Source organism: Ictidomys tridecemlineatus, chromosome 2 (assembly GCF_052094955.1).
Source record: "Ictidomys tridecemlineatus isolate mIctTri1 chromosome 2, mIctTri1.hap1, whole genome shotgun sequence".
NCBI lineage: Eukaryota > Metazoa > Chordata > Mammalia > Rodentia > Sciuridae > Ictidomys > Ictidomys tridecemlineatus.
Genome location: NC_135478.1, coordinates 42,940,241 through 43,191,711, shown reverse-complemented (window position 1 = coordinate 43,191,711; position 251,471 = coordinate 42,940,241). Strand labels below are relative to the sequence as shown.

The window sequence follows — 251,471 nt, the reverse complement described above, 5'->3', positions numbered from 1 at the left end:
TAATTCACGTTACTTAAATCCGCAAGCAGAAATATACTCTATCCCAGTTTCGTAGGTGACGCTGGGCTTCCATGAGGAGAGAAAGTAACTAGCCCAAAGCCCTGAAGCCCTGACTCTACTCTTCGGACTCTACTCTTGCCGGCTACCCACTCTTTGGCCCTTGGGATAGGAGAAATTCAACCCTTGCTGCTGACCCATTACTCTCCAATACTATGTTTCCAATTCAGAAAATGCAGCTTTTCACAATTTTTAGGCAAGTCCCTACCTACAACCAGTCTTGATATGCTCGAGTTCAGGACCCCCAAAAGACCACCAGAGTCCAAGATCATGTAAGCAGCAAAGAGGCGTTTATTGTGAGCTAGCTCTGTCCTCTGTTCACACAGCAACTGGTGACACTGAGAGGCCCCCAAGCCCAGGGTTTGCAGCAGTTTTATACACTCTTTGGGGAAGGCAGGGACTTTACATACATCATAGCATCTCTTAGCAAATTATCACACACCACGGGAAAAATCAAACAACAACTCTTAACATTGATTAGCACATTCACTGGCAGGAACAAGTTAGGGGTGATTGGTTAGTACAAGGATTCCTTTGAACTGATTGGTTTAAGCCACGAGGGAGTACTGCTGAATTACATGGTTTCCCAACATGTTATCAACCACCATAAATTACTGGGAGGGTCATCTGGTATCCCAGGTATTTTCCCTGTCTCATGCTGATTCCTGGTTGCTAGGGGGTTGCTAGGGGTCCTCACCTAGCCTAACTGAGTCTGGAACCTCTGGTACCACAGATCTCTCCTGTTATTTGCAGATAAACAACTCAGCAGGGTGGCTATGTGTCTAGGAGTGCTCTGTGGTGTTTTTCCAAGGACAAGGGCCACACCCCCTTCCTTAGACAGAATTTGCTCTGAAGTAGAGGCTGGTTTCTCAAAAATGGAGTCACATCAGTTTCTCAGTCTCTGATCCCCATAGCCTTTCAAAACACTACAGTGGGAAAGATGTTTCTGTGTGCGATTTCTGAGGCTATCTCAGTTATTAGATTGCTTCCTCAGTATCAATAAACGTAAAAATAGCTAATCTAAAAAGTTTTTAAAAAGCTTAAAAAGTTAAGGTCACTTAAAAGTTAAAGAAACCCCAACAAAGTCTCCAATTATATCAAAAAGTGGAATTCAATTTTTTTTGAGATTTTGTAATACTGTTAAACAAAAACGTCAGTGATAGAGGGCAAAGAGCCAATATGAGTGGGGGACAAGTCAGGTCAGTGAAACAAACGAGAAGCACTGGAAGTGAAAGGATTTCTAAACCTAGAGATTTTCAAAGTGTAGTTCAGGCCCTTTCAAAAGGCCTTCCCCTCTTTATTCCAACTCTTCTCCCAACCCTAAGCAGAGGAAAATTAAATGGTTGCCACCCTATATAAGGGGCCCATCTAAGAGGGAGATTTTTTTGAAGTCTCTAGAGTTCATCTAAAGAGTAAATGCAAACTTTGCATTCTACTCCACAGTAGAATGTCATTTTTGACATATAAATGATACTTATTAAAGTTACACAAATGTAAAACTATCAAAAGTCAAATGAGTTTTGACAGTTATGTACACTAAAATATTTTAAAATAAAAATATTTTAAACTGCTTATCGCTCAAGCAAAATTGACATTCCAGAAAGATGCAAAACATTTTTCTGTACTTTGAATAGTCTTTGGCACAGGGTATCCTGCCTCTGAGATACATGAACCCCATTCCCCTCTATCATGTACGATTGTTTATATTAGCTTTGCATGACAATTTCAACTCTCTGGCATCAGAATCACTTAGAAACCTTTTTTTGAAAACATGGTTGCTTGGTCCTACCCCAGGACTTGTTGTTAGACCACGATGCAAGAAAAGACCACTGACTCCAATTAAAATCAAATTAAAGCAAGCTTATTATTTCTACCAGCCAGGCTACCTTTCCCATCAAAATCGTGGGAGCCAAGGACAGCGGCCAAGCTTCCTTGCAGCCCAGTTTTATAGCCCAAAAAGTTACACAAAGCGGGGTTACAGATAACAAAACTCTGAAGAGCATAACGCAAGTTTACATTTTTGCTGGCCCTGACATCAGAATTTATGGAGGTCTTAGAGACTCAGAGAGGGTCGTTATCCAGCCAGGGAAGGTCAGAATTTATGAGTCACTAAGGTTTAGGAAAGGGTTGTTATCTGGTCAGGGAAAACCGGGCATGGGTGAGTTCAGGGCACGGGCAGGCATTCCAATCAGCTTTACAACATTAACTAATGGCCAGGCCATACAGACATCCTAATATTTTTACAGAAAACAGAAATGAATTCTTCATAACTGGTGACAAGCTGGCTTCTGATCTAAAGAGAGAATTAGGCTAGATATATCATTGTGAATCAGCTTCTTGGGACAAGTTAGGCACTTGTTTGTGTGTATTTGTTTTTTAATTTTTAAGGTGTAGATGGACACAGTAACTTTATTTTATTAATTTAGTTTTTATGTGTTGCTGAGGATTGAACTCAGTGCCTCACACGAGCTAGGCAAGTGCTCTACCACTGAGCTACAACGGCAGCTCTGTGCGTGTGTGTGTGTGTGTGTGTGTGTGTGTGTTGAAGCAGCTACCTGATTTTGAATTGGTGAGAACGATTACCTCTATACTAATGCTGAAGGCAGGAGTTTATAATTAAATGTCTGATTACCTATTACCAAGTAATACTGTAGCAGGGAATGAGGGTCAGGACACAAAGATCTGGAAGCAATAGTTTATTAGTGTTGCCGTGGCCCAGAGGGATAATTTCCAAAGTCTGAGTCCTGAGTACCACAAAGCTTTTACTTTTATACATAAGCAAGTTTGAGTACCTCAAGGCAAGGGAGTTGATGCAGTTCTATTGGAGGGTGCATCTATATTCCTTACATGGATGCAAGCTTGTCAACATCCTAGGGACTCTTAGCTCAACAACTTAAAGACCTTTACTGCACTAAGCCTAAAGGGGGATTGTTCTGTCCCCATTGCTTTGTTTCCTGCTTCTGCTACTGCAGTTGTCTTTTACAGGTATCTGTTAGACACTGCAGGCCTCTATGGTTAAATGTCAATAAGCAGAGCTGTTGTGTGTCAGTGTGCAAAACCACAGCCTGTCAGCTCTTAAGCTGCTAAAGTTCCTATTTTTCTCTACCGCAGTACTGTTGATTAATTTGGACTTATAGGTTCAAGACCAAACTTGTTTCACATTGGCAGCACAAGCTGTATAGATGATTGTCAATTCATGGGATCTTGTGTCTGCTTTCCTGTCAAAAGAATCACTAACAGAAATAATCTATGAAGTGCAATGGAAACTGAACTCTGAGTTGAAACAATTCCCTAGGATTCAAATTAAGTGGTTTTGCAAAAGGAGAATTTCTTACCTGGCTATATACTGCCAGTTAGCAAAGAGAAAAGTCATTGAGATAGTTCTTGCTTTTACTTTTACCCCTTTCACTTCAGTTCAGGGTGCAGCCATCCACTGTTCACTGGCCTACGATGATTCAGCAGGAGTGGTGAATCCTACCCCCCAGAATTAACAGGACCAAGGAGCAACTCCTTTTCAATACAATTGTAGTTAAAAGATCCTAGGATCTGGAATTTATCCAAGGCCCTTTGAATGGACTTCATAAGCATTGACCATGTTCTTTATTACTTTTCTTGGCAATAGGCAAGGGTTTTTTATTTGTTTTTGTTGACTTATTTATTTTTTAAAGAAGGAATAAGCCTAACCTTTTTTTCTCCTAAAGAAAAGGCTGTTATTGATAACATCCTCTCCAAAAAAGCAGAGCCAGTCATCCAAACCTGCATGTTAATTATTTGGGGTTATAGATTTCAGGTTATGGAAGGGAGCTATTTGACAACTCTCTTTCATCTGGGTGGAGACAAGATCTAGGCCCCAGGTAATTTAGTAAGAATAGTAAATACAGTGTCTAGAGAAAATATACTATCAGAAGACTGCAGCTTCTATAAGCAGTAACTGCTTAGACCCACAAATTATGATAGTACATCTTAATTTCAGTAAACTAACAAGGACACTAAGAATCCTTGTGATTATTTTAAAGCATAACACTAGATGAACTTATGGGAAATGTCCTCACTAACAATCTTTTATCAAGATGTGAACTGTGCCTGGCTTGGTAGTGCATGCCTGTAATCCCAGTGACTCAGGAGCCTGGGTCAGGAGGATTATAAGTTTGAGGCCAGTGTCCACAACTTAGTGAGACCCTCTCTCAAAATAAAAAAATAAAAATGAAGTATGCAAATACTGCCAATGTGCTGGGGATGTGGCTCAGTGCTTAAGTGCCTCTAGGTTCAAGCCCCAGTACCAAAAATTTTAAAAAAAATTATTTTAAAGGAAAGTGTATGGTTATCAAATGAAGAAATGAATCAGGGTTATTTGTGATGACATTATAAAATGGCTGAAAATATGAAAAAATTGAAACGGAATGTTTTAAAAACAAAAGTCAGCAACAAGAAAGAAACTCTAGGGCTGGGGTTATGGCTCAGTGGTAGAGCATTTGCCTAGCAGTGCTGGGTTTGATCCTCAGCACCACATAAAAATGAATAAAACAAAGGTATTGTGTCCAACTACAACTAAAAAATAAATAAATTTTAAAAAAATAAAGAAAATATGTGAGGCATACTGTATTTAAAAATAACACTTAGGGCTGGGGTCATAGCTCAGTGGTAGAGTGCTTGCCTAGCATGTGTAAGGCACTGGGTTTGATCATCAACATCACATAAAAATAAATAAAATAAAGGTATTGTGTCCAACTACACCTAAAAAATAAATATTAAAAAAAGTAACACTTAAAACTATACATCAGGAAATGTGGTGTAGGAAACATGTCAAAAGAGACAAAGCAGGACATAAAATAATGCAATAAAATGGTTCTTTGAATAAAACAGGTTTAATTGATTTTGTTTTCTTCTCATTAATAGACTGCAAAGTAAGAAAGCTCAGGGATAGTCTTGAAGCAAAACGGGTGAAAAGCAACTTTATAATGGAGCCGTCAGTGACAGTAGATAATAACTGGGTCATAAAAACTCCCAATGCCTGTTACAGGGTGACAGGCACTGAGAGTTTTTCCCAGTGCCCTCTAACCTAGAGAAATGTTGGATTTTTGCCCCTGGCTTACACTGACAAGCCCTTAACCTTTGCTCTGCATTTTTTTTTTTTTTTGAGAGAGAGAGAGAGAGAGAGAGAGAGAAAGAGAGAATTTTTTAATATTTATTTTTTAGTTTTCGGTGGACACAACATCTTTATTTTATTTTTATATGGTGCTGAGGATCAAACCCAGAGCCCTGCGCATGACAGGCAAGCGCTCTACCGATTGAGCCACATCCCCAGCCCTGCTCTGAATTTTTTAAAAATATTTTTTAGTTGTAGAATATCTTTAAAACAAAAGCCAGCAACAAGAAAGAAACTCTGGGGCTGGGGTTATGGCTCAGCGGTAGAGCACCTTTATTTTATTTATTTCTTTTTATTTGGTGCTGAGAATCAAACCCAGGGCCCCACATGCGCTAGGTTAGTGCTCTACCACTGAGCTACCCCTGCTCTGCATTTTAATACCAGTGAGACCTAGGACTGGAATAGGGAGCATTATGGGAATAAGATGGGAGGAATGTTGTTTCCCTGTTTTAGTTTTGCTTCATCCATTAAGTATTTTTGTTTTTTAAGCAAAAATTTTCCCCCTTTAGGTGGCAGGGAGGGAACCCAGGGCTTTGCACATGCTAGGCAAGTGTTCTACCACTGAGCTGCACCCTCAGCTGTACATTTGGCATAATTTGACATCAGCAGTAAACGTCACTGACAAGGACATTTATTTTGTGTGAAGTGTGCCAGGAAATGGCAGCAATTGTATGTTGTGTTGTGAGGACATAAGAGATTCATATCAAATGGCATAGAAATCATGATACAGACAGGTGTGGTGATGCATACCTGTAATCCTAGTGATTCAGGAAGCTGAGGCAGGAGGATCCCAAGTTCAAAGCCAGCCTCAGCAATTTAGTGAGCCCCAAGCAACTAAGTGAGACTGTTTCAAAATTTAAAAATAAAAATAAAAACAGGCTGGAGATATGGCTCAGTGGTGAAGCACCCCTGGGTTCAATCCCTAGTACCAATAATAATAATAATAATAATAATAATAATAATACAATAATAATAAAAAATTGGATATAGTATTTTCTCTTTTTGTGATGGAACTCCATACTTGGGAATGGTCCTTAGGGTAGGGGGACAGCTGCCACATATGAAATGTGGTACCAGCATCACTAGTATTGAAATATTTTCTGTTCATCTGTTTCTTCTGTTTAGCCATTAGCATGCATTATAGCCCCTTTCTTCAGTTTTTAAAATTGTACCTTTTTACTGGGCATGGTAGTGCACACCTGTAATCCCAGCTACTGGGGATGTTGAGGCAGGAGGATCATAAGTTCAAGGCCATCCTGGGCAATTTAGCCAGACCCTGTCTCAAAGTAAAATAAAAAGGGGCTGGGGGTGTACAGTGGTAGAGCACTTGCCTAGCATGTGTGAGGCCCTGGGTTCAGTCCTGAAAAAATATTGTACCTTATTGCGTTGTTTTGCTTTTCATCTATTCTCTGTGTCAGCAAAACAAGATTCAACCCTAGGGAAGACTCTGAGTGATTCCTAGGGTGTGGAGGTGAAAGGGTACAATGCCAGGAGAAAAACATCTTCATGGTTAAGAACTTATGCCCAGAAACTTGTCTTTTCATTGTAAAGTTTGAGTTTCTTTTTGGAGCTTAGCTGTGATTTGTTGTTTCATACATTTAACATTTATGACATCTTTTAGACAAATGAAAGGAACAGAGATTAATACATCTATACACAGCACCTAGCTTAAGAAATACAGCATTACAAATACAATAAGTCTCTGGTGTGTTCTTCCCCTATTGCATCGCCTTCTCTATCCCATAGAGTTAATAGCTATCCCTCTCTCTCTCTCTCTCTCTCTCTCTTTTTTTTTTTTTTTGTTTTTTGGTTGGGGGTGCTGGGGATTAAACCCAGGAGCTGCATCCCCAGCCCTTTTTTTAATTATTTTTTTGAGACAGGATCTCACCAAGTTGCTTGGGGCCTCAAAAAGTTGCTGAGCTGGCCTCAAACTTGCAATCCTCTGGTCTCAGCCTCTTGAGCCACTGGGATTACAGGTATGTGCCACTGGGCCCAGCAGATTAACCACTGTCTTGAATTTGATGTTTATAATTCCCACATTATCCATATTTAAGGTGATGGACATTATCTTAATCCATCTTCTGTTGTTGTAATTGAATAACTGAGACTGGATAATTTATAAGGAAAGAGATTTATTTTGCCTCATGGTTCTTGAAGCTAGGAATTGTAAGAGTATGGTGCTAGCATCTGCTTGGCTTCTGATGAGGGCCTCATGACAGAAATAGCAGATGTGTGAGGAAAAAAGGAAAGGGGGCAGAACCTGTAAGATTGTGAACCCACTCATGAGAGAAAAGGATGAATCCATTCATGGGGGCTCTGCTCCTATGAGCAGACACTTCCTGCTGAGCCCCACCTCCCAGCACTGCTGCAGTGAGGAATTAAGATTCCAACACATGCATTTGGGGAACATGCTCAAGCTGTAACAGATATTTAGATCCTCTTTAACTTTTTAGTATATAACCAGTGTGCTCTGAACATCCTTGCATGTTTCCCTATTGTGTGTATGAGAATTTCTATGTATAGATATCTAGATGGAAGCTCATTATCAATTTTACTAGAAAATGCCCAATTGGACTCCAAATTTATACTTTCTATAATGGGGTCCACTGTAGGCTGAGTATAAACCTTGCTGCTTATATAAACCTTGCTCAGGTCACTTATTCAAAACTGGCATTTTTCCCCCCTTCTTCCTCACTCCTTCTCCCTATCAATAGGGGAAATTGTCAGGACAAACATTTTCCTGTCCCAGGGTAATCTATCATGTCTTTCAATGCTCCCAAGAATAAAGAAACCAAATATGGGAACTGGAGCAAGGGCTCTCTCAAGGACACCAGCTGGACTTTAATTAATTATGTCTACTGATAATATTTGGATCCCTGCCCCTATGTTCCTCTTTTAAAAGCCCTGTTTTCCTCTTGGCAATTAGAATCACAGGCTTTGAGACCTGAGTCTTCTGTACTTCTCTTTCATTTTTCTCAAAACCTTGTCCTAGTTTTTGAATCAGCACTTGGAACAAGGACCAAGCTTATAGTATCACTCCTGCAGACTGTGTATGAGAACTCTCCTTTTTGTGGGTCCTCAGTTGGAAACTTTATTTTGCCACTCTGATGGATGTGAAATGGTTTCTTTCCCATTTCTAGTATGCAGTCCTCTTTTTGTATTTTTTTATTTTTAATTTTTTTTAGTTGACATAGCACCTATATTTTATTTATCTGTTTTTATGTGGTGCTGAGGTTTGAACCCAGTGCCTCATCCGTGAGGCAAGCACTCTACCACTGAGCCACAGTCCAGTCTTGCAGTCTTCTTCATCTGTGAATTTTCTCTATTTTTTGCCCATTTATTTATTAAATTATTTGTTTTTCTCATTGATTTATGGATATTATTTATATATTCGGAATACTAATTCTTTTAAATTTTTGTTTTCAGTTATTTTTGAGATGTGTTTTTTGTAGCTACATGTGACAATTTCTTTTCTGTTTTAAATTCTTTGTATTTTAAGAAAACCCTCTCACCTGAGGTTATGAAGTCTTTTTTCTGTATCAAAAAGTTTTAAATTTTATTTTTCATATTCATTTATTTATTAAAAATTTGTTTTAGTTGTAGAGGGACACAATACCTTTATTTAATTAATAAAGGTATCGAACCCAGGGCCTCACACATGCAAGGTGAGCACTCTATCAATGAGCCATTATTTTTCATACTTAATTCTATAGTCTACCTGAAATTTTTTTTTTATATTATGGGAGGTAAGATTCCAGTATAATATCTCTATCAGTTAGGTTTGCTGGGTAACTGACTATCCAAAACTTAGGGGCTTAAAACAACTACCATTTATATAACTTACATTCCTATGAGGCTGGGCTCAGCTGGCTCACTTCTGGGTCTGTGGGAAGTTGCCTGTAAATCGCTCTGCTACTAGGGGTTGATTAACTGGGAGGTTGTCCTCCTGGGCATCTGTCATATCTGCCATGCATCCCTCATAATCCAGCTACCTGGATTTCTTCATATGATGTCAGCAGAATGCAAAAAGGAACAAGCCCCATTGTGCAAGAGTCTGTATGTCATGTGTGGTAGCATCCCATTAGCCATGGAAGGTTTCATGACTGATCTCAGACTCAGAGTTAAGGCATTAAAATTATATGAGAAGGAGCTGGGGTCATAGCTCAGTGGTAGAGCACTTGCCTAGCACATGTGAGGTACTGGATTCGATCCTCAGCACCACATAAAAATAAATAAAATAAAATAAAGGTATTGTGTCCATCTATAACCATATATATATATATATATATATATATATATATATATATATATATATATATATATGGATAAGGAATCATGGAGACTGAGAGGGGATGAATTTTTGGCCATTTTTGTAATACTCAGTTTATCAGTTGTCCAAACACCTTTTATAATATAGTTCATTCATTTTTTTTTAAGTATAGTTCATTCTTATTCCAATGAAACATAATGTTATCTAGTTTCTGTAAAAAAAATAAAGAATACATATGTATATATCTATTGATGTACTTTCCATATTTAAAACCATCCTCACCTATCTTGTTTATTTTGAAAATGTCTTGATGTTGGAAATAGGTAGTTCCTCTGCTTTATTCTTTTGAAAACATCTTGTCTCTTGTATTAGTTTTAAAGAAATAGAAGGGATGGAAATCTATAGATTAAAAGACAAAAGAAATATTAATTTTTAATAGGCAAAACTATAAAACAATAATGTCTAGGAATACATATTGGGTGACAAAGATGTCCTTTGTTTTTGGTACCAGGGATTGAACTCAGGAGCACTTGACCACTGAACCACTTCCCCAGCCCTATTTTGTATTTTATTTAGAGACAGAGTCTCACTGAGTTGCGCCTCATTCATAATCCTACTGCCTCAGCCTTCTGAATCACTGGAATTATAGCATGTGCCACTCTGCCCATGACAAAGATATTTTTTTAAAATAAGGAAGCAATGACCATAAGAGTCAGGGTTATTCTTACTTGATCACTTCTGGGTAAGGTTGTCACGTTTAACTGAACAAAATCAGAAAACTAGTATACCCAAATTCCCAGTTAAATTTGAATTTCAGATTAATAGTGATAATTTTTTAGTATGTTCTAACATACTTGTTTGTATGAAATTCAAACTTAATTAGGCCTCCTGTATTACATTTGGCAAAGCATAATTTTGTTCAAGATGGGGGTTTACCTGCCTCAACCCTCCCTGTAGCTAGAGGTGGTCTTGGGTCTCTGCATGGATCAAATCAATTTAAATGAAGGTCACCAGGCAGGGCTTTGTGGAAGGCTGATGGAGCTAAAAGATACCCTTCCACCTCTGCATGGCAGGGTAACTGGAGTTATATAGTCATCTTGCTACCACGAGGTGACCCTGAAGATGAAGACACGTGCTAAGGACAATGAGGCGGAAAGAGAGGAGGACTCAGGTCTCACCTGAAGTCCTCCAGCTCCCACCTGTTAGGTGTTGTTATCAGAATTTTATCATTTCTTCTCTTACTATATTCTGGGACACATTAAGTAGCATCAGCATTATTTGTTCCTTTGAGGTTAGAAGAATTCCTGTAGAACCTATCTGTTTAGAAGGTGAAGAATGAGAAGGAATATTAGTTTGTTAAGTATTTCTTCTGTGATTCTTGGCTTTTGGTTTTCTCTTTTATCTGAAGTTTTGGTAGAATAATTTTTCTAGGAAATTATGATTTTATTTTATGATATCCTGTTTTTTAAGATTTTAAAAATTTTGTAGATGTAGATGGACAGCATGCATTTGTTTCATTTATTTTTATGCAGTACTAAGGATAGAACCCAGTGCTTCATGTGCTAGGCAAGCCCTCTGCCACTAAACCATAACCAAGCCCCCTTTTTTATTTTATTTGGGAATTGGACCCAAGGTATTCCACTGCTGAGTAGATCTTTTTATTTTGTAATTTAATTTTCAATATTTATTTATTTAAATAATTTTTTAGTTGTAGATGGACACAATATCTTTATTTTTATTTGTTTATTTTTATATGGTGCTGAGGTGTGAACCTAGGGCCTCATGTGTGTGAGCCAAGTGCTCTACCATTGAGCTACAACCTTAGCCCTAATTTTTTATTTTTTAAATTTTGAGTCAGGGTCTCATAAATTTGCTAAGGTTGATCTCAAACTTACAATCTGCTTGCCTCAGTCCCCGAGGAGCTGGGATTACAGATATGCACCATCACACTCAGCTGAATGAAGGAAGCTTGTCATAAAAGGATGGATATTATATGTTTCCACATTAGCACCAACCCCCCATCCATTTAGAAATGGAAAACAGAATGGCAATGAGCAAGAACTGTTGGGGAGGGGAAAATGAGGAGTTGTTGGTTCACCGGGTATGAAGCCTTTCCCAATTGCAGATGAGAGTTCTGGAGATGGGCCACACACTGTGAGGAGGCTGGGCTGCCTATGACAGACAAGTGGTTGAGTTGGGATGCAGATCTTTGGCTTGGAGGAACATTAGTCAGACCCGGCTTTTAACCAGGTCTACTTGGATAATCTCTTTTGATTAACAAAATTAACTGATTTGAGACTTTTAATTACACATGTGAAATCCCTTCACCTTTACCATACTCATTGGCTAAAAGCAAAGTAGTTTTTACCTATACTCAAGGAAAGGTTGATAGGAGGAGTCCTCACAGGTGTGGCCAGTACACATTGTTTCCTCCTTCTTGTACCGATTATCCCAGTATACATACCCTGGAGGTCAGTTACCTGTCCTCTCCTATCATTCTCTCTATAATTCTATATTCACATTCATGTTGCTCACTTTTCTAATTCCTGAACCCCTTTCATTTTATTTACAGGTATAATATGATTCATGTGCGCCGCTTCCATATTTGCCTTATTATTATTTTTTTTTGTTATCTGAGCTCTGCCAGATGACACTTCATTTCTCCTTCCCCATCTTCTCCCCTCCATCCCCTGCTCTTTTTCTCCCTCTTGCCATTTGTTACAGTTTGGATGTGAAATATCCCCCAAAAGCTCCCATGTGAGACAATGCAAGAAGGTTCAGAGAAGAAATGATTGGGTTACATGAATCTTAACCCAATCAGTGAAATAATTACCTGATGGGATTAATTGAGTGGTAACTTAAGGCAGGTAGGGTATGGCTGGAGGAGGTGGGCATGGGGGGCGTGGCTTTGGGGTATATATTTGTATCTGGCTAGTGGAGATCTCTCTCTCTCTCTCTGCTTCCTGATCATCATGTGGGCCGCTTCCCACATTCTTCTGCTATCTTCAGCCTCACCTGGAACCCCAAGGTAAAGTGCTGGACTTCTCTGAACTGAGACCTCTGAAACCGTGAGCCCTCAAATAAACTTTTCCTCTTCTACAGTTATTCTGGTTTGTCTTTTTTTTTTTTTTAAAGTTTTTTTAATATTTATTTTTTAGTTTTCAGCGGACACAACATCTTTGTATGTGGTGCTGAGGATCGAACCCCGGCCGCACACATGCCAGGCTAGTGCGCTACCGCTTGAGCCACATCCCCAGCCCCTCTGGTTGGTCTTTTAGTAACAACAGTGAGAAAGCTGACTGAAACAGAAATTGGTACCAGAGTGGTTCTAGAGTAACAGAACTGAAAGGATGAATTTCCTTAGTTGGTTTTGTGGTTTCTGGAGTTGGCTGTCTACATTGGTTAGGCCTGAAGTTGCTAAAGTCTCTCCTACTGGTACTAGGGAGACCCCTGATAATCCATGGTATGAACTGTTTAAAGAGATTCATAAAGTAAATGCATTTGATGCTTCCAATTTGTCCACTTGTAAAAAGCAAGGAGTTTAGCAACTCTATAAATGATACATTTGAACAGTTCTGGAAAACTAAAGAAATATGATGATGTTGGTTGGTTGCTTCTGGCCTTTACTGGACAAAGTAACAAAGGAGAATGATGAGCTTAGAAATTCAGTTTCTCAACTGCAGATGTGCATAACTGATTTGAAAGCTGCTAAGTGCTCTAAAGATGAATCTTCTTTCTTATAGTTCTAGGGCTGAGGGAGCTGAAAACCAAACATAAACCCTCATCCTGAAATTGGCTGAATTAAGATGAAAGTTTAACTCTCAGCCTGGAAAGGTGTCTAAGGTTAAAGTGAGGGCACTTCTTGGAGAACAGGATACTGTATATTGGGATGGCCACGAGTATGGGAGGTGCCTGAAGGGGCTGGGGACATTGGAACTCTCATATTCTTTTTTTTTTAATTATTTTTTTTTAGTTGTAGGTGGACACAATACCTTTATTTATTTATATGTGGTGCTGAGGATTGAACCCAGTGCCTGACCTGTGTGAGGCGTGTGCTATATAGCTGAACCACAACCATAGCCCCAGAACTACCATATTCTGATGAGTTTATTCTGCCAGAAGTTGTCAAGTCCTCACCCTTAACCATGACTTGAGGTATCCCTACTCTCACCCTCTGTGGCTTTGGCTTCTTCACCTCCCTTGGAGGGAATAAATCCTGTGTTGCCTATGGAAACAGTAACAACCTTCTGTGATTCAGTTGCTCAGCTGAAAATGTTGATACTCCTCAGGATCCAGCCTCACCACTCACTTTTGCCTCCAGGCTATAACTAGATCCAAATCTAAGCAGGCCCCTAGAGGTGAAGTACAGAGGGTGGCCCACAAGGAACTTCTTCAGTTTTCTAATTCATAAAAGCAGAGGTCTAGGGGCTGGGGTTGTGGCTCAGCAGTAGAGTGCTCACCTAGCAGGTGTGAGGCCCTGGGTTCAATCCTCTGCACCATATAAAAAATAAATAAGTAAATAAAGATATTGTGTCAACCACAACTAAAATAAATATATATAAAGCAGAGGTCTGTGGAACATGTGTGGGAATGGAATTTAAGGGTGTGGGATAATGGTGGAAGGAACATAAAATTAAGTCAGGCTGAATTTATTGATATTGGCCTATTAAGCAGAGATTCTAGATTTAATGTAATAGCTCACAGTGTTAAAAAAAATTACCAATAGTTTGTTTGATTGGCTGAAGTATGGATCCAAAGATGGCCTACTATGAATGAGCTGGAATGCCTGACATCCCTTGGTTTATTGTTGATGGAGTTCAGAGGCTCAGAGAGATTGGAATGCTGGAATGAATCTGTCATGTAAGACTTTCTCCTCTATACTGGGAACATCCAGACGATGTGCCCTTTACCAAAACTATAAGAAACACATTTGTGAGTGGAGCACCAGCATCCTTGAAGAGCCTTTGTTGTTGCTCTTCTTTGCATGCCAGAAGTTGCTGTGGGAGCTGCAGTCAATTAATTGGGAAACTCAAATACAATGGGAATAATTGGATCTCAGGGAGGAAGGGGCCAAGTGGCACCCTCAATCACGAAAGACAGGGTGGCCATAGTTACCACAGTGGACAGCAAAGGGGAAGAAATCAACAAAATGTTCTGGTGTTTCTAGAAGTAAATAGATGGGAAATCCACCAAATTCTTAATTGACTTATAAGCAGAAAAATTCCAAATGTACAAAAGTCTGCCCTGGATCATAACAGCAGAGAATCATGGCCCCTCAACCACTTCCCAGATTTGAGTCAACTTACAGATCCCAAACCCCTTGAATGAAGAGGAGGCCAGGTCCCCTTGAGGAAGGACCCTGGTACAGTACCAAAAATCTTTGCTGTTAATCTTTCTCCCATCCTACAAATAAGAAAGAAGCACAATACCTGGTGGAACTATTTGGATTTTGGAGGCAGCACATTCCTCACATGAGTGTGTTACTTCGGCCCATCTACCGAATTACTGGAAAGGCTTCTTGTTTTGAGTGGGGTCCAGAACAGGAGAAGGCTCAGCAACAGTTCCAGGCTGCTATGCAGGCAGCTCTGCCACTTGGGCCATATGATCTGGCAGACCCAATGTTACTTGAGTTGTCAGTGGCAGATAGGGATGCTGTCTGGAGCCTTTGGAAGGCTCCCTTAGGTGAATCACAGAGGAGGCCTTAGGGATTTTGGGAACAAGGCCCTGCCATCATCTTCAGACATCTACTCTCCCTTTGAGAAACGGCTCTTGGCCTGCTACTGGGTCATAGTGGAAACTGAACACTTGACCATGGGCCACCATGTTACTACATGACCTGAGGTGCCCATCATGAACAAGGTGTTATTGGATGCACCATGTTATAAAGTTGAACGTAGACAGCAGCACTCTATCATCAAGTGGAAGTGGTACACACATGATTGGGTATGGCCAGACCCAAAGGCTCAAGTAGGTTGCATGAAGAAGTGGCTCAATTGCCCACAGTTCCTATTCCTGCTGCAGTGCCTTATGTCCCTCAGCATAAACCTGTGGCTTCATGGGGTATACTGCGGCACTACTTCCCCTCTCTGGAACAACCCTGAAGGATGGTGGTGAAGGGAAATCTTCACAATGGGCAGAACTTTGGGTAGCGAATCTGGTTGTGCATTTTAGCTGGAAGGAAAATTGGCCAGATGTGCAACTATATACTGATTCATGGCCCCTAGACAATGGTTTGGCTGGCTAGTCAGGAACCTAGAAAGAATATAATTGGAAAATTGGTGACAAGGACACTTTGGGAAGAGGTATGTGGATTGACCTTTCTGAACACGCAAAGGATGTGAAGATATCTGTGTCTCATGTAAATGCTCCCCAAAAGGTTTCTCAGCAGAGGAGGACTTTAATATAATCAGGTATATAGGATGACCTGATCTGTAGATAGCAGTCAACCTCTTTCCCTAGCCACCCCTGTCATTGCCAAGTGGGCTCATGAACAAAGTGGTCATGGTGGCAGAGATGGTGGTTACATCCGGGCTCAGCAGCATGGACTTCCACTCACCAAGACTGATCTGGCTATAGCCACTGCTGAGTGCCCAATTTGCCAGCAGCAGAGAGGGACCCTATTCCCCTGATACGATATCATTCCCCTGGAAGATTTATTGCCTCCAGCTTTACTTATTTTTGGTAGGGCTTAAAAGTATACATCTTAAGGACTGTGCTTAGGTTATACTCTCCTGCTGAGTATTTAAGACCAAGTTGGTCAAAACTGATCTTGTTCCTATCTACTCTTAAGAGTCAGTTGAGATTCCACAGACATAACTCTTAGGGACATATGTGAAGCTTCTTGGCTCTTTCAGCTTTCTTTTACCAGTGGTGCCATCTTCCAGGATGGGTCTTGGTCTTGCTGACCATACATAGCTTCTCTTGGAAGCATCAGGGAGGACATTTCCCTCTCCAATGATTCTCTTTGCAGAATGTGCACTGGTTGGCTTCCTGTTCTCTAGGGTCCTCTCAATCTCCCTGATTGGCAGATTGGGTGACTCACCAGAGTTTCAGGGCCCAGAGAGGGGTCCTGTCATTCTCTGGATCCTGGCCAACCTTTGAGGGTAAGGGACAAAATGTTGGCTGCTTTTTCCTTGGTCCTTTTACATCCTTGTCTTTGGTCTCCAAAGTTTTTGGTTTTAAACATCCACAGGCCAGTTTCACCAGCCTTAATTTGGAGTAACAGTTATAACTTCAATATCTATAATTTACAGAATCCCCTTTGATTTAATTGGGGATAAGTATTAGTACTGGAAGTCAACATTATATACTATCTGTCCTTTAGGTGATGGCTTATTATTTCAAATTAACTCAAGTTGTTTTATTAGAAGCAGTACCCTCTTTATGCAGGAGATTTATATGGGAGGTGAACAAGGCCATTCTGTATCAAGATACTTTCTCTTAGCTCTTTGAATATATCATCTTGCTTCTGTTTGTTGTTCAAATCACCTTTTATTTTTAAAAGGTAAACTCTTTTCCCTTGAGTTGCTTCAGGGTTTTTTTTTCCTTCAGGTGACCCCTGTCCTGCTCTGAATCTCCCTCAGGAGTGCTACCTTGGCATTTCTATTTCTCCTACATTGAAGACTCCAAAGATTTGACCAATAAATTGCCAAAGTTCTTCAACAGATAGTGGGAGGGCTGGACTAGAAGCCAGGAGACCAGTCTCATTCTCACCATGAACATAGAATTTTCTCATCTGCTTTCATGGCTTTGCATGTCAGGAAGATAAACAGAAATAATGGATGTTGCTCGGCATGGCACATCTGTAATCCCAGCAGCAGCTCTGGAGGCTGAGCAGGAGGATGGTGAGCTCAAAACCAGCCTGGGCAACTTAGTGAGACCCTAAGCAACTCAAATATATCCTATCTCTAAATTAAATACAAAAAAGGGCTGGGGATGTGGCTCAGTGGTTGAGTGCCCCTGAGTTTGGAAGGAAGGATGGATGTTAATAGTTTACATGGCATGTAAATTGCAATGTAACTTTGATACAAACTTTTGTTCCTATAGATTGCTTAACTTGGCCATATTTCCCTAAGCAGTGCTATATAGGTGATCAGTATCACTTTTTAAATCCAGTCACATTCTATGGACTGTTACAACTATAAGAAAAGAAGTTGCAATAAATTTAGAAGTTGTGAATAAAAGGTGTAATCATTGTGGAATATGGTGAATAATAAAAGCTTTCATGAAACCAAATCTTGGAAAAGCACATGGTTTCTGGTTTTCTTATTGTAAAAGATAGATGAAGTGTTAGGTTTTTTTCCTCCTTTCCTTCTTTTGATTTCTATTTATTGCTTAAGAATCTCTGTGCTCTGTACTTTGGGTATAACAAAAAGAACAACAAAAAAATTTTGCTCTGCTATTGTGATTCTTAAAATACCCACTTGGAATTGCAATACTCAGTTGATCCACAGGGTGGCAGTAGCAAACCTGTGAAATCTTGGCTGACACAGCTGGGGTTCTGTCTGTATAATGTGAAAAAGACCATGACTTTTATCCAAATATCATGGGCAAAAAAAACCTTTGGTGAAATACCTTGGAATTTTAAGAAAATGTTTGCAATTTTTGGGATTGAACCTAGGGCCTTGCACATCTAGGCAAGTGCTTTATCACTGAGCTGCATCCCCAGCCCAGGAAAAATTTTATTTTCCTTAAATTATGAAGATAATTTCCCACTTGAGAAGAGGGATATTTAAGTTACTATTTCAAGATCCTTTGATTGTTTATTTAGTTTAAGATAAATTATTCTAGTTAATGCAGTAGAAATTAGCCTTAAAAGCATAGTACAAAGTTACTTCTGTGCATCATTCTCCTTTTTGAAGATAAAAGCTGTATTTTTTTTTAAGTGAAAGCACAACTTATTAGTTCAACCCAGTGGCTTGGTAATTTACTTATGGTTCCTGTGTTCTCAGCCTTGGCTTTTGACATCATCATCATCAGTTACCAGTCACCCAAGTCTTCACATTTGACCTTTCCAACTTTGATGTCAAAAGTCTTGCTGGTGGAGGGGTCTGAATAAAGCTGTCCAAGCTGGCCTGATACAGACAAACTCATGACCAGCATATTCAGATGGGAAAATCAGAAAACAAGAGGCAGTTATAAAGCTTTCTGGGAAATAAAAGGTCTCTTCTATACATTCAGATTAAGTAAATTAGGTGGTAATGGACATTATTTCCTATATAAAAGAACTTAGATGAGGAAATCACAAAATTTATAATAGTTTTTTTTGTGTGTGGGGAGGGGTACCAGGGATTGAACTTAGGGGCACTCAACCCCTGAGCCACATCCCCAGCCCTATCTTATTTAGAGACAAGGTCTCACTGAGTTGCTTAGTGCCTCACTGTTGCTGAGGCTGGCTTTGAACTCAGATCCTTCTGGCTCAGCTTCCCAAGCCTCTGGGAGCTACTGCACCCAATAAGATAGTTTTTAAAGTAAACTGTAGTGTTTTTTGGTTTTTTTTTTTTTTTTTTTTTGGCATCGTGCCAGCTACACATAGACTGTGCAGGTTCCTGATGTCTTAGCAGGTCCATCAGGGTTTTTCCAGGATTTGACCTTTCCTGTGCTACCTTTCCTTGTTTCCCTTTCCAACCATGGAACCTTTATTCTACCTGGCAAGTAAAGTGTGACAAGATCTTTTATTACAAAGATTAATAGGTCTATATATAATGTTTTAAATGTATATACCTGCCTCTGAAATTGTCTTATTAAGAATGACTTAATAATTCTTTTATTGCACAAGGCACCATTGTAACAGTGTGGCTTGGAAGGAAACACAGCTAATTGTCAAGATGAATCATTTAGCAAGGTAGGGAAAAATGTCCCTTACATATAAAAATATCTAGTGATTGACATGTTACCAAATATCTATGAAATAGATTTTTATGTAATTTCAATTTTGATTTCTCTTTTCCTTGATCAAAAGAACCTCCCTGATCAGGATTTGTGTTGGAGAAAAACTTTTCCTTATGAACCAAGTAGCAGAGCTGTATGCTTTGCAAACATCAGTTGCTCACCTAAAGATGCCATTCCAGCATCTTCTCCAACCCTGTCAATCACTTCCATCCACTGGATACTTCCTGTTGGCATGTTGCAAGGACCTTGGCTTTTACTCTGTAGGAAAAGTGGGAGTCATTAGAAGATTATGAGGTACTGTGATTGACCTAGGCTTTCTCTGGCTCTCACTGGCTTTTCTAATGAGACAATCTAGAGGAGGACAAGGGCTATGCAGGGAGGGGTTAGGAAGCCAGTGGGCTGTCCTATTATTTCTCTGTGTTCCATTTGGCATTCACTGTTCACCTAGTTTCCTTGACCCCATCTTCACTGCTGTCCTTGCAGCCTCAGGCCCTCTGCCAGAACCTCCTGTTCCAGAAACCTGAATGCCTTCCATTCAGACCTTTCTCAAACATCACCATATCATTAAGGCCTTTCCCACTCAGTGTTTAAAATTTTCCCCTTCCATTCTCTCACCCTCCCTACTCCTTCTCTGCCTTTATTTCTGCTTTGTGCTTGTCACCATCTGACATACATATGTTTATCTCATCATGCTTGGTCTCACCCTGGGTAGACTGAGCTCTGTGAGGGAACCTGTTCACTGCTGTATCCCCTCATGCCTACACCTGGGCCTGGCTCAGAGCCAGGTATTGCAGATGTCTGAAACAAGTACCCTCCTGGCCCTGCCACTTCCTGGCAGTGGGTTTCAGGACACCTTTAGCCCAGGATTTCATCTCGGAGAGCAGAGCGTGCTCACACAGGACAAGCACATCGTCACCTCAATTATGTATCCATACAGGTCCCCCTGCAGTTCAGTCTCCTGTCAAATGCCTTTCAATAAAGGAGACTTTGTATTGCCTTGTCAGGCCAGGTACACCTCTGGTCACCATTTGCTTTAGGATCCAGGTCCTAACCATCACTAAAGATCAGTCAATTTGCTTGATTTCCAAAACCTCTCTGACTCCAGAGATCCTTGTTCCCTGGGAGTCAGATACCCCAGTCCACCTGTGCATACTATTGTGAGCAACCTGTGTCAAGTGTGGGGGTCTTCTTGGCCCCCTCCAATCCTGCCACTTTAAAATTGAGCAGCCCCCACTTTTGTTGCCTGCTGAGCCCTTCAAAGTCTTTGCCCCAGCTCTTTTTCCCCCCCCCTTGGGACATATATATGATGCCAAATAAAGGGCAAGTCAGCATTTGCAGCTCTAGTTAAAATGTCTCCTGGTTCACCGCTCTTTGGGAAGAGCAAACTGTTGTACCTATTTTTATTATAATTATTCATTCTCTCCTACCTTATTAAGCTTGCCATCTTTCAAGCCTGAATACCTGGTTAAAATCTGCATAACCTCTTATTATCAACCTACCTTTGTTCCCGCACAGAGTGCCACTTACTGCTCTCCTACCAGGCTCCCTTTGTAAATAATATAAATTTCATTTTCTCAAAATAGAAAAAAATGTGATATCTTACTGGTTTGGTAGTTTCCTTATGTTCCTGGATTACAGATTTTTAAATTTCTTTTGTACTGGGGATTGAATCCAGGGGCACTTTACCACAAAGCTGCATCCCCAGTCCTTTTTAAAAATTTATTTTTCATTTTGAGACAGGGTCTTGTTATGTTGCTGAGTCTCACAAACTTGCTGGCCTTGAATTTATGATCTTTCTGTCTCAGTCTCCCAAGATGCTCAGATTGCAAGCATGTACCACTGTGCCCAGCTGCTGGATTATAAATTTCTCAAATGTTTTGTGTCCCTAAATGAGTGGTTCAGAACTGTCAGTTGAGAAAGGGGGAATGTCACTCTGAGCCCCAGGAACTCTTGACCTGCCTCCACCCCAGCCTCAGTTTCCATGTCTCCTGGTGGGGCCATTGCCTTCCACTTTAAAAATACTGTCAATATAACTTTGAAGATGAAAGTTCTCTCCAGAGCCACTCCCCAGTCATCATTATGAAAGTAGAGATGGAATAGAAAATAGATTTTTGAGGCATTTTAAATTATTCCTTCCTTGTCTTTAGAGACAAAATTCAGATAAGAGAGCTTATCAATTATACTTTTGTTTCTACTAAAAAACACTGCTCAAAGGCTCGTTGTTCTTATCCAAAAACATTGTTGACAGTGTCCCAGATGAATGGCATCAAATGCTGGCATTTGGTGTTTGGATGGTACATTTATTCCCTGGGGAAAGAAGTAACAGTTTGAGATGGGGCAGGGGTGGGAGGGTGAATGCTTCTCATCCTGAGAAGTATTAGATTTTGCAAGAATTCTGATGAGGATCCGTAGTCATATTCTATTGCTGAAAATAATTTGTTTCTGGAACTTTGGACAAAAAAATTAAAAAAAAATTTATGACCTAGGAAGTTTGTTCTCAAATGGAAACACTAGAGTTAGGAGTTGAGATTTGGACAGGGCGTTATATTTTTTTTTAAAAGGGCAGCAGTATGATTCCTTGATTTGTCTTTGTTACCTTGATGTTTAATTTGGATTCTGGAACAGTTGGTCAGCCCCAGCTCATCTCCACAGGGCAGGTGGTCTGGCCATGGCACACCACCTGGTCAACCTGTGTGCGGAGGGAGGAGCTAGAGCTGGGAGGCCAGGCTGATTTTCAGGATAGAATTAAAAATGCTTAGTACCATACACTATTAGAAGTAAACATTCCTATTCTTGGAGGAGTGGGGAAACACAGAGAAGTGTCATTCACTTCTAGTCTCTTATGGTAGGAACTACAATATGGAATTTACCTCTTAGAACATTCTAGTCTATTTTCTAGAAAATTCTATTTGATCATTGCATTTTTAAAAAGGATTTTATTTCCAAGTGAGTATGTATGATAGCATTTCTTAAGTCAAGGAGGAAAACAAAGCTGTGCTTTGATTAGGAGACTGCTTTTTGCCTTTTGCCTATCCATAACAGAGAGTACAAGTGGCATTTAAGTAGAAGTCTGCTGTTTCTTGGCCTCAAATAAAGAATGTTGTGCTGATTAAAGGGAGCATTTTCCATTGTATTCATTACTAACCAGAGGGAGAATTTTAATCTTTCTGGTTTTTACAGCTAGGAAAGCAGAGCTGTATTATTAGGATCATCATGACAATCATAGCTGGTATAGATATTTGATAGTGTGTGTGTGTGTGTGTGTGTGTGTGTGTGTGTGTGTGTGTACAGAGGGCAGGAGGTGGAGTATGAAATACATCAGAGTTATATCCAATAAACAGAATAATTACTATTGCTTAAAATTTAACTGCACAGCTAGGAAAGTAGTGACACATTACAGCCTTGTTGAACACTGGGTAAGAAAATCATGCAAACATCAAGTCTGTTTTGGAAATGTTCTAAAATGAGATTGTGAACACAGAGCCATTTTAAACGTAGCTTGGTACGTGTTTGGAAAGAAACACGCTCCTCAGGAACATGAAACAAACTCTTTGAGCTACAGTATCATGTGAGTGAGTTTAATTGCTGGGACTAATAAATCACAGCTGCAAACCTTAGATTCTTGGCAGGATTCCTTACTCAGCTGTTTTTCCCTTGCCCCTTTACATTCCAGATTTATGGCTTGTATCTTGTCTGGAGCCAGCAGGAAACTTGCTCTTTCCTTCTTCGTCTGTTATGTCAATGCCCTGGGAGTCCAGGGGCTTAATATTACATGGCAGCCCTTTATGAGCACCACTCATTCCTGAGTCCCAACCCTCTAGCTCTCACCACCCACCAGCAGGCCTTGGAGCTCATGAACCAGAACCTCAACATCTATGAAAAGCAAGTGATGACTACAGCCCAGAAGGCAAGAAACACTCCTGTTATTACCTGGGCTCCTGTCACAGAACAGAACAAAGTGTGCTTTGACCTTGGAGCAGTGGCTGGGTGACCCTACACTTTCTATAACCTCTGTGGAAATCATTTCACCATGTAAGCCTGAGTTGATGTAGGTAGCTAGAGTCTTGCTATTTGGAGAATAGTCCGTGGTCCAGTGGCATCAGCAGCACTCAGTTAGAAATGCAGAATTTCAAGCCCCACCAAATCAGAATCTGCATTTTAGCAAGATCCTCAGGCGATGCTTTTGTCCCTCAAGTTTGAGAAGCCCTGGGCTCAGTCACAGATTCTCCATATGGCTGTGCACAGGAATGCCTGGGCCAGTAAACAAATGTGGGTGCCTGGGCTCCTGAGAATCTGCTATATAATTGGTCTGGATGGGGTATGATCTGGGCATTTTACTTATTTTAAAGAAATTTTCAATACTGGAGGATTGAACCTGGGGTGCTTTACCACTGAGCTGTATCCTCAGTCCAACCCCCTACTCCTGCCAATTTAAAAAAATTTTTTGAGACAGGATCTCACTAAGTTGTACAGGCCTTCAACTTATGATCTTTTCACCTCATGAGGAGCTGGCATGTACCACCATGGCACTGGGAAATATTTTTTTAAGGCTCCCTGGGGATTCTCTTATGCAGAAAAATTTGAAAACTGCTGACTATAATAAACTCCCACACTATGAGGCTTTCACAGCTCACCTGAAATAGTCAAATGTCCAAAGAACTGCCACTTGATGCCTGCAGATTATCTGGGGCTCACTTCATCTCTTATGCCAGACTGAACAGTCAGAGACCTTTGCCCAGACAGAGCTCACTCCAAGACAAAGGGCCAGTCAGTGCCAGCCTTTTTAAAGGCTTCCTGCTTGCCCTCATTCCCCTCCTGCCAGGAAGCCTGAGGATGGAGTAGAGGTGCCCCGTAGGGCAGAGGGGAATGTCAGTGTCAGAAGTGAGCAATTCCCTTCTGGGAAACCCATAACCAGAGGAGATTGGGCTTTAACCCTGGACCAAGCCCTGCTGCTTCAGAAGTCCCTGCTCTGCCTCCAGGGGAAGTAAACTCCTGTGCTATAACACACACAGGATATGTATGTGTATGTACACATAGCTGATATTGGAAGGGAGCTTCTGATGGGTGACACACTGCTTTTTGTCTCAACTGACTCGTTTCTCCTTGAACACCTTCAGGGGCCAAGAACACACTGTTCGTAGGTCCACTCGTCCAGTGGTGGGAACTTCTGGATAGGCCTTCCTTTCAGTGAGTAGCACTGTAATGGCTACCACAGTTCTGTCCTGGAGCTAAGAGAAGAGCCCAAGTCCCTTACCACAGTGCCATCTTTTGAGACTGGCAGCAACGGCCCCCAGAATCTTACCCCCAGGCTGTTATTCCCAGTTCCTTGGGGGCTTCCAACTCCAGCCCTGTGCTCACAGCTGTGTGCTGCTCTCCAGTTGCTGGCTGACAGCACAGGCTGCAGGACACTCTCACCTTCCTCATTCCAGACCTTGTCCCTGCAAACTTGGCAGTGACTTCTCTCTGTGGATTCACAGAGCTCTTGCTGTCAACTAAAACTCCTGTGCCCTTCTCTCACACAGACACATGTGCTGCCATTACTTCCTGTACTTAGGAAGCTGATTGAGCACAAGAGCAAGCCTTCACACTAATGTCATTAAATGTCATCATTCCAGCCTGAGGGTGATTTAGGGATCTTTACTTGACCTCCCACATATCAGTTTCCTGCACGTCATTCACACATTTGGTACATACCTCATTTATGTCTCTGCTGAAGTCAGTGTAAAAAAAAAAAAATCCCAGCCATGCCCACAGACGACCTGCTGCCCCCAATCCGGTCAAGGGCAGCATTCCTTGGGTGGAGGTGTTTGCTCCACTGCACTGAGTCTAGTACCTCAGTTTCACCCTCTCTTGCTTCTCCATCCTGTTCCCAAGACCGTCCTGGGACATTGAGCAGATGCCACACTGAATCCCAGAGATTGTGAGTAGGATTCCCCAGCTTTCCAGTTTTAATGGAAACTGGTGCCATGGTTTTGAGGAGACTGCACAGGCTGCAAGACACCATTGCATTATTAGTGGTCCAGGGGCAGGGATGGAGCTATTAGAGGATCCGTTTGGTGCTCACTGGTCGCTCAGCTGCCCTACATGGCTGCGTGTGTTAAAGCAGCTGCTTAGACAAACTGATGGGGAGCATGTGTCAGAGTTGTCCATCAGATTTGCTTTAAAGGCACAGGTTCCTAAACAAGCCAACTGAAGTGTTGCTCTCTTCGCGGAGGCAGTCGGGGAAATAGAAGTTTACAGATTATTAGCTGGTCAGGCACTTGGGTTGGTGAACTTCCTTCATTCCTTAGAGGGAATCTAAGGGATCTCAGCAAAGTCTATCATCAGAAAATGGCTGGTGATGTTCATCAGGAGTGCTAACAGCTTGTCACATCAGACCCAAAGTTCTGCCCAGCTCAGGCTTAGTTCCTAGCCTCATTCCTGGCTGCTGTGTACTCAGGGATTGCAATTTAATTTTTGTATTAATCTAATATGTATATATAAATCCATAAGGAACCATCCAGGGCTCTCAAAATTTTAATTTAAGGAAAATATCTGTTTACACATAAATTTTAAAAAGTTAAAGTACTTTTTTTTTTTTTTTTGTACAGGGGATTGAACCCAGGGGTGCTCTACCACTGAGCTAAGTTCCTCGTCCTTATTTTTATTTTGAGAAAGGATCTTACTAAGTTGCAGAGGCTGTCCTCAAATATGATCTTCCTGCCTCAGCCTCCTGAGTTGCTGGGATTACAGATGTGTGCCACCATGCCCAGCGAAAGCATGCCTGCAAATACAAATGAACAAAGTATTTATTTAACTCATTAACTAATGAAGTAACCAATAACATGGTAAAGCTAGTTCAAAGGAGAATATGAGGAATGAAAATGTATCTATCAGCAGCCCATGGAATAGTGAAATGAATCTGCTAATAGATACAAAACTAAAATCATATAGGACAACACAATTGTAATCTTTGGGATGATCTTTTTAAAAAATATTGTTTTTTTAGTTGTTGATAGACTTTTATTATACTTATGTATATGGGGTGCTGAGAATCAAACCCAATGCCTCACACTCAGCCAGGCAAGTGCTGTACCACTGAGCCACAGCCTTAGCTGCTGGGATCATCTTTTTTAAAAACTTTTTTTTTCAGTTGTAGATGAACACAATACCTTTGTTTTATTTATCTTTTTATGTAGTGCCAAGGATAGAACCCAGGGCCTCACACATACTAGGTAAGCACTCTACCATTGAGCCACAACCCCAGTCCCTGGGATCATTTTTTAACTATTAGTGGTATATTCTCTAGATAAATAAGCCTTAAGTGATCCTGTTGATCAATACTCCAGTATAATTTGGAAAAGCACTCATTCTTCATCTTGCTTTACTTCTAAAATTGCAGTAATTTTTTTTTATACAATCAACTGGTAGGGTTTGGCCAGTCTCACTGTGCTGCAGGTCGTATACTTTAGTGTAACCTTTCTGGAAAGCTATTTGACAATGTGTGTTGGTAAGAACTTAAAATTGGGACTGGGGATATAGCTTAGTAGCAGAGGGCTTGCCTTGCATGTGAAAGGCCTTGGGTTTGATCTACAGCACCAAAAAGGAAAAAAATATAATTTTTCATACTCTTTAACCCAGGAATTTAACTTATAAAACTTCATTCTAAAGAAACATTGAAGGATTTGGGCTGAGGTTGTGGCTCAATGGTAGAGTGCTCACCTCGCATGTGAGAGACCCTGGGTTCGATCCTTAGCACCACATAAAAATAAATAAGCAAAATAAAGGTATTGTGTTCAACTACAACTAAAAAAATAAACGTTAAAAAATGCAAAAACTTAAAAAAAGAAACATTCAAGGATTCTAAGACTTGTGTATAAACCTCATTAAGTAAATGTTTTGAGTATGCTGTATGCAGATGGTCACCAGAGTTTTCTTTTTATCATAAAAAGTTGGAAACAATTCAAATATCCAATAACAAAGGAGGAAGTATGGTGTCCTCTTAATGTGGACATTACAAATGGATATGGAGATATGTGTGTGTACACATATACATATGTACACACACACACATGCTTTTTGTTTAGATAGGGTCTCACTAAGTTGCCCAGGCTGTTCCTGAACTTGTCAGCCTCCTGCCTCAGCCTCCTGAGTCACTGGGATTATAAGTGTGCACCACTGCCCCTGGCTAGGGTTGCAAGTTCTTCATTTTTCTGTTTTCTTAATTCTCTACAGTTAAATTTTGAAGCTTTTATAACCAGGAAACAAAACAGTTTCCAGTGTACTTCAGAAATAAGTGTCTCAAACTTGCTTGCTATGTTAGATTTTCACACCTTCTAGAACCACTGACCTTGTCCATCTTCTGCACAGGGACTGTGTTCTAGGCTTGATGTTTTTATTTTTATTTTTTACTTATTTTTTAGTTATAGTTAGACACAATACCTTTATTTTACTTATTTATTTTTATGTGGTGCTGAGGATTGAACCCAGGGCCTTGAACGTGCTAGGTGAGTGCTCTACTGCTGAGCCCCAGCCCCAGTCCTAGGCTTGATGTTTTAATCCATGTGAATGGAGAGCAACAGCAGAATGAGGCCCTGGTGCTGAGAGCTGAGGGTTGACCCATTTGTATTTTGTTAGGTTGCTGCAGACATCACAGGGAACTCAGGGTGCCCCCAGGTGTGGGAGAAGGCCTGTAAGGTGCCAGAGTCCTAATGTGAGCCTACTAATTCCCAGTTGGGAACTGAGATTTCAAGTGAGTCCTCATTTCCATGTTGAAATCAACACACTTGACTCTTACCCATTGGTCCCAACCTTGGCTGCACATTAGAATCACCTGGGGATCCTTTAAACAAACGCTGTTGCCAGGACCCCATCCATAGTTAATTGAGTCAGACTTTTTAGGGGCAGGCCCCAGGATCACTGGTTTTTCAGAAGTTCCCTAATTGCTTGTAATCCCAGTGACTAGAGAGGCTGAGACAGGAGGATCACTAGTTCAAAGCCAGCCTCAGCAACTTAGCAAGGCCCCATAGTAACTTAGTGAGACCCTGTCTCAAAAAATAACAAGGGCTGGGATGTGGCTCAGTGGTTAAACACTCCTGGGTTTATTCCCTAATACCAAAAACAAAACGAAACAAACCCAGTTCCCTGACTGATTTAGGACAGAATGAAGTTGAGAACTACTGGAGTAAAGAGGTACCTCATCTGTTAATGGGTCCAACGTTTGAGGCCCTTTGTAATCAGCTCCCCCTCCTATTTCACCACTGAGAACTCTAGACCCCTTCTAATGGCCTGCCGAGTAAAATTCTGCTCCTTCAGCAGCTTACTCACCCTCCTTCCCTGACACACTCAGGCACAAGTGATGCATGTTCCTGGAGGACTTTGTCTTTGTGCCTTTAGGGTTGGACTAAGCAAACCAGCATCCCCAACACTAGGATCCCTGATGAAAGTCCAGCCACCAGCTCTGCATCTCTGGCTCTGGTACAGTTAACGCCTCGGTGGTTGCCCAGGGTGTGAGCTAATGAATGAAGTGGTGCTCCTCGATGTCTGATACCAGACTACACTATGCTGTTCTGACTTGCAAGGCGTGCAGATCATAGTGTTTCCAGAAGATGACATCCACGGCTTCAACTTCACAAGAACATCCATTTACCTATTTTTGGACTTCATGCCATCTCCCCCAGCTATTCAAGTGGAACCTGTGCCTGGAGCCCCACTGTTTCAATGACACAGAGATACATGAGGACCTTAGTCTTCCTCTTCAGCAGGCTGAGGGCATGGAGAGATGAATTAAGCTAGCACCCGAAAGCCAAGCATGCTAACTGAGATCTAAAGGAGACCCAAGGACCTGAAAAATCAAACCCAAATTCCATGAGCTATATTCAGCTAAAAGACTGTCTGGTGGTATTAGGCATTTTCCATCAATGGATCTTTCCATTTATTATCTACACAAGAAATACATGAACATAAACTTATTAAACAAGCCAAATAGAAGTAAAAAGGTAAAAGTTTTTGTAAGCATATAGAAGTTTTTCTGTAAGATAAAATTCCTAGAAATGACATTTCTTGAAGGCTGTGCAAATTTTAAATTAAAGAGTACCAAATTGGGCTAGGGCTGTGGATCAGTGGCAGAGCACTTTCCTAGCACGTGTGAGGCACTGGGTTCAATACTCAGCCACATAAAAATTTTTAAAAAAAGGTATTATATATATAAAAAAAGTACCAAACTTCTCCCTAAAGAGGTTTTTCACTTTCCATCCCCAATAATAGTAAGGCCCGTTTTCCCATCCTTTGGTCAGTGCAAATAGTATGACCTTTAGAATTTTTGCCAATCTAATGAAGGTGAAAAATAATATGTCATTGTTATTTTAATTTCCATTTCCCTATAACTCAAGTGGTTCAGCTTCTTTTCAGCTCTTTCTTGGTCGTTTGTTTTGTTCTTCCTGAATCACCTGTTCATCTCCTTTGCATGTTTTCAATGGTGATTTTTTTCTATTGACTTATGAGAGCTGTTATATATTATGGACCCAATGAAGAATTTTTTATTAAAAATATGAGATAAAAGGCAGAATATTTAAAATCCACATTTATGCTCTTTTCCGCCCACCCTTCCAAGGTCCTCCAGTGCCTGAGTTGCATGGCCATCAGGGGAGAGATGTTCTTAGTGGCCAACCTTGGGACAAAACAGCCATGTCATAGCAATGACCCAGGGTGCCCAAATGATGGGAGATACTAGTTTAACACAAATGTCATTTTCAGCAATAATGGAACCCTTGTTGACTGCTACCGAAAATACAACCTCTACTTCGAGGCAGCTTTTGATATCCCTCTTGAAGTGGATCACATCACTTTTGATACCCCCTTTGCTGGCAGGTTTGCATCTGCACCTGCTTTGACATACTGTTTTTCAACCCTGCCATCAGACTGCTGAGAGACCCCGAGGTGAAGCACGTGGTGTACTCGAGCGCCTGGATGAACCAGCTCCCGCTCTTGGCGGCCATCGAGATTCAGAAAGCCTTTGCCATTTGGCCTTTGGTGTCAATGTCCTGGCAGCCAACATCCACCACCCATCTCTGAGAATGACAGGGAGTGAGTGGTATATACACCCCTCTGAAGTCCTTTTGGTACCATGACATGGAAAGCCCCAAAGGTCACCTTATCATTGCCCAGGTAGCCAAAAATCCACTGGGTCTTGCTGGTATGGAGAACGCAACAGGTAAAACAGACCCTTCCCACAGTAGGTTTTTAAAAATCGTGTCAGGTGAGACAAACTGTGAAAAGGATGCTCAGAAAGTCCACTACAAAACCGCCAGGTGGAACATGGACGATCCTCCCACCTTTCACTCTCAGATGATGTATGACAACTTTACCCTGGTCCCCGTCTGGGGAAAGGAAGGCTATCTCCAAGTCTGCTCCAACAGCCTCTGCTGCCATTTGCTATATGACAGGCCCACCCTGTCCCAAGAGATGTATGCCCTGGGGGGTCTTTGATGGTTTCCACACTGTGAATGGAACTTACTACATCCAAGTGTGCACCCTGGTCAAGTGTGGGGGTCTTGGCGTCCACATCTGTGGGCAGGAGATCACAGAGGCCATTGGGATATTGGAGTTTCACCTGTGGGGCAACTTCAGCATTTCCTATATCTCTCCTCTGTTTCTGACCTCAGGGATGACCCCAGAATCCCTTGACCAGCTTGGCTGGGAGAATGACCACTCTTTCCTGAAGAAGTGAGGACTGTCCTCTGGTCTGGTGACAGTGGTTCTCTATGGGCAGTTGTATGAGAAGAATTAGGACAAGTGTGTGATTTGTGAGTGGGCCCTGGCTGTCACATGGCAGCCCCGCCCCTCCACAGGCCAGAGCATGTACACAGGACCACCTCCCCCTGGGGGTTGCCGCCCACTTCTGGGGCACCAGATCCCACCTGGGAACTGTGGGAAGAGGTGGGAGAGGCAGGTTCCCTTCTTCCTCCTACATGTCAGTGCTTGAGATGTTTTCTGGTACTTTCTAATTTTTTTTTTTTAGTTGTAGATGGACACAATACCTTTATTTTATTTGTTTTTCTATTTTTATGCGGTGCCAGACACTGAACCTAGTGCCTCACACATGCTAGGCAAGTGCTCTACCACTGAGCCACAACCCCAGCCCCTGGTATTTTCTATTAACATTTCTTTTCAAGCCACGTCTTCCTCTAGCACATCTCTCAGTACACAATTGGTTTTAAGGACAAAACAAAAAATAAACATCAGTTGATATTTTATTTGATCAAGTGACACACAGATGTGTAAATATTTCACAAGCTTTGAATGGTTTCTAAAGTAAGAAACAAACTCTCAAGAGCAAGAGAGTGCTGCTGTGGGGACCTTTTTTGTTCTGGTCAGCTGAACTCTATCCAGGTGAAATGGCAATGCGAGAGCCATCAGCAACGTCAGAAACACAGAACTGGAAACCGCTTTTAAAAATAGAAAAGTTTTCATCTGCTTTTCTGTCAGTAAATGAATGTGTAGGCAGAACTTGGAATAACTGGAGAGAAAGTGCAGCACTCTGGGGTGGGGAATGGAAAATGTTGAAGAGAGGCTCAGTGAGGGGGAGGAATGAGTAACAATTTTTCTGTACAACACACAGCGCATCTCATCCAGGGATTCCAGGGGCCTTCATAAATTGCATGTTAGCTTTGGGAAAGCTGTTCAACTGTGCAGGACACAGTGACGCTGGTATAATTCCATTTTTTTTGCAGTCCCACAGAGGGTGTCTCCTTTGCAGGGAGGCAAAGCACCCCATAAATTTAAGTGTCAGGAACTACCCTGGAAGTAAGCCCACTTTGGTCAAGCATTTAGTCATTCAGCAGGTGGTTCTGGAGTGCCCATGAAGCTGCAGAGGGACTTCACAGGATATTAGTTCTAGATGCAAAATTATATTCAGTATGGTGAAAACATTTTTAGGCCATTGATTTCTATATGATTTGTAAGCAGTGTTTCAAAGGCATTTTTTTATTGGTTGTTCACAACATTACAAAGCTCTTGACATATCATATTTCATACATTAGATTGAAGTGGGTTATGAACTCCCAATTTTACCCCAAATGCAGATTGCAGAATCACGTCGGTTACACATCCACAATTTTACATAATGCCCAATTAGTAATTGTTGTATTCTGCTACCTTTCCTATCCCCTACTATCCCCCCTCCCCTCCCCTCCCATCTTCTCTCTCTACCCCAGCTACTGTAATTCATTACTCTCCTTGTTTATTTTCCCATTTCCCTCACAACCTCTTATATGTAATTTTGTATAGCAATGAGGGTCTCCCTTCATTTCCATGCAGTTTCCCTTTTCTCTCCCTTTCCCTCCCATCTCATGACTCTGTTTAATGTTAGTCTTTTCTTCCTGCTCTTCCTCGCTCTGTTCATAGTTGCTCTCATTATATCAAAGAAGACATTTGGTAATTGTTTTTTAGGGATTGACTAGCTTCACTAAGCATAATCTGCTCTAGTGCCATCCATTTCCCTGCAAATTCTATCAAAGGCATTTTTAAAGGATTTTTATTCTGTGCCTCATAACTGTTGCAGATGAAATTTTAAGTGCAGAATGGATGATTAGTCTTATTTGCCTCATAAATGTTGTAGCTATTTAGTTTTATCTCTCTTTTTGTTTGTTTGTTTATTAAAACAGTACATGGGAGCTGAGGATGTGGCTCAGTAGTAGAGCATTTGCCTTGCACTGGGTTCGATTTTCAGCACCACATAAAAACAAAGGTGTCCTTCTACAACTAAAATTAAAAAAAAAAAAGTATATGCTAGATCTGGGTGTGGTGGCACACAGTTGTAATCCCAGCAGCTTGGGAGGTTGAGGCAGAAGGATAACAAGTTCAAAGCCAGCCTCAGCAACTTAGTAAGACCCTGTCTCAAAATAAAAAAAAAAAAAGGGCTGTGGATTGGCTCAATTTTTGAGAGCCCCTGGGTTCAATCCTGGTGCAACAACAAAAGAAAAACATAGACTTACATAAAATATGAATTTCTCTCCCCATTCTCTGGCTGTGTAGTCTTCCAAACCCTCATCTGGTTTTTGGATAATTAACAGCATGGATACTATCAGTCTGACAGGGTTTAAATGCATGGCCTCTCTGTTCAGTCTTCACTGGGTAGGCCTTGACAACTTACTTAAACCTTCTTGTGTCCTCTTTGCTCATGTGCAGAATGCATATGGACTATGCCAACTGGGAAAGAAGCAAAGCCGTCCCCAGCCCCTGCTAACTCACTGCTCCCTTGAAAATGCTGGGAATGAGTCACGTTTTCAGGAAATAAGCAGCATGACTCAGAATTCCTAAGGAAGCCTTGGGATCCCTGTGCCCTGGGAAGTTCCCCTGGAGCAGGAGGAGGAACAGGACCTCTCCCACAGATGACTATCCCCCTTGCCCTCCCAGTGCAGACTCTGCCAGAAAAAGTGAGCTGGCAGGCCGGATGTGGTAGTCCAAGTCTATTCTTCTTCCCTGCCCCAGACCCTAGGGAGACACAAATATTTAAAAAATGCATATCAATGCTTTATGTCAAGATGATTCTGTTCAGCCTGAGAAAAGCCACTCCTAAATACAGATTTGGTGGAACTACTTTACTCAATAAGAAACTTGCAAGCATTTGCTGGATCCATATTTCACCCAAAGTTCACACACCTTCTCTGAGCTTTTTTTCCCCCTTTCTCCTCTCAGGCTCTCTATTTTGAGATGGCCTCACTAAATTGTTGGGGTTCTCACTAAGTTGCTGAGGATGCTCTTGAAATTAAGATCCTCCTGCCTCAGCATCACAAGTCACTGGGATTGCAAGGTGACTGGGTGGTCTCTAAAGTTGTTTTCTCCTGATGATTGATAATGAACTGCTCATGAAACTGAAATCAGGGGGAAATCAAATAATGGTGGTACACAGTGATTTTTATAAGTGAAAGAAGTGGCTGCCAGATGGCAGAACAAAGTGCAGGACAGTGGAAAATGAATAAAGTAATTTTCATGGAAAAAATATACTGAAATAATGACTAATGGTTGTGACATGCTTTTGTGAACTGTGAGCCTAAAATTCAGGAAGCAAATGGTAATCTTGACCATAACACAGAGGCAGGAAATGAAGTGTATTTTTGGTTGAATCAGACTTGGGGAAGGAGCTTAGTCCGTGTGGTTTCTGATTAGGTGCAGCTGTGCCTGGCTCTCAATTTTTCTCACAAAGAGCCACAATGAGCTGCATTATGTTGCACTTAAAATACCTACTCCCTATCAAGTAAAAACTAAGTCCTCTCACAGTCCCAGCACTGGCCAGCCTCTCTAGAAGGCCAGACTGTACATAGCCCCAGCTGAGGGGAAATGCACCTGGTCATTCCTTACCTACCCTCTGGCCACGGTACCCTGGACTAGAAGCAGGCACCTGATTTCAGACCAGCTAACAAGAGGGCTGGCTGGGAGCTTGTGAAGTGAGGGGCAGTGATGAGCTGTAACCCTGATGCCCAGTGAAACTCAGAACTGCTCACATTATCACAGAAGGAACACACGGTTTGTCAACAAAGTTGCTTTACAAATGGCAAGATAGATATGAAGTTAGAATAGTCTAAATTGTCGTATTGTGCAAAAAGGCCTAGAAGTGGCATGGAGGTGCTTGAGGACTGCTGTGGAGGCTGCTATTCCTGCAGAGGAGGGCCCACCCTCCCTGCTTCAGCCTTGTGTCCTTGTTAAGCCTTCTGTTGTCCATTCCCACATAACAAATCACCCCAAGACAAGATGTGGTTTCTAATTTTCACGTGAGTCTCAAGTCTGTCACCCTAGGGTTCTAATGTTATCTGAAGATAACCACTGTGCTAAAAGCAAAGATATCACCTTTCTTGCTTATACCCTAGATGATGTGGATGACCAGAATTTTACATTTTCTCCGAGTATGAAATTCATACAATGGAGCTGGAAGAACTTAAAAGATTTTAAAGTGATTCCTGAAAAATTAAAAAGTGCTAAGGTATGTACAGTGTGATTTTAAGATATAACGGTAGGGGTGTTAATTCTTTGAAAATTGTTGATCCAATTACTGATATCTTTGCAAATTTCAAAAACTCATGAATATATAACTGGAGACTATCATGCTAAGTGAAATAAGCCAATCCCAAAGGCTGATTGTTCGATATGTGGATGCTGACTCACATTAGGTGGTGAGGAGGGAGGAGTGGAGGTTCGTCAGATTGGACAGAGGGAAGAGAGAGGAAGAGAAAGGGGACGGGAATGGGAAAGACAGTAGAATGAGCATAACTTTACTATGTTCATATGTGAATATACCACTGGTATAACTCCACATTGTGTACAACCACAAGAATAGGAAGTTATACTCCATGTATGTATGATATGTCAAAATACATTCTACTGTCATGTATATAACTAAAAAGAACAAATTAAAAAATTATTTTAAACAACAAAAAACAACTCAGGTATACAGGTATGAAAGTTAAGCATTAGCTCTGTGTTAAATACTGTGCTACAAATGTGGAGTGTATATTCACACAAGAAAAGACCTTTATAGAGAGCTTGTTACACAGTGTTCATATAAACACAGGGTTTAAATATACACACATATACCCAAAAAGAAATTGGTGAAAGACACTGTGGTAGATTGTATTTTCCCCAAATGTATTTCTAGTATTTCCAGTCCCATTTACTCTTCTAGAACTTTGCCAGAGTCCTGATTAAGAGGAAGTCTACACTGTTTTCCTGACCCTGGGCAGGGCTTTGCAACTGCCTCATAGACCAGAATACAGCAGAAGTGATGATGTATGACTTCCAAAGCTAGGTCACAAACCATTCAAGTCTGTCCTCTAGGGCTTTTACATGTAGAACATGAACACTGCTCTGAGGAAATGCAGGCTATGTGTGGGAGCTCCCATGGTAAGAAACTATGGCCCCCAACCCTCAGCCCCAGTCAGCTCCTCACTGACAACAGAGCCAACTCGTCAGGCTTCTGCATGAATCCTTGTGAACTTGAGTCCCACAGCCTCAGATGAACTGCCCCGCCTAAGGTGAGGGTCAGGGGACAAGCCTTACCCACTTTATATTGCCCGACTTGCAGATATGTCACTAAATAAAATAGTGATTATTGTTTTAAACCATTAAATTTTGTAATGGTTATATATCAGTCAATAGTCAGAACTGGTATCAATCAACTATACAGTTTTGGCATGTTTGAAGAACTAAAAAAATTAAAAACATCAAAGGCTAGCAAGACTCCAACTGCAGGGGAGGGAGGTGGCAGTGTCACCCAGGTCCTGCAGGCTGAGGAGGAGTTTGGGTCTATCTGGGTAGCTACTGGAGGTGCTTATCAGGAGAATGACATGGTCATTTAAAATGACTCCTCTGGATGCTGTTGGGTTTTCATAAACCCCATCTCCAAGTCTTACCCGGTGACCAGTCAAGACCATTCAATGCACCAAGAGGGAGTGCAATGAATGGCAACTTAAGGGAAAAATAGCACTTGTTAAAATTTATAATAAAAAGCAATTCAAGATTAAAAAAAAAAAGACAGTAGTTCTTTGGAATTAGCCAATTTAAGCTTAATGTTTTTTAATGTAGTCCTGTGTCAGTTTTTAAAAAGATGAATAGACACATCAAAACCAAAAGAAGAAACCCTTACATTCATAGATAACAGAAAGGCATTTGTTTTCAGTAAAAATATACATCTTCAAAGAACAGTTGCAATCCGAATCTTTCAGCAACCATCAAAAGAACAAAGAGGGTTGTGTCCTCTGAATTGAATATGCTTTTCATCTAAACTGCTGTGCATGGGGAGAGGGTGAACCATGCTGGGAGTTTGACGTATGTAAGGAAAATTATTGGATTGATGAACTGTGAAGACAAAGATATGCTTAAAAGGAGAGCCAATATTTTGGCATTATAAATGAATCTTGAAAGGTGAAGAATTTCATTCCTTTGCAATTAACATACCACAGTATGACTCCTATGTCATACCAGCCCCTGAAAAATTTCATTTCAGACCTACTGTTCACATAAATACAGGATTTAAACATACACACATGTACCCCAAAATGAATTGGTGAAAGACAATGTGGATATTGTATTTTCCCAAAATGTCTGAAACAGTATTTCTAGTCCCAGTTACTCTTCTAGAACTTTGCCAGAATGCTTATCGAGAGGTAGGAATGGGTAGTTTATGTTGAACATATAAAACAGACATGGGCCACAAAATTGATTTTTCCTGCCAAGTAACTGTCAATTAACTTTTTGTCACTGTGAGAAAATATCTGAGGTAAACAACTTACAAGGAGGAAATTTTTATTTTAGCTCACGGTTTCAGAGGTTTTTCAGCTCCATGGTCGGCTGGTTCCATTGTTTATGTGTCTGTGTGAGGCAGAACTTCATGGCAGGAAGCACATGGTGGAAATATAACTACTCACCTCATGGTGTTACGAAGCAGGAAGGGGTGGTGAGGGAGGGAGAAAGACAAAGAAACAGGGACAGAGAGAGGACAAGGTCTTGATATCCCCTTTCAAAGGCATGCACCCAGTGACCTAAATTCTTTCCACTAGGATCCACCTCCCAACAGTGGCACAGGCTGGGGACATAGCTTTTGAAGGATATTCCAGATCCAAACTGTAACATTCTACCCCTGGCCCCCAGAGACTTATGTCCATCTTACAATGCAAAATGCATTCAGTCCGTCTCCAAGAGTCCCCAACGTCTTAACAAACAGATTCAGCCTTGCTCAAAAGTCCAAATCTAGTCTCCTCCCAGATACTATGAGCCCCTGTGAAAACAAAACAAAATAAATTATATACTTCCAACATACAATGGGTGCACAGGATAAACAGTCCTATTTACAAAGGAAGAAAAAGGAAAATAACAAAGAGAAACCTGACCAAAGCAAGAATGAAACCCAGCAGAGCAAACTTAAATTACTGTAGTTCCATGTTTAGCATCTGGGGCACACAGTGGAGGGATGTGGGCCTTTAAGAACTTTGGTAGCTCTGCCCCTATGAACTTGCTGGGTGCAGCCCACAAGGCCACTTGCTTGGGCTGGCTTTGCTTGCTGCCTGTGGCTTCCTTTAGCAGGTGTTCTACATTCCTGGCATCTCTGATATTCTGGAGTCTCCATTGCAGCTTTGTCTTCACTCTCACAGCTTCTTATCATCCTCTCAGGCGCTGCTTGTAGGGACTGCCCCAGTCATACTGCCTGGCTTTATAAACTTTCCTTTGAAATCTTGGTTTTAGACTCCACTACCCCAGAACTCTTGCATACTCCATGTCTGTAAAATCAGCATAGATGGATGATGCCAAGGTCTGCTGCAGGTATGAGCACCAGCCAGGCCTACTGGGACCATGGCTGTAGCAGCCTCTGAGTGGGCGGCTGAACACCAGAAACAAATTCCAGGGAAGCAGTTCCTGAGGCCTTGTGCAATCAGGGTTCCTCCATGGCTGTCTTCTCAAATGAAAGTCTTGGAGCCTAAGGTGGATGTGGTCTTTATTCCTGAAATACACCCAAGGCATCCTTCCTATTATCCCCAGTGCAGAATACTCTGTGTGTGTGTGTGTGTACTGGGGATTGAACTCAGGGGCACTCAACCACTGAGCCACATCCCCAGCCCTATTTGTATTTTATGTAGAGACAGGGTCTCACTGAGCTGCTTAGCACCTTGCTGTTGCTGAGGCTTACTCTGAACTTGCAAACCTCCTGCCTCAGCCTACTGAGCTACAGGCGTGCACCACGATGTCCAGCTTTTCTTTTTAAAAGCACTAATCTCTGCAGCAAATGCACTCTTCTTGGCCACAGTGGACTCCCTTTTTTTGGCCGAACTGTGAGTTTTTAAAATCTTTATACTCTGTTTTTTGCTCCTAATTCTCACTATAAATTTAGCTAAAAGCAAGCTAGAAATAACTCATACCACAGCCCAAATGCTCTGTAGCCTTGAAATTTCCTCTTCCAGGTTAATTAGTCCATGACCTTTCAACTCAGGTTCTCATAAAGTCTCAGGGTCTGGACAAAATGTAAACAAGTTCTATGTCAGCATATTACATGAATGGCCTCTAGCCCAATTCCCAATAGAGCCTTCATTTCCATCTGAAATTTTATCAGTACAGTCTTTACTGTTCACATTCCTCTCAGCATCCTGTCTCCTGATCTCCAACCAGAATCCCCCACTGAGCTCTGCTTACAGAGTTCTAAGCTTTCTGTAGTCGTAGTCTGCTTCTCTGAACGTCTACAAATCAATTCCAAAGGTTTCTGAATCACACTGTCAGATATAATTAAAGCAGTAGCTCCACTCCTGGTATCCTGGTATCCATTTCCTCTGTTAGTCATCTTTCCATTATTGTGCCAAATACCTGAGGTAAGTGACTTAAAAGGAGGAAAGATTTATTTTGGCTTATGCTTTCAGAGGCTCAGTCCATGGTCAGGTGGCTCTGATGTTTTTGGCTCTGTGGTGAAGCACAGGTGGGGAGCAAGTGGCTGAGCAAAGCTGCTCAATTCAAGGTCAGGAAGCAAAGAAAAGAAGGAGCAGAGGTCCTAATGTACCCATTCAAAGGCACATCTCCAATGATCTAACTTCCCTTCAGTAGGCTCCACCTCCTAACATTGATCTATCAATAATGTTCCAGGATGGTGACGGAGTCTGACACATGAGACTCTGGGGGACACTACAAATCTAAACTAGAACATTATAAAAAAGTAAATATAGTAAAAGTCTAAAAATTTTAAGAGTTCTGGCTTGGGAGTAGAGACAGGACTTGCTTCCCCTTGAATTTCTCTGTGACCTTGGGCACATACATGCCTTTACCTACCTAGGCCTAAGGTCCTGAAAGACGAGACTAAACTAGATGATTCCAGCTCAGAGGCCCTCTGATGTTTTCATTCTTTCCCCTTTGCATTTTTTTTTTTTTTTTTTTTTGTGAGGGTGGGTACCAGGGATTGAACTCAGGGGCACTGGCCACTGAGCCACATCCCCAGCCCATTATGTATTTTATTTAGAGGCAGGGTCTCACTAGTTATTTAGGGCCTCACTAAATTGCTGAGGCAATCCCTCTGTCTCAGTCTCCAAAGCCGCTGGGATTATAGGCGTGTGCCATTGCCCAGCTTTCTGTATTTTCTGATAGTAAATAAAGGAGGTAAATAGTATCACATATGACAGAGAGGCTCTTATTATAGAATATTTTATGAAACAAAAACAAAGTTTCAACTTATTATATGAGTCATTTCTCTTCCAGTCTGGAGGCTACCCACTCTTTTCCAATTCATTCATCTGTTTAATATGTTTAGATTTTCATAATCAGTGTTGTGATTATCTATTAAGTGAAGTTATTCCTTTGAAACAATGACTCCAAAACCATTTTATTTTGCTCTTGAACTTGGGAAGGGATCAGCTGTACTGCTCATCTATTTCCAGCTGGACTGGCAGGGCTGGAGAACATGCCCAGCATAGTTTTTCCAAGTGATGGGACAGTGGGGCGCTCCTCTGGGTCTCTCCATGTGCTCTTCCAGCACGCTGACCTCAGTGTGGTCAGACTTCTAACAGCTCATCTCAGGGTTCCCTGAAACAGTGTTACAAAAGACAGAAGAGGAAACTACCAATGCATTAAGTAAGGTTTGGGTCAGAAACAGGCACAGTGCCACTTCTGTTTTATTCTATTGGTTAAAATTGCCACAAAAGATTCCTAGATTCAAGAGGAAGAAACACAGATCCAATTGTCAGTGGAAAGAATGTAAAAGAGTTTGTGGCTATCTTAAATCTTCCTGAAAGTTGGCTGCTATACTGATAACACATTTTATTTACTGAGAGGTTACTATTCTTGGGCAGAGTATCTCACTTAACCTTTTTAATAACTATATAGTCATTTTTTATTATCCCCATTTTACAGATGAGGAAACTGAGACAAAGAGAGGCTATATTACTGGCCCAAGACTACCCAGCTACATGTAAGCTAGGGTTTGAACTTGGGCAGACTGTACATGAGAAATCAATGAATTAACTAGGCTATTTATTTTCATAAATTCTTACAACAGTTTAGGGAAAAAAGTATTTTGTAAAACAAAAACAAAGTTTTAATATATTATATGAGTCATTATTATAGAATCATCAAAGCATATTACGAGCATTATGCAAGGAGGTAGCCTTTCCATATTTTCTCAGGTGGGGATGGTCCCAGCTGCCATTTTGCCATGGTTAAGTCATGCGTCACGCCTAGAGGTTAGTAAAAGACTGCTCAAGTGCATTTGCCACCAGAATCTGTTGGCTTCTCTGGGTATAAATCTTGCAAATGATATAAAAGTCTCCAAGTAGCTGTAAAAAAAAAAAAAAAAAGAGTACCAGGGCCTAGGATATAATTGGATTGGTATGATAAAGAAAACAACTGAAGGGAATATTTTAGAGAGAATACAAGTTACACTGGCACATTCATGGTTGCTATCTCCTGTAGAGAGGTGACAGATGGCGCAACTAACAAATCCCTGGTCTGCATGGAACACTTGTGCTGGCTCCTTGGATGGCTATTACCTGGTTAATGAAAGGAGTGTCTCCTTTCAGCACCTGTTACCTGAGCAATGCCATGCTGCCCCCCAGAGATAAGCAGCATGGCATTGCTCAGGTAACAGGTATTTGGGTGCCAAAGTGATCAGCACCAAGATGCTCTTGTCAGGCGCTCAAGTACAGCCTCCGTATACACAGCCCACTTTTTACCTTGCCCACCTGCTAGCAAGCATCACTTTTTAACCCGATATTCAGATCACATTTTTTATTTCCTTTTTGCAGTACTCTGAACTGAACCCAGGGGCATAGTACCATTGAGCTACATCCCCAGACTTTTTTATTTTGAAACAGGATTTCACCAAGTTGTCCAGGCTGGCCTAGAACTTGTGATCCTCCTACCTCAGCCTCCCAAGTCACTGGGATTACAGGTGAGACACTGTGCCCAGCTCAGATGGCATTTTATGGAAGTCAAGCCACTTTAATCCCCAGTCTCCTAACTGTCCACAGTGCTCTACACATGTAGAAACTGAGCTCAGTCCTTCCACCTTACAAGTTACCTCGTACCTTTAGCTTTCCCTGACCCAGTTGGGAATACCAACTGCTCTGCAGCCTGCACTCAAGGCATCCTCTAGGATGGCTTATTGAGTCCTTGCTGTGTCTCACTTTTTCCTGAACACTTTTGGCTGTCAACTTATCTAGTCCTCCCTAGGACCATGGAGTACCCCCATCCACATCTGATGGCTTGATAAAGAGCTTAGAGAGGTTAGGGAATTTTCCATTAGTCTTGCCTGCTTCTATAATCCATGAATTTGGTCACACAGCTTTGCTGCCCTCAGCCCCAGCACAAAACATGTACTGTCTCCAAGTCTAGTTCCCCATCAGGCAGTTGAACCCCAACAGGGCTGGGCCTAGTGCCAGGCAAGATTCCCAACACCTAAGGTTGAGGACATCTCCAGGGCTGCATGGTCTAAGAATTCTAATGCAGATTAAGTCGATGTGTCTTACACAACTCCTACTCTAGGAAGCATAACTGATCCAGGTTTCCACTGCTGTAGTTTGAAATCCATCACTGTGCTTACAATGGGACCATGCCACATAGGCTGCTTTTCATCAATGACTGAACAGCAGGGATGTGAAGACAGATTCATTCCTGGGAAAGAAGGCACTCAAGGTCAGTAGCCCCCTTGGCTCAAGAAGTCCCAGGTGCTGTGTTAAACCTTTGGGCTGGGTGTGGTGGCATATGCCTGTAACCCCAGCAGCTCGGGAGGCTGAGGCAGGAGAATCTCAAGTTCAAAGCCAGCTTTGGCAACTTAGCGAGGCCCTAAGCAACCCAGTAAGATCCTGTCTCTAAATAAATATTTAAAAAAAGGACTGGGACCAATATCCCTGATGAACACAGATGCAAAAATTCTCAATAAAATTCTGGCAAATTACATACAAAAACATATTAAAAAGATAGTGCACCATGATCAAGTGTGACTCATCCCAGGGATGTGGGGTTGGTTCAGCATACAGAAATTAATAAATGTAATTCATCATATCAACAGACTTAAAAACAAGAATCATATGATCATCTCAATAGATGCAGAAAAATGCAGAAAAAGCATTTGACAAAACACAGCACACCTTCAACAAAAAAACCAAAACCTGGGAATCAATCTAACAAAAGAGGTGAAGACCTCTACAATGAAACTACAGAACATTAAAGAAAGAAATTGAGGAAAATCTCAGAAGTTGGAAAGATATCCCATGACCCTGGATAGGCAGAATTAATATGTCAAATGGCCATACTACCAAAAGTGTTATACAGATTTAATGTCACTTCTATTAAAATCCCAATGACATTCTTCATAGAAATAGAAAAAGCAATCATGAAATTTATTTGGAAAAATAAGAGACCCAGAATAGATAAAGCAATCCTTAGCAAGAAAAGTGAAGCGGGAAGCATCCCAATACCAGAACTTAAACTATACTACAGAGCTATAGTAACAAAATGGCATGATATTGGCACCAAAATAGACTTGTAGACCAATGGTACAGAATAGAGGACACAGAGACTAACCTACATAAATACGGTTATCTCATACTAAGCAAGGGTGCCAAAAACATTCATTGGAAAAAAGTCTACTCAACAAATGGTGCTGGCAAAACTGGAAATCCATATGAAGCAAAATGAAATCAAACCTCTATCTCTCACCCTGCACAAAAATCAATTCAAAGTGAATCAAAGACTTAGGCACCAGAACAGAAACACTGTGCCTAATAGAAGAAAAAATAGGCCCAAATCTTCAATACATCAGCCTAGGATCTGACTTCCTTAAAAAGACCCCTAAAGTGCAATAAGTAAAATCAAGAATCAATAAATGGGATGGATTCAAGTTAAAAAGCTTCTTCTGAGCAAAGGAAACAAAAACCTGAGGAGAGAGCCTACATACTAGGAGAAAATCTTTACCACTTGTACCTCCAATAAAGCATTAATCTCTAGGATATATAGGCAAGTGCTGTACCACTGAGCACTCCATCACGTGTGAGACCCTGGGTTCAATCCTCAGCACCACATAAAAATTAATAAAAAATAAAGGTATTGTGTCCAACTACAACTAAAAAAAATATATTTTTTAAAAGAACTCAAAAAACTTAACACCACAAAAACAAATAACCCAATCAATAAATGGGCTAAGGAACAGACACTTCACAGAAGAAATACAATTGATCAACAAATATATGAAAAAGTGTTCAACATCTCTAGCAATTAGAGAAATGCAAATCAAACCTACTCTAAGATTTCATCTCACTCCTGTCAGAATAGCAATCATCAAGAATACAGGCAACAATAAATGTTGGTGAGGATGTGAGGAAAAAGGTACACTCATACATTGCTGGTGGGACTGCAAATTGGTGCAACTACTATGGAAAGCAGTATGGAGATTCCTCAGAAAATTGGGAATAGAACCACCATTTGACCCAGCTCTCCCACTCCTTGGTTTATACCTAAAGGACTTAAAATCAGCATACTATAGTGACTCAGCCACATCAATATTTATAGCAGCTCAATTCACAATAGCTAGACTATGAGACCAACTAGGTGTCCCTCAGTAGATGAATGGATAAAGAAAATGTGGTACATATACTCAAAGGAATATTACTTAGCTTTAAAGAAGAGTAAAATTATGGCATTTGCCAGTAAATAGTTGGAATTGGAGAAAATCATGCTAAGCGAAATAAGCCAATCACACAAAACCAAAGGCTGATTGTTTTCTCTAATATGTGAATGTTAATTCACAATAAGGCGGGGGGGGGGGGAGGGGGCTCTAAGGAAGAATAGTGTTATCTTAGATTAGGTAGAGGGAAGTGATGAAAGGGAAGGGGAGGGGATGTGAGGATAGGAAAGATAGTAGAATGAAACAGACATTATTACTGTACGTATATATGTGACTACATGAATCATGGGAAGGATAAAGTACAATAATGAACCAACATGATTCTACAACATGTACACTCAGAAAAATAAGGTATTATATCCCATCTATGTATATCAAAGTGCATAAATGCATTTTACTGTCATATATAACTAATTAAAACAAATAAAATTAATTTTAAAAAAGTAAGTAATGAAGGAAGAAAGAAAAAAAAAGGGCTGGGATGTGGCTCAGGGGTTAAGCACCCTGGGTTTAATCCCCAGAAACAACAACAACAAAAAGATCAACCATAGGTCCCTATCACTTTGAGGTTAGACTTGCATTGTGGTTTAACAGCTTCTCAGGCATCACTGCTTCCACAATCCCTATCTCCTTTCACACAGGCATTTCCTCTGTTCAAATTCTTGCAGTTTTAATCCTATCTTGACATTTTTTTGGAGGACCCAGATTAATGCTATAGGTATGTCAATCTTTGTGTGGTTGTCATAATGACAGAGACTAGTTCTACTCCCTTGGAGGCCATGCAGATGAGGGAATAGAATTTCACAGCAGCAAAGTCCTTTCTGAGCTGCCCTTCAAGAATGCTTTCCATGTGCCAGGTCCTTTTTATGTAGTCTTTCTTTCATTCTCCATGACCCTGGGATGCATATACAATCGATCTCATTGAACAAATGGGGCATTTGAGGTTGGGGGGGGCAGTTAAATTACTTGCCTGAAGGTCATTAAGTGGCAGTCAGAAAGTGGCAGAGGTTCAGATTCTAGGCTGTTCATTATCATACTTTATTCTTCCCATAATTCAATGGATTATGTAAGAATAATTATAGCTACCTAGCAGCTCAAGAGGCTGAGACAAAGGACCACAAGTTCAAAGTCAGTCTCGGCAACAGTGAGGTGCCAAAAAACTAAGTGAGACCCTGTCTCTAAATAAAATGCAAAATAGGGCTGGGGATGTGGCTCAGGGTTTGAGTGCCCCTGAGTTCAATCCCTAGTACCAAAAAAAAAAAAAAAAAAAAAAAAAAAAGAAAATTGCTAACAGTTGCTGTGTGCATATTACATGCTGGATACCTCCAATATGTCTTTTCATTGAATTCTTAATCACAACCCGAGAGAGTATTGTAGAATACTATGGTGGAGGAGTATTGTTTCACAGCCAAGAAAACTGGTAGACAGAAATCAAAAGGTTTGTCCAGGTTCACTCAGCTGGGAGGTGAAGAAGTCAGAATTCCTGCTGGGCAGTCTGGCTTCCACTCATCATAACACTGTCAAAGCCATTTGAAAAGGTGATTGCTGTAGCTGCTGTTTATGTAATTCTGCTTTCGTATGCTGCTACTCAGGAAAGGAAGGACTTTCAACCTGGGAAACTAACCTTTCCCTGATTTCCTAGCCAGATTTGGTTCTAGTCTTGCTTTTGAACACAGGATCTTCTGATTTCCCACAATTTAAACCCATATAACAGCCTATGTATCCAGTATCTCAAAATGGAACAGCAGGAAGTTATTAAGCACCATGCTTATTTACTATTTTGTGTTTATACAAATGTATATTGTGATACTGACATGACCATAGGTATGTTCTGTGTTGACACAAAAAATTATAATAGAGCAAGTAAAAATAATGTTATACCACATCCTCACAGACATTTATTATTGCCTGTATTCCTGATGATTGCCATTCTGACAGGAGTGAGATGAAATCTTAGTTTTGATTTGCATTTCTCTAATTGCTAGAGAAGTTGAACACTTTTTCATATATTTGTTGATCAATTGTATTTCTTCTTCTGTGAAGTGTCTGTTCAGTTCCTTAGCCCATTTATTGATTGGGTTATTTGTTTTTGTGGTGTTAAGTTTTTTGAGCTCTTTATATATCCTAGAGATTAATGCTTTATCAGAGATGCATGTGGTAAAGATTTTCTCCCAATTTGTAGGCTCTCTCCTCATGTTATCGACTGTTTCCTTTGCTCAGAAGAAGCTTTTTAATTTGAATCCCATTTATTGATTCTTGCTTTTATTTCTTGTGCTTTAGGAGTCTTGTTAAGGAAGTCAGATTCTAGACCAATGTGTTGAAGATTTGGGCCTATTTTTTCTTCTATTAGGCGCACTCATACATTGCTGGTGGGACTGCAAATTGGTGCAACTACTATGGAAAGCAGTATGGAGATTTCTCAGAAAATTGGGAATGGAACCACCATTTGACCCAGCTATCCCACTCCTTGGTTTACACCCAAAGGACTTAAAATCAGCATACCATAGTGACACCAGCCACATCAATGTTTATAGCTGCTCAATTCACAATAGCCGGACTATGGAACCAACCTAGGTGTTCCTCAATAGATGAATGGATAATATCTTCTTATTTCCTCAATCTATAGTGATTCCCTTTTTATCCACAGGGGATATATTCCAATGTCCCCAATGGGTCTGAAACAGTAGATAATACTGAACCTCATTTTTTTCCCCCCTATATTTACATATCTATAATTAAGTTATAAATCAGATGCAGTAAGAAATTTACAACTAATGAAATAGAACAATTACAACCTACTGAAATAAAAGTTATATGAATGTACTCTCTCAAAATATTGTTAATCTTAGCATATGATTCCCCCCTTTTCTAGTTCTGTTAAAAACTGACTCTTTTGCTCAGAGGAAGCCCACAATCTCTTTGGCATATCTGAATTGCTACCATCGATGCTCTTTGTGCTTTGAGGCCATTATTTAGTAAAATAAAGGTTACTTGAATACAGGTTTACAGGAACTGATTTGATCACCATGATGGCTTTCAGGTAACAAAAGGTAGGCAGTGCACACTGCATGGAAAGGGTTGGTAAGAGATTTCACCACTACTTAAGAAATAGTACAGTTTGAAACTTACGAATTATTTCTGAGATTTTCCATTTAATACATTTGTCCCTAAGTAGAACTGCAAATAAGGAGGACTGCTGTATATCTTCTTTGGTAAAGTGTCTGTTATAGTGTTTAGTTCCATTTTCTAAAATGGGTTGAGTTATTGAGTTTTAAGCATTCTTCATATATTTTGGATAACAGTTTTCTACTATTCCTTTTTTTTTGCAAATATTTTTTCCCAATTCATGACTTATCTTTCATTCTCTTACATTATCTTTTGTAGAGCATAATTTTAAAATCTTAATGCAGTCCAGCTTATCAATTCTTTATGGATTGTGTCTTGTCATAACCAAACCTAATGTCATATAGGATTTTTTTGTTATCTTCTGATTTGTAGTTTTGCATTTGCATCTGTGACATATTTTGAATCATGTTTCATGAAGTTTTTCTAGTCATTTTGTTTTGCAGGTAAGTGTTCAGTTGTTCCAGCACCATTTGTTGACATGTCTACCTTTGTTCTACTATATTAAAGAGCTTTACTTCTTTGCTCCAGATTAGTTGGCTATACTGTGGGTCTATTTATGGGTTCTTTGTTCCATTTGTCTTTTTTCCTTTCTTTTTGCTAATACCATACTCTGGATTTCTATAGCTTTACAGTATGTTGTGAAGCCAGGTAGTGTTAGTTCTCCAACTTTGTTTTCCTTTATGATACTGGCTATTTTGATCTTTTGCCTCTATGCAAACTTTAGAATCACTTTATTAACAAAATAACTTGCTGGAATTTTTTGTTGGGTTGCACTGAATCTATAAGCAAGTTCAAAGAACTGACATCTTCACAATACTGAATATCTGTGAACATGGACTACTGCTCCACTTGTTTAGTTCTTTGCTTTCTTTCATTGGTTTTGTAATTTACCTCATGTGGTTCTTACACAGGTTAGATTTGTACTTTTCCTTCCCATTTATAGTAGATACAAATGTAAATGATACTGTTTTTAATTTCAAATTCTACTGTTCATTGCTGGTATATGAAATCGAATGACTTGTGGATTAACCTTGCATCCTATAACCCTACTATAAACTCCTGTTGATTCTAGAAGTTTGTCAAGCCTTTCAGATTTTCTACATAGATCAACATGTCGGCTGTAAACAAAGACAGTTTGATTTTTCCCTTCCTAATTTGCATACTTTCTCTTTTCTTTAGTGTCTTTCTTGCATCGTGTACAACTTCCAGGATAGTACTGAAAGGCAGTGGGAGATGGGATGGGACATTCTTGCTTTGTTCTTGGTCTTAGGAAGTTTTGAGGTTCTCACTATTAATATTAGCAGTAGGAATTTTTTCGGGTGGGGGTACTGCAAATTGAACAGGTACATTGTTAGTCCTTTTGAGACAGCATCTTGCTAAATTTGCTGAGGCTAGGCTTAAACTTGTGATCCTCCTGCCTCAGCCTCCTGAATTGTTGGAATTATAGGCATATGCCACCTCATCTCAGCTAGTACAGTGGTAGGATTTTTGAGTTGAAGAAATTCCCCTATTCTCAGTTAACAGATTTTTAAAAAAATTATAAAAATGGGTGCTAGATTTTGTCAAATACTTTTCTTGCATTTATTGATACAGTCATGTGATTTTTTTTCGTCTATTAATGGGATGGATTACATCTTTGATATTTAAATATTGAACTAAACTTGCACACTTGAGATAAAATCCATTTGGTTGTGGTGTTTTAGAAAGTATTATTGACAATTTCTCTAATAGATTTGTTTAATTTTTTTTAATGGATTATACCTTTTGAGGAATTGGTTCATTTAATAATTTAGATTATCAAATTTGTGGGATTAAAAATTGTCACAGAAATCCTTTATTAATGTCCCTGGGCTCTGAGTGGAAGCCCTTTAATTTCTGGTTTAAGTTATATCTTCTTTGTTTTCTTAGGCTGGCTAGAGGATTATTGCTTTCGTCAATCTTTTTTCAAAGTATCTGTGTTATGATTAAATATTGGTTATCCCACAAAAGCTCATTTGTAAGACAATGCAATAAAATTCAGAGAGTAAATGATTAGATAACGAGAGCCATAACCTAATCAATGTACTAATCCCCTGATAGGGAATAACTGGGTGGTAACTGCAATAGATAGGGTGTGGCTGAGGAGGTGGATCAGTGAGGGTGTGCCTTTGGGGTTTACATTTTGTACTCCTGAAGGGAGCTCTTTATACTTCCTGTCAGGTCCGGAGCTGCTTTCCTCCTTCACACCCTTCTGCTATGATGCTCTGCCTCACCTAGGGCCCAGAGCAATAGAGCCAACCATTTATAAACTGTTATCTTTTAAACTATGAGCCCCAGTAAACCTCTCCTCTTCTATTTGTTTTTGTCAGGTCTTTTGGTCATAATGGTGAAAAACCTGACTAAAACAACCAGTTTTGGGTTTCAGTAACTTTCTATAATGAAATTGTTTTTAATTTCACTTATTTCTACTTTTTTTAAAAAAATCTTCTATTTACTTTGGACTTACTTTGTGCTTTTTCTAGGTTCCTAAGTAGATGCTTAGAAAACTTTTTTTTTTTTTTGAGAGAGAGAGGGAGGGAGGGAGGGGGAGAATTTTTTAATATTTATTTTTCAGTTTTTGGTGGACACAGAATCTTTATTTTATTTTTATGTGGTGCTGAGGATCAAACCCAGCGCCCTGCGCATGCCAGGCGAGCGTGCTACCGCTTGAGCCACATCCCCAGCCCAGGAAATTGATTTTAATCCTCCTTATTTTCTAATATATGCATCCAATGCCATGAACTTCTATTTAAGCACTGCTTTTTCAACATCCCACAAATTATGATGAGTTTTTCTGTGATGCTGGGAAGTGAATTCGGAGCCTGTGCATGCTGAATAAGCACTCTACCACTGATATATACCCCCAGCACTCAATTCAATTATTTTAAAATTTCAGGATTTCTTCCTTGTCACTTGTTGTATTTAGAAATGCTATTTAATCTTCAATATTTTGAGCTCTTATTCTCATTTAATTCCATCATGGTCTGAGAGCAGATAGTATATGCTTTCTACCCTTTTAAAATTTGTTAAGGTGTGTTTTATGGCTCAGAATGTGTTTTATGGGAGAATGTTACATGTGAGCTTCAGAACAACATATATTTTGCTACTGTGTTTATAGATGTCCATTAAGTACAGTTGGTGATGAGTTACTGATTTTTATCTCCATTACTGATAAGAGGGATATGGAAATTATAAAAGTATATTCATATATTTCTCCTTGCAGTTGTATTAGGTTTTGAATCACTTTTTTTTTTTAAAGACAAAGTCTTTAAAAAGTCTGAGGTTCAAGTGATATTCCTGCCTCAGCCTGAGTAGCTGGGATTATAGGCCCATGCTACTGGGCCCAGCACATCACACATTTTAATGCTCTGTTGTTAGATGCATTGGCCAATGAATGAGAATGAGAATTTGAATGAGGCACATGAATGAAAGAGAATGGGAATGAGGTACATTTGGGAATCAGACTGTGAAAGAGGTCTAACTTTGTTTTGTTCTCATTAGTGGCTGCTATACTATACCAGGAATATGGGTTGTTGGTTTTCAAAGCTACTACAGAGCTGGAGAGTAAGAGATGTAATTAGTGCAAATTAAAATGCCACAACCATTTTTATAGATATTTAACAGTTTTTTTAAAAAATATTATTTTAGTTGTCAATGGACACTCTATTTAAATATTTCTTCATAGGAAGTGCTGAGGATTGAACCCAGTTCCTCACACATGATAGGCAAGTACTCTATCACTAAGCTATAAACCCAGTCTCTCAAGTTTTTCTTAAATGAATGCTCTTAAGGTTGCTGACAGCCATTAAGGTGCAAGACTTCTGTGAAAGTAGATTCTGAATATCTATATACTTTAGTTGTAGATGGACATAATACCTTTATTTATCTTTATGTGGTGCTGAGGGTGGAACTCAGGGCCCCACACACGTGAGACAAGCACTCTACCATTGAGTCATAACCCTGGCCCAATTCTGAAAATTTTTACCAGTTTATCACTACTTTTGTGGCAAGGCAAAATTTGAGGTCCTTACTCTGTCATTTTCACTGATATCACTGGAAAAACTTCTGACTATTTATAGTGTTTTAGGGTCCTGTTCCTCTTAATCACTAAACTGCAGGCAGCTGAGGTCCTTTTTCCTCCATGTCCTTAACACATACACTGGCTACTCAGGTGCAAGGAGGGACAAAGCTCTCCTCCAGAAGCATCCTCTCCTTGACTTCCTACATTCACATTCTCTTGAATTTCAGCACAAGTAACTTTTCTTTCACATATGCCAAGTCCTGCTGTCTCAGTGACAGAAACTGGTGCTTAAACCACTAAACCAGTCCTCGTTTCTAGTTAAAGGACAAATGATTATTGGGTTAACTTATTATATGCACTTGGGTTAACCTCACTCATAATCCTCAGGTTTGCTTTGGTGAATAAGCTCAGCATCTCATCTGTCCTTTCCTGCTTTTATTAGTCTGTTACTTCAAACACTCTACTTAGCAAAAAATCATTTCATCTTCCATCAGAAATGTGTTTGTGTAATCCTATAATGCATAAACACAAGCCATCGTTTTATCCTCAAGGACCTCTCCCAAACACTAGAACCCAAACAGTTCTCAGTTACTGTCATCTTTCTCTGCCTAACAATCACCTGGAATCATCTTGTCTGTATTCCTGACTGAAATATAAGTGTCCCAAGGGTAGGGACTTTATCTGGCTCATCGTTAGGTTCCCAGGGTATCTCCAGTATATTTAAACAGTGCCTGCCACAGAGCATGTGCTTAAGAAATGTTTATTGAAGGAATAAACAGGCTTCAAAAATGAAAATTTAATTTAAAGAAAGTTTAGAGAAGGGCAAAGAGAGCCAGGTATGGTGGTGCATGCCTATAATTGTAGCAACTTGGGAGGCTGAGGCAAGAAGAAAGTAAGTTCTCAAGGCCAGTCTGGGGAACTTAGCAGGACCCTCAGTGAGGTAGTGAGACTCACTAATAAAAAAATAAAAAGAACTGGGGATGTAGCTCAGTGGTAGAGCACACTTGGGTTTAAATCTCAGTAAGGGGAAAAAGGGTAAAGAGAGAAAGAATTACTATTTTCTCAAATTAACTTTCTCTGTATTTCAGTTCTCATTAAGATAGTAGACAAAATCAAGAGGGGATAACCACAAGGAAATGACAAATAGCACAAAAGAAGAATGAAGCAGAGGGATGGAAGAAATGATCTAGACAGAACATATAATTTTATATTATCAGCATTTTTTGTTTTGTTTGGTCTTAACAAGTAGTCACTGGCCAAACCTTACCATCTTCCTTTAGAGCAGGATCTGCTTTGGAGGGATGGCCACAGTTAAGACACCAGAGAGGGGACTGATGTTACTTTCTTCTGGAGACTGAAGTGGACAAGAGGTCGGTCCTCTACCTTAGGAAAAGAGCAGATTCAACAACTAACTGATCAGTCAGTCCTGCACTGCCAAGAATGATCTTTCCAACTCAAAATACATTTTTGCTATCATGCTTTATATCTGGACCACCCACACTAGAAGAATAGCACAAAAAGGGTAGGAACAGGCACAAAGAAAGACTACCGAGCATGCCCATGAAAAAACTGAAAACAGCAACAAACTGGTTGGCTCAGTTCAGGGGTATGTAAATTGTGGAAACTGAACCCAAACTATCCTCCCCCAAATGGTAAAGAATACTGCCCCACCCCATGGAAACTGGCTTGGCTACATGACTTGCTACGGCCAGCAGTCATCAGCAGAGGTGATGCACACAGAGGTACAAACCATGTTGGTGTGTGGTCAAGCTTGCCTTCCTGATTCCTACCATGATCGTGAGAGCTTCTGTATAACTTTTGTACTTCAGCCCAGGTCCAAGGATGTGCACAGATGGAGCAGACTGAAGTCTACCTTCTAACGGGTGGCAAAGCCCCATGGAAGCCCCAGCTTGAAGCAGAGTCACTCAGATAAGCCTATGTCAGCCAACCTGCAAAGGCATGAGTGAGAATGATTATTTTAGGCAATTGAGATGCAGGTGGTTAGACAGCAACTGAAACATAAGTAGGTTCTTTGAGGATGAGCTAAGACTCCTGCTCTACTACTGTATGCCTAGAGCCTTGAACAATTCCTGGTACACAGCAGGTATTCAATAAACATCGGTTGTGGTCAGATTTGTGTTTCTTCTAAAGATAGTAACACCTCAGAGAATAAAACAGAAAGAACTTATATAATTTAGTAGTCGATTATGTGTCCCAACTTCAAAATGACCAATTTCAACCAGAAAGCCTGTGAGAAGTCGTCAGTAGCTTAAAAACAGACTATAGAAACAACTACTTGGATTTGTCTAGTTTCACAAATTATCAGCCAGGTGATCTTGGGTACAAGTTAATTATTTCTCTTTTCTTCATCTGTTAAATGGTGTTATTAATAGTACCTACCTCTTAAGACACTTGTGTGGATTAAGAGACAACGTTTTTCAAACATTTACAACCTTGCCTGGTACATCATAAATGCTGTATAGGCATTTTCATATTAATACTTGAACAGAGATGATTTTAAGTAATTAGAGTACTTTTCACATGCCCCTCCAATCACCTATTTTTATCTATGGGTTCTTACTTCTATTATCTAATCTCTATACATATTTAAAACCAGCTCTTTTGTAAGTTTCATGATTTTCCCTATGTTAAGGAATGCTAGGTACTGGTATGTACTCCCATCACAAACTGAAACTCCACCAACCATTTTAAGAATTTCTGGTTTTGGTTTCTTCACCTAGGATATTGTTTGACCTTCTCAACCTGCTAAAATCTTGTTTGATGTCCAGCCTTTGTGGCCTCTTCCTTGATGCCTATTCTGTTATTCCCTCTCAAAGTGATATTTTTTATCTTTTTATTTTCTAATCTTCCTTAGCAATTCATCTCTACCTCAATCATACTTTTATTACTTTGATCTTTCCTTGATAAAATTGTAAGCTTCTAAAGGACACCATCACAATTTTTAGTCTTTCTGTCCATTCTCACCCCTCAAGTACACAGCAGGTAAGCAACAAATTTCTTTTTAATTAATATATTTGAAAATTTCAGTTAGGTTCATCTAACGTTTTAAACAGCTTTAATGAGAAGCCATTAAATCTTAAAGAAAAATATAACTTGTCACAGCCAGATATGGTGATGCATGCCTGTAACCCCAGCAACTTGGGAGGCTAAGGCAGGAAGGATTACAAGTTCAAAGCCAGATTAAGCAATTTAGTGAGGTCCTGTCTCAAAATAAAAAGGGCAGTGGTTAAGTACTTCTGGGTTCAATCCCTGGTACAAAGAACAACAAAAACAAACTTGTCCTAAATGAGCATTAATTACACAGTAAGACAAGGGAAATGTTGCTCATATGTAAAGAAAAAAGACACTTTTTTTAATTGCATTAAAAATTTTATTTAAAATATCCAATATAAGCCAAATTAAACCCCAAATTTACAGCTACATTTTTAGGTCTTCTGAACTAAATGGCACTGTTTTGAGTTGAATGTCCTTTTAAAGGAGGTCTTTGCTTTTACCATCATTTCCCCGAGTTGTTTCTGAGTAGAAGCTGGTATAATACACATCAGAGATTTCAGATGTCACCTTTCATGCAGAGGTTAAAAAAAGCAAACAGGCTTTTCCATTCTGTATGAGATAAGAAACACAACAGAACAGGCCTGAATGCTTTTGACAATGAGGTGTAACTATAAAGAAATTTACTGTGGTTCTGTGTCTGCTCATTCAAGTAGCTCATGTTCTTATTCCAAATACTGATGCAGTTCAAATATTATTTCGAACAGTACACTGCAATCCCCCTCATCAAGAGTGTATCAGAGAAAATGGTTGCACAAGTTGGGGGACAGACTGTCACATGTGTGATTAAAAAGCAACAGAAAAGTTGTCCTAGTGGGCAGGCAATCCAAGAATTTCTCAAATTTTTCAGTAATGGCATCATTTACATAGAGTGATGCAGGATCTAGTTCTAGTATGTGTGAATATAAATGAAAAAGACTCGTTACTTTATAGCTACACCTTGGATTTCATTAGATGTGGTAAATCTAAGAGTGTGTCTGATGAGTCCTTCTGGAAATCATTTCAGCAAAGGAGTCAACCTGTGAAAGAGAAGACATGGCAGAGGGAGGGAGACTCATCCTTCCAACATTCTCTCAGAGGACAGACCTGAGCCCAAGGACAGAAGTTACCAGGAGGGAGGCGTCAACTCCATCTAAGGAAGACCTTTCTAACAGTTAGAGCTGCTCAACAACTGAATGGACTGCTTGGTGAGGTAGAGTCACTGGAAGTATTCAAGGTGGAAAGATCACCCTTGTAGAAGGGACTCCTGCATTTGTTAAGAGGTTAGACTGGATGAACCTCAGGTCTCTTTCAATTCTGAGATTCTAGAAAACTCCCTCAGGGAATTCAGAAGAGAATTCCTAAAAGGAAAGAGAAAGCACACATATGTATACTTTTAGAATCCTCTTGAGTTTTCTTATTTTTCAAAAGGTACAATAGAAAATGTAGTCTACTGTCTTTAAAATGCATATTTACCTTCCTACCACTAAAAATTAGGAAGGTTAATTATGATTTCTTTATATTATAAAGAAAAATGGATGATTATAATCTTTGTAAATATTTTAGAAAAAAGGCTTAAAATCTAGTAATCAATGCCCTAGAAACTTTATAGATTTTTTTTAAGATAATATGCACAGATACAAATACATTATTCATTAAATACAACTCACATCTGTGTTTTATTATACTCTAAAATATACAGGAATCTTGATGTACTGAAAGAGTGCAAGTAAATACAGTATTCAAGCAGTCACTATTTCTATGTACATGCTCATTAATTTTTCAAAAAACCCACAAAATTATCAAATAGATCAAAATACTGTTCTGTGTTTTCACACTTTATATTCAGAAAACCAGCTGATAATTTACAATGTCATAAAGTTTCCAGTTTCACAATACAAAAGGATAAAATAAAATTGGGTATCATTTTGCTGCAATTTATGGACTTTACCCAGACCTCTAAGACCCCCTACATAGGTGAAATCATTTTTACTGGGAAAGTGACAGTTACAGTAAAATCAGAACCACATAAAGTATTAGTCCAAATATCAGCCTTTTCTCTTTTTTTTGTTACTTGAAAGGTAGCCTTCAATTTGGCAGGCAAGTGCTTCTCCCTCCAAAGAGTAACAAGTTACCAACATGCTACTCCATATCTGAACCTTGCCTAATACAGAAATGCCTTCCAAGAGACTTGATGATGTTTAATTTATGAATAACAAGGGAATATTTCCTTTTGATTCTGTACTTTTTCAAAACTCAAAGATCAAATAAATGACAACAAAAATCCTCTAACCCATTATGGAGGTACAAAAGTAAGTGACGAATCAGTGTCATTCAAAGTAGTGAAGTTGACTTTCATTCCCCAGGACCACTTAATTGCAATAGGGTGAAATAATCTACCTTTTGATTCCATGAAGTTTTTATTCTAGGAAATTCCTTACCTTTTTAAAAAACAAAAATAGTTCCATTGTGAACCCAAACCACTAAAATCTGTCCAACAGCCCCAACCCCAATCCATCTCATGTCTATTTCACAAGTATTTTCACCCGTACTGCACCCAGTCAGCTGGTTTTCAATTCTAATATTATAAAAATTGGAATTTTAAAATTTTTATGCAAAAGAAAAAAATGCAAAAATACATCTGCTTTCTTTCATGGTTTAATACAGTATTGGAAGGCTTTCAAGATGTTTTCTTTAAAAAAAAATCAACATTTAAAACCAAATTTTGACTTCATTTTCAGAAATATTGAAGTTTGGTTTAGGTAACGTCTCATTTCACCTACTCCAGTTTCCACAAAATGGCATTCTATTAAAAAATCTTTAAGTTATTTGGTCCTTTGGCAATTTGCTGTGCACATAATGCCTACTGTACCAAACTTTTATTGCCTTTAAATTTAGTTGTACTTTTATTGATAATTTTAAATCTAGTGTCCTTATCTCTTCTTTTACAATAGTGTTGCTTGTGTAAGCAGGTTAGGGTGCACAGTGTCCCAAATTATTTCTGGCACTGCAAAGCCAAATTAAAAATTCCACAAAGCAATCTGACATCAATGTGTTTTCCTCTGGTCAAGTCTATTTCAATAATCTAGAAGTTCCTTTTGCAAAACTTGCCTTTAAAATTCTTCTTCCTAATGTCATCGCATTTCTTACATTTGCTCACTGTGCGCTCTTTCCTCTTAGGTTGAATATGAATAACAAAGTGCTTTTTTCCTGAAAAAGCAGTTTGCAGCTTTAGTGTCAGAACTCCTTCCTTAGATCTTTTGCTTAGCCTCTCAGTAGGTCTCAGAATCAGAGTCATTGAGCTCATCGACGTCGGTGTATAAGTACTCCTGTTCCCCACCAATATTGTTGAAACTGCAGTAGGAGCTAGGTTCATTCCTCATGATAGGCAAGGCTTCAAAGCTCACTGTTTTTGAGGTGTTGGTATAACGGTTAATAGCATTGAACGTCAGGGATGATAAAGGGCTACTAGATGAGACAGGCATCATGGTGGCCAAAATGAGAGCCAGGCAATCAGCCACATCCTTATTGGGAGCACAGGCCAAAGCTGGAGTATAGCCTAGAATTAAAGATAAAATAAAAAAATTAACATTGTGAAACCTACTTCATTAAATATATGAACATGTCTAATGGTTTCCAACTTGGGATAATTTAAATTATTTGGTTTATAATAAATTGTCACCAGAATGATTTGCAACTTTCCAATAAATAGAAAGAAAAGCACCATAAAAATCTAGGGTGGGAGGAGACCTTACAGACTAACAGAAGAAGCAGCTGAGCCAGAGATACAGATTTCCTAAAGATCTCACAATATATCCATATACAACTAAATTCATAGAAAATATTGGGTTAGAATAAGGAAAACAAATAACACAAATAAACAACAACAAAACAAACAACCCCCCAAGATCAAGAAATCTTTCATTAGATGGTGAACAAAGGCATACTATTAATTCAGAGTTATATAAGTAAATCTTTATGTGCTGAGAAATCTAAATGTGTATAGATCCATGAACAAGGCACTAGGCAGATACTAGAAAAATATATATTAAAAGAATGACACTTGGTTGTCAATTTAACTTTTCTCTTGGGAGTTTTCATCCATTGAAGAAAACAGTAGGTAAACTTTAAAAAACTTCTAATCCAAGACAAATGAATTTTTTATAACTTTATTTATTTTTTTTAAAGCAGAAGACAACTGACATTAGACACAGGCCCTGTAAGTATTAATATAGCAAAGGCAGGAGGAAAGATCTAGTACCTTTGTTGGTATAAAACCCAGCCTTGAGGATGGAATAAGAGAGAAGATGTTAATAATACACTGTGTGAAGGCCAGATATGGTGGCGGATGCCTGTAATCCCAGCAGCTTGGGAGGTAGAAGCAGGAGGATTTCGAGTTCAAAGCCAGCCTCAGCAATTTAGCGAGGTGCTAAGCAACTCACTGAGACCCTGTCTCTAATAAAAAACAAAACAGGGCTAGGGATGTTGTGGCTCAGTGGTTGAGTGCCCCTGAGTTCAATCCCTGGTACCCTCCCCACCACAAAAAAAGACTATACTATGTGATGGCCAGTTTCAATTATTCCATGTGGAAGTTTTAGTTCACATTTACTGTTTTAACTTATGTGAAGTCAATAGGCATTTAAGCTGCAAATATTTAAAAACTTTAACCTATTATGATTTGTTGCACATCTAAACATTCCCTATTACTACATTTACATTTTAGTATTCATACGCATATGTGCATATTTATTTCAAAAGCCACATTTGTTCTTTAAATAGCAGATTGATTTATCACAAAATAAACTTTTGTATAACTGTAATACAGGTCAAGAAAGAGAACATACGAACAGATGAGAAGTCCCATATACTTACTCCCTAACATTACCCCTTTTTTCTCCCACCATAGTGACCACAATCCTAGCCTTCTATGTTAACCATTTTCTTGTTACTTCTGGTCATAAATACTAGTTTTGACATTTTCCTTTTTAATGTGTTCTAATTAGTTATACATGACAGCAAAATGCATTTGACACATCATACATAAATGAAGTATAATTTCTCATTTGTCTGATTGTACATGATGTAAAGTTACAGATCAAGTAATCTTATATGCACAAAAGGTAATAATGTCCAATTGCATTCTACTATCATTAGTTTTGAGCTTTAAAAAAATCTAATATAAACTGGATAATACATATTATTTCATTCATGCTATGTTAGCCATGATAAAGAAAACACAATAATATTTTTCCCTTTATGAAATCCCCATTTTTGTCAGGCTGGGGCTGCTAACCTAGCACCCCAGTGAGGCACTGGGTTCAATCCTCAGCACCACATAAAAATAAACAAAATAAAGAGGTATTGTATAAAAAACATTTTTAAAAAAATTCCCATTTTTGTCAAAGGAACAACTTAATTACTCTGCCAAGACTGGCAGGGATAGCTGAAGGATGTACATGTTTTTAATTAATTAAACCATATTTGCTCAAATGACTAGGAGAAGGATAGTGTTTCTTTGCCCACACTTCTTTCAAGGGCTCTTCTGAAGAGCTGAAGATGCTGGCTGCTGATGCTCTTGCTGGCAAGCAGACTCATGAGTGTTTTCTAAACAGAATTTGACTAAAAACACACTCCTCTCTTGGTGTAGTCAGCTAAACAGAAATATAAAAGCAGCACACTCTTTGAGGACATTCTGTACAAATGTAACATGTTCTTTCTCCTCCAGAAAAACCACCAAAATGTCACTATCTCCTTCTGAGAGTGAATAACAGGCACAGGATGTACTAGACCCTTCATCTCATCTCTATTTAGACTTCAGAGCCCAATTAATCATCAACTCCAGTGGTTACTTGAACAATTTATAATCACATCACTAGAAATAATTATAAAATGAAACTAGTATTTACCATAACTTGTCAACTCAGGACCACACTTACTATAAAATACTATGAAGTGTGTTACCTTCATGTTTTATTATTATTTTAATTTCATAAAAAGATAAAATCAGATATACAAAATCTTAAAAACGGTTAACAGATCTACATATCAGCAGGCATCCATGATTGACTCAGTGTCTTATTATGTGGCCAAATGTCTTATATATGTTAGCATTAGGCTCCTCATTTTATATTATTTTGGCGGGGGGTGGTACCAGGGATTGAACTTGGGGGCACTTGACCAGTGAACCATTTCCCCAGCTCTATTTTGTATTTTACTTAGAGACAGGTTCTCACTGAGTTGCTTAGCACCTTGCTTTTTTTTGCTGAGGCTTGCTTTAAATTTGAGATCCTCTTGCCTCAGCCTCCATAGGTGCTGGGATTACAGGCATGCACATGTGCCATGGCTTAGGCTTCTCATTTTAATCTATATAGTTAGTAGTTGTATCTCCAAAAACTTAATTCCGATAATGCAAGATTCTTTTAAAGCTAGGTGTGTTTGAAGATGACATCCCTGCCTCTATGGATTTCAAGAAGTACATATGCTATTGCCTCAAACTCTATGTCCAACCTAGATCTTTCTTCTGGACTCCAGATCCAAATATCTAATTTCCTTCTTAGGGTTTCCACTGATTTTTTTCTTCATTTTCCCCAAATGAACTAAAATCTGTCATCCTATATTCTTTACTCAATTAATGATATGTCTATCCACACAAGCACCACAAGTCGGATGGCCTGTGATTTTTTCATCCTCCAAACCTCTTCTCTCCTTGATCAAGACCCATTGAGCCTATCTTAAGATCTTTTTTTTTTTTTTTTTTTGGTGGTGGTGGGTGTACTGGGAATTGATCTAAGGAGCACTCAACCACTGAGCCACATCCCCAGCCCTATTTTCTATTTTATTTAAAGATAGGGTCTCACTGAGTTGCTTAGCTTTTGCTGAAGTCTGGCTTTGAACTTGTGATCCTCCTGTCTCAGCCTCTTGAGCTCCTGGGATTACAGGCCTGTGCTATCACACCTGACCTATCATAAGATCATTATAAACTATTTACATCTTTTCATCCCTGATGCCTCTACCTTAATTCTGACTACCATCTACATCTGAACTTTTAACTAATTTCCCCATTCTAGTCTTGCTCCCCCTTCAGACTAACTACTATTTTTCTAAAGAACAGATAGATTCCTTATTATTTGATCCAATATTTATATTCACCTCGCGTTAAATCTCTTACTCTCTCAGCTGAAAAACTGCCCTCCCCACTTTACATTTATGCTTTACATTCTGGCTTAGAAATCACTTTTTTTGGGAAGCCTTTTCTCTGATCTTATAAGAAAGGGTTTGAAGAACCTCTGATATATTCTCACTGAACTTTAGGTTAAGTCCAATTAGAGAACTTCAAGTGCACTGTAACAACCTGTTTATACTTTTGTCATTATACGAGTAGAATATGTCTCATTCCACACTGCATCCTTAGAACTTTAGCAGTGCTTGGCATAACCATTCATGCAACAAAATATTCACTGAGCTCCCACTATGTCCAGACATTCTTCTAAGCAGTTAGTATACATTAGTGAATACAAATGACAAAGATTCCTTGATCTTGTGCAGCTTATATTCATTCTACTCAATAAAATAAATCATACACAATACATGAGAAAGTAAGCTCTAGGGAAATTAAGAGGATAGAATAAAGGTTAACAAGGACCAAGAATGTTGTGATAGGAGCATGCAGCAAGTTGTAGTACAAACAGGTAGTTACAAGAGGTTTAATTAAGAAGATGAAATTTGAGCTAAGATTTGAAACAAGTGAAAAATTAAGTCAAAGAATGCCTAGAGGACAGAGTGTTCCAGACAGAGGAAAGAGCCAGAATAAAGATTGTAATGCACACAGAACACTGCAATGGAATCGATGTAACGGAATGATGAGAGAGAAGGAAGAACAGGAAAGTAATGTAGTAAAGGACCACGTAGGTCACTATAAAAACTATAAGTAATTATATGGTATGTCTCTGTGTCTTCTGTTCCAATGGTCTTCATGTCTGTTTTTATGCCAATACAATGCTGTTTTTGTTACTATAGCTCTGTAGTATAATTTAAGGTCTGGGTATAGTAATGCCTCCTACATCACTTTTCTTGCTAAGTATTGTTTTGGCTATTCTGGGCCTCTTATTTTTCCAAATGAATTTCATAATTGTTTTTTCTATATCCACGAAGAATGCCATTGAAATTTTAATAGAAATGAAATCTGTACATTGCTTTTGGTAGTATGGCCATTTTGAAATATTAATTCTGCCTATCCAAGCACATGGGAGATCTTTCTATTTTCTAAGGTCTTCTTTAATTTCTTTAGTGTTCTGTATCTTCATTGTAGAGGTCTTTCCCCTCTTTTGCTAGACTGATTCCCAAGTATTTTATTATTATTTTTTGGGGGGCTATTGTAAATGGGATAGTTTTCCTGATTTCTCTTTCAGTTGATTCATCATTGGTATACAGGAATGCAATTGGTTTATGGGTGTTAATGAATTCAGCAAAGTAGTAGGATATAAGATTATCTCATAGTAGACAAAGGCACCATAAACATATATTGGAGAAAAGATAGCTTCTACAACAAATGCTACTGGGAAAACTGGAAATCCCTATGTAGTCGATTGAAACTGAACCTCCTATATCTTATCCTGCACAAAACTCAAAGTGGATCAAGGACCTAGGCTTTAGACCAGAGACCCTGCACCTACTAGAAAGTAGGCCCAATGCTCCTTCATATTGACTTAGAAACTGACTTCTTCAATAAGACAGACTCCTAAAGCACAAGAAGTAAAATCCAGAATCAATAAATGGGATGGTATTAAATAAAAAAGCTTCTTTACTGCAAAGGAAACAATCAAGAATGCCAACAGAGGGCCTATAGAATGGGAGAAAATCTTTACCCCCTGCACCTCTGATAGAGCATTAATCTCTAAGACATACAAGGAACTCAAAAAACTTAACACCAAAAAAATCAAATAACCCAATGAATGGGCAATGGGATTGAAAAGACATTTCACAGAAGAAATACGAATGGTCAAAAAATGCATGAAAAAATGTTCAACATCTCTAGCAATTAAAGGATTGCAAATCAAAACTACTTTAAGATTTCACCTCATTCCAGTCAGAATGGCAATCATCAAGAATAAAAGTAACAATAAATGTTGGCAAGGATGTGGGAAGAAAGGTACTCTCATATATTGCCAGTTGGACTGCAAATTGGTGCAACTGCTATGGAAAGCAGTATGGAGATTCCTCGGAAAACTTGGAATGGAATGTCCAGTTTTCCTACTCCTTGGTCTAAACCAAAGGACTTAAAAATCAGCATACTACAGTGACATACTCACATTCATGTTTACAGCAGCTCAACTCACAATAGCCAAGCTATGGAAACAACCTATGTGTCCTTCAACAGATGATTGAATAAAGAAAATGTGGTATATATACCCAATAGAATATTAATCAGCCATAAAGAAAGATGAAATTATGGTATTTGCTGGTAAATGGATGGAACTGGAGAATATCATGCTAAGTGAAATAAGCCAGTACCAAAAAACCAAAGGCTGAACATACTCTTTGATATGTAGATGCTGACCCACAATAAAGGAGGGTAGGGAGGGGAAGAATATAAGTTCACTGGATTAGAAAAAGGGGAATAAAGGGGGATGGGAATAGGAAAGAGAGTAGAATGAGCTGGACATAGCTTTCCTTTGCTCACATATGAACACATGACCAGTGTAACTCCACATGATGTACAACTACAAGAATTGGATCATAATTGGAATAGATAATACTCCACATATGTACTACATGTCAAAATACACTGTCACGTGTATCTAAAAACAACAATAAAAGAACTATGAGTAAACTGACATCCAGAAGAAAAACATGTTCTTATATATATATTTTACTGTATAGTTTTTTTCCCCCAGTACTAGGGATTGATTCCAGGGGCATTTTACCACTGAGCTACATCTCTAGTCCTTTTTGTTTTCTATTTTGAGACAGTGTCTTGCTAAGGTGTCAAGGTTGGCCTTGAACTTGTGATCATCCTGCTTCACCGCTTTAGTCTCCTGAGTTACTGGGATTACAGGTATATGCTACCACACCTGGACCTCGTGTTTTTTAAAAAGGATCCAACAGGGTTGAGGATGTAGCTCAGTGGTAGAGTATGTGTCTAGAATATGTGAGACCATGGTTTAATTCCCAGTACTGAAAAACACACACACCACACACACACACACATACACACACCTCAACAACAACCCACCAATGCGGTATAAATAGAGAAAAAAGTAAGCAAATTGTAGATACATTTTAGAGATGGACTCACTAGTACATGCTGATAAAGTGTACACTAGGTATTATAGCAATCAAGCACAACTCTTAAATTTTTGAGAGCAATATTAAAGAGAGGGATCCCCCCTGCCAGGATGACTACCACTGTTTTCATGACCTTATTAATTAATTAATTAATATGTAGTATTGAGAGAAATCCCTCCCTAGCATGACTACCGTTGTTTTCATGACCCCATCTATCTATCTATCTATAGTGCTGAGGATTGAACACAGTGCCTCATATGTGTAGGCAAGCGCTCCACCACTAAGCAAGAACCCCAGCCCAGGAGAGGAATTTTCTTCAACCTAGATTAGCATGTCTGTGGGGAAAACAGGCTTTGTGATGTGTGTGTGAACATTTGACAGTTCAGACCTAGACTTATTAGGTTTGAAATATTTCTTAGACCTATATGTGCTACTGTCCATTAGGCAGCTGGGTATAGGAAAATAGAGAACATAAAAAGTCTAGGCGGGTAACATAAGTTTTGGAATTCTTAGCATTAAGAATAGTTTTTAGACTGGCTCCTAAAATCCTCCAATATTAAGAAGTTAGGGAGGCTGGGTGCTGTGGTGCACGCCTGTAATCCCAGTGACTTGGGAGGCTGAGGCCTTAAATATTTATGGAGATTTTATCTCAAAATAAAAAAGGACTGGAGATTCAGTGGTAAAAGGCTTCTGGGCTCTGGCTTCAATCCCCCATCAGAGGTAGAGGGGGAGTTAGGAAGAGGGAGAAATTTTGTAAAAGAAATTAGAAACAGTAAACATTAAAGTAGGAGGAAAACCAAGGGAGTATCAAGCCCCCCAAAGAAAGTAAGTTTACCAAAGGTAAATAAAGAGATAATCAATTTTTTCCAAAAGCTGATCTGTTAAATGTACTGAGACCTAGGAATTGACTTAACATCATGGGGTCGATTAGTGATTTTGATGAAAACAGTTTTGCAGGGTGGTAGAGGCAAAGGCCTGACGGTAGAAAGCCAAAGTAGTTCTGCTGCAATAGAAAACAGAAAAAGCAGCAGCTGGCAGCAACAGGATATTAAAAGATTTTTTTTCAAAAGACAATAGAACGAGGGGTTGGGTTGTGGCTCAGTGGTACAGCTCTTGCCTAGCATGCATGAGGCACTGGGTTTGATCCTCAGCACTGAAAAAAAAAAAAAGAAATCAAGATACTGTGTCCACCTATAACTAAAAAATAAATATAGAACCAATTATATCTAGGAAGAGAATAAAGAATTCTTGAAGAACACAAAAGGGAAGAACTATTGAAGGTGATATTCTCTGGTAGGAAAAGGTACACGCTCTACTTGTATGAGATGAAAGAATGGCTTTGCATAATAAGACCCTTAAGTAGGGCCCTGATAAGTAATTCTGGAAAGAACAAAAACAATGGCTACTAAGATGAACAATGTTGGTAAGTATAAATGGTAAATACTAACAGATAATATATTTATAAGATAATATGCAAATTTAGAAGTTCATCTCTTAAACTTTTCCTGTTTCTCTTGCCCTTATTCCTTTGCTATGAAGCACAACTCAATATTAATTTCAGCTTTCTTCTTTGCCCTATTAAAAAAATAATAGGGCTGGGAATGTGGCTCAAGTGATAACGTGCTTGCCTGGCATGCGCAGGGCGCTGGGTTCGATCCTCAGCACCACATGAAAATAAAATAAAGTTGTTGTATCCACCAAAAAAACCTGAAAAATAAATATTAAAAATAATTTCTCTCTCTTTAAAAAAATAATAATCCAAGGTTTATTTTACTTTAAATATGTACCATCAAAAGATAAAAGCTTAGTTGGGCATGGTGTTGCACACCTGTGATCCCAGCTACCCATCTACTCAGGAGGCTGAGAGGACGGCAAGTTTGAGGCTGGCCTGGTGCCTCAGTAAGACCATGTCTCAAAATAGAAAGGGCTAGGACTGAAGCTCAGTGGTAAAACACATGTCTAGAATGTTTAGGGCCCTGGGTTCAATCCTTAGTACTGGGGGGGGAAAAAAAAAGACATAAAGTTTTAGCAATATATAGGTTAAAGGAAGAGAATACAGAAATACAGAGCCTACTTACCATTTTCATCTACTGCAAGGACACTTGCTCCTTTCCCCAGAAGTTCTTGAACCACCATTGTTAGCCCATTTCGGGCAGCAACATGCAGAGGTCTGGGGGAAAAATTGTACATGTACATGTATGAACAGTGCACAAAGACACATGCCTGGTTGTAAAGAGCATTACTGCCAAGTGGTAAAGACCCAGAGATATAAACTTGAGATACCTAGTTCTAACCATAATGAAATGGGGGTGAGGACTGCAGATCTTCTGTACAATGTAGTGTCATACACCCCCAATGAGTATAAGCTTAGCCACAGGTTTCAATCTTCATTAAACCCTTTTGTTACACTCTAAGACACAATGTTTAAAAGACTTAATCAATGAAAAGGCATTCTAAAGCTGTTCTAAAACATGAGGTTGACAAACATACATAAAAGAAACTGCAATAGCACAGACTTTGAAAACAGCTCACAGACCCTGTGACTAATTTTTGGGCCCTCAAGGGATCTGACTGACCTCTGAATTTGAACCAGTACTCTTAAATATTTTTTTTCCTTTAACAAAAAGTGGGTTTGTTCGTATTATTAAGAACTTGATTTTGAACATGCTTTTATAGTGAGTGATATATTTATAATTGAAGGAAAATACACTTTCTTTTTTGGTACCAGAGATTGAACCTAGGGGTGCTTAACCACTGAGCCACATCCCCAGCCCTATTTATATTTTATTTAGAAACAGGTTCCTGCTAAGTTGCTTAGCACTGCACTAAATTCCTGAGGCCGCTTTGAATTTGTGATCATCCTGCCTCAGCCTCCTGAGCTGCTGGGATTACAGGCATGCGCCACCCGATCTGGCTCAACTTGACTGACTACTTCCAAAACCTCTTTAGATTATCATTTATTCCTAGCGTCAAATAAGATTTTTACAGGGGAATTCAATAAAATACACAAAATAGTACTACTTTCCTTCAGAAAATTATGCAGGTTAAATAGGTTGTGAAAATATACATTATTGCCAATGTTCTAATACAGTTTCAGTTCAATAGCTTTTCTAGTATTAGGCTTTATTTTTTTTATTTTTTTGTACTGGGGATTGAACCCAGGGGCACCAAGCCACATCCCCAGCCATTTTTTATATTTTTTTGAGAGAAGCTTCCTGAGCCACTGGGATTACAAACATGTGTCACCACACCTGGCATGTAATAAGCTTTTCAATTGTGATGATTTCAGGAATAAGTTTTGTAAGTTGTAAAAACTGTTCTTCACTTTTTAACTGCTTCTATGACTTGTGAGACACATTGGCTACATACTTAAAAAAATTCATTTGTCATTTTAATAATTATAAAAATAAAAATATTTACACTAGATACTGAAAGTACTCACGTTTGCAAGGCTGCATTGGTTGCGTTGATGAGGTTTCTATCTGTTATCTTTTCCAGTATTAACAAGGCACTAGTTTCATGACCCTAAAATTGTGGCAAGCAACTCTTAAAAATTTGAGTACCATTAAAAATAACTTAAACATCCAACAATTCCTAAATGTAGGTCATACTATATGTAATATTATACATATGAATTTTCCTGGCCAATCGCTTAAATATTTGCCCAAACATTTGTTAGGAGTGGAAGTAAGGGGAGAGGACAAGAAGAATTAAGAAACTGTGTTAGGTTTGTCTTCCAAAACTTAATTTAATTTGTGTACATACACACGTATGTACACAAATACACACCCGCCTCTTTCCCTCTCCCCCATACTGGGGATTAAGTCCAGGGGTGCTTCCCAGTGAGCTACACCCCTAGCACTTTTTAATTATTTTTAGATAGTGTCTCACTAAGTTGCCTGGATTGGCTTGAAACTTGCAATCCTCCTGCTTTAGCCTCGTAAGTTGCCAGGATAATGGTAGTGTGCCACAATTCCTGGCAAAGCCAATATTTCTTTTCAAGAAATATGATATATTGGCCATCATTACAGAGGTTCACTTAAGTGAAGTCGAAAAACTTCTAATGCCACTGTTGATTTATAACAATGAAAATATATCCTTAAAATATGTACATACCTTGCCGCAAGCCAAATGGAGGGCGGTGTTTTTACTGTTATCTTGTAATGTCAGATCTGCACTAGCACTGCTAACCAGCATTTCTGGGAGGAAAAAGTGCATCAGTTCTTATGTTTATGAATATGTTTCTTAGATTATCAATAACTCACTGTAGAGAGATGAAGACAGAGCAAAAAATATCCCTCACAAAAATCTTAAGTGCAAGAAAAATATCGTACGTAATTCATAACATACGTAAGATAATGTGATATAATTGTATGTAACAATTATATTCTTGGGTAAACCAGACACTACCAACAGCAATTAACATTTTTGAGTGCTTACTAAAATACTATTTTAAGTGCTGTGGATTTACAGTGATTTACGTACCCCCCCAACAATCCTAAGTGGGTATCATTATTTTTCTCATTTTACAGATGAAAAAACTAAGGTACAAGCTCTCTTTTAATTTTGAAATAGGACCTCGGTAAGTTGTTCAAGATGGTCCAGAATCTGTGATCCTCCTGCCTCAGCCTCCCAAGTTGCTGGGATTATAGGCATGTACCATTGTGCCTAGCAGAGCCAGAGTTGTTCTTTTTTCTTTTCTTTTTTAAAGTAGCAGGGATTGAACCCAGGGGTGCTTATTTTGAGACAGGGTCTCAATAAGCTGCTTAGGCCCTCACTAAGTAGCTGAGATTGGCCTTGAACATGCAATCATCCTGCCTTACCCTGCCGGGTCACTGACATTCACTGTTCTTAACTGCTTTGTTATGTTGCCTTGATAAACTAACTCTTTATATCAATAAGGGCAAAGTAAAACATTGTTCCCCTAAGTGAAAATGTGGACTGAAGCAGGTAAAGACTTTCATATCTCAGGAATAGTGAGATAATTAGTGGAAAATAGGGTTGGGACCTAAGTTACATAAAATAATTTTTATATTTTAGAAAAACAGAATTCTTAAAAGGTTTCTTTACCAACTGTATTTGTTTGTCCATTTTCTGCAGCCATCATGAGAGGTGTTTTTCCAGAAGAGTCCACAGAATTGACTTGAGCATTATGGCTGAGCAATAGCTGTAAACACTCTACATGGTCTGTGAAGGCAGCTGCATGCAGAGGAGTTCTGTAACACAGAGAAATTGAAATGCATGACTAAATGTTATACACATTGGAAAAAATTATTCCTTACTTATAACAAGCAATTTTAAGGGTTTATATATTAGGCATTTCCTGGATACAAACAGGATCAATGGAGCTTACTAATTTCTGCCACAGAAATCTGCACTTTCAGTAATGTAAGAGGCTTAAGTAAACTAGAACTAGTCTAAAATAAGCATCAATTATAAAACGAAAATAAAATTACATTAGTAAAGAAAACTTCAAAAAGAAATAGATCCTGACCCCAAAACTACTACATATTCAACTGCTGGACTCTTCTTTCAGCTTTTATTGCTGTTCAGAAACTGTTAACCTTGTAAAAACATACTTCTTAAAAGAGGATGAAAATCTTTATATTTTAAAAAAATTAAAAAAGATTGACTAAAACCCAAAAATAATTATAAGAACCCTGGTAATAGTGGGGGAAAAAAGGATTTTATAATAAGTTATACTTGCAAATATGAAATTCAATTTTCAATTAATTATGGCTTTTCCGTAAATTGTTCCACACTTGGTTAGTTGTTAAAATTTTTTCCCTGTAGAGATTTCCTAAGTGAAAACTACATAGTTGAATTCCTACCTTCCTTTTGAATCTGTGGTGTTCACAATGCTGGCACCTAATGAATCAATTAACATCTCAGCAGCACCTTCGTTGTCATTTATCCTGTGTAAGGTAACAAGGTGATCACTCTCACAGCGATGGTAAATTTTCTAAAACACTCAAAATAAATTTGATTTATTTAGGCTTCACTTACACAGCACAATGCAAAGGACTGAAAGCATTTCCTTCCATTTTCTGGAAAACTTCCTGTTCTAAAAGAAGTTCTACACATGTCTCATGGCCTAAGTAGATAAACAAGAACCAGTTATTAAAATCTAAAAAGTACTGGCAAAAATCTCAAATACAAAGAAGTGTCTAAAAGGAAAAAGTACAAATCCACGCCTCCATCCCATCTCCCAGTTCTACTCTAGACTGTAACCACTGGTCCCTTAAGAGTTCCAGAAAATCTCTAGGCATATATGACTACAAGTGTATACATACTTTCTTTTTTATGTAAACTGAGATTTTTTTCCCCCTGCAACTTTCTTTTTACTTAATAAACTATATATGTCCTTTTTTAGTATACAAATCTTATTCTTTAAAGTTCAAAGGCTTCACAGTATCACTGTGTATCAAACATGATTTGATCTGGGCTGGGGTTGTGATTCAGTGGTAAAGTACTTGCCTAGCATGTGCGAGGTGCTGGTTTGATCCTCAGGACCACATAAAAATAAATAAATGAAATATTGTGTTCAACTATGACTTAAAAAAAAAAAGATTTGATCTAACTGGATTTTGAGGTGATTGCTAGTCTTTTTTTAAAAAAACAACACTTTGTGATATTATTAACTAGTCTGTAATGATCTATTCTGGTCCCTTTTACAAAGCCAAGGATTAGTAAAACAAATAACCTACCCACCTACCTGTAGTACAGGTTTAGTATCTCTTATCTGAAAAACTGCTTTACATTTCAGTGTTCTTAAGATTTTGGAATACTTTTATATTTTACTGATTGAGTATCCCTAATCAGAAACTCAAAAATTCAAAATGCTCTGAAACCTGAACTGTAATGTAAGCATTTTGAATTTCAAACTTTTTAAATGAGAGATGCTCAACCTGTAATATTTGTGAAAGGAAATTTTACTTCTTGCTGGGTGTAGAGGTGCATGTCTTTATTCCCAGCTACTTGGGAGGCTGAGGCAAGAGGATGACAAGTTCCAGGCCAGTATGAGCAACATGAGACCCTATTTTAAAATTGAAAAATGATAATAATAATAATGAAAAGGAGTAGAGGTATTAATGGTAGAGTGAGCCTGGGTTCAATCCCTAGTACCCCAAAATAAGACAAAACAAAACAAAAAAACCTGCTTCTTTTATCCTGTTATTCAATTGGGATCTGTTTTAGGAACAAATTTAGATTTCTACAGTCTACTTTCATGGTTTAATAGTTGGCTAGCTAAGCGATGCTGTACTTGGTTAATTACTCTTAATATTCTCAAATAATATCTTGTAACTGTTAGGAAATCTGTGATTGTGCTCCATCTTTTATCAGATCTTTTCTCTAATTTTGTGGTTTTCAAACAGCACAACTATGCCCTTCAGGAGGTATTTGGCAGTGTCTGAAGACATTTTTGCTTATCACAATTGGGGGTAGGAAGTGTTATGGGCCTTGAATGTGCAGAGGGATGCTACTATAGTATCTTGCAGTGCAGTACAGTCCCTCACAACAAAGAATTATCTCCATCAAAATGCTTAGTTTGAGACACTGCTTTTAATTTAATCTCCTTGAATATTAACTCATTACTAAGAAATATCAATGGAAAGATGTTCAATGTTGACTGAAAAGCTTCTCATTATCTTGGCACATGGGTTCTTAAAGTGTGGCCTGGGCAAACATGGGGTGATTTTGAAAAGATATGAAAATTAGATGTAGAGCATGAAAATCCATTTACTCTCTTAAACTAGGCACTAAAGAAATTTGCCAACTCTTCTCACTAAAAAAAGTTTCAAAAACATTCTTCATGAAAATGTTTCTTATGTTAAATTTAATGTATTCATTATTTTAAAAAATAAGCACTGTTAAAACTTCTCAGTTCCAATTTCTAAAACACTATCAATAGTTCTAACTCACAATTATAGATCAAATGGTTTGAAAACTATTTTTTGAGTTAAGCGCAGACTGACAAAAGGGAACTCTGGCTCCTTCGGAAATCATTATTGGGCAATATTCAAACTGAAACAATGACAGAACTAGGCCTCCTGATATTTCAGAGGGCAATTCTGAGGAAGCTTAAAGTTCATTAAGTTTTTAAAAGAATAAATGAGATAATCTAAGTACTCTAAGTTCTGTGATTAAAGGATTATATAAACTGAAATTTAGAACTCTAAGCGTAGTATGTACAGCCAATTCCGTTTTAAGACTTGGCTATCATTTCATTTTTTTAAAAAATATTTTTTAGTTGTACTTGGGACACAATACCTTTATTTTATTTATTTATTATGTGTTGCTGAGGATCGAACCCAGGGCCTCGCATGTGCTAGGCGAGCACTATACCACTGAGCCACAACCCTAGCCCCATCATTTCATTTTGAGAGAAAGGTTGTTTTCTGTTCTATTGGAGTGATCCCAATTTTGTTTCCAGCCATACAATTACTAGTCAAAGTAAAACCATTTTACATATTTGACTTTCAGAATGTTGAATTATAAAGCAGTCTTTTGGCTATAAATATGGTATTAATTTTAGACTGTAAAGTCTTATTACATATAACCAAAACACATTTAATTTCTTCCAACTCAATTCAGAATCACCACAATTTTTCTACAATCTGAAGATCAGACACATCTGTTGATTTTTAAATGGCAACCATGCATGAAGTTTGTGCAAAATTCTATCTCTTATAAAAAATGTACTTAGGACTTGAAGTTTAGCCATCATAGATCAGAAATAATTTTCTACATATAGACCTGAAAAGAAATATTATGAGAGAATAACTCTCTAAACGACAAAGCAGAACATTTATGACTAAATGTATTACCTGAGAAAAAAAAACTTTTGGAAAAAAAATCACAGGTATCATCAATACATTAAAACAATAACAATAAACCCGGTGCGGTGGCGCCCACCTGTAATCCCAACATCTCGGGAGACTGAGGCAGGAGGATTGAGAGTTCAAAGCCAGCCTCATCAAAAGCCAGGTGCTAAGCAACTCAGTGAGACCCTGTCTCTAAATAAAATACAAAATAGGGCTGGGGATGTGACTCAGTGGTTGAGTGCCCGAGTTCAATCCCCAGTACAAGAAGAAAAAAAAAGTAAACAAACCAGATTCATAACAGTTTGATCTCATTGACTTTTTTTTCCCAATTTTTAGTTGCTGATGGACCTTTATTTTATTCATTTATTTATATGTGGTGCTGAGAATTGAACCCAGTACCTCACACATGGTAGGCAAGTACTCTACCACTGAGCCACAACCCCAGCTCCTCCTTGACTTTTTACACAAACAAAATTGGTAGATGTTTTCCCACTATATTAGTTATTTTGGGTTTTCCTCATATTCATAAATGTCAAGTCACATTATAAAAACAAATTAAATTTTAATGGCAAACTACACTATCTTCTTTGAGTTAGGACTAATCTTTGGCCATTACAGTATAATCATTAAATATAAACTTCAGTGAGCTGAAAGGGAAAAAGAAAAGTCAAAGCCTATAGTACTATTTTAGTTAGAGATAAAAGGTAGTAAAAAAGAAAAACAGACCAAGCTAAGCTTTTGGGATTCATAACAGATTTAATTATTTAAGTTTTTTTAATGGTTCTATTCATACTCCGAGTTGAAGGATGAACAACTATAGGATAAGCCCCATCTCCACACCAAAAAGAGAAGAATCTAAACATTTCTGACAGTGAAAGAATGAAACTTTCAAGTCTAGCACAAGAATTGGTATAAAAATGGAATCTAGGAAATCCTATGAACATTTACTTAAACTAATTTTAAAGATTCAGATTTTTCCTTTTACAATAATTCAGTGGCATTGTCATAATGGCTCTCTCAGTAAAAACCACAAGGCTGCAGATTACAGGCAGGGAAAACCTCAATTATTTGGTGAACATATTCAGCTGATTTCAGAACAGATGCAATACTTGAATTAGAGCTTTGTGGACATGCTGTCACAACTAACATTAATCTCAATGTTATAAGTGAAATTCCTAACAAGTTTTAAAAACTTCTCTACCTGAGAAGGCTTAAGCCCAAATTTTGATAGGACTGATGATCACATTGTATGTAATAAATCTGAATGTTTTCTAAGATGATCAAATCTATGGTCTATACAAGGAAAAAAAAATCAATAAACTTCACAATGTAAATTATTTTAGTGAACATTTTTATAAGCTAAACTCCTTTTTGAGAACAATTTTTTGGTAATGGGTGTTGAACCTAGGATTACTCTGTCACTAAGCTCCATCCCCAGTTCGTTTTTTTAAATTTTGAAAACAGGATCTCCCTAAGTTGCATAGGGCCTTGCTAAATTGCTAAGGCTGACATTGAACTTGTGATCCTTCTGCCTCAGCCTCCTGAGCTGCTTGGAGTATAAGGTATATGTTACTACACCTGGTTTCAAACTCCATATTTAACATTAATATCTCAAAAATAGCTTTCTGCTACCCTGAATGACCTTTTGTGGGTTTATCTATAAAAGAAACGACTGTGACTGAGTCTCTAGAAAGCTAGAAATATTCTGTTCTAATAATGCAGAAAAGTTAACCTATGAAAGTTTCTAACATCTTCTAGAGTTTTATTGCTTTAAAACATTGAGCATTCATGTTAATGGTTATAAGGATTTTATCTTTTGATGTGCTCAGGAAACATACATAGATTTCAATTTGGAATGTGATGCATTTCATTGTTTTCCCCACTTTCCTAATTTTTTACTAATATAAGAACATTTAGAAAGTAAAACTACATAATAAAAATACAAACATACTATACAAAAGACACAGGAAATATATAAAACCCCTTAAAATGCAAATTATTGAAGGTCTAAGAACAATTTTTTAAAAGCTATCATTGCTTATCTCAAAGAACTTTGACAACTGCTATCCTGGCTTTTAGTATGATAAAGGATAGGACGTAGCTATATCTGATTGTTCCCTGGCTTCCTACTAAACTTAAATTAAGTTTACAAATATATTAATATCAGAATGTATTATAGTTAACTGTCTCTATGCAATAAACAATAGGCACTTAATGCAATTTTTATCTATTACTTAACCATTGTAGCAAGCCCAGTGAAGTGCTGTATATCCATGATTGTCTGCTATGGCTGGATTTGCATCCATAGATGCTGCTGACTGCAAAAGGGCTCCAAGAACACCAATGTGTCCACAGGCAGCTGACAAGTGTATAGGTGTCCGACCCCTGCTATCCCGTAGTAAACACTTAGCACCATGTTGAAGTAATGCATCTACACATTCTTCATGGCCTGTAACTGCCTAAAAGAAAAACAATTTACTTGTAGTCAAATGTATTATGCTGGATGCTATAAGGCAATTTTAGTTAATTTAAAAGTTTTGAAGTCCATACTCCTCATATTTTCCTGCTAACTAGGGCCACTTATTATATTCCAAATAATTCAGTATATTTTTATTAGAAGTGGTTTAAAAATTCAGGTGAAGTAGTAATTCTGTTATAAAGTACTAGTAATATGAAAAACAAGAACAGAGGAGATACCTGTAAGTCAATGAAAATAATAATTCCAAGGTAAAAAGATTAAGATAAAAGTCTAAGAAAATAGTCAAGATAATGGAAAAATGCCAAAAATATATTAATTTTATTCAAGGTTTAAGGTATTTAAAATGTTGTTACAACATTATTGTTCTCTAGATTGTTACATATTATAAGTATTCCAAATTAGTATTTCAAAATTTAATTAAGAAACTCCAGCACTTATTGTTTGATAGAAATTTAATAAAGAAAATAAACACACTCTGCTTTAGTTCTAGGTAATATGAGGTCATAAGAGGTTTTTTTTTGCAAAGAAAACAGATGGCTTACCCCTCTATGCAATGCTGTCCTTCCCCATTTATCTTTGGCATCTACATTTGCTCCTTTGTTCAGCAGTGAGTACACACAGTCTGTATGCCCGTTGAGCACAGACAGCATGAGAGGTGTCCTGAGCAACAACAGAACAGTTTTAGTGCTATCACTTAAGACTGTACTATATTTAAAAAGAACAACAACAATAATAATGTGTTGGCCTGTTTTCTAAATATGCCTTATTGGGTTTAACTGTAAGTATACTTACGTTAAAAACTATTATTTGATTTACTCAGTTACATTACTATGACAGACTTACCAAGGTATGTAGAATAACAAACACCTTAAAAGTAATTTAAAAATTATTAAAACTTACTGTCCATTTCCATCTTGGATATCTACTGCATTCTGTGGTTCTGCATTTCCTATTAACAGCCGTAAGCACTCTGAATGACCATTTGTTGCTGTAAAGTGAAATTTAAAAATTTCAGTAAATACATTTAGAATGTAACTTTGGGGGTTGAATACGTAGCTCAGTGGTAGCATGCCTGCCTAGCATGACTGGGACCCTGGGTTTGATCCCCGCTATTAAAAAAAAAAAAAAAAAAGGTCTATAATGTAACATTGGGATAATTTCACTAAATTCAATACATAAGAAGGAAAATTAATGTACAAAGTAGGTTTCTACTTGCTCTTGTTATTAAAGCTGAACAGATATGAATTCCTGATCAGAGAAGGCAGGCTGCCTACCAGCACCTATTCTTCAACATGTGCCATACTAATAGAATGTTCACTGCACTTAGCTCTAATAAGAGAAGGTTGAACTGCCTCCAGTCAATGGCCAAAATGAAGTAAATTACATTAGACCAAGTCAATCACAAGAACCCCAATATCCTCTGATAGTGATCAGTTGCAAGATGAGTACTACTTCCCAATTTGACCACTGTGAAGTTGAGAGGCCTAGAAGGCTTCTAAGAAACCCCTTTTAACTCTATATAATGGAAAGCCCCCTTCTTTCATGATTTAGGATGTGACCCTGTAAAGAAATAGCCAGCATTCTGCAACATAAATACAGACAAGAGGAGTAAAAGAGAATCTGGTGGCAGTCTGACATCACTTTGGAATCAACCAATTCTGAACTGCATCTGCCTCTGGATTATTTTATGTGAGAGATGACTAAACCCCTGTCACTAGTCACTTTCATTTGGGTACCCTGTTATTCATAGTTGAAAGAATTCCAAATGCTGTGTACATATACATGTGTGTGTGTATACAAGAAAAACGACACATCTATAAAGAATATTTTTATATGTCCAAATGCATAAAACAGGCAAGTAGAAGTAGCTCAAAGAAAACATGCAGCCTTAAAAAACTAAGCTACATATGCAAAATTCAAGACTTAGTGGCATTAATCTAATAATATAAAGGCAGCCTAGTTGGATTTCAGTAAAAGATTTCTTCAATTGTATAACTCTTGGCTATTTAAACACTGCCTTAGAGAGTTGTGAATTCCTTCAGAGTTGTGAATCTGCATCTTCTAGTGATACATTCTGGCACCAAATTATCTGAATGACTTTCAGATTTTAGCATTTTTTACATTTGAAAATAACAAAATTACAACTTAGAGTAGTTCTTACATAAAGTAGATGCTCTATAAATTTGCTGTATAATGATAAAAATAACTAAAAATGTTTATCAACTGTTAAATGAAAGCACAAACCAATCTGAAATAGCTCCCATCAGAAGGTAAAAAAAGAAATACGGTACTGTTTTGTGATAAAATATTTCACAAGGTAGATTATTACATAAATCCAATTTCTAAGACATATATTGAGTTTTTTAAAAAAATTAGTCTTGCTGTTGGTTTTCCTCTGGAAATACAATCATTTGACCATTTTAAGTTAAAAAAAATCAAGATATATATCAGGAATATTATATACCAGAAACTGAAAAAGAACATTAGATGAATAGCATAGAATTTGGCATACCTGCTGCATGTATAGGTGTTCGCTTCAAAATGTAATCTTTTACTAAGATTGAGGCTCCCTGATTAATGAGTACATCCACACACTCAACATGGCCCTTAAATGCTGCAAGATCTAAGGGAGTTCTTCCACTACTATTTCTCACATCAAGATCTAACAAAGACTGTACCAACACTTCCAGTGCTTGATGGTGACCATGATAAGCCTAGAAATAAAAAAAAGTAAGTCAATAAAAATACATATTTAAAAAACAATAAAATTCACATATTTAGACTTTCTACATTCTTTTCTTTACTGCTTGACTGCCAATGAGCTGTAATCTCAAGACCAAACACTTTAGAAAAATGTAAAGTAAGCAAAGTTGTCTTCACATCATTATTATATTTGAGATATACAAACTTCTATACTGAGAATTCAGAAAATTAACTATACATTTTTAAAAATAATCAACACAGCACACTATAGTGTTGATTAGAAACAGGTATTCTGCAATTAACAAAAATTTAATTAATTAAAGTCTATGGTTCCAAAAAAGTATTCTTAATCAATAGTTCAGTGTTTCACATTAATTTCCTGATAGACTTTTACTAATATTAGAGGGACAGCTATAGTAATGAATTGAATCAATACTTCAGTCTTTTGATTTCTCAAATTTAATTGACCACTCCATCCCATAATGTGCCACAGTTCAAAAATAAACTTTTCTTTTAGCACAAAAATACTTAATCAAGCTCCGCTCAAACATCTGCCTTGTGCCAGGCATTGTCCTAGCTATATAAGAGTTATATATGAAGACTGTAGACTGAAGGTTCCCCCCTCCCTTCTTTCCTCAATCCATTACTGGAGGTTGAACACACTGTACCAATGAGTTACACTTTTAGCCCTTTTTCTTTTAAATTTTGATATAGGGTCTCACTAAGTTGCTGAGGCTGGCCTTGAACTTATAATCCACTTACCTCAGCTTCCAGAGTAGCTGGGCTTGCATGTGACACACTGGCTTAAGTCTCTTCATTATATAGTATAATAGGGGGCTTTCTTAATAATTCATTTAAAAAGCCAACACGTGTACTCAACACTTACAATGGACTGGATGTTGAGCAGGACATTAGACAATAATAAGCTTTAAAAGACTACAAAGCTATTTCTTATACAGAATATTAGAAAGTTCCAGCAAGAGATGAAGTTGCTCTGGGTCTAAATGATCTCTTTGATGGTTCTATGTAGGAAGTTCAATGACATAAGCTTGACTACCTCAAAGATTAAAGTGACTGTACATCACAGAACACTATTGTTCTATTATCACACCAGTTTTTTTTTTTTTTTTTTTAGTTCTCGGCAGACACAACATCTTTGTTGGTATGTGGTGCTGAGGATCGAACCCGGGCCGCAAGCATGCCAGGCGAGCGCGCTACCACTTGAGCCACATCCCCAGCCCTATCACACCAGTTTTTTTCATCAACACCCAATCACTGAAATTACATTACTGAAAGAATGAACTTTGAGGAACACTGCTGAATGTATAAGAAGAAATTATAAAAAAGAGAAAATAAGAGCTATGAGGCTTTGGTCATAGGGTTGTTGCCCTCCATCACATCCTCACAAAGGACTGGGAAAAAGAATGTGTATGTTTGGTACCAACAAAGTTAGGAATCAAGATTAGTTTCTGTAACCTCAGGTTAGTGTTTTAACTGTATCAGTAGCTCAAATGGGAGGTTAGCATGAAAAATAATACAACTGATTTTTGAGGATGTTTTAGGGTTAGACATGAAATGCAAAGGTGGTAGTATAATCACATTTCATTGAGCCTAATTAGTAAATTATAAAACTGCTACTGTTTCAGCTTAAAACACTATCTAGCACATACATGTTCACAGCAGTACTTATTCAGATAGCCAAGAGATGGAAACAACCTAAGTGTACAGTGATATAGGAATGTATAAACAAAATGTATATACATGCAATGGGGTATTGTTTAGTCTTAAATACGTAAAAAATCCTGGCCATTGTTAAAACATGAAAAAATCTTTTGTTTTTCTTTCTTTCTTTTTTAGTTTAGATAGACAATACTTTTATTTTATATGTCGTGCTCAGGATGGAATCCAGTGCCTTCCATGTGTGAAGCAAGTGCTTACCATTGAGCTACAACCCCAGATCCACAAGATGGATAAATCTTGAGGAGGATGGTATATTAAGTGAAATAAACCAGTTACAAAAAATACTGGATTCAGTATTTTTAGGATTCAACTTACATGGGTTTTCTAGATTAGATTAGTCAAAATCATAGGATAGCTAGAAGGAGGGGGAATAGGGAGCTATTGTTTAATGACTATATACAGTGTTCAGTTTTGCAAGGTGAGAAATGGAGACTGGGAGACTGGATGCATAACAACATGAAAGTATTTAACTCTCAACGTGAAAATATTTAACACTAAAACTCTACTCTAAGACATAACATTGTGCTGGGCATAGTAGTGCATGCCTGTAATTCCAGCAACTGGGGAGGCTGAAGAAGGGAGGAGGATCCCAAGTTCAAAGCTTGCCTTAGCAACTTAGTGAGACACTGCTTCAAAATAAAAAATAAAAAGGGCTGGGGATGTATGTAGCTCAATGGTTCAGCATCCCTGAGTTCAATCCCTAGTACCAAAAAACAACCAACCAAAAAAACCCCATAAACTTTATATTATTTTTTGTTGTTTTACCACCACAAACAAAACAAAACCCTTGATTAAAAACCAAACAACCCCCGCAAAACAAATGAAAACAATGACAACAACAAAAAAACCATATATGCGTGCCCCCCCCCACCCCATAAAACCAATCAATAATCAGTCACTGCATGCTTATAATCCCAGAGACTCAAGAAGCTGAAGCAGGAGAATTCCATGTTCAATGTCAGCCTAGGTAAATTAGTGGCAACCTAGTAAGACCATGTCTCAATAAGGGCTTGGAACTCAGTGGTAAATTGCACATGGGTTTAGTTCCCAGTACCAAACCAAACCTAACTACCACCAAAAAACAATAAATGAGACAGGGGTGGAGGGGAGACAAAGTGAGAGTGAGGGAGCACCCACTATTTAATGCAGAACATAGCGTTCACCTACAAGCACAAAAAGAGAAACTTGCCAAGTTGGTGGGGCATACAGGGAAGGGCGGAAAAGAAAAATGTGAAATTTCAAAGGAAATAACATCATTAAACTAATAAGAGAATCCTACAAATTGATAAAAGAATTGCCTTGTCATTTCTTGACACCAATGGCTACTTTCTCTACACTGGTTTTACCTTTTCAGGATTATTTATTCTTCACGTTTGGTAGAGGTGATAAGTGTTTCCAAGGACTCAAATGATAAGGAATAAAAAGCTTTAATATGCCTTCTTATTGAGACCATAACAGGAATTACTACTTCCATAATTCTATACAATTTCATATGAATATAAAAATATTTCATATGGATATGAAATATTCATAAATTTATTTCATAGTACATTGGGACAGAAAGCAGAAAATTCAGTGTGTCAGTGTTAGAACATATATAAGAACATTTAGATGAAAACTAACAACACACATGAAAAGAAACAAATGGGTCACTGAACTTGTAGTGATCCCCATTAAGTCATATATCCTAAAAAGCATTTTAGTACATTTAACATGAGACGTGTCACAATAGCTAGTGATAGTATCCTTGTCTCCTAATTATCAAAAAGATCCCCCCACCCAACCAACTATAATATACTTAGTTTAAAAAATAAATTCTTTTTTCCTGGGGATGTATCTGGGTGGTAAAACACTTGCCTAGCTTTTATGAGGCACTGGGTTAAGCACCAGCCAAGAAAAGCAACGATAATACAAAAACCTCAAAGAAAAGCTAGATTGGGCTTTACTTAATATTTCCTAAGGTACTGTAGCTCGCAAGTTCAAAGCCAGCATTAGCAAAAGCCAGGCGCTAAGCAACTCTGTGAGACCCTGTCTCCAAATAAAATACAAAATAGGGCTCGGGATGTGGTTCAGTGCCCGAGTTCAATACCCAGTAACCTCACCCCACCTCCCACCGGATTTTCCTAAGGTAATTCATTCCCATATTTGATTAAAAATTTTTTTTGGTGAAATTCTTCCCTAACTTTCTGTTAGTGACTGATATTGAGAGGAAAATTCAGAGCGATCTTTAAAGTGGAATGGACATTATAGATCATGTTGTCAAATCCTATAGTGTGAATAACTTAAGTATCACTGAACACATAACCAGTTAGAACCCCAAGATCACAAAGTAAGCAAAAAACTGTAGAAATACCATAGAATTTTTGTTTATTTGTGTATATCATCTGCTTAGCAAGTTAGAAGTCCTTCTACCAGGACAGCATTTGAAAGTTTATGTCACAGGCATATTCTTTTTATTTTAGAGTAGTCCCTGGGGAGAAGCCTGGGAGGGGGAGAAAAAAAAGGGGGAGGGTGAGGGGAGAGTGAGTGAGAATGAGAGGGATAGGGAGAGGGAGAAAGAAAGAAGCAAGCAGCAAATTAAAAACATTTAAGTAAAGAATTCTCTAGATTAAAAAAGTTCTTAAAGTTTTAACTGCATGAAAACTACTACATGAACCAAAAAGTTTAGGGCACTAGTTGAATCAACATAAACAGATATTAGATATTTCAGTAAAGCAGCCATCAAATTGGCTGTGAAGGTAGTACTCACAGCCAAGTGTAAAGGGCTTATTGTTGCTCTGTTATCGGAATCACTCAGCATGTCTGTCCCTGAGGTTTCCATTAACTGAAAAAGAAGGGGTGTTTTTAATGTCAGGAATGAAATTATAGCAATTATTGCTCCCACCACCCTGTTCAAATCCACAATTCAGTAAGCTAATAGAATAGGATTATTACAAAAGTATGGTAAGGACCACATACTAAGATCTTTGAGGAAGGCTGTAAAATCAAGACTTTGGGGAAATATTATTTACCTACCACCAATAAATATCTCCATACCCCCATATATATAATTTCTGCCACTATCTTTGTTCTCAGGGATATGTGAATACATCTTCAGCTTCAATTCTAATGAAGGCAAAGAAATACAACATTCAGAATGGTAGGGGAGAATCAACTAATACTTACAACATCTAAAGGAGTTTCACTCGCAATCTGAAATAAAGGTTAAAAAACAAAATATTTAGTTTATGAAATATATTTATATGAAGTCTCTATTTACACAGGGCATTTTAAACTACTGTTCTAAAACCATATTTTCTTTGAGTCTAAAAGATTAAACCTTTTTAGTAAACAATTATAAATAGATCACAAATCTACATATGTACATCTAAGAATTTAGTCTAAAGATCCATAACCTAAAAAATATGTGGTATTTTTGTTCAGTATTCTAAATGGTTAAAGATATATTAACCTTGATTTTCTTTTATATCCTCTCTCCTTCAATTTTATTGCCTCTTGACGGGAAGCAAAGTTTAATGTAATCTGAATTATAAGTCTATATAAAGGAACCTTTAACCAGAAGCATCTGTTACACAGGAGTACATTTTAACTTATCCCTTAGCTTTTTTTTGGCAAAGTGGGGTGAGGTGAATGGTACATGTTCCAGGATAAACCACAGTGGAAATGAAAATTTCTTTGGCAGAGGAGAGTCTCCCTTATTAAGAGGTACTGTGAAAGGAAACAGCCTTTCAGAATTTCCTAAGAATAAGTGGGTAGAGCGCTTTCTCTCACTGGAGCTTTTATTTCTCACATGAGACATGGTTAATTTTTTAGAAGCTTACAGAAAACATTTATAAATGATACAGACAAACATGTGGGGTAATATAAGGTAAGGATGTAAGTAGACTTTTCCAGAGATTTGCTATTTAATTTTTCATGTTTGAGATTGAGGATTTGGTTGTATTGACAATCAGTACAGATATTTCACTTTGTACACAATTCTTAACACATGTACCGGAAACCTAAAAAACCCAGAGATTTGCTATTTTTGAGTTGGGGGTTTTGCTCTGTTGCCCAGGCTGAATCCAAACATCTGGACTCAAGTGCTCCTTCTGCCTCAGCTCCCTGAGTAGATAAGAGTATAGGTGTGTGGCACTCTGCCCAAATCCTCACCAGAGACTTAATTTTATCCTTTCACCTTGCTTTTTGAAAAGGAAGAGAATGAGTGATAACTTACTAAGAAGGCTAAGATGAATTTTAAGAGTTACATGGATTCTGAAAATTTTAAAAAGCAAAAGAAAGTTTGTTTCTTGAATTATTTATTCTCATTCTCTTTTCTCTTTTCATTATGTAACTAGACCATAAGCTCATATTATTCCTTTAATAACAACTGAGAAATCTTACCAGTTGCAGACATAGACGGTGACCATAAGCAGCTGAATAATGAACTGCATTGTATCCTTGCTTGTCCCGGATCCCTGGATTTGCATCATTTCTTAATAAGTATTCCAGGCACCTATATATAGTAACAAAGGTGAAAATTCTAAACCCTGCATAAAAAAAAAATCTTTATTTATTTATTTTTATGTGGAGCTGAGGATCAAACCCAGTGCCTCACTCATACGAGGCAAGTGCTCTACCACTGAGCTACAAAAATGACAATTTTTCTAACACTTGATTAATGCAAATATCACAACCATATCTATACTATAAAAATCTGTCATTTGAATGATATTCATGGAAGTATAAAAATACCAATGAAATGTACATACAAGAATCTCCATCCTTCAATGTGAATAACTCTAAAGTATATCAGAATGATCAGTATGCCTGAAAATTTTTAAAATAGCCAATATTTATGGCACCATTTACTCTACTCTAAACAACAGGACTAAATTCTTAGTAGTGTTAAGCATATGATGATGGCAATATTATCACTCCTCAAGAACACAGAGTAAATGTAACGTCTCAGGAAGCTCAAGAAAGGATATTTAAACAAAAACAAACAAACAAAAAACCCCTGTAAGAAACAAAGATTAGAACTCAACGATCTTGAATTAGAAAACCAAGAAGGGTAGAAAGAGTAAAAATGGTATGGAGGAAACAAAAAAGGTCTTCATTTTTGTTTATAAAAAAATAAAAAAATATTTTAATAGTTCAATGGTAGAGTACTTGTACAGCATGTATGAGGCACTGGGTTTGATCTTCAGCACTGCATAAAAGAATTAAATAAAATAAAGGTACTGTGTCCACTTACAACTAAAAAAAATAAAAAATAAAAAATAACTGAAGTGTTCATTTCGGTGCAGTGGTACATGCTTGTAATTTCAGCTATGTAGGAAGCTGAGCAGGAGGATTCCAAATTCTAGGCAAACCCAGGAAACTCAGTGAGATCCTTTTCCAATTAAACATAACAAAAACAAAGGGTTCGGGGTGTAGCTTGGTAGTAGAGCACCTGCTTAACATCTGTAGAGCCCTGGGTTCAACCCCCAATTTGAAAAATAAATAATAAATTAAAAAATGACACTGAGGTTATCTAAAAACAAATGGAAAAGAACTCAAGGAGATTCAAGATGGCAGATTAAAGGAAGGCTGAATTTCCACTTGCTCTATGGCTTGGGATTCAACCAGCAGGAGTACTGCTTCTCAGCAAGGTAGAAAGGGCAGTCAGAGTCTTTTAGAGACTCAAAGGTTTGTGTGCACCGAACAAAAAATAAGAGAGTATATTGGAGCCAAGTTAGCTGCAGGAGCAGCAACACTAACTCATCACAGAAAGGAGAGATAACACACAGATAGAAACAATGGACAAATTAAGCACGAAAAACCTGTACATCAGAAAAGTAGCATAAATTTAGCTGATCTAGAGGCTACGCAGCCAATTGGTGACTGTACACACATTTTTCAAGTGGTAAGAAGAGAGTTTGAGGTGGGAGCCATCATGAGGTGGCCATGTATGCATGCATGCAGCTGCTGCTCGGAAGCTAGGTAATCACAGCAAACATCTCCACAAGCATCTACATTGTGGCCTAGGGTGTACCTAGAACAATGTGAGTGAAATAGGTATACAGAAAACTACTCAGGAGGATTAAAGTTAGAAAAAATGGAGGGGAATACAACTTGCCTTTGAGTCTGGTGGCTCACATGAACAGCTCAAGAAGATTGAGAAACTTAAGAGGTGGGCATGGATACATACATTCAGAGACTAAGCCTGGGAAGGTTGTGTTTGTAGGTGGAAAAGTATGTGGAGGATTGGCTCTCCTGCCCTGTGAGTAAAATTCTTGGAAGACTCCTGAAATCTAGACTCCTGACAGATTGGCAACAGATGGGACAGAGAGATATGTTAATCTAATCGTTCCATAGCAGATGCCACCCAACAAAGTTCCTAAGGTTTGATTAGACCTAAACCCCAGCCACCAGAAATTCCACCTCAGATTTTTGCACAGGTGGCCACTGTGATTGCATCAATCTGGCATATGTGGACGAACCCCCAATCTACAGTATTTCCTATGCCATTCTACTTTATACTGGTGGGAAGGGAACTCAGTTATATCAACCAGTTTCAGTTTTAGGTTACCCCAGTAGGCAACACAAAGAGAGAAAGGGGTTAACAATCCCCACCCGACAAATCCCCTGAGCACATGGCCTAAGAAGAATAGGAAAGAAAGATAGTGGGGCATAGGCAGCTGACCAATGGAGATAATTCATTTTTCATTAAGAATTTTTTTTTTTTTAGGTGGGAGGTGTTCTTGCTGTGCTAATTGGTTTATTGACACACATACATATTTCTTTTCTTTTTATAAGTTATTTTTCCTTGTCTTTTGAGGGTTAGAATTTTTTGTTTCACTTGCTGTCTTTTCTTCATTGTTTCTGAACATTCTAAATTTTTTAACCTTCCTATTACATTATTTTCTCTTAAATGATCTATATGTTTACCATCTTTTAGAACTACGTGGTTCATAAAACTCCTGCCCCATCCATTTATGTTGCTGCAGTTATTAATACTGTGGATGACAGGGTTGACACCTGCAGTTTGTTTCAATGCCAGGTCTAGTTCACAGCTATTTCTTGTTTTTGCTGTTGGCAATTTTTGACCCTCTATTGCTTTTTTTTTTTTATGGTATTAGTGTTGCATATGTCATAGTAGGCATCAGGTATTTATTTTAATCCTATATATTGTTTTCTTAAGTTTCTGGAAATCTACAAGGACATTGAAAGTTCACTGAATAGAGATTCTGCTGCTGAATAAAACCCAGCCAAAGGATAGCACAATTTGTTTCACACACAAATTAACCATACTCAGAATTTTAATACAAAGACCAGAACAGACAAAACCCCCAAGCCATTTCCAAGTAGAAATTCCCACTCATGGATGTCTACTCCTACAGCAAAAACAGAATACACACAAAGGCTATGGATACCTCATCTACTAGAGTTCTCAATCTAGATCTCTCTAGGAAATAGTGGCAAGAGAAGGCTGAGCCCTAAAAAAGCCCACACAAAAGAGTGAAAGAGAAATCCACCCCAACAGGTGCATAAAACCATAAAACCCAACATAGAAATACAAGAAATATGAAGAAACAGGTAACTCAACATTTCCTGAAGTTCATAATATACCAGCAACTGACTCTATAAGAGAAAGATAGTGGCCAGCCCATGAACACAAAAACAGTATTAAAGAAGAGAAGTAACCAAGATCTGAATGTACAAGAACTCTGGGACAACATTAAGAGACCAAATTTAAGAATTATTGTTATTGAAGAGGCTGTATGATACAGACTAATGGCATGGATCACCTCTTCAGGGAAAAGATAATAGTAAAACTTCTAAAATTTGAGAATGGGATGGACATCCAGAAGCATGACACATTCAGAACCCCAAAGAGACAAGATCAAAAATGAACTTCTCCATATCACATTATAATTAAAATGCCTAACATTATAAAAGATAGAATTTTTAAAATAGAGAATACCCACTGATCTTTGATTTGACAGAATCCACATTATTGAAAGATAGGTAACAAAAATTGAGCTTATAATAAATTTGACAAATGAAGTTCTTTAAGTACCTATAATATTACATAAGAAATATCAACTGAGGGGCAAACAAAATTATCACATGCTTCTGGTAAAAGGGGAATTCAATCTGTAGGTGAAGTCCAGAATATGTAGCACATTTAAAACCAACCAACCAATGACACACACCTAGATAAAACACAATTAGCTTACTTGAGTGAAATGTTTTTCCTTTTAGGAGGAAGGAGAAAGAAAAAGTGGTAAAGAGGCAAGAATTCAAAGGCATATGTAGAATGGCTTCTCCATTTCAAAATGGTAATAAAAATATTTAAATCATGGCACCAGGGAACCTCTGAGGAAAAGAATACCTTAAACAGAGTAGGCTCATTGCATAGTTTTTAGTAATAAGTACAATTTTCAAGTTGAAGTAAATGTAAAGAATAATTTCATTTTAATAGTGGCTATATTGTTTTTCTTGTTGTCCTCTGGGGCTAGATCTGCTTCAGCATGACAGGGACACTTTTCCACATGGTTTCTAGGGAACCATCCTCTTATTCTTGGAACATCTACAAAGGAATCACCCAGAATTCTGTCTCCACATAAGCAGCATTATAACCCTGTGGCTAAAATAAATGAACTCCCCTTTTTTTGTAGCTGTATTTGAGGGTTCTCAGTGTAAAAGATTATGATGATTTTGTTTCATTTATTCAATGGACAGTAGGCATGACTATAATCTTCTATGACTTTATAGCAAACACTTCTGACCCTCTCATATGCTTTTTGTTTCCACTGTTCTATTATTAAACTGTAGTGGCAACAGTCTTCTCTTATTGGCCACTCCAATTCATTTTCTGGGACCCTTGACTATGTAAATACCTTTTTAAAGTTCTTCCAACTACTTTCCACATCATAGGGGAAAACAAAAGACTGCATCTAATTGGTAATATTGAATTTGATCTTTAGCCTTTTCTTCAGTCCATGATTCAAAATGTTTTGTTTCTAATTTTTTTTTTTCACTTGGATAAAAACCACAATCCTAATAGCTATGGTTGTTTCTAAAGTTAATCCCAAGGCAAACAAGGTGGCAGCAAATGCAACTAATTCGAAGGGAACAACTGGAAGAGGAACTCTCTGGGCTGCACTCATTTCAATCTTTACTGTTTTCCACTCAAAGGACAGCCAATTATAAGTTGAATGTACACAGTGATAACAAAAATGAAAGCAGCATGAATAAAACACAGTGGTGCTCAAAGAAAAAAAAGTATGAACAAAGCATGATTTTGGTAACCACAACAGTTATTGATCCAAGGGTGATGATGGTCCATTTTCATCAGACATCTGTTACATGTTCTGAAATGATATAAAGAAGGTGCCTTGTATGTTTGGCAAACAAGCTAACTTGAGTTTTCTAGTTTCCACACCAAAGGAATAAAGCTGCGAGAGACAAATATGGAGTTGAGCCAGGTGCTGTGATGCATGCCTGTAACCCCAGTGACTCAGGAGGCTGAGGCAGGAAAACTGCAAATTTGAGGCCAGCCTCAGCAATTCAGCAAGACTCTAAGCAACACAGAGACCCTGTCTCAAAAAATAAAAAGGGTTGGGATATAGCTCAGTGGGAAGACACCCCTGTGTTCAATCCCCAGAACTAAAAACATTGCATTGAAGCAATTATAAATTTCAACAGTCCAATTTATCAGCATAAAGTTCATATTTCCTCCAGTATATAAGGAAATCAGAAAGATCTCAAGTAAACAACCCAATGCATCACAAGGCCTTTAAAAATAAGACCAAACCAATTCCAAAACGTATAAGGAAAGCAATAATCAAAATCAATGAACTTGAAAATAATAAAAAAAACCCCAAAGCATCAATGAAATAAACAGTTGGTTCTTTGAAAAGATATACCCTTAGCCAAACTAACCCCAAAACAGAGAAGACCCAAATTAACAACATTAGAGATGAAAAAGGAAAAATCACCACAGACATCACAGAAATCCAGAGGATCATTAGGGACTATTTAAAAAACTATACTCCAACATGGCGGGGGGCACGGAGAGATCAAGTCTCTGACCTCTCCAGCTGTGCGGGCATAGGGAGTTGTAAACTATCTAAATGCTGTTTGTTCAGGATCACTAGGCAATGCTGAGCTGACGTGGATCTGGGGCCAACAGTTTGGGCCTCTCAGAACACACACCGAGCCCGAATCGGCTGCATTCAAGCTCCGGTTCGCCTGCTTCTCGTGACTCAGCACTAATGATCCTGCTGAAATAACTGGTCGGCTCTTCTAAACTTGCAGAGGTAAAAGCCAACGGAGCCTTCATAGGCAGTGGCCACAGGATTGAAACGGGGCTTGGGAGAGACAGTCAGGACCCACCTGTTGCATTGGTCACCCGGCAAAGAAAACGAAGGGTCACCATTTGCATGGGATACCACCATGGCAGAGAACTGACATCACGGGCGGAGGAGATAACTTAATTGAAACCAGTGGCGACAGGTGTATAATCCCCTAGCCATCCCTCTCCACACAGCGGGGAAACCTTAAGGGCCCCCTCCCAGCTCTTCCGTGAGCACGAGGGAATCAGGAGTGTCCTGGGACTTGCGGCGCGGAACTCCCGGCTACCACTCCTACCAGTGCTGACAACTGAGGTCCCTTGCACTGGGGGCGTGGCTACTGGAGGGCAAGCAAATTCGCTGGGGGTTCTCAGCCCCAAGCTCTATAAACTTAGGGTCTGAGGGAGGCAAACAGGGAGAGTGTGCCCAGGCGTTCATGAAAACAGAGCTCCCAGGAGCAGCAGTCCTGGCGTGTACCCAGTATTGTGGTGAGCATCACAGGTGAGCGGGGCCTGGCTCCAGGAAACACAAGAGAAGGCCCTAGACACTCAGGATTGGAGACCTGCCCGTCTGGGAGGAAGAGCTGCTGCACAGTGATTGGGTCCCACCTACTGAGAGGAGAAGCTTGGCCCAGTGGGCACAGCTTCACCTACTGGAAGAGAAGTTAATCAAACTCTATGACTGCATTTATTATTATTAGTTTTTTAAATTTGGGTTTTTTTTTCTTTCATTTTCATTTTTTCTGTTGTTGTTCTTTAACTTTTTTTAGATGTTTTTAATTTTTTTATTTTATTATTATTATTTTTTTAAATTTTAATTTTCATTTTTTAATTATCATTATTATTTTTAAAAATTTCTTTTCTTTCTTTATTTTCTATTTTTTTCTTTTGTCTTTTCATTTCTTTTCAATTTTCTTATTCCCCCTTCCTTGAATTCTACCTGCCTACTCTCATTCTCTTTAGTGACTTCTTCCCTTCTAATATCTTTCCTCCCAAGCAGCAAATAAATTTATAAGAGTAAACTGTAACTCAGCAGCCAAACAGAACAAGAAGTAACATGAGCAGCATAAAAAAGCAAGGAAGAAAAGCAGTACAAACAATGAAAGATAGCCTAAATATTCAGAAGGACCTAGAGACCAGAAAAATGGTCATATAAAGAACTCAAGGAATACCTTAGACAGATGGAATGGAACCTTAAAGAGGATACAAGACAGCAAATCCAAACAGTGAAAGAACACATTGAAAATGAATTAAATAAACAGATAAAAGAAGAAGTTAAGCATCTTTATCTGGAGATAGAGATTATAAAAAAAAATCAAACAATAATTCTAGAAATGAAGGAAAAGATAAACCAAATTAAAAACTCAATTGAGAGTATCACTAACAGAGTGGAGCAAGTAGAAGCCAGAACGTCAGATAATGAAGACAAAATACACCATCTTGAAAAGAGTCTAGTCAACTCAGAAAGGCTGGTAAAAAATCACGAGAAAAACATCCAAGAGATATAGGATAACATAAAAAAACCAAACTTACGAGTCATCGGGATAGAGGAAGGTACAGAGATTCAAACCAAGGGAATGAGTAACCTGCTGAATGAAATAATTACAGAAAACTTTCCAGAAATAAAAAAGGAAACAGATATACAAATTGTAGATGCATACAGGACACCAAGCACACAAAATCACAGTAGACCAACGCCAAGACACATTGTTATGAAGATAGCCAATATACAGAATAAAGAGAAAATATTAAAAGCTACAAAAGAAAGGAGGCAGATTACATTCAGGGGTAAACCAATAAGGTTAACAAAGCATTTTTTATCACAGATGCTGAAAGCGAGAAGATCCTGGAACAATGTATTTCAGACACTGAAAGACAATGGATGCCAACCAAGAATTCTGTATCCAGCAAAATTAAGCTTCAGGTACGACAACAAAATAAAAATCTTTCATGATAAATAAAAGCTAAAAGAATTTGCAGCCAGAAAACCGCATTGCAAAGCGTCTTGAGCAAAACACTACACAAGGAAGAAATGAAAAACAATAACCAAAACCATCAGTGGGAAGTGCCTCGGTAATGACAGAGGGCAGGGGGAAAGCTAATCAAGGAGAAACAAACTAAATTAAAAAAAAAAAAAAGAAAAGATAAATAATCAAACATGGCTGGCAGTACAAACCATATATCAATAGTAACTCTAAAAGTTAATGGTTTAAAATCTCCAATAAAGCGACATAGGCTGATAACATGGATTAAAAAAACAAATCCAACAATATGTTGCCTCCAGGAGACACATCTGATTGGAAAAGGCATACACAGGCTGAAGGTGAAAGGTTGGGAAAAAATATACCATGCACACGGTCCTCGTAAGCAAGCAGGGGTGGCCATCCTCATATCAAATAAAATCGACTTCAAGACTAAGTTAATCAAAAGGGACAAGGAAGGACATTATATACTGTTAAAAGGAACCATTCACCAACAAGACATTACAATTATCAATATTTATGCACCAAATAATGGTGCTGCGATGTTCATAAAACAAATTCTCCTCAAGTTCAAGAATCAAACAGACCACAACACAATAATTATGGGTGACTTCAACACACCTCTCTCACCATTGGACAGATTCTCCAAACAAAAGTTGAATAAAGAAACTATAGAACTCAATATCACAATCGATAACCTAGACTTAACTGACATATATAGAATATTGCTGAGAGCCACAGCCAGTCTGTATGGCCCCTGGACATTTTGCCAACAGTATTGATTGACAGGCGAGGCATTAATATCCGCCTCTGCTGCTACTATTGAGTTCTCGTGCTATTTTGGAGTTCTCATGGGGATTTCTGGGGATTCCCCGAGAGTTCCCATTGGTTGGGGAAGTGCAGGAGGAGGGATTTCCCGGAGAGATTTTTCCGGCTGGGGGTTCCTGCAGGAGCCTCGTGGCTTTCGGGAGAATTCTCCAGGAGTGTGTGTGAGGTTTTTTCTTGCAATTCAAAAATAAAGTTTGTTCCTGCTTCAGTGGCTCGAGATTTGTGCCCAGCCAGACTGCGGCAGAATATAACAAGTGAATATACTTTTTTCTCAGCAGCACATGGATCCTTCTCAAAAATAGACCATATATAATGCTATAGGGCAACCCTCAGTAAATATAAAGGGGTGGAGATAATACCATGCATTTTATCTGATCATAATGGAATGAAACTGGGAATCAATGATAAAAGAAGGAAGGAAAAATCCTACATCACATGGAAAATGAACAATATGTTACTGAATGATCAATGGGTTACAGAAGACATAAAGGAGGAAATAAAAAAATTCTTAGAGATAAATGAAAATACAGACACAACATATAGGAATCTATGGGACACAATGAAAGCAGTTTTAAGAGGGAAATTCATCGCCTAAAGGGTCATTCCTCAAAAAAAAAAAAAAAAAAAAAGGAAAAACCAACAAATAAATGAGCTCACACTTCATCTCAAAGCCCTAGAAAAAGAAGAGCAAAACTACAGCAAATGTAGCAGAAGGCAAGAAATAATTAAAATCAGAGCGGAAATCAACAAAATTGAAACAAAAGAAACTATTGAAAAAATTAACAAAACTAAAAGTTGGTTCTTCGAAAAAATAAATAAGATCGACAGACCCTTAGCCATGCTAACGAAGATAAGAAGAGAGAGAACTCAAATTACTAACATACGGGATAAAAAAGGCAATATCACAACAGATGCTACAGAAATACAGAAGACAATTAGAAATTATTTTGAAAACCTATATTTCAATAAAATAGAAGACAGTGAAGACATCAATAAATTTCTAAAGTCATATGATTTGCCTAGACTGAGTCAGGAGGATACACACAATTTAAACAGACCAATTTCAATGGATGAAATAGAAGAAGCAATCAAAAGACTACCATCCAAGAAAAGCCCAGGACCGAATGGGTATACAGCAGAGTTTTACAAAACCTTTAAAGAAGAATTAATACCAATACTTTTCAAGTTATTTCAGGAAATAGAAAAAGAGGGAGCTCCGCCAAATTATTCTATGAGGCCAACATCACCCTGATTCTGAAACCAGACAAAGACACCTCAAAGAAAGAAAACTATAGACGAATATCTCTGATGAACCTAGATGCAAAAATCCTCAATAAAATTCTGGCGAATCGGATACAAAAACACATCAAAAAAATTGTGCACCATGATCAAGTAGGATTCATCCCTGGGATGCAAGGATGGTTCAATATACGGAAATCAATAAATGTTATTCACCACATCAATAGACTTAAAGATAAGAACCATATGATCATCTCGATAGACGGAGAAAAAGCATTCAACAAAGTACAGCATCCCTTTATGTTCAAAACATTAGAAAAACTAGGGATAACAGGAACTTTCCTCAACATTGTAAAAGCTATCTATGCTAAGCCTCAGGCTAGCATCATTCTGAATGGAGAAAAATTGAAGGCATTCCCTCTAAAATCTGGAACAAGACAGGGATGCCCTCTATCATCACTTCTATTCAATATAGTTCTCGAAACACTGGCTAGAGCAATTAGACAGACGAAAGAAATTAAAGGCATTAAAATAGGAAGAGAAGAACTTAAATTATTACTATTTGTGGATGACATGATTCTATACCTAGAAGACCCAAAAGGGTCTACAAAAAACTACTAGAACTAATAAATGAATTCAGCAAAGTGGCAGGATATAAAATCAACATGCATAAATCAAAGGCATTTCTGTATATCACCGACAAAACTTCTGAAACGGAAATGAGGAAAAACACTCCATTCACAATATCCTCAAAAACGAAAAAATACTTGGGAATCAACAAAAGAGGTGAAAGATTTATGCAATGAAAACTACAGAACCCTAAAGAGAGAAGTAGAAGATCTTAGAAGATGGAAAAATATACCCTGTTCATGGATAGGCAAAACTAACATCATCAAAATGGCGATATTACCAAAAGCTCTCTATAGGTTTAATGCAATGCCAATCAAATTCCCAAAGGCATTTCTTGTAGAAATAGATAAAGCAATCATGAAATTCATATGGAAAAATAAAAGACCCAGAATAGCAAAAACAATTCTATGCAGGAAGTGTGAATCAGGCAGTACAGCGATACCAGATTTCAAACTATATTACAGAGCAATAGTAACAAAAACAGCATGGTACTGGTACCAAAACAGGCGGGTGGACCAATAGAGGACACAGAGACTAATCCACAAAGCTACAACTATCTTATATTTGATAAAGGAGCTAAAAGCATGCAATGGAGGAAGGATAGCATCTTCAACAAATGGTGTTGGGAAAACTGGAAATCCATATGCAACAAAATGAAACTGAATCCCCTCCTCTCTCCATGCACAAAAGTTAACTCAAAGTGGATCAAGGAGCTAGATATCAAATCAGAGACTCTGCGTCTGATAGAAGAAAAAGTTGGCTCTGATCTACATATTGTGGGGTCGGGCTCCAAATTCCTTAATAGGACACCCATAGCACAAGAGTTAATAACAAGAATCAACAAATGGGACTTACTTAAACTGAAAAGTTTTTTCTCAGCAAGAGAAACAATAAGAGAGGTAAATAGGGAGCCTACATCATGGGGACAAATTTTTACTCCTCACACTTCAGATAGAGCCCTAATATCCAGAGTATACAAAGAACTCAAAAAATTAGACAATAAGATAACAAATAACCCAATCAACAAATGGGCCAAGGACCTGAACAGACACTTCTCAGAGGAGGACATACAATCAATCAACAAGTACATGAAAAAATGCTCACCATCTCTAGCAGTCAGAGAAATGCAAAAAAAAAAAAAAAAACAAAACAAAAAACACCCTAAGATACCATCTCACTCCAGTAAGATTGGAAGCCATTATGAAGTCAAACAACAACAAGTGCTGGCGAGGATGTGGGGAAAAGGGTATTCTTGTACATTGCTGGTGGGACTGCAAACTGGTGTGGCCAATTTGGAAAGCAGTATGGAGATTCCTGGGAAAGCTGGGAATGGAACCACCATTTGACCCAGCTATTGCCCTTCTCGGACTATTTACTGAAGACCTTAAAAGAGCATACTACAGGAATACTGCCACATCGATGTTCATTGCAGCACAATTCACAATTGCTAGACTGTGGAACCAACCCAGATGCCCTTCAATAGATGAATGGATAAAAAAAATGTGGCATTTATACACCATGGAGTATTACGCAACATTAAAAAATGACAAAATCATGGAATTTGCAGGGAAATGGATGGCACTAGAGCAGATTAGGCTTAGTGAACCTAGCCAATCCCTAAAAAACAAATACCAAATGTCTTCTTTGATATAATGAGAGCAACTAAGAATAGAGCAGGGAGGAAGAGCAGGAAGAAAAGATTAACATTAAACAGAGACATGAGGTGGGAGGGAAAGGGAGAGAAAAGGGAAATTGCACGGAAATGGAGGGAGACCCTCATTGTTATACAAAATTACATATTAAGAGGTTGTGAGGGGAATGGGAAAATAAACAAGGAGAGAAATGAATTACAGTAGATGGGGCAGAGAGAAAAGATGGGAGGGGAGGGAGGATAGTAGAGGATAGGAACGGTAGCAGAATACAACAGTCACTAATATGGCATTATGTAAAAATGTGGATGTGTAACCGATGTGATTCTGCAATCTGTATTTGGGGTAAAAATGGGAGTTCATAACCCAAGTGAATCTAATGTATGAAATATGATGTCAAGAGCTTTGTAATGTTTTGAACAGCCAATAAAACAAAAGAAAAAAAAAACTATACTCCAATGAGCTGGAAAACCCAGAAGAAATGAATATATTCTAGACTCACGACTTGCCAAAACTGAATCAAGGACATAGCAAATCTAAACAGATCAATAACTAGCATGAGAAGATGAAGTAATAAAAGGCCTTCCAACAAAGAAAAGCCCAAGACCAGATAGATTTTTAGCTGAATTCTACTAGAGCTTTAAAGAAGAATTAATGCCAATGCTCCTCAAGTTATTCCATGAAATTAAAAATTGACTCTATGAAGCCAGTATCACACTCATAGCAAAACCAGTTAAAGACACTTCAGGGAAAGAGAACTACAGTCTATTATCCTAGACGCAAAAATTCTTACTAAATATTACCAAATTGTATTTGGCAACATATTAAGAAAACTGCACATAACGGCCAAGTTGGTTTTATCCCAGGGATGAAAGGATAATTTAACATATGCAAATCAATAAATGTAATTTGCTACATAAACAGAATTAAAAACAAAAATCATACTCTTCTCAATAGATGCAGAGAAAGCCTTCAATAAAAGTCAGTACCCATTCATGATAAAACACTGAAGAAACTAAGAACCTGCTTCAACATCATAAAGGATATATACAAAAAATCTAAAACCAACATCAGGGGAACGGGGAAAAACAGGAAGCATTTCCTTTAAAATCTAGAATGAGATGACAATGTCCACTCTCATCACTCCCATTTAACATAATACTAAAAATTCTAGTCAGAGCAATTAGGAAAAAGAAGAAAATAAAAAAGGTAAAAATAAAAAAGAAATAAAATTCACTGTTTATAGATGGTATGATAATAGATGACCCAAAAATCCTCACTAGAAGACTGAGTTAATAAATTCAGCAAAGTAGCAGGTTACAAAATCAATGTATAAAAAAATCAATAGCTTTCTTATACACCAATAATCAATTTATTGAGAAGAAAAAAATTCCCAATCACAATAGCCTTAACAAAACAAAACAAAGCAAACAAAACACTTCTAGGAATAAAACTAACCAAGGAAGTAAAATATCTCTATAGAAAACAGTTAAGAAAGAAAATGAAGAAGACATAAAATGAAAAGACCCCCCCCTTTTCATGGATAGGCAGAATTAATATTGTTAAAATGGCCATACTACCAAAAACAATATAAAGATTCAATGCACTCCCCATCAAAATACCAATGATATCCTTTATAAAACTAGAAAAAACAGTTCTATTTTCATTTGGAAAAGATGCAGAAAACCAAAACAATTCTAAGCCAAAAAAGCAATGCTAGAGGCGAGGCACAATAACTGACTTCAAATTCAAATTATACTATAATGCTGTAGTAAAAAAAAAAAAAAAAAAACTTCATGGTCCTGGCAATCATCTGATCCTTGATAAAGGTGCCAAAAACATACACTGGTAAAAAGATAACTTTTTTTTAAAAAATGGTACAGGAAAGAATGAGACTAAATCCTGATCTCTCACCCTGAACAAAAGTCAACTCAAAATGGACCAAGGACCTAGGAATTAGACCAAAAATTAATGTACTAATAATAAAACATGGGAGGGAATGGAGTTGTGGCTCAAGGGTAGAGCACTCGCCTAGCATGTATGAAGTGCTAGGTTCGATCCTCAGCACCACATAAAAATAAATGAATAAAAATAAAGGTATTGTGTCCAAATACAACTAAAATATTTTAAAAATGGAAAAAAAGCAGCTCTAAAGCAATGTAACTGATAATTCAGAAACTCTATCATACATTTGATTGTATAATTATATAAACTATAATATATGTGTGACATACGCACACACACTCACACACATTTACACATAAGGGTCATCCTTTCGATGCGAACCCTTATTTCTTTAATGAATTACGTAAAACTCTTTAGACTTATTTTTGGAATTTTGATTCGATATAAAACCCTCATGTTCATCCATTAAAGTGGAATTTTGATATTTATGTACAGCTAAACTTGTTAGGAATCAAGGATGATGAATAAGGAAGACTGTTATTATAGGTACCATTATGATTAAAAAAACAAAACCAAAAAAACAGCCCAAATCTGGCTCTAAAGTAACAAGACTGTTATTTTTCAGTTTTATAAAATAGCCCTGAGGGAGTTTCAAGAACAGCAAATGTTTCAGGCCACGTGTAAGTTGTTTGTTTGTAGACAGGAATTCCTATGTGCCCAGTTCGCTCACTGAAATGTAGAAAAGGCTTGCCATTCTGTAGGTTAGTTTCATTACATCCCAGGCACAAACATTTTACCAGAAGGCATTAAAAAACAAAATAAATAAGATATAAGATCTATATCTCTGTCCATATCTCTTTAATTATGTTTTCCAGATGTGAGGAAATAGTTCTCCCTTAGTGAGACCAGAGTATAAGGCACAGTCTATCAGTAGAACAAACTATTTTAAGATAACTCACTGATATATGAGTACTGAATAAGATTTATGTAAGGAAAGCAAAACAAGTTCTTGTTTACTTTCTAACAGCCAGGCACAGTGGCACAACCCTGTAATTCAAGAGACCTGGGAGGCTGAGGCAGGAGGATGGCAAGTTCAAGGTCAGCCTCAGCAACTTAAACCCTGTCTCAAAATAAAAAATAAAGTAAGTTGGGGATGTAGCTCAGCTGCCTTGGGTTCAATTCCCAATATTCAAAACAAATCCCCCCTCCCAAAAGACCCCCAAAACACAAAGAGGTAGGAGACTATGTTCCAATGCATTATTTACACTTTTTAAAATTTACATCACTAAATGGTTTGAAATAATTGTTACACATGCAGTAGTTCTTAATGAATCACATTTCTTTAATTTTTAGCATTCACATTATCACAGATGGTAAACCTTATGCTACAAAACAAGAACTAAGTTAATTAATATTAATAAAACTCTTTGTACTGATAATGCCTTTAGATTTCACCAAGCAACATGTATTTCATCACTATTTTATTAGATATGCTGGGTAAGCATTATCTTTAACACGTGAAAAAAATTACTGACACTTAGGAAAGTTAAATGACTTGTCCCAAATTTTTGCTAGAATAAAGTAAAGCAAGGAATAGACAGACCTCTGGTCTTATAATCTTCACCCATTTTTTTCTTTATATGCTCCTATAAAACTTCAGTGCAGTGGCTAATCAGTAAAAGATAAAGCTAAACTGAGTGGTTTGTAAAATACTGAATTAAAAAGTTACTTGATACTAAAAATCTGGACTTAAATTTTAACATGAAAATGAGTGTGGGAGGTGAGTGACTGTTCTTTTTTTTCAGATTGTAAATTAACACATACTCTTATAAAGCCAACATAATTAAGATATGATGATTCTCTACATTCTTTCTTTCCCCTGAAATGAAAATAAGTATGCAAAATCTGAAAGAATATTATGGCTTAAAAAAAAACAACTATTCTTGCTGTTATAGTTTTGTTTTTCTTATTTAATATGTTAAACAAATTGAGTATTTTTATCCCAATTAAGCACATAAAATAAATAAGAATGCATTTCAGATTAAACTTCTCCTACTTTCCCCCTGACAACTCATGAACCCCCACAATTTCAAGTTTGTTCAAATTTGAACTGATTTAAAACTTTGTGTCCCACGGCTGGTCAAAGTCCACCCAGATAAAGGGACATGGCATTGTTACTCCCAGAGGACTTCCTTCCTATAATGGTGTGTAATAGTGGCTGTACTTACAAAAACAACTAAACAGTTAATTTAAAATAAAGTTATCCTTTATATATTAGCTGGGATGTTATAAATAAAATTATAACATCCCAGCTAATATATTAAACCCATTTAAATCTCACATGGCTTATGAGTGTGATCAGGTTATTATCTCCATTTTACAAAGTAGGCATAGAGGTTAAGTAAACTATTCAATGGTCCACACAGTAGGCAGCAGAGCCTGTATCAAACACAGTGCTTTCTTACAAACATATACAAAATGAGTACAACAAGCTTTGTTAATAGAAATCACATAAAAATCAAAAGTATATTTTCTATATAATATTATAAAAAAGAAATTAAAGGTTTTGGCAATAAAATTTCACATATTTAGGAATAAATCTAAGAATTATAAAATCTCTACACAAGAACAATTGCGTGATTCCATTTAAATAAAGTTTAAAAATAGACAAACAATGGTGTTAGACCTCCAAATGTGATTCCATTTCATAAGACTGGCTGTGGTCGGAATGTTTATATTCACCACCCCCCAATTCATATACTGAAATCTCAACCTGTCATGATTTGGGTATATGTCTCCCAAAAGCTCCTGTTAATGCAGGAATATTCAGTTGAAATTATTAGATCACAAGAGCTGTAACCTAGTCAGTCCATCCTAGTTTGTTCGGATTGACTAGTAGTAACTGTTAGCAGGTGGAGTGTGACTGGAGGAAGTGGGTCATGCCCTCCAAAGGCGCATCTTCCCTGTGACTCCTTCCCTTCTCCTTCCTGACCCTGCCAAGAGCTGAGCAGCATTCCTTTGCTAGGTCCTCCCCGGACAAGTGCTGCCTTGCCTTGGGCCCAGAGTAAAACAGTTGGGCATCTATGGACTGAGCCCTCTGAAATTGTGAGCCCCAAATGAACTTTTTCTCCTTGTGGCGCATTTTGGACACAGGGATGCAAAAGCTAACTAAATTATACCCCAAAATATTAAGAGATGGGGGATGGGGCCTTTAGGAGGTGATGATGGTGCCCTCATTAATGATATTAGTGATCTTATTAAACATCTGAGGGCCTGAAAGAGTTCTTTCACTGCCTTCCCTCATGGGAGGTTAAAGCAATATGGTGGTCAGTGAGAAAGTAGGCCCTAGTTAGACACTGAATCTACCAGCACCATGATCTTAGATTTCCCAGGCTCCAGAACTGTGAGAATAAATTTCTGTTGTATATAAGCCACCCACAATTTATGATATTCTGTTACAACACCTGAATGGACTAAGAAAACTGGTACTGAGAAGTACTATAACAAATATCTAAAAATATGGAAGGGGCCATAGAGTTGGATAACAGAAGCTAGAAAGGTAAAGGACTGGGGATATGGCTCAGTGGTTAAGTACCCTGGGATTAATCATCATACAAAAAAAAGAAAAAGCAAAGCACAAGCAAGGCCTTTAACACTGATAACATGAAAACATGAAATAATCTACAACATAAATATAAATAGAAGTGTTAATGATGGTTATCTCAGAGTTGGCACAAGGAAGATTCATTCCTCATGTATGGTATAATCAAGAAAAACCATCTCAACCTTTGCCTTGTCTAATACACATTACACATAAGTATGAGGGAACCCTTACCATTCTTTTTCAAGCACAGTTTTACTTCTCTTCAACTGGCAAAGAGAATTGCATTTTTTGGGGTACGGGGTGGGTGGGTACCAGGGATTGAACTTGGAAGCACTTGACCACTGAGCCACATCCCCAGCCCTATTTAGTATTTTATTTAGGGACAAGGTCTCACTTAGTGCTTTGCTGTTGTTGAGGCTGGCTTTGAATTAGCAATCCTCCTGTAAGCCTCCCTAGCTACTGGGATTATAGCATATGCCACCGTACCCGGCTGAATATTTAATGTGCTTACTATGTTTCTAAGAGGAGTCAATTTTTTTTTGTTGGATTCTAATATGAAGTGGAAATAAGGCACTTCAGAGGATTTGCTAACACAATTTTCTACAAAGAACACAAGTATCAGGATAAGGAGGGCAACTAACAGAATAATTAGAATGGATCAGAAATGATTTCATATAGTTTCCAATACTTATTGAAAGTGAGGACAGAGGAACATAAGGCATAAGAGAAGTGTAATTACTATACGTCCCATCTAAATAGTAAAATATCAATGTCAGAGCATCAAAAATTCCAAAGAGCCTGGTGTGGTGAAGAATGCCTGTAATCCAAGCAGTTCAGAAGGGTGAGACCCTAAGTAATTTAGTGAGGATCTGTCTCAAAATAAAATATATATATTTAAAAAAGGGCTGGAGATGTGGCTCACTGATTAAGCAATCCTGGGTTCAATCCCTGATACAAACAACAACAACACTACCAAAAGAACATATAAACAACTTTGCCTGGTGTGACTTAAAGGCAAGAAGTGGGATGCTCACAGGGTATTATTAAAAAATAAGACGTTGTGGCATATGCCTGTAATCCTAGAGGCTTGGAAAGTTGAGGCAGGAGGATCAAGAGTTCAAATCCAGACTCAGCAAAAATGAGGCACTAAGCAACTCAGTGTGACCCTGTCTCTAAAATAAAAATACAAAATAGGGTTAGGGATGTGGTCCACTGATTGAGTGCCTCTGAGTTCAATCCCTGGTACCTTCTCCCCCAAAAAACAAGGATGGGGGGAAGAAAAAAAAAGATAAAAACCTGAGTTTATACTTTCACAAAGATTCCTAATGAATACATCAATGAATCAATACATGATGACTTTAGACAGGACCTCTGGAATTCTGACATTAATCAGATGCTCCAAATTTCTTTTATACATACTATTTCATTTAGATTCATTTACAGCTCTTAAGTGAGTTCCATTTTAATTTTGTAGAGAAAGAAACCTTTGCTTAGTAATTAATTACCTGGCTTGGGCTCAAACAGGTTCAATACGGATATCACAAGATTTGGGTCTTTCTGATTCTGAAAGTTCATAATCTAAACCACAAATTCCCAATACTATGCATTGAAGTATGCTATTCTTCTGCCATAAGAATTCAGGTTTGCTCTCTGTGCTTCCTTGTTATCATGTCCTGGGCAGCTTTCCTCTGCCATACCCTTCTGCCACAAAGTTCCGCCTCACCTCAGGCCCAGAGCAACAGTCAGCCATCTATGAACTGAGGCCTCTGAAACTGCAGTTAGAAGACCCTTCCACAACTGCCAAAGATTTTAATAGCTAGACTTTGAATTGCTAGGTCCTCAAGATCCACCAAGTTCCCCCAGGGCCAACTTCCAGCTGCTGCCACAGTCATTTTATAATGTAGGACTCGATATCAAACCCTATTCTGTTACTGATGCGTAACAAAACACCTCATTATCTCTCTGAGTCCCTTGGGGTTGGGAGAGAATTCACATTTAATGCAATTGTCTAAGGGCAAGAGGAACAAAAGCACAATCTGTTGGGGGTCCTTCAGTAGAAATTAGATTATGCTGAGTTATATCTAATAGTCAGTCTGCGGGAATGGTAAAAAACTATAGATGGTGATAAAATCACTATAGATACAAGCTATTTTCAGAACATCTAGACAGGCATGGTGGTACACGCTTATATTCCCAGTGACTTCCAGAGGCTGAGGTTCTAAGCAATTTAGCAAGATTGTCTCAAAATAAAAAATAAGAGGACTGGGGATGTGGGTCAGTGGTTAAGCATCCCTGGGGTTCAATCCCTGGTACTAAAAACAAACAAAGCAAGAAATAGCTATAATTCAAACCCTGAAATTACAAAATTAATAAACCAAAAGTATTTTCTAATTTAGTCTTTATCACAGATTTTCTTTAAATAGGTATTATCAAAAAATATACTTCAAATACTCCTCCCAAAGTCTATCTCTGTCCAACTTTTCTGCATATATATCTAATAATCTAAAATGACATATTCCTGAAAATAAGAAGTACATTTTACTAATGTGGTGAAGATTAGAATTTTAGCCACAGACCCAACAACAACAAAAAGTTAACTACAGAAATGTTATGAAATTAGTTACAGAATTTATATATGAAATTAACATTTGTCAGGGTTGACTATAGCTCAGTTGATAAAGTATTTGCCTAGCATGCATGAGGTCCTGGGTTTAATCCCTAGTACCTTCAACCAACCAACCAACCAACCAACTAAAAACAAAATACAAAAATAAACATTTATGAATTATATCACCAAATTACGCCTTTTTAAAATTATTATTTTTTTAATTGTAGTTGGACACAATACCTTTATCTTACTTATTTTTATGTGGTGCTGAGAATAGAATCCAGTGCCTACATGTGCTAGGCACATAATTCAAACCCTGAAATTACAAAATTAATAAACCAAAGTATTTTCTAATTTACAGTCTATCTTCTCTATCGCTGAGCCACAACCCCAGGCCCAAATTATGTTTTTTGAGGACAGAAAGTAAATGTTAAAAGCCAAAGAAATAATTCTATGCTAAATGCAACTTCCAGGAAGAATGTTTATAAACATATTTCCAAAGGAGTCATTAGTTTTCCTAGCATTATTTTTACTCTTCACTGACTTTAGATAGCATGGGGAATACCAAAGACACTGAAGAGCTTTTTTCTGTTTTCAATGAGTTTACTTCTTCCAAGAAGAAAAAAACTATACTAAGGTAATATAAAATGGTCTGATAATTGAGTATTGCTTATAGAAGTTTATGTATCACTCATTCTTTTGTTCTCATTCATTCTTGGCCAGCATTTACTTACTCTGTCATCTAATTTAACCTTTCAAATGGGAAAAGTATGAAAGTGATATTAAAACTATTGTTTTACTATGACTATTTACTATAAACTAAAAAGTATGAAAGTGATATTAAAATTATTGTTTTACTATAACTATTGAGGAGGAAAAGAAGGGACCTTTATTTTTTTTACCACATTAGTCAATAAGGCAGGTTACTGAGCTGAGTAGGTTAGTAATAACTATGATGTAGGAATAATAATAAAACCAAACTTATTTCTTAAACTAAAGACTCAAGGAAAGGTAATCAACAACAAAAACAATATAAAAAGGAAATACAAATATGCAATAAAAACAGTCTTCCACATGGAAGAAGCCAGTTTACAGAAATAATCATCTTTCACTCTTACCCCATAATACTTACTTGCCATCTGTGTCTGATGTAGCTGCATAATGTAGGGGTGTGCAGCCTCTTTCATCAAGGTCATTCACACTTGCTCCTGATCCCACAAGAGCAAACAGGCACTGGTAATTGCAGTTGGCAGCAGCATAGTGCAGTGGAGATCTGTGTGTCAAGTTAATAAAAGATAAGAGCCAGGGACATACACTAGTAAACAAGATCATAGTTGACTTTTACTCTACATTTATAAACACTGTATTTATGATGGGCTTTTCAATGACTTGTAATATACACCAAGTCTTTTTAGAGGACATAAAACTAGGAGGAGAAAGCAAAGTGGTAGAGAATGTTTTGGTATAAAAAATATAATCAAAACAGTTATTCAATGGTTCTTAAACAGCTGTAATCCAGTCCCCTGAGTGGATTATAATCTTCTTATTCTGATCAGAAACTGGAAAGCTTTCATTTTAACAAAGCTTCTCCTACCGCTAATAAAAAAGTATAGAAGCAGTAGCCTCTACTTAAGTCTCTGAAGAGAAATAAAATATAGGAGAAAAAAAATAGAAGCATTATAAAGAATGCTCCATTATATCAACTGCATGATAAGCCTACATAGTAGTAGTATCAGACTTCTCATGCAATAAAGACAATTTTGAAGACTATTCACTACTCAGAAGAGTTAGAGTACTGTTTTAATTTCTAAAGACTGAGTATTTGTAGCTGATTTCTTTTTTGGCATTGGGAATTGAACCAAGGGATGTTTAACCACTGAGTAACATCCCCAGTACTTTTTGTAAATAAAATACTTTTTGTATTTTATTTAGAAATAGGGTCTCACTGAGTTGCTTAGCGCCTTGCTAAATTGCTGAGGCTGCCTTTAAACTCACAATCCTCCTGCCTCAGCCTCCTGAGTGACTGGGATTACAGGCGTATGCCACTAGCTCCCAGCTGTAGTTTATTTCTATGTGGTTAATAAAGTGAAAGAGAATGTTACTAAATTTATGAGTAAACTATTTTAGGATCACAAAACTGATGATTCACTACCCTCCCCCAAACCAAGAAATACGATTATAAAGTACAGTTTAGTCTTCACAGTACAATTTTTACCTAGTAAAATATTAATCTGTCTATGGTACATTACATATAGATATTTAAAAATGCAATTAACCCTCAATTCCTTTAAAGCTTATAAGGTCAGAATTTGCTTCAGAAGTCTCCACTGCTATTTATACTACAGAGTACTTGATATGCAATAAAATTATTTTAGACAGATTAAAGTATAATTATTAAAGCAAATTAACTATAAAATATTGTATTCCAAAGCCAAACAAAATGATTATGATTTTGTGGGTCATTAGTTCCTTCCATTAGTAGACTTATGAGATCAATCTGTTATTCAAAGTCATTATGGGGGTCAAACAGTTTTTTCTTTTCTTCTATTCATTTTTATTTCCTACCATACATAATTATTTTTACTTTTCTTCTGAAATGTAAAATCACATGCACTGATATTTGCACATTTCCTTCTAACAGACACTCTTCCCTGTCATAGACTTTGATAGGCACAGTTCTCAACTGTTGACATGTAATTTTGTTCATAATGCCACTTCTATCTTTCAAACAAATACCACCCATTAATTCTTTCCTGTAGAGTCTTAATACATTCTGTGCTTTGACAGGAATATACAATGGTAGCTTCAAATATCACTACCACAAATGCTAGTTACAGTAAAGCCTGGGGCTGAACAGTGAGAAAACTGGCTGAATGACAACAAAGAAATCTGGTCATTTCATAGCTAACTTTCTGAAGATCATTCTCAGTGGGATATGTGAATGGGTATATGAGATTTACATAGAAGAGAAAGAAAACTCACACACACATATTTGAAACCTATTTCCTCTCTCTTTAATAGTACTTTGTAACCAGAAATAGCAAGTAGGATCTCTCAACAAGGGAATGACTTCTGCCAAGAATTGTTACTGTATCCTAGGTACTAAGAATTTCTTGAAGGACCATAGGTACCAAGGAATATCAAAATTTTTATCGCCATAATTATGGGAGAAGTGGTATCAAAAAGCACTTACTTACAAGGGTAAGGCTGTGGCTAGTATTCTAGGGCTTTGGGAGGGGACCAAGTGGAAGGAGACTGAATGAGAACTAATATTTAGAAGATACTGACTTCAGATAGGACTCTCAACAAATCATGATCACAAAGCCAAAGATATGGAATCTTTAATTCTGTCTTCTTTTTGGTTTTAACAATTCTGAGATAGGCCCTCGTTAAGTTGCTAAGGCCATCCTTGAACTTATGATCCTCCTGCTTTAGCTTCCTGAGTCATTGGGATAACAGGCATGTGCCACTGTGCCCATCTCTGAATTGTTAATTTTTAGAAATCAATTAGAAGGTAAAGCAAATCATTAAGTAAATAAAATCAATCAGTTTATACAGAGAAACTATATAACATGACCTACCTCCCAAATTTGTCCTTTTTGTTGAAATCTGCACCAGTATTCAGCAGGAGGTTTAGGCACTCCAAATTCCTATTAGGTAAAAGAAAAAACTTAATTGTCAGAAATTTTGCAGTAAAATTGGTAAGTTTAAATAAGAAGTTTTATTCTTATTTATTTATTTTTAAGGTGGACACAATGTCTTTATTTTATTTTTATGTGGTGCTGAGAATTGAACCCAGTGCCTCACACATGCTAGGCGAGCGCGCTACCACTTGAGCCACATCCCTAGCCCGAAATAAAAATTTTTAAATGAGGGTAAATATGAAAAAAATATCATGATTTACATTCTGTGAAGAATAAAACATTAGAATTCATCTTATCTAAAATTTAAGAAATTATGTATATAAATAGTGGTACATTCACAGGAAATAACAAATGACTCATATCATTGTTTAGAAGGAAGAGCACATTTGTAAAAGAGGGCCTAAAGAAATTTTAGGAAACCATACGCTTGTAATTAAATGGTTTAAATTTAAGTGGTTTTCAATACTAAATTTAAATAGATTAAAAAACCAAAAAACTTAAAAAAAATACCCAAGTCAGTTCTCCATTATCTTCTCCTATACTATTTTTTTCAAATATTTTTTTTTTTCAGTTGTAGATGGACAAAATACTTTTATTTATTTACTTTTATGTGGTGCTAAGGATCAAACTCAGGGCCTCACACATGGTAGGCAAACGCTGTACCCCTGAGCCACAACCCCAGGTCTCTTCTCCTATACTATTAATGCTTACTTAGATGCCTCAATTAAAATAACAGGAGAAAACATAATACTCATGGGTATTCCTGTAATTTAATTTTTATAATTTTGAACATCAATTTAGTTGAAAACTGTAACTGCCAAATAATCAGACAAGTCTGTTGGTCCTGGTCCTCTCTCTGAGGGCAAGTTACATGGAAATTAGCTTTTAACCATAACATTCTCTGGAGACCAAAAAGAACAAGGGAGTCAGTCACATTCTCACAATCCATTTATAGATTGTGGTATTCTTGATTTAGAGCACACTTGTCCTCTGAAGTCTCTGGAAATTTTTAAGGAATTATCATTGGAAATAAAGTTCTTGCAAAATGTCCTTCTAACAATCACAAATTAAAAGTAGCTTATAACATATCTAAAGAAGCATTAGATTAGCAACATGCTTTCAGAGACTAAAGGGTTTTAGCTGAAGTTTGTCATTCAACAGAACCAATTGCCTTGTTTCCTCATAAGCTATTTTAAAACAGTCCAAAATCTCCAATCTCAAAATTTTCTTTTCCCAGTAGTATCAAGACATAAACACCACCAACATTTTTTCCCTTAAGATATGGTTTAAAAAGTATCTGAAGAGCATTAGTATTATAGAGAACATTCTAAATGGTTTGTTGTTCTCATTTGACTTTAGAAGACATTTTTTACTTGAGGAATCACTTTATTCATTTCTTCTTTTATCCAGGAATTGTTTTCACTTAATATATATATATATTTCCTTTTGTAGGCTTTCTCTCCTTTCCCCAGTTAAAATCTATGACTTAGATAAGAGAGGATTGGGGGTGGGGGACGCGCGAGCGATTTCTGCTACTTTGGACTTCCTTTATGATGTGTGTGTGTGTTTTACTGGGGACTGAATCTAGGTGCACTCTACCACTGTTAAATCCTCAGTCTCTTTTCTTTATTTTGAGATAGGATTTTGCTAAATTTCCTAGGCTGACCTTTAACTTGAAATCCTTCTGCCTTGGTCTCCAGAGTTGATGGGATTACATGCATATACCACTGCACTCAGGACTCCCCCCCAAATCATTCCTTTTATGTTTTCTTATTTTTTGGTGACCCAGAAATAAGTAAGAGGAACAAAAACAAGAAAAACTGCCATGACCAGCTTTCTTTGTGATTTTCATTGTGCTGGGGATCAAACCTAGGACCTCACACATTCCAAGAAGCATGTGCTCTACTACTGAGCTATATTATATATACTCCCAGCCACCCTTCCTATTTTTTTTTAAAGAAATAAAAATAGTATTTACATACCCTCCAGCTGCAGCTGCATGTAGACAAGTCCTGCCAAAATCATCTGGGGTATCGATTTCAAATCCTGTAAGAATATATGTCTTATCGATTATATAATATTATAGATGTGTTACTTTAAAGTATTATATCAAGAAATATCAAGAATCATAACTTTTCCTCCAATCCTAAATAAAAACTATGAGTTCTGAATATGAACAAATGAATGAAAATATTTTTAATAATGTACAATATTACAAAAAAATTTACCAGTATGAGATTGGTGTTTCAAAACAAATATTGGAGTGTTCTTTTTAAAAGGCCATACCAGGCATGGTGTCATGAACTGTTAGTCTCCTAGCTATGTAGGAGACTGAGGCAGGAGGACCACTTTTCAGAAGTTTGAGGTCAGCCTTGGCCATTTAGCAAGATCTTATCTCAAACAAACAACTCAGACTTCTAAAAAGGCCACAGGATACCATGGAATATTATTCAGCAATAAAAAGATACTGATAATGACACAAAGATGACCCTTATGAACACAGTGATTCCCTTCTATCAACTATTCAAAATGGGCAAATTTAAAGACATAGAAAGTAGATTAGTGGTTACTTAGGGATAGGGGAGGGCAAAAATGGAGAATAATTGCTAATGTTCCTTTTTTATTTTTAACAAGGGATTGAAGATTTTTAAAAATGGTATGTTATGATGGTTATCCAACATACTAAAATATATTGAACTATATTCTTTAATGCTTATTTTTTAGTTGTAGTTGGACACAATACCTTTTATTTCATTTATTTATTTTCATGTGGTGCTGAGGATCGAACTCAGGGCCTCGCACATGCTAGGTAAATGCTCTACCACTGAGCCATAACCCTAGCCCCGAACTATATTCTTTAAAGGGGAAATCATAAGGCTTTTTCAAAGAGCAATAAGTGTTTGTTACCTGTACATTATTACTGCTAAGAGATACATAATAGTATCTAATAATTGAAAGCACTTAATAAGAACCATAAATTGGTAGTAATAACTTAGAAATCTATCATCTTGGTTTTGTTTTTTCCTTTTTGATACAGGGTCTCACTAAAGTTGCCCAAGCTGGTCTTGAAATTGTGATCCTCCTGCCTTAGCCTCCTGAGAAGCTGGTATTACATGTGTAAGACATAGCACCCAGCTTGATCCTGTTTTGTTTCAAACAGACTATTAGAATTTAAACTACTAATTATATACTACATAAATAATTTCATCATATCACAGAACATACTTGTTTCTTGAAATGGAAGTCAAGACCAATAAGACATACAAATGAAGATTTTTTGCTTCCAGTTATTAAAGGACAATCGAAGAAGACTGCCATCTAATGAACAAAAGAAATATCTAAAAATATCACATACCCCATTCCAGCTAAAAAAGAAGAGGAAACAATTATAAGAATAAAACATTTTCTCTAGCTGATGAGAAAAATCAAGTTTTAAAATTATACTATATTTATGTATGAATATACCAAAATGAATTCTGTATATGTACACATCTATATAAAACCATAATACACTAATTGAAGTAAGAATATTAATATTGGTACTGTTACAAGTACTACTACTACTACTAGAAAGAAGGTCAGTAGAGCAAGAAAATGGGGCAAAGAAGAGGAGCAGCAAAGGGAAGGTACTGGGAGCTTCGACTGATCAAATTATGTTATGTGCATGTATGAATATGGAACAATGAATTCCTCTATTATGCATAATTATAATGCACCAAAAAAACAAACAAAAAAACTGAACAATCAAACATCTAAGAGGTATTAATGAGTAATATATACTTGGATCTATTTATACGTAATCAAAAAAAAAAAAAAAAAAAAAAGATAAAGACAGTGTCTTAACACTAGGAAGTGAGGGAAAAAACCCACAGAAAAACAAAAGAATTGGTCTGTGAAGGCTCCATTTACCTGAAGAAAGAAGTTTCCTGCAGCAATCTGAAAAACCACTTAAGGCTGCCAAGTGAAGGGGGAACATTCCATGTATGCCACGCCTAAAGTTAACAGAATAATACATTCATTACAACACAAGAAAAATATAATCATTTAAATAAATTACATACAGACTACTTAAGTAAAAGATACCAGATGAGTCAAACCCCCCCAAGACTTTGGAGAATAATATGATCAGAGTGTGAAAGTAGGTAGAATTTACTACACAGTTATATTTTTCCTAGAGTAGGTTTTTCAACCTCAGCACTATTGTCATTATGAACTTTATCATTGTTGGAGTATTATCTATACTTTACGTTCAGAATGTTCACCAGCATTCCTGGGTTATACTTACTAGATGTAACACCTTCCTTCCTTCTCAACCAAAAATGTCTCTGGACATTAGCTTAGGGAGCAAAACTAACTCCCATTTTGCCCTACCATTTAAGACCATTCCCACAAGGCAAGATGTTCAACAATGTTCATCACACTTATTAAAAGTAAAAAGTAGGAAGCAAATTATGTTTGTAAGTAAGAAGGATAAAGTGTGAAACATTCATATAATAATTAAATCCTACAAAATCAAAGAACTAGAGCTACTGGTAAAGACATCAATCAGTTCCAAATTTATATCTACACAGTAAGTCAATGTGAATTTTTTATAAAAGTTGCAAAAAAGATGTACAGTAGATATGTACAGCATGCCATTTATAAATGTATAGAAGATATAAAATTTCTTAAGGAATAGATAAATGTATACACAGAAATAATAAACACTAATTTAAGTACAATATTCATTTCTGCAAGGTCCATAGAAAAAATCTCATCATTCAAGTAAATTTCACAGGAAACCTTATTATGTAAAATAAATAAAAGTGGGAAGCAGGGGACACACTGTAGTAGCAACCAAGGAATCCATGAACTCTGCATAACAGTCTGAAAACAATCATCTAGATAGTATTTGGATGAAAACAAAAAGTGTGTACAATTTTGTCAGACTCCCAAGTCCCTGGGATTACAGATGTGTGCCACCACACCTGTTAACTTTTTTCCCCCAAGTCTCTTAAATACTTCCACACCAAAAATAAAGATCTCGGGGCTGGGGATGTGGCTCAAGCGGTAGCGCGCCATGCCTGGCATGCGTGCGGCCCGGGTTCGATCCTCAGCACCACATACCAACAAAGATGTTGTGTCCGCCGAGAAATAAAAAATAAATATTAAAAATTCTCTCTCTCTCTCTCTCTCCTCTCTCACTCTCTCTTAAAAAAAAAAAACAAAAAAACCCAAAAAAAACCCAAAAAAACAACAAAAATAAAGATCTCAAAAATTAAATCTCTGATCAAAATTGCAATTAGTTATGTTTGAAAAAGAAATGCAAAATATATATAAAAAAATATGCTACCTTGACTTGACAAGGAAATTATATTTATATATTTACATACCATACTGGCAATAAAAAGAATAAGGAAAAATTCAAGTATAATACTGAGGACAAAAATCTACATTTCCATCTGAAGTATTTTAGAAAACTATACTTCACCCTCCTTTTGTATTTCCCTGTGATAGCTCTCAACACCTCTGTAAGTACTACTTACTTTGCAGTGTCAGCACCACTTGTGATAAGAGTGTTGATCAGCAGCTCATGGCCATAACGTGCTGCTATGTGCAAAGGGGTGTTTCCATTCTTGTCTTCACAGTCAATTACAGCTCCTGTAAAAAAAAAAAAAAAAAAAAAAAAAAAAAAAAAAGGCACATGTCAGACCCTGGACTATATAAAGATCAAGTCCAACTTATTACGTGCAATGTAACGTAAAACACCTCTTAAGCAGAATGGATACAGCACTTCTAACTAAATTTTATTCATACCATACTTACTAGGTCAGGAAGTTGGGGTTACAGGTTTTATGGCTGAAGCAGTTTTGTAAATTGAGCATAAAATTTTAATATACTTTAAAGCCAAGCATGGTGGTGCACACCTGTAACTCAGCTATCCAGCTACTTGGGAGGCCAACGCATGAAGATCACAAGTTTGAGGTCAACCTGGGCAACTTAGTAAAAATCTTTCTCAAAAATCATAAAATAAAATAAAAATAAAATAAAGGGCTAGGTGTAGCCTAGTAGTCGTATACTTGTCTAGCATGTGCAAGATCCTGGATTCAATCTACAGTACTGCTTATTAAAAGAAAAAAAAAATTTTAATATACTTAAAATTGACAAAAGACTTCAAGGGTCTAGCAAAATTTAAAAACCATTATGCTAGAACAAAATCAAGCACACTTCTTTAGAGCAAAATTTTTCAGAGCTTCAATGTGCACATTCTACACCATTAAGAAGATTGAATATACTGCTCAAAAAATTATTTGATTATGAATTTGTTCCTAGTTTTTACCTAAAAACTATAGTATCAGCTGAGTGTGTGCACCTGTAATCTTATCAATTTGAGAAGCTCAGGCAGGGGGACTGCAACTTTGAGGCCAGTCTCAGCAATTTAGCCAGACTCTGAGTCAAAAAATTAAAAAAAGAGCTGAGGATATAGCTCTGTGGTAGAATGCCCCTGGGTTCAATACCCAGTACCAAAAATAAAAAAGCAGAAAAACAAACAAAAACACAAGCAAAACCTATAGTACTTATTCTATTTTGAGGACTATTAAACAGCTCCTTCAAACATGGTTTGTGAAATAATGACTTAAACATACTTAAAAGATTTTTTTTAAAAGTTTAGCTTGCCTAATAATAAAGTCAAACACAAAATGAAAGAAGTTCATAAAAATCAACTAAAATTCTAAAAATTTAAAATATTCAAAAAGCAAAAAAAATCATATATGTTAATATATATAATACTTTTGTAGTGGAAAGGCAGTTTTCTACCAAGCAAAGTTGATTAAAAAAAAAAAATCAAAACTAACTGCTATGGAAAATTTATAAATAGAAAATTAAAATTCTGAAAGATACACATGCATAGCATTTTATACTCTATAACTTGATTTTTTAAGAGATTTGAAGTCAAATATTAAAAATTTATGGATTACAACAATTAATACCACTCATTTTGTGGATGTTTTTACTAAAATAAAGAAATAAAAAACAAACAGAAATACTTTTTACCACTCTGGATAATGGTTTGTGATCTGGAGAATCTACCGTGGAGGGCAGTCATGTGCAGAGGGGTTTTCCCATCCTTACTCTGAAATGATTGAACAAAAAACAATTTTTAAAAATTACTATTATTATATTAAAAAATACTATTAGAATATGTAATTTTTAGTTTTATTATGAATATCATCCATCTTCATCTTCTACAACTATTTCTCAAGCATTAAGTTTAGTTGAAGCCTATGGAGAAAAAAATAGCTGTTCTGTTCAAAATTATGAACTAATTTTTTAAGCATGAATATCATACTATACAAATGTACAAAAACTCCATAATCACAGTTTATACAAAACTCTGTATGGTACATAAGATATGATCTTAATATTAATCTTATATTCCATAGTGAGGAAACAGAGGCACATAACCATGAATGACACAATCAAGATGTGCTTCCTAAGTTTAAGACTCAAAATTTCATACAGTTCCAATGCTTTCATTCTATGAAATCCTAAGCCCTATCATTTTTGACACACTAGGGATTGAACCAAGAGATACTCCACCACTTAACAGGCCCTTTTGTTTTTTATTTTGAGGCAAGGTCTTGCTATACTGTCAAGGCTGGCATTAAACTCATGATCCTCCTATGTCAGCCTCCCAAGCCACTAGGAAAACAGATGTGTGTCACCATGTCTAGCTTGAAGGAGGGTCTTGACCAAGGAAAAGTGAATATTGGAATTAAACTTGGATACTATAAATAATTTTAAAAACTATATACAATAATTTGTTTATAATTATTTGTAATCAACATTGTTAATCATTTTCTGAAATCAATACATTAAACTGGTTGTACATTTATATACGTAGAAATTCTAAAGGCATTCTCAATATCAAGAAAAATAATCCCGATGTAGGTGATAATTTTTCTTCAGGGTTAGGTAATTTCTTTTTTCCCCTTAAAACTTTTAGGTTGGCTGGGTGCAGTGGCATATGCCTGTAATCCTAGCTGCTTGGGAGACTGACGTAGGACAATTACTAGTTTAAAGCCAGCCTTAGCAATTTATCAAGGCACTAAGCAACTTCGCAAGACCTGTCTCAAAATAAAAAATAAAGAAGGGCTGGGGATGTGGCTTAGTGGTTAAGCACCACTAGGTTCAATGCCTGGTACCAAAAAATAAATAAAAAACCAAAATCTTTTGATTAATAAAAACACACAAAGAAAAGAAACTGGGTTGTAGTTCTAACTGCTGAGCAATACCCAGCATATTGATTGTGTACATACTAAAACTGAAATGTGACAAGTGCCCTGGGTTTATACTAACACCGTTATAATGGAGACCTCAAGAAAGCCTCATGCCATGCGGACTATTAGGAAAGCATACCATATATACATAAACCTAGGTGTTTTAGTTTATAATTAAAAAAAATTTTTTTTAGTTGTTGATGGACTTTTATTTTTATTTATTTATATGTGGTGCTGAGAATCAAACCCAGTGCTTCACAACTGCTAGGCAAGCCACAACCCAGCCCAAGTCCATAATTTTATATAAAATTTTCACACACACAAGCAAGTGATCCAAGTAATCTTAAAACCAAGTAATCTTAAAAACATTTTCAATCCTAGAGGAAATTTGAAAAGGGATGAGGGAGAGAGGATACATGCTTGCATTGCTATTTGCCATAAGCAAAAATTTGGACAAGTTTCCTACTTGAGACTTCACTTCCTCAACTGAAAATGAAGATAATAACTAACATCTATACATCATAGATCAGTTGTTCAGAGTAAATATAATACTTTTTGGAAAACTTCATATACCATACATACTATAAATGCTTATTTTAATATAAAATTTCATTTTTACTTCAAGCTTTTTTCTTTTACTTTCAGGTAATAGACATTGAACCCAGAGGCCTCTACCACTGAGCTAGTTCCTCCACATCCCTTTTACATTTTTTTCTTTTGAGATAGGGTGTCACTAAGTTTCCAAGGCTGGCTTTGAATTTGCAATCCTCTTGCTTCAGCTGTTTGCATTGCTGGGATTATAGACATAATCTGCTGTACCCCAATTTACTTGATGTTTTAAAGCATGTCAGTTTTTTTTAAATTTTAATTTTTAAGCTACAGATGGACACAATATCTTTATTTATTTTTATGTGGTGCTGAGCTCACCACTGACCTCTACCATTGAACTATAATAGCAGCCCCCCAGTTGTTATTCTTTCAGTCAGGAAAAAACAAAACAAACAAACAAAAACCCCACAACAACCACCAAAAAACAAAATCATTTTAATAAAATAATTCTAATTCATTATTTGAAAATGTTTCCTATGTTGCCAATTTTATCTACAGTCTTTTTATTTGGGGTGTGTGTATATATGTGAGAAAGAGAGAGAGAGAAGTACTGGGGATTAAACCTAGAGGTACTTTACCACTAAGCCACATGCCTAATCCTCTTACTTTTTATTTTGAGACAGGATCTTAGAAGTTGCACAGGGCCTTGCTGAGTTGCATAGGATGGTCTTGAACTTGCAATCTTATTGTCTCAGTCTCCCTAGCCACTGAGATTATAGGCATCAGATACTAGCTCTACAGCTTTGGTTCCGACAAAAAACAAAAACAACACCAAACAAAGGAAGACTTCTAATAAAAACTAGGATTCAGGGCTGGAATTGTGGCTCTGCGGTAGAGTGTTCGCCTGGTGCTTGCAAGGCCCTGGGTTCGATTCTCAGCACCACATAAAAATAAATAAATAAAAATAAAAGGATTGTGTACAACTGAAAAAAATAAATATTTTAAAACAAACCTAGGATTCATAAAATGATGAAATTGGGATGATCTCACTAGTTAACATTTATACACATAGTAATCAGTATATTTCAGGCCAGTTTAAAAACACTTAGATATACATATAAAATCAGTCATTTAATCCTCACAATCCTATTAGAAAGATACCATTGATCTTATTTTATAGAAAAAGTAAACTAGGCCCTGAGGTTAAAGGACTCAACCAAGTCTCTGATCTAGTAAGTGGTAGAGTCCTTTATTGTAAGCCTACAGGCACCATTTGAGTAATATTTTTACTTTCTGCATATTGATCATAAAAAGTATTCTAAATATACAAAGGAAGAAGAGCTTTGGATTACCAAATAAGAAGTCTGCCTTAATATGTTAGGAAGGCATATTTCTCTCTGTATTGAAGAAGCAATATGGAGTTTTACTTAACCCCTCAAAGCAAATAAATAGAAAAACCCACAAACATTTTAAGAGTTGATATTGAATATGACCAAAACTCAGTAATAACAAAAAGGCCACACATTTTACAATTTTTAAGTTTAAATATTAAAAGAAGTACTTGATGTATTCCGTTTAGCTGACTCATTTTTATTCTTAAAGAGCAGAGTGGGTGGGGAAAGGAGAGCTTGTAAGTAAAGCAATCAAATCAATGCAGAAGGGCTCATGTTAAGCAAATTTATAAAAACCAGACCTATGTTGCCTTTTAAAGTCCACTCATTTACCTCTTCCACTCTGTAGAATAACTGACTTAAAACCTTAGAAACTGAATTTTTATAAATTAAATGATTACAATTTTTAGTGATCTACAACTTAAGGAAAAAACAACAATATGGAGACTAGCATAGGAGGGACAGAATAAATGGAGAGGCGAAAAAAGAGAACATGAATATTTGGAAATTTAATTTTAAAATTTATATTTTAAGTTAAAAGTTTAACTTTAAAATTTTAAACTAGGTGCATATCTGTAATCTCAGAAAAGTGGGAGGCTGAGGCAGGAAGATCACATGTTTGAGGCTAGCCTGGGCAACTAAAGGAGAACTTGTCTTAAAATAAAAAAAATAAAAGGACTGAGGATGTAGCCTCAGTGGAAGAGTGCTTGCCTAGCAGCCTAGCATTTGTGAGGTCCTGGGTTCAAACCCTAGTGCTTAAAAAAAAAAATGTGGGTATTAAGAACAAGGCCTTTTAGTCAATCAATGATTTAATAAATACTAATTTGACAAATGCAGTTAAATACAGATTTCAGAAATGAATACTTATTTTTCTGGTTGAAAATGTAGAGCTATCAACAATTTCTGTATAATTTCAGAGTCAGAGGGAAATCATCATGGTAAATGTGTTTCATTGGAACTTGGCAATGAAATAACTGGACAACTGCACATTAGTAGGATGTCACACATCCTTCAGAGAGATTAAAGCAACTTTTATAAAATCTGTTTCTAAATTCACATCATAGGCTGTTGCATACAGATTTACTTAAACGGTAAATCTTAACCCCTTTGCTAAAAAATTCCCTGTCATGTATGAATTTTCAAATTCATGAAGGACGTAACTTCAAATAGGACCATTGTTCTGAGTATTTCATAACTTGGCCTCTTATGGCACTGACACTCAAATTTTAAATTTCAAAAGAAGATATACACTTAATGTAATTACAGATACTAAACTTAACTATGCATTCTGTAATATGAACCCAATGATTCATTATCAAATTATACTAAATATTCATTCAGTGTATAAATCAGGAAGCCTAATCTTTGTTATTTAAAGACAGCACCATGTAATTGAAAAATGTATAATAGCTGGGCATAGTGGAAAAGCCTGCAAACCCAGCAACTCAGGAGACTAAGGCAGGAGGAACACAAGTTCAAGGCTAGCCCTGGCAATTTAGCATGACCCTGTCTCAAAATTAAGGAATTTAAAAAGGCTGAGGATGTGGCTCAGTGGTAAAGCACACCTAGGTTTGATCCCCAATTTATCTTTCTCTTGCATGAACACACTTCCATGTACAAGAATAATACCTAATGATACTGGTAAGCCTCCATTATTTCCATGATACTTAATGTTCAACCTGAAAGATGATTTTAACTATAGCCATTTTAATCATAAACAGGTCCCACAGAGACCAAAAATTTGGTTGTAATCTTTGTTTCTAAGGAATGTTAAGATGATGTAGATTTTTAAAAATTTTTGATATAACCTAATTTTTATTTAAAAAAATATTATTGGATCTTTTGGGGGGAAGGGGGGAGTGTTGAGGGCTACAGCCTAGTCAGGATGATGCATGGCATTTTTGCCAGAAGGGAGTGGTTGAGAGGTGATGCCAGTGAGCCACTGAGATGATAATGGTTAAGTTAAGCTGCGTATTCAGTTGTATATAGACCCCTGCTGTCCGCCTCCAGTGCCCACTACTTTGGAGTTCGAGATGGTTGGTTGGTGAAGTTCCGGAGGAGGGATTTCCAGAGAGGGTATTCCTAGAAGGGCCTCCTGGGTGTGTGGGTGGCATTTGTAGGAGTTCAGGGAATAAAGGAGTTCCTGTTTGAACCTACAAGTGCCTTGTGGTGGCTTGGTTATTTTGTGCCCAGCCAGATTGCGGCAAAAAAGCAATTCTCCTTTTCTAAAGAGCTTAGCTATTTTTCTGGGCCTCAATTATCCAAAAAAACCCCTAAGAATTGTTCAAATTATAATAAGCTGTTCAAACTTATCAAAACATTTTAGAGTAATTAGTTAAACTATTAAAAAGGAGTCACTTATTGGTTTGTTCAAAAACTGAAAGCCTTAAATGTTTATTCCTTTTTTATTCTTTGTTGTTTTGGAATTGGGGACTGAACCTAGGGGCTCTTTATCATTGAGCTACTTTTCAATTTTTTGAGACAGGGTCTATCTAAGTTGTCAAGGCTGGCTTGAACTTGTAATCCTCATCCATCAGCCTTCAGAGTCACTGGGATCACAGCTGTGTACCAACATGCCCAGCTTAGTTTGTTTTTTTAAAAGATCGCTTTAGCTCCAAGCATAATAGAAGTTCTTACTGATACCTCATGCCTCTCCTTCCTTGGGTGTGATATGAATAAATTTTGTCCATTTGCTGGGAACAGACAATGTAAAGCAATGATCTAATTACAGGTGGGCTTGATGATGCTACAGCTGTCTGAGTGGGTCAGTGCCATCATTAAAGGCCTCAATAAAGTTAGGTTAAAAAAATGGATTTCCTTCCTACCAGTAGTCTGAAAGACATTTTCCATCATACCTATCAAAGGATCTAAAATTGCACTTATGTAAAACTCCCCATAAACCACATTTTTCTTTTTTTGATATATGGTTTCAATAAACTGCCTAGGTTCGACTCAAACTTGCAATCCTTCTGCCTCAGCCTCCTCAGTTGCTGGGATTATAGGTAAGCGCCACCACGAATGGGTTTCTGTAAATCATGTTTTAAGCTTAAATATTTTTAATAATCTTAAATGGTTCTGTGGTTTTCTTTTCTTCTTAATACAAAATATAGTTTGCAAGCAACAAGTGAGAGTACCTTAGAAAAATCTAAAACAATTATGTACCATATAATAGTGATGCTCAAAATCTTGGTCGAATGTGCTTTCTCACAGAATTAAATACAGTAAATTAAGAGTTGACTTTCTTTCTTTCTTTCTTTTTTTTTTTTTTTTTGGTGGTCCTGTACAATCAAAAAAATAAGAAATTATACCCCATTTGATTCAAATGTATGAATTGTCAAGATTATTGTACTGTCATGTGTAATAAAAAAAAATACAGTAAATTGTATTTTGGCTCTAAAATTTTGACAAATTTATAAAATTCAAATGCTTGTTATTGAATGTGATCATGACCAAAAAGTAAAAAACCAACTATTCTTTGTATGTAAAACAGAGATACTGCCACCCAAGACTGTGAAAAATCTCAAAGAATTGTAATGTAAATTTCCATATATGGACCATCTGAATTTTGCCACTAACATTTACTATGTCTTTTATCACATTATCAATCCATCCATTTAATTCTTTGATGATTTTTAAAGTTAATCACAGACATCATTATGTGTCACATCTACACACCTCAATATGCGTATCACTAGTCAACATTTAGGGTTTTTCTTCCTTCTGAGAAAAAATTTCCATACAACAAAAATGTATCAAATCTTAAATTATCACCTTATGAATTATGATAAATGCTTATCTATATAATACAAAATCCTGTCAAAATAGAAAACATTACCATTATTCCATAAAGTTTCTTCATGCCCCTTTCCCAGTTGATCCCTATACTCAGAAGCAACAACTGCTCTGATATTTTAACTACAGCTTCTGGAACCCCACAGAAATGGAATTTCCTGTGTTCTAGAACCTTACATAGATGGAAACAGTATATATATTCCTAACCTTAGGCAGCATATATTAAAAATTCATCCATGTTCTTGAGTTTATTAGTAGATAATTTTTATTGCTAAATGGTACTTGCTAAAGATAGTTTTAGTAAACAAAATACCTCAAATTTTCTGATTTTATTTCATACCTTCATATTGACATCAGCCCCATTGCCAACTAAAAGTTCTAAACACAATGCTCCATGTGTTGATGCAGCAGCAAAGTGCAAAGGAGTAAATCCTTTTTCATTCTTTTGATTTACATTAGCACCACAGTCTATAAGTTCATTCACGACAACATCTTGTCCATTATAGCAGGCCACATGAAGAGGTGTATTTCCATAGGCATTTGGTTCATTCATCTATTGGTAGAAAAAAATGTGCAAATGTTAAAGTAGTCTTGATGACTATCATTATTGTGAACTATTTTAGGAATTTTCGTGTGGTTGTCATCAAATTATTAAAGCAAAAAAAAAAAAAAAAAAGGAAAAATACAGATGAGATCTACAGTGCTAAAATTCTTTTAAAATAATGAATATAACAAGTATTTTGGTGTTAAATGGATTCTGTACATTTAGAGATAGGCAATTCACATAGGCAATGTCTATACATATACAATGTCTACATCATGACAAAATCGAATGATTCCAAAAGGAATATTTTTAGGAGAATGAAAACAAGCATAATCTATTTTTAAAAGGCTTCAAAGTTAGGGACTTGATATGAAATTAACTCCAATAATTATGAAAAAATTAACAATCTGAAGACTGAGGTATATTCAGTTCAGTATCATGTTATTTTCAGCTTTTCATTTTGCAGTGACAAGACTAAGATTACTAACAGAGATCAGGATTTTTTAAAATAAATGAAATTCTATTCAGTTTTGTTAAAGACTTGTAAATACATTCCAGTTTCACATGTTGAAATTTTTATCAAAAGGCAGAAGAATGCTCAATAATGAGAAATAATCCATCCAACTCAGGTGGCTCCCACCACCAAATCATTTCAAATAAATAAAATAGGGCAATAATTTAACATTTATGTAACTTTTGTGTAGTAAAGTTTTACCTTGACTGAAAAAAGATCTAGTCTATCCTTGACTTCAGGGAGATAATTTGTCACATATCCCATACCTTAGATTAGGTTGAAGAAACAGAATAGGTTTGACACTTGATACTAGGGTAGGGGCCGATCATACCAGATTTAAACCAACACTGTGATTCAGGGTGGGGGTTTTGGGTCATTATGTATCAGCAAACTTGGAGACTAAAATCAACCACTTAGGCAATAAATTAATCATGCCTATGATGGGGCCTCAATTAAAAACTAGAAATTAGTGTGTGCACTGGCATGCATCTGTAATCCTAGCAACTCAGGAGACTAAGGCAGGAAGATTGCAAGTCTGAGGTCAGCCTTGGCAACTTAGTGAGACCTCATCTCAAAATTAAAAATAAAGGGGCTGGGGTTGTGGTTCAGTGGTTAAGTGCTTGTGTGAGGCACTGGGTTTGATTGTTAGCAACACATATAAATAAATAAAGGCCCATCAACAACCAAATAAAATATTTTTTTAAATTAAAAAGGATGGGCTCAGTGATAAAGCATTCTTTGGTTCAATCCTTAGCATCCAAAATAACCCCAAAACAACAACAAAAACACCAGTGAAAATGAAGCTCAGATGAGCATTCCTAGTTGACAAAACTTTGTGTATATCGTTACAATGCATCCTGACTCCATGAGGAGGACAACTTAAGAACACTCCTTAGTTTTGTCCTGTGTGTCTCCCTTCCTCTGGCTATTCTTAATTTGTACTTTCCTACTATAATAAACCATGATTGTGAATGTAATAACTTTCACTGAGTTTTTTTTGTGTCATCCTAGTTACTGAATGGTTTCATTTATTTATTTGTTTATTTTCTGGTACCGGGAATTGAACCCAGGTGCACTCTACCATTGAGCCTATCCCAGTCCTTTTTATTTTTTATTTTGAGACAATTTCATTAAGTTGCCCAGGCTGGACATGAACTCATGATTTTCTTGCCTCTGCCTCCCAAGTTGCAAGGATTACAGGCATGTACCACTATATTCACCTTAAACCTCAATGTTTCTAGAAGCCCCACCACCACGTGGTTGGTCAGAAGTGAAGGCAGACTTGTGCAGATAGAGATATCCCTCTAACCATGTAGTTGGCCCCAGTTTGTCATAATTTTGATATTTTCTTTTTTGAGATGACTGGTAATAGAAACTGGAGGAATAAAAGAGTAACAAGAGTAGATTTTGCCACTCTCAAAACCTTCGAAAAGGAACCAACTTTGCAGAAACCTTGAATTAGGACTTCTATATCCCAGAATTTTTAGAGATTAGTTTCGTTCATGGTAAAGTTTTAGTTCATGGTAATTTGTTACAGTATTCCTAAGAAACTAAAAAAACCATGCAATAAGAGATCATATGTCACTAAAAGATCCCAAATTGGACCATTTATTCTAAAGAACATTCTGCTACCAGAATTTACAAATGTTCGTTTTACTGTCAATAAAATAAGCTAGGATGAATTTAAAAGTAATTAGAAACGATGTTGCCTTTATTTGTGTTAAGGGTCTTTTAAGACACTAAGTTACTCTGTTGAAACAGGGCTATTAAGAACTATTGAGCTGAAATGGAACTTCTCTACTTTGCACTCTCCAAGAGCCCACAAATATGTTTGGTTTTTAAAACCTCTTCTGAATCCCACATTTTCCATACTTACTTGTTTTTAGCAAAGTGTTTCCCTATATCCTAAATTAGCAGTCCATTCAGCTCTATTGCACTGAATGAACTCTGTAATGTCAAACCAGGATATCACTTACTTTTTGTTATTTTATTTTTTTACAGCTGAAAACTGCCTCCCTTTAGTAGGTCCTTGCCTTCTCTTTCCTCCTAATTTGCTGCTTTGAAAAATAACCACGTATGTCTTAACCATATAAAAAATAAGAGTAAACATATTCGGACTAAAGAATATGTGTTTAAAGGATCACTTGTGAAAACTACAGGTACTATCGTTGTCTCAGTTTAGGAATTAAATATACCCAGATACAGCAGTACCCCTTCCTCAAAAAAGAGAATTATATATTAAGCAACACTTAAACTTGGTGAGCAAGAAGTCTCTTGTCTTCCTGCCTACCTCTTCCTGATAGCCATTTAAAAGGGAATATCTGACTAATTAAGTGAATAAGACTAATAATAACCTAGTCACATAATCCAAGTGTGCCTGACCTGCTGGTTTATGCAAAACTGGAGGAAATGGAGCTACAGAGTTTGAAACATGATGGAAAAGAAAACCTTCTGGAAAATCACCTTTGGAATTTACTTTACCTCAACATATTTTGACATATTACCTTGATTATAAATTAATACACTGTTTAAAGAACTATAATCATTTGGTTAAATGACAAATATTGTAAGAAATCTTTTTTTTGGGGGGTGGGTGGGTACTGGAGAATGAACCCAGAGCTGTTTTATCACTGAACCACATCTCTAGCTCTTTTTAATTTGGAGTCAGGGTATCACTAAATTGCTTAGGGCCTTGCTTAGTTGCTGAGGCTGGCCTTGAAGTTGCAATCCTTCTGTCTCAGCTTCCAGAGTCACTGGGATTACAGCTATGAGTCATCAAGCCTGGCTTCTGAAATCCTTTTAAATCTGAAAGTGTTTGCCAGTGTAATAAAATTCATAAAATATTCCATTATTTTATATTGCTCTATATACCTACATCTACTCCAAGATCTAGAAGGTACTTGACTACACTGATCATTCCACTGGAAGATGCTGCATGAAGAGGCGTATAAGACTTCTTATCTTTGCATGTCACTTCAGCTCCATGTGCCACAAGTAATTTCACTACTTCAATATGACCTGGAAATGTGTTGAAGAAAAAATAGAGATGAGCATATATAAAATATTAAATATAATCCTGAATATATTTAAAGAAAGACAAATATGCATATTAATCACATAATGCATGATAACCAACAATCAATCTCGTTACAATCTGAAAAAGCACAGAATAAAAGATTTCAGAATCATTTCTATTGGTAGAGGTAAGATTAAATATGATGCACTTTATTTAATTTGTCCAGTGTCAACACTACAACTGATAAATCTTTTGCCAGATCTTCTGGTCCCCTCCTACCCTCACAGACTGACTTAATGCATTCTTAAGTTAGTTTTAATTTTTAACCTTGTTTATATTTCTCAGCCTTACTGGAATCTTGTTCTTATAAATCTGGGAGTGACTTTGTTTTGTTTCTTTCTAATTTTTCTTTTTCATGTTTGAGATGGGGCATTGCTGTTACCAAAGCTCAAATGCATGGGCACAAGTGATCCTCCTGACTCTTCAAGGGGACTGCCACAGCACCTGGAAGGCTTGTTTCTCAAGAAATTAGGTTTTCTTTTTGATACTGGTGATTGAACCCAAGGGCGCTTTATCACTGAGCTACATCCCCACTCCTTTTTATTTTGAGACAGGGTCTTTCTAAGCTGCCTAGGCTGGCCTCCTGCCTCAGCCTCTGGAGTTGATGGGATTACAGGTGTGCACCACTGCATCCAGATAAAGCCCTATTTTAAAAGGGGGTTATATACAGGGAAGTGAACCACTAAAAACATTAAGAAAGGGTTTTCCATAGCTAGTTTGGAGGTGATTCATTTCAAAGAAAAAAGGGGAGAAAAGTTTTAGAGTAAAATAAATTATATTACTTTGCCTGGGTGGCTGTAGCCAAAAAAAAGTCAATTTATAGAAAGATAAGCTGAGGACCAGAATTTAATTCCCATAGGGTTTTCTACCCTTTCAGTCCCAGTATAAGGGATTGAACCCAGGGGCACTCTACTCCAGATATACACCCATGCCCTTTTTTATTTTGAGTCAGGGCCTTGCTAAATTGCAGAGGCTGACCTTGAACTTGTGATCCTCATATCTCAACTTCCAAAGTTGCTGGGATTATAGGTGTGTTCTACCATATTTGGCTTCTAGAGCTATTTTTTGAGTGGCATCCATGAGACATGTATGGTATATAGATTTCAGAAGAAAATAATAAACACCATCTTTAATTTAATTCCCTTAGGAATTAAGAACATTTTCCACATTTTAATTTTGTTCAGGAATGGACAAGAAAATTAAAACAGACTGTGTTAGAATTTATTTTCAGGGAAAGGAGGAGGAAAAAAACAGTTCATATTCATTTAAATTATGCACTGCTTCAAGAAGAAAAAAAAAAGTTAACAAGTTGCTAATCAAGTAACATTAGCTGGGCAAGATGGAGCATACCTATAATTCCAGAGCTCAGGAGCGAGGCTGAAGTAAGAGGATCCTAAGTTCAAAGCCAGCCTCAGCAAAACTGAAGTGCTAAGCAACTCAGTGAGACCCTGTCTCAAAAAATAAAAAGGGCTGGGATGTGGCTCAGTGGTCGAGTGCTCCTGAGTTCAATCCCTGATACTCCACCTCCCAAAAAAGAAAAGAAATATTTATTCAATGTCAAAGTCCATAATAACAGGACTGAGGCAGAACATGCCTGGATAAGGCTAAAAGTACTGAAAACACTGAAAAGATTGAGGAAGGATGATGGCAGAAGCAAGCATAAATTGAGGAGAGAGAAATGGCAATTTATTTGGGGTCAGGGTTGGGGCTAGAGAATATTGATAGAGACTTCAATAACAGCATAAGGAGGTGGGACCTAATGGAAAATTTAGGGAACCTCAACCAGTGGATGAAAGGAAGCCTGTGAGAAATAAATCACAAGATTACAAGTAATCCCTAGTATCTACTGTAATTTTTTTGAGGGGTGGAACTGGGGATTGATCCCTGGGATTCTTTACCACTGAGTTACAACCCCAGATATTTTTTGAGACAAGATCTTTTGCTAAGGTGCTTAGGATCTTGAAAATTTGCTGAGGTTGGCCTCATGTTTGCAATCCTCTTGCCTCAGCTTACTGAACTGCTGAGATTATAGGCATATACCACCACACCATGCTTCTTACACTAATGTCAATGGATTCTCTGGACATAATCTAGAGGTGACAATGTTTACCCTTTAGGCTTGTCTTTAAGATGGGTGACCCATCAACAGTTTCCTATTTTCACTATTTAGTTCTTTAATACCATATGCCTAGAGTAGTTTTAGAAGCTATGTGTCATCTTGTTCAATGCTTGCAAATGAAAGGAGAGTTATGAATCTGAATGCTTATGCTCAAAAATTAAATGGCCAGTGCTATAGTTTCTATGTGTCCCAGCACTAAACTTAATATCTAATGCAACAGTGTTAAGATGTAATTTTGTGTGGGAATGGGTTTGTTATAAACATTGAATTTAACTCCCCTTTCTAACCAGCGTGATGTCTTGTACCATGCTATGATGAGGCACGGCCTACATCAGATGCCCATGCCTTGATCTTGGGCTTCCAGCCTCCAGAACAGTAAGAAAATAAATTTCTGTTCATTACAAATTACCCAGTCTCAGGTATTGTTATGGTAGCACAAAATGGACCAAGACATGTAGTGATTTCCAAGAAACATTGAATTACCTTTTTCAACCATAATAGAAAGGTCTAAAATATGATACTATATCAGTGACCACCAAGCTATGCTAGATCACCTGAGAAACACATAATCAACTATTTATGGAGTTCAATTATAGGAAACTACAAAATTACTCTGGCCTTCCATTTCATAAAAATAGCTGTTAAGACTAATTGTTCAGGAGTAAAAGGCCTGATGCATTTTGTTTAATGTGTAAATTTTTTAATATACAGTATTAGTTTTAAATCACAGCACTGTTTCTAAACTATCTTGAAAAATAAACTACAACAGAATATTCAAGAAAGTTTCCAAGACTTAAAGTAGAAAACTATCAGGTGTGAGGAAGAAACTTTAGTATGCCACAGAAGACTTGCTTCTGAATTTTTTACCTCCAAAAAAATTATCCATTACATATCTAAAGGCACATATTTTTGGTATGAAACACTAAGTGTTCAGCCTCTGGCTATCAAAATATTTTATCTGTCTATCTATCTATCTAATTTTGAGACAGGGTATCACTAAGTTTCTTAGTGCCTTGCTAAACTTCAACTTGTGAGTCTCCTGTCTCAGGCTCCAGAGTCACCAGGATTATGGGAGTTTGCTGCCATACCTATTCTGGCTATTAAAATAGTGACATGTAACAAAAATGTTAATCTTCATCTTTAATCATTCTTTGCACCTATACTAGAATTTCAGAACTGCAATTCAGCATGGATTCTTCTGGACCTTAGAAGTATCTGTACTAAAATTTGATAAAGATGATACATAAGATTTGAAAGAGAAAGATACACATATATGGAGTGTTACAACTGATTTGCATCCATTTTACAATGTTATATAGGTTTTTAAGGTTAATTACCTTCTACTTAATCTTTAATTTTTAAATGAGATAGGAAAAGACAAAACCAAGAATAGAAAAACAATGAGAAAAAGCTACAACTACATGATTCTTCCAAATTAGAAGAGACAAAATAGCAAAAGCAGAATTATTAGAATGTGTAAGGCCCTGAGTTCAACTCACAGCACTGGCGGGGAACCTAAAATGAATTACAACCTTTGGCAGAAAGAGAGGACGTCCTAAGCTCCATGGATGCAAAGGGAGGGACTTCAAAAATAAAATGTCTGTTGAGCACAGTGGCACACACTTGTAATCCCAGCTACTAGGGACGCTGAGGCAGGAGAATCACAAGTTTGAGGCCAGCCTAGACAACTTATAGAGTCCCGGTCTCAAATAAAAAATCAAGGGCTGGGAATGTAGCTCACTATGCACTTGCCTAGTATGTGTGAAGCCCTATGTACAATCCCCAGTACTGCAAAAACAAAACAAAAACCAAATGTCTACACCCATGACTTTTTCCAAGAGGTAAAACCTAGCCTTATAAGACTTCTAAGGTTCATGGTAGGTTATATTTCCTCCATGCTTAGCGATCTGTTTCTATATGCATGGTCTCAGCACTCACAACAGAGTAGAAATGCTATTTTTATGCATTTCACAATATTCTAAGATAGGCTGAATTGCCTCTTTAGTTTTCCAAATTATGTCAAGAATCAAATGTTTTGTTAGTGCTTGTATCATTAATTTGCATAAAGTACTGGGTGGTCTATCCCAGGATCATTTTCCTCATGAGGTCTAGTTTTATTTATTCTAATGATTTATAAATGACAGTGTAATACATTTTGATACGTCATACATAAATGGAGTATAGCCTCTCATTCTTCTGATTGTACACAATATAGAATTATACAGGCCATGTAATCATATATGCACACAGAATAATAATGTTTGAGTCATTCTACTATCATTTCTATCATGAGGTCTAGTTTTAGAGGGCAATCAAATAAAAAATGAAGATGCACAAGAAACTTAGTGCTTGGCCCAATATAAGATTTCTTAATACATCTTCATAACTTATATGTTACCAAGATGGTTCCACCTGAGCAGGAAAATCAGATACGTTGTACCTTTTAATTGTGTTAGAAATGTTAACACAAATAGCAAGAAATAAAATGTACTACTTTCCTAAATATATAATGTGAAAAAGTAAATTCAAAAAGTACATACCCATATATGCTGCCCAATGAATAGCACGCCTATCCTTCTTATCAAAAGCATTAATATTGGCACCTCTGGACAAGAGTAGCTTGACCATCTAGAATAAAATAAACACAGTTTCAATGAGATTCAGAAGTAGAATTGTTCAGCCTTGTGATGAGTACTTATCTTAATTTCTCTGGCACTATATTTCTGGTAGAAAAGGAGCCAGATTGAATATATAAGGCCATTTAACATAACAGGATAAAGTATGAAAAATGCGTTCACTGTGGGTGTTACTGAAGTCAGGTAGTATCTTTCTAGAAACCATTTATTTCTGTCCTGGTATTTTATGAACAACTAAGTATAAATAAGAAGGTCTAAAGTTAGAATATTTAACAAAAGATTTTATTCCTATTCATAGCCCAACTGTTATTAAAATGCAAAGTGAAAATACTCTTCCCAGAAATGTCTTAAATTTAACTTATGTACAAACTTAACATCTACAAAATGATTAAACTTGAAGGTTACTACATAGTCTACTTATCTCACAAAGTACCAAGAATAATAATTATACCTAATCATATTTACAATATTTTCTTTGTTGAAGGGAATTTAGGACATATTTTGTGACCTTAATTATAATGGAGGCAAGGATTTATGCTGCAAAATCAGAAAAGTATAGTGGAAAGAACACTGCAGCCGACAGCTCCCCAGCTATGGAATCTTGGGAATGATTCTCTACCACTTGGAATTTTTGTGTCTACAAAAATGAAGGACTAGGAGCTGAATATTGTAACATATGTCAGTAGTCCCAGCTATTCAGGAGAGGCAGAAGGATCACTTTAAGCCCAGGAGTTGGTAACCAGCCTGGGAAACATAGCAAGATCCTATCTCATTTTTTTTTTTTTTTTTTTTAAAGGCTGGAAAAGGTCATCTCAAAGGTTCCTCTAACAGTTTGGTTCTTCCCTGTCCCTCATGCACTTATAAACCTCACTCTTTGATAGGACAACTATAGTAAGTGATGTTTGCTGGAAGACAACTAAATACTAATTTGCTTAAATTGATTTCTTCTGATGGTCTGTCACTAAAGAACTATCTTGACTAAATGCTGAAACTAATTTATAAGAAAGCATGTTTCAAAATTCTCTGCCACTGGGCTGGGGATGTGGCTCAAGTGGTAGCGCGCTCAACTGGCATGTGCGGGGCACTGGGTTTGATCCTCAGCACCACATAAAAATAAAGATGTTGTGTCCACTGAAAACTAAAAAATAAATATTAAAATTTCTCTCTTTCTCTTAAAAAACAAAATCTTTGCCATTATCATTCTGAGTGAACAAAGAAATTGCTGTCTTCCCAGATTCATTTTTTCCACAATAATAGAACATACTTTTCATATTATGTTAGCTAGCAGGCTGTTACTCCAGGTTGACTATAAAATTCATGTGCATAAGCAGTACAAACTAAACAAACTTCCAAATTTGAGAAAGTTTTATCATGGAAAATAAAGTTTGAAGATTTGCTATGGGCAAAATTTGACAAATATGAGTAAGATATTTTTATTTCCTTTTACTATGGACTTATAAACGGCTAAAGAAGGGAAATTCAGCCAGGCACAGTAGTGCCTGTCTGTAATCCCAGCTGAGGAGACTGGGAGGAGGTTGAGGCAGGAGAATTCCAAGTTTGAGGTTAGGGCAACTTGCTGAAATCATGTCTCAAAATAAAAGTTAAAAAAAAAGGTAGGGGATGGGGCTTAGGTGTATAATGCTCCTGGATTCGATTCCCAGTACTGTGGAAGGGAAAAAAATGTCACCTACTTCACCATGTCCACTGAAAGCTGCATGATGTAATGCAGTTCTTCCGGCTCGATCAGACACATTTACGTTACTCAGAAGAGGTACCAAAGCTTCAGCACACTTTACAGCTTTATTAGCAGCAGCGATGTGTAAAGGGGTTTGCCAATTTTTGTCTCGAGCATTAACATCTGCAGAATGCTTCAAAAGTACCTGAACTGCTTCCTAAAACATATGAAGATAAGTTATAAAAGACAAAATAGTTAACAGTTTTAGAAATTGTTTACATATATGTATATGCATAAAGGAAATAAAATTTCCTGAGGAAATAAGAAAATTCTGCTATTATTTAATGTTAAGATGAAATTTATTAAAGAAAAAAATTCAGAATTTACAGCTGAGACATTCTCTTTACATGTGTTTCCATTAAAGGACTAACAATCTCTAACAAAATGTATGAAACAAGCCAGGTTGTGGTGGCACACCTTGTAATCACAGCTACTTAGAAGGCTAAGGCAAGAGGATCTCAAGTTTGAGGCCAGCCTGGGCAAATTAGCAAGATCCTACCTCAAAATAAAATAAAAAAGGACCTGGGATGTAGCTCAGTGGTGCAAGCCCTTGGTTCAATCCTCAATACCACACTCAAACACACACACAAAATTACAAAATTAAATATTGACAAGTGTTCTTCAAAAATATTCATTTTTTAATATCATGCTTCTGTTAGTAAGACACAACTTATATATTGAACAGTATTAGGAGATTTATTATTTTTCCAGTGAAAACATAAAAATTTGAAGTATAATATTTCTCAAAGTATTACACATGCTACATTTTTAAAAATGAAAAAAAAAATCACAAGGTCTAGTTCATTAAATTATTTTTTTCCAAGAAGTACATGGAAAACCCCACACCACCACATTAATAAATTGGGCCTCATGGCAGAATTCCAAGGATTTTAGTATGTAATCAACATTAAGCAATATAATCAGAAATAAACTTTGCAAAAACTTTTTCCTTATAGTGATAATCCTATCTTTGGTAGATAAATACCAAAATATGTATGAAAAAAAATACCAGAACCAAAATAGAATCTTAGTTCTGTTATTTACAAGGTATACTAGTCAATCTTATAAAACTGACTCCTAGTGATTTTATTTATAAAAGTAGGGAGTGATGTGGTGGTATCATAAGTCTTCTCAATTTTGCTTTAAGGCATAATAAATTAATGTACATCAAGTTTAAAGTATAAATTGCTATAAGTATACAAAGTATCAAGGAAGACAAGACAAAATACTATTGTCTATCAATCACTAATAGCTTTTTAAGCCCTTAAATTAAAAAGTAATCAAAATCACGAAACAGCACAAGTACCTAATAGGGTTGGCAAAAAACTGAAGAGATGCATAGTAATTCATGGGCGTCCTACCTGCTAAGGAAGCCAATTAGCTAATCAAAAATGGGAGAGGTATGACTCCACAATTCCACTCCACTTATTTGCTCAATTATAAAAGCAAAGAACAACAACAACAAACCCCTCAAAAAACAACAAACAAAAAAACCCACTCCAGATTCATCTAAGAATGCTCACAGCAAGCCATGTATGTTGGTATATGCTATAATCCCAGCAACTTGGGAGGCTGAGGCAGGAGGATCCCAAGCCTGAGACTATCTCACTATTAGATAGTGAGACTCTATCAAAAAACAAAACAAAACAAAACCCAAACAAAAAAACCTCATAACATTTTTTAAGTCAAAAACCAGAAATATAAATGTCTATCAATAGAAAAATGAGAAACAAACTGAAATACATTTGTACAATACAACTCAGCAGATTAAAAGGAATGAAGCAATAATAAATGTAACATTATAGAATCTAAAAATGTTATGTTAAAGAAATTAATACACATTGAATGATTTCATTTTTATTAAGTTACATAATACAGAAAATTACTCCATGATGAGAAAAATCAAAACACTGGTTGCCTCTGAGGTTGTCCATCCCCACTTCTAAGAAGGATACAGTATGACTTAGGGATAAAATAAACACTTTATTGGGGAAAAAAAGGTGATAGGTATGTTAGTGAATGTCTTAGAAAATAATTAAAAATAAAATGAAGAATTTATTACTTCATATATTGCAGGGCCAACACGCCTAGTAAAGATGCTGGAAATAATACCATTAAAACTTCTGCAGAAATATTTATGCTCTATTAGGAAGAACAGCAAAATCAAAACTACTGTTTCACTGGAAAGCAAGAATAAATCTAGTTTGTGGGGAGCTGGGGTTGTAGCTAAGTGGCAGAGTGCTTGTCTAGCATGTGTGAGGCACTGGGTTTGAGCCTCATCACTGTATATAAACAAACAAACAAATAAAATAAAAAATTCTACAATGTAGTTATATAACTACAAAAATTTTTTTAAATCCAGTTTGTGAAAAGTAAGGATATGTAAAGTAGCACCTAATAAAGGCTGTAAATAAAGCAATTAAGACTCATAATCAAAATAGATTAGTGCTTAATTTACTTACTACTCAGAGTAATACATATTCAAGTAGCAACCTCAGAGAAAACTAAAGAAAATTTCTAAAGGCTGGGACCTTTAAAAAGGTGAAATTTCAGAAATACAAATCAAAGTGCACAATGTCATATCCTACTAAAATTCTAGATCATATTATTGGTACATAAGACAATAATGTGGGAATAACAAAGGGCATACGTGGTTTCACCAACAATAAATATTACCATAACCTCAATTCTAATTTTTCAGTTATTACAGGGTATGTGTAAGAAATGCCTGCTGGTGTGCCTCGATTGGAAAAAAACAAACAAACGAAATTTAAGTAAACATTGTGAAATATAGAGTTATGGTAAAAGGTTATATAATTGTCCTCATTGTATTAATATCTTTGGAACAATCTAGACTAAGATTCCACAGTAATAACTAGCTTTCTCTTTGGTTCTGTCTGCCTTTTTTTAAAGCAATTCTTACCATTGAGTTGAAGGTGGCACTGGAAAAAGAAGGGTTAGCAGGTTTACAATAAATACAAAGTCTAGATGAACCAATAACATACAATATAATTATATAATTTAAACTCAGCTATCTTGACAGAACTCTTGATTGGTCTTGATTAATGTTTGTGATAAATTAACTTCTCTCCTGTGCATCTTAACATGTTGTTAGCTATGCATGTCCTTGTGGAAATTAAGAAAATGATCAATCCAACTGGGCATGGTAGTACATGCCTGTAATCCCAGCAACTTGGGAGGTTGATGCTGGAGTTTGAGACCATCTCAGCAACTTAGTGAGCACTTGTCTCAAAATAAAAAGGGCTAGGGACATAGATCAGTGGTATAGCATCCCTGTGTTTAATTCCTACTACCAACCTGAGAGAGAGAGAGAGAGAGAGAGAGAGAGAGAGAGAGAGAGAGAGAGAGAGAGAAGAATACAATCACTTCAATTATTTTGTATAGGGTTTTTCTTGTGGTATGTCAAAAACCTAAACTAAAAGCTACTTAAAATTTTGCCTCTGAAAGACCCACCTCTTTACATATCCCTCTATGTCCACAGCTATATCACCAGTAAGTATAACTCACTTTGCTCTTAGGATGTAATCAAAACAATTAAAGGAACACAGTGAAACTGATAATTTTGAGTAGGTTCTGATAATTTTGAGTATCAGTCCTTTTTAAAAATTTTTTTCTGTAGTTATAGATGAACAGAATGCCTCACTTTATTGGTTGTTTTATGTGGTGCTAAGGCTTGAACCAGTGCCTTACACATGCTAGCCAAGTGCTCTGCCACTGAGCTAGAGCCCCACCCTATAGCAGTTCTTTTAATTCTGAGATTTCCTTTTTAAAACAAAAATGTTCCACGTTTACAGAAGGTATTTTCTTGTAACAACCACATTTTTATAGCTGTTTCCCATAATCCTGCAAGAGTATTAATCCTACATAGTTCATTCATTTTTAGGCAGAAAAGCAGACTTAAGATCAGGCGAGTATATAGTTTTTTTAAAAAATATTTTTTAGTTATAGACGGAAGAAATATCTTTGTTTTTTCATTTTTATGTGGTGCTGAGGATCGAACCCAGTGCCTCACATGTGCGAGGCAAGCGCTCTGCCACTGAGCACAACCTCAGCCCGTATGAGTATATAGTTTTAAGAAACTAGGAGTAAAGTCTTTGGGTGGAATCTGCCACAATGCTCAAATGCTAATTTTTTTTTTTTTTTTAACTTTTGGTCTGTTTTATAACCACTGCAAAAATAGAAAGTGTACCTTCTGATTATTTTAATCTGGTAAACTCCATTACTTTTAATAGTTATGTTCACAAAAGTCATATTGAAAAATGGGTAGATATGGCTAACATTAATAGGTTTTACTAAGAGTAATGTTTATTTTGATTGCTAAAGAAGCATCCTTATGTGGGGCTAACCCAGAAAGACACTAAGTAAACTTTTCACAAAATCTCAAATTCAAAGTTATTTTGGCTAATATGTCTTAGTTTTCATAATAACCCCCAGATCTGTTCATGATTTAGATACGAGATATCCTCCAAAAGCTCATGAGACAATGGAAGAGTTTTCAGAGGCAAAATGATTAGCCTAAGAGAGGTATAACCTAATCAGTGGATTAATCCACTAATGTGGATTAACTGGGCAGTAACTATAGGCAGGTAGGGTATGGCTGGATGAAGTAGGTCACTTGGGTGTGTCTTTGGGTTTTATATTTTATCCTTGGTGAACAGAGCTCTTTCTCTGTTTCCTGGTTCCCATGTCCTGAGCTGTTTTCCTCTGCCACGCCCTTCTGCCATGATGTTATACCTCATCTCAGGCCCAGAGCTACAGAGATGGCCAATCATGGACTAAACCTCTGAAATAGAGAACCAAAATAAACCTTTCCTCCTCTAAATTGTTCTTGTCAGGTCTTTTAGTCACAGTGAAGAATAGCTAACTAGAACAACATCACACAAAAACTTGAGGTGATATCTGAAGCTACTTCTTCAAATCTAAGTTCCATAAGTTTATCAGCCACAGGACATCAAAGTCTTAGATTGGAATCAGACTGCTTGCTCAAGAGTGGACCCTTCCTCCTCCTCCTTATCAGGAGGCTTCAGCTAACACACTATATGCCTCTGTCATATGATAGGATTTGTAATCTGTCCCAGTCATTATTTCCCTCTACTTCTCTTTTTGTGCCAGGCTCTTGTACTGGGTTCAATATATGGTTACAAGGAGAAATAAAGTAGAATAAAGAAAGCAGGAATTCTCCCAGTTTTTTCCGAGGCACTAGAGAGAGCTGTCTTTCCTTCTCTAGAACTACTTGGTCCTATGATGGGAGCAGGAGCAGTTGCTTCATTTAGGAGTTCCTTTCTTATCTTTCTCAATATGAATAACTGAAGAAACACTGAATTAACATCAATTAACACAATCACATACTTTCACATTTAAAAAACTCAAACAAGCCCTGATATCAAACTAGGTAAAAGAGGTCTTTGGACACAATGTATTTTAGAAAGGCACAGTATACTTTATAAAGTAGTAAAATGACAGACAAAAGGTCCAGGCTTTCATCTCATCACTACCAGCTGAGTAGTTTCTAGTTGCCTTTAAATGTCTATCCCCATGAAGTTGTTAAGAAAGACAGAAAATACGAAAGTTACAAAAATACTTTGCAAACAATAAACATTCTCTAAAAATATCACTTATTTTGAAGAATATATAATATATAAAGTTACAAGAAGGAACTGTTCCTTCTTTTAAGAAACCTTATACATTTTAAGGTTATGTATTTCAAACTGGTAAAATGGGCAATCAAGTAGTATTAAAACTAATTTCAGTGTTTTAACTAAACAATAGTTCAAATAATCATTACACATTAATGAGATTATGTCTTCATTACAATCAACAGAATCTTTGCAACAGGTTATTGTGAACCAGAAGAAAAAAGATCTGAAGAAGATTAATAGTTAAAATATGGAACAATTCATTTGGTTTGTATAAATTCTCAAGTAAAATGACTAGTCTAGATAGTTAAAAACATTATTTGAATATGGACTCAGGCAGGCCTACTTAGTACATTTACTAAGAGAAATTTCATACCTCACTACAAGATGCAACTGCTCTGTGTAAAGGTGTCAACCATTTGCTGTCTTTGGCATTAACTCTAGCTCCTGCAACAAGAAAAAAATAAATAAATTGAAATATTTTAAATAAAATACTTAATATAAATCTCTTGAAATAAGAGTTATATATGATCCAAACTGGAATAAAAAACAATTGAAAAACTACATTTTTATACTTTCTAATTTAAATTACCCTTAAATCATAAAACAAAATCATCTCTTAAAAACTGATATAATTATCCAACAAGGTAATAGCTTTTATTAAGAATAAAAAAATTTATTTATAAGCTAGATAAGCCACCTTTATACAGAGCATATCCAAGAAAGATCAGATCCCACTTAGAAATATGAGTTAAAAACTGAAATACTCAAATAAATGAACATAATACTACTTGGAGATAAATAGCAGATTATTCCAATGTGTTCATTACATTTCTTGCTAATGAAAGTATGTCATAAAGTAATAAAATAATACCAAAATACTTCTACAGCTATAACTAAAAATGTCTGGACTAGAAAGAAACTAATCCACATGTCTTTTTGGGTTATACCTTAACTAAGGTTTAAAGGAGGAATTAAAAAAAAAATCAAATATGCACAACTGTTTAGAAATCACTAAGTCAATGGACAAAATTTACCCTTAACAGGATACAAATACATTTATTAGACAAAAAGTGTACTACATAATTGTTACCAAAAGTTGGTCCTTGTCCCTGATATCAACTGAACAATGAAGACACGGTTTTGAGAAAAAGAAAAAAGAAATTTTACTGTTTTGCTAGCAAAGAAGTAGTATTGGAGATTCCTGTCTCAGAGGCTGCAATTCTCCCTATCTGGGAGAAAAGAGGGTTTTAGAGAAGGGATTCATTCCAGATGTCCTGGCCAGGGAAGATGGGGTTCTACTTGTGCTCTGATGGGGGTTGAAATTCACATACTAACTTGGGAGATGGTCATTTCCTGTATCTTCTGGTGGCATCTCCTTCCTGTTATGGGTGTGTACAGATAACTTTAGGCCTAGGATGGGACAAAGGTGATCCTGTGGCCTTTCATCTTCAGGTTAGGGAGAGGAAGAGGAAGAGGAGGAAAAGAAAACATGTACATTTTAAAATAAGCCTCAGTTGCAGAGTAGCAAGGCTATTTTAAAAGCAAGAAGTGGACCACTGTTACATCATGAGGGAAAAAAATCTACCTTTTACATGAAATCCATTCATTTGTACTCAAGCCCCAGTCAAAAAGAAATAGTACACAGGATCACTCTATAAGTAGATAAGAAACAGCTCTGGCTCTTGGAATTGGCAGTCAGGTCCTATCCTATAAATAATCCTATTTACATCCCAAACCCTAACTAAATCCTTACTTCCTGGATGATGAAATAAAGGTACAATGAATAGTCCAACATCAGTCGTTATAGCAGAACCAAGTCTAGAATTCATACCTCTAATGCTTACATTACATCCATGTTTTGAGTATGAGGATCTGGGGGATAATCAAGTGCAGTGACTTCCATATTATAGCTCCAACAATTATTAACTATGGTTCCCTAACTATAACAGAGATTTAAAAGCTGCTTTTGCTAAGAGTACCGAGTCTTTATTTGGGTCTGCAGAGGCTCAATGGCTGATATCTCTGACTTCATTTTCTATCTGTTTTTGGATTCCTGCTCAGCTCTGTACATAGGCATGCTAATCATTTAAGCAGTATTCATCCCAAAACTGCTAATACAAGGTTTATTAGCCCCAATTTTATCAAACTTGACCTATCTCTCTAAAAGAGTAACTAAGGTATTTTCAGGATTTGCAGGGACATTCACCTATCAACTCTTACAACATCCTGTTAAAAGTCTGTAGTCACTGCCCTACACCGTCCAAGGAAACAGCAGAGTCTAGCAGGCAGATCACTGATTGATGAGACTGCCCCCCACCCCATCTTAACAGAACTGAATTGCCCCCTTCCAAGATCATAGGTCTGATTAACACCCTGAATAGCAAAAGAGACTGCCCCCTCAATCTACAATTAAAAAAGGACTTCTGGAGATTCACAGAATGAGACCTGAGATAATGATTGATCAGATCACAGTTTAACCAATAATGCTTAATTATGCATACCTCTTACCCCTACCCCAATTCTTCTTCTATTTAAACCTAAAACTCATGTCAATACCCCAAAGACAAGGTTGAGATGCTTAATGTCACTTTGTCTTTCCAATATGGCTATCAATAGAGTTCTTTTCACCATATTTTTTCCATTTTGAATGGTGGACCTGATCTGTTGGTATCTGAAGAGTCAGGACTTTGGCCTAGAGCTGCAGTAAGAACTAGTTGTGTTTCTTCATCTAAAAAACAGATTTTATTATATCTTGCTATAAAGATTAACATGTAATAAAACTAGTACACACAGTGTAAATATATTAGAGGTATACTTAAAAGCCTTGAACATGAGAGACAATAAAATGAGGGTTTAGGAAATATCCACAAATGAAGCAGTGAAAATTCTCAAAGTAGGTAGTAACAGAGACACTAAAAGCATCAAAAGCTGATGAGGGAGCTTTCAAGAATGCTCAGAGGGGCTAAGGTTGTGGCTCAGTGGTAGAGCACTCGCCTAGCATGTGCGGGGCACCTGGGTTCAATCCTCATCACCATATAAAAAAGAATGCTCAGAATTAGACTTTGGGAAAAGAAAAATCAGCAAAATAAAGACCCAGCCAGAGAAAGAAGTATTAAAATTAAAATTTTTAAATTTTTCTGATTTAAAAATTGAAATCAGAACCACACATATGCTAGTAAGTACTCTACCACTGAGCTACATCTCAGATGGAGAGTAGTATCTTTATGAAATAAATACTTGGGCAACCATCTTACAGAAGATGGTTAAAACACAGATAGCCTGAACACAGTAAGGTCAGCATTTGTTTGGGGTAGGAGGTAGAATAAAAATATTAGAAACATTTGAAATACCCACTGGATGGAAGCCTGGAGTCCCAGAGTTAGTGAAAGGGTGATACAGAAACTAAGGTCCTTCATTCTCTTATTCATTTATCTGCGTAGGACTTCAGTGGTTCTTTATACATGCATAGTAGAAGGGCAAGCCCTGACAGTAAGGCCTAAAGGGTATATACACAGACACTCAGAAGAAAATCTAGTAAGTGTGGTGGTGCATGCCTGTAATCCTAGCTACTTGGGAAGCTTGAGGAAGGAGGAGATAGTTTGAGGCCAGCCTGGGCAATTTAGTGAGACCTCTCTCAAAATGAAAAATCAAAAGGCCTGGGAACATAGCTCAGTGATAGAGCACCCCTGGATTCAATCCCAGTACACAAACATAAATACACACACACACAAAGTAAAAATCTAAAAAAAAAACTTAAGTGCACATTCACATTATGTCCCAATAAAAATAATCAACAGTTTCAGACAAATTAAGTGTATAGTTTCAACACAAATTTATAACTCAACTTCTCAATTATCAAAGGTACTGTGTTTCAGTATTGCAGTGTTAGTGTTCAAGAAATTCTCACTTTACTTGATACAGTCCCAAACTACGAGAGTAGTGATGCTCACAATTTGGATATGCCAAAAGAAGCCATAATGTGAAAAAGTGAAAGTTATTGACAATAAGGAAATTAAAAAAAAAATCATATGCTGAGGTTGCTAAAATCTACAGCTAAAATCCATTGCTGTTAATCTCTTATTGTGCCTAATTTACAAAGTAAACTTCATCACAGGAATATACCTCTTGAAAAAAAGCCCATAAATAATACAGTGTAACAACTATGTACATAGGTTTTTACATTTTATTAATTATTTAAGTAATCTAGAAATGTTTAAAGTATACAAGAAGATGTACAAATGTTATATTGCAAATATTATGTCATTTTATATAAGTGACTTGAGCATCTTCAGATCTTGATATATAATAGGGGTAGAGGTCTTGAAACTAATCTCCTGTGGGTACAAAGTGATTATACTCACTCAGAGCTTTCTAGGTATGTGAATAAATATGCTATAGAAACAAAGTAGACTAAATCCCTGACTTCTTGGAGTTTACATTCTAGTACGGAGAATAACAAAAAAACAGGCATAACAGTAAAAGGATCTCAGATAACTATAATAGGAAAAAAAAGATAACAAAGGAGAGACTAGACAGTGGAGGTGGTGGTAGTGATCAGAGAAGGCCTCATTGATGAGGTGACATTTGAGCAAAGACATGAAAAAGGTGAAGGAGTAAGTCATGTGACTGACTAATTAAAAGTCTGAGGCTGAGGAAACAATGGTGCAAACACCCAAAGGTAGAAGCAGGCCAGAGGGTCAGAGCAGAGCAAGCAAAAAGGAGAGTAACAAAAACTGAAATTAAAAAAAAAATCAGGGGTGGGGAACTGAGGTACATATAAAATGTTCAGGCCAACTGCAAAAACTTACCTTTTTATAAGGAGAAATGTGAATAACTAAATTAATTTAAAACTTTATTTTTCCTTTGAAAAGAAGCTACATGAGCTATTCTACCTTATGAAACTGATAAAATATCATATTAAAATATTTTTCAAAGGCAAGTTAAAAAAGCTTTTTATAAACATACTTCAGTTAATTTTATACATTCTCTCAAATGCGGACATCTGAACACACAAGACTCATCTATCATACTTACAAAGAAAAGGATGTCAATTTTCTACAAAAAACTGAAAATCCTTTTGCAAACATTCACATTTAAAAGGAGAGGATTAAGTTGACCATGAACATGTGGAAAGTTTCTTGTAGGCATAAAAATCTAAAATGACATAGCTCAGTGGCAGAGTGTTTGCTACCAAGTACAAGGCTCTGGGGGTTCAATCCCCAGCACTTAAAAATGGAGGGAAAAAACCCTTTCATGTTGAATCAAATAAAATAATGTCTATGATAAAACAAAAAGTAACAATTAGTATTCTATGTTAAAATAAAGAAATATAGCAATACAATTCTTACCAAAGTCATCAACATTAAAGTAAATGAAAGCCAGGAATGGTGCCATACCCCCATAAAACTAGTGACTTGGGAGGCTAAGGGAGGAGGACAGCAAATTTAAGGCCAGCCTCAGCAAATTCAGCAAGGCCCTAAAAGCAACTTAGTGAGACCCCTGTCTCAAGTAAAAATAAAAAGGGATGCAGATGTAGGTCAGTTGTAAAGTACCCCCAAGTACCAAAAAAAGTATAAATGAATGAATGAATAAATAAAGTAAATGGAACTCTACTGTTTGTAGCATGACTAATTCCCCGTGTAAAAAAAGAAACTGTTTCTTGGACAATATTTGTGACAAAACTTTTCATTCACATATAAATCTGTGGCCTATCAATTTACATTATTAGAGAAGATGAACCAGTTAAGAAGAAACAGGATTTATTTTTTTTAATATCCTTAGTTTTTATCTCTGTTAAATTTTAGCTTAAAACTAGCGAGCATCTATAGATGAACAAATATCTTCAGGGAAATATATCACAAATGAAATAATTCATAAACTAAAAAATGTAAGTTGAGTCCATACCCACCCATATTGATTCTAATTATTATGAAGTTCATTATAAGCATAGACTTTTAAATTTTATGGGTTTATAATGGCAAAATTCTATGGGAGCTACTATTTAACAGGATCTTTGTGTAAGACTTCTGTTCTTAGGAACTGAGAGAAGTATCACAGGAGTATCCTAATTAAAAATATCAAAGGAATACTACTACTTCTCCAAATTTACTATGCATATATCTGTGCAATCTGGCAACACCAAAATTCGTTCAACTGCAGTTATTCTTTCCTAACAAATATCTTAAAAATCTAGCTCTAACAAATTTCTGTCCTATTTTTAAAAAAAATTTGTTTTTAGCAAAAATATTTCTAAGATCTATTTGACTACTTATTTTAGGAATGTAGGCAGTCTAACCACAATTGGAGCTATTTGAATACAGTTCTAGCATTACTTTGAATTATAAACAATGCAAAGAACTGAGCAAAAATTTTTTAAAAAAGCATAATTTCTTGAAGAACATTATAGACTCTGAAATAGAATTAGATAAAAACTATTCAAAGACAGAAAACCTACTGGCACTGTTTTGAAAAATACATTTATAATCAGACTATATCTTAACTACTTCTACTGCTGCACTTGTTACCAAACTGAGGTAACAATGAGGCCTATTACAGAAACTTTAACATTTATAATGCTTATCCCCTACTCCCATTATCTTTATATATTTTTCATTTTCTCATAGTATTTATTTTTTAATATACTGTGAGTTTTATTTGTATTTATTATTCATATTCACCTGTTCATCCTTATTAGATCATAAATTTTTGTAAAGGCAGCAATATTTGTTTCATTCTTTAATGTACTCTTAGCACCCAGAACAGGATCTAAGTAATCAAAATTTTTATAGTAAGAATAAATAAGTTTCAGATATGAAACAAATATGAAGAATAATTATTTTTGAGACACATTATAACAAAAATACACATAATGTATTCTTATTACATAGAGGTGACCATACCAGATAGAATAAGGAGTTCAATGATTTCTGCATCTCCAAGGTAGGCAGCAGCATGTAATGGGGTTCTCTTTTCATTGTCCTGTAATAAAAAAGGAAAGACAGCATATTGGTTTCAAAATGAAGTTTATTTTATACAGCTTAAATGAAAGAAAAAAATTATTAATTTTCAACTTATTATTTCAATAACTCTAGCATACAAGTCCCACTGACAAAACATAGGTTATTAGGTTATTTCCTTGATAAGAAAAGCCTTAAAATTTTTCTTTTTTGGCCTTGAAACAATAGTCTGGGTTGAGCATTTTTATGTTGAAAATCTGATACCCAAAATGTGCACACAAGTACCAAATATTTTTGAGGGTTTTAATGACTCAAATAGAAAAGTTCATACGCAGAAACTTTGTTTCATGCACAAAATTATTAAAAATGTTGTATAAACATTATCTTCAGGCTATGTGTTTCAGGTTTATATGAAACAAGTGAATTTCATGTTTAGATGTAGGTCCAATCCCCAAGATATCTTATTATGTATATGTAAACATTACAAAATTGGAAATCTAAAATCCAAATCACACTGGAGCATTTTGGCAAGGAACACTCAATCTGTACAAAGTGCATTAAAGAATAAAAACAAAAATTTAGATGACAAAAAAACTGCTTCTCAGTCTTTCTTATACTGCTATTATACACGGACAAATTCTTGTATACAATACTTTTTTTCCCTTTCCAATATAATTTCAGTTTTTATATAGTCTAGAGTAGTTGTTGACTTAATAAAACAAATCTTAACAAACTAAGAGACTTGCTTATCAAAATGTTTCAATAGGAATACTCACAGTGGCACAAAGAAACTATTTCTAGAGATTTGAAATTATCTTTTACAACAATTTTAAGATTTTTTTCCTTAATGCTCTTGCCATTTTAACTTTTACAGCCAAAACATGAATGTCATTTTTAAACATAAGAAAACACATTTTTCCAAATCTTCCTCCAGGAAAGAAAATTACATTTAATATGCTTCATGGACCTCCTTTCCCCGAACAACACTGTCTTCCAGTTGGAGAAGCAAGGTCTTAGGACAATATCACACTCAGGGATTTTATAATTAACAGATCCCATCTAAAGTTACAATGGAGTATTGCTGACTTGACTACATTTGAAAACTATTAATTAGAAATACTTATTTTTTAAGTTCATATCCAATGTTTCTGATGTAGGCTTTTATGACAGACTATTAGTTGTTTTCTGCTTTGTCTCCCCTTTGTCCATAGAACTAATGTTTCAGCTAGTCACTCAGCCACAGAAAACGATACATTCCTACCCTACGGAGTTACTTATGATCAGTATGGAACAATGGTATATGCTTGCAAGTTAATAGGCAAACAACTTCCAGATCATCTTCAACTTACAAGACAACTACCTCAGAGGTGGACTAATATTTTCCCACTTCTTTCAGGCTGGAAAGCAGATGTGAAATTGAGCATGCTTTGGACATGCAGATATAGACCAAAATCCTAGCTGACTTCCAAGAAACAAGTTTCTGAATGATCTCATAGAACAAAATTGCCCACCAATTTGGACCACTAACTTCCAGACTATTAAGAGAAATAAACTTATGCAGTTTACCATTTGGGAATAATTATTGTAGCTCAAGATTTGTTTTGAAATAAAAAGTTTATTTTATAATAATTTTCTATTTGGGGAATCACTCAATTATTCTAAGAGAGTTGAGCCACTGAGAATAAATTAGGAGTTAAAAAAAAATACCAGGCAAAACAGGGGTTAAACATTGACAGGTAATAATAATGATGATATATTATAAGGGAGGTTGGTATACTGCTATTAACATTAAATTGCTTAGTAAGCTAAAAAGAGTTCTTGTCTAACCACAGTTAATTTCAACAAGACCATGTTTTTTATTCTAAGATATGTCTCAAGAAACAGAATACACTGCACAGAAATTATTCAACAAATAATTACTAAAAAAAGCTAACAGAAATATCTAGCTATCAAAGCTGAGTACTGATTTAGTCATTTTTTAAAAAGAGATTCTTGGTCTAGGCTTTTCAATGCTAATCACTAAAACAGCAAACTTCCTCAGTGTTTAAATATGATCCAACCTAGTCAAATTGAGAAATATATCTATCACACAGGGGAAAACATACACATAACACAATGACACATAAAGTGAGTCATTTGTATGTGAGAGATGTCTGGAATTCTGTGATTCATTGCCTCAAATCCTATTAATGTATTTTATAACTCACATGAACATAATTTTTCCTCTTTACAAATAAAATTTAAGAAAAAAGGGGAACTGATTAAAGGCTGGGGTTGCTCAGTGGTACAGCACTTGCCCATCATATGTGAGACACCGTGTTTGATCCTCAGCACCACATAAAAAAATGAATAAGAGAAAGGTATTGTGTCTATCTCAACTTAAAAAAATTAGGCAATAAAATATTTATTATTCCCATCATCAAAATGTGTTAAGATAAAGTTTAAAAAAAGATAATCTCTTGATACAAAGTAATTACATGTCAAGAAATTTTTAAAGTAAAAGATATTTCTACATGTGCACAGAATCAATGATTAACTATACTGACTCAAACAAAATGCTGGAAACAATATTGATGCTTCTCAAATGGTTACCTAAAATTATGGTACAAGAAGTTCTTAATCTTCATTTAACAGATCCACATGATTAATCAATACTCTTAAATAAAATGAATGATGTTTTTGATACACTAAGTATTTTGATTAGTAAGTGTATTATTAACACACACATTTTTGTTGACATAATGGCTGTGTGTTTATCAAGGGTAAGATATGTTTGTGACCACTTTTGTTTGTGCTAACTGGATCCATTATCTTAGCAATATGATTTATCTAACAACCTACAAACTGATGATATGAAAATCCTAAAAGAAAAAAAAAAAGGCTGTTATTTCATTATCCCAGGCTAAATACTATAAATAGACCAAATAATGACTTGCTACCAAAAAAAGAAAGTGCTATTTACTGCATATGGCTAAAACAAGGAAACACTAATTTGAACAATAAACAGTAAAAGTCTCAAGGGTTTGCCTTAAGTTTTTTCCTAAGGACCTAATTTCTCACATCACTTAAAGAAACTCAAAAGGCACAAATAATGCATCGTAGGTATGATCTAAGCAAGAAAGAGGACAAAGGACTCCCATCAGTGGACAATACATTATCAATGAAAAAGTCTAGAATCAATAAAAAAAAAAAATCAAGCCAGACTGGGTGCCACATAACTATAATTTAAGCAACAAGGGAGGACAAGGCAGGAGGATTGCAAGTTCAAAGCCAACTTCAGCAACTCATTGAGGTCCTTTCTAGAAATAAAATTAAACAAACAAAAGTCTGGAGACACAGCTCATGGTAAATCATCCCTGGGTTTAATCCCTAGTGTATATACATGGATACAAAACAAATACACACAAAAACAAAATCAGCTAGTGCACATACATTATTACCCTGAAATGCTTAGAGATCACTTTTAAGATTCCCAAATACCACTTATTAACATTATTAGATAAGAGGACTGTAGATCCACACAATGAAATATTATGCTTCTAATTTAAAATAAGGAATAGACCTCAATATTCCTATCAATGGAACAATCTCTACTGCACAGCGTTAAATGTAGCAGAGCAACTGTATATATATAAAAAAGTTTTATATATGCTTAAGCTTCAATATATATTAACTATTTCTGAGTAAAAATACTCAAACACAATGACTGACTTTGAGGAAGTCAGAAAGCTGGTTGAGGAGAATTTCAAGTATGAGAGTCATTTTGTGCTGTTCAGGTTTCTTAACAATGCACATGCTTCAAAAAAGTAAAAGATAAAGATGGCCCAAAAGTCCGCTCATTAAAACAGATCATAATGAAGAGTAAGACATTCTGACAGGTGTGACTGAGGCAATACACTGTAAAGTAGCAGGGAAGTAACAAGATCCCTGTGGAGCATCAAACCCAAGATAGGACCTCAGAAAGAAGAATGAAGTACACTGTCTCTCTTCCATCTTCTGTTCCAAGACTGGCTAGGAACCAAGACGTCTCCTTATGAGGCATGGTAAGCTGGAGACCCCAAAAGTCCCTACTGCTACTGAAGACTACTACCCAGGAGACTCTTATGTCCCTGGATAGTTTATAGAGTTGCTGAGAATTCATCCAACTGTATTACCACAGAATACAGCCCATGTATATATCCTCTACAACCATGATACAAGCTGCTATGATCTGGTACCATCATGAAAACAGATCCACCTCTAGAGCACTATACCTCCTGCAAGGGGCTCGTTAGCCACAGGATAACCCCATACTAGAGACTGTTATCATTCCACCATGATTACATACATTGGGTTGCAGCACATCAATCCTGGCTGCTCAGATCCTAGGCTCAGTAGAGAAGGTGAGCCCCCAGTTTCCAAACAGGGAGCCAGCAGACTGCACAGATGAGAAGTCAAAACACAGGGGTGGCTTGTGTGTGCTTATGCTTATGCTTGACCAGACAGCCCACTGCACAGCTAGTTGAACCATAGCACCCATGCACACCCAAACCTAGTCTGATAGTCATCCAGGTGGCAGCACAGCTCCACCACAAACACACATTTGCAGCCCAGGCCATTAGTGTAACTATAGGTCTCACTGTTAAGAATTACAAGAAACTTCAGAGGCAACAATACTGAGTTCACCCCAAATCAAAGTTTATATACCATACCAGGAAAAAAACAAACCAACAAAATTGGAAAAGGTGATTGTTGCATAGATATCAGTGTAGGAATAACATATAACATGAATAAGAAAGAAACGAGGCACCTTCAAAGAATATTTTTCAGTGTCAAAAAAAGTAAATTTACAAAATGTCTGAAAAAGAATTCAAAACAATCCATGAACGCTTAGTGAGATAAAAGAAAACTGACAAAAAAATTTATCAATGAAATCAGGAAAACAATTCATGACCTGAATGAGAAATTCAACAAAGACTTTATTTTAAAAAGAACCAAAAGAGGCTTGCAGTTGAAAATCTCAATGAATGAAATAAAAATTCACTGGTTGTGGTGGTGCACACCTATAATCCCAGTGGTTCAGAAGGCTGAGGCAGGAGGAGCAGAGTTCAAAGCCAGCTTCAGCAACAGTTAGGCCCTAAGCAACTCAGTGAGACCTTGTTGCTAAATAAATACAAATAGGGATGGGGATGTGGCTCAGTGGTCCATTGCCCCTGAGTTAAATCCCCAGTGCAAAAAAAAAAAAAATAAAAAAAAATAAAAAAAAAATAAAAAATCAATTAAGAACCTCAACAACAGGTTACATGAAGTAGAATGAGGAATGTCTGAACTTGAAGATAGGTCTTTCAAATTAATGAGAGTCAGAGGTTAATAAAGAAGAAGAAAAACAAAGAAAGCCTCTGGGACACTTAATTAAGGGAATAGATACTTGCATTATGGGAGTTTCCAGAAGGAGGATAAATGGAAAAAGTCACAGAAAACTTATCTAATGAATTAACAGCAGAAAACTTCCCCCTAAACTGAAAACTTTTAGACATGAAAGAGAAATAAAGTATTTTTCAGACAAGCAAGAACAGAAAATTAATCATCACTAGATTGGCCTTACAGGAAATGCTTAAGGGAGACTCAAATCTAGAAGTAAAACAATGGAAAACATGTAAAGGGCACTGCGCTCACTGGGCCCTCAAGACACCTGGGCTACCCATGATTCTCAGCTCATGATATGGGTAATTCCTGGCACGTCCGGGTGTATATTTGGTGTAATTTCACATGCCTGCACCATGCTGAGCTTCCTGCATCTGAAATTTCCCCCTTCCTCGACTCAGGAAATAAATTGTATTTAACTTATATTCCTAGCAATAAGGATATGAAACCTCGGGAGCTCTCCACTACAGCACAGCATTTGGTCTTCAGTCAGACCTGTTTCAACACCGAGAAAAACAATGAGAGAAAAAGGACAGGAACGGAGACCCACCTACACTGCTGAGGCGGTCCTCACCTCTGCTTGCTGCTTGAAGGTCACATCGGATTCACACTCTGCACTTCCCCTGAGTCATATCACACTGTACCCCAATGCAAGTGGATGAGTACTCCTGCTCCATGGCTTCAGCTTGCTCTGCATTGTGCTCACCTGCCTGTAGAAGCCCGGCCATTCTCCTGAGACTGCTGGAGAAACATCACCAAGCAGAATGACCAGCTTCTGTTGGAACCATTGACCACAAACTCAGAATGAGCACTTCACATTCCCAAGCAATCTTGTGGTTTTCTCCAGGAGGGTATGTCTCCGGCTATCAGATAACTTCTCAGATCCCTCTAGTTAAGGCTCCCGGGAAACCAAAACTCCCATCACCAAACTGCAAGCTCACCACATTCATCTGCTACTTTCCACCTTCTCCCCAGAAAGTACATTTGTGTATCTCTGCTTCTATCAAAGGCAATTGCTTCAGGGAACTGGGACCCATTTGCCTATCTCCACCGAATAATTTCCAAGAACACACAAACACACTCTCTGTGTTCATTATATATGCAAAAGGTCTTTAACTCCACCTCGCCTCCCTGGGAACTTCACCACCTAGTGACTGTGCCTGCACCTCAACATCATCTTGTTTTTATTTTTCTCTCTTCATCCATGGATTTCATAAAAATGTAGGAAGGAAGAGAGAGGGAAGGAAGGAGGGAGAAAGGAAGGATGGAAGGAAGAAAGGGTAAACATGTAAAACTATGCCTGCAATTCCAGTGACTTGGGAGGCTGAGCAGGAGGATCACAAGTTTAAGGCCTGTTTGGGAAACTTAGCAAGTCTCAGAATAAAAAGGATAAAGGACTGGGGATATAGCTCAGAGGTAAAAAAAAAAAGTGTTTCTGGGTTCAATCCCCACTATGGGGGGCGGGCAAAAAATCTCATGGTCGAATAGATACACAAGTGAGAAAGTAATCAAGCTTTACTGCTATAAATAACCATTAAATCACAAAGACTAATAATGAGAGGAGGAGAAAAACAAAGGATATACAAAAGATACAGAAAATTAACAAAATGAGAAGAGTAGGTTATTACCAATCAATGACCTTGAATGTAAATGAATTAAATCCCCCAACTAAAAAACAGATCAGCTAGATTAAAACAAAACAACAGGAAAAACAATTCCCAAGATCCAACTACATGCTACTTACAAGAAACACACCTCATCAGGAAAGACATATACTGACTGACAGTGGAATAACAAACAAACAAAAAAATACAACCCATACTAAAAAGCTCCTGCACAGAAACAAAAGAGACAACCTGTAGAATGGAGAAAATATTTACAAATTATTCATCCAAGAAGAGATAAATATGCAGAATATATAAGAAACTCAAAACAGGAAAAAAGTTTCATTTAAAAGTGAGCAAATGATCATAAGAGACTTTTCCCAAAAGATGATATATAAATGACCAAGGAGTATGTGATTAAATGCTCACTTAATCACCAGAGAAATGCAAGTCAAAACCACAACAAGGCATCATCTCACCCCACTCAAAATGGCCATTATCCAAGATAAAAATTAATTTAAGGGCTGGGATTGTGGCTCATCGGTAGAGTGCTCGCCTAGCATGGGCGGGCAGGACCTGGGTTCGATTCTCAGCACCACATAAAAATAAAGGCATTGTGTTGTGTCCATCTACCAAAAAAAAAAAAAATCATTCTCTAAAAAAAATAAAAATAAAAAACCAAACTAATTTAAACTACCATATGATCCAACAATCCTATTACTGGTATATACACAAAGCAAAAAAAATCAGAGTCAAAAAGATATCTGCATTACTATATTTATTGCAGCACTATTCACAATAGCTGAGATTTGAAATCAATTGCTGATGGATAAATAAATTTTAAAAATGGGGTGCATATATACCCAATGGATTATCATTCAGACATAAAAAGAATGAAATCTTGTTATCTGAGAACACACGAATGGAATTGGAGGACTTTATGTTCTGTGAAATAAGCCAGCACAGAATGACAAATATTTCATGTTCTTACTTATATGTAGAAACCTTAAAAAAAAAAAAAAAAGTCGATTTTATAGGAAAAAAGTGAACAGATGCTGTGAAAAGGGTGGGTGCCTGGCAGGTAGAGAGAGGATGAAATGGAAATGGGTACAGGGTGCAGCCATAGAGAAGGAATTAATTCTAAGGTTCTTTAGCACAGTTGGGTGATTACAGTTTACAGCAATTAATAGTACATTTCGAAATAGTTAGTAGTGAATATCCCTAACACAAAGAAATGATAAACGTTTGAGGTGACAGATATGCCAATTACTATGACTGGATCATTACACACTGTATATACATGCACTGAAATACCACACTGAACCCACAAATATGTACATTATGTCACATATTTTTAACATTTATATTTTATTGGTGCATTTTAATACACATAATAGTGGGATTCATTATGCCATATGCACACATGCACATAATTTGCTCATCTAAAAAATGTTTTAAATAAAAACAAAATTTTACATAATTTATTTTAATCAACAAAGAATCGTTTTAATAAAAATCCTAAAACAATTTCCTACTATGTCAGGCATTTCAAAAGTACTTGATGACCATTAAAAAAGTAAAAATTTTCTTAGTTAGATGTAAATACATTTTTCTTATACTTAAGTACCATGAAAAGGTATTTTGCGCATATGATTAGAACCATAAAAATGTGATTTGTGACCATCCCCAAATGAAAGCAAGCAAAAACTACCTTTACCTTTTATAATCGATTATCCTGAAAGAAAACATTAGGTTAAATGACACCAATGATTGCTAACTACTTTGGGACTGGGTCACTGGCATATGCCAGGCTGCCTGTATTACCAAAGAAGTACACAAGTAGATGAAATCATGAGGAAGTTCCTTTGTAGTGATGCAACGGTTCTGTATCTTAAATACACTGATGGCTAAATAAAACTACATATGAAACAAAATGTCACAGAAACATGCATAAAGACTACTGCCATTACCACATCACACACTGTCTTCTCACAACTAAATTTTCACAGAAGTCAATAAGCTTTGTAGTTTAATTAGTTGTATATGCTCATATTAATCTAGCTTAATGCTTCTAAACATACAAGGGGAACCATTAATCACCTATAAACTATGCATCTGTATATATTCTAAAGACGTTCTTCAGGCTACATGAAAGTAATAATTATATTCTCTGACAATCACAAAATTAAGTTGATAGTAAAGTACAAAAACTCATGTGAAGAGAAAGTATCAAGGAACATTATAAAAATATTTTGAAAAAAATGAAAATGAAATACAACATATTAAAATATGTAGAATGAATGTGAAGCAGTATTGAGAGGAAAATTATTAACCAATAAAATACTTTAATCAGAAAAGATGGTCTAAAATTAGTAATTTAAGCTTTCATTTAAGAAAACAAACAGTAAAACAGCCACCCAGCAAGCAGAAAAATGGAAATGATAAAAATCAATGAAGGAGAAAACAGAAAAGCAATAAAGAAATCAATGAATCCAAAAACTAGCTCTTTGAAAAGATCAATAAATTGATAATCTTGTAGCCAGAATGACCAAAGGGGGAGGGGACCAGTACCAGGAATGAAAAGGGGAACTATCAATAAAAACCTCAGATACACAAAAAGATTATGAGACTATCACAAACAATTCTACGCATATAAATTCAACTATTTGGATGGAAAAGATCAACTCCATATAAGATGCAAAAACTACTCAGGAAAAAAGATAACCTGAATAGTTTTATGATCATCATAGAAACTAAATTCATACAATTTTATTTCAAACAACAACCCCCCTGTCTTCAAACCCAGATAGTTTCAAGGGTGAATTTTATTAAACATTTAAGGAAGATATAATACCAATTTGTATATCTTTTCCAGAAAGGAGAAGAGAAGGAAACACTTCCACACTATGAAGCCAACATTATAATATCAAAACCTAACAGAGGTATTACGAGAAGAGTACCAATATCCCTTATCAGTGAAGGCATAAACATTCGCAACTAAATATTAGTGAACTGAATTCAGCAATATATGAAAAGGACATCTCAACCAACTGGGATTTTTTCTGGGATTGAGAGTTTCATTCAACTATAATCAACTAATCTAATTTAATATATTAAGAATGATACTATCACACTTAATAAAATTACAAACCTATTCTTGATTTTAAAAACTTCTAGCAGATTCAGAAAAGAAGGAAACTTCCTTAATCTGATAAATGGTATTTATAAGAACCTACACATACTATTTAATGCCAATCAATAATGAGACAAGAATGTCTACTCTCTTCACTGCAAGTCCTAGTCAGTAAAATGAGAATTAAAAGGCATATAAATGGAGAAGGAAGAAATAAAATTTTAGTTGTACATGGCATATTATTTGAGAAATCCCAAAGAACATTACAAAAAGATGCTAGAATTAGTATAGAAAAGTTGTTGAAAGCAAAGCCAATGTACACCAATCCCATTTCTACTTACTAACAAGTAGAAATTTTAAAAAAAGAATTTAAATTGTATTATTTACAGTAGCACCAAAAAGTAAAAAGAGTAGAAGGAAAAGAAATGCTTAACCATAAATCTAACCAAAAAACTACAAGATTTATATGCTGAAAACTGAAACATTTGAGAAAGGAAACATAAATATAGACCAAGATGCCGTGTTCATGGATTGGAATACTCATTATTGTGTAGACATTCTTCAAATTGATGTATTGATTTAGTGCAACTCCAATAAAAATCCCAACCATATTCCTTAGAGATATAAGTTCACATAATTTTATGTAAAGAAACCAGAACAAAAACAATTTGGAAAGAATACAACAATGCTGGGAGTCTCATGCCATATGATTTCAATAACTACTACGAAACAAATAAGGCAGTATGATATGAGGAAAATGACAGACGCTCACAGAATAGAGTTGAGAAATAAAACTACACAGTCATGCACTGCATTAACAGTGTTTTGTTCAACAACGGACCATATATATAGACAGCAGTCCCAATAGATGATGCAGCAACCTTAGTTCATGTAACACTCAATGTTTGCACAGTGAAATTGCCTAACCATGCGTTCTTCAGAACATAACCCTGTTGTGAAATGATCTGTGACTATATGATAAATTGATTTTTGATAAAAGTAAATCAATTTAGAAACAATCTTTGCAACAAGTGATCTTGGACAAGGACCTACACAGAAAATACCTCAATCTATACCTAATACCCAACACATATATTAAAAAGGATTACATAAACCTGTCAAATCTAAAAAGATAAAAACTTCTAGACGAAAAAAACAGGAGAGAATTGTGGGGTGGGCAAAGAGCTTTTTGATGCAACACCAAAAGCACATTTTATGAAGCTGATGAATTAAACATAATCAAAATGAAACTTTGGCTCCTAGGACGACACAGTTAAAGAGGATAAAAAGACAAAAGCATATATTGGGAGAAAACATTTGCAAAGTCATATCCAACAGAAAAGTTGGACTCAGAATATGTAAGACACTCTCAAAACTAAAAATGAGTCAACAAATCAACAAAATGAGCAATTAAATTGTATAAGGACAATATGAAATACTGTTGTGCAGAATAATTCAGATCCAAAGGAAAACATATTATATGATCTATTTTTTTCAAAATAAGCGAAACGAAATTATATTGCTTAGGGGGTGAATGACTAGGTGGCTAAATTATAAAGAAAACCAACAAAGAGATTATTATAAAAGTCAGATTACTGGTTACATTGGGGATGGAAATTTAAAGTTTTGATTATAAAGTTCTGACCATAAGGGCAATTCTGTGGTTAGTGAAATGCTGTTTCTTGTAATGTATAGTGGTTAGTTTTATTAAATTCTATATCTGTCTTACATAGTTTAAGTATGCAATACTTAACTAATTTTAAAAGGTTAAAAGAAGAAGGAAAAGCAGATGTGAGTGATCATCCTTTCAAAAAACATCACGTGCTTAGCTTTTTGAGTTCTTTATATATCCTAGAGATTAGTGCTCTATCTGATGTGAGGGGTAAAAATTTGCTCCCAGGATGTGGGCTCTCTGTTCATCTCACAGATTGTTTCTTTTGCTGAGAAGAAACTTTTTAGTTTGAGTCCATCCCATTTATTGATTGTTGGTTTTAATTCTTGCACCACAGGAGTCTTATTAAGGAAGTTGGGGCCTAATCCTACATGATGAAGATTAGGGCCTACTTTTTCTTCTATTAGAGGTAGAGTCTCTAGTCTAATTCCTAGGTCTTTGATCCATTTTGAGTTAAGTTTTGTGCATGGTGAAAGATAAGGGTTGAGTTTCATTTTGATGCATATGGATCGCCAATTTTCTCAGCACCATTTGTTGAAGATACTATCTTTTCTCCAGTTGCATGTTTTTGGCACCTTTGTCTAATAAAAGATAACTGTAATCTTGTGGGTTAGTCTCTATGTCCTCTGTTCTGTACCACTGGTCTGTTTTGGTGCCAATACCATGCTGTTTTGTTTCTATTGCTCTGTAGCATAGTTTAAGGTCTGGTATAGTCATGCCACCTGCTTCACTCTTCTTGCTAAGGATTGCTTTAGCTATTCTGGGTCTCTTATTTTTCCAGATGAATTTCATGATTCCTTTTTCCTATCTCTATGAGGAATGGCATTGGGATTTTGATCGAAATTGCATTAAATCTGTATAGTGCTTTTGGTAGTATGGTCATTTTGATAATATTAATCTGCCTATCGAAGAGCAAGGTAGGTCTTTCCGTCTTCTAAGGTCTTCTTTGATTTCTCTCTTTAGGGATCTGTAGTTTTCATTGTACAGATCTTTCACCTCTTTCTTTCAGTTGATTCCCAAGTATCTTTTTTTTATTTTGAGGCTGTTGTGAATGGGGTAGTTTTCCTCATTTCCTTCTCAGAAGCTTTGTCACTGATATACAGAAATGCCTTTGATTTATGGGTGTTGATTTTATATCCTGCTACTTTGATGAATTCATTTACTAGTTCTAGAAGTTTTCTGGTGGAGTTTTTTGGGTCTTTTAGGTATAGAATCATATTGTCAGCAAATAGTGCTAATTTAAGTTCTTCTTTTCCTATTCGTATCTCTTCGATTTCTTTTGTCTAATTGCTCTGGCCAGTGTTTCATGTTTCATGAAATATGTTGAATAGAAGTAGTGAAAAAAGCTAAGCACCAAAAAAAAAAAAAAAAAAAAAAACAAAAAACCACCAAATAACCCAGTCAACAACTGGGCCACGGAACTGAACAGACACTTCTCAGAAGAGGATATACAATCAATCAACAAACATGAAAAAATGCTCATCATCTCTAGCAATCAGAGAATTACAAATCAAAACTACTCTAAGATATCATCTCACTCCAGGCAGAATGGCAACTATTATGAAGACAAACAACAATAAGTGTTGGAGAGGATGTGGGGGAAAAGGTACACTCAGACATCGCTGGTGGGACTGCAAATTGGTACAGCCAACATGGAAAGCAGTATGGAGATTCCTTGGAAATCTGGGAATGGAACCACCATTTGACCCAGCTATCCCTCTCCTCGGACTATACCTAAAGGACTTAAAAACAGAATACTACAGGGACACGGCTATGTCAATGTTTACAGCAGCAAAATTCACAATAGCTAAACTGTAGAGCCAACCTAGATGTCATTCATGGATGAATGGATAAAAAAAAATGTGGCATATATACACAATGGAATTTTACTCAGCATTAAAAGAAAAAAATCATGGCATTTGCAAGTAAATGGATGGCGTTGGAGAAGATAATGCTAAGTGAAGTTAACCAATTCCAAAACAAACAAACAAACGCCAAATGTTTTCTCTGATATAAGGAGGCTGACTCATAGTGAGGTAGGGAGGGAGAGCATGGGAGAATTAGATGAATTCTAGATAAGGAAGAGGGGTGGAGGGAATGGGAGGGGGCAAGGGATTAGCAAGGGCGGTGGAATGTGATGGACATCATTATCCAAAGTACATGTAAGAAGACTCAAATTGGGTTTCAACATACTTTATATATAAACAGAGATATGCAAAATTATGGTATATATGTGTAATAAGAATTGTAATACAAAAAAAACCCAACAAAGTACATGTATAAAGGCATAAACTGGGGTGAACATACTCTATATACAAAGATATGAAAAACTGTACTCTATACGTGTATAAGAGTTGTAATGCATTCCACTATCGTGTATTTAAAAAATTAAAATCAATAAAACTAAAAAAAATCACGAAATACACATTAAAACTAAAGGGGAAAATATATCAAAGTATTGACAGAAGAGAGTCACTGAAATTGTTATTTCCAAGTTAAGAACAGAAGCTTCCTTCGTTGGTTTAGGAAAATTGGTTCTTTTGAACTAATGTTCAAAATGAAAATGAAAAAGTCACCTAAAAATTGAAGAAGTTACTCACCCTTTGCACCCATGCTCCTCTCTTCCCCAACCACCAATTTGGTTCTAGAAAGAACTTAAGAATAAAGGCAGAAATTTTATTACAGAGATCTGTGCAAGGCAATCTTGGGGGTGGAGCGGGGAAAGAAAGTAATCTAGTTTCCATGTAGACAGAATCCAAAAACCTTCACTGTTTATTTTTCAAACCAATGATAAAAACTTGACCTGTATCAATTTGTAATTGATATTTTCTTTTTCATATGCAAAGACTAATGTGTCTTAGAATGATTATTATTTTTTTTACCTGGTATAAGATGACATGCTTCATATCACTTTGGTGAATTATATTCAAATCATTGATTCTCTATAATAACTACCAAAAAAAAAAAAAAGCCAGCGCATTATTAGTTTAAAATGCTTGTATAAGTTGCATTACTTATTCAACAATTACAATAAAGACATGAAAAATAGGGCTGAGGTTATGGCTCAGCCATAGAGCACTTGCCTCACACATGCGAGGCCCTGGGTTTGATTCTCAGCACCACATAAAAATAAATAAATAAAATGAAGTTATTGTGTTCAACTACAACTACAAAAAAATAGGAAAAAAAGATATTAAAAACAGCTCCAATTATTCTTGTAACTTAGCGAAAATTGAATATTTGTTTACTAATTAATCTACTGTTAAGTTATACATTTCATAAGAGACAATCTAAAATTATGTAATTAAAATAAAATACAAAATATTTTCTTTGTGAATACATTATTTGGATGGGACAAGAACTTTCTCAATTATGTCTCAAAATATAAGTACTTCGATTTACACAATTATCAATGTACCAACTATTTAGATTTATTCATATGTGCTAGTATTTTAGCAGCATGATCTGAAAAGTGAACCCCATGTTATCAGAAACCACATATTTGGCTTATACAGCAGTTCACAATGAATGGCAGTATTTATCATCCATCCCTTTCATCTTCATCCTTGAGTTTTCCATTATTTTCTGTGTTGCTTTTGTGCCATTTTCAGCAATCTTGTAATACTTACTTTTAGGTCTGTAACACAACAGTAAATACTCTAACTTGTAAGGAAAGTTTTGATGGTAAGAATTTTTATTAAAGGCCTTTCCTAGAACCAGCTGCAGTTCTGGATACTGAAGGCAAGATTATTTGAATATGTTCTCCCTAAAATTCAGATGTTGCTAATGAGGTGGTCACAAGAGATAGGACCTCTAAGAGATTAGGCCAAGAGAATCCCTCCTTTAGGACTGGGATTAAAGCCCCTATAAGAGAGGCTTCACAAAGTGTTTGTTTCTCTTGCCTTACCACTTCCTGGAAAGTGTTCCTCTTCCCAGAGGACACAGTTCTTTTTTTTTTTTTTTTTTTTTTTTTATTGGTTGTTCACAACATTACAAAGCTCTTGACATATCATACTTCGAACAATAGTTTCAAGTGAGTTATGAACTCCATGTGAATGTGTAACCTATGTGATTCTGCAATCTGTATTTGGGGTAAAAATGGGAGGACACAGTTCTCACCTAACAACCAAACCAGTGATTTCTGACTTCCTAACCTTAAGAACTGTGGCAAATAAATTCCTGTTCTTTATAAATTACCCATGCAGTCTCAATTTATTCAGTGATTTCTGACTTCCTAACCTTAAGAACTGTGGCAAATAAATTCCTGTTCTTTATAAATTACCCATGCAGTCTCAATTTATTCTTTTGTACAGCAGTACAAATGAATGAAGACAATGGAATTCAGTATAACTTGTCCCTTTAACATAGATTTATTCTCATTCACCCCTTCAAAAATCACTGCTTCAACAGATCATTAATAAAAAGCTATAAATGATAACAAAGTATTACTTCATAAATACTGCTTGTCTCCATAAGAATTTCCAGGTCACTTGCTTTTGTTTGTTTTAATAAAACTCTCTCTCTACATCAAGTTAATTTGTAAGGTATTCCATGCCATTTGGACTTTCAGCTCCTGATTACACGTGGGCAACCAACACTTTTGATAACATGGGCTTTATTTTTCAGATCATGCTGTCAAAACAGTGTATATAAACCAGTATAAACGGATAATAAACACTTTGACTTCTACCAATCAAAAAAACAAAACAAAACAAAAATACCCACTATATACATACCCAGAAAGCTCCCTTCCACAAACAAAAACACAGACAAGACAGTCAAATACCTTTAGATTATAAACTTGCTAAAGTCAGTCTATTTCATAATTTCTTTTTATTCATTTCTAACACTTTTGAAATGGCTACTTGCTATGATTTAGATATGGTTTGTCTTCCAGAGGTTCTTGTTAAATGTCCCAGTGTGGCAATGTGAGAAATGATGAAATCTTTAAGAGGTGGGGCCTACTTTGGGTTCCTTAGGTTAATGGAAGAATGATCTCAAAAGGGACTATGGGACTCCTCTCTCTCTCCTGTGAGACATGATCTGTTTTTCCCACACATGTTCACCATGCCCACACACCATAAGGTGATACAGCCAAGGGCAGGCCCCTCACAAGGGCCTGATGCTCCATGCCATTTGGACTTTCAGCTCCCCAAACTGAGCTAATAAACCTCTTCCTTATAAACTTAATCTGTACTTAGGCATTTTGTTATATTAAGAAAAATGTTACGCTAAGTGAAGTTAGCCAATCCCCCCAAAAAACAAATGCCAAATGTCTTCTCTAATACAAGGGGGGTGACTCAAAATGGGATAGGGAGGAAGAAGATTATCTCTAAACAGGGAAGAGAGGTGGGAGGGAGAAGGGGAATTGCATGGATGGTGGAAGGAGACCCTCATCATTATACAAAATACATGTATGAAGATGTAAGGAAAACAAAAAGAATAGCGTTACCTTAGACTAGGTAGAGAGAAGTGATAGGAGAGGAGGGAATGGGGGGATAGGAAGGATAGTAGAATGAAACAGACATTATTATTACTGTGTGTATATATGTGACTGCATGACCAATATGATTCTGCAACCTGTACACTCAGAAAAATGAGAAATTATATCCCATCTGATTCAAATGTATGATATGTCATACTGTCATGTGTAACTAATTAAAACAAATATAAAAAAAAAGAAAAATGGACATGGTAATCCACTACTATTTACCATATATTGGATATAAATACAGAAAATAATTCAAACAAGGTGCCTGTTTCCAGAGACCTAAAGTTATTAAACATGACAGAAGTCAATTAACATAAATGCTTTAAAAGAGAAATTCAAAGTACAATGGGGCTGAGTGCATGCCAGTAATCTCAGAGACCTGGGAAGCAAGAGGATGGCAAGTTTAAGGCTAGTCTTAGCAAGTTAATAAGACCTTGTTTCCAAAACAAACAAACAAAAAGAACAAAAAATAAAAATAAACAGGGCTGAGAATACAGTTTTGTGTTAAAGCACTCAAGGTACAATTTCCAGTACCCTCTCCCCTGACCCAAAAAATACAACGGGCATCTAAAAGACTGATATAGTAATACTGAAGAGACCAAGAAAGGTGATTCAGAGAGATATACCATGTATTAGTTTTCTATTGCTTCATAACAAATTGTCACAAGCTCAGCTTAAAAGTCATTTTTTTTAGTTTGCAGTTCTCTAGGGCAGATATTCAGAGATTGTGTTGCTGGGTTCTTTGCTCGGGGTCTCAAACTGAAATAAAGGTGTTGATAGGCTTTATTCTCACCTGAAGCAATGACTGAAGAAGGATTTGCCTCTAAGATTCATTCAGGCAATATTCAATTCTTTTGGGTTCTAAAATAACCATTTTCCTACCTGACTGTCAGTAAGAGGTCACCTTCTACACCAACAGTCCTTGACATGTGGTTCCCTTCAATGTAAAAGACAAACACAAGAGAATATCCCTCACATCAAATACCTCTAGTATTTCTAATCTCTTGGTCCCCTTGTTTCTAACTCTACGTTCATATATAAAGAGTTCACATGACTAGGGCAGGCCCACCCAAATCTTGCTATTGTAAAACTGGCTATGTCAGATAACATAAATTTATCACATGAATAATATTCATCAAACTATATACTCCCAAAAGTTATACTGTAGACCATTTTAGAATTCTGCCCATCACAGGCTATAGCCAGAACAATGAACAAAGATTGAAAAGAGTTGGGATAAATATAGGCATAACTGATATTCTGGAACCAATCAAGCATGGAAAAACACTGGGAAAATTGTAGTATAAATGAGCTTGCCTTCCCAGGACCAAGAAGAGTACCTGATGCATACTGTTAAGGGAATGAACTAAAGTTAGATCAAATAAACTATCCAGCTCTGAATAAAGAGTTTGTATGTTTAGAGCTACAAGACAAACTAAATTTCTTAAAACTCCAAGCCACTAGATAAAAGTGAGAGGTAACAACCGAGAAGCCAAAAACAATGACAATAAACTAAATTGGACACAAAAGAAAATTGGGTTCTTATGAGATCTCTGCTAAATGGAAGGGACAAAAATTAAATAATTACAAGAGTGTTAGTTGTGCCTCATTGTAATGGAGATGATTTAATTACATGAGCTCTAAGATCCCTTTCCAGTGCTGACTATCCTACAAAATGGAAGCCATGTCCTAGGACTAAAAGTTTTCAAAGGCATTTTGGAAATCTGGTTACTAATTCATATTTTATTCGACATTACTCCATTATTCATATTATTAAAGATAAATACACAGAGCATTGTATACTGAATTCATTTCCATTCTACAAATTTAGAAGAACACAAAATTACATATCAGTAATGGGTCCTATAAGAATAAGAGGAAGCAGGAGTGACATCAGCTCCAGTTTTCTGCTCAGAGAAATCCAAGTACAACCAATCACAATGGATTCAAACCTTGGTGAATATAAAGCCAATAAGCCTAACCAGGAGATAAAAGACTAAAGAAAGGTCTACTATTTGCAGCAAGTAAGGAGCCCACTGGAAGTAATTCTCAAGACAGTATCTTTCTGGACAAAGAAAGCAAAGGACTTTTAGGAGAAATTTATACATATTCATAGGTCATGCTTCGGTCTGAGGTGATGCTTCCCACCTTCAAAACAAAACACAACACCCAGAAACAATGGCCTCTGGTTCAATTTAGTATCATGAGAAACAAAGTTTATTCTTGGTCAGCTAAAAAGAGTAAGTCAGAATGACTTAGTGACTTTGGTTCCTTGTAAGTTTCTCTGGAAGGTCTTATCTGAAACAAAAACTTTTGACAGTGTTAAAAATTATCTAAAGGGGCAGCAGCTGTAAGAAAGCAAAGGTGACTGCCCCCAAACCTACCTGTCTTATTGTTAACACTATTAAAAACTATTCACAGAGAATACCAACTTTGTAAATATCCCAGAACTCAGTAGTGAGGCTAAGACACCATGTTGGATGGCAAAACTGAGAAAAGCCACATTAGAAAGAGGGGTCATGCTGTCGCTGACCTGAGATCCCAGTGGCTGGGGAGACTGAGGCAGGAGGATTGTGAGTTCAAAGCCAGCCTCAGCAACTTAGTGAGGCCCTATCAACTTGGCAAAACCCTGTCTCTAAATAAATATAAAAAAGAGGTGGGGATGTAGCTCAGTGGTTGAGCACCCCTGGGTTTAATCCCCAGTACAAAAAGAAAAGTAAGAGGAACATTTTAATTTTACCTGTAACATGCCCCCGCCAAGAAGGCAATGCACTACACAGGAGATTCTCCGGGCCCATTGTTTTTCTATAGCTAGAGGTAGACAATTAACTTCCTCAGCATCTTAGGATTCTTGTCAGGAGGTCCACTTCTGTCTCACACCCTGGGGAACCCTTGGGAATATGAGCAGGGCCAGATCCTTTGGGGTCAGTTACAAATAAATAAGTGGACTGATGAGTTCACAATAATTAGTGTAAGGACCTTTGTGGTAGTTCTGCATTCTGGCCAAAGGAGGTATATCACTATACACTGGCTAACAGCATCACTTTGAGCCAAGATAAACCTTTTTTGCTCATTAGCTGATTTATGTCAGGTATCTGTTACAATTATGGAATGCTAACAAAACTGAAACACTATTCAGCCACTTAAAAAAAACAACTGTTATTTATGACAATACGGATGATTCTGGAAAACACTATGTTCAGTTAAATAAACCAGGGATAGAAAGGCAAGTCCTTGAACAATATGATCTAAAAAATTCGTGTAAGTAGAAAAGTGAGGAAAAGGGTAGATAGGCAATTATTGATTAAAGGATACAAAGTTTCAATTAGAAACTCTGAGTTCTACTGCACAGCAGGGTGACTAGTCAATAATAATTCAGTTTTTGGCTATATTTTCAAAATAGCTTTGAGTGCAAATTTCAAATTTTCACCACACAAAAAAAGATACTTCAGGTGATGGATTTTATCAATTAATCAACTTAATCCACCTGATTTAAGCATGCCACAATGTAACATTTATCAAAAACCACAATGAACCCCATAAAAGTATACAATTATGATTTGTCAATTAAAACTAGCATTAACAGCCCTTTAAAAGAATAAGAGGAAGTAGAGATGACACCATCTATAACTGAGTTATGAAATACACTTGTTTGGTAAACTACTGTGTAGAATTTCTAGTTGAAAAATACTGCTGGACTACAATATAGAGAAAAATGTTCGTTTCACAAAATGTAAGGTTTAAGTTTGAAAACATTCAGTGGAATATCAGCTGCTTCAATAAATAAAATCATTCTTAATGGCCAAAGTATTTTTTGTTTGTTGTTTTTTAAATTTCCTGCAGTGAAGAGACAATCTGGAGAGAACAAAAGGGCTAGAATTCTCAGTTATAAAGAGAAGAAGACTGGTAGAAGGAGAGAATCCCAAAGATTGGTAGAATATCTCCCACTGGTATTTGGCTGAGTATTGAACATTGCACATGTGCAAGAATACTTCCTGAGGCTAGTGAAAGAACCATCCAAATCATTACAGTAGTGATTTACAATCTTCTTTCTTTTCCAGTCACCCCTTTCAATTTATTCCTAACTCCTGTCTATGAAATTAAAAATGTGCCTTATTTCTAATTTGTACACTTAGGCCCTTTTGAGGGCCACAAACTATTGAAACATGGTAAGATTTTTCAAATATATACACACATCCTTAACAAAGAATATATTTTTGCTCAATTGGGAATGATATAATCTCCAATGTGAATGCATGGATTACAGGGAACCAAGTGCCCTGTTCCACCTAGATGGGTACTCAGGAAAAATTAATTTTAATAATAGAGAATAACTGGGCTATTTTCAAATCACATAAGACTCATATTAGGATAAAAATATGAATATGGATACATCTTACAAATCATGTATAAAGGAAACTATAAAAGATTAGTGAGAGAAATATAAAATGACCTAATTAAATGGACAGATATAACTTTTTCATTGGTCAGAAGAAAACATCATTGGTACAACCCTGTAATCTCAGAACTTGGGAGGCTGAGGAAGGAGGATGGAACATTCAAGGCCAGCCTTAGATATTTAGTGAGATCCTGTCTCAAAATAAAAAAATAAAAAGGGCTTGGGATATAGCTCAGTGGTAAAGCCCTTGAGAAGACAAAAAACAAACAAACAAACAAACAAAAAAAACAGACACTCAAAACAAAAACAATACTTTATTAAGATGCTATTTCTTGCCAAACTGATATATAGAAACAACCCAACCCCAATCTTCCTTCCTTTTCCTCACCCCTCTCTCCCTCCTTCTTTCCTGTCTTCTTTTGAGGAAATTGACAAGTTAATTCTAAAATATATATGAAAATTTATAGGGCCTAGACTAGCCAAAAGAATTTTGAAGAATAAAATTGTTGACTTTGAGGCCTATTATAAGGCTATAGAATCACAAGTGTGGCAACGGTATCAAGACATACAAGTACATCAATGGTATACAATAGTCCAGAAATTAATTCAAACATATGGACATACGAAATTTAACAAAGATGCAAAGATAATCCAATAAAGAAAATAGTCTTTTCAATAAATGATTTCAACAATTAGACATATCCATATGTTTAAAAGTCAACTCTAACATATAGCATGCATCACACAGAAACATGAAGTCAAAATACATTGTAGATTTAAATGTGGAGCTTAAAGACAGAATAAAACTATGTGACACTGGATAGAGATTTTCAAATACAACACTAAAATCAACATCCATAATGAGTTAATTGATAAATTGAACTTCTAAAAACTCAGCTCTTCAAAAATATTCTCAAGACAATGAAAACAGAGCCACAGATTGTGGATATATATATATCCAGAACATATAAAGAATGCAGAAAACTAAAGAGTAAGAAAATAATCCAATGTGGGGGGTGGGGGGAGAACCTGGCAAAAACATTTAAAGAGACATTTCACCAAAGATACATAAACTGATAATATCATGAAAAGATGTTCAACATTACTCATTATAAAAATACAAATTAATGACTATGCCAACTATTAGTGAGGATGTGAAAAAATTAATTCTCAATCCTGCTGATCAGAATGTAAAATGGTACAAGCAGTTTGGGAAACAGCTGGGCAATTTCTTAAAAATTAAAAACGTACTTACCATACAGTTCAACCACTCAAACACTAGATATTTACCTGAGACAAAGTAAAGCATATGTTCATACAAATACTTGTATGTATATGTTCATAGTTGCTTTACTTGTAATGGGTGAAAAAGAGAAGGGGAATGGATTTAAATAATTGTGTGTATTATAATGCAATGCTACTCATCAACAGAAAGGAATCGTCTATTAATACATGCCACAACATGGGTGAATCTCAAAACAAGTATGCTGAATTAAAAAAGCAAAAGAAATACTGAAGCAATTATAACTGAAATTTCACCAAATGAATGTAAAAACAGAAAATCACATATCCAGGAAAATATAATCCCAGCTACTCAGGAAGCTGAGGCAGGAATATCACAAGTTCAAGTTAGCCTTGGCAATTTAGCAAGACCTTGTCTCAAAATAAAAATAAAAAGGGCTGTAGATGGTCACTCAGTGGTAGTCCTTGGGTTCAATTCCCAATACCGCAAAACAAAAACAATTTTAGAGAGAAGAAAAATGATCCAGTCAGAAACATAGCTCTACAGGAAGGAGGAAGAAAATAAACTCAAGAAAGCAATAAAGTAAAATAAAACTTTTTATTTTTCTTACTCTTCATTGATCTAACAGATTAATAGTTTGTTCGAAATAACAGCAAAAATTATTTTCTCCTTGTGTGTATACATCTGTTTATGTAAACTCATATATAAGTGAAATGAATGATAGCAATGTTACAAAGAAAGAATTAGGGGGGTGGGGTTGTGGCTCAGCAGTAGAGTGCTCGCCTGGCATGTGCGAGGCACTGGTTCAATCCTTAGCATCACATAAAAAATGTATAGATAAAATAAAGGCATAGTGTCCATCTACAACTAAAGAAAAGACTTTAGGAATCAGGATTATTTTGTTATTAGGCACTTAAAACTATCAGTGAAGTGTTCTAGTGTTATTTGAAAATGTACTTTAATTGTTGTAAGTGTATATTGAGAAGAGTAGTAGAGTTTAACCACTAAACAAGTTAAAAAAGAGGTATAACTGATATCCTAGGAAAGAAAATAGAATAAAATAAAACACTCAGTTAAAATCACAAAATTTAAAAAAAAAAAAAAAAGAAGAAAAACAAACTAGGATCAAAGAACAAAGGCAACAAATACAAAGCTGGCAAAACCTATAAATATTAATCCATCTATGTTAACAATCACTTTGAATACCATTGTTCTTAAAAAACCCAATGAAAAGACAAAGACTGTCAGACTGGATCAAAACTCAAATATCTAACTATATGGGATGTAAATTTTAAAAATTTCTTTTAAATAGAAAGTCACAGACAGAACTCCAAAACGTAAATGGGTGGAGTGAATTCTGGCAATGTGGTGGAGTAGAAAGCACCAACAATTTCTCCCCAAATAAAAAACACATTGGCAGAATTTCTATGATGGAAATATACTGGATTTTATAGTCTATAGAAGACATTCAATGTTCACTGGGAAGGATTAAATGGATAATTTGTGATTTATTTTGGTCATGGTTAATTTCAATCCTTATTACAGTAATGACTACCCATCCCCCACATCATGACAGGCAGTTATGCTCTTCTTGGAAGAGCTTGCACACAGTTTCCTGGAGCTTCTCTGGATAAAAATGAGCTATCTTACAAATATGTGGGGATCTGTGCTCTCACTGACAATTCTGTTCACAGAGAAGACAAGGCAGTAGCAACTATGATGGCACATGGCCTCATTAAAATAAGGCCTTCTTACACACTATTGACTTTCAGAGGATTTAAAGGATCCTTTTCTCCCTCCCTCCATTTTTCTCCACACCCTTTTCAGGAAACTGATAATAAAGACTACCACAGTCAAAACCCAAATATACTGTTGAAATTAGAAAATAACCATACATATTCAGGGAAAGATGCAGGCTCAGAAAAAGACCTGTGAAGACCTTAAGTTTATACCTGATCCTAAGTTCAATAACAGCCTATAACCAAAAAAGAGAAAAAGGAAAGAAAGGGGGCAGGGGCAAGCCAAGAACAGCAAATATAATGAACCCTGAAGAAAGGGGACAACCTGACATCCAGAATTAACACTCTATTAGACTCAAATGTCCAATTCACAGCAGGAATCACACATCATACAAAGAAATAGGATAGTATGGTACATTTAAAGGAAAGAATGACAAAAAATATCCCAAATCAGAAACTATCCCTGAAAAGATCTGATGGCATATTCACTAGATTTTAAAACACTGTCTTGAAGGTGATCAATTACCTTTGCCAATTCATATATACAAGGATGCTAAAATTACTTTATAACACACCATGTAGAGAACGTGTAGTCTCTCTGGGAAGTTGATAATATGTTTAATGATTCAAGTACTCTAAGATTTTTGCTTACCCAATGAAGCAGAATTTTTGTCCAAATAGTGAAAATATCTCATATTTTCCAATGAGCAAGATTAGTAATAACCCAAATACCCTCTAAAAGGGGACTGGTTAAATAAATCATGGTATAAGCACACAATGAACTAATATGCAACTATAAAAAGTAAGGGAACACTCTAAAGACTACTATGCCCCAATTCTCCAAACACATTAGAGATGGAAAAAAAAAAAATCTAGGACATATATATTATATGTTAACTAAAAATAAATATATAAATGAATTATAAAAAGTTTCTAATTACTTTGTTTTAGAAGCACCAAAAAAGTGATTTAGTCATCCTGATAGGCGATACACACTCATTATTGGATCTTGGGGGGAAATTTAACACTGGTGAAGAAAATTTTAAAATTTGAAGCTGGACTCCAAAGACACTGGTTAAAGTTGGGAAAGTGTCATTCCTAGGCCTGAGGGAACTACCTGGAATTCTCTCCTAGGTAGAGTTGGGTTCTTCATCCATGCTCCCTACCTATACTCTGTATTCCATACAAGTAGTTGGAAGCTGAGTGGACACATCTGATATAGGACTAAGGGCTCCAATTTCAATTATTATAGCTACAGAATACTACTATACACATATGGTTTCAGGAGACAGTGCACATAATCTCAAGTAATGAGTGAAGAGGCTTTTTAAAGCTCAGAACATCAATAGCTTGGTATACTGACAGGCATGTGGCCTCCAGGAAAGATTTATTGAAGGTTAGAACACTTAATGCTAATTCCCAGAAACAACCAAAAAACACATTGGATGGGGTAGGTGGTATTCAGGGAACCTGTGAAAACTTAAGAGTTTACTATTTTATATTAACTACCAATTATGTTATTGTAAAAGAAAGCTAATGATATGCTAGACACACACACCACACCCACACACACATTTATTTGATGACAAGTAAAATCAACAACATTTCAAGGATCCCACAAAATACTTTTGAGAAGTTAGGGGACAGTAATAATTTAGAAGGCAACTTGGGAAAAATGAGCAAAAAAACATTTAGAATAAAAAGTGTTTTTAAATTCAGAAGCCAATGAGCAGAATATACAGGCAGCATTTTCAAAAACATTAAACTAAGGCTGAGACAGGAGGATGGCAAGTTCAAAGCCAGCAACTCAGTGAGACCCTGTCTCAAAATTTAAAACCAAAAGGGCTGCGGATGCAGCTCAGTGTTGTTAAGCGCCTTGCATTCAATTACTGGGACTAATAAAAAATTAAATTTTTTTTAAAAGCAAGCTATTATATTTGGGTTTGTTTTGTTTTGCAGTACTGGGTCTTACACCTTAAAATAAATAAACTAACAAACTCAAAGGAATATATATTCTTTGTTAAAATTTTGCAGCTTGTTTTCCCTATGGTATTATCAGTTTCTAATAGGCACATATTAAAAAATTTACTGCTCCATACTTAAATCAGCTCTTTTTTGAGTTTAAAAAGGTCAGTCATAATCTAGGTCTTCCTCTGTTTAAACAGTAGAAACCATTTTGGCCAGATTATAATTGCCCCTAGTATAACACTACCTTGAATGAAATTTTTGTTCATCCAAAAAATAAGGCACTAACAGAGGCTTGTGTATTCATTTGTTTGTAATGCTAGATTTTAACTGTACTTGGTAATATAAAAATTAGGATCATACTTGTGTCACTGTCTAAAAGGCAGGCATCCATAGGGCATATACGTTAACCTCAATGAGGGAAAAATACCTATATTGAACCATTCTGTTTCATAGTACTAGCTGGCAAAAATACCTGCTTTATTTCCCCAGTTAGTTAACCCAGACAAAGGTTTAAATTCCTGTTCTATACCTCTTGTTCCTGATGTTTTTAAAACTCTCTTTTAGTTTTGTCACCTACTGATGAAATGGAAATGTCACTCAACTACTTTACAATATTGTTGCATGAGTTAAAAAGTCTCAGGCATATATCTGTGTCAGAAGTAATCTATAATTAAACCAATTTTATCACTATGGATAGAGAAAAACAATTCTACTTATAAAAAAAAATTTCTCAGAAGAATCAAACCTTTCTCCCAAAATGTGGTATTATTAATACTTTAGATTAAATTATTTGGGTTCTACAACATGGCATTAAGTTCTAGTAAATCCTAAGGAAAGGTGTTATTATTATTTTGGCTACATAAAGAAAGAAAAACAAATGAAAGCTTCTAGATAAAGACAGGCAGTCATAATTTATTTTGACTTTTTAAAAATTGTTCATAATTTTTAATTTTTAAAGCACCCTAAACTTGGGGTGGAGAAAAATCTTAAAAAGATTTATTATATGACCCCACATATCACAACAAAAAAAGAGTGCTGGGCTAGGATTGTGGTAGAGCGCTTGCCTAGCATGTGTGAGGCACTGGGTTCGATTCCCAGCACCACATATACATAAATAAAATAAAGGTCCATCAACAACTAAAATAATAATAATAAAAAAGAGACTTCAAGAAATTAAATAGATGTGCTCAAGTTGTACAGTCAATATGTAAGAAGATTCAAACTGTAGTCCAAATATGTTCTTTACACTATAAATGCCACTATGTCTTAAACTCCATATTTCCCTTTTTTGGTTTACCATGCTTTTTTTTTTCCATATCCAGTAACTTTCAATTTTCAATTATTTTTAGGCAACCAATAATCTATGTTTAATAAGTTACCAATCCAAATCGACTACTTTCCCACATATATTTCCTTTCTTCCTTACTATGAAAATCCCAGTTTACTCCAGATATGGCAATATATTCAATGAAGCATTTGACTAAAAAAAAAAAAATGAAAATTAAACAATGACTATTAAATAGTAGATAAATCTGAATTTAAACCCATCCTAAAAACGTTAAAAAAAAAAAAAAAAAAAACAAAGAAAGAAACTTCAAACAATACACAAAGCTAAGTTTCAAAAAGATGGATGTTATTTTCAAATATGTAATCCATGAAGACAACAGAGTCATCCTCAACAAGGGCCATCAATGAATAACTGATGTTCAAAATAATGAGTAATATTTTAAAATTTAACATACTTTCATTATAGCAGAAAAACAGTGTAAGCTATAATAAGCTTTGTAATAATGGAGAAATTAGCTACAGTAAATGAGATTATGGCTCAAACTCTCTCAAAGTAAGATTTGTTAGTATTATTAAAGTAAAATAAAAGAACCCCTAAGAGTTACACAGAAGAGAAAGTCTGTTTTCCTCTCTTTCATAAATCTATACTCCAGTCTTAAGAAAAGCAGATTTGCCAGATTGGGTAAAGTGAACAGGCACTTTTAAAATAAATAAATAAATCCTGAATTAGGTGCATAATCCTACAACTAAATACAAACTTGGAGGTAATTCACTTAGAAAGGATTTAAGGAAAAACATAATGATAGCATTCTAGTCAATATTCAATATTAGAAGTAGCCATTTTAGCCAATGATTTCAATCTATTCAGATAATTCAAAATTTTAAAATAAGATAAAACTTTTTATATCTACTTTAAGTGGTTAGTAGTACCGGATGAAACAGAAAGATGAATTCAAGATGAGTTTGCAGGGTATGCTTTCTTAGAACTATAATTATTTCTATATCATCTATTTTGATGTTGCTATAGCAACTTTATAAATCATGAGCATTCATCATTCACCCCTTGATAATTCAGAGGTACATTTGTTTCCAGTAAAAATATATACATTAACAAATTTGATGTGTAGTAAATTTACTATTTACTATATACTATTTACTGTGTATATATTTACTAAAAATTAATCAGACAAAAAACACTGAAAAGTGTTTGTAAAATGCTTACCATGATTTATGAAAAGCAAATCTAATCTCATAATCAAGTCACATATGTTAGAAACTTATTAGCAATGTTTGGTATCCCAAGTTCACAAAAAAGAACCCTCAACTGAAAACATGGTAAAGTGCTAGGTTTCTGAAACTTACTTTTAAATGGGTTTCAACAAAAGAAATGTACATACATATACACACATATTTGTATATATATAAAATCTCTGCAAATATGAATGAAAATTTAATGTTGCAAATGTTATTAATGCTGAACTTAAGCAAAGGGTACACAGATGTTGAGAGTATTTTTTTCAACATTGCTGAGTTTCAAATTAAAAGCAAAAATTTCAAAGTAAAAAATTGGGAGAACAAAGGACTGTCACTGGTGTCCAGTACTCTTTACTTTTATTGTCCTGAATATAAGCCCAGTGCTTCCCTTTTTTCTGAAAGACCCTCTGTCCTCATTTAAGACCACTGTTAACAGAATTAGGTTATATATTTTAAAGAAAAATCACTATTCCAGGAAAGAGTTTTAAAAAGCAAGTTTAAAGGCTAGAATCAGAGAATTAATTGTTTTACCTGAAAGTTAACATCTTCTTTCTTAAATATTAGTGCTCGAACTTCATCTGGATCTCCATTAAAAATAGCTTGCACCAGTGACGGCTAAAATATGAGAGAATAATAAAAACATTAGTCCTACCTCATGAATAATTCTATTTCCATTCCATAAACAACTTCTTTCTTTCTTTCTGGTGCAGTACTAGGAATTGAACCCAGGAGCACTTTACCACTGAGGTACATCCCCAGTCCTTATTTTTATTTGCTTATTTATTTATTTATTTATTTTTGGAGACAAGGTCTTGAACCCAGGCCGGCCTCAAACTTGTGATCCTCCTGCCTCAGACTTCTGAATAGCTGTGATTACAGAATGTGCCACCATGTTGAGACACATAACTTCTAATAATAAGTGGCAGAAGTTTCATGAAGTCAAATCATATCAAAGTACAGAATTCATCTTTGGGGGTGGGAGAGGGCTTAATTGTTTAAACAAAAATGTATATGTCAATTCAGTTTGACTAAAATTAAGCAATATAATAAACACAATCAGGTTTATTTCTTATTTGGTGGAAGCTTCTTGTTTATATATGATCAAAAGACTACCAAATAAAAGTTTAATATCTCAACATCTACTTGTGGATTAAGACTTGTCAAATAGCAATACCCAGCACATACTGAAGCCCATGAAAGCATGTCCCTTTAAAAAGGCCTGTTTAGGGCATAAAAATAATATGCATGGGTTAGCAACACAAGACATAAATCCCAAGAAAGTAAACTTGGCAGCTAATAAAAATAACTACTACTAAAAGACCAAAAAATATTGTAAACATGAATAACATGAAAAGACAAACACATGCAGGTCTAAATATAATTTCTTAATCAACAACATAGACTCTCTAAAGTATCATATTATACTAGTCACACAAGAAACCAGTTTGACAACAGTATTAAAAATAAGATGCAGCATAAAGTCTTGGTCTTTTTCATATAAAGCTTTACATGTAAATACATAAATATTCTTTATAGAAACAACTATGCATTGGTGTTGCTAGTAGAACTCAACCTTTCTTAAAATACGCAGTTCCTGATTCTTGTCACATCACTTCTAAAAACCACAAAATAAAAACAGATATGTGGTTGCCAAAACTATTTCTCTATTTTTAAAAAAAGTCTTAAGAGATTAAGAAATAGTAAAGTCTGAAATGTTATCTAAACACTTGAAAAAGTAAAAATCAGAAATGTTTTTATTTTATACAGAATATTGTATCCTACTGACAAAATGAAACTAGTGGAAACTAAATCAAGTTTATTCTTAAAAATAAAATTTATAATACTTTAAGCTCAGCATAATATAGGAAATATAAACTCTCATATCTTACCAATACATTTCCAGAAGGTAGAGAATGTAGGGATTTATTTTCCTGTGGCAATTTAGAAATGAATTCAGGAGACTCATCTTCTACCTCCTCCAAAACAACAATACACACTCGACTCATTCGCTCTTTTAAAACATTAAATTCCAAGTTTTGTGATAAAAGCCACAGTTGAAAGAGCACAAGTAGTTTTTCCTCCTCTTCTGAACAACACTTACAAACATTCTTTGAACAGCGCAGCTGGTTTTATAAAGTTACTAAGTACTATCACAGAAACTGAAATTTAAAATTATGATATATAACTTGAAACTTACTAAAAATAACAAAATTCTGTTTTCTGTTAGTTACCATAATACTTAAAAAACCTTTTAATCAGCATGTCAATAATTATAACTGAGTCCAGTACAAGTTCATTTTAAAATATTTCCCCCACCAAAATAATAATATTGCTCTCTGAATTTTACTTGTACAAAACAATTATTGTTTTTGGTGACACAACACCACACAATACAGAATGAAGTAAGAAACAACTGCTATGACAGAGATGATCACAGCTATACCCACTCTTGCCTGCAAGGTCATATAATAACCAGTAGGTTGGCTTGCTTTCAATTAAAAATAAAAAATAAAACCTCACTATTCTGTTTCCACTTCTAATTTGTCTTCATTTCTTCAGTTTCACTAATTCAATGAAGATCTTATCCAGGAAATTTAAAAAATAAAGATCTAGAGCTCAGCACAAATCCTGAAAATGAAGCTCAGAGGTTAACAATTGTTTCTGTGTTTGGAAAAGGGGGAAAAATACTCTGCATTAATAGCAAAGCTGCAGTACATTTACATGTGATGAGTCAGACCACAAGAGACAATAGGACTCTTGGTACTAGAATACAGCTTGATTAATCCAGATTTCCCATATAATAGAAGAAACACAGATAGCTTTATTCCCATCGATAGAATAAGCAAGGCAGAGCTTTCATTCTTTCTCTATCAGGCAGTTGTCCGTGGCTGCTCCAGCAAAAGCGCACAGGCACCAGGCAGAAATGGTGATAGTGGAGAATCCTAATAGAACAAGCAGGCTGTTCGAAGGAATTAGAAGGCATTTGAGCTCAAATTACTGCTTCAGGGTTTTCATTTTAAAACGAGAGAGAAGAAAAAAACCAGTTTATCATTCCTGTGTTTCATTTGATCTCCACATGAATACAGCTTCCGTTTAACAGTCTTCATTCAGAGGGAAAAAAAATAGCAGACTGTGCATCTTCTTTGAGCCAACTACTTTATTCAATCATCTGCCTCTGTGCCAATATAGTTTCCTTCCACAAGAGAAAACCGCCACAGTTATTCTTCTCAGTCGATTTCAGATGCTTTCCTATTTCCTCAGATGATCTTGCAAAATGTCAATGACATCCCCAAATGAATAGTCTGTAGAAAATATCTACAGAATCTCAGGATCGGCCTCTCAGAAGCATTCCAACTGAGCAACAGTCTGAAGAGCAAAGACTGCAGACCCGCAGGATGAAATGCCTAGTAATGCTCACATGTTACACTTACCAAGAGAGCTGAGCTACTGCTCAGGATGTAACTTCCTCTAGCAGGAGAAAAAAATAGTGCCTTTGGACAGCCTTCACAATTAGAAGGTTCATGCCAGTTCTGTGACTAATCCAGATCAAACTGAAAAAATTCTATAACTGAAAAATGAGTGTGCTTTTAACATTTTCCACTAAAAGCCACAAGGAAATCTGGTGTACTGCCTCTGCTGACTAACACTGGTTTTAGCAAGTAAACAATTTCAAACAGTTTAACTGCTTTCGTATGCTACAATATAGCAAATGTTTAACCCTATAATGGTGGCTGCAGTAAGGATGTCGCAGTGAACTCATAAAAGAGATTTAGAGACAAAGGAAAAATACCTTATGAGGCTATAAAAACCAAGAACTTAAGTTAAAGTGTTATTTTTGCCAAGATCTCCCCAGCCCAAGATATATGCTTTTTTTTTAAGGATTCAAATTAGTTTAAACAAAAGAAATTTGAGATTTTTCTACCAATTTCTAGTTTGTTGAATTTAATCAACTGATTCATATTTTTAAAGGAAAAAAAATACAAACTTTACAGAAGTCCAAATTCAGTGAAGATATTAAAGAATCCGACCTTTCTAACTGGAACTGTAATAAAGCATTAAACGTCTGTTAAATAGCTATAAAACAAATGCCTAAAATTCTTAGTCCTGAATTATCAACATGGTAAAAGGGCACAGGACAATGCAAAGAAAAAGACTCTCCTTCCCTATAAAAATAATATTCTCAAAGCTACAAATAGGTGTTCAAACTATTTGGTGGGGGCGGGGAGCTATATAGTTCAGTGGCAGAACTCCTGCCTAGCTTGTGCAAGGCCTTAGGTTAGATCCCCAGCACTGTAAAAAGCAAAAAACAAAAAACCCTAACCATTTTGTAGTTGGCTCCCTCCACCATTTCTCTGTTTACCAGATGATGGGAATATTCCCTAATGGAAAATAACACAAAAATACCTTCAACCTGGATTTTTCTTCTATCAGTCAGTATTTTTATTAATAAACTTAACAGTTTTATGTGTCAAGGGCTGTACTTTCTCATTTAATACTCAGAATAACCCCATTATACTCCCATTTAACAGAAAAAAAAAAGACCCAGAAAGTTTCTTACCCAAAGTTATTCAAATTACTAAAATTGTACCTTATCCCAAACATCCATACCCACCCCCCTGATTTTTACAACCTATAATACAAGCCTATAAAAGTAATCTTGAAAGACAGGTAACCTATAATGGCTGTGAAATTTTTAGGTAACAAAAGAATGTCATCTACTGCAAAAATATTCCCAAATAAGTTATTTTAAATGAGTTATTTCAGAGTAAATCTGATCTCATGTATTTAAGTTAGTTTACTTATCAAACTATGGGAAAAAATAAATAAATAAAACCAATATAATATAGGTAGATTAAAAATGCCAAGAACTGAAAAACCATTGAAAGATATAGAGTATCAGTCTATAAAATAACCTATAACATTCTTATGAGTTTGCTAGTTATTTTACCTTTTATTGTTGTTGTATTTTTTAAATGGGTCCTCATTACGTTGCCTAAGCTGACCTAGAACTCCTAGATTGGAGTGATCCACCTGCCTCAGTCTCTGAAGTAGCTGGGACAACAGGTGTTTGACACCATACTTGGCTCTAGTAGCTATTTTAAAATATATAAAATGGGGGCTGGAGTTGCGGCTCAGTGGTAGAGCGCTTGCCTAGCATGTGTGAGGCATTGGGTTCAATCCTCAGCACTACTTAAAAATAAACAAAATAAAGGTATTGTGTTTATCTACACAACTAAAAAACAAACAAATAAATAAATAAAAATAAAATGGAGCCAGGTTTGATGATGCACACCTGCAATTCCAGCAACTTGGGAGCTGAGGCTGAGAACAGCAAGTTCGAGGCCAGTTTTATCAATTTAATGAGATCTTCAGGAATTTAGCAAGATCTTGTCTAAAAAAAAAAAAAAAAAGAAGAACTGGGGATATAACTCAGTGGAAAAGCACCCTTGGACTCAATCCCTAGTACCAAAAATAAATAGGTAACTAAAATACTTTTAAACCAAATTACAGATATACGAATATTTTAACATACTACCTTGGCTGGGTCAAACATATCATCTTAACATTTGAAATATCTAAAAATAAACCATTATAACAGCATTATCCTCTATGTCACCTCAGGGTTTTTTATCCCCCAAATGGAATGTCTTTTTATTTAGATAATTTAAACCTGTTCCATAGTATCTAGAACCTACGTTCACCTACTCGGGCTTAATCAAGTACAAACCATTCCTTGCTCTAGATCAACTTCAGTATTTAGATTCTGCCTACCTTAAAAGCAAGTTCCATAAAAGCAGGGTCTTTGTTATATATAATGTTTGTTCCTTCCCACTTTCTTCCACCTGTAAATAATTTCATTGAAATTCATTCTATGATGTTACAAGACTCTAGAGTGGCATCTTTATTAAAAAAAAAAAAAAAAAAAAAGGCAGTCCGAAGACATAGGAGGCATAAAAGTGCAAAACCATGAGTTTAATACTTCTAATAAGTGAACTAAAACTCAGAGGTGAAAGGCTAAAAAAATAAAAACAATAAAGGGTAATGGCTACAGTTAAGGGATAAGTAGCCAGCCTATCTGAAGTTCAAATTCTGATTCCATCATTTACTAGCTATGTTGTGTCCTAAGGCAAGTTAAAAAACCCTGAGCCCACGTTTCTTCATACTTATAACAACAACCTCCAGAGATTTTTATGAAGAAAAACACTTTAATAGCATGATGTTTGCGAATGTAAGCTTTGTAGTCAAATTGCCTGGAATTCAAATCCACTTCCCACTAACTAACCTGACCTTGCAACGTTGAGCAAGTTACTTAACCTCTATGTTCATTTCAACACCTAAGTAATATTAACAATATGTCACTGTCATACTGTTGAATATAATAGCTGTGAAATTAAAAACTTTCCTCCATTTTCCAGAAGCCTCAACAGACGGCTAAAAGCTTGTCATAAGACTCCAGTAACCAGGCAAGTGCTTACTTAGTATTGAATACATATTCAAGAAATTAGAAATGAAAGAGATATTTCTGAGGGAAAATTACTGACAAAGATTTTTCAAACTCTAAGTCCACCAATTTTTGTATTCCCTAATGAGTAAAACTGCAAGAAAATGTGATTGTTTTTTCTTTAGGTCAAATTAGATTAGGCTTTTTGGGGGTGGGGGTGGGAAGGGAGACCAGTTCTTTCTATGTTGCCCTGGCTGGCCTCCAACTCCTGAGGTTAAGTGAACCTCCTTCTGCCTCAGCCTCCCAAGTAGCTGGAACTACTGCTATAGACCACTGTGCCCAGTCAGATTAAGTTTTTAATAAACAAACAGGTTCAATCTTAACAACTTCATGATCCTTCCATTCTTTAAGTAAAATGTATCCTATCAGGAGCTTATTCCTACTATTCACAGAATTATGTAATGTTAAAGTACCTATTTAAACCTTAATTTTACTGATAAAAACACAAGGCTCTGAAAGATTATTATTTTTTAAATATTTATTTTTTTGTTACAGGTGGATACAATATCTTTATTTTTTTATTTTATGTGGTGCTGAGGATCAAATCCAGTGCCTTACAAATGCTAGGCAAGTGGTTTACCTCTGAATAATAACCCCAGCCCTCTGAAAGATTATTTTTAAAATTTCTTTTTTTCCTTTCTATATCAGGATTAAAGCTAGGGGCAAGTTGTAGCTCAGTGGTAAAGTGCTTGCCTAGCATGTGTGATGCACTTGGTTCGATTCTCAGCACTGTAAATAAATAAAGATAAATAAATAAAATAGAATAAAGGTCCATCAACAACTTAAAAAAAAAGATTCAAACTAAAATTCAACTTACCCTTTCATATCTGTAAACTCTATACTGATAATCATGGAATAAACATTGAATATCCCTATCCAAAGAACTCTGAAATCTTAAACACTTCTGTTACCTAACAATTCCCTAAACAATACAGCATAACAGAAGTGTTTAAGATTTCAGAGTTCTTTGGATTTTGTAATATTTGCATAGACTTTACCAAAAGTAAACTGTCAAAATCCAAATTTTGAAATGCTCTGTAATTCAAAACTTCTTGAGTGTCATGAATGACAGTACCAAGAGCCAAATTATTCTCCAAGTATATATAATTGGCTCTCCGTAGTTGTAAGTTCCACATCTACATATTCAACCAACTATAAATTAAAAAGGGAGGGTGGGTGGTGAGTATTGTGTCTGTACTGAACATGTACAGACATTATTCCCTAAATAATACAGCATAACAACTATTTACATAGTATTTATATTGTATTAGGTATCATAAGCAATCTAGAGATGTTAAAGCACTCTTCAAGGATGTGCATAGGTTATTCACAAATACTACACCACTTTATACAAGCTATACTTCCCAAATGGCTAATAAGTAATGTCATTTAAAGATCTTAAGTGATTAGATCTCACTGGTACATTATAATGGTAATAAGTAACAAATTGTTAGCCCTTCCAATGCTACCATTATATATTGCATATTATCAACATGTATTAATATCACATGTGTTTTTTGCAATACTGTTATTATGCATCCATTTTTTTGATCATCCATTGAACTATACAATCCAGTTTTTAAGTGGATATAGAGCCTCCCAGAATAGACTACCTTTCTCAGCCTCCTTTATAGACCCTCCTCAATTTTATTTGAAGTCTAGTACACTAAAATAATCTGAAAATACTTAGCCAAGAAAATCTTATTTTAAAAATATTCACCAAAAATACTGTAGCATTGACTCTACAAATATTTAATGTTCGTGTTTCTACTATATACACTACACCAAGCCATTACAAAATATACATCATCTTCACCTTCAAAAGCCTCTGCCAACTTTAACGGTATACTATAGTAACAGAAAAACTAACCAATATGAAGTAAATACACAAAATGTATTGAAAAACAATCCATATTATTAAATATACACTGTATATGCCACAATTCCACCATCATGAGAAAGAGAACAGCATATGAACTTAATTTTAATTGGCATATAAAGATACTTTCTAGGGGCTGTGGATGTAGCTCAGTTGGTAGAGTGCTTGGCTTGCATGCAAAAGGCCCTGGGTTCAATCCTCAGCACTACACACACACACAAAATAAAACAAAACAAAAAAAACAACAAAACACTGTCCATTCTCTAAAAAAGTGAATGCTTTTCTAAAGCTATCCGTAATAAACTTCACTGTTATTTTTCCTCCTTTAATTTATTGGAAAGATGCTTTCTCAGAGGAACCATTTAACATTGAAACTCACTCCTAATTACCACATTTTAAAGAAAATAGTTGAAAATTTAAAACTATGCTTTATAAAGCATGAATGTTTAGCTACCCAAAGCTTACAGCATATCTAAAAGATATACAATGACAGCCACATTTATAATTTGAATTTTCAGTAACCACATTTTAAAAAACTGGTAAAATTGATTTTAGCAATACTTAATGTAATTCAACATGTTCAAAATATTATTTAAACTTGTAATCAATATAAAAGTTATCAGATATTGTAAGTTTTTTTACAAATCAAAATCATCAGATATTTTCCATTCATCAGATATTTTAAATTTGTTATTTTATACTTATGGCATATCAACACTAATACTTAATTTTCACATACGTAACTGATGATCTCTATTTAGATTTTACAAATTTATAGCTGTTGAGGTACATGCATGCCAAGTTGTTTGAACGTATTTAAAGTTTTCAAAGATTAAGCCAAGTATCATTTTTAGTTTCAATTAATTAAATTTAAATTAAGAGTCAAATTCTACATTAGGTAGCTACATTTAGGTACTGAATACCATAGGGTATAACACTGTTTTTTTGTTTTGTATTTTAAGGACAGATGAAAGAAAGAAGAGGACTGACAGGTAAAGGAACAACACAAAGATGTACAGAAAGGACATGCTTTCCATTGGGGGAAAAGTAAGATCAACAGGAAACATCTGGAGATACAACTTCTAGTTGGCCAAAATTAAGATGTAGTTTTACTATTTCATATTCTTAGAGTACATGGTTTTCTTACATTTGACATTTCTTACATTTTTCTTGTTATGAAAATGTATGTATGTCAGTTTTAAGATGAATTACTGATTAGTGACTTTTCCCCCTTTAAAAAAATCTCCTTAGCCCCCAGAGTATCCCAATAGTGTATTGACATTAATTCATAATGGTGAGGAGATGCTGAGATTTAATTTTTCTATATAATACATAGTATATTGTTGGTTATCTAATTACCAGCCATCAACTCCTTCCTTCTTACAGACTACCCCAAGTCTGTTTGGATATCCATTTCTATATCCCATAAGACTTTGGGAAATCTTGAATAATATAAGCTGATCACAGTAATCCTATTCAACCCAACAGTGACTCATCTGGGAAGAAACATGTGATCTGAGCCAGCTTGGCGCTACATAAGTCAGGGAAAGTCAGCTTGTAGAACTTCTAGGAAATTCTTCCTTGTACCTAAAAAGGGAAACAAAGAAATTCCCCCTTGTCCTGAACAACGGTGTATGCTTGATGGTGCCACTTGGTATGGCAGATATTTTTTGACTGTGAAGAGTTATCCTATCCAGTCTATGCTGGGTGTTATAGAGACAAACGCTGAAAGAAGCCTAGATTCTGTGTGACAGCACTGAGTAAATGTATCAGTCACTCTAAAGTCACCTTTTAAAAAACCTTGCTGTTTGTGATAAGTCCTTTTATTGTTTTTATGAAATATTTTCAGTTTAGAAAGTCCTGATATTAAAGAAGAAACATTCTATTACACAGAAAAGTAGACATTCTGTGGAAAGATAAAATGATGAGCCTCACTCAGCGCAGTGGCACATGCCTGCAATCCTAGCAACTCAGGAGTCTAAAGCAGGAAGATCAAAAATTTTAATCCAGCGGCTGGGGATATAGCTCAGCTGGTAGAGAAAATGCTTGCCTTGCATGCACAAGACCCTGGGTTTAATCCCCAGCACCACCAAAAAAGGAAAAAAGAAAAAAGAAAAAAAAAAAAAGGAGCTCGAAATCAGCTTCAAGCAACTTAGCAAGGCTCTAAAGCAACTTACTTAGTGAGACCCTGTCTCTAAATAAAATGTAAAAAAGGGCTAGGGATGTGGCTCAGTGGTTATGTGCCCCCAGCCTCAGAATTTTAACATCAGAATTATACTGAGTCAAAAGTTTTATAGGTATCCTTGCAATACTGAATACAGAAAAGTCCAAATATTTCTACAATAATTGATAGGAACTTTAATAACCCCATCAGTCAGGAATGGACTATCAATCTGACAGGAACTTCTTTTTTCCTTTTAAGACATTCAAAACTGACTACATATAAAGTAATTGACAGAGCTAGGGATGTAGGGATTTTGCCTAGCCTATGCAAGTACCTGGGTTTGATTCTCAGCACCACAAAAATAACAAAAGGAATTAACAGAGCTTAACTATGAACTGACATTTAGATACAAGCATAATTTTTAATGTATTTATTAGGGTCATAAAAACATATTTTAAAAAAGAAACTCCAGGGGCTGGGGATGTGGCTGAAGTGGTAGCGCACTCGCCTGGCATGCGTGCGGCCCGGGTTCAATCCTCAGCACCACATACAAAGAAAGATGTTGTGTCCGCCAAAAAAAAAAAAAAAAGAAACCCCACACCTGAGGCACATTAGAACCATATTTTCTTTCTTTCAACAACAGAAGTTGCTATATAAAATTACAGCATTCTTTGATAAAAGGAACTAAAGAATATAAATAATGTTCTAAACAGTCTGAGTCATTACTTGAATTTTAAAATAGTATGTTCAGTATTTGTCTCCACCCTTCTAAGGTTCAGAAAGACATGAATCATAAGTATTTCCCAAACGATAGTTACTTTGGAACGGAAATGATATATGCACTCCCAATTTGTATGTAAAAATAACCAGTGTACACTTCAGCTACTGATCTTTCTGCACTCAGGAGAACTTCTTGGATGTCTCATATAATTATTGCTTATAAAGGTAAACACTGGGTAACCATAGCAACTTATTTTTAAATTAAAGATTTTCTCCCTTCAGCTTTTATAGTGCAGTAACTTGATAATAAATTTACCCCAGGGTCACCACATTATAGAAACCAGAAAGAACTGTAAAAAAATCTTGTCTCATTTTTTTTTTAAGAAGAGCAAAAATTCGGGGCTGGGGATGTGGCTCAAGCGGTAGCGCGCTTGCCTGGCATGCGTGCGGCCCGGGTTCGATCCTCAGCACCACATACCAACAAAGATGTTGTGTCCACCGAGAACTAAGAAATAAATATTAAAAAAAAAAAAACTCTCTCTCTCTCTTTCTCCTCTCTCACTCTCTCTTAAAAAAAAAAGGGCAAAAATTCTGCCTCTTTAAAATAATTTTACACCCTATATTATTTGTAATATTGGGGCTAAGTTTTCTCTAATATAGGTGGCAAATGAGCTTCAGGGTCTTATACATCATAGGCAAGCACTCTACCACTGAACTACACCCACCCCACAAGCCCTTAAAAACCAAATTTTAAATTTTATTTATCCTAGATTTGATAAAACACAAGTCAAATGCTAAAGGTGCTGCTAATCACATAAACCTTAGCTAAACATTATTCTTAATTTAAAAGAGATCAAAGAAAACCTCTAATTCAAACTGGCCTTCAATCCAGTCTGATATGATGAGTGACTGTGTTTAAACTACCTCATAAGGTAATAAAATTATGAAAAAAAAATTTTAAAAAACATTAATTTATAGTACTATATACTTGTTAAAATATTTCTCCTTTTTCCTTCACTTTTTGGCATATTAGCTATATTCCAGAAAACTTAACTTGTGCTGTTTGACTTGTTAAATTTTTTTTTATTCTTTTGAAAAAAATTATCTTTTAAAGACCTAAATCTACAAACAGTCACCTAAATATTGAATAAGACCTTATTTAAGTTCTTGTACATAACTCTTAAATCTATGCTTTCCTAGAAAGCCCATTCCACATTTGGTTTAACTGAAACTTACTATTTTCCTAAGCACATACTTTTCTAGCATTAACTGTTCTTTATATCTTGGGACTGCCTATGTGTATATGTTGGGAGGAAGGAAAGGAGAAGAATGAGTATTCCCCTAGCCCTCCATTTTAATTTTAAAATGCTACCTGTCTATCTACCTGTAAAAACACTGCTTCTTTTTAAGTATATGCCGCCTGATTAGGTAACCCTTTTTTCATTTCTTACTCCCCAGTTCACCTGGATCATAGCTGTCTGTCATCTAGGTGATCTCATTTCCTTATAGATAACATTTTGAACATCATACTATCTATTTAACAATGTCCACCCCAGTGATCATCTGTACTTGGTCGTAACAAACAGCATGTCATATATCAGAAAAACAAAACTTTAGCATTTTCTTCCAATGGCTTAATTTCTCCACCATTATGAACTAATCACAACACATTAACACTGGAAGATACTCTGAAGACTCTGCAGATTTTTAAGAGGGGAAAAAATCACTTATTCATACTTCATCTTAAAACAGACTAAAGGAAATCATTTTATAAATGCCACTTACATAATAAGTAAAATGTCAAATATTAAAAACAGTATACTTTAGAGCATGAAATAGTAAAATTACACCTTAATTTGACTTACTAAAATGAAAATTTTATCTTCAAATGTTTCTTATTATTCTTATTTTTCTCCTCTATGAAAAGCAAGACTAATTACTAGACATTGGCCAGACCCCATCTAGAGTGATGAATGAGACTAGAAGATATTCAAGGAAGGCAGCCAGAATGACAGTAAAATCTAGAAACCATATATTTCATAAGAGCCAATAAAGTTAAACAAGGTTTGCTGGGAAAGGAGTCAGTGAAATATGTCAGCTTTGAAATATATTAAGTATTGTCACAATAAAGAGATACCAGATTCCACAATTCTAAAGAGAAGACTAGGATCTATAAATAACAAACAGGAAGATAAAAATCTGGTTCAATGTAAGACACTACTTTGACCTAATGTTTTTTAAAATCTGAAGATAGAAAAGGATTGAGTACTCACATGGGGAAGGTACATCCCAGATAAACCATAGCTACCATGGTTGGAGGCACTTGTAACAACATGCCTGCAAAGTAGTTTTGTTTTGGTGGTGGGGAGGGTCAGGTAGTTTTTAATCCTACTTTCATGGATCAAAATCTGAGCAAAACAAATTAAATACTGAAATCACAAAGCTAAGAAGTAGGGAAAACGAATCCAGGTTTACCAGTCTCTACACATCACACAACTAAGAGAAGTTACATAAGTCACTGTTAAAGAAGCAGAGTTTTTAAATTGGTGAGAAGCAAGTATCACCTATTTGAAGACCCATTCAAAGTTAAGGTGCCAGAAACAAACAAACAAAAAAAAGTATTACTCCCTTCCATTTGTATTAATATTTTCTAGTTTAAAACTGCTTTCACATCTATTCTCATTTAAGCTAAGTTTAGATAACATTAATTCTTGGCATTCTAAACTTCAGAGAGAAAAAGGACAGCAAATTCCTTCTGTTTTACCTCCAAACATGCCTGTATTTTCAATTTTCCCCCATGCTCTTTCATTTATTCAACAGTCATTTTTTAAAATAATTCTTGGACTAGCCAAGTACCAAACCCCAATAATGAATTGATAGGGATACTCAAATCTGCAAATGGTCTCCCCATTTGCAGGGAAGAAAAGAAAGTTCATTTTAAAAAGGATTCAATTTCTTGGGCTGGAAAGGGTAGAGTGCTTCCCTAGCATGGATGAGGCCCTGAGTTCAATCCCCAGCACCACATACAAAAAAAAGTTTCCAACTTCTTATAGATCTTACTTTGTTAATTTTGATTTCTTTCCAAACAACTTGGATTTTAAAAATCAGCCCTCAGGGCTGGGGATGTGGCTCAAGCGGTAACATGCTGGCCTGGCATGCAACGGGGCGCTAGGTTGGATCCTCAGCACCACATAAAATAAAGATGTGTGTCCACCGAAAACTAAAAAGTAAATATTTAAAAATTCTCTCTCTTAAAAAAAAAAAAAAAAAAAAAAAAAGTCAGCCCTCAATGCTGTCTCTGTTCTTTTCTCTTGGCTTACAGAAAAAAATTCTGCCTCCTTATCAAGCTATCACTACATTTTTAATAATGTCATTCCATTATAACCTGGTTTCCTACAAACTAATCAAGTAAAATTACTCTAAGGTTACCAATGATAATCTACTGCAAAATTATTATTATTCAACTATTCTACACTACTGAATATCTCTTCCTGCTGCTTTTTCTTTTTTTCACCTATTTTTCTAAGCCTTCTTTTTTGGATCCATTCACTTGGTTTTTCTTTTATCACCCATTTTTTAAAATACTAGTTCTTAATGTGATATATATACACATGGAATATTACTCAGCCATAAATAAGAATGGAATTATGGCATTTGCTGGCAAATGGGTAGAGAATATTATCCTAAGCCAGTCCCCCCAAAACAAAGGCCAAATGTTCTCTGATATGTGGATGCTAATCCACAATAAGGGAGGGTAAGAAAGTACAAGAAGTTCACTGGATTAGACAAAGGGGAATGAAGGGAAGGTGAATAGGAGGAACAGGAAAGATAGTAGAAAAAATTGGACATAACTTTCCTATGCTCATATATGAATACATGAACAGTGTAACTCCAAATGATGTGCAGCCATAAGAATGGGATACAAATTGGAATGGGTTACACTTCACGTATGTATAATATGTCAAAATACACCCTACTATCATGTATATCTGAAAACAACAAAAATAAACAAACAAACAAAAATACCAGTTCTTTTCAGAAAGCTGCTTTTCTTTCTTTTCATCTACAATCTTCTTCTAGAAAATCTCATGCCAAAATTCAGCTTATCATCTCTATTTCACTCCCTTCAAAGTGTTCTTTTTCTGAATTTCCACGTTGATTAATAGTAATGGCATTATCATATACACTATAATCCAACACACAGTATACTTCCTTTAATTTATCTCCTATTTCCAATCACTAAGTTTTAAGCATTTAACTTATTATCTTCCTAAACTCTCTTTACTCACAGTGATCTACTTCACACCCATTTCGGTTCTTTTGCGCTATCATAACTACTTTTTAACTGGCTCCCCAACTCTTGACTGTCCTATTTCTATCCATCCTTGTGGAATTCCTTCCTTTAAGGAATGCCTCTGGTCTGCAGACACACAAGAAACCCAGGCCTGGTGAGAATACTACCTAAACTCATCCACATGTTATGTCTACTTTAGGAATGAGCCCATGACTGAAAACAGACAAGGTTTTCCTTAGGACTTCACTTTCCTGCCAAGGCTGTCATGAAAAATACTCTTTTCTCTTGGTATTGTGGGTAACAAAAATGTAAGTTAAATTGCCCATAGAAGTAGAGAGGGGAATACCGGTATCATCAAGTACTGGATCTACCTCTGCCTGCCTATCTCTACTGCCTGACCAATAAATAAATTCCTTTTACATTTAAGCCAGTTTGAATTAGATTCCTGTTATTTTTAGCCAGGGTGCTGATTAACAATACTCTGTATCACAAGTTACTTTTCTAAAATAGAGATTACATTATTTCTCTGCCTTTATTTAGCCAATTAAAGTGCAGTATCCTAATGACTTCCACCACTACCATACCTGTAAGTTTCACATACATGTGCTTGTTGCAATTCAAATATAACACACCATTCTCTGCAACTGTGCAATTGTTCTCTCTGCTCTCCTTCTACCTCCTTACCTACAAAAGATACGGTATTTGAATGAAATAAATTGGAAAGGGGTTTTGAATGCCACAGTAAAGCATACATTTTCACTCCCTTCATACCCTTCAGAATAAAGGGTATGTCATTAAAAGATTTTAAGTAAAAAAATGACATAATCAAACTTGTACAGTGAAGAAATTACTGTGGAAACAGTATCGTGACATAAAATAAGGTGACGCTAACAGCAAAGAAGGCTTTACGTAAGCTATTCCATAAATTCTTACAAAAGGCCCATGAAAGATAATGAAAGGAGTAAACTGGGACTTTTCTAGGGGGAAATAAACTGTGGACAACTATAAATAGCATCAATAAATCTGTCAGACATTAAGCTAGTGGTTATATTTTAATCTTATCTTTTTAACTTTTTTACATGTATTTTTAGTTGTAGATGCACAATACCTTTTATTTATTTGTGTATTTTTATGTGATGTGGAGGATTAAACCCAGTGCTTCACAAGTGCTCTACCACTAAGCTACAACCTCAGCCCACTTATTTTTAATTTTTGCAAAAAAACAAAAAAAGATATAAGAAAAAAATTTCTTATTAAAATATACAAATCAAGATTTATTTTTTTAAATATTTTTTAGTTGTCAATGGATCTTCTATTTTACTTATTTATTTATATGCTGTGCTGAAGATCGAACCCAAGATCTCTTACATACCAGACAAATGCTCTCTGCCACTGAGACACATCCCCAGCCCATAAATCAAGATTTAAATGACAACCTAAATGTTGACCAATAAAATAATGATTTAAAATATAATATATACTCTTACAATGGAATCACATATTATATTTAGAAATAAAACAAAAAAATTTTTTTTGCAGTGCTGGCAACTGAACCTCAGGGTCTAATGTGCTAGGCAAGCACTCTACCACTGAACTACACACCCTCAGCGCCTAGAAACCACTTTTTAAAAAGGTTTCTAAAAACATGAGATCATACTTCTGTATACAAAATAATCTTAATTATGTTAAATAATTAAAAATGTTTTCTGGTTTGTTTGTTGTTGTTGGTACCAGAAATTGAACCCAGGGGCTCTCAACCACTGAGCCACAACCCCAGACCTTTTTATTTTTTGAGAAAGGGTCTCACTAGAGCTGGGGATATAGCTCTGTTGGTAGAGTGCTTGCCTCACATGCACAAGGCCCTGAGTTCAATCCCCAGCAACCCCCATCCAAAGTAATGAAGAAAGGATCTCACTAAGTTGCTCAGGGCCTTCTAAGTTGCTGAGACTGGCTTGAACGCTTTTGATCCTCCTGTATCGGCCTCCTGCCACCTGATTTTACAGGTGTGTGCCACCGCACTGCAAAGTTTTTTTTAAAAGCAACCATAGATCAGTTATGCTAGCATCAAGATTATGGGTAATTTATTCTATCATTCATATGTCCACATATTTAGTTTTTTTCCTAAGAAATTTTAGTTCTTAATCATGATTCTTATTTGCTAAACTTAATCACTTATGGGCAAGAAAAATACAGCCTCGAAGGGTTAAATGACAAAAGTGCCTACTATCAAAACTTTCTTAAAAATTAGTTATACATGATTGCATAATGTATTTAATTTCACTGTACACAAATGGAGCACAACTTTTCATTTCTATGGTTTTACAGGATGCAGAGTCTCACCATTTGTCCGTCTCATTCTACCATCTCTACCAAAACTTAAAACACTGCCTATATTAAGAATTACTGCTATGAAGCAAACTGATAAAGCCAAAGTTATTTAACCCAAAGCTCCTGTGAACCTTAAAGGCAAACCAAGGCTGTTGGGCCTTTAAGCTTTCTCAAGCCAGACACAATAGCACATGACTACAATCCCAACGACTTGGAATACTGAGGCAGGAGGATCTCAAGTTCTAGGTCAGCCTCAGTAACTTAGGAAGACCAGTCTCAAAAAAGAAAAGGGTTGGGGATATAATTCAGCAGCAGAACACCCCTGGGTTCCATACCTAGTACTGCAAGCAAAAAAATAAAATAAAATAAAACCATTCCTGAAAAGCTATCAAATATAGCTAGTGAAGAGCAGACTATAAGAAGGGTAACTTAAGATGCTTATTTTCATAACTTTGTTTCTTCCCTGAATTGAAAATCTCCATAGTCTTGTTACAACTCAAATGAATTCTACACACATCTAAGTATTCAACTCATTCAAACAGAATGATTGGCAAAAAGTCATTTGGTAGCTTAAAATGCAGAATTTGAATATAATATCTGTGAAAAACAAGGCTTCAATGAAGGAGTTTGAATGGCTACTGGTTAGGAGAAAAAGACAAATGATCAATCATCAAGGACAGTTTTCAAAACCAGAGCTAATTGGGTTTTTTAACATCACATATTTTAAAAATGGTGGTCTTATTATATGACATTTAGTATTACCTATTTAACTCACAATAGGGTGCTTGTTTCACATGTGAACACCCTGAGTTTGACACCAAGCACAAAAAAAATAATACTGCCTAAAAAATTGAAACATCTAAAATATTTAAAGGAGAGATCAAAGATTATATTAGAAAATAGTCAGATATAGCTCTTAGTCACTTCATATACAAGTGTTTTTTTTAAAGTACATACATTTAACTTGCATATTATAACATGTGCTGATTATTTTACTAGTTAAATTTGCTTATCTGCATATAACCACAATCTTAATTGCATGATGATTTCTGAAATTTGTTTTAAAATCATAAGTATTCAATCATACTAAATGTACAGATTAACAGGCTTCACTGTGACATTTCCATATATGCACACATGCTGTCGTTTTATCCACCCTCCCCACTACCTTCTCTTGGTCGTCCTTTCATTCCCTTTAAGAAAGTTTAGTTTACAAAAACCAATGCAAAAGCACCATCAAGTGGTAAAAGATGGTAACTGCAATGTGTATACACAGATGACAGAAAAAGCAATTACATCTCAGGACTCTAAATGGTCTTCAAAGCACATTATCAGTAAAGGAAAAATGGGCTATATGAAACTGATGGTGCTTTCTATTTGTTACTATTTTTCCAATCAAATATCATCCCTACTATTGAAAGTTTTACAGGTTGCTTGGTTTTCTGTCTTGTCCACCCATGACTCAAATGCCAGTTTTAGGAAAGGGCCATTACAAGATTCATCCAAAGCCTTTATTAAGACAGAGGCTGTAAAATGGTTTCTATAGAAAATAAAGTGTGCTAGGAGAGAAATTTTCAATAGATTTCTAGAAACCCAACAGCCACCCCAGGTAATAAAAATTAGTTTTATCCTATGAACTTACAAAAAAAAAAAAAAAAAAAAAACTAAACCAAACCAAACAAACAAATGTGGTCATGTGGTAGTTAATCTAAGCCTTTTTGAACAAAGGTAAGGAAGATTCAGTTATACAGACATTAGAATTTTTAATACAAATCTTGAATGTGATCATAATTACTACAATTTAATGTTCCTAATAATCTCATACTCTCCTACAATAGATGGATAAAATCTCTCCATCTTCAACATAAAAGCTTTCTAATCACCTCTTCTTAAAAACAAAAAGTTTAATACAACAAAGAATAAATTATAACAAAAACCAGTAAAGGTGATTTTCAAAAAAAAAATTTTGCTTTAAGTCTATTTAATATTAAATGGTATTACTGTTTGGCAATTATAAGATTCTTAAATTTAAAGGACTACAGCTTTGTAATGATGTGAGAAACCAATTACTGGGCCATAATTCCTTCTTTCATATTCTATAAATCTTTGAATATGTTTCAATTTCAAATGAGAAGCTTAACAAATGATACCCAAGCTATCAAACAACATATGATGTCTTTACTAGTGCCCTCAGACTAACATCTCTAGAGTTTAAAACTACTTTCATAAAAATACACAGGTCATTCAGATCATCAAGGTCCTCCAATGATTACTAAATGACTGATAAAGTGTGTGCACCACGGAACATTTAACATGCGAGAGAATGAACTTTAACCTCATAGGATAAAAGGATGAAAACATTTAGCAACTTATTAGTTTTTCAAGACAAAATAAAACTAATCAACTAGTCTTAATACCATTCATTATTTTCAGCTATTTAACATTTTATTCTCCAAGCCACAACAAAGAAATATCAGCTTTATAAACCTCCTCCACTGAAAATAGAATTTGAATTTAAAAATTGCTATATATCAGTAAGTCTTCTACTACCACTGGGCTCACTATTACACATAAAATATCTTCAACAAAGGATTTTGCCTGATACTAAGTATTTATTCACATATAGTTAGGTATGAGTTTACCTTGTGAGGAGGCATAAATAGCAACACACTAATGAAATACAAAGATCTGCCTGTATTACTTCAGAGACTACTAGAAAATAACCTACCATAAAAGGAATTCCCATACTATTTTCCTCTGGTAGAAGCAGTAGTTGTATTGTTTCAATTCCAATCACAGGCCTGTGGCAGAAAACAGATATCAAAAGCAAGAATATGCTGACGCTAGAAATGAAGGGCTATGTTACAAATAACTACTATCTTTTAAAAACCCTGAATTTTTACATAATACTTAAAATTTACTTTGCATTTTACTAATTCAGAAATTTAGCTTTATCCTTTTATCAAGAAAGAAAATTACTATTCTGTGTATAACTTAAAAAAAAAAAAAAGGCTTTCTCTATACATAAAACAATCTTTATTGGATTCCCAGAAGAGACTATAAAGGTGAATTTCTTAAAATTCTTAACAAATTGTCCTCAAAATTCTTAAAAACACATACACACAAAAACCTATTTAAATGTATTCAATAATACATGCAACTTCTTACTAATTAACAACTGTATATTTATCCATGGGATGTCAACCTAAGAAACTGCCTATGAAGTATAATAAAATATTCAATTTTTAAAGTTCTCAAAATGTAAAACATTCATTTTAGAAATACATAAATTTAATAAATCACAATATCATCTCCCACAGATAAACACTGGTAGTTTCTATGTATATTCTTTTTTAAAATTCTAGGATAATTTATTATTTAGTAACGGGCTTTTCCCCAGATGTCTTCACTCAACAATGTGAATTTTACTCATGTCCTTAAATATTCCTTTATAACACTCTGAATGACTATTACATAAAGTTCTATTAAAAAATAATAGCTTACTGGACTAGGGTTATAGCTCAGTGGTAGAGTACTTGCCTCGCAAGTGTGAAGCCCTGGGTTCAGTGCCAGCACCACGTAAAAATAAACAAATAAAAATAAAGATATTATTGTCCATCTACAACTAAAAAATATATATATTTTTTAAAAAAGTAATAGCTTACTAAAACATGGTGGCACATGCCTGTAAGCCCAGCAACTATGGAGGTTGAGACAGGAGAATCACAAGTTTGAGGCCAGCCTCGGCAACTTAGTGAGACTCTGTCTCAAAAAAAAAAAAAAAAAAAAAAAGGCTGGGCATATAGCTCAGTGGTAAAGCACCCCTGAGTTTAATCACTACCACCTCCCTAAAAAAAGTAATAGCTTATTGTACATAACCAATTTATTTCCTAAGATTAAATATTTGGGTTGCTTTAAAATATATATATATATATATATATGGGCTTACCTAGCATGTATGAGGCACTGGGATTGATCCTCAGCACCACATAAAAATAAAGGTATTGTGTCCAAGTACAACTAAAAAATATTTAAGCAAATATATAATGAATAATTTTTCTAAGAATAACATATTTTATACAATAACTATCCCAGAATAAAAGTAAATTTCATACCAGCTAATTTTAGTGAAGCTTGTTTTCTTTTTACTGGGGATTGAACTCAGGGGCACTCAGCCACTGACCCACATCCCCAGCCTTTCTTTGTATCTTATTTAGAGACAGGGTCTCACTGAGTTGCTTAGTGCCTTACTTTTGCTGAGACTGGCTTTGAACTCACGAACCTCCTGCCTCCACTGAGATTACAGGCATGCACCACCATGCCAGACTGAAGCTTATTTTCAAATAAATAAAATGAGGCCTTAAATAATTATGAAGCCTTAATTTTCAGGTGCAATGACCTGAAAAGAACAAATGTCAGAATTAAATTCTCTATTTAAAAATAAACAAAAAAGAGGCTTCCAATCACAGTTATTAGTCCGGAAGAACCATGAGTTTTTAATCAACTTCATCATAGTAATTATCTGCTAATGCCCTCCCATACTTTTCCAAAATAAGTAGAAACCATTCTATTCACTCTGGAGAAAGAAGGTTAGCTTTAGTTCTAAACATACTAAAATATGTTATTTCTCTTTTGTCAAAATTATTTATGAGCAAATTAAGTTTATGGAAAAAAATCACATGAATATTATTTTTAGTATATGCTCTACAGTATGTGATACACCAGGTAATATAATTAGTGCCATTTGGTGGTGGCAAATATAAAATAAATTTCCTCTCTATTTATTGCATTATTAGCAACACAAAGGCAAAATATTGCCGGAGTTCCATATTTTATACAAGAATTTCAAATGCAAAAGGGGACTTTATAGGTTTTCACAATTACATTTTAATCTTATATTAATAGTTAAGCTGAAATCCCATGGGCAAATTTCTGATCAGCCTTCTTGTACAATAGCATTTACCAATAAAATTTAATTACCTCAAATATTATGGAACTCTTGACATTTATCAAACAGCATGTAAATTCAATGACTTTTTCCTCTGTACTAAACTTTTTGTAAAAATTCTTTTGTAAAAATTACATTTTTCTCCCTTTAACCAAAGGCAGCTAGCTAGCTTAGCATCCTACCGTCACAAATACTTATTCAACAACTGTTTGTTAATAACTACTTTTTTGCTAAGTGCAAGGATTATAACATTGAACTGGAGAAATTTCTTCTGGCTTCATGAAGCTTACACAAAATCTTCACGTCTTTGGTCCTGATTTGAAATATGGGGTAGTAAAACACCAGCCCTCCATCTATAATTTACAATGAAAAAAATACCAAGCACACATGAAAAAAATTAGATTAAGGAAATACAACAGTTTTTTCCCCCTATTATGACTTCCTTAATAGTTTTCTGTTGAAATACTGAATTATTTCAGAAGAAAAAATGTTTGGTGCCCTTCAACTAAAATATTTAAGTTAAAAAAGTATGCAGATAATCTTCTCACACAAAATTATCACAAAGCAAAGTATGCCTCACTCCTCAGTAATTTATATAATTACTGCCAAAGTAAATGTCAAGAGGCTAGGATCACAAATGAATTCAAACCGAGATTAAAGTTGTACATAATAGATTTATCACAGAATTAAACATATCCTAAGGCTGTAAAAGCCCAGACTTTCTCAGAGTGAACATTCAAAGCAAGGAGGGGTTGTATCTCATTCACATCAGTATACACAACTCTATGATTTTGCTTAAACATGTGACAAGTGACAAGCATTTTCTCATGAATGAACATTTCACATACTAATGATTCTACCTTCTTGGCAGAAGTACTTTTTTTTTTTGGTTTTGTTTTTTTGTCCCAACTAGAAACAAGATTCTTGTAGGTTATAAACTAATATCATCAGTTTCACACAATCCAAACTAATACAAAATATTTATAACATAAATTCCCAGAAAGTAGGTACCACTACTTACTCCCATTAAAAGCCCATCCAATCTACTCAGGAAGATGTAAATGTAAAAGGTAAAACTACAAAGCAGTGTAATAAGTACCTTCATAGAAGTCCTATGTATACATGTCTGTAAGAAGGAGAAATACATACATGCATACAAGTATATTAGAAATCATGAGATATACTAGTCAACAAATGATATCAGGAAATTGGTAAGCAACTGAAAAAAAATCCTTTCAACAGAATTCCTTTGCCAAGTGATCACTAAACTGAGATTTACATACTTAAAAAATATAATGAAAGTACCAGGAAAGTACTGACTGATTTCAGCCTAAGATGGGAAACATGGCAGGGATGTTCTTCTCTCTTACCGCTCATAGAAGATCTAGAACTGTAATACAGCTATAATAAGAAATAAAAGACCAATAATTTAGAAAGTAAAGTATAAAACTGTAAACAACATGAGAGTCTCTGAAGAAAATTCCATGGAATCTACATAAAAGTTCCTACAAGTAAATAAATAAATTTAGCAAACTTATAGGTTATAATTTTTATTTCTACATACTATTAATGAACTAGAAATAAAAATTTAAAGTATCACTTGTAATAATGATACTATTCACAATAACACCAAAAAAACAAAAACAAAACAACAAAAGACCCAACCTGGAAATACTATGGTATTTAACAAAATGTGTTCAAAATCTTTATGTTAAAAACTACAAAATAGAGGGCTGGGAATGTGGCTCAAGCGGTAGCGTGCTCGCCTGGCTTGCGTGCGGCCCGGATTCGATCCTCAGCACCATGTACAAACAAAGATGTTGTGTCTGCCAAATACTAAAAAATAAATATTAAAATCCTTTCTCTCTCTCCCTCCCTCTCTCTAAAACAAAACAAAACAAAACAAAAAAACTACAAATAGAGACTGAGGGGTATAACTTAGTGAAACAGCACCTTTGCTTAGCATGCTTGAGGTCCTGGGTTTAACCCCACCAATGAAAAAAAAAACAAAACAAAACAATAACAAACACCAAAAAACTATAAAATATTGGTGAAAGAGATCAAAGAAAGTGTTTATAAGAAATATGATACTCATGAATGGGAGGACTCAATATTCTTAAAATGTCGATTTTTTCCTCATTTAATCCATACATGAAATGCAATCCCACTCAAAATCCCAGTGGGCTTCTTGAGGAAGAAATCATTAAAAGTTATTCAAAAATTCACACTGAGGCTGGGGATATAACTCAGCTGATAGAGTGCCTGCCTCACATGCACAATGCCTTGGGTTCAATCTCAAGCACCACCAAAAACAAAACAAAACGAAACAAAACAAAACACAACACTGAATGGAAAAGGACCTCAAAGAGCCCAAAACAAATTAAAAAAAAAAAAAAAAAAAGTTTGGGGTGAGGGTGCTGGGGTTGTGGCTCAGTGGTACAGAGCTTGCCTAGCATGTGTGAATTGAAAGTTCCTAGCACCGCACATAAATGAATGAATAAAATAAAGATCCATCAACATCTTAAAAAATAAATAAACTAGGCACATAGTGGCACTGTAAGTCCAGTGACTCAGGAGGCTGATACAGAAGGACCACAAGTTCAAGACCAGCCTCAGCTATTTAAAAAGACCCTATCTGAATATAAAAAGGACTGGGGAGGCTAGGCATGGTGGTACACACATGAAATCCCAGTGACCTAAGAAGCTGAAGCAAAAGGATTGCAAGTTTGAGGTCAACCTGGGCAACATAGCAATACCCTGTATCTAAACAACAACAACAACAACAAAAAACCCAGCTGGGGTTTAAGTTCGATGGTAGAACAACCCTGGATTCAATCCCCAGTAGTGCAAAAATGAAAAAAGATAAATAAAGCTGGAGGATTCACATTACCAGAAAGATATAGCAATCAAGACACTGTGATACTAGAGGACAGATAGATCTATAGAACCATACAAATGCAACCAATAGATTTTTTTTTTAAAGAAAGAGGAGAGAGAGAGAGAGAGAGAGAGAGAGAGAGAGAGAGAGAGAGAGAGAGAGAGAGAGAATTTTTTTAAATATTTATTTTTCAGTTCTCGGCAGACACAACATCTTTGTTTGTATGTGGTGCTGAGGATCGAACACGGGCCGCACGCATGCCAGGTGAGCGAGCTACCACTTGAGCCACATCCCCAGCCCACCAATAGATTGAAAAAAAGTACAATAATTTTTAAAACATGAATACTTTTTCCAACAAATGAACAACACATTTAGAAAATAAGAATAACAGAGATGTTTGCTTACATAGTTGTATAAATTCTAGGTATCAACAAATTATACTTAGTTGGGTATATTAAGGGGAATCAGATAACTCAGGGATAATGTGGACGGAAGTGAAGGAGAACAATTTTATATTCATAACCTTCCTATTCCTTTGTAATTATATGATTGTGAAAATTGACTCTTTTAGGGGATGGGGTACTGAGGATTGAACCCAGGCGCACTTAACCATTGAGCTACGCCCCCATCCCTTTTTACTTTTTGAGACAGGGTATTACTAAATTGTTGAGGCTGGCCTCGAACTTGGGATCTTCCCGTTTCAACCTCCCAAGTTGCTAGGATTACAGGTACATGCCACCTTGTCCAGCTAAAATTTAATCTTAAAAGTTGATAAGTCAGATGCATATCAATAGTAAGATTATGTAGAACACTGTTTCACACCCATGAGGCATAAAGCCTTGGGTTTGATTCTCAGCATGCATGCACACATCCTCCATCCCTCAAAAGAACTTTTGAGTAGATCTATGCTAACAAACCTTTGAAAGGTATGTGACACAAGGAAAATAAAAATGCAAATGGATTAGCTTTAAAATACTCCCCAACTGTTGATAATTGCTGATGCTGGGTAATCAATTCATAGGAACTCATTAGTGTTTTTTCTGTATAACCAAATGTTTAAGAATTATATTAAAAGGCCAGATGTGGTGGTGCATGCCTGTAGTTACAGTTACATGGGAAGCTGAGGCAGGAAGACCACTTCAGTGAAGGAATTCAAGGCCAGTCTAGGCAACATAGTGAGACCCTGAATGAGAGAGAGAGAGAGAGAGACAGACAGACAGACAGACAGACAGACACACACACACACACACAGAGGGAGAGGGGGGTAGAGGGAGGAGTGAGAGGAGAAAGAATTATATTAAAAATTAAAGTAAGAAAGTCAATTATTTATGATAAAATACAATTATTCTACTCACAGATAACGCTATTTTATAAAGAGGATCCCCTCCCCTGACAAAAAAGAAATGTTAAAGCACTTAGGTCCAAAATTTATTCACTATATTTTATAGCATTGCATGTATCAGCCAATTGAAATAATCTAAGAGATGTGATAAATCTAAATCAGGATTTCTCAGTATTAGCACTATCAATATTTTAGGACATACTTTGTCATGGAGTTTTGTCCCACACATTGTAGGGTATTTAGCAGAATCTATGGATACTACCTACAAGGTATAACTCATTCCAATATGGTAGCCAGAAATGTCTCTAGATACTGACAAAAAGGCTACCAGTGAACAATACTGCCTCCTGTTGAGAAACACTAAACTAAATTAATGATTTCTTAGAATAATAAGTCATACTATAAAAAGCAAAAAAAAAAAAAAAAGGAAAAAAAAGCAATAGTTATGTTCCTCAAAATTTCAAATATACAATCTGTACACGTGGAAAAATGACAAGTCATATCCTATTTGAATCAAATGTATGATATGTCAAGATCATTGTATTGTCTTGAACAACTAATAAAAAAATAAATAAAATTTAAAAAAAGAACCTAAGCAACTTAGCAAGACCCTGTCTCAAAATAAAAATATTAAAAAAGACAAAAAAAAATCTCAAATATAACTTGAATAAAACGACATCAGACTAGCTAGCAACAGACAAGGTATTTTCTCTATCTTAATATCAGTACAAAACTCAAATTGTTTAAGATTTACCTTTTTAAAAAGTGTAAATATATACATTACTTTTAAACACAATATACTAAGCAAAGTAAGCTTTTAATGACTCAAGAAAATGAACAATACATCCATTTACATTCAGTTCACTCTAAAAAAGTGGGAGTGACATCACAAAATATGGCAGAGTAGGGATTCTAGGACTCCATCCCTCCAAGGCAAGGAATAAATTGGCAAAAACTATCAGAATCAACATTTTCACATATTAGAGTCTAATCAAAATCTTACAAAAAATAACAGAACGCCTAGTGAAAAAAGAAACTGCTTCAAGTTCTGTGGCATTTTATTTACCTACTTACTACTCCAAAACTTCTCTAAATGGCTGCAGCCATGATAATAGCATCTCACATTGGTGCAGTTGTTGGTTCCAGAGATACCAACGTGGACCTTATGCTCAAAGATCTGTGGTTGTTTTTTGAACAATATAGGGAACTGGCTCAAAGACTTATAGTTCCATAAGCCTTGGATATTCTTAAAACTGAAGCAGCTTCCCGAATGGTATTTATTCAAAGTATTAAAGGGAAATGTTTAGCTATGGCCACATGTGGTAAGATATAACATTTGGGGTAAGAAACAGATCTAAAAACCTGGAAAGGAAGGGGATAGGATAGGAGATAAATACTTAAGGGAATAAAGGCTCTGGAAACACTCTCTATATATCAAAATCTAGAAGGCACAAACATGCCTAGGGCTAGACACGTGCACAGAAAATATCCAAAAAGACCCCCCAATTTTTATTTATTTACTTTAACTTCTGGGGGAACTTTCAATTCTGTATAAGGCAGAGCTAGAAGTTGTTTGGCTGAGCACTGAATGCCCTAACACAGAAGCATTCCACAAAGACCAGGGGAGGTTTTGGTTATTTTTTGACTCAGGTGTTTAAGAAAATCTCTGTCAAAACTGTCAACTCAGAGAAGGGAACAGAGAATTCAGTTATTACATGCAACAAAGAATATAGACTGCCACCAAAAAAAGTTTAGGAGTCATTAAAAAACCCTTAAGCAATAATAATAATCCCTGGGGAAGGGGGGAGAATTGGATTTCCTATTATAATATTCAAAATGTCCCAGTTTCCAACAGGAAAATTTAAGGCATGCAATAAACACAAACGTAGATCTGCTCAAAGGTGTGTGTGTGTGTGTGGGGGGGTGTGATTAATAGAAACTGTCCCTAGGAAAGCAATAAATACTGGATGTATTAGACAAAGACTTTAAATCAACTGTCTTAAATATGCTCAAAGAACTAAAGGAAATGCTGGACAAAGAACTAAAACGAACCAGAAAAATGTCTCTCCAAATATAGAATATCAATATCAATAAACAGAAATTATAAAAAGGAGCCAAATAAAAATTCTGGAGCTAAAAAGTATAATTAGAGTGAGAATAAAAAAGCCAGTTATTTGGAAAGATCAACAAAACTGACAAAACCTTTTGCTAGACTAACAAAGAAAAAGGGGAAGAGATTCAAATTACCAAAATTAGAAACAAAAGTGGGCATAATCATTACTATCCATCTTAAGGGAAAAAAAGTTACTACCGTTAGGGTAGTATTATATATCCATCTACATGAAGTGGACAAACTTCTAGAAACACATAAGCTACTAAACCTGACACTGAATAGAAAACCTGAACAGACCCACAACAACAAGAGATCAAGTAAGTAATCAAAAGCCTCCCTATAAAGAACAGTCTAGGACCAGAGGGCTTCACTGATGATGTCTACTAAAAATTTACCAAAAATTAACCTCAAGTCTTCTGAAAATAGAAGAATGACTTTCTTCAATGAACAGAGCTGGAACAAATGAACAGCCACATTCTTTGAGGCCAGCATTATTATCCTGATACCACTGCTAGAAAAAAACATTATATAAAAAAAAAACCAACACTGACCAAAATCCTTTATGAATAGATGTAAAAACATCTGCAAAATACTAGCAAATCAAATTCAGTAGCATAAAAAAGAGAATTATAAACCATGACCAAATGGAATTTATCACAAGAATGCAAGGTGGTTCAACATTGCATTTAAAAAATCAATACTATATCATATTCATAGAATGGAATGAAAAAGCACACAATAATTCCAATAATGTAGAGAAAAAGCTTCTGACAAAATACGATGTCATAATAAAACACTCAACAAACTTAAAGTAGAAAGAAACTTCCTTACCACAATAAAGAACATTTATAAACAAAACAAAAAGACCTACAGCTAATACCACACCTAAAGGTAGGAAACTCAATGACTTTTTCCCACCAAAGATCAGTTACAAGATAAGGATGTACACTTTTACCACTTCTATGTAACACTGTGCTATAAATTCTATCCAGTTAACTATGTAAGAAAATGAAATAAAATCCATTCAAATTGGAAAGGAAGCAGTAAAACTACAAAACAAAACCAGTCCTCTAGTTGCAAGTATGACCTTACATATAATCTTAGAATAAAAAACCATCAGAACTAATGAATGAATTTAGCAAATTTGTAGTCTATATGGTCAATTCACAAAATCTATTCCTTCCATACACCACCAATGAACAATCCTAAATTAAGAAATTAATTCCAATTAAAATGGAGAAAATACACCATCTGTTGTTAGCTAGTCTAATGTCATTTTATTAATACAGCAAAGTTAACTCACTGGTAAAAAGCTATTCCTGAAAAAGAGAGCAGGATGCAAAATGGGCTAGTGTCCACAACAATAGTGACACACTACTGGTGAGAACATCAAGTGATACAACCTCTGTGGAGGGCAACAGCATCTACTAACAAAATCATATACACCCCAATGAAAAAGATCTCTAAGATTTATCAACTGGGGGTTAAGAAAGTACACAAAAATCAAGTTAGCCATCCTGTGTGTTAAAAGGGTGAGAAAAGAAAGAAGAAATTTGCTTCACTGGAAATCTGCATCACCAATACCCCTTCTATGGTCTGCAAAAAGGCAGATACCCGGAACCACATTTCCCAGAATCTCTTTTCTTGAATGATTCAAGGATAGTCAATAAGGGACACGCATGCAAGAGAAAATGAAAGCAGATTATTACTGTCTGATGATAACTGTAAGTAAATGCATATGAAGAGAACTGGCATTAGGTTTGTTAAATGAGAATCATTTGCTTTTTCCATACTCAATAACGTACAATGTCAATTTTCTAAATTAAATCTGTAATCTCAATGGAATACCAACCAGTTAAGCTCAAAAGGAGTTCTCAAAGCACTGTGATTTTTTTTTCTTCTTCTAATTTTATATATAAAAGCACAGGGTAAAGAGTCAGTTTGGGAGAACACAAAAACATATATAGGAAGGAAATTCCAGGTTAGTCCAAAAAAAACAAACCCCCAATTAGGAAAAGGAACTGCAAATTTTTTAGAAGGAAAAAAATGGAATATTTTAAAGACCTTAACAGGTTTATTACATGAGAAGTTTGGGAGGGACCACAAAAGATTGATAAATATAATTACATTAAGATCAAAACGTTCTAAAAGAAACCTCTAACAAAATAAAAAGTCTAGTCACGTGAAGATGTATAGCAAAACCAACAAGATTCATAGTAGACAGATAGATACAGATATATGCTTATGACTGCATTGTAAAGAAAAAAAATGAGCAACTGGCAAAAAATCAAACTGGTCAAAATATATGAAAATACATCAAACCTCAATAGGATTACAGGAAAAGGGAATTATACTAAGATACCACTTCACATACACCATATGTCAAATGTAAAGTAAAAATTCACAGCAAGTTTGAGAGCAAAGAGGAATTAATATAATTGCTTCTAGCCAATATAACTGATAAAACTACCTTGAAGAAAATCATAATTTCATAGTAAAGGTGAACATGTATATTCCCTATGAACAGGAAACTAAAATTCATTTATCAATCTTAGAAATGTTATACACAAAAAGATATACAAGAATTTCTACCAGAGCACTATTTTTTACTTTTTTTTTTTTTTTTTTGGTGGTGCTAGGGATTGAACCCAGGGCCTTGTGCATGAGAGGTAAGCACTCTACCAACTCAGCTATATGCCCAGCCCCAGAGCACTATTTTTTAATAGCTCAAAACTGAACATTACCTAACTACAGTGTTTTAGAGGAATAAACTATGGTTTATGTGTATGAATACATAGCAATTTTATTATCTTAACATGGATGAATTTTAAAAACAGTGTTGCTTGCAAGAGATACACAAACTATACCATTTATTTAAAATTTTAGAAAACAAAAATGATAGCACACATTGCTTATTACATTGTTTATGAATATGTAAATACAGCATGAATGAAAAAGCTTCAATGATATAAGACATTTTAAGGCGGCTATCTAGAAGAAAAACGGGAATATGGCTCTAGTGATATATATATATATATATATATATATATAAAGGAAATATGTTAAAGTATTGACATCTTTAACATCTATAAACATCACCTGTTTATTCCAGGTGATACTTAGGTTTTATTGAATTGTATTTTATTTATGTATCTGAACATTTTAATTTAAAACATTTTTCAAGAACATTCTGATTAGCTTGAGTATAGAAGATTGAACTAAAATGCAATAAGACTGGAGAAAAGCAGACGGCTCAGAGAACCAACTTCAGCATTAATTGAAGTATAAAATGAAAGCAGCATGAATGGCTATCAAAGTGGGAAGGAGATCGATATTACATATACATATGAATTAAGACTAGAAAGTTCCTCAGTTACGTGAGCATGGTATATCTGGATCATTTTCTGACTTTAAAATCTTATAGTCAACATTTTTCAAAAGAAAATATACAAATGGCCACTGGGTATATGAAAAAAATGCTAAAAACCACTATCAGGGAAAGGAAAATAAAACCCATAAACTATCACTTTACACCTGTCTTTATGGCTACTGCCAAAAGACAAAGAAAGGTAATGTTGGTGAGGATGTGGACAAAGGGGAATCCTTATACACTGTTGGTTGGAACCTGAGTGAGTATAGCCATTAGGGAAAACAATCCAGAGGTTCCTCGAAAAATTAAAAATAAGGGCTGGGGCTATAGCTCAGCGGTAGAGTGCTTGCCTAGCACATGTGAGGCCCTGGGTTAGATCCTCAGCACCACAAATAAATGAATAAATAGAATAAAGGTATTTAAATTTTTTTTAAATTAAAAAATAGAACTGTAATATGATCCAGCAATTCTACTATAGTGTACATATACAAAAGAACTGGAATCAATATGTCAAAGAAAGATCTGCAGCCTCATATTCACTGTAGCATTATTTACAAAGCCAAAATGTGGAATTGACTTAGGTGCCTGTAAACAAATGGATGATTAAAAATTATAGTATAAGATGAGTGTCCCTATCTTAAATACTTGGGACTGGAAGTGTTTTTGGATTTTAGATTTTTTTGGATTTTGGAATATCTGCATATATATACATAATGAGATTCTTGGGGATGAGACCAGATTCTAAACACAAAATACATGTATGTTTCACATAAATGGGAAATGGGGTGCAAAGGGAAAGGAGGGCTGAGATATTGGTCAAAGGACACAAAATTTCAGTTAGGGAGTATAATTTCAAGAGATCTACTACACTGTGTTTACCACAGTTACCGATATATTATATCTGAAAACTGCTGAGAGTAGCTTTTAAGTGTTCTCATAACATACACACACCCCAAAGTATGAAAGTCATTATGGATGTTAACTAGTTCAATCTAGACAGCCAATAATGTATACATATTTTTAAAAATCATTTTGTATATCATCAGTATGTACAACATCTATTTGTCCATTAATAAATAAAAAATCTACATTACATTGTTGAAATACTCTGCAGATACACTAAAGTAAAAAAAAAAAAAAAAGTCAAAAAGTCCCCAATATTGGTTTGATTTTTGTTTTCTCAAAACATTCAGGTTCAATTATATCAACTTAAGAGTTATGTGAAATTAGGAAGCCATTCTACAAAAACATTTAGTAAAAAAATCAAAGCCTAACGAACCTCTATCCAGAAACTCTGCAATACTAATTATTAAACCTGATTCACAGCATTATCATGTCTGTATTACTAATACAATGGACCAAAGGGCATGTCCTTGTCAGCCTTGCACCAAAACTTGTCACTTTCACTGTCTGTGTTATCATATGAAAGCTGGAAGCTCACAAGGTCTAAAATTAATCTCTATAATCATCACCTGAAAATAACTCTATAGATACTACAGCACCTCAAAATTTGGTCTCAATAGAGAACTGAGATAGATTACAGGTAAAAAATATTGAAAATTCCAAAAACATATGCAGAATATTAGATAATAAATCAACTCGTTTTAATAAACAACAATATTCTTCTGTATTTCAGAACTTTAAAATTTCAGGGAAACCAATGTGATGCTTAATTATGTCTTGGAAGAAGTAGTCTATGACACAGCTAAACTAGAATAAATTCTTCCATACACTAAACTGAAATCATTTCCTGTGGTTTTCATCCATTAGTTTCTAGTTTTACATACGATAAAAGTCCATTCTGCTTCCCTGTGAAAGACCTCGAAGTCTCTGAAGCAGCCATGATGCCTGTACTTCCATTCCTTTGCCTAGGCTAATATTCCCAGCTTTATGTTCCTAATTGTCCTAAACATACAACAGAACATGATTTCAACCATATCTCCTATCTACCCTAAGTGTGATAATTCAGAGGTCAAAATAGAGGCATCCTTGTCACTTTCCTGACACCAACCTCTACATTTCTTTTTACCATATGCTACTGGTAACAAGATGTGATCTCATCCCCAACAATATGCTACTGGAATTAGTTTGGGGATAGGAGGACAGGATCTTACCGTTTCCCTCTTCAATTTTCCCTTGTCAAATTTCCATGAAAACTTGGTTTATTAAAATTAATTCTCTTCATTCCTTAATCTGCCATCCAAAGTCTTCAGTATCTTAGTCAATACTGCTGTTCACCTGTATTTCTAGTTTTCTTCCTTCCAAGAGTATGGAAGAAATACAGTTCCTTACCCATCCAACACTAAGGCTGGGTGTGGCCACATAATTTGATTTGATCAGTTAAATGTGAATTGAAGTGATCAGGCCTTTGAGAGTGGGATATTCCATTTTTCAGGGTCCCTTTCTCCTGCTACAATGTTCCAGAAGATAAAAACTCCAGTCTCAGTTTGTGTATGAATACAACAAAAAGCAGAACACCTTGTCAACCTGACTGTGAACTGTAAAGAAACCATTTTTGTTTTTAAGCCACTGAGATTTGTTTACTACAGCAAAATCTAGCCCATCCTGGCTAACATGCTATCCTTCCCATATCTGCCATGTGCAAATCTGATGAACATTCCTTACACCTAATGCAATCCATGAGTGTGGCACACACGTACATACGTGCGAGACACACACACACACACACACACATACGCGCGCGCTCAGAGGTTAGGCTGTTTTGATTTGTTCTTAATGAATTCAAGTTAGGTTTTTTTAGTTGTAGATGGACAAAATGCCTTTATTTCACTTATTTATTTTTATGTGGTGCTGAGGATTGAATCTACTGACTCACATGTGCTAGGCAAGTACTCTACCACTAAGCCACAATCCCAGCCCCTCAAGTTAATGTTTAATGATTAGAACTTCACCTCTCTTGGAAACAATTTATTCTAGAGTCTCACCTTAAGCCACATCAAGCTTCATAATCTACTTTCTTCCCTTTCTGAAAAACAGAATAATCCTTCCCTTCTGTACTGTTCAGCACCTGTTTCCCTAACTCAACAATGTCCACAAACTTTAAAAGTGATTTAAAAACTTCAAGTTCTTACAACCATAGGATATATAATTCTTTAAAATCAAGAACAAATAGTTGCTGGGACTAGGGTTGTGGCTCAGTGGTAGAGCGCTTGCCCAATACGTGTAAGGCACTGGGTTCGATCTTTAGCACCACATAAAAAAGAAATAAAATGAAGGTATTGTGTCCATCTACAACTAAAAATGTATTAAAAAAAAAGAACACTTGCTAAATTTAATCACCCCTCTAGATTTCATTTTCCTCATTCTGTTACCTCTCACTAGTCTGCTTTAACCCAGAGGCAGACCTTATATGAACAGTTAGAGAGAAATCCTTTATTTCAGAGGTAATATACATGTTACAGTCAATGGGCTAGTCTCTCTGTTCTCTGCTATGCACTCACTGCTGAAAATAATCTACTCCAAAAACATTTACCAAGTACTTACTATCTATTAGGCAACTGCTTGGTCTAGGACATAATCTACCCTCAAGAACCTTAACAATTAAAAATGCCAAGTAAATACCAGAGAGAGGATAAAAGGGACAACAATAGAGGTTATGACTGTCTTATTAAGTTTAAATAATATAGTGCCTAAGAACATAAACCCTAAAATCAGACAGTCCTGGATTTAGGTCCTGGTCTCAATTTCCTCATCTGAAAAATCTCATTAAATAAAAAAAGGGCAAAGGATTATTAAAGCACTAATCAGTCAACAAAACTAATGGACTTAGCTATTTTAATGCTATTATCCTGAAAGAAGTGTCCAATAATTCAAACAATTTAAGTATGACCAATCAAATTTTTATTTTATAAATATTATGTTTTAAATTCAACAGCAAGAACAAATTAGTTCTGACAGTTCATAATCAGGTTGACAAAGGGTGGACCTAAAATGCAGAAAATCACTTTTAAAAGACTGTTTTACTTATCAATGGCTCAGGGAAGCAGAAAGGATGAGAGATGGAAGGATGTCTAATATAGTAAGACAGGATCAACAGAACTTAATGGTCAACAATATGGGAGAATAAGGGAAAAAGAAGAGTTAAAGAATGACTTCTAGCTTTACAACTTATGGAACTGGGCAAATGAGAGGACAACTAATTCAAGGTGAAAAAAACAAGGGCCACGCAGTTTTCAGAAAGAAGCAAAAAATGGGCTGGGTTGTGGCTCAGTGGTAGAGCACTCGCCTAGCACGCATGAGGTACTGGGTTTGATCCTCAGCACCACATAAAAATAAAGAAAAGATATTGTATCCACCTAAACTAAGATAAATCAATAAATAATTTTTCAAAAAAGAAGCAAAAAACTCAATTTGGGGCATGTAAAATTTGAATACTATATGGAACATAAGAGATGTCTCTAGAAAACAGGAATATCCATGATCTTAGTGTAAGAATTAAGTTAAATTAAGATTTAAAATAAAAAACATGAATTGTAAAATGAGAGGACTAAAATTAGAAATCAAATACAAATAAAATATACTTAATAGGTATTTTGAATATGATAAAGGTTATTCTGAATGGCAGAAATATTCTGCATACATAAATGAATCATAGTAAGTAAGGCAGTGCTTAAAAATTCTCATCCTCCAAGTACACCACAAAGAATAAGTTTCTTTTGTCTTTTTTGATACTGGGGATTAAACCCAGGGGTGCTTAACCAGTCAGCCACATCCCCAGCTTCTTTTACTTTTTTCAGACAGGATCTTACCAAGTTGCTTAGGGCCTTGCTAAGTGCTGAGGCTAGCGTTGAACCTGTGATCCTTCTACCTCAGCCTCCAGAGCCTCTGGGATTATAGGTGTGTGCCACTGCACCTGGCAAGAATAAGTTTCTTAAAATTCTTCTGTGTGGTTTGCAAAAAACTTCTAAACCTTGATAATTTAAAGGGGGGAAATCCACAGATAAAAAGCCTGGAATCTGTTAATACACACCCAGTATAATTCAAGTTTCAATAAAATAAGAAAAAAATAACCAAAAAATTTTTAGTCTTTGGTTCTGACTAAAAACTGCAGAAATTTATGTAAGTTATACCTCCTCAGGCCTCAGTTTTCTTATCAAAGATTTGAAATTGATAATTAAAATTTATTTCCATTGTATCATCTACCTTTAATGACTATACATTTTATGGAGTTATGTGAATTTCAGTATCCTTATTTCTTAAACAAATATCTTAACCCCAAAACCAAATACTAACAATTACCTTCAAAAGCAAACAGGAAACAGAAATATCAAGGGCATGCAGTATCAAGGACTAGAACTGTATCTGTGCTTAGGTTTTTATCTGAGAAAGCAAAAAACAAAACCCAAATAAACGGTGTTGTAAATCTAGAAACTAAGCATTAAGTTCTCATTGCAACTTGACCATCTTTAGCACTTTGTAAATAAAAACTCCACAGATTTCCAGATAACATGAAAAAATTTCAACATATATTTTTCATGGTAAATTTTTGATAAACAATTTCAAAGTTAATAACCATCTAATAGCACCTCCTTTTTAATTTCTTATTTAGTTAACACTAACAGATGGGGCAGGGCATGGGGAGGGGTCTAAATTAGGAAGTAAAATTATTTCTCTGCAGACATAATGAAGGAGGGAAAAACAGGTAAAATAATATTCTAATGGGTTTCATCTCTGTGTGTGTGTCTGTGTCTCTCTCTCTCTCTCTCTCTCTCTCTCTCTCACCCCCCCCAAAAACCCCAAGACATGTGTCCCTAAAAAATCTCATGTCATTATTCAGATAGGATAAGAATGTAATCATAAATCATTTTATCTCAAAGAAAGTAGACAGCAAAAGAAAGAAAAATTAATGTGGAATTTAAAAAAATACATCTACTCAAATGTTTCAAAAAGTATACCTGCGATTAGAAAAAAAAAAGGCATATTCTTAAAGCAAGAACTTAAACCTGAATTTAACTAGTAAAAAATATTCAAGTACAAATATCAATGTTAAGTATTAATAATTTGTGCTCCACTTGAAAAAACAATGTAATTAACTGAAAATTTTTAAATGTTTTAAAAAAGCAAAATGTGAACAAAAATTTTTAAAATTGTCTTTTTCTACTATTCTAGTTCTTAACCTCCATGAACTTTCCATAGATTACAGTATTACATATGAAAACTATATTTACAGAATCAGCTTATCAAAATATTAATATCTTGGTAGAATCATTGTCATTCTTTAAGTTTTTAACCCAACTGTTGACCAATTCTCCCTATTTTCTCTGGATCTTCCAACAACTTTGTGCTGCAACATACTTATTCAATGACTTCACAGATGATTCTCGAAGATCTATCTAAACACATACCAAACTTAACCTTTGGAAAGTGTAATAAGGCCAGTGATTCTGACTAATTTTATACAGATAAAGAATCATCTGTGGAAAGTCTCTTTTCCTCCAACTCATTTCCAGTAACATTCTCCTAAATGTTGCCTGAAAATTATTCCACAACACCTACCAATAATTCATTTTATTTTCAGGGTTTTTAGAAACAGAAAAAACTACTAGTTCTTTTTCTTTAAGGTTAAAGTTGTAATGTACCAATAATTAAAACACTCCAATGTGTCACCTTTTATTTAACATGAAATCTCTTACCTTCAAGAAGTTGTTAAATATTATCTTGTTTCTCCAAGACTGCCATAAGATAATGCTTTCTCCCATAATCATTTGCCTATTTTGACCACTGTGCATGCAGAGTATGAAAAACAGACTACCAGGCAGTTTTGTGCCACTGCCTTGATCTCTATAAAGATATTCACAGTAAACACCACTACTTTTATACCATTAGTGTAATGTAAAAGGCTCATATTGCATTGTTATTATTATGAGTACAGTTTTTACCTTAGAGAATAATCGACCAGGGTCCATGGACCACACTTTGAAAACAATGGTTTACATATACAAACAAGTCTCTTCTAAGAAATAAAAATTGGGTATAAACTACTGGTCCTAAATTCTATAACACCTTAAACTTACTTCTAATTACTCAGGTAGCTATTTGTTTCCAAAGGGGCGGGGGTGGGAATCCATCGAAATCCAAAGTGTAAAGAATTAACCAGTGCCAAAGACCTGGCCCTTGTTACTACCTCTGGGAGGTAACACTTAAGCCCTTAGAAAATTCTGTTTGATAAAAAGCGTCTTTGCTTACCTGGCCATGTTGATCTACATGCCAGCGTGTCTAATAGTATGAGTTATGATGGGATGTTTAGGCCATGGCTTATCAGCCTGATCTTGGGAGGGTATGGAGATTAGCCATGTGGTAGCTGGCTATACCTGTGTGACTGATCCCCCAATAAAAACTCTAAACACCAAAGCTCAGGTAAATGTCCCCTGTTTGCAGCACTCCATGTGTTATCATACATTTACTGCTAGGAAAAGTATGCATGATCCACAGGACTTCACTGGGAGAGGACAACGGGAATTTTGTGTCTGGAACTGTTCTGGACCCCTGCCCTATGCACTTTAGTCACTGCTGGTTTAATGTGTACCATTTTAATGTAATAAGCCACACCATGAATTGAACTGTTTTGCTGAGTTCTATAAGTCCTTCTGGCAAATTACTGAATGGTCCTGAGGACCCTCCCAAACTGTACAGAGTTAGTCACAATCAAACTCCTCAGTACATAAAAGCCAATCCACCACTTAACAAGTTTCTCTACATAAAACATTCAGTTTTTTGTCCAAGGTTAAAAACTGGTGTGTGGGTGTAAGTCCACGAGCACATGCATAGTATTTATGAATTCAGACTGCATTGCCAAATTCTGTATTAACTAGTAGCCCTTTCTCTAAAGCAGCTAGTTTTAGATCAGGGTTTCTCAATCTTGGCAATACTGACATTTCAGACTAGATGATTCTCTGCTGTGGGGGACTGCCCTGGTCACAGCAAGATTTTAGCAGTATCCCTGGCTTCTATTCCAAAAGAGACCAGTAACATCTTTCCTTTCTTTCTCCCCAGCTGTAACAAGTGAAAATGTTTCCAGACACTGCCAAAAACACCTGAAGAGCAACCCTCCAACATTGGGAACTGATGTTTTTGAGGAAAATCATCTAGGAAGTCTGACTTTGTCTTTTTATTTTAACAACAAAAGAACAAACTCATTTTTAGCTCCATCTTCCCAACTTTCCTAAATTTAATTATCTGATGAAAAGTAATCACTTTGGAGTCCTATCTACCAACAATATTTGGATAACAGTGTTGAACTAAACTCTTCCTTCTAGAGAACTCATCAGGTTACCATTTCAAGAATAGAAAAAATCTCTAACAATTACTTTTCAGTAAGGACACAATATGTATTTTCTGCATCTTATATATATCACTGTAAGCCACAGAGTGAAGACAATTTCTTAACCTTCAGAATATTAACAAAGTGCTAACATAATAACTAAAGGTACTTTTAAAAAAATACAGATGCTATGACCCATCTCAGACATATCTAATCAGTATTTATTATTCAGCAATTATTTGACTGTCTGCTATATGCAAAGCATTGTTACAGGTGATAGGAATACAGCTGGGCCCTGCCCTCTAAGAACTCACACACCAGCAGAGGGAGACAGATCATAGCATGTAGACAAATAAACATGACCACTTCAGACAGTGCTGTCTGGAAATAAAACAGAATTATGGGACCAATTTCCCTACATCTCAACACTACCAATAAAGATATCTTCAAAGTATTGAATTTGAGTTGGGCGTGGTAGCCCATGCCTATAAATCTCAGCAACTCAAGATGCTGAGGAAAGAGAATCACAAATTCAAAGTCAGCCTTGGCAACTTAGTGAGACCTTGCCTCAAAATTAAACAAACAAAACAACAACAAAAACTGGAGATGTGGCTCAGTGGTTAAGAGCCCCTGGGCTCAATTCCCAGTATCACAAATACATAAATGAATAAACAAACAAATAAATATATGTATGTATGTATGTATGAACTGTGATAGGTGAAAATGTTATTTTGAATTTTCTACTTAGAAAGCCCATGACAGAATTATGTACCTAAATTCAAAATTCCTTGTGTTTGACACTGGGCAAAAATGTGACCCCAGGGGTTGGGGCTCAGTGGTGAAGTGTTTGTCTAGCATGCCTGAGGCACTGAGTTCGATCCTCATTACCACATAAAAATAAAATAAAGATATTATGTCCACCTTTAAAAAAAAAAAAAGTGACCTCCAATTCTTTGGTAAATATTAGGCTCAAGACTAAATCAGTAATTTCCTATCAGTTTCAAATCTAACTTCTAGCATTTCAATGAAAACACTGTGCTAAACTCTTGAAAACTGGAGCACTTAAATGACTTCATAAATAAGGATAAAAACAGCTCCTGCATTCAAAAGGGCAACTGTAGAATAATGAGGGTAGTCCCCAAACAAGGTCTTCTGCAGTAGTCACTCAAAGGGGGGAAAAAACCTACTGACAAGAACTCTGTGTAACAAAATCTGCCGAGACTGGAGGAAGGGACTATTTTTTCTCTTTCATTTTACATTCTAAAGAATTGGCAGCAAAAATCAAGAATCAATAAGTTTTTTGTTCTTCAATTATTCCTTAGAAGTAAAAATAAAGCCTTTTATATATCCTATGATTAAAATAATAATTATGTGTGGGAACCAAGTGAGTAAGAAAAGAATTAAACACTTTCTTATTATGTTAAAATTACTAAAAGGTACTGATACATGCCTAGCATTCCTTTAAGAGAGATTGAGCATGCCAGAGGATGTTTTTCTAATCTTTCAATACAACCCATTTCATATACACAAACAGTAAGCAATCTGTTCATCCTATTACAGCATTTCCCAGACTGTAATTTCACAAATCTTTCAGAGGGCTACCATGATTCCCACTCTACAAACTATACAGCATTCTCCACAAACCTGTGAATATTTTAGGCCTGCAAGAAAATAGCTACTTGGATATAAACAGCTTTTGATTGCTTAAAAGAATAAAGAAGTGACAGAGAAAAAAGGCAGATTCATCTTCTTGGAGGCTTGATTTGTTGCTGCCCGTTTCTAAATAAGCCTTCAGGATCTAATCTTTGCAAAGTCCTTTCAAAGGCTCAAATTTGGTAACAGAATTCTGTATAAAACCTTCCAGTTCTTGCTGTTGTTCCCACAGCTGTAAGAATAAAGGTGAAATTCTACAGCTTAGAACTTAAGATAGTTCAGGAATTGGTTCCTACATACTTTCTCCTAGACTCACCTTATGCCATACTTCTCAATCCTTACTCAATTAATATCATGTATAAGATCATAAGATATACATGATCCCAAACAGAGAAGATAGGAGGGAACTGGCTAATCTAACATGCATTCTTCAGAGAATAAAGATGAAAGTTAACTACTAAAGGAAATTCTTTTGGATGAAAGAATGACACAGACAGTAAACCACATTCCATATGAAGGAAAAAAAGCAATGAAAAAGGTGATTACAGGGAAAAAGTAATTTAAAAGGTAATTGCATAGGGGGCTGGGGATGTGGCTCAAGCAGTAGCACGCTCGCCTGGCATGCGTGCGGCCTGGGTTCGATCCTCAGCACCACATACCAACAAAGATGTTGTGTCTGCCGAGAACTAAAAAATAAATATTAAAAAAAAAGGTAATTGCATAAAAAAAATCAAAATTATATCCTTTGGTTTATCATATAAAGATATAATATATATGACAATCATAGCACAAAAAAGGAAGGAGGGAATGGAGCTACATTAAAGAAATTACACCGGATGATAACCTGAATCCACAAAAAGAAATGATAAACTATCCAACTTAATAAGACTATAAATTTTGTTCTCCTATTCTTTAAAATGACAAATATTGTACAAAGCAATAATTAAAACTGTACAATGAGTTTCGTACATAAACATAATATATACAATAATAGCTGGAGCATTATTAATAATAATCTCAAGTAGATGGTAATAAATCCATATAGCAAAAATTAAGAAAAATGTAGTTTTCTATAAATCAAGAGAAATTAAAATGATTAAACAGAAAATATAAAAGTTAATAGAAGAGAGAAACAAAAAAGATAGGAGATATATAGGGAAAAAAAACAAACACAAACAAATCCAATCATTTCAAAAGTAATACTAAATATAAAAGAATTAAACACTCCATTAAAAAACACATTGTTGGACTGCATTTTAAAAAGCTATATACTACAAAGAGACACTTCAGATTCAAATACACAAAAAGGTCAAAAGGATGGAAAAGATGTATCATGTAAACAATAACCATAAAAGATGGACTGTTATACTAATATCTGAAAAAACAGACTTTAAGTAAAAAAAAAAGTTACTAAAAACAGAGGTACATTTTACAATATTAAAGTATCAATTCAACAGGAAGATATAACAAAAATAATAAAGTTACTTAATAATCCCAAAATAGAAAAAACAAAAACACAACATAATTAAGGGTGAAACTGACAATTCATAATAATAGGTAGACTTCAATATCTCATCCTCAATAATGTATAAACAAGTAAACAGGAAATTGGCAAGGATACTGAAGACTTGAGCAAAAACACTATTAACCAATCTGACCTGACACCTACAAAAGATTCTACCCAAGAATAGAATACACATTATTTTTAAGTACACAGGGAATATTCTCCAGGATAGACCATATATTACAGCCATGAAACAAGTCTCAAATTTAAAAGAAGTGAAGTGATACAATAATGTTCTTCAATCACAATACAAGTACATTAGAAATAACAACAAAACGTAATTTGAAAAATTCACAAATGTTTAAGAAATTAAAATAATTCTAAATATGGGACAAAGATGACAATCACAAAGGAATATATTTTTAGCTGAATGAAAATGAAAACAAAACATACAAAAAGTTATATAGGATAGCATTAACAATGTTTTGAGGGAAAGTTTGAGCTCCACACACCAATATTAAAAATGAAAATCTCAAATAAGTTTCCAACTTAAGATATTAGAAAAAGTGCAAACGAAACCCAAGGCAAGCAGAAGAAGTAATAAATAGTAGCAGAGGAATCAAAAGCTGAATCTTTAAAAAGTCCTAAAAATTGACAAAGTTTTAGATCAGCTGACCATGGAAAAAATAAATAAATAAAGATACAAATCACCAAATTCAGGAATGAAAGAGGGAATTACATCAAAAAAAAATTACAGAAAAATTAAGAGGATTATAAGGGAACAGATGCACAACTTTATGCCAACCAATATAAACAGATAAAAATGAGCAAATTCCTAGAAAAACAAATTACTGTAACTGACTCTAGACAAAAAAAAAAATCTGGACAGATCTACTATATATATCAGTAAAGGAACTGAATTAGTAATTAAAATCTCAGAAAATGACTGGCCCACACAGTTTCATTGGTAAATTTCACAAAACACTTAAAGAAATAAAAATTCTTCACAAACTCAGGTAGATATTTAAATAGGAGAGCATAATTCCCAAATTCATATTGTGAGGCCAGCAATATGCTTCTGGCAATACCAAAGCAAGACAAAGACATCTCAAGAACAGAGATATTAAAAACTTCAACAAAATAATAGCAAACTAAATCCAGCAACATTAAATAGAGCATATACAGTTTAGTCTTAAAACATTTGAAACAAAAATTTGCCATATGGCCCAGGAATGTTACTCCTAGAAATCACGCCAAGATAAATGAAAAATTTTGTCTTCACAAAGATTTACATGTGACTATTCACAGCATCATTACTCATAATTTCCAAAAATGGGAAATAATTCAAAATTTCCTTCAACTGGGAAATGGGTAACATGCAGTATATCCGTACAATGAAATACTATTCAGCAATGAAGAACTAATGAAGTTTACAACATGTATTAAATCCAAATCATTTATACAAAATGAAAAAAAAAGACAAAAATAATCACATATCTTATGATTCCATTTATATGAAATGTTCAGAAAAACACTTGATAGATTCCTAATCAGTAGTCGCCTGAGGCTTGAAGTGGGATCAGGAGTGACTGATTATAAAATGGGTACAAGGAATTTTTTGGAGTGATGAAAATGTTCTAAAATTGGATAATAGTGATGAGTTTACTCTTACCACTCTTCAAATGTGCTAAAATTAACAAATAAATTATACAAAAATAAACTATTGGTCTTATCAACCATGAGCTCCCTCAACCCAACTTGAAAAGTTGATAAGCTATTCAGGATCTTAAGTTATAGACAAAACAATAGAAAACAACTGTAATTGAAAAGTACTAAGTTGGGCAAACAAGATAATTTTTAGACATGGAGATTAGGTGCCAAGGAAGGTGAAGCCAATAAAAACTATATAAACTTAGCACATTTTAGAATCAATGTGGTTCAAAGAGAAAGCTGTCTGGGTCAAATTTGCTCAATCTGAATTATCAGAATCTTAATAGATGGTGTTCATCTAGACACCAATAGGTAACAATATGCAGGGTCAGAGAGGACAGTGCAAAGGAATAAATAAAAACAAGAGAAAAATAATACCTCTAAGTTTCAGTTCAGGACAGAATTAGGAGTATAGCAGAAGCATAGCTTGCAAAAGAAAAATGCATGTTAATTCTTTTGAGCCAAAAAGAAGAAAAAAGAAGGCTGGTGGTGTAGAGGGTATGCTTCGCGTTCACAAGACACTAAATTCAATATGCAGCAACAACAACAACAAAGCAGAAAACAAAGTTCACAGAGAAGTAAATGATTTGCAAGAAAGAAGATCAATAAGAAAGTTTACATAAATAGCAGACTCTTTTTGCTTAGTAAATTAGAGAGCGGGAACTGAAAGAATGGGCAAGTTGCCAGTAGCACAAGATGGAACTGAAGGTGTGTATTAAGTTTGTGCCAAAAGGACTAAGGGAGAAAGGTGGCAGTGAGAAAGCAGAAATAAAAGCTAAAGGTCGGGTGACAGTTGAAGGAAAGGGGAATGAGTATTGAAGAAAGCAAAATAAAAAACAAAGCTACAGAATAATCAATATAAAGGGCTGCAAAAGTATGAGTTTGGGATATCCCAAAATTGACCCAATGGAAATGAGAATAAAGCAGGAGTTGGATAATCATGTCTATCATACTAGGCTACCTACCCTCTTGAGTATGGACTTGGGGCAAAGAAGTGTGAGTTTACATCTGGTAATCAAAGTATACATGTCACCCACATAAAGTCTTAATAAACACACAAATAAGAGCTATCCACATTTTAAAAAACATCACTATAAACAAATCAGGAGGTCAAGTTTTCTAAAAAGTGAGTATGTGGCCAACTTGAACCTAACAGACTATATGCAATAGGTTCCAAAACAGCAAGACTCAGGTTCATTGTGGCTGAAGTGGGAGAACAGGCAATGAAAGAAGCTGTGGTTAGGGAAAAGAAATTCCAATTTTGAAACTATGGCTCCATGGAGCTAAAGGAATAAGAAAAGGAAATTAAGAGTTCATATAACTTAGAATCTGGAAGACTCAGAAAAGAGAATATTGTTAGTAATGACGACAAAAAAAACTGATTAGAGACATTTTTCCATGTTTTTTAATTGGTACATTATAATTGTGCATAATGGTTCAATTCATAGTTACATATTTGTATATGCACAAAAAAGGCAATATAATTTGGCCAATATCATTTCCCAGTATTTCCCCTTTTCTCTCTCCTTGGTTCCTTTTCATCTACTCTACTGATCTCCCTTAGATTTTCATGAGATCCCCCATACCTTTTTTTTCCCCTTTTGCTTCTACAAAGGAGAGAAAACCTATAATCCTTGACCTTCTACAGTACATATATCCTGTATTTCATTTTACCCTCTTGACAAGCTTCTCAATTTGGAAACAGTCCAACCAGGTTTCTCTCATTGTCCTTGCTATAGCATCAAATGAGAATATCTGAAAGGTTACAGCTCCCTGGCATTATTTACTGAAGTCTCCTAATTCTAGACATCTCTATTTGAATCATTCAAGCTCTTACTGACCTGTTAGAACCTTCCTATACCTTGGCTTAGGTTACTTATCAGACCTACTTGACAATACTACACTTGCTCTTCTGGTCTATTCACTCAGTTTAAATTTCACTGTTTACCCTAGTATTGCAGTTTGTTTATACATCCCCTAATTCAGCTATTTGTTAACACTCAAGTCAAACTAACTCCAGGAAAACACCTCTCTCTCAAATGTGGTTGTCCATTGCCCAGCTGTTAACATTTCTCATCTCACTCTTGGCACATTCAGTCTAATACTCTGGAGCTACACACTGCCTAACATAAAACCTATGCAAAAAAAAGTGGGGAAATACCTCACCATTCCGAAAGCTATTCAATATAGAAATTTACCTAACCACTTCCACACACACACTGATTAAGAACTTAATACCAAAGATAATAAGTAGGACCTTCCTAACTTTCACTATATCTAATCTAAAATTTCCCTGAAATGTAACTGGAGAAAAGGAAATGCAATAAGATACTTCTTTAAAAACAAAAAATAAAAAGAACAACACTTTAGTTAATTGCAAGAAAATTTTAATAATATAATTTGCATCAGGACTAAGATTTACAGTGGTTTTTTTTTGTTAGAGATTAAGAAAAAAAGCACATGCTCAATCAAAATATTCCCATGTAATAAAAGTCATCAAAAAAATGCACTTGTAGATCTAAAAGGACATTTTATTTAGCCTATGTATGGCTCCAGCCCACTAAAGACAAGAGAAAAATACTACAAGAACATTAGTAAGTAAAATCCCATTTTGATAAACAAGTAACCCTCCTAACTTCACCCTTGGGTTCAATTAACCACCTCTACCTTAATGTCCCCAAAGCACAGGTAAAATAATTCCCTTATCTAATTCCCTCTTATTCTATACTAAGAGGTAGAGACCTTGTTTTAAACATAGATGTATCTCCAGTATCAAGGTTCAATAGGTAGTAAACATACAAATATCTTTATCTAATAAAATAATCAGAATGTTAATTATAACCATTTCTATTAAACTTAGTACAAACAAAACACATGGAAGGTCTAAAGTCAACAGCTCAAGACTTCCTATATATCGAGTTTAAAAACAAAATTAGAACAAAAGGTAACCAAGGGCAATGGTTCCCTAATTCTGATCCTTGAACAATAATCTAAGGAAATGTACTTATTAAAAGTGGATATTATAATAAATAAATCCCCAAACTATAACACAACAGTATGTTTCATGCTTACACAAAGTCCAAATATCCTTGTTAATGATCACCTAAAGACCTGAGGAGGCTGGAGATAACCCAGGCTAACAGAAGTTTAGTGCTCTTAACTCATCATTTCCAAAGTTTATCTAGCAATAGGTGGGGGAGAGAGAATTTACTCAAGGTAGGTTTGTATTTGCCAGGGTTAAAGTGACACTCAACACTTTTGCTTAACTGTCTATTACCAGATCTCAAACATATGGCCACCTCCAAATCCAAAAAGGGGTAGTAAATTTAAGTTAGTTTGGGGCACAGAAGAAAAAAGTTGGCAAAGAGCAAAACTAATCTTCATCACAGATTTTTTTTTTTTTTAGTTGTTGATGGACCTTTCTGTTATTCACTTATTTTATATGCAGTGCTGAGAATAGAACAAACCCAGTGCCTCACATAATGCTAGGTAAGTGCTCTACCACTGAGCCATAACCCCAGCACTCCCCGCCCCCACCATAATCTCTGTTTTTGTCTTTGTAGTGCTGGGAATTAGAACCCAGGGCTTTGTGAATACAAGGCAAGCACTCTCCCTACCATCTGAGCTATATCCCCAGCCCAGAAGATTTTAAAATACTAAGTCTAGAGCATTATCCAGGATGATTCTCATTCAGCAGGTCTAACTGGACCCCAAGAATCTATAAGCTTGCCATGTGAGTCTGATGTGTGCCCAAATTAGGAAATAGTGGCTTAGGAAGTAAAGAGCAAGCAGCAAATAGGAAAAACATTTTCACAGAAAAGCTTAAAACAATGTACTGAGATAAAAGGAAAACTAAAAAGTGGTGAAATTTTAATTAAACCTTCAAGCTTAAAAGAATACAGGTACAACTTGAGAAATTCTTTTCCCCTTTGGCCTGTGACATCAGTCTCTCAAGGCTTTCTTCTTAACTCTAGTAGCACTTCATAAATTTTCATCTATTCATTCCATATTGTCTATTATATCCTCCTTGGCCATGAGTTGTTCCCATTCTCTCAGTGACCTCTTTCACTTCAATCACCACCTAAAATATTCTTAGATATCTGAGTCCAGTTTCACATTTAACTACCCACCATAATAACATTTCTCCACTTAGATGTTCTACAAGGACTTCAATATTTCCAAAATCAAATTAATCTCCCTTCAAATCAACTCCTCCTCTAGTAATGTCCTATCCACTCAGGTCCCCTATTCAAAACCCTAGTTGTCACTGAAGACTCATTCTTCTTCAGTCCCTATAATCCAGTCAGCAAGTCCTATCAATTTTATTTCCAAAATATTTCTAGAATCCATCCCCACTGCCAGTGTCTTAGATCAAACCTCTTTTCAAATGGATTTTAACTTCCCATCAGTTCTCCAGCTTCCAGTTTCACTCTCAACATACTGATTCATATTCTATATTATCTCTTTTCCAGAATTCATTCAAAATACAAATCTTATACTGATTTCCTACTCTGAATCATTCAGTGGCTCATTACTGCTTTCAGAATAAAGATCTATCTCTTTAGAGCTCAGGATTTTCATGATTTGGCCTCTATCTCCAATATGGTAATTTCTTGACACACCAAGTGCCCTGTACTGCAACCCCAGGTATTCTCTGACAATTCTTCAAACACATTTTTAGGTCCTTTGGAATCTGGCATAGCACCTGATACACAATAAAATCAGAATCAAATAAATGCCTAAACAGTCATGTTAAATTTGGGGTGGTAGCATACATAGAGCTAACTGAAATTATCAAATAAGCAAATGTCAAAGAAATTTGAACCTAATTAAAAACATAACATTTGGGACTTGCCATTGAAGAAATAATATTTAGAAGTTTTCAGAATGGGAAAGTTCTGTGAGTAATGTGATCTTGGTTGAAACCAAGACACTGTTCCTTCCTAAGCTTTCATTTTATTCAAAAAACTACAATGCCCAACATGGGAACTTGATTTAATATCCATGTTTAAGAATTTCCCAATCAACAGCCAGACATGGTGGCACATGCCTGTAATCCCAGCAGCTTGGGAGGCTGAGATAGGAGAACTGAGAGTTCAAAACCAGCCTCAGCAAAAAGCCAAGGTGCTAAATAAGCAACTCGGTGATACTCATCTCTAAATAAAATACAAAATAGGGCTGGGAATGTGACTCAGTGGTCGAGGACCCCTAAGTTCAATCCCAGGTACCCGTCTCCCCACAAAAAAAGAATTACCAATCAACAAACCAGGAATAGAAGAAAATTTATTCAACCTAATAAAAGTCATTTACAGAAAACTCATTGGTAGCATCATACTTAGAGAAGACAGACAGAAGATCATGATCAACACAAGGGTGTCCAACTCTCCACCATTTCTAACATTATTCTGGAGGTTCTAGTTTGGGCAAGTAAGCCAGAAGAAATAAAAAACACAGAGATCAAAAAGAAAGAAGTAAAATTACCTCTCTAATTATAGATAACATACTCTCTATATAGAAAAGTCTCATATACTCTCTATATAGAAAAGTCTCATGTATCCTCTAAAAAAAACATTTCTACTAACAAATGAGCTCAACAAAGTTGCAAGATATAAGAGCAATATGTAAAGGAACTGTATTTCTATACATTGCAATAAATATTTGAAAATTTTAAAAATTAATTTCCGATAAGCATAAAAAAATCCTCGCAACTGATTTAACAAACAGTTCAAAACTTACAACCTAGAAACTACAAGATCATTAAAAAAATTTAAAGAATCTTATGGAAAGCATCCCATGTTCACGGACTAAAAGAGTAAGAAGACAACATATTTCCCAAAGTGATGTACAGATTAAACACAATACCTGTCAAAATTCCAACTGTCTTTCTGGCAGAAACTGACAAGCAGATGTTAAACTTAATATGGGAATATTAATTAAGTGACCTATAAAAGTCAAAATCTTAAAAAACAAAATTTCCTCTTTTAAATAATTTATTTATTTTAATAAGGCATATATGACAGCAGAATGCCTTTTGATTCATTGTACACAATTGAAGATTTCCTTTTTAAAAGTATTTTAATTGTCCTGTGCTGCATGTTTTAATATTATCTATGGCCCTAAATTCTTAAGTGTAGGAAAGATGCCTTTAAGTTTATAATAAATTCAGATGAATAAACCCTTGCCAACTAAAAATTTGAACTTAAATTTATTAGGCAAAACTAGCCTTTTCACTAAAGTCTGCTTTGATGGTCTGTAGCAACTATGTTAAACAAGCCTATTGGCATAATTTTTTCAAAATCTCAAATGATCATCGGCATCTTTTTGCAGTGAAGTATTTTAATTAAGGTACATACACTTTTTTTTTTTAGACATAATGCTAAAACATAATACACACTTAACAGACTAAGTGTAAACATACATTTCATGTACACTGAGAAACCAAAAAATCCATGCGATTTGCTTTATTGAGCTATTGATTTTACTGGAGTGATCTGGAACACCAGATCCACAGTATCACTTAAGGCACACCTGTATAACTAAATACTAATTGTGGAGGATGGGAGTGGAAATTTCACTTTCATTATTTCAACCATAGTTATACATCATATCCCAATAACAGTTTAAAGTTTTACTGGTTTAAGTTAAGTGAAGATTTCATTATTTTGGCTTTAAATAAGTAGTATGATTGATTTGATTTGACCTATTGGAAACATTACCTAGATCAAGACTTAATTCTGAACTATTTTCTCCAGGCACAGAGCATTTTCCAGGAGCATCTCATCCCACCCAGCACTGATTGAATATAAACTTTAGATAAGACTAGAAAAACAAGACATGATAAAATGCTAGAAAACTTTGTGCAACCCAAATCTAATTACTTGGATTATTTACTATTTTTTAATCACCATAACCAATGTTTAAGTATATTTTCAAAGTTTAATTTATCCTAGTGGGACTATGAGACAGTACACTCTAATTTATACAGATCTGTAAGCCATCAATACAGCTATAAGGAATTTTTCCAAGATATTCATTCCCCCTGCTCAGTATTTAATGTGCTCAGTTTGTACTAAAATATTTTGTGTTTTAAACCGCAGAATCATTTACCTCACTGACCCTGGGGGTCCCTGTTGTCCATCTTTTGTAATCTACCCTCTTAAAACCTGTAGTGGTTATTTAAATTTTCAGTGTCGTGAAACCCTTTGAGGACCCAATAAAACCCATAAACCCTATTCAGAAAAGTGCACTATATGCACATTATTGCTAAAACCCCCATGGGCTCCTATTTAAGAAGGCCCAGCTATTACTTCTCATCATCAAATTCTAGCCTCATAGACAAAGTACTTCATAATGTACTTAGTACTGAGATAATGTAACTTCCATCCATTCAATTACACTAGTCCAGACTATATCCTCATTACCCAAAAAACAGGTTACCATCCTCTTTTCTGGCTTAACTTCACAGTTCCCTCTGGTTGCTTTCAAGTACAACTGTTTGCTTTCAATATTGTCAAATCCTTCTGGTGAACCTAAAATCTCTCTCCTTTGCCACAAGATTTCTCTCCCTACAACTGATACTTTCTGAATTCTAAAATATGTAATCCTCATCAGTTATGGAGCCCACCAGGTTATAATCTGTATTATATAAACAAGATATCCAAAAAGTGAGAAAACAGGAGGGATGTTATGGTTTAGATATGAGGTATCCCCCAAAAGCTCATGTGTAAGACAATGTAAGAAAGTTTAGAGGTGAAATGATTGGGTTATGAGAGCCTTAACATAATCAGTGTGTTAATCCACTAATTGAGTGGTCACTGTAGGCAGGTAGGATGTGGCTGAAGGAGGTGGGTCACTGGGGGTGTGCTTTTTGGTTTATATTTTGTTCCGGTTGCACAGGTCTCTCTCTGCTTCCTAGTGCCACTTCCTGAATTGCCTTCCTCTACCTCTACCTGATAGAGGAAGGCAGTTCAGGAAGTGGCACTAGGAAGAACACCATGATGTTCTGCCTTATCTCAGACCCTGAGGAATGAAGTCAGCCATCTATGAATTAAGACCCCTGAAACCATGAGCTCCAAATAAACTTTTCCTCTTCTAAAATTGTTCTTGTCAATCTTTTGGTCACAGCAGCAAAAAAGCAGGCTAAAACAAGGTACTTACTTTTGAACTGTTTGTTCATCAACACTTTCAAATAACAGGCTCCATGTTTTCCTTCAACTCAACAAACCTCTTCATCTGAACTATCTCTTACACCCTATATTTATGTATGTCTTTCTCCTCTTCTAGCCATAAGACCCCCTACAGGCAGAGATGGTAGCTGCTTTTTCTTTAGACCCTGCACAGTCTCTAGCACAAAGCAGGGAGACACTTGATAAATAGGTGGGCACCAGTGTTCTTCAAGCATTTCAAGCATTCTATAAATCTTGTAAGATTTCTCAAGTTTTTTTTTCTTTCTCTCTGCCACCTTACTGAAAGGTCAAACAAGTACCTGATCATGTGAGAACTTTTTACTATCCAAAATCATGCTTAAATTACTATTTTCATTCACTCAACATTTACTCACTGATATATGTCAACCCTGTTCAAAACAAAAACACCATCAACATATAAAGAATCCTCACATAATAACCAAATCTAGAAGGGAACACACATTTTGTGTGTGTGTGTGTGGCTCCTACACACACACACATCCACACAAAATCAAATGAAAGACAAATATTGCATATTCTCACTTACATGAAAGCTTAAAAAGCTGATCTGATTAGAGAGAACAGTAATTACTAGAGACTGGAAAGCAAGGGAGGTGATAAGGGATGGTTAACAGGTACAGGAGTACAGTTCGATAGGAGAAATGACTCCTAAAGCTCCATACCAGTATGCTAAGGTTGACAATAATAAATCATATATTTCTATAGCAAAATGAAATATACAACTCTATATTTCTACAACCAATAAGAGAGAGGATTCTGAATGTTCCCAACATAAGGAAATGACAAATATTTAAAGTGAATGAATGCTACACAACCACCCTGCCAATCGTTATACATTGTACTATATACCAAAATGTCACACTGTATCTCCATAAACATGTACTTTATGCAGCAATCAAAAAAATTTTAATGGGGAAAAACAAGACTTCAAGAAATCTACTTACTATATACAAATGGGCAAAAGAAAAGAATCCAAAAAAAAAAAAAAAGCTATAGGGGCTGGGGATGTGGCTCAAGCGGTAACGCGCTCGCCTGGCATGCGCGGGGCGCTGGGTTCGATCCTCAGCACCACATAAAATAAAGATGTTGTGTCCACTGAAAACTGAAAATATTAAAAAATATTCTCTCCCCCCCCCCCTTAAAAAAAAAAAAAAGTGTGCTGGGGATGTGGCTCAAGCGGTAGCGAGCTCGCCTGACATGTGGGCGGCCCGGGTTCGATACTCAGCACCACATACAAAGAAGTTGTGTCCGCTGAAAACTAAAAAAAAATAAATAAATATTAAGAAAAAAGCTATAATCCTTTAGTACTACAACAAACAAAGTTTAACTCCAGATTTAAAACAAACTGTGAAAACAGAAATAAATACTAAGATTACACATATATGCTGTAAGTAAAAAGACATATACATGAATTTTTTTAAAAGAACTCTTCAAATATGATATAAAAGTTAATGAATGGGGCTGGGGGTGTAGCTCAGTGGTAGAACACTTGCTTAGCATGCACAAAGTCCTAGGTTCAATCACAGGCATTACAAAGAAGGAAAAAAAATTTATGATCATTTTGCCATTTTATATTTTTTGGGGGGGTTCCAGGGATTGAACTCAGGGGCACTCAACCACGGAGCCACATCCCCAGCCCTATTTTGTATTTTATTTAGAGACAGGGTTTCACTGAGTTGTTTAGTGCCTCGCCCTTGCTGAGGCTGGCTTTGGACTCCTGATCCTCCTGCATCAGCCTCTGGAGCTGCTACTGGGATTACAGTTGTGTGCCACCTTGACTGACTAGTTATTTTTAGAAACAGGTTCTTGCTAAGTTGCTTAGAGCCTCACTAAATTGCTAAAACTGATTTTGAACTTGTGAAACTCCTTCTTCAGTCCTCTGAACCACTGGGATTACAGGAGGGCACCACCATGCTTGGCTTCCTATTTAAAACTGTTCTTAACTTTTTTTTTTTTTTTTTTTTTTTGGGTGCTGGGATTGAACCCAATGTCTCATACATCCTAGGCAAGTACTCTACCACTGAGCTACATTCCCCAGCCCTGAAAACTGTTTTTTATTTTGTAGTTTGTTTTCTCCAACTGATCTAAATTAGCAGTTACAAACTAATTCTTACTGGCCCCTTTTTAGAATCACAGAATTGACTGACATTGGTGGTTATCAACTTGCCAACATTTACAGATTTTGCATAACAATTTGGATTACTGGCTTCTTAAAAAATTTGCATTCTAAAACTACTATTACACCTGCAGAGCAACAAAGGCCTGGAGCAGAGCAGCAACTAACATACTTGATCCCCATGGCCATCATCTCTACCATTCATCATTTTCTTCTACATACTAAATAAAGCCAAATGTTAGCTGTCATTTAGTTTCCCAGTTTGGGAATTTGTGATCCCTAATCTAAACAAAAAACTTCTACTGTTCTTATTACTGCTGAAAATTTCAATGTAATCATGTATGAATATTTTTTACTAATTGAAAAAATAAAAATTATGACAGTGACACCTAATGAAACAACACCCTACATTTGAATCTTAATTCATGTTGTATAAACCAAAGTGAAATAATTCAGGGGGAAAAAAAATCATGTGCCTAACTCCTACAGACAGAAAACAAATTATTTTCATTTTATTTACAAATAAAAATTATTTCCATCTACAGGTAAACAGAAAGTAGGACAGTAATTACTTCTTATACCCATTATATGTAAGCATAAAATGAGAAAATACCATTTTAATTCAAATTGTATGGACAGGAGAACTCCCTTATTTACTCATTTGTTTCATATTTAAGAACTAAGGCTTCCTTGCACAAAGAAAACTCTTCCCCACTTGCAGCTTCTATGAATTAAACAATGTTTTACAAGCCAAAAGAAAACAAAATACAAGGTGAATAACAAAAAAAACCTAGAAAAGCAGATTCTACTACTTCCTATCTCAAGTGTATATAAGGCTTTTGAGATAGAAGCTGTATCAAGTACCTTCCACGTTTAAAATTCTGTGTACTTATCCAGATCTTCTCCTCCTTTCCTCCAAATAAAGTAATTCATCTAGCTGAACTGCTTTTCCTGCAGATGGGAAAAGTTAAAGAGTATTTGCATTCCATTTCATTTTTATTCTCACTTCTAACAGTTAATAAAATATCAACATATAAGATATTGCTAGAAACAGCTATTCCCTTTAAACCAGGGAAAACAAACTCATTTCTCAAAATCTTTCAAAAGAGAAACCAGATAGGATAGAGATAAACCTCTCTATTTTGTCCCGGTCATCCCATTTAATTAACTTGTCCAAGTATTCTCAAATTTACAGATTATATTTTAAAGAACAGTATCACCACTGTAAGTGGACATCATGTAAAACTGGAATAGTATCACAACTGCTCTATAATTGTAATTTCTAAATACTCAAGTGCAAAGATGCAACTTCATTTCCAACTGAAATCCTGTTTCTGCTTAAATCTTATGGCAAATAAGAGGATGTCCTCCTAAAAGTCCACTGCATTCCTAGTGCACACAATAATCTACAGCACAAAAATAACTTTCAAAAGCAAAGGACTAGAAATAGAAATGAAAGCACAAAATCCCACTAAATTGATAAAAGTTAGTAGAAAACCTAGACTTTGAGTTTCATTCTGTTAAGAGTATAATGTGCACTGACTGTAGGGGAATTAGATAAGGTTTATACTTTAACTGTGCTTTACCTGTTATTAACAGGTAAATAATAAAACTTTGTGAAACACCCTAAGTGTTCTTTACCTGTCCTGTTCAATACAACAATCAATAGCTAGTATGGCTGAGCTTTTGAGATATGAATAGCATAACTATGGAACTCAGTTTATTTTAGTTAAATTTAAGTTGCCACATGTTGTTAGTGGTTAACATACTGGACAGTGACTTTTAATATCTAACTTGAAACACAAAAGTATAAATTTTAAACAGTTTCTCAAAACATCTTGCCCTGATGTTATTAACACCAGCTAAAGCTCTCCTGATGCAAAATGATACATAGGGCCAATCATTACTCTAAAGATAAAATCACTTTGGAAGTGAGAAGTCATGGTATTAACTGTATTCATAATTTAAGATATGCTATTTGCTAAGAGACCCCATTGTTTCTGTAAAAAGGGGTACTCACTTTCAGAACAGTTTCCCAACGTATGCAAGTTACTTTCCCTTCAAATCTGTTCAATATCTTCTGTCCAGAAAAACAAATAGCAAAAATAAGTTTTCAGCATCATTAAGTTCCCGCGACTCAGTAAATTTCACGTGTTAATTTTCCATTTCCTTAAAAGACAGATACAAATATCAGAAAACGTCCGCATCTCTTCCCAGGTTTTTAGGTGTACTTATCTTTCAGGTATAGTTGCGATTTCATTCCTAGACACAAAGTACTTTTCAGTCCCCAAGTGTCTCTGGCACTTCGGGTATTAAATCAGCTCTTCCTAAGTCAAGAAAAGTAACCAAGATGGTGCACAAAATGTCAAAAGAAAACAAGTCTGGGGACTTACACACCAACTAGTCCCTAGCTGAATCAACCAGTTTTTATTTTTTTTCTTTCCCGGAGAGAGTAAATGTCTCCAACTATACCACGAAGCAAACAGGAGAGCAAGGTCGTGACCCCAGGTCACGGCCGCCAGCACAGCTACAGCCTGGCAGGGGAAAGCCACCTGTTAGGCCCGAGCCTCACCTGGCAGGCAAGAGGAGGCGCCTACCCGGCAGCGCGCCCGACGCGAGGGCGGCGAGCGCGGAACCCGCCCCTCTCTCGCGGCGGCGAGACCCTGGGCGGCACGTGGGCTTACCCGGGCCCGAGCTACCCTGACACGCAAGTCGCTCGCGGACCCAGCCCGCAGCCTTGCGCCTGTCCCCGGCCCAGGACCGGGCTTCCCTCGCAGCAACACTGCCGAGCGGGCGCCCTGGCGGCCCACACCTCTGGCCCGCCTCTTTCCCTTCCTCCCCAAGCGGCGCGATCCCGCCCTGCCGCCCCTCACCTACCTGGTCGCGGAGTTTGAGAAACGCCATGGCGGTCGCCTCCGCGCCCACTCCAGCCTTCGCCCGGCCCACTGCTCCCGCCCCAGTAGCTTCGGCCGCTGCCCGATGCCAGCGGGTCGGCGACCGGTTGCGCTGAAGAGACCGCGGGCAGGGGGCGGCACCGCCTCCCCGGACACCCGCCGCCGCCAAGAGGTGAGGAGCTTGGCCGTCCCGCCTCCTCCTCAGAGCACTCCCCGCCCTCTTCCTTCCTTTCTTTCTCTCTCCTTGGGCTGCCTCCACACGCAGTCCCCGCCACTGCCGCCACCGCCTCCTCACGCCCCCTTCCCGAAATACCCTGGCAGCCCCCGCCGCCGCGCCGCTCCAGCCCGCGGCAGCGGCGGCATCCAAACTCCACTCCACAATATCACCACCACCGCCCGCCGCGATTGGCGGCCACGCGGGGGAGAGGCCAGAGTAAGCCGTGCGCCCATTGGCCACGCCGCCGCGCTCCCTCTGCCCCCTCCTTCCCCAGTCCTCGCCTCCTGCGAAGGGAGGGGGTGAAGAGGAGGAAGCAGCGAGGGGTGGGCGCCGAGCTGCGGTGCTTGGGGCGGGGGAGTCGGGAGGAGAGCGGGGCCGGGGGAGGGGCGGCCAGGTGTCCCGGCGTCTGGGCGCGCGCCCCAGGCAGGGTGGGCGGAGCCCGTGGCTGGAGGTGGGGGAAACTAAAAAGCGGGGTAACAACCTAGGATTTGCACGTGGAACCTGAGTGGAGACGCTTCCCTAGACCTGGGGAGGATTGAGGATCCCGGTGAGGGGCCGGAAACTGTGTGAGAGATGGGCACCTGGGGGGAGCTGCGAGGGGGAGAGGGGTGAGCCGGGCTCGCATGTAGAAGGACAGTGAGAATGCGCCTTTTGAGTTTGTGGAAGATGAAGGAGCCAAGGGAGTGGGGGGAGAGGTGGCCACAGGGTGGCTGCTACCCTCTCAGCGGCGGTGGACGGAGCGAGTGAGGGGAGGGGGTTAGCACGCTAAACGGAAGGGCGTCGTCTTTAAAGCCGAACAGGTTGTGGACGCCGGAACCCTTTTTCTGCCCGCAGACCCAATATCCAAAGCAATGCTGCTTGCGATTCTCCTCCTCAAAGCTTCCCTACCAGTCTTGCATATTTTTTCCTTTCTTCTTTCACATCAAAACGGTTTTGCCTCCTACTCGAGAAAAATCAATTTAAAGGGTGGTGGTGGAGGGGAGATGGGCAGGATTTCCAATAAATAGCATCCTTGGATGGAGAAGAGGAATGACTCTCTTACCCTGCCACACACCCCCACGCCACCCCACAGCTCTGAAACGGCTTTTCTTTCTTAGGCAGCCACACAGTTGCCATTCCAGGCTTGTGTGGGAGAAAATTGTTGTGCGCCTGTGTCTCTCCGCCTGAGCGGCTCCAGCCCCTAGGTACAGATGGTTAGAACACAAAAGTGTGACGTCAGGCTTGGTTTCTAAAACTCCCCTTTTTCCCTACATTACTTGTGTCTCTTGGGACAGACTTTATTTAGAGGATCGATTTGAGCCTAATGGCAATCTAAAGAAATGAGGACCTATACCAGGACTGTCAGCTTATTGTAGTGATGCACTTAAAAATAAACTTTAGCCCCATAAAAAATGAAAATATTAGAGTACACGATTAAAAGCACCAATGATTAGTAGTACTATCCTTTCATTATTCTTTGATATATCCATGTCGTGACTCTGTTGAAACAATTTTTCTAAAATTACATTCTTCATCATAGATATTTCCTAAATAAAATGTAGGAATTCTCTTAACTGCAATGTTACCATTATGATGAGGCTAAAAAGAAAGTCAAATGGCTCTTGCTTCGCTTTCTTTTAAATACCTAACTCCTTTCTCCTTTACTTTGCCAATTCTGGCAGATAAAATACTATTTGTCACCCAACCTCTACTTATCAATTCAGTGAAGGTGAATGAATTATTGTTGTGAAAGCATTTGTGTTCTCCAAAACAAAAGTATTATAACAATATTACTAGAGTAGTTTGTGATTACAAGTCACTTTTGTAAATAATTACCCATGTGTTGTATCCAATAGAATTCTACCTTAGAAGGTATAAGAATTCACCCACAGTTATACATATGCTTAGACACTGGATGTTGAGCCAGGAATTAATACATACATAAACACACCCCCAACTCCAGTATTCTCTGGGTTAAAGTTCCAGAATTTAAAAGTGCAACAGGAGCTTGATTAGGAGCATGGCAAAGATTGACTTTTAGGAACACAAGTGTTTCTGAGAGTATAAATTTAAATTATAGACTGAATATACATTTTAATAGGTTTTGTGATTGAGCTAATGAAACTTTTCAGTACTCTTCTGAAAATTTCTAATTAACAGTAATTAATGAAAATGTGCACTATCTCTGCATCATGGTAGTTATGAGCTGTCCTGACAGAGGATGAAGATGCTTTAGATCTAACTGGGTTTTCACCCTTCTTCACCTTGAATATTGTTTAACTTATCTCTGTTTCAGTGTCACCATTTGTCAAGAATTAAGCTTATTACCTGGCCTACTCATCTCACACAATCAAGATAATGATATGTAAGACTGGTAACTCTGAGGGACTGTTCAAATTTCATATTAGTATTGCAGCAACTATATTTCCATGGCTGGTTGGAGGGTAACAACTACTCTGGAAAATAGAAATAAAAAACCTATATAATTGATCAATAAAATGAAATAAGATTCATGTTCAAATTCTGTTAATTTTTTATTATTAGATTATTCCTGCTTATTATAACATATCTAAGTATTAAAGGAATCTACATTACTGCAAAGTGCAACATGGAAGCCAATGGTGCTAGGTATTTAAATGATGTCACTAATTTTTTTTCTCCTTTATCTCTCCCTTTTTTCTACATGTTACTTTTATTCTCTTATACTAAAAAACAGCAACTCTGCTCATACATTAAATAGTCTGAAGTCATAAAAGAGCCAGTATTCCTATAAAGTCTCAACAAGTAGCTGATTGGTTGATCTAGATCTGTATGCCAGTTCCTCAGCCAATCATTGCTGCCAGATCTTGGAAGTAATGGTAGCATTCTTTCAGAATTCATAACTGAAATGAATGACAAATACAGATGTGACCACCAGGGAAATTTCTGTGAGATAAGCAACCACACCAAATTTTATTTACTGCACTAACAGATGTTGGACACTTAATCTGTACCTTGTATGCTTTACCTCATGTAAATTTGTCATTAATCTCTCTATGTTGGGAAAATGGGGTCCAAAGAATTTAAGTGAGCCCAGGATTATCCAGCTAATAAATGGCAGGACCTTGATGTATGAGGTACTTGACAGTCAAAAGAACAACTTATATGGTAAAAGACAGAACAACTGTTGAGGGGTTTTGAGCCAGATAATCCCTTTCTTATAAAAATGATTTTTATGAAGAGCCTAAAATACAAAAAAAAATTCATACAGTTGACTGCCAAAGCAGCAAGGCTGAGTTCAGAGATCTTAGAGGATATCATTAGAAGACACAGCATATATCTAAAGAGTTTATGGAGGAGAGAATATAGTGAATGAAGGAGAGGCAATATCCACATAGATAATTCTGTAAATTTTTCAGACTTGAAAAATATGAGTTATCAGATAAAAGGTAGAAACTAAGTCTCAATAGGAATAAATTTTTAAAAAGCACTGCAGATAGTAGTGAAGTTAGAACATGTCAAATACACTAAGAAAATATTAAAGGTTACCACTAAGAAAAGTCAGATTCCCCTAAAAAGAATGACAGTCATCTGGTCAGCAGATTTATCAGCAACATTTGATGACAAAAGGTGATGGAAAATATCCCTGAAGTATTGAGAGACTTACCTGAGAAACTAGAATTCTATAACTAGCTAAACAGTCTTTCATGGGAAAAGACAAATTAAGCATGTTTTCATAATTTAGACTCAAAAATGCTCATCAAAGAAAGTCTTAAAGAATATACTCCAACAGAGAAAAGCTAAGTCTAGAAGAAAGAAGTAAGTTGGGAAAAGGATAAACAGATGATTTAGGAAATATCTTGGTCAATGTAAATCAGTAGTATTTAAGTGATAGCATTTTGGAATTTTAAAACTAGGTGAAATTAAAATATGAGCCTTTGAAACATAGTAGATTTGGTAAGAGGCAGTTCAGAATTAAAGTATTTTAAACTTTTGTTCAGATGAAGTGAAATATTCTGACTTTAGATTTTTGACAAGACATTATATTGGTTAAGAATCCATGCAGGAATTTCTTAAAATGATAACAGCTTGCAGAATCATTGGGAAAACTAAAAACAAAACAAACAAACAAACAAAAAAAACAGCTTAGGCTAAGCTTGAAAAAGTGCAACAAACTGTCTAAGAACTGTTCTGATAAACTGCTGCTGTACCCACCAAGCACCAAATGTCAGGGGTTCCGCTTTTCTTCATTTGCTCTTAACGTCAGCATCAGGATCACATTTCAGTGGGTACTTATAGTTAGAAGAGCCTGAATCACAGGCCTACATCCTAGCTGCAAGAGAAGCAGGAAATTTCGCTTCTGACTTCTTTACCAAGGAGGTAGGATCTATAATTAGTGAATCATCCTATGATAGAAAGGCTATTTAAAAGATTAGAGAGCCTTGAATACAACAATTTTCTAATGTGCATGTGAAACAGATAAAGATACAGAAATAAGAGAGTAAAATGTGTAACTTCCAAACCTATAAAAGGGAGAAAAAAAAAAAAACTAGAGAAAACTTAGTAAATGGATTAGTAGGCAAGAAAAAAGAAAAGGCAGTTAATTTATCACAGTAAATGTAAATGGATTAGAACTGTATTAAAAAACACACACACACACACAAGAAACACACCAGACTTGGTTACAGAAACCTGTAATCCCCAGTAGCTTAGGAGGCTGAGGCAGGAATATCACAATTTCAAAGCCAGTTCAGCAATGGAGCTGTGTTAAGCAACTCAGTGAGACCCTCTCTCCAAATAAAAATACAAAATAGGGCTGGGGATGTGGCTCATCGGTTGAGTACCCTTGAGTTCAATCCCTAGTACAAATAAAAAAAAAAAATTCAAATTAGATTTTTTTTTTAAATAGCTATGTGCTCTTTGCAAAATATACGATTAAAACATTTTAAGAGTTTGGGGAAAGAATTTTGAAAAGAGCTATGTATCAACAAAATATTAATCAAAATATTGCTTATCTAATATAAAATGTAAGGCAGGAAGGATTGATGGGAATAAATATGTCATAATCATAAAAGGAACTATCTACTAAGAAGACATAGTCACGAACTTGTGTACATTTAACCACATAAAACAAAATTTCATGGAACTATTTAAGGAAGTTAGCAAAGGCACCTTCAAACATTAATGCACGAGCCTGAAAAGGATTGAATACCACAAAATCAATAAGGTTGACATCATGTGATATTATATGCACACACATACATAATCTATACTAAAAAAGTGTACAACACATCACTGTCCCAAGACGCAAGGTCCAGTCATTTTATAGGTGAATCCAAACAAAAAAGAAAATGCTTTCCCTATTTTGTTTTACAAAGTAAGGGGCTAAAACCAAGTATAATCACACCAAGAATCCTGACACAGAAGGTGCTTCTCAGACATTTTCTTCCAACTTAACCCTCTGATATCCAATTTGTTTACAAGTACTGTTATATCAAAAATAGGGCCATTTATTTATTCAATAACTTCTGAGAGGATCACTGTAAGTATCGCTTTTGTTAGTGATGGCACTTCTTTGGTTGGAAAATGCATATGACAGAATGTATAAAATGAATATATGCATAGGTATATACATAATATATAAACTCAGTAAACAAAGGCCCAAATTTATGAATTGTAAACACTTTTTAAAAGCCTAGTAGAAAGTATATCACAATATTAAATTATGTTTGAATGATAGAAGTATGAGTCATTTAGTTTTTCTGAACTTGTACATATTCTTTAGTGAGTTTTCATTTGAATAGTTTTCAAATATATTGACATTTACATAAACTTAAATTGTGATTCCATTACTTCATTGGAATAAAAAGTACACATATAGAAGACAACTATTCAAATGGCAAAAGAGACTTGGGCATGGTGACACACCTGTAATTCCAGCAACTTGGGAGGCTGAGGAAGGGGGATTGCAAGATCAAGGCCAGTTTCAGCAACTTAGCAAGACCCTGTCTCAAAATAATGTCTCAGTGATAAAGGGGATGTATTTCAATGCTAAAAGTATCCTGGATTAAATCTCCTGTACCAAAAAATAAAATGGCAAAACAGGAGCTAAGAGTTTTTCTAGCTCAGTGGTAGAGTGCTGCTTAGCATGTATGAGGTCATAGGTTCAGTCACCAGAATACCTACCAAGGAAAGGTAAAAGAAAGTCTAATTATGACAGTAACTATAAATATAAATAGACTAAGCACCTCCATTTAAAAGTAGATTTACTAGACTGAATAAACAGTGAAATCCTACTCCATGTCACCTACAAGAGACCTATCTAAGACTGAAGTAGATTGAAAAAAAAAAAAAAACAGTATATGGTGAGTAGATAAGTAACCAAAAGAGATCTGCAGTGGTTATAGTAATGTCAGACAAAATAAGGAATTACTACTGGAAGCATTTTGATAAGGGTTAATACATCTAGAAAATATAACCATTATAAAAGTTGTATAAGAATTGACCTCCAGGGGCTGGGGTCGTAGCTCAGTGGTTGAGTGCTTGACTTGAATGTGTGAGGCACTGGGTTCAATCCTCAGCACCATGGAAAATAAATAAAGATATTGTGCCCATCTACAACTAAAAAAAAAAAAAAAAAAAGAATGTACCTCCAAAATATGTAGAGCAAAAGCTGGCAGAAATAGAAATGAAAGGAAAAATACATAATTCATCATTAATAATAATTTTGTAAGGAAATAATCCATTTATGATAGCATCGAAAAACAGGAAGAAATTTAACCAAGTGAGTGAAAGACTAAAATGTCAATGAGAGAGATTAAGGACACAAACAAATGAAAAGATGTCCAGTGCTTGTGGATTGGAAAAATTAATATTGTCAAAAATGTCCATACTGGGCCGAGGTTGTGGCTCTGATAGAGGACTTGCCTCACATGTGTTCAGGTCTCAGCACCACATATAAACAAATAAATAAAGGTCCATTAACAACTACAAAAAGTTTTTTTAAAAAAAAATGTCCTTACTACTCCTAGCAATATACACATTCAATACAATCCCTATGGAAATTCCAATGGGGGGACTGGGCTGTATAGTTCAGTAGCTGAGTGCTTTCCTAGCATGTGTGAGTCACTGGGTTCAATCCTTAGCACTGCATAAAAATAAAATAAAGGCATGCTATCCATCTACAATTTTAAGAAAAATTAAATCCCAATGGCATAACACATTTTTTAAAAAAATTCTAAAATTTCATAGAACCACACTAAATATCCATAGCAATTCTGAAAGAAAAACAAAGTTGGAGGCATCATACTTAACTGGCTTAAAAGTATGTTACAAAGCTATTATAATCAAAACACTGGGGTAATGGAAGAAAGACAACAGACCAATGGAACAAAATAGCTGAAAAATGGGGCTGGGAATATAGCTCAGTTGGTAGAGTGCTTGCCTCTCATGCACAAGGCCCTGGGTTCAATCCCCAGCACTGCCCCCCTCCAAAAAAAAAAAAAAAGCTGAAAAATAAATCTGAGCATACATGGTCAACTAATATTTGAAAAGGGCACCAAAAAGGTACAATTGGAAAAGACTGTGTCTTTAATAAATGACACAGGGAAACCTATTTCCAAATGCAAAATAAAATTGGAACCTCATATTGTACACAAAAATCAGCTCAGGATGGATAAAAGACCTGAGCATAAGACCAGCAAGAAAATATATATCCTGATTTTTATTTTGCTTGGTACCAAGGATTGAACCCAGGGTTGCTTAACCACCAAGCCATACCCCCGGCCATTTTTATATTTTATTTTGAGACAGTTGCTTGGGACATTGCTAAATTGCTGAGGGTGGCTTTGAACTTGCACTGTTCCTGCCTCAGCCTCCCGAGTTGCTGGAATTATAGGTATGCTTAACTCTGTGCACACACCTCCCAATTTTATTTAAAATATTTTGCTATGTTTTATTTTAAAATGGGCAAAATGCCAGAGTAGATACTTCTCCAAAGACTTAAATATGGCCAACAGGTTTATGAAAGACTATCAGGGAAATGCAAATCAATACAATAAGATTCCGCCTTACCCCCATGAGGATAGCTATTATAAAAATAGCCGGAAGATAGATGGAGTTGGTGAGGATGTGGAGAAAAGGAAACCCTTATACACTATGAAAATGTAGATTGCTGGAGCCATTGTGGAAAACGTTATGGAAGTTCCTAAAGTAATTAAAAATTAGAACTATCCATATGATTCAGTGATCCCTCTTCTGGACATATACCCAAAGGGAATAAAAGTCACCACCTGGTAAAGATAACTGCATTCTTATGTTCATTAAAGCATTATTCAAAATAGCCAAGAAATGAAAACAATCTAAGTTTCAATCAGTGGATAAATAAATAAACTGGAAATATTATGACAGCACACACACATACACATACACATGAATATTATTCCGTCTTTTAAAAAGAGGAGATCTTGACATTTGCCATGGATGAACTTGAAAGACATTATGCTAAGGAAAAGGGGCCAAAGAAACAAAATTACATGATCTCACTTATATAGAGAATTAAGGGGGAAAAAGGCCAAATATATGTGTTGCCGAAAGCTTAGTCTTTGTCCCTGATGCCAATCCAATAATGAGGACACACTTTTCAGAAAAAAGAAAAAGAAGGTTTATTGTTTTGCTAGCAAAGGAAAAACACAGAGACTCCTGTCCCAGAAGCTGTGATTCTGCCCATCAGCAGGAACAGGGGGCTTTTAAAGAGGTGATTCAATTCAAAGGTTACATTCCACAAGCTCTCTGTTGGAGTTGTAATTCACTTGAAATCTTGAAGATAGTTATCTCCAAGATCTTCTGGTACCTTCCCCAAAGTCTCAATTACTTCGTACCTAAGGTGGATATGTACTCAAAGACAGATTAACTGTCTAGGATAGGGAAGAAAGGTAATCCTGTTCTCCCCCTCCCCTGAGATTAAGAAGGAACAGAGATTGGGGAGGAGCTGGAGGAGAGGTAGAGAAAGAAGCATGTCCATTTTGAAAACAAACTGCAGCTGGGCACTCTGGCGCACGCCTGTAATCCCAGCAGATCAGGAGGCTGAGGCGGGAGAATTGTGAGTTCAAAGCCAGCCTTAGTAATTTAGTGAGGCTTTAAGCAATTTAGAGAGACCCTGTCTTCTAAATAAAATATAAAAAGGGCTGGGGGTGTGGCTCAGTGGTTTAGTGTCCCAGGTTCAATTCCGGGTACCAAAGCATAAAGTGGATACCACTGCTATCCATGGAGAGAGATAATAAAACAGTGGTTACCTGAGGCTGGAACAGGGGAGAAACTGTGAGATCTAAGTTAAAGGATACAAAGTAGCAGATATGTAGAATGAAAATGTCTAGAGTTTCAATGTGAAACATCAGGATAATTTTGGAGGGATGGGGATACTGGGGGATTGAACCTAGGCACTTAACCACTGAGCCACACCCTCAGCCCCCAACCTTTTTAAAAAAACTTTGAGACAGTATCTCACTAAATTGCTTATGGCCTCCATACCTTGCTTGGGCTGACTTTGAACTTCTCCTGCTTCAGCCTCCCAAGTTACTAGGATTACAGATGTGCGCTACTACGCCTAACCAAGGACTATTACTAAGAAAAGTGCAAAGGGTTGGGGTTGTGGTTTGGAGGTATTATACTTGCCTAGCATGTGAGAGGCACTGGGTTCGAGTCTCAGCACTATATATAAATTAAAAAGTAAAATAAAGGTATATTGACAACTAAGAAAAAAATATTATATATATAAATATATAAATAAAAGTGCATTATATTCAGGATTCTGGCTAAATAAGTGGATTGTAGCTGTTCTTGCCACAAAAGGGGAAGGTAATTGTATGAGATGATAGGTAAGTTAATTTGCTCCTCTATATTTTACTATATAGTTGTATCTTATAACATCAAGTTGTATACTTTAAATATGCAAAATAAGATTTTTTTTTTTTTTGGTACCAGGGTTTGAACTTAGGGGCACTTGACTACTGAGCCACATTTCCAGCCCTATTTTGTATTTTATTTAGAGACAAGGTCTCACTGATTGCGTGGCACCTCTCCGTTGCTAAGGCTGGCTTTGAACTCGCGATTCTCCAATCTCAGCCTCCCAAGCCGCTAGGATTACAGGCATGCGCCACCGTGCCCAGCCAATAAGACTTATTTTTTAAGGAAGAGATTTCAGTACTCCACTCTCAATAATTAATAGAACAATGGAAGACTTTGATAACAGACAACTCTCTTGACTTAATTGATATTTATAGAACACACAACTTTAGACTTTAGAGTACATCTTCTTTTCATGTATATGTGAAACATTCTCCAGAATAGACCATAAGCTAGATTCCAAAATAAGTCTCAAAAATAAAAAATATTAAAATTATATAAATCATATTTTCTGATTACAATGAAATTGATAGATCTATAAGAAAGAAATCTGAGAAAACACCAAATATTTGGAAATTTTAAAACACACATTCAAATAGCCCATGAGTTGAAGTAAATTAAATTGGACTGAATGAAAATAAAAATACAACATCAAAATTTATGGTATACAACTAAAACAGTGCTTAGAGAGAAATGTATAACTTTAGATGCTTATATGAGAAAAACAGGTCTTAAATCAAGAACTTAAACTTCCACCTTAAGAAACTAGAAGACAGGGTTAGAGTTGTGGCTCAGTGGTAGCGTGCTCACTTAGCTTGCATGAGGCACTGGGTTCGATCCTCAGCACCACATAAAAATAAAGACAATAAAGTCCATCAGCAACTAAAAATATATTAAAAAAGAGAGAGAGATGAATAAATTTGGATTCTATTAAAAAAAAGAAAGAAAGAAAGAAACCAGAAGACAAAGAGCTATTTCAACCTAAAGCAAGCAAAGGGGATGAAGTAGTGAATTTTTTATATACCTTTATTTACTTATTTTTATGTGGTTCTGAGGCTCAAACCCAGGACTTCACACATGCTAAGTGAGCACTCTACCATTGAGCTACAACCCCAGCCTTGAAGTAATTAATTTTGTAGCAGGAGAACAGAGAAAAAAATTTAAACCTCAACAGTTGGTTCTTTGAAAAGCTTAATAAAATTGACAAGACCAAGAAAACAAGAGAAATGACACATTACCAAAATTAGGAATGAAAGAGGGATATTGCTAACCAATTCTACAAAAATTTAAGAAAATATTAATAACTTAATGCCCACAAATTAAACAACTTGGATGAAATAGACAAATTTCTAGAATTACGCAGATTACCAAAATTGACTCCAAACAAACAAACAAAAAACTATAACAAGTAAAGATATTGCTTTAGTGATTTAAATAATTGTCACTGCCACAGTCTGGCTGGGCACAAATCATGAGCCACTGAAACAGGAACAAACTTTATTTCCGAACTCCCGCGAACGCCACACACACGGCCTTCTCCCAGGACACACCATCCCCAACTGGAAATCCCTCCTCTGGCACTTCCCCAACCAATGTGAACTCCCCAGAAATCCCTGCAAGAACTCCAAAGTAGCAGGCCGAGGCCTACAGCAGGGGTCTAATATACAATTGAATACACAGCTTAACATAACCATCATCATCTCAACGGCTTGCTGGCATCACCTCTCAACCACTCTGCTCTGGCAAAAATGCCATGCGTCATCCCGACTCGGCTGTGGCCCTCAACATCTCCCCCGTTCTGTTTAATTAAACAACAAGCAATGTGGCTTAGGGACCATGCCTGTTAGGTTGTCCAATACTACATATGGTTCTTACCCGTCATCAGATGAGCTGACCTCAAGGCGTCAGCCTCCTGTCTTAGGTTGGTACCATTGCAATTGGATCTTACTCGTCACTGATGACTGGTCCAGCATACAGCCATACTTGTGGATAGGCCTTTGCACCAGTGGAGGGGTGAAGTTCTTTGCCTCACCTCTGTTGGCCCCCAAATTTGGCCTTGGTGCCAGTGGGGGGCTGAGGTTCTTTGCCTCACCTCTGTTGGCCCCCAAATTTTAGCTGAATGACCATCACAAGGAGAAGGGAAGAGGATACAGAAATGCCACGACACTAAGCCAATTGACGGCTCCTTTGGAAAAATTGTACCACCGGTGACACCATCAGCAAAGATACTCCAGCACTACCACAATTCGCTGCACCAACAGATACTTCACAATGCATACGAGTGATACATAGTCCAGGCAAGTTCTGCAAGCAGTTCAAAGCAGAGGAATCTATTAATATGTTCATTTCCTTCCAAAGTAAATCGACTCCTTGATTGAGCATCACTTGTTAAGTTACATTATTCATTGATGCATCAGTTTATACAGTTTGTTGTGATAGCTATCGCAGAAGCTGTAGTTTGGTTTTATCTTTGTCTTCACTGGCACTGGGATGAAGATAGGAATTCTGGCAATGATGGCTAAAAAAAAAATTATGTAACATTGCACAGGCACTAAAAGAAAGCAATTTCCTAAACAATTTAATATCCTGGATAGAATTAGATGTAATGAAAAGGAAAGGTGAAAGCAAACAAACAGATCTGTTAGCCTCCTTATTTGTTCACATATTAAAACAATCCTCAACAGCTGTTTTCCCAATTTAAATTAAACCATTTAAATCATGTGAATAATAAAAATATTTGGATCCATTTTTTTCATGAGCACTCCTCATATATATATGGACATACGCACATACAGACATACAACACAAAACACAAGTGTGCACACATAACATACAACACATAAGACAATATTAAAGGCCTTGTAGCTTTACACAGGTGAAATCTCCATTGCAATGTTTAAAAACTCCACAGTCAAAAAATAAAACTGATCAGAAAAACATTAACCTAGGTCTGTATGAGCTCAAAAAATAAAATAGAACTTTATGGTGTGGGAAAGGGCAATAATAAAATAGATATTGAAAAAGACATCCTGGTTACCACCTGGGTTTGACTCTTTTTTGGATATCCCATCCTTTTTCCTGTAACTTGCATAATGGGTCTGAAGGTATTCCCACAAGTAAGCCCCAAGGTTTTTTACATTTGAAATAGGCTTTAATGGTGTTCATTATTCATTAGCCTCCAGGTGTGGGAGATCCACTGTTGCAGATGTAAGAATAGCCAAGCTAGAGCTCTGGATATCAGCTGTTATGGATTTGAGTCAAATCATCTTCTTTTTGGTCTATAGAAATCGCTTTGGTTAGTCTCTCTGGAATCCAAATAGGCTGCTGTTCTCCCTGTGGAAACACACAAACAGAATCCTGACTCCAGACAATCACTAGGTCAGGACCTATGCATTGTCCTGTTAGAATATCCTTCCAAAGTACCTTATGCTTATGTACATTTTTTGGACACATATGCCTTTCCACAGCACTAAGCCCTGATGAATCCAAATTTTAAAAGTTTAGAGTAAAAAGGGTTATTTTAAGTTTATCTTTGGGGGATATATACCCCTTTCCAATTCCCTTTTTTTGCTTTAGTAAGTACATTTTAATAGCTTGATGAGCTCTTTCAACTATGCATTGTCCCTGTGTATTGTATGGGATTCCTGTTATATGAGTAATGCCAAATAATGAGCAAAATTGTTTAAAAGAGGTAGAAGTATAACCAGGACCATTATCTGTTTTTAACTGTTTTGGAACGCCCACGGTGGCAAAATTTTGTAAGCAATGAGCTATAATATCTCTAGTTTTTTCTCCAGCATGAAGGGAGCCCATCAAAAATCTGGAAGAAGTATCAACTGTAACATGCAAATATTTTAATTTTCCAAATCCTGGCAAATGTGTGATGTCCATCTGCCAAATATGGTTAGGTAGGTATCAGTCCTCTAGGATTGACTCCAAGATTAACTTGTGGTAAAAAGGTCACACAATTTTGACATTGTTTTATTATTTGTCTAGCTTGTTCCTTAGTTATTTTAAAACGCTTTTGTAAAGTATGAGCACTGACATGGAACCTTTTATGAAAATTTATAGCTTCTTCTATTGTAAAGAAAATATGTATGTCATGTGTAGATTTATCTGCTAAATCATTGCCCAAACTAAGGGCTCCAGGCAATCCTGTATGTGCCCTGATATGTCCTATAAAGAATGGTTCTTTTCTGTCCCAGATTAGACTTTGTATAGTGGAAAACAAAGAGAAAACAGTAGAGGAAGGGGAAATCCTACCAGCAACTTCAAGGGATAATATAGCATTAACTATATACTGACTATCAGAAAATAAATTAAATACAGAATCTTTAAACATCACAAAAGCCTGTAATACTGCATTAAGCTCTACCTTTTGAGCTGATTGTTTGGGTACTAAAAATGTGAAAGTTTGATCAGGGGTAACTACTGCTGCTGTACCATTATTTGACCCATCAGTGAATATATTTTGAGCATTCATGACAGGTGTTTTTCTTGTCATTTTTGGAAAAACTAAAGGATGCGAAAACCAAAAAGACAACAAAGGATTAGATGGTAAGTGATTATCAAATGAAACATTAGATTTACACGTGATTATTGCCCACGAATTTAACTCATTAGCTAACTCATCAATTTGATCCATAGTATATGGAGTAATAATTTTATTGTGAGAAATTCCAAACACTCCCTTTGCTGCTTTTATTCCTTTGAGTATTAATTGTCCTACAGCCTCAGGATACCTAGTAAAAATAATGTTAGGAGAATAAGATAAATGTATCCACAATAATGGACCTTCTTGCCAAAATACTCCTGTAGGAATATTTTTTGTTGGTATTACAATAAATAATAAAGGCAAACTCATATCAATTCTATCCAAATGCATATTTTCCATATATGTTTCAATAATTTTTAATGCCTCTCTTGCTTTACAAGTTAACATGTGGGGTGAATTTGGATCTGATGGACCTTTTAGGATATCCAATAAAGGTCCCAACTCTCCTGTTGGTATGCCTAGATAAGGCCTTATCCAATTTATGTCTCCTAATAACTTTTGAAAGTCGTTAAGTGATTTGAGTTGATCTACTTGTATTTGAATTTTTGGTGGACGGACCATGGTTGAGGCTAATAGAACTCCTAAATAATTAATTGGAAAATGTAATTGTACTTTATTGCTATCTCTAGATTATAATTTTTTAATAAATTTGTTAAGTGTGGCATAACATTCTAGCAATGGGGTTTTATCTTTGTGTGCTAACAATACATCATCAATATAGTGAAATATTTGTAATTCAGGATTTTGATTTCTAAGTGGCTGGATTGCTTTGTTAACATAAATTTAACACATAGTTGGGCTGTTAGCCATCCCTTGAGGGAGTACTTTCTATTCATATCTCTGATTGGGACCTTCATGATTTAGTGCAGAGATAGTAAATGCAAAACGTGGACTATCCTCAGGATGAATTGGAATTGAAAAAAAAACAATCTTTAATATCTATAGCTAAAACATACCAGGTTTTTGGCAAAGCAGACAATTGGGGAATCCCTGATTGAGCAGGTCCCATAATAACCATCTCATTATTAATGGCTCTTAAATCTTGCAATAATCTCCATTTACCAGATTTCTTTTTGATGACAAAAATGGGATTATTATGGGGAGATACAGAAGGTTGTATATGTCCTTTTGCTAATTGTTGTTTGACCAGGTCATGGGCTACTTGTATCTTTTCTTTAGTCAGGGGCCACTGAGGAACCCATACTGGTCTTTCTGATTTCCAAGTAATTTTTATTGTCTCAGTGACTCCTTCTGAAAACCCAATCCATGTTTATTTATTCCTTGATCTATTTGAATTGGTGCTGCTATACCTTGTTCTTGTTCTCCTAATCTTTTTTCTTTCCTAAAACCTTGTCTGGCCCTAATAGTGGGCGCATTTGGATTGATGTTATTTGTTAATGTCAAACCTAATTGATCTAGGACATTTCGTACCCATAAATTTATAGGAAGATGATCCAATACATTTGGCTGTATAGTTCCTTCACATCCTTCAGGATCCTTCCAATCTAATACCATTGCACTTCTATGGGGATTAGTCATCACTCCTAGGCCTTGAAGCGTTTGAGTGGCTTGTTGTAACAGCCAATGTTTCGGCCATTCTTGATGAGAGATGATGCTAAGGTCTGCACCTGTATCCAGTAGCCCATTAAATTCATGTCCTTGAATATTTAGTTTTAGCATGGGGCGAGAATCTAAATTTAAAGACAGCATAGCCCAATATACACCTGTGGGGCCTAATCCCCTGGAACCGCTTTCTATAGTACGGCTGGAAAATTTATCCTGCAGGCTGGGTATTATTAATAACTGTGCTATTCTATCTCCTGGTGAAATTACTGATATACCTCTTGGAAAACTAGCAATAATTTTT

The 251,471-nt window shown here is 36.0% G+C and overlaps 1 protein-coding gene, 2 long non-coding RNA genes and 2 pseudogenes across 21 annotated transcripts; 2 read left to right on the top strand and 3 right to left on the bottom strand.

Annotated features, from left to right (window-relative positions):
- Nucleotides 1-14,944: 14,944 nt before the first annotated feature.
- LOC101963654 (biotinidase-like) lies at nt 14,945-31,131 on the top strand (annotated as a pseudogene).
- A 445-nt stretch (nt 31,132-31,576) lies between these two features.
- LOC144375062 (uncharacterized) lies at nt 31,577-53,894 on the bottom strand. The gene is made up of 2 exons (XR_013434432.1): nt 53,418-53,894; nt 31,577-41,638 (listed from the first exon to the last, which is right to left on the bottom strand). It is a non-coding gene; the product is annotated as an uncharacterized LOC144375062 (long non-coding RNA).
- Nucleotides 53,895-55,518: 1,624 nt separating this feature from the next.
- Ankrd28 (ankyrin repeat domain 28) lies at nt 55,519-235,221 on the bottom strand. Of its 19 annotated transcripts, XM_078038326.1 has the most exons (33): nt 234,955-235,221; nt 234,098-234,157; nt 232,942-233,028; nt 197,496-197,512; nt 196,684-196,756; nt 176,600-176,683; nt 161,288-161,341; nt 146,819-146,897; nt 140,293-140,363; nt 134,216-134,416; nt 132,429-132,516; nt 127,569-127,711; nt 123,976-124,188; nt 116,678-116,756; nt 115,168-115,282; nt 113,552-113,634; nt 111,625-111,688; nt 109,580-109,648; nt 107,131-107,271; nt 85,616-85,727; nt 84,398-84,424; nt 83,982-84,056; nt 79,302-79,503; nt 77,690-77,777; nt 77,332-77,449; nt 76,550-76,769; nt 71,492-71,579; nt 71,317-71,400; nt 70,556-70,701; nt 69,602-69,684; nt 68,928-69,010; nt 67,564-67,655; nt 56,862-58,760 (listed from the first exon to the last, which is right to left on the bottom strand). In XM_078038326.1, exons 5-33 carry the CDS (start codon nt 196,699-196,701, stop codon nt 58,474-58,476), a joined length of 3,207 nt encoding a protein of 1,068 aa, XP_077894452.1. In that variant the 5' UTR covers nt 196,702-196,756; nt 197,496-197,512; nt 232,942-233,028; nt 234,098-234,157; nt 234,955-235,221; the 3' UTR covers nt 56,862-58,473. The 19 variants fall into 19 exon arrangements, 18 of the variants coding, with proteins under 18 accessions (XP_077894452.1, XP_077894451.1, XP_077894453.1 ...); XM_078038325.1 differs by lacking the exon at nt 197,496-197,512; XM_078038327.1 differs by lacking the exon at nt 197,496-197,512 and having other exon boundaries at nt 234,098-234,154.
- On the bottom strand, nt 89,229-102,928 carry LOC101959657 (palmitoyltransferase ZDHHC6 pseudogene; annotated as a pseudogene).
- A 366-nt stretch (nt 235,222-235,587) lies between the features above and the next one.
- Nucleotides 235,588-237,688, top strand: LOC144375063 (uncharacterized). Its single transcript, XR_013434434.1, has 2 exons — nt 235,588-235,752; nt 237,464-237,688. It is a non-coding gene; the product is annotated as an uncharacterized LOC144375063 (long non-coding RNA).
- Nucleotides 237,689-251,471: the final 13,783 nt, after the last annotated feature.

What these genes read in the sequence shown, in the direction of transcription:
- Ankrd28 (XM_040289819.2), bottom strand. Translation starts at nt 178,074, where the DNA reads ATGAGTCGAGTGTGTATTGTTGTTTTGGAGGAGGTAGAAGATGAGTCT. An exon ending in AGTGGTGCTGACACTGCAAA is followed by an intron (nt 113,635 to 115,167) that starts GTAAGTAGTACT and finishes TGTTAACTTTAG; the next exon opens with GCGTGGCATACATGGAATGT. An exon ending in TCCATTTGGCTTGCGGCAAG is followed by an intron (nt 69,011 to 69,601) that starts GTATGTACATAT and finishes CCACAATTTTAG; the next exon opens with GGTCATGAAACTAGTGCCTT.